Source organism: Polistes fuscatus, unplaced genomic scaffold, assembly GCF_010416935.1.
Source record: "Polistes fuscatus isolate 324 unplaced genomic scaffold, CU_Pfus_HIC Scaffold21, whole genome shotgun sequence".
Classification (NCBI taxonomy): Eukaryota; Metazoa; Arthropoda; class Insecta; order Hymenoptera; family Vespidae; genus Polistes; species Polistes fuscatus.
Genome location: NW_025113098.1, coordinates 1,420,236 through 1,708,593, shown reverse-complemented (window position 1 = coordinate 1,708,593; position 288,358 = coordinate 1,420,236). Strand labels below are relative to the sequence as shown.

Sequence of the window (288,358 nt, the reverse complement as noted above, 5' to 3'; positions counted from 1 at the left end):
AAAAGAAAATAAAATGATCGGTCAGTAAATGGCAATAATTGTTATTTAATTCGTATCGATGACCCAAAAAACAAAAAAACAAAAAAAAGAACTGAGATTACAGTGGAATCAACTGCACGCTATCCGTTTTCCTGTTATAAACTTGGATGTGACAATAAATAACTAAAAGTAATCGAATCTTTTGCCATTCGTTAGCGAAAAATACATCATATTTATATAAAATTCCAAACGACGTGAAAAGGGAATGAAATGGTGGGGAAAGGGGAGGAGGAGATATTCGAAAGGGATTCATTGGGATAAATTAATCGATTCGATCAATCTTCATTGGTGAATTTCGATTGTATCACGTGGCTCCATCTGCTAGCGCATTCCGGAAGTTGCGTACTTTTTTTTTTTTTTTTTTAAGAACCATCCTTCAAATATTTGCCTAATAAAGTGAATTAAAAACAAAATATTATATTCCATCAATATTATTTAAGTAATATAAAATATCCAATCAAATATAATATAACAATGTTTAATCGAAAATAAATATTAAACTCGTTGAACGGTTAACGAGATAAATCGAACGAACGAAAAGGTGAGAAGATTTTGTAATTTGTCTAAAAATAAATCTAGAAAATAAATAAATAAATGCGGTTGAAAACGTATTGAAATGTCACATTATTCTATATAAAAAATATATAATATTCATCATATATAAAATTGGCTATATTAAGATATACATAGGTAAAAATAGGTATGCACGAAATGTCGGTAGATTTGGTGTTAAATTCGACCCCGTAAAAGAAATCAAAAATAGACATAGATAGATAGAAATAGGCGACAATTTTAAATAAATGATTTGCACATCTGAAAAATTTCAAAAAACTAAACTATTTGTAAAGAATCCACGTGACACAAATTTAATTCTATTTCGTAAGATTGAATTTAGGATTCAGTTCAAAGAGAGAAAAACACAAAATTAGTCGAACTAGACACTTTTATGAGTAGCTGCTGCTACATTAAGAGGCCGATGACAACGACGAGAAATGAAGGAAGGAAGGAAGGAAGGAAGGAAGGAAGGAAGGAAGGATACGAGGAGGAGGACAGACAGGGCTAAACTTTGTCATAGTTGGTTATCGTTTAACACGTAGAGAGCTGTTCGGTTAAATAAAATGACTCAGCGTGTTAAGCTACGCCCCATGGTGAAGGAAGTTTCAAATTTAAAGCGACGTTTGCCGAAACTATTAATCGATAACTCGGAACAAACTCGAGGATAGTTGAAAAACTTGTTTAACGCTTGTCTATCTATCTATCTATCTCTATCTCATTCTATCTAATATACTAAATATCTTTCATGTAATTGTAAAAGAAACAAAACAACAAAATGAAACATAAAAATAAGAAAGGGGGTTGGAAGGAGTGGATGGGGAGAGCTGGAGGGGGGAGAAAAAAGTCGTATCGATTTTTAATTAAATAAATCAACGCTTTTCCAGGGTTAAAACCCTCTCCCCTCTCTCTCTTTCTTTCTCTCTCTTTGTCTCTCTTTAACTTAGAAACGCTCGGTAAATTTTGTAGTAGAAAGCTGCTGCTGCTGTTACTACTGCTGCTGCTGCTTCTTCTTCTCCTTCTTCTTCTTCTTCTTCGATATACCCATATAAATCTTTCTCTATTCTCTCTCTTTTTCGCAAGAGAGAATTTTCTAGAGGAGAAAGAGGCGGTGCCGTGCAGTGCCGAGTGCATCGATCGACCGTTTCAAAGCGAGTCAAAGGGAAAAAACTTTTCTCTCTTCGCGAGAGAAAATCCTAACGGGAACGTTAATATCGCGAAAAAACTATCGACGAAAAAACTTTTCTAGGCTTCCTCTCTCTCTCTCTCTCTCTCTTGGTATTATTTTGTTTGGTTCTTTTTTCTTTCTTATCTAGAAAAATTAATTCCACATATGAACACGCGTAAAACTAATTATTTTTCTATTTTTGACGAAGATATACAGGGATTCTTTTTCTTTCTTTCTACGAAGAAAACATTTTAAGTATACGTGTCGTTTTATAATATAATGTTACAAGAATGTATCAAGATTTTTCGAAATAAAGAATAAAAGAGAAAATGATAAATGCAATGAACGCGGAGAATGAATTTTGTTATCCGTGCAGAGAAAGCTTTTTGGTTCACCGATCCCACCGATTTTTGCTCGCTCGGAAACCACCCTTTTTCAAAACTAATTCTAAACTAGTCAGACCGAGAAAATGTAGATTTTCTCCTATGGAAAACATGAAATTTTTGATTTTCCGCTCATCTCGTAAAGTGAAATCATCGACGTTAGTTTTCTCGTTTGATACGTTAATCCAAACATTTCAAATCCGAAACTTTCTACTTGCGAATTTCGGTGGTAACATTTAACGCGATAAAATTCTTCCATATTTTTACCTTCCTTCCTTCCTTCCTTCCTTCCTTTTGTTGAAAATCCGACTGGAAGTACGAATTTAAATAATAAAATTACGTATTCGCGGGGTGTCTCGAAATCAACTTTATAAAGAGACAAGTATAACAAAATGGAACAAAATAAATATCAAATAATTATCAATATTACGAAAAATGTGTCTCCAGTTACGATATCATTAAAAAACAAAAAGAAACAATGATTCTAAATATCTATACATTGCATTATACTCTCCAACTAAAGTATTCAATTCAAGTAAGTACAAATAAACGAATCTAATTGTAAGATAAAAATATATATATAGAAATAATTTGGTAGATAGTTTTCAATCATTATCCTGGAAGAAAAAAAAAGGAAAAAAGGAAGGTAAAAAAGAATCGATAGAAAAATCCAGGTATATAATGTAATTTGTCTCGGTTATCTCCAGACAATCTTTTCATTTCGTAGAAAGCAATTTGGTATAACGGTAATCAGTGTGTTCCATCCTTCATGGTAATATTCTCTTTCCTCTGATTCCCTATGTCGGTGGTAATAGAAAAGTATCGTGGCAGGAAGAAGGAAATATATCAGCTATCATGTCGGCATCGTACTACTGCACTACACTACACTACTACTATACTACTATACTACTATATAACGTTGTTCTCGTATCATTATCGTCGAGGTTTACGATAGGCTTCTTGCTTTCCTACAGTGCACGATCGCATTCAGAACAATATCTAATTCCAGCGTTGTTGGCAGAAACCTAAAGGCTCTTGGCACGTTGTCGCTCTTCTAAACGTACCCTTCAAACAAGCCACCCCCGCTCACTCACCCTTTTCTATCCACCCCTCCCCATCTATTTCGCATACTATTCGGCCGATCACTTTCGTACAATGGTGATAACGCACACCCGTTAGAATTTCATTTGAAACGCTAATTATTTTACGAATTTCATTTTTCTTTCTTACCAATTTATTTTCTCGTAAAATTATTATTATTATTATTTTATTATTATTTTTTTTTATTTTTAATTTAAGCAAAGAAATAAATATAGACGAAATTATGACGTGGAAATTAGTGATATTAAATCTGTACATTATTTTTTATTAAGTTTAACACTTCGTGTATAACTATTCAAACAATTATGATATCGCGGTTTGTTGTTTTTTTAAAAACACTCGTGAGAACTGAAAGAAAATGTTATATAATAGTTATGGATGTTCTCTCTGTATCGAACCGAACTGAATCAAACCAAATCGAATCGCGTAACCGATTCCAGTATCCGAAAAATAATAGTTATAGAAACAAAATGGAACACGGATATATAACATCGTTTTTAAAGAACCAAAATTTAAATCTATATGAGCCAGAACCATAACAGTTTGATCCTATTTTTTATTTTTTTTTTTTTATTATTAAGGTGCTCATAACTGTTTCAAGTCAGAAATCGAAATATGACAGTTTGAAACAGTTATTTTGCGGAACACCGTTTCAACAACCCCTGGCTCTATTATATATGTACATACAAATTAGAAACTTTATAAAAGAATATCAAACAAAATATTCGAAAGTTGTGCTCATTTATTTCCCTCCCCCCATTCCCACCGAAAGATTTATCAAATTATTTTCCGCAAAAACTTATTCTAGCTCGACGAGTTGTTATCCATTATCTTATATCTATCCCTCGTAATATTTTATTTTAAATCGAAGATAACAAGTTAACTGTTCGTAATATTTTCACGAAAACTCTTATGCACTAAAAAACTATTTCTTTTTATTGAAAAGAAAAAAACCCTGCGAATAATGTAATAACAATAAATATATTATGTTACTTTAAATTTTCTACGTAAAAAAAACTTTCATATCAATGAAAAATAATATCGATGAATTGTTACATTTTTACCCCATAGAAAAAAAAACATTGCATTACGAGTATATATATATATTAGTAGTAACTCTGAATAAATATAAACTCTTATGCACAAAAAACTATTTCTTTTTATTGAAAAGAAAAAAACCCTGCAAATAATGTAATAACAATAAATATATTATGTTATTTTAAATTTTCTACGTAAAAAAAAAACTTTTATATCAATGAAAAATAATATCGATGAATTGTTACATTTTTACCCCATAGAAAAATAAAACATTGCATTACGAGTATATATATACTCTAAATAAGAATTTCACGTGTGTATTATTTTATTTGTATATACTCTGAATAAGAATTTCACGTGTGTATTATTTTATTTTGTTGTTTGAAGAAAATCCCTGGTGTGTCGAAAATAATTTGAAACTTTTGAGATTATGCATCGGTAAGGAGAGACAACGCGTATCTACGACGAAAAGAAAAGGAATATGATAGAAGGAATGAGATCTCCTACGTCGTCGTCGTGTATGTAAGAGTTAACACCCCCCGCCGTTGCTAAAAGACCGAAATAAAGTTGTGTAGCGTACGAGAAACACAAAAAGAGAAAGATAAAGAAAGATAGAAACACCAGGAGAGATGTTTTCCCTTTCTCAATCTCGCAGTTCGGTGTCTTGAATTTCGAGCACATTCTATTCTTCTATTTCTCTTATTCTGTCTGTCTGTCTGTCTGTCTGCCAGTTTCTCTCTCGTTCACCAACATGCCATAACTTTCTAATAACTGTCAGTGACAGAGTAGTGGCGCTTGCTTGTACAGAGAGAAACCGAAGGAAAAGACTCGGGGGGGATGATTTCCACGAGAGATGGTCGCGAGATTAATTCGAATTTCATCGTCGTCGTAGTTTTCGTTTTCGTAGTCCGTGTCTTCCAAGTTGCACGCATTTTCCGTGGCTTTTACTTTTCTCTTATCACTATGGTTGAAAGAAGAGAACGAATAGTAGTAGTAGTAGTAGTGGTAGTTTCAACCTTTTCTTTCTTTCTTTCTTTCTTTTTCGTTGTAAGCGACACTCAAAACTTACAGAGAGAGAGAGAGATAGATATAAACCGAGACGATGTAATGACAAAATACGGCGAAACTTTTCCTCTACATTTCTAACGTCGTCTAGTAAACGAACACCGATAAAAGGAAGGAAAGCTTGGAAAACGAGAAACAGAAATATATGTCGCGTACCCCTTTTTCTCCTTGTTTCAATTTATTATTACAGTTACGTTAATAGAACAGATTTTATGTACGCTAAATGTGCAATTTTGAAAACAACGATATCTTATGGTTTTTTTTTCTTATGTGAATTTTTGGTATAACGTTAACATTATGATTCATCTAGTTAATGTATCATCACCTATTACAATCGTATATCGCACATTTTCTTCATACGTTTATCTTTCAACGTTCGAAACTATCTTACGTTTGTTATTTACCTTTTTTTTTCCTCCCTCGTACGAATGTCTAACTACGTTTCTAATATACGCCGGTAATGTTCCAGTGTTCGAACGTTTTACCTTTAGTCGTGGAACACTTTGTTTACATTTCTTTTGATATACGTCATGCGATGTTAAAAGAAATAGAAAAAGAAAGAACAAGAGAAAGAGTACGAATAGTTAAATAGAGAAAAGAATTAGAAACAAATATAATACGTATTCTTTATATTCTATCTATCTAATTACATCTCAAATGAAATTGATATCCTATGCATTTAAAATTCGCGTGTAATGATATCGAAAAGTAAACGTGTATTAATTTAAATGTTTTAAATTAATAATATTAAATTTATATATCAAAATCATGATATATAAATCGAATAAAAAAAAGCTAAAAAAGAAACTTTCTAAACCGACTTAAATATTTTATCAAATTGTTTTTTTTTTTTTTCTTGCGTTACAATACGATATATAAGTATCGATACGAAGATTAATTAAACGATAAATAAAAAAAATACAACGACTAAAAGATCAGATGAACGAATAATGTAAAAAACGATAACGGAATCATCCTGACATTACTTTTCTATGAATTCAACGAGAATCGCTAAAAATTTGATCTCCGCGATAGGGGGTGGGGACGAGGGGGTTGTTTATTCTCGCTTTCGTTGAGAAATTAAACCTGAGAATGAGAAAGAGTTCTGTACGAGAGAAAGAGAGAGAGAGAAATAGGTGATGATTTCGAAGCTGTTTTTTTTCGTATCGCGTTACGCGAACTTCCGCTTGGAGGATTGTGTTCTACCCTCTCTTAATCTCCGCGAGGAACTTCAATTTATTTGCTTTGCCATCTACGAAGTTCTCTTTTTGTTTCTTTTTGTTTCTTTTTGTTTCTTTTTCTTTTTCCACCTTTCGTTGGCTGCAATCTCTTTCTCTTTCTCTTTCTATCTCTTCCTCCTTCCCTGTTTTCATTCTCCATTTCTTTCTTTATTTCTTTCTTTTTTTTTTCATAGCAACCCCCTTTCAGTATCCGGAATTGGATCCGTAACGTCGAAATATCGCATTACGTTTACCCGCAAGAATACAAAAAAGAAACAAAAAAATCGTTCTCCGAAGTCGCGCGAATTCGATCGACCCCCCCTGCTACTACACACCATCCACACCCCCCCCACACGCACACTCACAACAAAAGTTGGATATCTTTGTATCTTTTCTTTTCTTTTTTTGGATCTAGTTTTATGGAGTTATTTTGATCAAAAATGTTACATACATCGAATATACTTTTTTTAAATACTATTGAAAATGCAATAAAATTATACAAAGGATTTTCTATTACTCGATTTAATCCTTATTCTTTCTTAATTTTATAGATATTAAGAAATAACAAAATTGATTGAAGAAAAATAGAATTGGCTTGACCAGAATAATTAATTTAAATGTCTACGAGATAAAATACGAAACTAAGAATGAAATTCAAATGAAAATCTGATATATTTTTATAAACAACGATATTGGATATTAAAAATTAAAATTAAAAAAAAGAAAAGAGAGGGAGAATGAGAATCTTTTTTTAAATGTAACGAAAGAAATGCGAATTTTATAGTGGGAGGAAGAACCAAAGTGACCGATCATCCCTATTTCTTCTTTTTTTTTCTATTTTATTTTTTTGTTCTTGTCGCTAGTTAGTCGAGCCTTTCTCTCAAAGAATATTTCAAAGTCCATTTGAAAGTTTAAGAATGATGCTTCCTCTTCTCTCTTTTTACCTTTTAATAATATAAAGTCGTCGTCCTATATTTCAAGAAGAATAAGTTGCTTTGTACGTAATACTACGTTGCTCTTTAAGAAAGTACATGAAACTTTACTTAAAAAGTATATATATATATATATATATCTAATCGATTTTGTCTTTCTATAATATCTAAGAAAATTAAACGAAGCTATTTTCATTTGATTTCATTTGATTCGATTTGATTTTGTTGTTGAAACAAAAGAACAAAAATTGATAACAAAATTAACGCGAGTAATATTATATATATAATATATAGTAATTTATAAAAATAAATAAATATAATTTAATATTATATTATTTAATTAATTTAATAAATATAATTTAATTAAATTGAACTTACAAAAATAAAAAAATAAATAAATAAATAAATATATAGTATATTATATATAGTAGTAGTTTGTTGTTGAAACAAAAGAAAAAAATTGATAACAAAATTAATAAAAAAATTAATTAATTATTAAAAATTAAATATAATTTAATATTATATTATTTAATTAATTTAATAAATATAAAAATATATATATTATAAAAATAAATAAATAAATAAATAAATAATATATAATATATTATATATATAGTAATATTATAGTATTTTAAATTTGATTTCGCACGTGCATTGTGTGTTGGTCATGTAATACGAATATTTAATGATATACGAGAAAATTTACCGCATATGCATATCGCAAAATTCCTATTCGTTAATAAATATTCGATATCGTATTAATCGAACGCGAAATGTTTTCCGTCTGAAGTCGTAAATTAACATACATCAAAGTGAACTCTTAAAATGCACAATCTCGTTACATTTTTTCTTCCAATGCAAATATTCCATTCACAAGAGTATCAATGGACAGATTGATATTCAATAAAATATAATCATGCGTGTGAACATTAATGAATAATCGTCGAATATAAAAATTATATTTCTTCGCGTTATATAAACGAAAGTAAAGAATTCAAATGTAAATAATTTCGAATACTTTTATACTGAATTATAAAATACTTTTCTTTTTAAATATTATGTAAAAAAGAAAAGAAAATTAAAACATTTGTTTTAAGCGTTTATTCTTAAATTAATCAATCAATTTGTTATTTAAAATTTGAGGAAGGAGAAAGAAAGAAAGAAAGAAAGAAAGAAAAGATGATCCTCTTTCTCAGGGAGATAAAATTCAGATACGAGATTTTGGAAAGACGACCCTTAGAAAAAGGGTTCTTCTTTTCTACCTTCCTGCCACACCACGAATACCACGATTCTTCTTCTTCTTCTTCTTCTTCTTCTTCTTTTCCTTTCTCAATTTTACTCGTTCAAATTTCAAAGGGCAAAGGTCAAAAAGCTATCCCATTTTTCCACACGCGAAACTTATACCCATTTTCTATCTTTTATATCCAATTTCTATCGATATAATATACGCGAAATGTTCAATCGTAAAAATTGAAAAAAAAGAAAAAAAAATTCTTTAGCGTATCTCGCGATCATAAAGTAAAATTAAAATTAAAAAAAAAAAAAGGTTTGACCAATTTTTAACATATACGTTCTCCCAGTAATATGCTTGTACTTTAAACGACGAGTTTTTAAAACGAGAATATAAAAATAGCAAAGAATCATCGAACGTTCTCTTTTTTCGCAAAGTAACAAAATAATAATAATAATAATAATAATAAATAAAAATGAAAACGCAAAAGCGAAAAGAGGAAAGAAACTAACGTTTCATGTTTTTAAAAAAAGAAAAGAGAAAAAAAAGAAAAAGAAGGCACAAAAGTCGTTCCCATTGCGAACAATTTTCTTTTTCTTCTTCTTCTTCTTTTTATATCCCTTTTTCTTTAATCTTTTTTTCGTTTAAAGGGTAAAGAACGGTAAGCGGTATATTAAAAAAGAAAAAAAAAAGAAAAATACTTATATAGGGAAATAAAGAGAAAAGAAGAGTGAATAAGGGTAGCAAAGAGAAAGATAAAGAGAAAGAAAAGTAAAGAGGTCACGTGGGAGAATTTGAAAGCGCGTGCAAGTGTATTTCTCACGCGCTTTGAACACACGGTACATATCTCACCTAACCACCCACCCACCCACCACCCATCGTTCCACTGATTCAAACACTTCGAAAAGTTAAATTTCCGGTAAAATGAGCTTTTAGTTTCGACTACACGATAGACCATTTCCCTGCTGCAATTACTACTACTACTACTATTACTACGTTAACACCCGTTATAACAAATATAAACTATAAAACGTGTAAACGTACGTACGAGTAGTCACGTGTACGCGTGTATTATTTAATCGTCGTTGGTACAACGAAACATAGAAATAATTAAGAACGAAATTAACTGTGTTTTTTTCTCGTTTGTTTATAAAGATATTACGATGACAAATTGTTGTTAAAAAACATACCAATAAAATGTCGGAGCCGACGGCTTGTCACAATTCGCTAACAGCACATTTTCTTCTACTTTTTGTAACTTTACCGAACTCGATATGCTCGTTGAATACTTTTTCTAAAGTAACACAAGTAGAGACGAATCTAAATAAGACTCGTCTTACATTCTTCGAAGATCCTTCGGCAAAAACGTGTAAAGCTTCGTCGAGAGAATCACTATAATAACCTCACTACGTTTTAAACAATTTCTTCCAAATACGAATAACTTTTTTGTTTAAACGTTTTCTCAAAACATATTTATCACAAGTTTTCACGTATCACTTCGAAGAGGAAAACAACCAAAAAATCCAAAGAAAACCAAACTCCTTTTCTCATTCGACGATAATATCTTCTCACACATCCATGCACTTATTTTCTCACGAAGAAATAAAATAATAATAATAATAATAAAAAGAAAGAAAAGAAATATATATATATATATTAACAAAATGTTGCAACGAGAAAACCAAAAGAAAAAAAAAAACGAAAAAGAAATTAAATATTAAATCCTAAGTAGATAATTAATCTTGCATATATTCATTTTATTTTATTTCTTCTCGGTGTTACGTTACGTATTATAAACCAACACACACCACTATATTCGTATACTTTCCGTTCGCGAACGATACACGCGCGTTACGAATGATACAATCGAGTATATAATTTTATTTTATTTGGAGAAATGATCGACGCTAACAGTACGACGGCGCGCAGCACACTGTTGCTCCGAGTGAGGGTCGCTGGCACCGACTCCGGCCGGTTTATCCCCACCACCGACGCGAGCGTCACGTTGCCAGTTTTCCCCCACTACTCGGCACCGCGACGGCGGAGAAGCGTTGATTCGAATCTCTCCCTTTACCCCCACTCCTTCCTCACCGATCACACAGTCAGTCAGTCAGTCACAGAGGACACATACATATATACATATATATATACACGGTGTGCAAATGTACACACGTATACAAATTCTCCCTATTTCTTTCTCTCTCTCTCTCTCTCTCTCTCTCTCTTCATACTTTTTTCTAGGTACATATATACAATACTAGAGTAAAGGGAGAGGTAGAAGAAGAGGAAAGGGTCGTACGTAACGTTCCTTGCGTTTTCTATGCGCCGAGGAGGGTCACCCGAAACGATCTCGTCCAACTATGGCAAGGGAAAGGGACCAGAGTGTGACAGAAAAAAGGGAAAGAAAAAATGAAAAGGGGAAAAAGAGAGTGCGAGAGAGAGAGAGAGAGAGAGAAATTTTCACTCGTGAAAAGTCCTTCCTTTCGTCTTGGCTATTATTGGTCTGCACAGTGCTGCACCCTCGTGACGAGATACGCCCGTTCGGAGTTTGCGCCAGCCAAAGGGATGAAAAACCCTTATTCGTCTTAAGTCATCAGTCTAATAACATTTATATTATCATTTCGGTGTATTATATCGTTTTATTATTTCTATTTGATAAAAATGTGTTTCAAGCGATACGAAATAAAATCCGATTGCAACGGGGTTTATTTCTGTAAACGTGCTTGTGAAATAATTGATCATCTATCGGAAGACGAGAAACGTCACCAGGATAATTCCGGTGTTTGTCAGGTTATTATAAAAATTCTCATAAAACATTGACGTAATCGTCTCTATTTCGTTATTCCTTTATCGATCAAACGATATATAATAATAATAATGATTTGATCTATTTCGAATTTACGGAAGGAATTACGATAAATAAAGACTGTGTATTTATATACGAAAGACCGACTTAAAGAATTTCGAAAGCTTTTTCATCCCCATTTTAATAAATAAATTTGTTCTTTCTTCCTTTTTTTCTTATTTTTATCGTAATTAATTCGTGATTCAAATTGAACAATAATTTTTTTAATACAAACGATACATTAGATATTCTTTTTACGTAAAAACATTTATTCTAAAAGAAACGTTCTCGACGTGAAATTCGGTGAAGTATAATACATGGTACGTAAGTTTGTATCGAATCGAAAAACGTCGTGGGTGGTACGAGCTAAAAAAACCCATAAAAAAATATTCCTTTTGGCAAAGGTATGATATATATAAAAAAATGCTCGAATATTGCGTAAAAACGATTTCATAAATACAACAAACATTTAGGATTATGTGTGTGTAGCGAAAAAAGTTGGGGGTTATGGAGAAGGTTCAGAAGGTATGTTCGTATACTTCGTAAATCAAGATATGTATATGCTTATATACTGATAAGTATATACGAAAAGAAACGTTTTCGGAATAGCCAAGTACTTACGACAAGTTTATAGGAAAAATAAAACAAGAGTGTGCGTGCCCGTATCGATTTTGCAGTATTGCTGATAGCGATATCGGTTATACGGCATTTGTACTTTGGTGATGATCGGAAATAAAAAAGTCAAAGAAAAACCGTATTCGTCATTTCTCCCAATGGAAAAAAGAAAATATGTTTAACGTTCAATAAAATATCCCCCTTTCTAGCAATTTCAATTTAACTGCATTTAATTACGTACACGCGTGTATATCTAAACATGATACGATAAGATAAATTGTTCGTTGATGAGAAATAATGTAGGAACAAGTAAAGAAACAAGAGAGAGAGATAGAGAAAGAGTTTAGCGCAAAAGCAAAGGCCTTGGAATAAAAAAGAAAAAATGGGGACGTCTCGCTGACTCTTTAACTTGCGTTCCCGATTGTTAAGCGGTTATTTTAAAAGAAGTTTTTGCGTGGTAGAAAAAGAAGATTATTGCGGAAAGTGGGTCGAACGATGGGGGTTGTTGTCGGTGGGAAGGGGGTGCTGCAAGGGGGGCACAGAAAGAAAGAAAGAAAGAGAGAGAGAGAGAGAGAGGTGAGTGCAACGAACTTGGCGTGTTCGCCGTTTGTTCGATTTGTTCAAAGATTCTTCCTGGCTGGTAGGATGGTTTTCTTTTGAAAGATCAAAAAGGAAAAGGAGAACGCGTTTAGTGGAATTCCGATGCGCGAAAGAACGATCTCGGAAGAATACAGGCAGTTTGTTAATTATTCTGAACGTTGAGATGCAAGTTAAACTGTATATATATGTGTGTGTGTATTTATATATAGAATAGAATGATAGGAAGTACATATATATATATATGTAATACATAGTATATCGAAATACACGAGGAACACTCGTCTAAATCCAAGGGCTAATTACGCGCTCGTTTAGCGGAAGGGGATGGGAGGGGGTGGGTGGTAGGTAGGATTGGTAGAGTAAAAATTCGTTGGTTGTGGTGGCATCTCCCGCGCGATTTTCCTTCTCCTCGCACGTCGCCGTTGCTAGCTTAACGACCAAAGTTGCGATACGTCGCGTTCCTCTTGGGCATTTTAATGGATGAGCAAACCGTCGTCGTCGTCGTCGTCGTCGTCGTCGTAGTCGTCGCCATCGACTTTTCCAAGGCAACGACCGTTCCAAACTTTTCCTTCCTTCCTTCCTTCCTTCCTTCCTTCTAATTAGCCGTTCAACGAGCTAGTACCTACCTTCCCACCCACCCCCACCTACCTACTCACCAGGAAGTTGGCCTGGATTTTCATGCAGACCAATCGATCTTCATTTTCTTAACGAAATATTTTCTTCGTACTTTCCCGTCTTATCTCGCCAATCGTATGAACCCTTTAAGTCACGTCAGAGATTTCTCGCGAATATACGACTGAGTCGTCTTTCTTCTCGTCTGACTCGAGAAAGAAAGATACCGAAAGATAGAGAATGAGCAAGAGTTAATAGTTGTTCCATAACGACGAGACAGTCGTCGTCACGTTCGCTCGAAAGAACTTGCTCCTGGGTAACGATATTCCCCCACGTTCGTTTTACCTCTCTCTTCCTCTTTACCTTCTCTCACCGGACAAGATTTTTCTCCTCCTCCTCCTCCTCCTCCTCCTCTTTAGTCTCCTTCATCACTTCTTCTTCTTCTTCGGCTTGTCTTTCTTCTTTGACTCACGCGTTCAAACTCGTTCGCGTTAATACCCGCGGTAATCCTTTCCTCTCGACAAACAAACAAACAAACAAATAAATAAAAATAAGAAAAAGCAAAAGTTACGGCAAGTTTGCGTGTAGATTTTTTTCTAGACAAGACGACGACAGGCCAAGAGAGATAAACTATGGAATGCTGACAGAAAACATCCTATCTACTTTTGATTTATGTTTATTCCAATATTCTACTTTACTAAACGTTAACTCATTTATATTACGTATATTCTTTGAAGATATACAGAAAAAGAGAATAGTACTTTCATTTAGATTTATATTATCAAGAATTTTATTTATTACCAATCGCAAAGATCCCCCCTACGCGTTTATATTTTATATCGAAATTCTATATAACTTAGATATTTAATTAAAAGAAACTAGTGTTTAACATACGTTCGTTGTTATTATTATTATTATTACTTTTTCTTTTTGATTGATTTCTTTCTCTTCTTTCTTAACCAGAAGCATAAACGAATTTATTTCTGTATTTTTATATATTTTCTCTTTGTTTTTTTACATCGAGTTTCTATAACTAAACGAACATACGTTTGACATCGTCGAAATGGTTCGACGATCGATTAATTACAAAACGATAACCCATAATTACACGATAAATATTTCTTCCCGATGACAACGGGCAAGAAAAAAAAAGAAAGAAAATAGAAAAAAGAGGAATGACAATCGTATAAAGTATATCCATGAACGTATTCCCACGCCCACCTATCTTGTAACATATGTTGTCTAGTATATAAATTATCAACGTATACTACCCAAAGCTTAATTACTTCTCGCTGAACAATTCATTATTCCCATCGGCCATCTATTCCTATACCACAATGATCCTGCTAAACACGTTCTCGATAATTTGTATAAATCCTATTTGATAAAATATATATATGTGTATAGAAATAAAAATGTTTAGAATTTATTTATCAACTTTTCGATTCTAATCCTTTGAATTATTCGTCAAAACGAGATCTCCAATCAATCGATCGGTGTAAAATAATTTATCGAATGAAATGAAATCATTTAACTCAGTTCAAAATCAATCGACTTAATTATTCGATCATTTCGATATAACTAATTACAAAATTGTTAAAGTGATGGTATCGAAAAAGAATAGAAAGAGAAATACGAGAAACAAAAAACACCTAATAAAAAAGAAATGTTTTTTTTTTATTCCGGTTAAGTAAGCTTAAGTACTTACTGCGGAATAACGATCGAATTGTAATTGACTTACAATTTGCTCTCCCTTGCGTCCAATTCGTACGCTTAACAAGATCTACGGCAATCTCATTCGTCTTAATTATGTGGTCAAGAACGTGCGACCAACGAGAGAGCGAGAGAAAGAGAGACCCAGTAAAGACTAACGAGAGTAAAAACGATTGAATCTCGGTCACACCGTTGTTTACGTAAAGTTTGAAAGTGTTCGTTCGAGCATTTCTCCACGATCTTCCCTATTCCAAACTAATTTCAAACTAATTATATACTCTAAACCTACTCCCTCCTCCTCATCTACCAACCCACCAACCTTACCCTCCCCCCTGCCTCGTTCTGTAAATCAAGATATCAATTATTCATCAAACTCAACACAGGAAACTATTATAAATACATACGTTCGTATGTATACGAAATTATGCGACGACATTTTATTTATACGAATGAGGATAATATATATATAAATTTTATTAATATCGTTAATAACAAATTTTCTTTAAATATTATAATAAAATAATCTAATAAATAAATTTATTATATATATATTATATTATTATAATAATTTTTTATTCGTCGTATAATTTTACCTTTTTTAATTTTTCACTCGTATGAAGAATAAACGTTTGCAACTATTGCGTGCAATGGTTCACGAAACACGCGTTGAAAGTCATGGTTAATTGTGTGTATAGATACTATTGCACCGACAACGCTTGGTGGATAAAATTAATTAAACGGTAGTAACCTTTACCAACTCTCACTACCACCACCACCACCACCACCATCACCAACATTAGCAGCATTAGGATCGTTGGCATTGATCCTCACTCTCTCTTCCTTTCTCCCTCTTTTTCCCTCCTTCTCCCTCTTTCTCTCTTTCTCTTTCTATTTCGAACACGAAGCTTCAACCTTATCCTACTTCAACGATACCTCGTTTGAGCTTTGAGTTTCCAATCGCAGACACCTTTTACCAAATAGGCTCTCCTCGCAATTTTCTTTCTTTCGATTAATTAATTATTTCTTTTTTTTTCCCTTATCGAAATTCTTTTGACATGTTGTCTATAAGATTATTTATGTATATTAATATTCGATATGTTATAAGATATTTTCTATGATAAATTAATTGTAATCGATTGAATGAAATGTTTCCCCTTTCTTACGTTAATAAAACTTACGAGATACGAATTCGTGTAACGCGTTTTAATGGTGTTTCGATTGTAATAAAAATGTGTATCATAGGAAGTAGAAAAGTCCATTAAACCAACTGGGATATCTTCTTTGTCGTTAAGTATGTCACGGCACTTGATTATGCTATCAAAATAATAGCCGACTTTGATAACAACTTGCAATGCGTTAGTTTTAAACTACGAAGTTTAACGTTTGTTCGGAAGAACAATTTTCGTTCGGGAGAACATTTGGATTTTTATTAAAGCTCTTTTGTGTTGCTCTTTTCTCTTTTTCTTTATTTTTTTTTTTCTTTTTTTTTATGCTCGTAGAAAAAACGGCTAAAAGCGAGGGCCGCTCTACGTCATTTTATTTTGCACGAATATTTTATATATTTTATTTTATTTTATTTTATTTTTTTATTACGACGAACGAAAAGCTAAAACTGACGTATTATTTTGTCTATTAACGTTTTACTGTAATCGTATCACGAATCATTATTGATGAATTTCACGGTACTATGGTTACGGCCTTAAAAACTCTCTTATTATATTAACTTCAAACGAAAGTACTTTTAATCAATTGAAAATCGTATTAGATAAGAGATTAAATTCGCTTTCCTATTAAAAATGGCAAATGTGTCCAAATAGAATTTCTTTCTATTCAAAGTAATTTAATGATATACATATATATATAATAATGCATTTCACAATTAATTACTAATTAGTCAGTAAATTTATCCTTATGAATTTGTCGAGCTCTCATCCACTTTTACAAAATCGATATTCTACCAAACGATAGGAATCATTAAACTCCCGTATACAATGGTATAGTTAACAATTAATTAATTAACGTTCGTCACGATTTTCGTATCTCCATTTATTATTTACCCTAGTACGAAAACAATCCTACGAGAGAGAGAGAGAGAACAAAAATTTCGTATCAAAGATCTTTGATCGGCGAGAATAATAAAAAAAAAAAGAAAAAAGAAGAAAAAAAATGTGAAATTCGAGGGAATCGAAACAAAAGTTGAAAAAGAAAAAGAAAAAAAGGGATTTTCAAACGATCACGAATCGCAAAAAGGGTGAGAATGCCTCGAGGGACAAACTGGGGTGGTGGGGAAGGGGGAAATTTCATTTTGAGTTCGATAGGTAGACCTATCCGCGAAATTTTCTGTTACATTCGGTAAAATTCACGAACATAGGGAGAATGGTCGGTGTCGTTTGTTGCTAACACAGAACATCAGCTCACGGCAGGAGGTGCTTTTTTGGAAGCTCTCCAAGTGCACCAGCAGCTTTGCCGAAGGGTAGTAGTGGTGGACTATGAAAAGGTGATGCAGCGAATTTCCAGAGTGTTTGTTAAACATTCACCTTTACTGTCTCGAGCGTCACCTCGGTCGAAGACGTGACGAACTTCCTACTACTGCTTCTTGAATTTCTTTACACGAAGACCTACTTTAAAAGTACGTTTTTCGTATACAAAATACGATGAAAAATTGACCCATCCAAAATGTTTATTATATCAACCGGTTTAAAAATAAGAAACCCCTACAAAAAACAAGACTTTGCAACACTTTTTTTATCTTTTTTTTATATATATAAAAATAAGAAAAAATAGATTGAAAAATGTTTAACTTCTTATGCAATAATTGTCTTATGAGAGAATACAAAAAAAAAAGAAATGCATATATATCAAAGTGGTTTCAATTGAATGTATGCAATTCCACTAACCACGTTATTCAACGTGCATTCTCATTCATCACGTTACACAATAACTACAAAGATACTACCTAACGGTTAGATTGAGACATTCGTCAATTCTTGAAGTCGTATACCTGTCTGAATATAAAGAAAAAAAAAGAAGAGAAAAAAGGAAAGTAAAGAAAAAGATTTTTCAAGCGTTGATGATATCTTGTCTAATTTCTTGGAAACGAAGACTTTGTTCGTTCAGATTAGTTCTGTTTGCTCGACAATGCGTTGTCGTTACACAAACCAATTTTTGATGACTTCGATACGTTTGATAATACATAAAGAAAAAAAAAAAATACGTTGACGAGATAAAGATGAAAGTATAATACCGACAGTGATATTCGTTGGTATGGGTAGATAAAAATAAAAAAAAAATCAGCTATCGTATTGCGTCATTATAAATAAATATTTTTGACAAAGTTTCTCGATTAAATTCCGAAGGTTCGTTGATCCGTAAACAATCGATGGATCGATCGATCGAATTATCGATAAAATATTCGTAAAATAAATCTATTGTGTTGTTATAAAAAAAAATGAAAAGTCTAATTAATAATATCGTAGGAAGTTTTTAAACGTTGATTCGAACAAACATAGAAATAATTAATGCGTCGGTCGTACCGATAGTTAGACGTTTTCTTTTAGAAACGAAAGCAATTTGAAACTTTCAAAAACCTAATCCCCCGACGACTAATTACTTTTCCGATAACTTCTCGTCGACTATAGGGAGAGGAGGAAAAGTATTGAGTATAACGAGTCGTTAAAATATTTTTCCTTTTTTTTTTTTCTACCACACCCTCCCTCCTCCCATCTACTCCCCAATGGGAATAAGATAAGTCATAAAATAGCTATTTATCGAATGTCGTGCAAATTTATTTGCCGTTAACGACGCATATACAATATCACTATATATATATATGTATATGTTTGTTCTATATGCACGTGTGCATTGAAATACACAAGTTCAATGATTTCTCGATAACTGAAAATCGTAATATAAACTGACGTTTAACGATTGCATCAATGTCTATAAAGAAAATCATTATTACAGATCGATCATTCTTATTCATATCTTTTTTCTTTTTCTTTATGTTGTTATTTGATTCATTCAAAACTTTATACAATTATTATTATATTTTTATCTTCCAATATTTGCATTATATATATATAATATTATAATATTTTTAACAAACGTCAAAAGTACACGCGTCTCCCTTCTTCCTTTATCTTTTTATTATATTTATTTAACATTATTTCACATTTGATATTATCAAGATTGAAAAGTTACGATAATCAGACGACAGACAGATAACGCAACCAGAGTACGGGAAAACTTTATCGAGGAACAAGATTCTTCTTGGTTAAATGGATGTCACGTTTTAGGGACGATAAAAAAAATAAAAAAAAAAAAATAAAATGAAAGTATATCGTACCTAAGGTAAAAGAAAAAAACCCCCAAAAAAATAAGTAAAAAGAAATTATGGTTAAAAGAGGGAAAGTGTCGGGCGTCGTTCGTTCATGGTTAATTTTCAGACGAAACACAACGAACGAACGAACCGAGCACGAGCTTTTAAATAAACATGAGAGAGACATTCTTGTGCTCGGACTCTTGCTTCGAGTTAATACAAAAGAGTTAGGGGGAGATAGATAAAGAAAAGAAAGAGAGAGAGAGAGAGAGAGAAAAGGGACGATAAAACGAGTTTTAAGATGAGATCGTGTACTAACGATAAGAAACCAAAGATAAGATAAAAGTGGCCGCTACGGTAAAAAGGTGCCAGAAATTGTCCCATAACCGTTAACAAGAAATACTTTTGGAGAATATAAATTCTATACGTTGACTCTATAAACATAAACTTCAAATATAATATATTTAATATTGTATTGATATTAAATTTTGTTCATTTCATACGTGAAATAATGAAGAAAGGATCGATCTGTTAAAAAAAAAAACAAAATTTATGATCGTCTGACGTTAAAACGTTGTATTTTACCTGTATGAATGATTTTATTACTTTCTATTTTTATTTATAAAAAGAAAAGTATTAATAATACGTTCGAGTTTTCAGAATAATCTTGTACATTTGTATTGCAATCAATGCTGACATATGTTTCGTTCTCGTAATTAATTACTTTTTATTATTATTTTATATAGAAATATTAACAATTAATGACTTATTGATACAATTTTATTTCATTTTATGGTATATAACTAATTATGAGAACAGAAAAAAAAATATATACTTAATTCGTTTAGTTTAGAGATAAATAAAATACATATATGGTTTATGTTTTTTATTTTTCGTTTCGATTAATACCATCATACGAAATTCAATATTTTCCGAGCATTAGGTGTAACCTGTCGATTGATAAAAATGTTTACCTTTTCGTTACTGCCATAAAATTCAATATTTTGTATACTTTTTATATAACACATAGAGCAATACTTATTCTATTATACCCTTTTTCGAAAAACAATTCGCGAACACGCGTGATTTTTAATACCAACGGGAAATTCAATATTCTCTAACAATAAATATTACAAATCTGCTGATTCGCTAAATAACAAAAAAAAAAAAAAAAAAAAAAATGAAAGCTCACTTTTCAGTTCCACTGTAAAAAAATTGAATATTTTTCGAATGTTATATACCGGGTGAAACACGGAACCCGATTAACTTGGATTACTCTTCGTTGTTTATTTTTTTAATAGATTGCTGTAATTTCGAAAAAATAATATTCACATCGATGATTATTAAAATATCAAAAGTTACGGATTTGCATTTCGTAAAACGGATCGACGTTTCTTCTTTATTCGTCTAGCAAACTCCCCCTCGTTGACACCCTCGTTTTCACCCTCTTGTGTTCTTCGTCGTACAGACGTTTATGGGGAGACGCATGCATGGCAAGGGAAGGAGGGGGGAAAACGGTGCTTACTGATTTACGATTCGAAAAGAAATTGCGTATACGTAGGTTGGTGGACGATGATTTATCGTTGGGATATAAAATTGCGAATACCTGTGGATATTGGGGAGGGGGAGGGGGTAGGGGTTGATCGTCGCATTGCCAGGAATACGAAAACGGGGGGTGGAAGTGGTAGAGACAAAAAGAAGGGTGGACTGAAACAAAAAAAAAAACTGGAAAAAGCTATAGAAATGTGCAAATAGAATCAGACAAAATTCATAGTCACCTATCCCCTATGGTATTATTCTATAAAATTTACATTTGTAGGTGTATATTGTTGTATTTCGTTAAACAATACTGGATATACATTTGACACAAATCATTTCATAATAATATTATATAAATTGATGATTGAGATGCAACGTTTTAACTATTTCCTTTTTTTTCTTTCAATCGAAAATACAACATTGCGAAAAGTATTATGTCGTTTGATGATAAATCGTGCAATGTGTGTGTGTCTGTGTGTGTTTCAAACAAGCAAACGATATATTTTTATCTTTCTTTTTATTTATTACATATATATAGAACGTGAAAATGAATTAACTCTTATACCAGCATAGAACAAGAAAAAAGGAAAAATCAAAAAAAAAAAAATCAAAAAGAATGTGATATATTTGACAAATATCATACAAATATTTGCTCTCAGTTGCCAGCCAATAGCGATTGATTCGCAAATATTTCACGTGGATTACCAGCTTTGGTTATTATTTATTATAGTATGTTAATCGCTATTCTGTGATTTTTTTTCTTGGTTTTAATTTCTTTTTCATACGATATTACGCATTCGAGTATATTTTTTTTTAAATAGTTAGCATGCAAATGAAATAATAATAATAATAATAATAAAAAAGAAAAAGAAAGAGGAAAAAACAATTCCTATCGGGGACCCCCATTACGACGTGTTATTTTTTTTTTTTTATTGTTACTTTCACATCAGCAACAGCGGAGAGAGTTTATCTCACGGTGGGAATCTCGGGGTCCTATCTACGATTGTTTTAATTTTTCGGTTAGTTCGGTTGCAGTTGCAGTTGCAGGTGCAGTGGGCAACGTAGCCAACGAATTCTACTGGCGGTGGTTATATCCGGTGTGGATGGAAAGATCAAAACGTTTTGATCGAAACCCTCGAGATACGTATTCTTTATATATATGTACACATACACATAAATATTAACATACACGTGTACACATAGAAATGAAACGATAACTACACGCGTGATATTCTGTAACGAAAAAATTCTAGCGATGTTGGTAAAAAAAATAAAATAAAAGAAATAGAAAGAGGGTATATACACTTTGAAAATATTATAAATATTAATAAATTATATTAGATTATTCGTAATAATTGTTAAATAATTGTTAATTAATCTATCCAAGTGTCTATTATTATTTAAAAACACCGAGTGTATGATTTATGTACCGTCCTCCTCGAAATCCACCGTAAGACTGACACGTTGTCTTCTATAAAATTTCTCTTATCGATTATTGATATTATTTACATAAAGTTTATCAAACGTAAGAAAAATTGTATTATACGATTTTAAAATGACAACATTTTATCTCTACTAAGCCTTACAAAAATGTGTTTATTTTTTAATCGTTTTCTACATCGTTATTTAATCTTTCTTTCTTTATTTTTTTTACCACGTACGTTTTCAAAGAGTGTAAGGAAACATGTGTGGCCGAAGCAACTATGACGGCCTTTAATACGTAACCAAGGAAGAACGTTTTAAACGTTAAACATTTTTTCGCGGATTTGACTATAAATGTCGAAAAATGGTTTTTTTTTTGGGTTGGACACCGACGAGAGAAATTATTTCTTACTGAAATATTTCCAGAACTCTTTTCAGTTCATATATATATATATATATCTTTTTCACACATCACACACACATACATATACATACATACATGCATATATAGAATCTCGTTCGGTATGAATTTAAGTACGACGATGGTGAGAAACGTGCACGTGGAATATAAAAGACGAGAAAAGGGATTTCCAGGATGTGAATACGTACGCTTTCGTGGCAAACTGTAATTCGTCTAGTTGGATTTTTCAAAATACATTTCTTCTATCTTGTTTATTTTTTTCTTTTTATTTCTTTCTCTCTTACTCTTTTTTATACTCTACTTCTTGACAAATCTAACGAGTCTAGATGTATTAGTGAAAAAAAAAACCATAAAAACCGGGTGAAACACTTGTTTGGAAGACAACAACGGGGAGTTTTAGCGAGTAGGAAGTTTTCTCGGCATTGTAATCGGACACAATTGGATTTGAAAACCTGCTGCCAGGCGTTTCGTATCAAACTCTTTTTATACCTGTTAAAATGAAAACGAAAAGAGTTTCGTGGGAGAGGTGTATAACGCGTTATAAGAACATAAGTAGTACGTTTTAAACAATGAAATATAACTATATTTCATTTTAATTCTTCTTACTAATTGGATTACTATAAAGAAATGTATATTACAAAATAATAATAATACATTATATAAATATAAATTTAATTGGAAATACAATATATAATTATTATCATAATTCTAATAATTTTGTTTCGATATATTGTTCTAGAATAAAGAAGTCAAGTTTCCGACGTATAAAAAAAAAAAAAGAAAGAAGAAAATCATCATGGGGAAACCCATGGAAAAACCGAACGTGGTTTAACAAGCCGATCATTGACCATGATTTATTTCTTTTTTCTTTTTAAGAAGAATAAAAGAGAGAAGGATGGAAAAGCAAAAAGGGAAAGAAAAAGTAAAAGTGGCTGACCAATAATATCAAGGCTGCCTGGACGAAATCTGTTTGTCGTTTGACTAGTTTTGTTCACGCTGACATCAATTTACCCCCTACGAGTAAAAGTCAAACTCGTAAAAGTATAAATCCATCAAATAGTCAAGTGAGATGAAAGGTGGTCTTCGAAAAAAGGCGATGATCGTTCGCAGCGGGTAATCTTCGCAGGATCGGAGAGAACTATGAGAACAATGCTATGAAAAAGAAACCCCCACCCTCCCTCCCCCCCGTATCCCTTCCTCCCACCATTCCTTAGACGTTTTGTATTTTTTTTTTATTTTGCGGCAACATGGTTTGAACATATTTTTTTTACCACCGGGTTAGATAAATTTAAATGGATTTTCCTCAGAAATAAGAAAAGAAAAGAAAGGAAAAGGAAAAAGACATATATTTAAATTTTTAAAAAAGAAAAAAAGAGAAAAAAGTACGTTTTCTTCATCTTTACCGCTACGATTTTCTTTCAAAATGACACGCAAACTGACCGATTTATTATAGTAATCGATTTTACCGGCACTTTTACCCATCCTATTTTTGTTATGACGTCTTTTTCCGACGTTTCGAATATACATTTTCACGAATGGATTGAAATATCTTTATTAAGTATCCGTGTGAAAACCCGTTTCGGGTTATACTTTCTATCCTTCTCTTCCTTTTCCACTCTCTCCTCCCGTGGAGTGCATCCAGAAAACTATTCTTTTCACCAGTCAACGAGAAAGAAACCTTAAAGAACAGAACAGACTTTTTCCTTTTTTTTTTTTTTTCTAAAAAAGAACCGGAGTAATATCTTATTTCGTTTATTCCTTTACTTTATCTGCGAAAACGAAGGAAATTGAAGTAGAATACTAGAGAAAACGAAAAAAAAAAGAAAAAGAAAAAGAGAAAAAAGGAAAAAAAAAGGGAAATACAGAATGGAAGAAAAGTTTGGATTGTCTGTTGCGAACTAATCGAGGAATCGCATGACGAGTAAGAGTATAAGTAATGCAACAACTTTTCCATCTTAGATTTCTTTTATTTCTAATTTCTTTTAATGCTTTAATGCTTATCCATCAAAGCGAGTGAGAGAGAGAGAGAGAGAGAGAGATAGCAGCATTCATCAAGATAGATCATTCGATCTTTTATAATTAACTTTGGATTTAATCTCGTACAGTTAGATTCATTTCATTTCATAAAATAAAAATCAAAATATAAATGGAAGTAAAAATGGTGAAAAAGGGAAGGGAAGGTAAGGTTATTCATTCGACGACGAAACCTTAATAACGATCGATCTCATTGAAAAACTCTGATCCGAAGGGAAACCCTTTTGGGTGAGACTCGAACGAATACAACAACGACAAACAACAATTACGAAGGAAAATGTAGAAGAAGAAGAAGGAGAAGAAGAAGGAGAAGAAGAAGATCGAGTTTGATCGAGTGTGAACATTTCAGCGACCCTTCTTCGTTCCCTCGTCGTTGTAAAACCTTAAGAGTATTCGTCTACGTCTAAGGGCTCGCTTTCTCCACTTTTTTTCCTTCCTTCCTTTTTGCATGTGTTTTAAATACCTCGAGAAAGGACGCATCCTCGTACTCGACGTCGCCATCGTTGTCTGGACAATAAGAAAAAAAAAAAAAAGGAAAAAAGATAGGAAAGAAAAAAGGCTTAGGAGATCGATAAGGGCAGCACGCGTGAGGCTTCACGCCTGTTCGTGAGTGTAATCGGTGCTCTTAACGCTTTAATCCCTCAGCGTGGCTCCGCTCGAGGGCTCCCTTCGTTTCGAAGGGTTGCCATGCTCTTCTCGACAGGAAAACCGACTCTCTCACCTCTTTACTTTTATCCCTTAGCTATGTACCCTTTTCTTTTTATTTTAATTTCACACCTTTCACGTAACCCCACCACCGTCCCCTTTTCCATTCCTATTTTTCGTAATCTTTTACTTTTTTTCTTTTCTTTCGATTATTTCTATTTTCTAATAATAATCTTTAATAATAATATTAGGGTGAACACCAAAGAGGTTCGTGCATTTTTTAAATTAATATTTACTTCAATAAATTGCATTATCTGAAACAATATAATAAAACGGACGAACTATTGTTACACCCTAATCATAATAAATATCTATAATAATCTTTCAATGAAATAATTATCAAATTAATTATTAAAATGTATTACTCAAACTGGAGTACGAGTATAATTAACAAATATATATCACGAAGTTGATTACTTTATTTCTCGTCATGTATATACGAGAATATTATAAGATTAGTTTCTAAATATATTATACTATTTTATTTAATGGCACACACCCTTTTAGATTTACCGAAATCCTAATTCTTTTCTCTTCTACACCCTCGGCCCTATTCTTCTTTCTTTTTTTCAAAGCCTCTTTTCTCCGTCCCTTTTTACCTTTCTCTCTCTCTCTCTCTTCCACTTTCTTTCTTATTATCTCCTTTTGATTTTTTTTTTTTACTCTTATTTCACCTTTCGTCGAGGAGAGGGCCCACGATAGGGCAGTTTGTAATCTGGTTCGCTATGGGAGCCGTCAGTTGGCACGCGAGCCCTTGGGCGGCTTGATTCTCGTTCACGGGGATCGAAGGGATGATATCTGAATTATCTCTCTCTCTTTCATTCCCCTTTTTGTCGAGGAGTTGTTCTTTCATTCTTTTAAAAGCTGAGAATTGGAAGTAAAGAAAGAAAGAAAGAGAAAAAGAGAAAAAGTGAAAAACAAAAACTCGACGAAGGAACAGTTGTGTGAGATATGAGGGGCTAGGAGTGGGGGAAAGTAATTGGTGGTCAGGTATGCAGTTCGTTGTTTCCCTTCTTCCAACCTTTCTTTTTTCTTTTCTCTCTTTTTCGATTTTTCTTTCCGCCCTTTGGGATCCCAATTTTACGTTTTAACCCAAATGTCTTATTTTTCTACGCGAAATCACTTTCCACGTTTATATTTTGCTTTTTTTATTTAATTTAATTTGTTACTAATCGATTGGTCGTATCATTGCACTTATGGTGCATTTTAAACTCGTGTACGAAGACAAAAATATACGTAATGTTGTTATTCAATAAATATTACGTACATCCGATTAAAAATCTACTTAAATGTTATCCGAAAATATATTTTTTGTATTCTCGATTGCGCGATACATAAATCGTTGAAAAATTCTCGTTCGATTTTTTGAGCAATAGATGGAGAAACGAGGAAGTTATCTTTTGAAATATAATCGTCCTTCGAATCGCGTATCAATTTTTTTTTCAAACTCCCTAACATTCATATAAAATATCGTAGGAAATATCGTTTGCGGAAATGTTCTCGACATCCTGGCTGCTAGTCCGAGGAATATCCTTTCCGATTTTCGATATACATATATAGTATTTGTTAAAAGTGAAAAAAGAAAAAGAAAAACCGTATTTCGTTCGGATAAAACGCTTATTGAATACAATTTTGTTGGAAAATAAATCTATAATATTTATAACGTTTGCGAATATATACACTAAAAATTGAATGAGAACACCTGTATATTAATTACATATATATTAAGATGAACCCAAAAATTCGTGCATATTTTATTTTATTAACATTTCCAAAATAAATGATACGAAAAAAAAAAACGATTCATCATGCAGTTTGTAAGACAATTTATAAGAGAATAAAAAGAGAAAATTTTGGTTTCATTCTAATACATATATAAAAACATTCGTATTATATAGAAATAGGAAAACTCGAATGTTTTTCAGGATATCTTAGAAACATTTTACGCGTTCTCGTCCAAGTAATATTGTTATTCCTGAGGATATCGAATATCCACTCTGGCAGACATTGCTACAAGTTCTTATATTTGCATATACATAAAAGGCCGCAACGTAGGAGAGAGTCCGTGCAAACAGGAGGAGAAGTACATTTGAAGAGAAAGAGGGGGAGAGAGAGGGAGAGGAAGGAAGGGAGGAAGGAAGGGTCCTTCGACAAACATGTCGGGAGTTTCGAAGGGTCCACGTAGAGAGAGGAGACCAATGGTATATAGTAGACTAAGCCCTCTCTTCTATTTTGAAATTCCAACGTTGACGGTCTATCTTCTCGTCTCGTTGTCCTCCTCCTCCTCCTCCTCCTCCTCCTCCTGCTCCTCCTCCCCCTCGCTTTCATCGTCATCTTCCTCGTTTTCGTCATAGTATAGTACATCTACATATGTACGACACTGAATTACAGGAGTATTTTGTACCACCCAGTTCCTACTGTGTGTGTATGTGTATATGTGTGACAGTAAATTTGAAAGCAATTTATATTTGGTTAGAAAATTTAATATAAAATATATAATCCACGGAAATCTATTTAATTAACATCATTATTCAATATTGAAATTTTATTTTAATATAGAATTATATTTTTGATTGCTAGATCTGAAATTTCAATGAAATTAATTATAAATTCGTCGTTTAACGTAGATATATTTTATTATCATTTATCTAAAATAAATCTGGATTATATATTTTAAATTCATTATAAATGTAGAAAAAAATATTTTTTGTAATATTTGAGAATAATAAAAAGAAAGAAAGAAAAATATATATATATATATATATGCATTAAGCAGTTTAGTATTTTGATTATTTCAAATTTATATTGAAAAACTATTATATATATTTTTCTTCTTCGTTTTAAGCTCATCGTGCGTGGCAATGATTTGTCAGAAAATACACAGGTACATTATTTTTTCCAAAATGGATTATTTGAAATAATCGTTGTAGGATCGTGATCCTTATCGACGATCGTTATCCTACCCTCGTTCATTATCTCCTGCCATTATCTCGAACGTTATTCGAATTGCATAGTAATCTCTTTCTTCCGAAGATTCTCTTCTTTCTATCTATCTTTCTTTCCTTCTTATTCTTTTTCTTTTTGCCGTATCATGAACTTCGCTGTCTCATTTACATTTATCGTTAGTCATCTCGCAGCTGCAACTTCCTATCATTTTACAACAAGACAATATTACAAAACTATAGATAGGTATGCATTATTTCCGAGCAATCGAACGATCACTTACACAACGAGAATTTTCTTTTCCACGAATTAACACGCGTGACGAGTATAATCGATCTACGATGGAGAGAGAGAGAGAGAGAACTTGAAATAATAATAATAATAATAATAATAATAATTCGTAGAAAAAAATTACACGAAACGGAAGATCGGAAAAATGGGTGTAAAATTGAACGGGTTTGATATGCACCGCAAAATGCGTGAACACTTTAGGTTAATTCGACTGGCAGTGGTGTAAGGGCCGAAGACTTATTAAGGGCTCACGATCGTTAATTAGCTCGAGATTAAACGGATTAGTGGGTAAGGATGAAAAAGAGAAAGATAGAATGAGCGAGTGAGTGAAAGAAAATGAACGTAGGTGTATGCACGTGTACGTGTATGTGTGTGTGCCCTTTGGGATTCGGCGTGGTTCTCGGTGTTCCATGCAGCCTCAGTGGCAAGGAGATAGAACGGTCTTCATTACCTGCTGGCCGCTCGTTATGTTCTCAGTTTGAACCTTCGTACCTTTCCTCTCCCACGATCCCTTACACCAAACCCTTTCTAGACAACCTTTCTACAGACCATACATAGTACGAAACTCCGAACTTCAAACCACAGAAAGTGCGTCCTTCCAACCTACCTATCTTTTCTTGATCACACGTTACTTCTCACCTTTAATTACAGGTGATCTGTCATACACCTTGTCTTCTATTTTATCGATAATTACAACGAATATATAATCATTTGATGTTATACGTGTAATATTTGACGCGTATCAATTACCATGATCGTATCTATTTTGTATCTTCGTTAGGTATACTCTCTAATAATGATGATTATTCATTGTAATTGGATTATTATAAAATACGTTTAATATCGTTATTACTTTTCAACGATATTATTCAATGAATATTTAAATATTAACATATAAAAAACCATATACCTCTTTCATCGTTTGCGTTTTTATATATCTAGTTTTGATTTTTGAATATCAAAGATATTATAATCTATCAATTAATAATTATTTTTATTATCGTTATCGTGCCAACATATCAATGGTGAAATTTCATGGTGGGGGGGGGTGAGATATAATTTCTATTTATTAACGAAATAAAATGAATATAAAACGTGTTTGACGTTTAAACGATCTAGGAAAGTTAGAGTTGTTGAAGGGAACACTTTTGAACATTTTGAACTCTTTGGACAGTTAGATGAAAGAGAAAGAGAAAGAGAGAGAGAGAATACAGAAGGGATTCTCTTATCGCGTAGCCCTCGTAATTCTCGACGAGTTCCTAGCATTTCGTGCGATCCTTCGCCATTTCGTGATACATACCATTGCCTATAAACCGTCACGAAGGTCTAGCGCCGCATAATTTTCCGTCGACGCCAGTTGTTGACCTGTGCCAGCACCAAACTCCGAAGTACACGAACCTACCTTCCTACCTTCCTACCTTCCTACCTATCTAACATCCCTACGGTGTTGTCCGTCATTCCATGGATACCGTTAACTCCAGAGAGGAACAGAGAAAGAAAGTGAAATAAAAAGATAAAAGATTAAGAACGAATTCTATTTTTATCCATAAAAATTGAACCTCCCCCTTCCCCCTTCTCCCACCACCCTTCTCATGATCGTTCGATTATAGCCATAAGAGTTATTAATAATAATGATCGAGGTCAAAGTATAGAATGGTAATTTAGATGTGAAAATATTTTTATTATTATATTTTTATATTTTTATATTTAGGTGAAAATATTTGTATTCTATTATAATTATTTTTGATTTGATTATAATTATATCTATTATCGTTTAGGTAACAAATAAGAAAATATAGGTTTGGTAATAAAAAGATATTCGATTAGAAAAGTTAAATTCGTGTAAATTGGCATGGGGAAAGGGAAAAGAACGATAACCATGGTCCGATTAGAATAATTTCTTCTTCCGAACATACGAGATAGTTTTCCCCCATCTCCCATCCGAAAAAAGTTTGGAGAATTTTCTTGGTTGAATCGATGAAAATTGGATAGAGATAGAAAAAGGGGTGAACGCAGTAAGATAGAAAAGGTTCGACGACGTAAAGAAGAATAAAAAAAAAAAAAGGAGGAAGCACCTAGTAGAACAAAGGACCCATTGCTACCATTGGAAATACACCTATAGACATCGAGGATAAGCATCTTTCTCGTTTCGTTTCGTTTCTAGTTTCTCTTTCTCTTTCTTTTAGCCCTTTTTACTATGTTTTTTTCGTTTCTTTATCTTCCGTCTTTCTCTCTCTCTTTCTCTTACTATTCTATCTCTAGTAGAATAGCTGTGTGAAGTAGTATATATAGATATATATGTATATATAAGCATATCCGATCGGAAAACGGAGATAGAGTAAAACGTTGGAAGGTTTTTGTGTATACACAAGGTATATTCTTGTGGAGTGGGTGTACTTTTGACTACACGAATACAACCGATGTTGGTATAAACTATCGAAGCTTGAAGTATCTTTTTTAAGAGAACATCCTAGGGTTTTTTTTTTTTCCTTTCGATTGTTTCTATTGATATTGGGGGAGAAAAAAAAATATGTCTATCGTAGAATAAATATTGATGGTGGTTTAATAAAAAGTTAAGTATGTTATAACACACATTTGTAAAAATAAATAAATAATAAATACGAGAGAAAGGATAAAAATCATGTAAGATATTTCTATCGATAGAAACATGTAATCTAACATATCATACATATTTATAATACGTATGTATATATATATATGTATGTATGTATTTACTTATACAAACAATTTTATGTACACATTCGAAACATATCGCGATTGGATACACGCGAACGCGTAAAAGAAACTCCCTTTCGTTTCTGGGCTTCCCTTCGAACACTTTATGCGACTGTTAGTTCGGTAAAAGGTTTTCCCTTTGGTTCCCTTTGGTTCACCGTGCAAGCAAGCGTTCGCAGCTTCGTCCTTTAAGAATCCTCACTTTTCTTGCTTCCAGTCGAAGGAAAGGGAAGAGGAAAACGTGTTTTCCGTAGGTGGACTTCGTAAGAGGACGAACTCTGTCGGCGGAGTGGTAAAAAGAACGAAAGAACGAAAACTGGAAAACGTTTTGTATCGTGAAACGAAGGACCGTGCGTAAAAGAAAAAGCAAAAAAAGAAAAAAAAAATAAGAGAGACGAAGCGAGAACAAAGCGTTTTTTATTTTATAAAATGTATCAAAATCTTCTTACACGAATAACTGACACGATCAATTTTAACGATCATATATTTTGTATCTTGTGATTTTTTTATTATTAATTATAATACAACAAATAAGAGAAATAATTCGTTCGATTTTTTCTTCGACGAATAAAAGAAAAGAATTTTTCTTTAAATATATTATTTTCTTTCGTTGAAATTAAAAAAACCTTTCTGCGATCTATTATTTATTCGATAATTCTACCAAATGAAGTTGTTATTACGTTCATTTGATTTTCTAATAGTCAATTATGCTCGTCTCTCCCTAGTTTTTTTTTCGTCTATTTTCATTCTTAAATGACTTCGAAAGAAGAAGAGATTATTAAGAAAAGAAACAGATGGTAAATTTTGTTGCAACAAGGTTTATTGCTTTATTATGTTGTGGGACTCAAAGCAACGGGTGATACGTTACTCAGGTAGCAAACATAACAGGGAAACTCGACTAACTATGGTTGGTTCGAGGGTTTGAAGGACGACCGGTTCGACTCCACCAAGGAGAACTCCGATTTTCTACCATAAAAAACTTAACACACAAACACACACACACCTCTGTTTCTCTTTCTCAACGATTTTTTTTCTTCTCATTCTCCTCCTCCTCCTCCCCCTTTCTTCTTCTTCTTTCTTTCTTCTCTTACATCTTCGGGCGATTTCTTTCAACTTTTTTCTTTTCCTTTTCGGGGCGGTTTTTTTTTTTATTTTCTTCTTACCACGTAATATTTCCGATGATATATTATATATCATTATTATCCTATAATGATCTAGGTATCTTCATAAATCTATCGGAAATATTTTGGTAGGATGATTTATTGGGTTGGCAACTAACACCCAATGATCCTTTCCTTCCCTCCTCCTCCTCCTCCTCCTCCTCCTACTTCTATCGTTGTTAATTTAGATCAGAATTATCTTTCTAACGTTGTTATATATAAAACTATATATAAAGCTACGATAAATGTTGGTTAAATGCGATTACTATACCGTTCGTATTTTAGATCCTTTTTTTGCTTATAAATCCGACGACGGGTCGTTAAGTACGATCGATCGTTCGCGATTATCCGAAACCTCGAAGAAAATCACCTAAGAGATTACGATATAGAAGAAAAATATATCTGAGAGAACAAATAATGGGAGATATAGCAAATCCTATGATATAATACTCCTTCTACGATTATTTTCAAGATAATATACGTGTCAGTAATTACGAAAGTTTATGAAGTTCACAAAAATCTATCATAAAATATATTTTTATAATATTAATATCATTGATAATATTAAATAAATCATTAGTTTTATGAGTACATGTATTATAGTTAATTAATATGTAGAATTTTGATATAAAATAGATAAAGAATTAAATTCGTATTAAAAAATGTATAATTAATCAATCCATATTGTTAATTATTTCTACTTTTTACGACAGTTTATGAAGTTCACAAAAATTCATTTTTATAATATTAATATCATTGATAATATTAAATAAATCATTAGTTTTACGAGTACATGTATTATAGTTAATTAATATGTAGAATTTTGATATAAAATAGATAAAGAATTAAATTCATAATAAAAAATGTATAATTAATCCATATTGTTAATTATTTCTACTTTTTATATTAAAAATCATATATACAATTATGATTGATAATAATTATATGGATTTTGATATTTGTTTGAAAACGATATTAAAACGTATCTTTGATTTCTAGCATAGTCATCGGTTTTGGTGTCAAGAAAATCAAAGGTGTATGAGACGAGGTATACTACTTTATTGTTATACGAACTCGTGCGCTTAACTCGATACTAGAATTATGGTTTTGTAGGTTGTTGTTGTTGTCTTCTCAACGTGACTAGGTGTTCTCGAGGATATCTTCTACCCAACCATCATCGAATTGAGTTTAAACAGAGATATAGAAGGAAACCATTATTCCCTTTTCTTCTTCTTATTCTCTTCCTTCCTTCCTTCCTTCCATCTCACTTACACGAATTTCTATCTGACACCCCTTGAAACGTCATCTTCAGAAGAGAAACAATGGGAAGTGTCGTTTCCAGGGGCAGGAGGGGGTGCTTAGAAAGAGGTATTTTATTTCTATTCTTTCCATCCTATCTCATTACGTTGAAGAAACCTCCTCTCGCTTTTCGAAAATCTTTCTCAAAGACGACGTCTCGCGTGTATATTTTCTTTTTCTTTGTTCTTTTTTTTTTTTAAACTCTTTGCTGCACGCTGTGATCAAAATCCCATCTTTTCGATGCACCGTAAATGCATTCTTAGACATTATTAATCCTATCTCTCGAAATATTGCAATAGTTGCACGTGCATAGGTTTTTTTTTTTACGTAAAACAGTTTTTTTTTATTTATATTTTGACATTATGCGATATACTGCGATTTATTAATAAAAATACATCAATTTTGTTTCCATTTAAAACGCAATAAAATTTCTACGCAGTATAGAGCAGTATTTTATTATCTGAAATCCAGTGTCGCAAATAGTTAAACGAAAACAATTTACCGTTCGGTTAACCAATTAAGAAAATAAACTTTTCTAAGAGAGAAAATGAAAACTAAAACGAATTTTGTTTCCAATTTTCTTATATATATATATATATTTGAATCGTTTCTTCTTCATAGTTAGTCCTTTATAAATGTAAAAGATTTTCCATTTGGAAATCGAAAGGATTCGAAGGGCCTCGAAGGTTCGGTAATTGCTAATTTCGCTTGCACCACTGTGCTGTTTAATTAAATCATACGCCGGTAGTCGGTAGTAGAATGATACGGGTCCGATCCCTTGTACGAACACCCGTTACCGAACCTTCAGATAGAATGAGAGAGGGACAAAACATAAAAAAAGGGTAGGAAAGAAACAAAAAATATAAGAGACGACGATATATATATATATTTTTTTTTAATTCTGTTTCTTCTTTCTACCTTCCTTCCTCGTTGATTTCATTTTATCTGTATCGTAGGTACGACCGGTACGAATTTATTTATAGGGTGACTGAGAAATGTTCATTAATAGAATATGATTGAAATTCGAATGGAAATATGTTTTTGTTAAAAAAATATAATTCAAGATGAATTAATTGTGTAAGAAAATCATTGATAATTATTAAATCGAAGATAAAAGATTAATTATATTAAAAGTATATACATATATACGTTTATCTTGTAATAATAAAATTATAATAATTATTATCTAGGAGGATGTAAAAATGTTTTTATTGGAGACCATTGAAACGTGCCGAACAAAAATAATTTCATTTTTATTTTGGATATGGCGCGTGTGCGTAGAAAGTATGCATCTTCGAATTTCCTGGCACCCTGTATACATAAGAGAATTAGTGGAACGCGTAGAACCGGTGTGAGGATACGTACGTACGCGTATAACGTTAATTCCAGGATCGAACCTAGGAGCACGTATCCCTCTGCACGCATTCGGGTTTCCGTTAACCGGATATTTCTAATTTTCTCCTACGTATTGGTCTATGTAGGATTGAACGTAGCACGTAATTGTATCGTTGATTGATACGATCGAAACGAATGAATACACCACATATATACATACATATAATATATACCTGTGTTGTACACGTGTAAAGATAGTCGAGAACACGACCAATGAAAATCGTGAATACCTTAGACGACCACAAAAATTCACTCGAAATTTCAATTAATCGTGCAAATGCAACGAATATTAATAATCATTTCTTTCGTTTTTTTTTTTTATATTCGAGACATCTATGTAAAATATTTATTAATAAATAATTATAATTGTAGGTATGATAAGAAAATTAGTGACACATTCGAAGTATTATAATTCATGTTTAAATATAAAATTTGTTAAATATAATATAATGTACTAAAGTTATGAATCTTGTATTATTCTATGCAGTATTAAAATGCGTATAAAATAGAATGTTAATTTACAAAAATAGAAAATAAATAATTGTTATTTCATTTTAACTCTTCGGAAATAAACGTGATACTTTTGAAAATGATCTAGAAAAAAAGAAAAAAAGGAAGTATATAATACAGGGAACTGGGATTGATTTCTTTTGAAGTTTGACACGCGACAAAACGTTGGACGATTGACCCCCGGTTCGAAAAGTTTGGGAAGAAAAATCTTTTGAATGAATTCCTACATCTTACTTTTTCTCTCGTACTTTCTTTTTCTTATTTTTCAATAGACATGGATAACGTTTCTCGATCCGGATTGCGTTCGGTTTCAAGGATCACGGTGGGTCACGTGTCAGTTTCTTTGAAGAATAGAAAGAGAAAGAAATCTGGTGTCCCGTTGAAACAACTTCTTCATCATCATCATTCTTTTTATTTTATCTTCGTTCGTTCTTTTTCATCCTCTTCGTTCTAGTCCTAGTCTTTCTTCGTAGCTTTTTCGTTGCCTTTTTCTTCCTTTTCTTCTATTTTTTTCTTTTTTTACGAAGCAACGAGTAAAAAAGCAAAGAGCCAAACTCGAATTTTAGTTTGAAAAAAAAAAAGAAAAAAATACTCGGACGAGTCTTCCTTCTTCCTTCTATTTTTTAATTCCTTTTTTTACAGTGCCGGAACAATTTTCATAATAATTTCCATTTACCGAGTACTATGATGGTCCCGTCTTACTACTCGACTCTGTCGACATTTTACAGAGTTGAAACGAGTCGGGGTAAAAATAAAAAAGAAAGAAGAAGAATAACCGGAGATGTCCCTTTCTCTCCCTTGCCCTTCCTTACCCTATCATTCTCTTTTTATTTCTCTCATTGCTCGAGATTACGAACACGGGGATGATTTTCATAGAAACAAACTGCTTCGTATTATTTTTCGTAGTTAATTATGAATCAACATTATTTTTAGTTTTCTTTTTTTATTTTCTAATTAAATAATATAATAATTAATAATTGTACCTATACGAGTTACTCTCGTGTAAGAAAGAAAGAAAGAATACAAATGTTTAACGTTATTTCTAAGTACTTTAATAATAATATTATAAAATCGTAACTTTCTATTTTTATGTAACGAAGAAAGATTCAAAAAAAAAACTATTCAAAATTATTTCTATCTAATAACAAAGTATTCGTATATATAATTATATTAAATGCAATGTTACTCGTTGAAAACGTTTTCATTTTCTATTAAAAAATAAGTTCAATTATAAATAACAATTCTATCTCTCTCTATTTTTATTTTTCAATTGTATTTTATACCAACTAATATATACATCCCATTTATCATTTGATTTTTAAATAAGAACGATCACAATAACGGGTACTTTTCGGTTCTATTAAAGTTTAGCACGGTATAAAAGAAAACTGGTACGAAATAACGTAATCTTCTTTACGAACCTAATTCAAACAAAATAAAAGACGTTATTCGTAGACCTATCCTAATGCAATACGAGAAAGTAAATAAAGAGAACTTAGAGCGACATTTGACGTGGACGTGGATTGCTATGGATTGCTCGACCGAGAAGAGACTGTCCCTTAACAAATAAAAGCGCGAGGGAGAGAAACCCGAAAGCCATTGGGTTAGGGAATGGAATGGAAGGGAAGGGAAGAAAAAGGGAAGGAAGAGGTGGGATGGGGGGAGGGAGGAAAAAGAGCCTAATCTGAAGCGACAGTCTGTTGTGCGTGTACCCCGGTAGGTATCAAAATAGACGAAGGGCCCTTCGCGGAACCAGCCACTACTGTTTTCCTTTTTATTTTTTTTTTTTTATTTTTTATTTTTCCGTCTCTTTCTTTTTATTTTTCTCTCTTTTGCTTTCACCCTAGTTTTTATCTCTGTCTCTCTCTTTCTATTTTACTCATTCTTTTTCCATTGCGAATCAGACACGATTCACCCTTAGGAATACCAAGCGAGAAGATAATCAGGTTGTCCTACCTACCACGCTTGGAACACGTCGATGGTTTGGTTGGTTGGTTGGTTGTTCGTTTAATGTCGACGAGTTCAAATCAACCATCGAGATTTTGAGTTATTTTCCGAGGAAATAAAAAGGTGGTATATTGATAGAATTGTTGAGACAAATCAAGAACTTATATACTGAGAAATAGGAATATTGAAGATAATGTAAACGGTGACAGGGAAAAGAGAGAACAAAATTCAATCAAATGGGAAAAAGAAAAAGAAAAAGAAAAAATAAGAAAAAAGAAAAAGGGAACAGATATCCTATAGGTATTTTACTTCTTTAATAGGTGTACAGCTGTATTTTCTGTCCTGCCAGACCTAAATCATTCTTCTTCTTCTTCCTTTTCTTTTTCTTTTTATTTTTTCTCTTCCTCTTATCTTCCTTACCATTCGCATTCCCTCGAGCGAATCGTAATAACGTACGAATTGTCTCCAAGATTGTTAACCTACTACCTTATTCTAAAGATTTTTTTTTCTTAACTATAGGAGGGTAAAAGAAAAAAAGATCAAACGAGAGATCGAACAACATAACGCTCTACTTACGTTCCTATTTTTGTGTCTCTGTATATATATATATATATGTGTTTGTGTATACCAGAACTGAATCGTAATTCTTTACCTGTTTTTAATTCGTAGGGTTTAATCTTGAACCGGTGTACTCTAAACGATTGCTAACGCGACCGTATTAAAGAGACATTAAGAAGGTATAAAGGATGATGATCTTTACAAATGGATCCTTTCCAAATAGAATTATCATCGGTTGGGTACCGTTTCTTTCCTAAATTCTAATCCACAAAAATCAGTTTTCCTTTTTAAGAACTTTAACGTTTAAAACTACGTTTCAATTCGATAAATGGATATGGAAAGAAAAAGAAATGGTGATTAAATTTAAAAAAAAAAAAAAAAGTAAAATATATACTTAAATATATTTAAATAATATATATATATAAAGTATTAAAATAAAATATATATTTCATAACGATTATATATCGGTAATAACCTTGTCAAGTTTATTTCGAAAAATTGTTAAAGAATATACGCTAAGGTACTTACAAAGAAAGCTCCGGATTTACATAGAAAAAGAAGAGAAGAAGAAGAAGAAATTTTAATAACGTTTCATGTGGACGGATGAGCGGACACGTCTGGCCAGGGGAGAGAGGGAGGGGGAGGGGGGAGAAAAGGGAGAAAAGGGAGAAAAGGGTGGTGGAAGAAGGGGGGCCAGGACGGACGTCTTGAAAAGCTGAAAACGCAAGCGCGTAACGTTCAGCTCGTGTATAAAAGCTGGGTGGTGGTGGGTGGTTGGATGGATGAAGGGGGAAGGTAGGGGGGGAAGTAAGGGAGGGAAAGAAAGAAAGAAAGACGGACAGACGGACAGACAGAAAAAGAGAAGTTTAAGAGAAGAGAAGAGACGGTTGGTAAGAAAGTATGGTCGGAGAAACCGGTCCGGATTTTATTTCGCGAGCATTTTTCTTCCGTTCCGGGATTACGCTTGCGGTTATAAACGAAAGATAAGGTAGGAAGGGATGGGGGGAGGGGGAGGGGGAAAGGGGTGTACGTATCCACGTAAAATTCTCTTGACATATGGTCGGCGTACGTAAAGTGTGTCTCGTCCCTTTTTCTTTTCCTTTTTTTTTTCTTTTCTTTCACTTTTTTGCTCTGGTTATTTCTAGGGTTCTCATAGGTCGTCTATAGGTATAGTTATTCGGTAATAATCGGAAGGAAGTTCGCGTTGTTGAATTACCGGTGTATTTTCCCAGGAAGTATGATATATTCTCGAGAGTGAACACGTAGCATCATCATATCGGACGTACGGTCAATGATTCACACTCCCCCTTTATACTCGGATTTAGGGAGGGATGAGGAGATTTGATGTTCAGCTTGTGTTAACAAGATCTAACATAACTTGTCGAGTGGTAATTATCGAATTCGGTCAACGCGTGATTTTTCTCGAGTACCTACATATATACTTTGATAACATTTAAATTGCTTAATTGTTAAGAACAAAAAATCCTATTCCAAAATTTATTATAATTAATATTTCATTTATAAGACTTAATAAAAACATTACACGTGTGTTTAATATAAATATAAAAATAATTGTATACGCAAAAATTTAGAGCAAAGCATCGAATATCATTTTCGTTGAACTCATAACGCATTGATTTTTAATGGATTAATCGTTGTTATAGGAAAGAAGTATAAATAATAAGAATAAGAAGAATAAGAAGAAGCATAAGGAGAGATAGAAAATAAGAATGAGATAGGTAAGATAGTAGTATATATCGTGTGATAAATCGCATCTGCGACATTCACGGTTATTTTGTCTGCACGGTTTGTAAAATAAGATAGGAGGAGGGTAGGTAGGTAGGTAGGTAGGTAGTGGTACTTATTCGTGCGATTCGAAGCGTACTCTGTGTTTCCCCTCCCCTCCCCTCGACTCCTCCCAACCCCCTGGTTTTCCTTGTAAGATAGTTCCTCGCAGATTTCCATTCCGTTGCTTCGAAATCTCGTCTGGGACGTCGCTTCTGTCGGGGTATCAGTATGAAAATCTGTTTTGACAGTAGGAAGAGTATAGCGTTGAGAAAAAGAGAGAAAGAAAAATTGTCAGAGAGAAATTGTGAAAGAGAAAGAGTAAGAAAGAGAGAGAGAGAGAGGGTGATAGAAAAAGGGAATCTTTGAGAAACTTTACTCTGGTCGTGGTTACGCCATTGGAAAAGCAGGTGCTCTTCCATTTGTACGTAAGAAAGGAGACAGAATAAAAGAAATAAAATAAAGATAGAGAACACGCGCACCCTCCCTCCCTCTAAGGGCACCTAGTTTTTCTTTTAAGGTATTACCCAAGGTGCCAAGAATCGACGTTCTATATTCTCATTCTTTTTCTTTCTCTTTATCTTTTATCTTTACATACGTAAAGATAATTTCTATAAATATTTCATTGGTTATAGTGTTTTTTTTATTTTATTTTATTTTATTTTTTTTCCAAGTAATCATTTAATCACTCACGGTAGGAATAAACATATACGTGCATAAAATGTGTCATTTTGATTTTATCATTATTACACGACGAGAGAAAGGATATCTGTGAAAATGGAGAGAAAAAGATAAAAGAAAAAAGGGAAGAAATATACAGCAGTAGCAAAGGATAAGAAAAAGAAAGGATTCGTAGAAAAAGCAAAGGAAGAAGGAAGGAAAGGGAGGGTGGAATCTGTAGGGAACACCAATTTGGGAGAATAAGACGAGCAAAGGGAGAAAGAGAAGGAAGCTGAAACAAGGAATAGAAAGAAAGAAAGAAAAAAGAAAAAAGGAAAAAACAGATAGAAAGATCGGGCCGAAAAGGAGACACGAGAAGAGAAATATAAAACGAATGGAAAGATAAAGAAAGATAGAGAGAAAAAGAAAAAAAGAGTTGGCGTATCGCGTGGGTGGAGATCATAGCACGTACGATCGTAACAAAAACGTAGCTTTTATTGGCGGCAAAGCAGAACAGAACAGAACAGAGCTGAGTTAAGTTGGTTTAGGTGTGCGAAATAAAAGAGGATAAGGATAGTAGGGAAAGAGGGAAGAGAATGAGGGAAGGGAGGGAGAGTGGGAGGGACTGTCTAATGCCACGAACGAGATAATCACTTAATTACTCCAATGCCGTCGTTAGAGCCAATGTTGGACGCGACGCACGCGATGAAAGAAGAAGAAGAAGAAGAAAAAAAAGAAATAGGTTCCCCCCTCCCTCCCTCCTTCTTTTCTTCGTTCCTTACCCTTCGTATCCCTTTTTTAAGTTAACCGCAATCGCACGAGCTCCGGGACGAGGAGCAGGTATGCATGATACTTTTCATTCCATTCTCATTTTTTTTTTCGACCTTTGCCTTTCGTGGAAACTGTCTCTCTTTTTTTTCTTTTTTTTTTCTTTTCTACGCGTGTAGAAAAATACGTGTGACAGAGAAATGAGAGGTGGGTCGGTTGGGAGGAGGGAAAGAAGATAGTATCGTTGATTTCTTTGCGATGTCGCGTGACACGTAGTTGGTATTAGAAGCAAAGCCGACAGTGCGTGCCCTACGCCCTTTTCGTTGACGCCACAACTTCGACGCCAACCTCGGACTACGATCTACATGCGAGACTCTTATTTTCTTTCATTGTCGATTGCATGACCATTAAGATTGTATTCTCCAGTCGTATTGTTATGAACAAATAAAGATACAACTAAATCTGTGATTTATATAATATAGATGTAAATTATAGGATTGTTACAATTAGGTAGGTAGGTTTAGTATTGAGTAGATCCTTGCTAGGGTTGAAAGGTTTATTTATATATTTTAATTTTTCTCTGATTTACGAGATACTTTCTTTTCGTATAGTCAAACACGACTGGATAGAATATGTTAACTTTAATCTTACATAAATAAATACTTCAATACACATGTATAAACATATGTTTTACATTCTTAGAAGAAAATTTCGTAGAAATATAATACGACCACTTCTCGATCTCGTTTGACCGTCGTTAATCAAGATTTTCTTTCTTGTTTTTTTTTCTTCTTCTTCTTCTTTTACAAACCTTTCCTCTCTATATTTCTTCTTTTTTTTTTTCTATTTCTCTTTCGGTCTTTCAACGCAAACCCACCTACAAAATTACTGGATTTTCGTCGTAGTCAAATTTCGAAACGTTGATGTTTCCGAGGAGTAAGATGAGAACGAAAGGACTGAACTCTCGTATGTAGTAGCCCCAAGCCGAATGACGAATATATATACTACGTTTGTGTTTACTATGTGTTAACTGTGTACGAAACTTGATCATATCGGAGAAGCCGATAGAGAGAGGAACAGAGAGAAAGAGAGAATGACAGAATGAGAGAGAGAAAGAGAGAGACAAGGACAACATAAGCAAGAGGAAGTTCTTTGGCTTTACAGAATAATCCACCTGCGTAATATTCGAAGCGAACTAGCTCTTGGGAACTAATCTTTGCTTTGCACCAGGTGAGCATCGTTTAATGATGTCCTTCGTATTGACTAGACACACACAAAATCCTATATCCAAAGTAAACTGCACTTGAAATAACTTCATATATGTTATGTGTACGTGTGTGTGTGTGTGTGTAGTGTTGGTTCATTCTGTAATACGTTTCCTTTCATCGAATTTAGGAAATTAAGGAAATACAGTTGAAGGTACATTTTTAAACGAGAAAATTTGTATCGAGAAAATTTATTTCCAAATAAATCAATGTATCAATACTTTCCTAAATGTTTCTGATAGAAATACGAATTATTTGCAGGATGTGGAAACACAGGGAAGAGGGGTTAAATGCAGAAATCTACAAAAATTTCCCCATCGAAGCATTGAAAGTTTTGAAAGGATAAAAAAGAAGAAAAAAATGTTACGAATTTATACCCGTGCACGAATACTAAACTCGATAAACTTTGAATCCATTTCTTCGTCAAATTAGACGAATGAATATTTTTTCTCGTTCTTTCTTTTTTTTCAATAATATCGAAAAAAACGTCGATAGTTCGATATGTATCTGACGATCACGAAGAAAACTATAAAAAGTAAAAGGTAGAAATAGAGATAAAGGGAAGATAATATTTCAAAGCAAGAAATCATTTTGCTCAAAAGTTTGCGACAAAGCATTCAAACTTTTCTTTCTTTTCTTGGATCGTTAATCGCACCGTGGATGATAGAGAAGAAGAAGAAGAAGAAGAAGAAGAAGAAGCTTCCAACAGTTCTTTGGAAGCCATCGTTGAGTCCGTGAAAACGCATTATATATCATAAAGGAAAGAAATCGTTCGTAGTAGTTTCGAAGTTTCTTCTAGGCGAACCCCGATGATCGTCTTTTGGGTTTTCTCGATCATGAACGATTTACTCATAATTGGTCATAATTTTTACTTGATATCGAGAGTTGGAGAAAGTTATAACCTGTCCTTTCTATAAAGGATGAGATATTTAAATGGGAGACCAAACAACTTTTCCTTTTCTTTTTCTTTTTTCTTATTTACAGAGATGATCGAAATGTAATTTTCTTACATATCATACTTTAACAAAGAATCAAATTATATTTTAAACGATCAAATATTTTTTATATTATACGATATGCCGTGACAAAATAATGAAATCATCGGATAGTAAATAAAACATACGAGAGGAAAAATAGAAATTTAAAACTTGGGGACTAGTTTTAATTTATAAAAATAAACGTTACGTCGTGTAATATATTAAGTGTTACCGAGAAAAAAAAGTTTTTATATTTTTATATTATATTACTTCAAGAGTTTCCGCGAGGGATCTGTTGTATGTATCTTTTAGAACCAACAGACAGACAGACAGTCTTTCTGGTTTTCTTCTGTCTTTCTATACACAACCTTTTTTTTTTTTTTTCATAACTACGGGGAGACAGGAAGCACATCAGAAAAATATGTCCTTCATAAATACGGTAGGGTTAACTCCGGCCGGTATATAAGCGTCTATTTTTATTCCCCCGTCAAATAGAATATGGTAGAATTAAGTTGTCATACACACTCGTCACGTGACACACAAGTAGACACACTTCTTTTCGTCTTTTACTTTTCTTTTCTTTTCTTTTTTTTTTATCTTATTATACGGTAAAACTATAAAACGAAATCGTTGGATTGCACGTTGCAAGAGAAACCTTTTCATCTTGAAATGAAAAACAATTGTCAACGATATTCAATTTGTCAAGTATTAAAATGTGATTACGAAATAATCATGAACAAATAAATAACACGAGAAAGAAATGAAAAATATACTAATTCGAGAATAATATGTTAAATTAATTAACAAAATTTATAATAAATATTCTTTTTTATTATTTTCTATTCTATAATATAAAACAATTGTTCGATCCGATTTCTTTTTCATTTCGTTATCAATCCCTGGATAGAAAAAAAGTTATCTAAGAAAAAGAAATCAACTGAGCCCGCCCCTAACCCTCCTACTCTCCCTTCCACCCTTCCTCCCCCATTTAGTAAAGGAAAACAAAGCCGAAGGAATGGTAAAACCACCAGCAAAGTTTCTATTTCTTAACTAAGCAGTACTTTATATCGGATAATGGTACTTGAAATCTTAATCTTTCCATCACAGGGCCCATAGGAAACGATCCCTTAACTACCTATCTACTACGGGGTAAAAGTTTCGGTAAAACTTTTCTAAAGAAAAAAAGAAACGAAAGAAAAAAAAAGAAACTTACCACCACTACCACTACCACCATCATCACCTACTTTTATCTCATTTATTCTCACCACTTCTAATTTCCTATCATCGCCTTATTCTTCTCATTCCTGGGTCTTTTTAATTTCGACCAATCGTATTATTTCTTTTTCTTCTTCATAAACTTGCTAAGCTCTTAAATTTATTTAAAAAAAAAAAAAACAAATAATATATATAAATTAGGATGAACGTGCATTTAATTATGTTGTTTCAGATAATGCAATTTTTCAAAATCAATAAAATTACTTTACATGCATTATAATATGTATATAATTACAATTATTAATATATTTATTTTACTTCTCATTATTGTTCGAATAAATTAATTAAACCAAGATATTTTTAATGATATATTAAACAAAACAAAAATAATTTCAAAAAATGGTGTGCACGAAAGTTAAATAAAATAAAAAAGAAATAATGTACACACGATTTAATAATAATAGAAATTTATTCGGTAAACGCGTGAATGCGTTTCGAGATGAACTTTAACATAAGTGCTGAAAATGCATTTAGATACATGCATACGGATGTAAATCTATCTCTCTCTCTCTCTCTCATTTGGTTTCTGATTCGATCTTGGTTCCGTTCATCCAAGCCTAATGTCGGAAACTTTCTAAGATAGACCGATGTGGATGTGCACGGTGCAAACATTAATCCCATTGTCTTTGGTCGAAACTGTCTGACTACCAACTGGATAGGGTGATAGTTTCCGTACGTAGACGTGAACAATCTATGTAGGTAACCAACTAGGTAAATGCATCTATTTCTACGTCTACGTGTTGTATGTTAACACATCATGTATATGTGTATATTATTAATTACATATGTATTCAATTCTTCATTTAAATTAAATAATCAATATGTGTAATAAAATTCCAAAATGTTTCCTATTAATAGAAATTTTTAAACGTACCTCAGAATAAAATTTATATTTAGTTTCCAGCAAGTATAAAAATTGACCTAAACCTTCTAGATAGTTTATAGATTGACCTATCAATGTATGAAAAATATATTGAAAGTATACGTTGCTTATAGAATGCTTGAAATATATACATTGACTATAACATATATTTTTTTATTATAAATGATACACCCCTTGTTTATTCTATAGGTTTACATAAAGTATATATATGATGATATTATCTAACTATATTGGTATAATTTTTTTGGTGTCACGAATAAAATGTTCAATTGTTTTTTGTTTCTTTTTGAACTATAGAAAATTAACGAAGGGAGTTGCGAATAGTGGGTATGGGGGTGGGATAAAAGGAGAAGTAGAATTTTGCTTGTAGAACTCGGGAATCAATGTGGTTGGTGTGCGTTAGTAGACAGGCTTCGCGTGCGATGCGTGCCACGAATTGGAAACTTCGTAAGACTGGCAGACGTACAAGCTCGGTGCAAACATTAATTCCATTGTCTTCGAGTTAAAGCGATTACCGACCAGCAGTAACAGTGTATGCATGTATGTAAGCACGTATATACATATGTATGCATGTATATTTTATAAACGTAGGTGTGTTTATCGTTACATCGAACGAATGTGACTGGTTGCTTGACTGATTTCTCGACTTATATGTTTGACTCATTCTCTAACATCATTTTTATTGTAAATATGTATCATTTGTTCAAAGAATTGATACACTTATTAATATATTATATATGTGTGTGTGTGTGTGTATTGAATTAAATTGAAATTTCGTTAAACACATTTTCGTATTTTCTAATTTCTTATTTAACAAAAGGGAAATCCAGTTTGGTTCTGATTAATGAAATATTATATATATACGTGTTCGTATAGCATCACATACGAATTATTACCGGTACACGTGGTTAAATGTACGCATGGATAAATACAAAGTTATATCTCATTTACTCCGGTATACGTTCTTGAATATCGTTATAAAATTTCTCTATATACCAATGACAGTTAATATAAAGTATATCTCGTAAAATGAAAATCCTCTTTCGAAGAACGTGAAAGTTTGACTTTATATCTGTGATGTATATTTCTCTGTATGTACTATTTATACGAATTAGATGTACCATATATATGTATCTATGTAAATGTATGTGTCGACAAACGTGTGTACACGTTCGTGTGTGGGTGCGTATATATACATGACACGAGAATTTTAATTTTACGAGATACACTTTATATTAACTGTTATCGGATGAAAGCACCAGAAATTTCTTGAACGTTATCACGGCAGAATAAAATTCTACTTCTCTTTCATTTTATCTACGTGCATACACGTGCACCTGTATGGGATAAATGTATGTATTAATGATAATTCGCATACATTCGCGAATAATCATTTTATTTTGTTAGAATCGATATTAGTTTTACTTGCCAATTTTTGAATATTCCGAAGTATTTGATAATGTAAATATAATATTCCTTTTTATATATCTCATTATTTGAAATCAACTTTTCGGTTGTACGATAAATTAAATAAAAAAAAGAACGGAAAAAAAAATAAATAAATTAACTCAACGAAGTAAAATTCTTTTAACGTTAATTCATAAATATAAATTCATTCGTTGGTAGGAAAAATCAAAGAAAAGTAGATGTGTGTTGCAAAATGATCGTAAAAAGTAACTGAATAAAATATTGAAAATAATTTCTATATAAATATCGTTATATTTATTCATTTTTCCTAAGAGTTGTAACAAATAATCCGAAAATATGAACGTTCGATAGGCGGAAAATGGAAGAGGGTGGTGCGGGTTTATGTCTGCAAAAATGAGAAGGAAGGAAAGAAAGAAAGAAAGAGGGGTAGGAAAGAGGAAGAGAAAAAGAGAATGAGCAAGAGAGAGTTGGCAATAGGGGTCTGGCAATGCCAGAGGCGGGGGTGCGGCCTAGAGTTCATGTTTAAAATATTTCCCACGAGACGAGAACGGACCAAACATCGGTAATACGAGCTTCAGAGGTTCTCAATACGCTTTAGACGTTTAACAAATTTATATAATGTTTCTTTCTTTTTTTATATCGCATATATATATATATATTTATTTTTCTTATCGAGTAAGATATTTATTTCCGAAATTCATATATTCCAAACCCTCCTTCAAGCCTAACTACGAATTATAATAAATTATATTCAAAATTCGATTGCAGTATCAATAATAAAATCATTGTCGAATGGAATAAATTGAAAAAAAAAGAAAAAAAACGAAATAAAATTACGAGAGAAAAATAACGAATATAATTAAATAAAATTATAAATAAAGAGAGAGAGAGAGAAAGGGGTAGAGTATTTAAAAAAATTATATGACAGAGTATTACTAATTTTCCTAGACCCATCAGTCGCGGGGGAGGAGGAGGATGAGGACGAGGGGGAAAGGGTGAGGGGGAGGACGTAAATGCGTTCGCATTAACGTGCTCGTTTCGCAAAACGCCTCCCTTTTTATTTTGCACTTTTAATTAACATACTCGGTTTTCACGGCGGGGCGTGCTTTAACGCGCACTTTGTTCTACGAGCGATTTCCTGGCAACGATTTCACTATTCTCCAAAGGTACAACGGGTTTCAACCTTTTCGGTCTAAACGATAATAATAATAATAATAATAATATCGTCTTTTTATTTTTTGCTTTAGGTTTTTTCCTTTTCTTTTCTTATTTTTTTTCTTCTTCTTCCCTTCATTCTTTCTTTCTTTCTTTCTTTCTCGCGGTAAACAACGAAATAAAAAAAAGAAATGAAAAATGGCACGCGAAGAAGAAAACTTTGTCGTCCCTTTTCCGACGATTCATTTTTCTGAATATTTCGAGACTTTTTAATAAGAAAAAAAAAAAAAAAAAAATTTATCACAAGGTACCACCTTTTGTTTTTTTTTCATTTTCCTTTTACTTTTCTTTTCAGACTACTTTGAAAATGGGAACGACGATTGAAACGAAATCAAAGACGTTAGTAAGCGGGAATATTAGGGGTGGGTGTGTAGGTGGTTGGTTTTATTCCGAGCAACGTGATTTTCAATCATGGGGGTTCAAACGGTAAGGTGGTATTTTTCTTTTTTCTTTTTAAATAAGCATACGTAAGAAAAAGTGTTCAGCGTTTCTTTTGTTTGAACGGCTCGTTCTTATTTTCGTTTTCTTGCAGATCAAACCACGTTTTTAGACATTTATGCCCCCTTTTACCTTATTTTCCATTATTCCTTTGGCCAAAGAAATATACGTATGGTTATATATATATTTTTATACATACATACTTTTTACATATTTAAATACCTATTTACAAATATAGAAAAGTCTAGACTACTTTTGTTTAAACTTTCAATCATTCGTAAAATAAATCTATCGTTTAGAACGCGATTGACAATTAATTGTCAATCAAAATTCGATATATTAACTAATTAATTAAATTAAAATTAATTTTATTAAATTATATTATTATATATTAATTATATATATATAATATATAATATTATTTATATTAATTTTATTTTATATTAATTATTATATTATATATTAATTTTATTAATTTTTAAAAATTAATTAAATTAAAATTTAAATTAATTAAATTTTGTTGTATATTTCTTTATATTATTTCGTCAATAATAATATAAAATCAAAAATAAAAAATCAAAAATAATAAATCAAATACGATCAATATTTAATACGTATTTCATATTTCAATTTAATCGCTATTAAATTCGTATCAATGCAATAGTATCGTTATCTTATTCCTTCTATTAAAAAGTCTTGTTTTTTTTTTCCTATCATTTTGAAAGGGACGGTGTCTACCATTCCCCGTAGAAAATACTGTAACACGGGGTGAAATTGTTGAGTTTGCGCAGTAAGAACGTTTCCCTAGTCTTCCTTATTTATGTATGAAACCGTTGGCTACGTCCAATCCTCCCTTAAACCCCCCACCCACCCCCGTTTCCACCAACTTCTTCTTCTTCTTCTTCTTCATCCACTTCTTCTTTCGCCCTTTTTTCCCTTTCCCTTACCATCGTGCATGCGAACGAACTCGTACGTTATTCATACGTCGCGGATGAACGATGAGTATCTGTTCGAGTCGTCCACTTTTCAGAGAATTCAACCATCGCGAAGGTCACGATACTAAAAGTTTCTTTTTTTCAAAAGTTTAAACGAGTAAGTCCATTTTGTCCGTTTTAAAAACGTGTCGGATGGTTTTATGGAAAAAGAAAAATGATTTCAAATATAAACTAATATTATTTCGTACGAAAGAAACTATTCAATTTGAAACTACTTCACGAATTATTTTCAAACATTCTCGTATAATAATTTGCTTTTTTTTTTTTTTGGAAATATTCCGGAAAGAACAAAAAAAAAAAAAGAAAGAATAATACTCGACGCATGTAGTTTTTATATAATATCAAAAAACACACGTATATGTGTCCAAAAGCATAGAAAAATATTTTGAAAGAATATTTTAACAACTACAACCACCCACACACACACACACACACACATTCATAAATAATTCGATTTAGAAGCAGTCTATTCCACCGATATGATCGAATCGTTTACGCGAGTCTTATTTATACATCGATATTCTTTCCACCCCTCTGTCCCCCTACCCGTCCCCCTTTCTTTTTCGTTCTCTCTCTCTCTCTCTCTCTCTATCTCTTTTTGTCTTTGAATTTCAACCGATAGCTGGAAGCGCGAATTCATGAATTGGATTTTGGTAGTTCCATGGGTTGTACGTCGTACCGGTTGCCTTGCTTCCGGCTACGAAAATACATTGCAACAGCCGTTGAAAGGAACGGAAAATAACTCCGGGCCGTAGGATAATACTAACTTTAGTAATAGTAATAGTAGTAGTAGTAGTAGTAGTAGTAGGTACTCTTGTTTCGTCTTCGAATTAAACTGCGATTAAAGTACGATCCGATAGTTATCGTTTTCCACTCGCCAAATGATTTGTTTTGTTCCTTGTTATCTGGATTCTAACGAAAAGTATTCTCTTGCACGAAATTTCCACGATTTTATTTCGAGTTAGTACTTTTATTTGATTTTCAATTGATATTACGATCAAAATGATTAATACTTGAGTATTAAACACGATTATTTACGAATTCATTAGATGTAGGATAACTGTAAAATGTTTTATTTCAACGAGTGGTATGAGTCTGTTAATATTTAAAAAAATAAATGTTTGACTTATGAAGAAGTGCAATTACGTATTGCATCTTGTCGCATTCAATTCGATATCATTCGATAAGAGTAGATACAATTTTTGACTAATTACTTTATCGAGTAATTGATTATTTGATTGCAACTAAATTGAATATTACAACAAGCACACATACTCTGTTTAGATAGACACGTTTCAATGATGTTACTATAATTGATTAGGTTAATTGATGATACTCGTAAAGTAATATTTGTATTTGATAGATTGTTAAGTAACAGGATCGTTACTATTAAGTTAAAACGATAGTAAATAGTAAATTCGTATGGGGGGGGGGTGGTTTTAGGAGGTAACAAACTCGAACATTGAGGAAGGTTGAAAGAAATAGTAGTCAAGGGACAGAAAATGTGGTTGTAACAAACGGTAAAAACATAAAACTGTGTTTCATCGTATTGTAGTAACGTATGAGTGTCTAGAAGGTAGAAAAGACTGTTGTTGTCGGTTGGAAAAAAGAAAAAAAAAAAGAGAGAAAGAAGAGGAAGACGAGAAGAAAAGGGAGGAAAAAAGTGAGAGGGGTTAAAACACAAGGAAAAAAAAAAAAGAGGAGCTGAAACACTTCTCTTATCCGAAAGTGGTATGGCAGAACAACTGGGGTAGGAGGAAGAAGAGAAAGTGCTGTTCTGGATAAGCAGGAACTATGTGTGTTACCGCCGGACACAAAGTGCATTAGCGCTTTGCACTACGTCTAACCGGACACACAAAACCAATACCGTCGCATTACTACTAAAACAGAGCATTGAAAAAAACAATATTTGTTCTCAGGAAATACTTCCGATGATAGATACGATATTTTCTTATCGTTAAATAGATGCAACAAATATTTGAACAAAAAAGAAAAAAAAAACACATAAGGATTTACATAATAATTCATTAATTCCTATATACATTATTAATATATTCTATATGTACAAATGATTGTCCAGATTATATCATAAATTTACGAATAAAAATAACATAAAAGAAAAAAACGAAACATAATTATCAAATATTAAGATATTGAAAAAATAAATATATATTTATATACGATTATAATATAATTAAAAAACAAAAAGGTTCATCCATTCTTTAGGGTCTGATACTTGAAATAGCATGAAGTCAAAATTCGTATATAGGAAATATAAAAAGTATTATGTAGGAAGATGTATAAGACGAAAGTGGGAACACGTGGAAATATAAAGGGTAGATATAGCTGAGAAGGAAGAGGAAGAAGAAGAAGCAGAAGAAGCAGAAGCAAAATCAGAAGAAGAAGAAGAAGAAGAAGAAGACACGGTTGAGGATAAGCAGAGAGCAACGCTGTACCCGGACAGAGTGAATTATGGGACAATTAGTTCCGGCAGATATATAAGCTTCAGACTTGCTAGGGTATCCCTATCTTTTTCTCTCTCTCTCTCTCTCTCTCTCTTTTTCTCTTTGTCTATCTATCTATCTTTCTCTGTTCCTCTTAAATCCAGTCTAACACACGTGAGCACGTTTTGTTTCTCTCCGTCCTCGTTCTTCTATAGAATAAAAAAGAAAAATAAAAGAATAAAAGTAGTGGGTACGGGGTTGGTCGACTTTAAGGGACGCTGAGTACCACGAAGCTTTACTTCGATGGCCGTGCATCCACCGAAAACTAAGAAAAGGGGCTAGACGACTCATTAACCATCAACCCTCTTCTGACGTTCTTTGTCTTTGCTACGCTTCCACTGTCTTCCTTTAATGTCTCTTCTTTTTCCTGATAACATCTTCTTTTTTTATTATTTTCTCTCTCTCTCTCTCTCTTTCTTTCTTTTTACCTTTTTGCAACGGTCGAAAGGGTTTTACTTCAATTTATTCGATACTTCCCTTAGTCGTCTTTTAAGTATATATTTTTTCCAAATTTTTTTTCTTATAGACTATTATTATTATTATTGTTATTATTAAAATTATCGATGAGAAAATATCTATGAGAAATATTTCTTTCGAATATATTCGCGGTATTTCGTATTAAGTATAATCAGTATTTCGAGATTGATCGATTAATCGATAAGTTAAAAAATCACTGATTAAATAAAGTTAAAGGGTTGAAAAAGTTGAGATAATGTTCGAAGGGATGTTATCGAAGATAAGAGCTCCTTTCGTCCTAACATAATAAGAGCTTCCACCCTTTCACGCTCGATCGAATTCATTCGAGAAGAAGAAGTAGGAAGGTAGGAAGTGAAGGAGGGTGATGGTGGTGGTGGTGGTGGTGGTGGTGTCGCGTTAGTAACGTCGCGAAGAAAGTGCTGTAAATTGAGAGAAATCACGGGGTTTCAACGACGTTTCTCTTATACCGAGAGGATAAAGATAGAACGAGAACAAGCAGTAGTTCGAGTATCAAGAAGAGTATCATGGGGGTTTTAGAATGGGATGGGAGGTTAGATAGAGCGAAGTTAAGGGTGAGAGGTGGGAAGGGAGGGTAAGGTTTTAGATGAGAGAGGGGGAGTATCAAGAATGCAAGAGTAAAGTAGAGCGACAGTATCGATGCAAAGAGGAGGGGGGGCGGGAGGGATGCTTTCTGAGTGCCCTAGTGAACGTCTCATTCAATTATGCAAAGTCTGGGGAATAACCCCGTCAGTCCCCGCAACAGCCGAATTTCAACGTGGCTTAGAACCGGGCTTTATTTACGAAGCTCTTACGAGTTCCACCTAAAGCTCAACTCGTTACTTTTCCCTCCTCCTATTTCTTCCTCTTGCCAATTCTATTTCTTTTTTTTTTATCTGTCTTTTATTTCAAAACCATATTTCGCCTATTCTTTCGAGCATCGGAAAGCTAGAACACGATCGTTCGCGTATTATACTATTTTTTTTCCTCATTTTTCCGTCAAACGAATTTTCAACCCCCTACTTCTCGTCAGTGGTTGGTTTTCGGTTCGATGATTGAAAACTGATATTATATAACCTATAACACTGAAACACGAAAGAGGAAAGTAGAATAGGGGATGAGAACAAAAAAAAGAGAAGAAAAAACGATATAAATCAGAGCGAGTTTAGGTTTTAATTCTAGGATCGCGAATCGAGTAAGCCGTTTCGTTTCACGCGTTAGGAATTTGTTGCGGTCAATGGATCTCGACCGATCGCCGATGATGGCGATGGTTATGGGGGTAGGAAGGGGAGGAAATGGGGTAGGACTCAATGACGATGCCAGTGAAATTCGTGGCTCGTCGTGGGCTAGATACGATTCCGGTGCTAATTCGCATAAACGTTATAGCGTTGTTTCGTTGTTTAACGAAATAGAAAGAGATAGGGGTAGAGATAGCAAGTGTGCGAGAGAGAGAGAGAGAGAGAGGTACAAAGAGTAAAAGAGGCATTTAACCGGTAGCTTGGTTGCTGCTGAATCGTTTCTAATCAAATGGAACGACTCGCCAGTTTCCGATCATTGCAAGATCGTCTGATAATCGAACAAACGAACGAACGAACGAACGAACTAGTACATATACACGCATATATATATGTGTATGTTCATCCAGAGGTTTGTCCTTTCTACGATTATAGTCGGAAATGGTTCGGTCCCGTTGAAAGGTTTCGTTCACGGTACGGATTTTAGCGAGACGATTTCGATCAGATTTCGAATGTTCCACCGCAAAAGCTCCGAAAGGGTGCTGTTGGTTTTCCTATCTTCCCTATTTATGATCAAGAGAATGGATCGTACGCGTACAAGAAAAGTTACAAGAAGAGGAACATTTTGAAATCGGGAGGGAAGGAGGGAGGGAAAGAGACTAATGAAAAAAGAAAAATATAAAAAATAAAAGCGACGTTTAATTCACCTCACTTTCAATGGTTTATCTTTATGGTCCCGTAAGCTTTCACTTTCAACGTCAACCCTTCCACTCGGTAAGGCACTTTCTCATTGGTGTCATAATTGCAATAATGTCGAATTAATTCTGTAAAAGCTACGCGACGAGACACCTCTCTCTCTTTCTATCCCCCCCTCTCCCTTCCCTTTACCACCTCGTTTTCACAAGCGTGAAAGGGTTAAAAGCTATTAAAGTCGAATAATGTTTATTCTTTTTGGAATTTTTGTTCTATTCTATTCTTTCTCTCTCGCTTAGACATTATTACCGTTAATTATTTGACATTAACTCTCTTCCCACACTTATTCCAGACTTTCTCCGGTTATTATAGGATTTAGTTTCTTCTTTTTTTATTTCTTTTTCTTTTTTTTTAAATAATTCACGATATAATATCATTTTAATGTAATACTCGGAAAAAATTTCGTTAAGGAATTAATCGTTGGTCAATTTTTTGTTCTTCTTCTTTTTTTGACTACTACAACCATTGTCAAATATAAAATAGATTTATATTTCTCTCTCTCTCTCTCTCTCTCTGTGCTTTTTCAAACGCAATTTCAAAATGTTTCGTTAAAAAACAATCGATTCATCGAAACCACAACATTTTGGAAAATCGCGTTAGACGAAACAATATGAAAACAGACTACACCGTATACAGATATCAATTTAACCTATTCGAATAGTAAAAATAGAAAAAAAATAGAAAATAAAACAATAAATCACGAATCTACCCTTCCCACCTTCGAAATATACATCTCGTACAAACATAACTGTAGAAAATTTCAATTTGTACTTCTTTCCCCCTAATGAGGGCGGGGGGAAAAAAAGCTAACGTTTGATTAACGATCATACTAATCAAACAAACAATTCTCCCATTCTGTCCACCGAATAAAACAATTTGTCTTTATTCCTTGAATTTTCGTCGTTCCATCGACCCACGAAAATCCTTTATCTTTTCTTCTTCGCAGATGAGTTTCTTGTTTTTCAACCGAACGGAAATAAAAGCAAAGAAAAATCAAAGAAGAAGAAGAAGAAGAAGAATAAGAAGGGAGAAGAAAAATCGTCTAATTCTATCCTCCTTGTATAAAATGTTTATAGGGGTGTGTGCGTGATATCAATGAGGGAAAAAGAGGGAAAGAAAAACAAAAATAAAAATCAAAAGAAGAAGAAGAAGAAGAGGAAGAGGAAGAAGAAGAAGAAGAAGAAGAAACATGGCTGGTGCCGGTGTGCCGCGTGGCCTAACTCCGGAGTGGGCAATTAGAAGGATTAATGATTTTACGTCTTGGTAGAGACTCCACCACTTTTCTTTCCCCTTTTTCCCTTTCCCCCTGACCCTCTCCCCTCGCCCATTTCCCTTTTTCGAACAGTCGGCCTAGTTCTTCTTCAATGTCTTCCTTGTACCAACACCCAACCTCTTCTTCCTTGCTACTTCTCATCTCTTCATCTTCATCTTCATCTTCATCTTAGTCGGCATAGTCTTTGGTAACATCTAAACTGGCGTGCAAACGAACACACGTGGATGGGGGAGGGGTGGGGGGTGCAACGGGCGAGCAAAACAACTCGGCTTTGTCGCGATTAAACGAACCTAATTTCGTGTCACGAGTCTCGTTCGTGTCACGAGTCCCATTCGTGTTGGGAAGTCTCGTTTCTGATATACTCCTCCTATTTTTTTTTTTTTTTATTTTATTTTTCCTGTTCTATCTTCTACTTTTATTTTTTTATTTTTTACCTTTCACGCTTTTTGCAATCCTACGACAATCCGTATACCAACGTTTTACCTTACACATTTGACTACTTAGCTTCATAAATCAAATCTATTCGTTTAACGTCTCGTTGAACGAGCGGCATTTTACTTCTTTGATGACATACATGTGTATATATTATATATACCACGTGTATTACATTGTTTTTAAGTTCTACAAAAAAAAAAAAAAATAAAAAGAAGGGGAGCCTGTACATCCGTTTCGTTGGAACACGCATGACGATTAATATTGTACTTTTTTTTCTTCTTTAATATTTCTTTCTTTTTTATCTCGACTTATATTTAGGTTTAATATTTTTTTTTCTTTTTTTTTTGATTCGAGAATATCTTACAAATTACAACGGAGTTTCGTTCGTAAGAGAATTAATATATTATATTTGTTTAGCTCTCTAGTACAAATATCATTCGAAAAAATCAAGCGGATATCATCAGGTGGAGATATATCAAAATTCTTCTTCACCGCAAACGGGTTGGCAAATATTGCGGTATTTATCCAATTCCTACGGAGAAAACACATAGGTATTGTAAATATAAAACAGGTTGGATTCCTTTCGTTAATCCAAAAATATTGCTCTGACGTATCGTCGGTAACGTCGAATACGCTTATAGCAGATATATATATAATATTTGAACTGTTATCATTTCTGAAATATTTTCAGGTATCATAAAATTAGAATGGTGTTAAGTATAGAAAAAATATTTCTATTTTCTTGAAAAAAATGACACACTTTTCTTTTCAGGAATTAATTCACAAGAGTGAATCTGTACTCTTTTAATAAAAAAAAAATAGTCAAAGTTAAAAGTACGATCATAAACTTGTAAGAAATATGCAAATTGTAACACCTCTAAGATATATCGGACGTATCCCGTTAGCAAGATTCGTTTCCCTTTTTTTCTATCTCTCTCTATCTCTCTCTCTATTTCTTGTAGCTCGTTTCAGTCTCGTTTTTACGCTTGCACGAGTCAAGTTGGTTGGACCGTAGAAGTAATAGCCAACGAAGAAGACGTGGAAGACGACGAGTTTCACGGTTCCGTAAAAGCGAATCGAGAAGGAGAAGAAGAAGAAGAAGAAGAAGAAGAAGAAGAAGAAGACGTCTCTGTTAGGAAACGAAGGCCCCAACTTGAAAGGTCTACGTGGAAAAGGGGGAGGTTGGTGGTGGTGGTGGGTGGCTTTTGCCGGAACATCGGTGCAACCGTGACGAGGACCGATCTGCATCCTGGATGTCTCACTTTCACGACCAATATTTCACATGAACGAAATATTCTACGGATACTTGCCGAATATTATTTCCTTTTATTTCAACATTTTAATAATATGTGTTCTACGAAAAATTTACAAAATGGAATACTCGTTTGTTGCAATATCAACTGCTTGTGCTTGTCTGAAAGAATACGAGGAAGAAAGAAAGGAGGGGATAAAGAAAAAATAAAAAATAAAAAATAAAAAAGAAGAACCTAGTGGCAGATACAGAAATGACCGACAGTTTTGTTGAAGAAAGAGAGAGAGAGTAAACGAAGAAAACATTGAAATTGTTCGAAATGAAACGACTACCGGATTGTATACGCTTATGTTAGCCGACACTGATGTGGCTACGACAGCTGGACCTGTTTCTCTGTCTGCCTGTTTGTCTCTATCTCTATCTCTTTTCATCTAAGTTTCTCTTTCGGTAGGATCGACGACATCTTTCGTGATCCCTTTCCTCTCATTCTCTTTCTCTTTCTCTTTCCGTTTCTCTGTCATCCTTATTTCTTGTCCTCTTGCGTTAGCCTCGCGTGCAAGTTAAACACGATCATTTATATCGGGTGAACTCGTAACTGTCGGCCCACCACCGTTGTAATTTACGTACTCTCGTGAGAATGAGATGACTCGAAAAAAAGAAAAAAAAAAAACAAAAAAGAAAGAGACGACTCACAAACCTAAAACTAAAATGCGAGAATCGAGAATGAAAACATTTCTTTTCTTTCCTTTTTTTACAAGCATACGGTTACTATAATATATAATGTCAGTTTTTATTTAATTTCTTTTTTCGTTTATTCGTTCGTTTGAATTATCGTTATTTAAGTATCGTCAAATTCCAATTAATATCTGTCACGTATAAAATCAAATTGATAAACGTATGACAAGTGTTCGTTTTATCTCTGATTTAGAAATCAAACGATACGTGTTTCTTCTAATTCACGCATCATCTAATTGTATTATAAATTTATACATATATAAATTCAATATAAAATCATTTTAACATTTCAACTAAATTCTTCTAACGCGATATATAAAACGTCACCCATTCTACGTTCTCCCCCCTCCCTTCCTTTCTTTCCTTTTTCTTTTCCATTTCTCGATGTAGGTAAAACCCTTTATAACCCAGGTTGATTTTTATCTTCTCGAGATATTCTATTTTTACCTACTTGAAACAAAATTCTTCAACGCGTCACAGACTGCGAACCTTTTTCAAAAGCTCCCGACGATTTCGCATACTCGTCGGTTAATAACGTATATCCAAGTTTCCTACTAGAACGTGCAACTACTATATATACATACGTACATATGTGTGACATCGTCAGAAATGTAGAATATATACGTTTATATAACTGTATATATATACAATGTGGCGCTTAGAGTTTCATTTAGCAAACGTTCGTAGGAATTTTACAGTCCCCGACAAAACGAAAGACGAATGAGAAGAAAAGACGAAGAACGGTAATGTCCGAGCAAAGTAACCCATGGTGTTTCGATGATACACGTATAATATTATCCCGTATGGAATATGTTTTGGATTCCATCCACCGTAAAATGCGTCGGTCGAGTTCGGTAAACTGTCGTCTTTTGGCTGTAGCTGACACTGCGAGCTAAATATACTTTCGTCTACAGTAACAGTTAAAAAGGGAGTTAGAGAAATATAGAAACGGGGGCGGGTGGGTTCTTTAGTTGATTCGGTGTATCTATCTCGTACCAACTTTCTATACGTTCTGTACACATTTCTGCCAACGTAAGGGACGAAATTTCTCTCTTTTTCTGTCTGTCCTTCTATCTGTCCGTCGGTCGGCCGGTCTGTCCGTCCGTCTGTCTGTCTTTCTCTCACATTTTCACCCTTTACTGACAGCAACGTGAACCTTCACATTCGGTTTCTGTAAATCCTTCTGATTGAATCAGATGACTGGTTGGACGAGATATCACGTTTCTCCCACTTGCTATTTTATCTTATACGAAATATAGAATATATATATATATAGAAGATAAATGAAAAAAGAAAATGTTTATTCAATGAAATTAAAAGTGTATTGGTTTATCTTGACTAATTGCATAAAATATAAATATATAGAATAAATTTTTATGATTATAAATAAATATATATATATTATTTGAATTTATCAATAACAATGTATTCACGTACGAACCCCACGAGAGTGGTTTTCCTCAAAGGATAATGATAAAGAGTAACAGAAGGAAGGAAGGAAGAAGAAAATGGAAGCCTTTGAGCGAAAGGACCGAATCGATTCCCTTTATAGACTCTAAAGTACAAATTGATGCGTCGAGTAGGGAGATCATTAAATTTAACAACGTGTTTACGGAGTTAGTTAATTTATCCTTATCTCTTACTTGCATTATTTTCAAATAAAATGTTACAAATGTACTTTTCTATCTATCCTATATTCGATAGAAAATGATATTTGTAAAATTAATCCCATGAAAGAGATTGATATACCTATCGGATAAATCTTGTCTCTCATGTTAGGGTTTCAATCGGAAACTAAGATCTACTAGATGCGTTCACGTTGTTCGTGCAATCTGCAAGTATTGCTTTGAGATGACCCGAGGTCAGAGATAAATAAACGATGAGATGACGATGCATACCTGTTTCTTTCAATCGAACTCAATGGTACAGGTGTGTATACTCTATCGAAATTCAGAAAAATATTGTTAATCTTACGATAAATTGAATTGAGATTCTATTCGTTCTATTTCATTAATTTTATACAATATATATTTTATCAAGTGTAAGTTTAAATAATTGTATACGTAAGAGTATTTATTATATATGCACATATTTATCATACAATACATGTTGATAATTATAACGGTTGATTAAATAAAAAATATTAATTTTATTATTGTAATTAACACGAGATACGAATGAACGAACGTACTGTAAATAATCCAATTATATCTTTCACGCGTCATTAGTTTAACACCCGCTTTGAAGTGGTTATTGGGAAACGTTGAGAACGCAAATGTTAGAGTCGCATTCGTGCTTCTACTACTACGGTTTCTGAATTTTGGACACGATTTGACGTAATTTGTCGCGTCACTGGTCCTGCGTTTGTATCCTATTGTCGTCGGTGATAAAGCAATGTATTCACTCCGAGAGAAGAGAGAGAGAGAGAGTGAGATTACCTAGCACGTAAATTGGATGTTAGATATCCTTGTGCGTACAACAAGTATGTAGTAGTAAGGCTAACATCTGCATATGTATCAGAAACTAAGTGCACATTTCAACAGATACATAATACATTGAGAAATATTTAGTTAGGGTGTTCCATCTATGATAAACATAAATTATTTCGAATAAAAAATTCTATTAAATGAGCCAAAAATTTCGTGCATTGATTGCGTTGTTTCATGTATTACAAGTTTGTCTAAATCAATAAAATTACTTTATATTCAAGCGTGAAATATTAATTTAAAAGTGCAAGAACAATATCAATAAAATAAATATTGAAATAATTATATATCTAATCAAAATATTAAAAATATACGTAGAAGGAATACAGAAAACGTAAAGCAACGTTTCCCATTTGACAATTTATCATTTTTTCTAATTTTGCCGAAAGTAGTTCGTTGTGTTCGTTCTTACGTTTTTGGACTGGGGAGGGGGTTGAGGGTTGAGGGTTGGTTTAGGCAGAGAGCAAAGTCGGCTGGTGGGGTATTTCAAGTGGAAGTTTTGTTTTTTATTTTTGTTTAAGAAGGAAGTTTCGGGCTTGTAGAAAAATTTCCAAACGACGGCGTGGCATGTGATTAACCAGGAAAAAGTGGTCGTTAGCGGCATCGGTTGGCTTATTGTTAGCTAAAGGAACGAATATAAACCGGCGTGTGCAGCTTTCTCTAAAACTTACCACCATACCCTCTCCCCCCCCAACGTCTTCTTCTTCTTCTTCTTCTTCTTCTTCTTCTTCTTCTTCTTGGTGGAAACTTTGGCTAAGCAAAACACATTTTTGGTCGTATCTTTTTTTGTTTTTTATTTTTGTTTTTTTTTTCCCGTTGGCATGGCATCTTTTCTGTTATATCGCGAAAAGTTCAAGTAGATACGTAAAAGAAAAAACTTCGAAACGTGTACTTTCGGGGTTGCCTGCCATCGTAACGTCGCGTTCTACAATAATTTCCCGTTAGTTTTACTAACCTTTACCCAATAGAAAACCCTTACATCTTTTTCCTGCTCGTTTTTTCGTATACTCTTGTGGAAATAAAAATCTTTTACTACGTAAACGTCTTGTTTAATTCTTCAAGTTCAATTCTGTAAGAAATATTTATGCCAATTCTTTATTTATTATCAATTTATATATCATAGATAAGATATATTAAACACACTGAGATAAATAAAATATAAACGTATGATTAATTTAAAAATTAGAAATTACTTCTCGACTTCTTTTTTTGTTATTTTTTAAAAGAGAATTCTTTTGACTGAAAAAATATAATAAAATTATATAATAAAAAGAGTATATATATATATATATATGTGTGTGTGATAGAAAAAAAATAGATTACAAGAGTAAGCAAACAGAATTGAAAGGATCGAAGGACAGGAGTAGAAAAGCAAACAAGTAAAATCACAAAAATAATCTCTCTGGTGCTGTCTTTTAGAAAACAAAGATTAACGGAATCAATCCACGGAAAGAAGAAAAAGAATAAGAAGAAGAAGAAGAAGAAGAAGAACCTACCAATCACGATTCGTCTCTATTCTTATCTCTCCTCAACACTTGATTTCTACAATGTGTTTTTCCTTTTTCTACGATTTTTCCAAGTCCCCCATTCTAAAAAAAAATATAAAATAAAATGAAAAACATCTCCTTCATCGTTTTAGTTTATAGAAAAAGAGAAAAAGAGAGGGTGTGTGTGTGTGTGTGTGTGTTTCCGCCAAACCGCAGAAAATATCGAAACGTCCGTACAATTGGATCCAGCAATGGTTTCGTAAGGAAAGAGTTAAAAAGAAATAGAGTGAAAGTAGCGAATGAGAAAGAGAGAGAAAGGAAGATAGAAAGATAGAAAGAAAGAAAGAAAGAAAGATAAAGGACAATGAAGATCGTCGCGGTGGATGGCGACGAGCGGGAAGTAATAAAACGAGAAACGCTAGGCAGGATTCGAAATTTCTCTTCATTACCGAGAAAACCCCCGGCATTGTTCTTTTACCCGGGTTTCAAAATGGAAGTAGAAAAATGGCGATGTACGTTTCCTCCTCGGTACACTTCCGCGACCTCCTCCTACTCCTCCTCCTCCTACTCCTTCTCCACCTTTTCCTCCTCCTCGTAGGGAAAAAGAAAATTCTACGGTGTAGAAAAAAAAAAAAGGAAACTTGCCGTGTTACCCGGTGCGGATCTCTTTGAAGGAACGAGAAGAACACAAACAGAAAAACAAATAAAAGTGATGGAAAGAAGTAGGAAAGGAGGGATAGGGGTAGGGTGGGTAGGAGGACTTGAAAAAGAAAACAGAAAGAATAGAGAAGGGTGGCAGGTATGGTTGTTTTGTTATGACGACGATACTGTTTGCTGGATAGATGAACTAAACTAGTGGAACTGGGGGGGTTGAACTACTGCAAATGCTTGTTTGTTTGTTCGTTCTTTTTTTTTATTAGGTAGAAAGGGGTAGGTGAGTGGGTGGGTGAGTAGGTGGAGAGTGATTGTTCGCGACCTAACGGAATTTTCATTGTCGAAATATTTTGTAATATTTACGTGTAAAGTATAATTCGTAAGGGAAAAAAATCGATTGAATGGGGGTGATAAAGTGGCCAAGTTACTGCTTAACGTTGTTAACAGTTGTTACAGTATTTGTGTACGGTAAAATGAGAGAGTGAAAGGGGGTGGAAATACAACAAAGAGAGTCGGCTCTTTTGCCAGTTAAAAACCGACCAACTTTATTACAGCTCGGTATTGTTTTTACTCGTAGAACCCGTCCCACCCTCCCTGTTAAGCCAATAAAACTGCCAGACAATCGCTCGACGGGAAGAAACCTTATTCTTCTTCTTCTTCTTATTTTTTATTTTTTCCTCTTCTTTTATAGAAGTCATTTTGAAGATTGAGAAACGGGGGTTTGGTATATGTAAAAACAAATAAAAAAGAAAGAATTGTTTAAGAAACGTTCGACAATCCATGTTTTCAACGCCCCCCTTTACAACCCACGTCTGAATTTTTCCTCATTTTTGCATTTCTTTCATTTTTTTTCACTTTAATTAATTAATCAAATATATGCTAAAATATTCCACGGGCTTTCCTCTTTACCCATCGTAAGTGAAAACCTTTTTGAGAAAAAAAATCTGCATAAATAATAAATAAATAAATAAATAAATAAATAAAAAAGAAGAAGAGAAGAATAAGAAGAAGAAGGAGGAGAGATAAAATATTACTCATAAACCCTTTTAACCTTTTTCGATCACTCGCTAACTAACAATAAGAATAAAAACTTGATAATCTTTCCCAACGTTGTAAACGGATAATCGTGAATAAGTTTAGCCGTTGGGTTGTTAGTTGAAAAGCTTAGGATAGATTTTACTATGACTTTCTATCGACGTCAAATTATTGAAGTAGAATTATGGCTTATAACTTGGCAACATCGTCGTTTCCCGGTTCGTCGAACAATTATGCGATCGATGTCGCGTGCCTTTCGATGGATAATAACACCATGACAAGGTACCATAAGCAGTTACAGTCCACGTGAAAGAAAAGTCAAAGGGTAAGGGAGAAAGAGGAGGAGGAGGAAGGGGGATGAGGGGGAGGGGCTAAGAAAGTCAAGAGAAGAATTAAGAGGAATGAGAAACCTTACGAGAGTTTCCCCCCCCCTTTCCCTTCGTCCCCCCGTCCACCTTTCTTTTCTTATTCTTTGATGAACGTGTGTAAGAGTAAAAAGAAGGATTTCGTGACAAGGAATAGAATAACAACACGCTGTGTTGTCGAGTTCTTTACTAAGGAGTAGTTCTAAGAAGCACAAGATCGAAGGACCACCAAGGGATAAAGGGTCTCGTTGTACCTGAAGTGTCACTTCAACTGGGAGAACCGTCGACCAACTCGAAGCGTCGATTACCTTCATCTATGGGACTCACTGTTTCCCTATCGACTTTTGTTAAACACCTACTATACATCCACTCGCATTTTCTTTTATTTCCTTTTATCTTCTTTCGATATTTTTCTTCGCAAAACGAACAACGAGAATTTTAACAAGTTTTGCCAAGTAGAAATACTTAACACGATACAATTGGGATTAGGAATAAAATGAAATTATTACTGTTAATTGTATACTTTGTTTAAAAATTCTTTTGTTTTTTGAATTTTATTTTTTTATAGATCTTTTTTAGAAATATATTTGATTATAGAAATTATGCGACTAAGTTCTCGTCGTTTCTTTTTGTTCATTTCAACGAGGGAGAATACTTTATTGAAAAATAAACTGTTAAAAAATTTGTATATTAGTTATCAATCCAATATATATATGTTCATTATATCGAAGATATTTATTTAAATTTTAATCTTGCAATCTCAAATGATTATATATTAATATAATTTCAAGTTTCTGTACAATACATTTGCATCCTATGTAAGATAATTTACACTCATACGTGGAAAAAAAAAATACTTAAAAATATTTTATAAATATATAAAAGAATAGAGAAGTTTTCTTTTTATTTATCGAAGGGCTGAAAAGTTTTGAGTTTAGCATGTGAAGGTTTCAATTATTACTGACAAATATTATAATAATACGAATAGTTATATTACGTTAAGTAAAATAACAAATATTTCGTTCAAACAATACGTCTTGTTAAAAGTAAAAAAATTAAAAAAAAGAGAGAAAGAGAGAGAGAGAAAAAGAAGAACGGAAAAGTAACGAAGTAAAAAACTGATCTTGATAAGTCTCGGACGATGTCAGTGACGATAACGATATTGTGTTTCGAGGAAAGTACTAGCGTGTCGTTAACGAGTCAACCTACTTACGTCTTCAATATATACATCAAAACATACTTTTTACATTTTTTTTCCCTCCCCACTCTTTCCCTTCTTTCATTCCCTTTCATCTATTATTTCTCAAAGTTCAAAATAAATCGTACAAGTTTTTCCTTCCCTATTTCCCATTAAATTCGACAAATCTTTCATTTTGTTCTTTCACGTTTCATCGAAACAGACCCTTTAAAACGTCCCTTTCTTCCTTACGTCTGATAGGTTCCCTTCTACATGCAAATAATATTTAAAAAAAATTAATTAAAAAACAGATAAGCAGAAGAACAAAATGGAATAAGACGAAACGTATTATTATTTTCTAAAGAGATAAATTTACCGAACTTATTTTTTTGTAAAACGAATAACAATTTATTGTTTAATCATATTATATTGTTAATACTTGTATGATTTAATTTATTTAAAATATTCCCTAATGATTTCACGACTCTTCATTGTTTAATGCGACCAATTGGAAATAAACTTTTACAGAAAGAAGAAAAAAAAACAAAAAACAAAGAAGAATATTATATAAAAAGGAACATTGACGTTAGAGGAAGGAAACGTCTCTTAACAAAATCTCGTTACTCGTTTGGTATCTACTTCATTGTTCGAAAAGTAGGTGGTTCTACGGTAACTCTGTAGAAAAAGGAACAGAGATTTCGAATGGGGGGGGGTATGGGGTTGAGAGTAAGGGGGTTAAAGAATGATAGGGTAGGGTGGGAGAGAAAAAGATAAAGGAATGAAAGAAGCTTTCCTTTGATCTCAACTTAAGGACATTAAAATCCTTCGCTTCGTCTGTCCATGTCTTCTTTCTCTCATTTTGTTTTGTCATTTATGATTTTTCTCCTTCGATGTATTACGAGATGTCTTTATCTTTGCTGCTATGGTCAATCAATATTAAATAATAAATATCGTATCATAAAAAAAGGAACTTATGGGACAACCTAATATTTCAACGTTTGTCATCGAAAATAATATCGCATCGAAATTATTTAATAATTCATTTCATTTCAATTAAATTATTAAAATAATTTTCAATTATGTTAATAATTATATAATTTAAAGTATGTTAATAAATATGTAATGTTTAAACAAGTGAATATATGTCGAAGTAAGCTGAAATGTAAAGACAGTGTATTAGAGTATTAAAATATTTTTAAATAAAAAAAAATAAAAATATTAAATAAAAATATTAAATAAAATTAAATAAAAATATTAGAGTATTAAAATAATTTTAAATTATGTTAATAATTATATTAAAGTATGTTAATAAATATGTAATGTTTAAACAAGTGAATATATGTTGAAGTAAGCTGAAATGTAAAGACAGTGTATTAGAGTATTAAAATAATTTTAAATTATGTTAATAATTATATTAAAGTATGTTAATAAGTATGTAATGTTTAAACAAGTGAATATATGTTGAAGTAAGCTGAAATGTAAAAACAGTGTATTAGAGTATTAAAAAAATTGTTAATTAATCGAAAAAAATGTGTATTGTACTTTAGAATCACTGTGTATATATTCGGAGCACCGTCCCCTTCGAAATTCACCGTTGAAATGAGACGTTGTCCTCTATGAAAATACTTTTATTAAATGTTGTTTATTTGACTTTCTTCGAACGTTGCGCATGTGTATAAAGGGAATAATTTATCTAATCAATAAAATTTAGATTACAACGTTCCTATTCTTGCATTTTTATCATTTTTATGTAATTATTATATAATTTTTTCGAGTATAACGTTTTTTCTAAACACAAGATCATTGTTATAACAATTACAACATTTCGATAGTCGTTTCTTTTGTAATATCATTTAAATATTAAAAATACGAATGTGTGAATATATGTTAACATATATATTATAGTTGTGTTAGAATGAATATACATATACTTATATAAAAATACGTGTATATCGTGGGTAGTCGTCATTGTTCTTTGCGTATTTCAACGAGAAAGATTTTGCACGTCGACGAGCAAGAAGACACGCTTCGTTTCCGACCAACTTTTTCCCTTTAATTTTTTTTTATTATTCCTTTCGTAAGAAAGAAAAATAGTGAGAAGGAAAGAAAGAAAGAAAGAAAGAGATAGAAAGATCCCAAGATTACTACCTCGCCCATGGTGGAACAAAAATTACGCGTTCGTTGAGCTCGTTAATTTAGTTGACTTTTTTTCCTTTCTTTCTTTCTTTCTTTCATTTCTTTCTTTTTTCACGGTTTTATAAGAGGCTTCAAGAGATCAAAAGAAGAATTACTTTTCGGACGACATGCGTGAACATTTCAAAAAAAAATAAAAAAAAGAATATATATTATTATTCTCGGAGTGGATTCGTTTTAAGAATGAATTTCGTTTGAACAAATTCACGGAATTAAATTGTGTTTCGAGGGGGGGACGGTGGGACGGTGTCCTGGTAGTAGTTTTTTCTTTTTTGTCAACGTTATAAACGTGCAAGGAAAAGAAAATTAACATTTAGGTTATCATAAGTATTTACGTTATCTCGCGAAATTAATTTTTTTATAATTTTCAACGTTCAAATTATATGACAATTTTAATCTTATATAATTGTAATTATATTTGTATTATTAATAAATAAATTAGTATTTTCTTTTCTTTACATTTCAATAAACGATACGAATCATTTGATCTGAAAATACTTTGGTAGTGGTTATGGTGGTGGTGGTAAAGGTTCAGACGGATAGAAAAAACTTTTGTCGGTTTCGTCTCAATCGACACTTCAATTCGCTGCATAAACACGAAGAGAAAGAGAAAGAGATAAAAAGAAAGAGAGAGCAGACGAACAAACCCCCACCCTCCCACCCCAGAAACGTACACTTTCGAGGGGTATTTCTCGAACTAATCCAAATTTATAATACCAGGCACGGTATAGCGTATGAATTAATATTTGCAGTGAAGGGGGGTAGGTGGGGAGGGGTGGCTGGCAACACTATTGGAATAACAGAAAAAGAAAGAGAAATAGGGAAAGAGAAAGAGAAACGAAATGGTTCGTATAAATGGATAGGAAGAAGAACAATCAACCGAAAGGGAAAAAGAAAAAAAAGAATAGAAAATATAAAATGAAATATAGAGAGAGAGAGATAGATAGATAATCTTTCTTCGTCGTTTAATGTCCACCACCACCCCCACCACCACCACCACCATCACTATCATCCCTTCTTTTAGACTGGACTCGTAAAACAATAAAACGACGACGAGGAACCAACCAACCAACCAACCAACCAACCAACCAACCACCATCATTCCCGTATCGTATATGCATTCGCGAAACGAACCTCGTGTGTCACGAATAGGTTCATGCAAACGTGATCTGTCTGATTCTACGAGCTTGAGTGAGCACTCGGGCGTGCATGCATACGTGTATGCATACGTTGGATGCTAAAGTATACGTAATACGTATATATATATATATATACACACACACATACGTTAGGTATAGTAGGACGTATCTACAAATACGTTAGGGAGAACACGGGAGTTACGTGTTTCTCGTTCCATTTCGCGCGACGAGTTTCTATCTTCGATCGATTCGATTCGCTTAGGGAGTAGCCGGAAGGGCACGCGATTAAATAACGTATCTCCGTGTATAAATAGAATTATCTTGGACAAGCACAAGCCCTACACGCCGAGTTATCCTCGCACCTTTATTTACAGTACTGTTCTTTCTGGTATACCAAAATGAGAGTGAGTGAGTGAGCGAGTGGGTGAGAAAGAGGGAAAGAAAATCGCTACTCGAAAATACTTCGAAAATAAACCAACGTGTGAAGGCTGGGGGGAAGGAGGAAGGAGGAAGGAGGAAAGGGTGTTCAATTCTTTCATAAACTTTCGTTAGAAAACTTGTATACTTTAAACTCCTTTAATTTGATATTAAATAATAAAAAGAAAATTAACCGTGCGAGCAGGAAGTATTTGCAAGATGTTTAGTTTATCTTTTACACCCTCCACTCCACCATCCCCTATCCGTTTAAATATACTTCTAACCGTTCGTTAAGTAAATGTCATTGTACTGAATGAAAAAGGTAAAAGGGAATAGGTTCATTTTTCCTCTATTGTTTCTAGTTAGATGGTAAAGACGAAAATACAACCGATCGATTTATTATATATTCTCCAGTTAGTTATTTTATTATTCCGTTATACGTGGACTTACCTAGCAATTTTCTACGATGTCTACGTTACTATGACGCGTTTCTATAACCAATCGAATATTCTTACGTTTAGAGATAAACGTCATTCTTAAACGCGAAATCGTTATACGTAATACGTACGTAATAGCATTTGCATGCACGTAGGATGGATACTTATATTCTTACGTGTGTCTCTGGTTTATCCACGTGGCATATTCGATCATTGGAATAGGATTAACCTTTTTAAATATAACAGGAGAAGGGGGGGGGGTGTGTCTGAAAATTAACGCAACATTTGAATGAAATAAAGAAACACTGTTAATACTATTATAATACTATATTAGTTCGTTTGATTTCTTTCGTTTAATCTCCTCTATCTTTTTCTATTTTTTTTTTCTCTTGATTTCTCTTATTTTTTCTTCTCCCCCGCATTATTTCATTGTTTCAGCATTCTTGCTCTCACTTGACGGTAACATAACGACCGAGTGAACTTTTGTGCACGAGATGGTACACAACAGCAACGCAATCGTACATCGAGTGCAGCTTCTCTATGGAAAATTTCAAACAAATTATATCTGCTAGAGTGAAACGTACTCGGTGAGGTCACGAGGAGGATTCAGGCACCAACGACTGTGGTCGAATAAAGCTTTCCATAAAGAGAGAAAGAGAGAAAGAGAGAAAGAAAGAGAGAGAGAGAGGGAAATAGAAATTGTTACGAATTACCAGAGCAGAAATGAACTGATTATTTCTCGTTATATTAACAACCGTGTCATTGTGATTTTTTAAATACAGTATTATATTATTACAGTATTATATAAATATCAAGTTATATTAAACTAATTAACAATCTAATTGCCATTAATGTAAATCAACTAAGCAACGATCGAGATTTTTCGTCGTACGAGCTTTTTTTACTTTTTCCCCATTTGTTTCTCGCGAGTATTCTCAACACCTCGTTGAAAAAAAAAACGTTGGAAATCTTTCCTGAAGAAGAAGAAGAAAAAAAACACAGTAAGGGGGGGTTTGTTCCGTTAACGATTTTATAACAACGCAACTAGGTAATATTTCTTCCTTTCCAACAAGAAAATTTTCCTTTCTTCTTCTTCTTCTTCTGTAGAGAAATGAGAAAAACTTGGAAAATGGTGGGTGGGGTATGGGGGTCTAGGGGGAACGAAGAAATAAAGAAATAGGACGAGGGTGGAAAAGAAAAGAAATAAAAAAAGGAAAAATAGCAGCAAAAGATAGGCTATCGTAAGCGTATTAATCGAAAATGACATTCCAACGAGGTCGTTCCTTTCGCAAGACGACGATTATTCCAGAAAGATAAAAGATCCTGCCGTTATCTAGTATCGTATAATTAACAGGAAAACGTATAGAGTAAAATAAAAAAAAAAAGAAAAGGTTTAAGACTTTTGGTCGTTAACGGTAATTAATCGACCGAATCGTTTATGCGTTCGATAAGCTAAAAGTTACGATTGTAATACTTCATTCGATTCCATTGTAATTTGAATCGTTAATGGTAAATGTTAAATTCGTGTATCTAGATGATAAACAAAACTTTTTGAAATTGCATAGAATTAAAATGAAAATTGCATAGTATTAATATCAAAATGTTTTCTATTTATATTTCTGAAAGTATGTTAGATAGTAATTCATTGAATATCGATAAATTTTATCTATCTAAATAGATAAAATAATAATTTTAATTATTATAATTAAATTTTATCTATTAAAAAATTTATCTATTTTTAATAGATAATTTTATCTACTTAAATTATATCTATTTAAATATGATAGATATTGAAATTTATATTTATCTAAAATAATATAATATATATTTTTATATAAAATCGAGACTATCTATAAGAATAAAAATCAGATTACGTAGGATTATCTTTACAAACAAACGAATAAATTTGTTTGACAAGGTAACAAATTAATTGGCACACCTAATAGTTTCATTGTATAATGGTCTTCTATTAAGATAATCGTTTGGAATAGGGATATCGTAATAATCGTTAATAATGTTCGTATGACAGGATGCGTATATAACATAGATGCGTTTTCATATTCATAGACGAACTAATTTACTCGGATTGTATATCGTGCATCGACACTTGTGATCTCTCTCTCTCTCACTCACACTCACTCAGTCTATCGTTCATTCTGGCTCGATTCAAAGTAGCCTTTGGAATATCCATCAGTCGAAACATCAACGGTAGAATCGGCAGGGCAGCACCCTCAATCGGAAACAGAACATTAAGTACAATCAATGATCTCGTATTCCGAACATTTCGAATGGACGATCAATTATGCAAATGATCGTTTCGGACGTGACCCCCATGGTGGTGGTGGTGGTGGTGGTGGGTCGACACGAAACGTTGCGTCAGGTGGTACGAAAACGTACGGCATATGCCAGTAATGTTCTTCTCTCCTATATCCGTTGGTTTCTTAGTCGACTTTATGACTCTGTCCATTACGTCCGTTTTCAACAATTTTAATATTATTTTTTTCTCTTTTTTCTTTTTAGGAGGGGGAGAGAGGGGTTATCTCTCACAATTTTGTTCTCTCATCTCGCGTTGATTTCGTTTAATGTTAAAACTTTAACCGGGGTGGAAAGGGGGCAAGGAAATTCTTTATCATTACAACAATTTATCTCGTAACGTATAATATGATGTTAGAATAATATTTTGTTTAATTTGATTAAAGTCGGTAAAAATGTGTAATTCGTATTTTATCGTTCGAGCGTTAACATTAAATCCTTCCGACCTATAACGGTTTTAAACAAATATTCGCGATGCTAATTGTTCCTAGAATTTTCCCGTTGTTAAATTAAATTTACGTGTCAATTGTACTGGCATTTCGAGTGCACACGGTTTAACATTTAAATCCTTTATTACTTTAGATTTCGCGTAACGTATTTTCTGATTTCACGAAATGTTCGTATTCGTAGAAAATAATTAATCATCTAGGGGGAAAAAAAAAGAAAAAACACGTGTTAGATGTTATCGAGAATATGAAAACATCAAGATTTCTGAATGAATTTTTTCTTCTAGAAATTATTCTATTTTACGATTTACAAAGTCTCGTTGAACGTTTCCAAAAATCATAATTACAAATTTCATATACGATTATATTTGAAAATATTATTTCCAACTTGTCAATGAAAATAAATTAATTAACATCTATCAAAGATAATTTCTAAAACTAGGTTAACAAGGATCCTATTAGAAAAGCTTTTAAATGTATCTTAACGCAACAACAAAATAGTGTATTAAATAGATATCTTCTTCAAACGAACCGCTAATCGGTAATCAACGAAACGTTCGAACGTTCGATACCCAAACATGGTCTTAAACGTTTCAGAAAATGGTCTACTCCGTCGTGCGTGAAATTCTCTCGAAGCTTGTAACACGTGCGTTGGTGGAAGGGCGAGAAGGGGGAAGGATGGGGGCGGAGGAGGATTAAATAAGTTTTCATTCGAAACAGGTTGCCGCTTGTTATCTCGAAGGTAGCGAGTCTTCTGGGAAAACTTTCGAGATTTTGTCTTCTGTTAACTCATACATACAAAATACATTTACACATATACATATATATACATAACAAATTCGTGTAAAATATTAATACATATATATTTGTAAAAAAAAGAAAAAAAAACACACACACAAAAGAAAGAGTGAAAAGTTCCCAACAACGGTTGGGAAGAAAGTTTATTCGAAAGAATATTCTTGGGATTGATAAAAACGAGTAGTAGTGCAACGTTGAAGAAGGTAATGATGGGAAAAGGGATGAGGGGAGAAAGGAAAGGGTTTCGTTGGTTGACAAAACGAACAGGAACCTCGAAAACGATATCTGGAGGATCGTTGAGGGTTTTACTCGGGTGCGATGATTTGAAAAGGATGCAAGTGGATTATCAAGGTTCTCACTCGAACGCGATCGTCGATCGTTCAACGTCCTAACTAACCCCCCTGCCTCCCCCTGCCACCCCCTGCCACCCCCTCCTAAAGCCTGGGGCAGTGCGCAATTAATTATGCCAATTGATCGAGTGGGTATCGGTGGTCCCGTACGGCCATGCATGTTAATGTGCGAAAGGACATCTGTTTACCCCTCTCTGCTCGCCCCCCCCTTCATCTAATTCTCCAATCTTCTCTATATTCTCTACCCAGTTTACACGAATGTGAACGACGTATGGGTAAACGTATGGGAGAATGGGGAGGGAGGAAAACTATAGGCGTGCATTTTGCGTTACATCACGAGTTAACGAACCTTTTATCTATTATTAAATCATTCATTTTTATTTTGTTCTTTTTTCTTTTTTTCTTGGGTCCTAGGGGTGAGGAGACAAGGGTGATTTTATATCAATTATAATTATTCGCGCATGCGATTGAAAATTACAAAAAATATTATCCATCCAAAATTTTCGATTAAACTTTTAAACAATGCGTTAAATCAAAAAACAAAATAAAAACATTAGAAAATTATAGTGTACACCAATGATAATAATTACATTAATCATATTTAAACATATGCAATATCTTCTAGCGAATGCGAAAATTATACGTGGTTATGATCTTCGATGTAAAGTTTGCACGTGTCGCATTTACACGACTCGTCGTAATATCGTCCTAGTACTGTACAAGTGTAATGGTATATATAAATGCGTATATATATATTACATATATAGATATAGGTATTACATACAGTGCAAGAGAGAGAGAGAGAGAGAGATCAGGTGGATTCACAATGGTCTTCTATGTGGGCTGGGAATCCAAAGTTCGGGGACATATGCTGTGAATTTTTTTTCCAGGGTAAGGTTCGCGTTGCATTTACCCCAGCCCATCCCACTTCACCCTACCTAGGCCCCGTTGTTCAAGTTCCCCTGTTAAACCTCCCCTTTCCTCCTCCCCCTTGCCCGTCCCACCTCTTTGACGCGAGTCGCGAAGCACATGTGCCAAAAGCATATAACAACAACAACACGCGAACTCAGCAACCGCCTACCACCACCACGACCATCACCACCATCACCACCACCATCAGTTCCTGGGCTTCCACCACGTCGTGTCCTATTGTCCGTTCGGATGGTGGACGACTCGCGTCTCGACGCGGGATCATCAGTGCTCATTGTCAACGACTAATCGAATCTGACACCGACCGAATCACCGAACGACAACGACCCACCCCCACCCCCTTCCTACTTCCATCCCCCTACTTCTAACCCCCCCTATTTGGTTGTGCACAGAGAACGAACTATATTATCTGTCCTGCCATTGGCGTACTCTCTTTCTATCTCTCTCTCTCTCTTTCACTTTTTATTATACTTTTCTTTTTTATTCAAATAAATTTTAACCATTTATTTCAATGATCTCCATTTAAGGTAATTAATAATTCACTATTAATGGTTTAGTATATTTAACTTACAAGGATATATTTAATTAATTGAAATAATCCTAAGTTTATTTTTTATCATATTTTCCTATATGGAAATAAGAAATAATGGATTTTAATCAATTTTAATCATTGTATTTCATTCTGTTAGAGATCGTCTATAATCATGAATATTTGATGAAAAATCAATAGAATAAAATTTATTTTGTTTAATTGCATGGTAATCAATTTAGTGGGACGGTATTGTAAATTTAATATACTTCCTATGTATATATATATAGATATCAAACGACCAAGTTTAACTTATTTCGTTTACATCGATTTACTATGTTTTGTTTAAAAAGTAACTAATGCGCAAATAAACCTGTATGAATAATATGTGAGAATGATTTACTGATAATTCCTGCATACGATAAACTTGTTAATTGGATAAATTGAAAATGTTTACGTTTTTCCATGCCGAAATGGAATATTAAGTTACTTTAAAGTTATTAATATAATATAAAAAGAGAAAGAGATATACATTAGAAAATTATTAATAATATATTAATATTATACGAAAATATAATTATGGAAAAATTCGATCATTTTTCTATTCATTTTGTAGGAATGATTTTTATTAACTTGTTCATTTAATTTTTATTACCAATTGCATAATAATAATAATAATATCATTCGTCGACTAATAGATTATTGAATAATATTACGCAAATAATTTATTATATTAATCGAATTAACCGTCGAGAGCTTCTCGCAAACTCCCACACTTTAAGTTTATAGCAAACAATATCATACTATTAATTGTCAATTATTATTATTATTAAACAATGATATCATTTTCAAAATTCTTATTATAAATAATTCCTAGTTAATATTTATTCAATTATCTCTTGGGATTTACCGTATTCATCCCACAGTGATTATAACGAGATCATTTTGATTTTAACCTGTATAATTAAGTATAAATCTACTTTTAAATTAGATCAATAAAAATGCATCTTAGCATATAGTAATGATTTTAAGGGTTAAAAAATTTTCATCGAAATTATTTAATATTAAAAATATGTTAATAAATATGTAACGTTTAAACAAGTGAATATATGTTGAAGTAAGCTGAAATGTAAAGACAGTGTATTAGAGTATTAAAATAATTATTAATTAATCGAAAAAAATATGTATTGTACTTTAGAATCACTGTGTATATGTTCGGAGCACCGTCCCCTTCGAAATTCACCGTTGAAATGAGACGTTGTCCTCTATGAAATTACTTTTATTAAACGTTGTTTATTTGACTTTCTTCGAACGTTGCGCATGTGTATAAGGGGAATATTCACCTAATCAATAAAATCCGAGATTATAACGTTCTCATTTTAGTATTCTTATTATTTATTGAATTCGAATTAAAAAAAAAGTAAAAAACTTATGGGGGGACAATCTAATATAAAAAAGAAAATATCCGTAACATATATTATTAAATTATTTGAACTTTGAAATAAATTTCAAAGAAAAATTTCTTTTCCCCCCATTTCTTTGTTCGATAAATACGCGTGTATGCGTGTGTGTTAGGAAGTACATAAGACTCATTGTCCTGTCCCTTAAAAAGCATTCTTAATACTAAAGATTGCCATATTCCACGAGAGGCAGGTTGTTTCTCTCGTATAATACGTAACAACGGTGTATAATGCACTTCCGCATACAGTAGCTATTAAATGACCGGTTACACGAACCTATAGGCGGTACCATGATCTTACCATAGTCATTTATTCGAGATAAAAACACTCGCGGGAGATTTTTCTTTTTTTCATATTCCTCGTTTCAACCGGTTCACTTCTTTCCTATAAAATTGAATTTACTTGGAAAATTTGCATTGAAAAATAATGATTAGAGGATAATTAAATCAAAACTACTAGATGTTTTTTAAAAAAATAAAAGTAGCCTTAAAAAATATTTAAAAAACAATTTTTTTTCTAACTTTTTTCGATTGCAATGTATAGTCAATCAAAAATAGATCAACTTTCGTTTAAAGTATTTTTAAACAAGTACTTGAAAAATCGTGACTAGATTTATGTGGGACACTCTGTATATAATATATAACGAGCGATAATATTGATAAAGAAATAAAACAATGGTTTGAACCTTATGCATCCGTACGAAAACTCTTCCTAGATTTCTTATATGGTAAATCTTAGGTTAAAGTTAGCTAATAGATGAGATTCTATACGGAAAGTACACGTTCCTAGTACTCGTTATCTTTGTTAATTGGTGGATACGGTTCATTGAATGTACATTTTTTGTTGTCCTTTCTTTTTGATCTTTCTTTCTTTAAAACATTGTGTGCATAAGGGCCACGAGGAGATTCCTACTTTGCGGCAACCGGTTTTATGCTCTGGTAGACACGTAACCGTTGCTACCTGCCGTGGATAGAAAAATCCAAAGGTTCTTTTTACTTCCTTATTTCTTTCTCTTTTTCTCATGGGGGTGGGGTGGAGGGGTTTCAGTCTCGATCCGAGAATCACGAAGTAGATGAATATCCTTCGATAGGTCAAGAAATTCTTCCTTTCTTTTCTTTCTCCCCTTTTTTTTTCCAAACCATAAGGGATGGAATATTTAATAAATTATTACTGGATAGAATAGAAAGAAAAAAAATACACACACACACGAAAACAACAAAAACGATGGACCAACATTATTACAACATTGATTAAAAATACAAAACTTCTGAATAATTTATCCGTTTAAATCTGATGTAAAAAAACGATATTACTTTCTAATCTCCCTTCTAATATTTTTACAACATAACATATTGTTCAAATTATTATTATTATTACTATTATAAAAGTTAAACACATTGCAAAGAATGTTCCATGAATCGTCGTTAGAAGTCAAGATTTAATAAATCCCATCTTATCCCATCCCATCCTATCCCATAGAAACCGAGCTGATGATCGTGTCGCGATTTGGAAACAAGGAGAGAAAATATAGTTACGGTGTTTTCCATCACGTTTATTTTCTCTCCTCTGGTTTCTTTTTTCTTTCTTTCTTTCGTTCCTTTCCCTTTATTTTTCTTTTTTTCCCTTAACAAAACTTATCCGAACGTACCATCTTCCTACGAAGGAAGAAACGTTTCCGAATCTCGAGTGACTTCCTTCTTCTTTTACTCGGAAAACTTATCTTTTTTTTTTCCCCCCATCCACCCACCCCACCCCACCCCACCCCCCCTTCTCTCTTTCTCGTTTCCCACATCGATATACATCCCTTCTACATCTTTCTTCTCTCTTCTTATACAAGAACGTGCTGATTTTATCAGATAAAACTCCTTTCATCCCCAAGTCAAGAAATTCGACTCACGTATATTCGCCGTCTTGGTTAACGGGGGTCCTTTTTTCTTTCTTTCTTTCTTTCTTTCGTTCTTTCTTTCTCACACACACACACACGGGGTATCCCCATTCTCGTTAGTTCGATCGCGAACAACCTTTCCATAGATTTAGCTATTTATTGACCGGCTTAAGGACAGTCTAGATTTCTTTCGATGATTATATTCAAAGGTAAGACTGCCTTTTCTACGAATTACCTCCCATTTCTCTCTCTCTCTTCTCATCCGATCGACAAAATTTTAAAGGAATTTTTTCAAAGATACGATCTTCTAGATTATCAGAAGGAAGAAGAAGAGGAAGAAGAAGAAGTTAATTTTTTTCTTGCATATATTATATTATTTTAAACGTTTTATATTTATCGTTAGATCGAATGTAATATATTTGTATCGATCGATTTATAATTTTACTTGTCTGGATTACACATTTTACGTCATTTTTTTGTTTTTCTTTCGAGTTATATTTATTATACTTGCAAATACAAGAAAAACGATTTTATTTTGTCGGTTTTTCCCAAAGAATACGAAATAAATTAGATTGACTTTACCCCAAGAATTTCAAGAAATTGCAGTGTTACAATAGTAACTTAATTAAATGTCTTTTAAATAGGTCTTCTTTTTATTTTTCCTATTTTTGTGTTCTTTTTTTTTCCTTCTTCTTTTTCTTTTTCTTCTGACCGAGTTTTACTAAGTTCCGGGGTAAAGAAATCACGAAAAGAAATTCGGTTCTCGAGGGTCTTTCCAACGTGAAAATGAAATTCCGATAGGTGTTCCGATCCTCTTCTTCCTTTTTTCCCTTACTTCCTTCCTTCCTTCCTTCCTTCCTTCCTTCCTTCATCCCTTTTCTTCTTTTTTTTCCCTTCCAATCGAGATAAGCTATGATTTTGCTTAGAAGGGTGTGACTCCTATACCGGATATCCCAGTTTCTCTTTAATCGAGCTATTAAGAAGACGATTTCGAAAGATTTTATCGAGCCCTTTTACGATTAATTTAGGGTCCTCGCGATAAAGTACGACTCAACCCAATACCATTACCAACAAACTCCCCGGATATTCGTAATAACGTAAATTAGAATAAACCTAGATTATTTATATATCATTACATTATTTTTTTACAGTTTAATAATCGCTATGAAAAATTCTATTTAAATATTTGAATGTTCCTTCAAATTTATATTGAAAAAGATTATAAAATAAAATCAAATCAAATCAATCTTAACGTTTCAATTTTAAATTCATTATTTAGAAATTTTGAAGTTGAATAATTGCAATAATACGTGAGAAAAGTATTACTTTTCAATAATACTTCTTTAATTTACAATTCTTTCACGCTCAACATTTTCTTCATCCTATTTCTGTGTCCTAGTGTCTCTCTTGGCATCATCATCGAATTATGGAAATGTTTTTTGATACCTATTCTAATTCTTTTTTATTATTTCCCAGAAGAGTTTTCTATTCCCCATCTCTATGATAATGCGCAACGAAAAATTTTTCCATTCACGGTTGTTCACGGAGTTTTGTTGCACGTTGTTGAGAAAAGTCAAACGACTACGACTACTACTACTACTACTACGAAAAAGAATAAAAAATAAGAAGAATAAGTAGAAGAAATAGACGAGAATGAGTACGGTGACAATGACAACGACCAACAAAAGGGTAAACTAAAAAAGATAGGAAAAGATAGTAGTTGAAGAAATTCGCTTTTGTTTCAAACCCCGTTTCTTGCCCAGATATATTATTCCTGACACAATGCGTTACATCTTACCGTTTTCCGATAGAAACCTTACCTTATTTTCATTGCAGATGCATACGAAATGCCATAGATTTCTGATACCTGACACATAGTAATATCTTTTTATTCGATACGCGAAATCGCATCCCCTTCATCCCCCATTCTTTTCCAGTAATGCGAGAATTGTCCTCTTTAGGAGAAAAAAATAAAAAAAAGAACTATAAGATAAAGAAGTATAGTAAAAAGCGAACTAATAAAAAATAAGAAAAGTGGATCTCCCGGTGGTATAGTTCGCGTTTGGATTATCGAATATTTTTCATTCATTTTTCTTCTTGTTCATTGTATTATTTCTTTTTTTCAAAGACGATTATATTTATTTTTCTTTTTCTTTTCCTATTCGTTTTTTACGCTTTTATTTTCTCTCTTCCTCTATCGTTATTTCTTACTCGCGACCCGTGATTTTCAGCAGAAAGTTCTTTTTTTTTTCTTTTTTTTCTTTTTCACCAGTCGAGACGAGAAAACACGAACGACTTACGTGTTCCGTGTTCTTTCGCATTGATTTTCACTCTGCGTATTCGCGTTCCCTCGTTTCTTCTATGAGTTCGAACACCGGTAGGAAAAATAAACCGTTTTAACTTGTAGGCAAGTTGCATGAGAAGTAGAGAGAAACGAGATGCAGAAAAAAGAAAAAAAAAGAAAAGAAAGAAAGGAGAAAGTAAGAAAGAGAGCGAGAGTGTTGTGCGTTGTTGTGTTATTTTTTAAAATCACCGCGGATATTCCTTATTCGTGAATCTTTATTTTTATATACAAGACGAAGAGATTATGAAAAATGAGATACGATATTTATGCAAGAATATTGTATGAAAATAATATTGCATATAAATTATTGAATACCTTTTTTTCCTATTTTAAAAATCATTCGAACGATTCTTTAATAATCATTTTCTTTTATTTTTAGACAAACATTTGGTGCAACAATTATTAAAATTTCTAACACGCAACACCTAAATGTAGAATTATATTTAAAAATAAAAATATGAAATATAATCTCATTATTAAATACAAATAATAATTCATTTTTGTCAAAAATAAAACAATCTTTTTGAAAAATATATCCCATAATAATAGATGCATAGTAATCTATTATAACGTATAAATAATTATTAATTATACGATCGATATAAAATGTTTATTAAGTTTGCCATTGAAATAATTCATTATTCACAAATTTCAGGATTTTCTTGAAACAAGGGGTGCACGTAGGACAGAATAGAAAAAGGGTTTGAAGGGATGGGCAGAAATCATGGATAGGAGGGGAAAGAGGACGATACATCACGGGTCTAGCTATTGATGGGTGTCTCCTGCAATTGACGTGCGCGTTCTCTATGCAAGTACACACACACAATCTGCCAGCATTGCATCGTCATCCTCACTTTCATTGGTCGAACGCACGATCACGCATCTCACCTATGTACGCAAACACGTACATATTTACTGAGATAAAGTAATATATCGGGTGTACCAAATAATCCTCTTTCTTCTAATACAATGTAAGGTATGTGTGTGTGTGTGTGTGTGTACTGACATTTTAATAATTTATGTACGTAGAATCATACACGATGGATCGCATAATTAGATCGAATTAAAAGATAATAGTGCATCTAACGAATGCACATCAATGCATAAGAAGTTCAAACTTATCGCTTGTAATATTATTTTATTTTGTTTCTTTCTATTTAGATTCAAGAAAGAATAATTAATTCGTGTTCTAATTTTGAGTAACATTCTGTGTAACGTGAATTGTTTAATCAAACGGAACATTGGTTAAACAGGATTATATATATCATTGTTTTAAATAGAATTTATCAACTGTTTTCGTAATATCTGTTACTGTATTAAATATGGATTACGTTCACGTTGAAACTGTATTTGCTATCATCAATAATTTGCGTTATATTGGAATACGAAGTTTATTTTCGATGTTACAGATTTCACGTTTAAGTACTGAAACTTGTCTAAATGTTATCGTAACGAACGTGTATTAAATAAAAAAATAACGTCACTTCATTCGTTTGAATTCGTTTGAACGTTTATGTAATACGATATTTTATATTTAAACGAAAAACAAATGAAAAATAATGATTGCACTACGTTATAATAACTATTCGATTAAACCAATATTCATTTTTTAATATACCGTGAAAAATGTTACAAAAGAAATAGATTATCCGGGACACCCCGAATATGTCCTACACGTGAACGATTTTAGGTACTACCAGGGAAGGGTGAAATGATATTATCTATGATGGATGTACCATCCGTCAAATGTCGAGACGTATATCTCACGATTCAACTTCAGAGAAATCATTCCCTGCTTATAACACACACATCTTCCTTTTACCATTTTATTCGAGAAAGAGACCTTACGTTGGAAGACCTATGAGACCGAAATTTGAACAATTTTCTTTGGACAGATTGTTTTCCCTCGTTTCTTCTTTTATTTCCTTTGTCTTAATTTTCTAATCGTTATTTATTTCAACGAATAATCTTGCATATTTTAACGAAGAATAGTTTTACATTCATTCTATTTAATATGAATTGTTGCGATACGTTAACTAATTTCTACATTTTAGGGTAGAAATAAGTTTAGCCAATTTACCGTAACATAAAACGCGCGTCCTGACGTAAACCATGTCGATTGGCATTCTCCATGGGCCAATTCCTACCATCCCGAAACAAAGTTTTATAGTTTGCATCTCAGGATACCCGTAAACGTGTAAAGGTTTAATCTCGTCGTTTGTGCCACCACTCCACCTCCCTCTACCCCCTCCCCCATAAGAATTCAATTATCATTCCAATTTTTGTGGAAAAAGACGAGGAGACAAATGACGTGAACGATTTAATGAATCATCGAGTAGGGATGATTGTATAATATCGGAAAATTAGCGTTGCGACGAGTACGACCGTGTAACAAATTGTATCCAGGATTTATTAGTCGATTAATGGTTAAATACATTCGGGGTAATATTTGTAATCATTTTCCTTCGTGTTAGTAGAAATACAAATATATACACGCATAGTTTATATGTATCATACGTAATATAAATATATATATATATATATGAAAATATTTGTATTACATATGTACATATACACATTTGTATATATATATGTATATGTATGTAGTATTGATGAGGTTACACATTCGATATTGGTAGATCGAATCTACCGTCTGTTCGGTGGTTAAGGGGCTCGCTCAGTTCCAACACACTGGACCCGGGAGGTTCCTCCCACCCCTTGCGGGATGTTCCACCAGTGATATATCAAATTATTGTCAAACCGATAATGTTATTATCGTACTTAACGATAATCGATGGATTAACGACGACTATTAGCGTAATGCTCGATATCCTATGGTCTGATGATCGTAAAGTCACTTCCATTTCGCAATTTGTATGAAGGAGAAAAAAATATAAGAAAAAAAAGGAAAAAGGAGTATCTTTGACGCTATTCATTGAACTTTCCGAATCGAATAATTTGAATTTGATTTACTATTCCTATTGACGAATTAATCATTAAATAATAATCACGCGAATTGAAAATATTTTATTATATTTTTTAAGATCATGTTTTAGTTAGGTAAAAAAGGTGAATGTCAAAAAATAATGATCGGATTATTTACGCGTAAAAAGGATAAACCGATTGATCTAAATGATTTGTAGTTAGACTCCGTTGAAAATTTCTCTAATAGTCCCTGTTCTATCGTTAGAGAAACGCCTCTAGGGCTCAGCTGCTTCGAATACCTGATATTCGTTGAACATCCCCCTTCTTCCTTGCCACTCGCTGCCACCCCTTTCGTTCGTCCGCGCTAACAATTTGCCAGAAGTTGTATGCGGCTATCAGAATTTTGCCGTCGTGAAACTTCAACCAGGAATAGAAGAAGAAGAAGAAGAAGAAGAAGAAGAAGAAGAAGAAGAAGAAGGGAGGTTGGATGGATGGATATGGGAATAGGCAGGAGAAGAAAGTTCAAGGAAAACAACGTTGCGTTGAAGGATATATACATATTCAATTAATACTAACTAATACTTCGTCCTCATTTTTCATTTTTTGTCCTTTTTTTTTTTTTCTTTGAATGCATTTCCCTTTTCCTTTTCTTTTCCTATCTTCAAAATGAAAAAACATTAGCTGGCCTAGAATTCGTGCAGGCTTGGTTTAAGGCTACGTGGTATTCCTTCCTTAATACCTAACTCGTTTGCATAATAATAATTTTGAGGGAACTTGATCAAGCGGCAAAGTTAGCTCGTATAAAACTTGGCCCCTGCTTGGTTGGCTCCTTTTGCGTTCCTAGCACGCGACCGATCCTTTCCGCATCGAATTGATGGCCGCAAGGAGCTTACAAACTTAGACCAAGTTATTAACTTTGTCGAAATTGATCTTCGAAATACGTGAGTACGGTCATACGTTTTCTCTCATATCGAAAAGAGAATAATATCGTAGGGAAACTGAATGAGTTACCGAGAAAGATAGTCATTGTAGTTAGGACGATGTAACGTCAATTAAAACGAAGAAACTCATCGTGTCTAGAAAATTAGAAGCTTCTAACGATTCCTGTCTTGCATTCCGGTCTTTTAATCTCATCGTTACTCCTCACCTCCTCCTCCTCCTCCTCTTCTTTTTTTTCCCCATGGAAAATAGCGTTGAGAAACTAGGTTGCCAGATAACTACCATAAACGAATTATCATACATTAACATTTATTATTTGTTAACTTATCTATTATCTCTCTCGTATTATCATTATATTTTGTTCTTTCTAACTTAGATTTTCTTTGCCTTATTTTTCATCTTCCCGTTCTACCTTTTTTCATCGCACAAACTACAATATACTTTACAATAAAAATCTTTCTTCGAGTTATTTCCCAACAAGTGCTCTTCCACTCCATCTTCATCATTGTCGCCATTTTATAACGAAAATACTATTCCTTCTTTTTCCCAGCCCCGCTCACACCCCTTCCTCCAGACCTTCCCCTTCTCCCCCATCCCTCTTACCCTCTTTAGAATGCCGCATACTTTCTCATTAATTCTACACGAATGCAGCTTTTCATCGACTTCGAGGGAGGAAAAAAAAGGTGGAAAAAACGAAAGAACGAAAAAAAAAAACGAGAGGAGAGAGAGAGAGAGAGAGAAAAAAAATACGGAAATTTACTTCGGGCGGCAATGCTAGCAAACTTATATTACTTTTCCGCCTCCCTTGACGACCCACTTTGCAATAATCTCTCTCTCTCTCTCTCTCTTTTTTTCTTTTTTTTATTTTCTCTTTTTTTCCCTCTTCCAGAAATATTATTGGTTAAGAACGAATCGATCTCGATTGTTAGAATTATTAGCTGTAACAATTAATTCGGTGACATTATTAACATAATTTTCAATCTTAATAAATTCTCAATATTTAAATTACATTTAAAAAACGTTTAAATCCCCTTGCAACATATGTGTGAGAAGTATAACTGCATAAAGGAAGAAAGAAAAGAAAGAAAATAAAAAATCAAACAAGTGTTCGCGTTGAATTGCATCGAAAAATATTTCTACGATATTTATAACAAAAATAATACCACGTGTAAGTATGTATCTAGTATTATTACTAAAACAACAACAACAACAACAACAACGTATGTAAAATGAAGTTAAATTGAAATTAATGTTAAAAATCGTAAACACAAAATGTGAATATCGTTGGTACGATGATGTTTAAACAATTAACAAGTGGTATCAAATTTATCGTTAAAATAAACTATGAAATATGTGTTGGGGATATATGCGTTGGCTCTTCTAAAATTACAATTAAATAACTAAGTCTACCAACAATAACGACAACAACAACAACAACAACAATATGTTGACTGTTATTTAACACAAGGGATGAGTATAATATGAATTTTGAAGTGGACCGAGTGAAATTGGATTAAATCACATGTATGAAATTACTACTATACGTAATGAGTAACATGTACGTAGGGATAGAGAATATGTGCAAGGGAAGAAGAAGAAGAAGAAGAGAGATGCAATAAACGAGAGAGAGAAAGAGAGAGAGAGAAATCATGGTGGTGGGAGAGAAGGGGAGAAAGGTGTGAGAGGTGTGAGTGCGAGTGAGAGAGAGAGAGAGAGAGAAAGATGGAAACAATGAAATGCACAGTTGGAAATCGTGCAGGATGTAAATACATGCATGTGTAAAGGGCCAACTCGATGCACGACTATATTCATCCCCCTGTTCCTATTCCTCTCTCTTTCTCTCTTTCGTTCACTCGGATATGGGGTGACTGCCTCCCGGGGGAAACTATTTATGCAGAGAACTTTCGAAACGACGTGCAGTCTCAGCGGGAATACGCGGATATTGAATTCTCTTTCGATGCGTCGTTGCAAGCGATTCGAGAGTGAAAGAGATAGAGATAGAGAAATAAAGAGAGAGAGAGAGAGAAATAACATCAATGCACTTTACACTTGGCCGCAATGTCGACACACTTTAAAAAGAAGTCGCGAAGATGCGATTCTTTTTCAACACCGTATGGAATATGGATCTGGGATCTTGAATTCGATGAAAGAGAACAGTCTTTTCGTGTATTACTATCTTTTTAATGTAGTACACGACGCGTTACTATATTTTTTCTTCTATTAGAATGAACGAAAAGTTAGCGTAAGTTTTCTTTCTTTAATTAATATTTTACCAAAGTAAATTTGTAATAAAATGGGGCAAATCAATTATGCAGTTGATAACAATTTCTAATACAATGAAAAGCATCGAACTTTTGTTTCATTCTAAACGTGATCGAAAAATCTTTAACTGTAATATTATAATATAAATTATCAAAAAAGTAATGAATGACAAAGTTTAATAGTCAAATTTGAAGATGATTATTAAATCAAAGGTAAATGACCGAATGGTAAATAAAACCAGAGCGAAATGGTTATGCGTCTGTTACTTCGGATTCTCACCCACTCACCCCCACTCTCGGTAGAGATTTTTTAGATGGAATTAAAAGAAAATGAAAAAAGCAAAATGAAAAGGGAGAAAGAAAGAAAGAAAGGAAGGAAGAGAGAAAAAGAATATCTCGGTGTTAATAGCCGAACGTTATGCGAGTGTGCGCCGTTATGTCGGTGGATAATTAGGGGAGTTGGAAAGACGAATTCTCCGGAACTAACGAGCGGTTTTGCTTCTCCTCGTCACGCACGATATTTGCAGTCTGCTCACACTCTCTCTCTCTCTCTCTCTCTCTTTCGGAATCTTTTGACTATCAGGAAAGACGAGCAGTCAAGTAAACGCGATCAACGCGTGGGAGGTAAAAAGGGAGAGAGAGAGAGAGAAAGAAAACACGAAAAAGGGAGACTCGTTTGGTAGGAAGAGGGGTGGTGGCGAGGAGGAGGGTTTGGGGGAATCTAATAGGGACTTCTTAGATGTTTTTACGTTCGTATAGCAAACCAACCGAGAACGAACGAAGCCGATTTACGCGCTTTTTTATCATCGCTCTTTCTCTCTCTCTTTGTTCTTTTATTTTTCTATTTTTGTTTCTATGCCACATTAAGAACACATCTCATTTCTTGCCGATCCTTTACTTATCCTTTTATATACACAACACATTTTTCATTCCTTACCTCCCATTATATTTCTTTTAAATAATGCTTCATAATTGTGAGAGAGAGAGTGAGAGAGAGAGAGACACGTGTTATGTATAATTTATATTTTCATATTTTATTCGCGCGATATAATTAAATGTAAATTATGTATAACAAATGAGAATAAAAAAAGAAGAAGAAAAAGTAGAAGAAGACGTTATTAAATGTTAACATTTAATCTCCTCTTTTAGTATATCACGATAATGAATTATTATCTCTACTTTTTCTTTTACATCTTTTTCCTATCTGATGTCCTGAGTACATACACACACACATATATATACAAATATGCACACTGTCTTATTAATCATTGTCTCAAAACATTATACAGTTGGATAGATAAGAAAGATGATTATGCGACCGTGATTAAATCCTCGAGATGCCAAAGAAAATTTCAGGATGCCGTATACACAGTTAAACATCAGCCGAAACCATGTAATTCGATGTAGTATTAAATTCTGATACATTATCTTAATAAAACACCGTGATTATATATATTATATTCAAGATTTATACGCGAATATTGTCGTGGTGAATAAAAAAATTACGTACACTATACCACGTTTAAAATCCGAAAGAAACCGTTAGTTTTTGCATCATTTCCTCGGTTTCCCATAGAAGAAGATCCTACGCTCTACTTCTTTCGGTGTCATCAAGGAAAAAGAACTTTGTTGAAACTCGTGAAAAGGGGAAGGTAAGAATAGTTGGTTCACTTTAAAAAGTCGATCCTTTATTTTCAAACTTCAAATTATCATATTCCTCCTTTTCTTTAGGATAATATTATTATTATTATTATAATAGAGAGCAAGAGAGAGAAAGAAAGAGAGAGAGAGAGAGCTCGATTTTTGAGAATAATTTTTTTTGTTCGGTTCATTTTCCTGTTAAGATTTATCGTACGAAGAAGAAACCCTATTATTCCGGAAAGTACCTAACGAGTTTCCAAGGAAATTCGCGTATAACGTACTTTTATTTTTCGATATATATACGAATTATATTTAAAATATATATCCCGTGTCATGGGAATATTCGTATTTATTTCAACCATAAATTCTCTCTGTAATAATCGTGATATTTACTTTTCAAATGAAATTATTTTACGCGTGAATAGATTCGCATTTAAGAAATAAAATGAATATATTTTCTACTCGTTAACGTATTCGAAAATTTATTACTCATATAATTCTACTCATAGTATTCTCAAACACCATATATATATATACATGCATATGCTAGAAAACTATAGCAAATGTTGCTAGATAAAATTGCTACGGTGGCACATCTGGATAGATATTAAGATAATAGCTAAAGCTTAAGTTAGCTAGCTTCTAAGCTTTATTCGAGATTATACGATAATGCGTGACGCTTATAGGCAACCATACTAAACGCGTTACTGCAATCGTTTATGTTTCCTAACGTATTTCTTATAATTAGAACGAAACAATGATAGACATTATGCTGTTACGTGCAAAAAGAAAGAAAGAGAGAGAGAGATAGTAACAAACAAAAATAGAAAAAGAGAAGAATAAAATAAAAAAGCTTTCAATGATGTTCACTTTGAACACGATTCGCGAAACCGAATATAAGAAGCATGTAACTATTAACAAAAGCTTGAAAAGTTTTAACCGAAAATAACAAGAGTATAAAATACGAACGAAAATAAGAGAGAAAGGGAAAGGGAAAGGGAAAGGGGAAAAAGGGATAGGGGTTGAAGAAATGAAATAGAACGATTGGAAGAAACAAAGGAAAGCTTCTGCGTTTCAACGGAGAACTATACTAACGTTCAATGTTTCTCCTTCATTCGGTTTTTCCGGCTTTCACCCTTTTTCTTTTCTTCTTATCATTCCCTTTCCTATTCTTATTCTTACTTCCTTTCTCTCTCCAACCATCTATCTATCCATCCATCCATCCATCTCTTTCTCTACTTTTTATTTCCGTTGAATAAAGTCGAAATCGTCAAACGAAAACTTACGAAACCGTTTCACGTTTCTTTATTTCTTAAAAAGGAAAAAAAACGCTCGGTTCCTGTCGCCAATCGAAAGAGAAAACGAACAAGGAAACATATAAAAAAAAAAAAGAAATAAAATAAAATAAAAAGCAACAAATCGACAGACAAGAAAAAGTGGCAAGGAAGAACTGAAAAAGAGAGAAAGAGAGAGAAAGAAAGTACCACCGAGTAGTGTCATGATGGCAAAGTGTTTCCGATTATCTTTGTCGTCGTCCTCGTCGTTTACTGGAAACCTTCGAGACGATATTACCCCCTTTACCCTACTCACCCTTACCCTCAGCCCATTATTTCGTCGATTCTAACTCCTCTTTTGTCTCCTCTTTTCATTACATCTTTTGATCGACGTAATCGTACAACAAAGAAATAAAGATTGATACCTTTTTTATTTTCGATACACGTTGATTATAAAACACTTTGATATAGTTGTCATTTTTAAATAAAATAAATATAAAACGTATGCTATTATTGTAAAGTGGTGAATCTATTTTCGTTGTAACCCTGTATCTTACAAAAATATCCTACACATATGTTTATATATGTATATATGTGTGCATTTATGTGCAGTTTAATAAAACTAGCTTTGACGGTGAGCAATAAACTGGAAAAGGTTGTTAAAACAGGTGTTAGAAACGAGGCAGAGATAGTTGAATCGTTGGTCGAAAAGAAATTGGCCAATCGCGTAGATTCCACCTCTCGCTGGACGCAATTACCGGAGTTGGGAAGGATGAGGGGGGAAATAAGGGGGAAGGGTAGAAAGGGGAAAGAGTTGGCTTGAAATTAAGGGAACATCTAACTTTTTGTTTTCGCTACTTTTTTTCCAGAAAGTGTCAAGTTAGTTGAACGAACACAAATCGTATGGATCATCTCTCTCTCTCTCTCTTTCTTTCTTTTCCCTTTTTTACTGGCACCCCCATACCTCCTCCTCCTCCTTCTTTTCTCCTTTACTAAATTCCCTTTTTAACCTTTTTCCGTGCCTTAACTCTTCTTTTTGACACTCAACTACGTCTCGTTAAACCTCGCGTGTGCTTTAGTTCGCGCAATTATCCATGCCCAAAGGGTAACGTTGCCCACCCTACAGAGAAAAAGGACTTTAATCGCTTTGACTTTTACGTGGTGGTTGGAACCATACTACTACGAGCTAGGTTTAACACATATCGAACACAAGGGGGCAGGAGGGGCCTTAGTAGAAACCACCATGCTCGCTTATGCCAATCGTGCCAGCCACCAACCTGCCTTGCCAAAGACGCGATATATATCGAAGCTTCAATATTTCGATAGGAAGAGCTTTAGCTTTAGCTTTAGCTACCTAGTAGACACCACCCCCTCCCCCTCCCTTTCCCCACAGCCACTGAATCCATTAACCTAACCTCTTTCCTTTTTGTAAGAAACCCTACCCTCTTCGCCCATCGATCGTACACGCTAATGTTGCTTTTTTTTCCCCTCCCACTTTTTCCTTTTTTTTGTCTTTTCGGTTCAAAAGCACCGTTCTTGATTTTTTTTTCTTTCTTTCCCCGTTACGTTTAATTAATCTAACGCTTTCTTTATTCGCCAACATCGATCGCTTAATTTTCATTCGATTAATACTAATTGAATTGATTGTTCCATAGTTTTTTTTTTTTTTTATTCGCCCGATCGAATTCATTTTGATATAATAATAATTGTTGAATCGCGTTTGTTAATTAATTAACTGCGGTGATATCTCGTTGACGATATCAAAATGAAACGATGAGAAGTGTACTCGTCAATTATAATTAAATGATTCCTTATATACACGTAATAAAAGAAAAAGAAAAAAGGAGTAGAAAAAGAAACGATGAAAAATGAAAAGAAAATCATTCGCGTTGAATGTTATCGTAGCTTATCGAAAAGCTTCGTTATTTAGTCGATGCATTAAACGAATTAAAAGAAAAAAGGATAAAATTTATAGTAAAAATTAGATACGATTGAATTGAAAGTATTAATCGATAAGTAATATCGCTATTACATTATGGTTATCGTACAAAGGTAAAAGAAATAAAAGAAAAGGAAAGGGTAAAAAAAGATCGTATCATTCGATTACCATCTCTACTCACGCGATCTTTGATTCTTCGAAGTAAAGAAATAGAAAAAGGGGAGAAGAAGAAAGTTGTGCGATAAAAGCAAGGGAAAGGGAAAAGGGAAGAAAAGGGAAAGGAATTAGACAAATGGATAGATAAATGTGAAGAGGAATAAGATATCGCAGAAGGGATGATTGACGAAGATTCGATCATTCGACACACTGTATTCGCACAGTATAATCTATCCAGGATTCTTTTTCTATCTTTCATCCTTCCTATTTTATACTCACCCCCAATGGAACCATTGTCGTCAGGGGTTTCCTTTTCTTGGACACTCACACTCACACTCACACACACATACATACATAAACTGTAAAGTAGGGATTCCTTGAAAGTTCGTCTTTCTCTTTCACTTCTTCTTTCTTCTTTCTTCTTCTTCTTCTTCTTCTCTTTCGTTACCACGTTCGACATCTCAAAGCTAGCTACCTTACCTACCTACGGACGTGGTCGAAATCGAAGAAAAACCCAGAGAGAGAGAGAGAGAAACTAGGATAGAAGACTATCCCCTTTGGGATTCCTGAGAGGACTTCGGATAATCCTCGTTCCGCTTCGCCTAAGCGCCTCTCACTTATCGGACTTGTATCTCAACTCCTTCCTCAACGAGAAGGACACACCGGATACCCTCCCCCAATCTACAACCTCAAACTATACTCTACAGTACCCGGGCCTTTAAGACTTTAAGCGTGATATCCTCCTTTCTACAATGTCACTTACTACACTATACTAAGAGATAACGAGACATACTTTTTTATTAGGTAAACGCCCACTTCGTTTACACGCGAGACTATTTTTTCGTTGGATACTTTTACGATTCGATGATTGACTATTCTAACATCGTTATGTTCTAACATAAAGAATTCGAGATTCATATCAGATATTTTATTCAATTTTATTATAGAATTTCTTCTTTTTTTTGTTTAATATAATACTATTACTTCTTTTAGTATAATTTTTATCATGTTTTGTTGTCTCGTTGATAAGTCAAAAACAAAATTACTAAAAAACTGGACAACGAGTTGGATACTTTTACGATTCGATCATTGACTATTCTAACATCGTTATATTCTAAATAAATAATTCGAGATTCATATTAGATATTTTATTCAATTTTATTATAGAATTTCTTCTTTCTTTTTGTTTAATATAATACTATTACTTTTTTAGTATAATTTTTGTCATGTTTTGTTGTCTCGTTGATAAGTCAAAAACAAAATTATCAAAAAACTGGACAACGAGTTGGATACTTTTACGATTCGATCATTGACTATTCTAACATCGTTCTGTTCTAACATAAATAATTCGAGATTCATATTAGATATTTTATTCAATTTTATTATAGAATTTCTTCTTTTTTTTGTTTAATATAATACTATTACTTTTTTAGTATAATTTTTATCATGTTTTGTTGTCTCGTTGATAAGTCAAAAACAAAATTATTAAAAAACTGGACAACGATAAAAAGTATAATCAAAAAGTAACAGCAGTAGCAGAGGCAGCAGCAACAACCAAAAAAATAAAAGGTGTGGTAAGGGTAGGAAAGGGGGAAGAAGAAATAGAAGTTGCAGGTATAAAAGGAAGTCGTCGCGTCGTAAGAAACGTCGTAAAAGTTTTCATAGGCTTTTCTCTTGTATCTATCCAGGAATGTTCTAACGAAACGATCTAACGTCTAACGACAAGTGCACGACTATGATGATATCGGTTGAACTAAACGAAACTGTTTTCTTGCGTCAACGCAAAACCCTCCCCCAACCCCCTTATTCGCGTAAATTCGTTTCCTACAAGATTAGCCATGTTTATTATTGGTCATTGCTCGAGATAGTACAAAGAAGAATTCAGAATTTTTAGGGTTGTACGAATGAAAGGAAAATAAACGCATGAAAAATAAAAAAAAAGGAAGAAAGGAAGGAACTTATGGGACAACCTAATATATCTTTCTCTTTCTCTCTTTCGTTAAACTTTATTTTTCTTGTTCATTTTCTTTTTTCCTTCCCGTGCCTTTTACTTCTTCCCGTCCCCCCCCTTTAAAAAAACTTTCGTCGAAACCTTTTTTTCAAGCCCAAGGATAAAAACACAATCGAGTCTTGGTAGCATTTCTCCGTGGAGAGAAAAAAGAGGGATGGTTGGTCGCGAGGTGAGGAAGGCGTGGTTGTGGAACGCGTGGGTGGAGGAAATGGGAGGGAAAAGAAAAAAAAAAAGAGGAAAACTGGCGTGGAAATGCGCCAGGTGAGAGACGGGAAAGGAGTCGGGATCGTAAACCAGAAGCACCTCCTGGGATTCGTATTATTCTTTTGTGGAAGGTCGTTAGGGAGACTACTAGGAAGAGGAGAAGAAGAAGTAAAGGAAGAGAAAGATGTTAAAAGAAGAAGAAGAAGAAGAAGAAGGAGGAGGATAGTAAAAGATCTGAATTTTCTTCGTCGAGAGGGTTACCTTTTCTTTCCTTTGCATTCGTTTAAACGAAATGCAAGCTTCTCGTAAAATTGTTAACTTAGATGATAAATATTTTCTCTCGTTTATAACAATTTTTTCAAATATACAATATAATTTTTTATCACTTGACAATTAGATTCTTGTAATTATATTTCTACGAATAAAAATGTTCATCGAAATAACATTTTTATTAATTCTTTATTGTTATTTAACGAGTACGAATAAAAATGTATATGTTATCGAGAAAGGAAAGATTACGATATAGTTGTTAATTTCATTTAAAAAATAAATTTAGAAGAGAGATCTATTCTATGGTGTTACTATACAATTCGCGATACTCGTAAATAATATAATTTTATAATTAATATCGTATCCAATAGGGCGCGTACACCATTCAAAATCGAATATTATTTCTGCAGACGAATGAAATACGAGAAATTATGTTGGAGATGAATGACTGCTTACTCGTTGAACCAACAATCGTTTCAGCTTCGCCATAATATTATAGAGAATTTAAATATTTGATGGTCTTGTATTGAATCAGACACCGGCATTTCGTTTCAAACGAGAATATAATCAATTCTTTTATATCTCGGCTCGTTTTATTTTGTTTTTTGTTCTTTCTTTTTCTCTTTTTTTATTTTTTTTTTTTTTTTAAATCATAAAACATACTTGACATATAATATATCGATAACTCGTTAAATAACAATAAAGAATTAATAAAAATTATTTTATATGGAAATTATATCAATGAGATTTCCTGCAAAATATTAATCTATCGTAATATTAACGATTTCGAGTTATGTATAATGATTAATGCGAGTAATTATGATTTATTCTATATTCGCATACAATTCGTTCGATGAAAAATCCAATACTTTTTATTCTTTATCGTTTATTTGAAATTATCGCGATATTTTTAATTTGACAAATGGATCGAAATAGAAAGAGATGAAGAAAGGGAGAACAAAAATGCTTTTTTCTTTTTTTTCTTTTTATTTTTTTTTGAGGGGAGAAAAAATTGCTGCGAAATAGACACTCGTACGATAAAAAAAAACGATCATTTTCCTTTTCTTTTTGTTTCTGATCACTTAACGATGCGCTAACTCGTCGTAAGATTCAACGACGATAGATATCGATCCTTTGGATGAACGAGAACGATTAAATCTTCGATAATTAATACGTCGTAGAAAGAAGAGACAGAAACGATCCGGTACCATCGAAGATTTCAATTAACTTACTCGATAATCTTTCGATTTCTTCCTGATCCTTCTTCTTCTTCTTCTTCTTCTTCTTTTTTATTCTTCTACTTCTTGACTTTTATTGCTAAGAACAGATTTGCTAACGAGAAAAGGATCCACATTTAAGAAAACGATTTCAATATATATATATATAAGATGTTCCAAACTTAAACAGCATACTGTAACAGTTTATCAAATCGATCTAAACAAAAAGTATTATGAAAACGTGTCTTTAAAATTGACCGATAAATTTTCTATTCCATCATTAATATATCGCATATAATTATTTTCAAACGACAGGTTACTAAACGATCTAAAACAAAAATAAAACAACGAGTAAAGTCGATCATTTGTGTCATTAAATGAAAAATATGTCGCGTAACTCGTTACAGAAAATTCGTTAATAAATTACTTACAAATTGGATATTACATTTTATTATTCGTTTTAGATGTAAATTAAGCCCCCGTAGCATTGGGACACCCTATATATATATATATACTCCCCCGTAGAAAGTTAAGAACGTTAAGAAGAAAATATCCATTTTCTCCTCAGGTTTCCTCGAAAACCCTTTTAGATTTGTTTTACTTCTCGCTTTATCCATCCAATGAATGCAAGGTGTTACACCGTGGTTTTTCGAGGGTGTGGAGCAAAGAGTTAGGTCATCGTGGGGGAAGGGTATTTTACTTTGGTAAAAGAGAAGGGTGCCAACCGGAAGGTACTTAAAGAAGAAGGGCTGCTGCGCGCACCCTTCTACGATATTCATCCTCCCTTATTTCAGTTCTTCAATCGAGACAGACCGAGATCCGTGGACTCATTCAAAGCTTCGATAGAATGTTCAAGGAAAGGGAAGGTACCTTTAGTTCACTTTTTTCTTTTTTTTTTTTGCGTCGCGTGGATGGATAGAAAGAAAGTGAACGGGGGAAAAGAAGAAGAAGAAGGAATGGAGGGTTTGAGAAATTCACGAAGGTGTAAAAAAAGAATCTTGGCTCGCGGCTGGAAAAGATTTTTCTCGTTGGATCATTCGTTAGACGTTTTCCCTACTCTTTAAATTCGCGAAGGGATTCTTTTGGTATTCCGTCTATGTGTGCGAACGTGTGTGAGGATGGAAGAAGAAGAAGAAGGATCACTGATCACGAATAAGAAAAAAAAAAAAAAGAAAACTATAAGGGAGAATGAAGCACGAGTGAATACGAACTACCCTTCTATCAGTTCTTAACTTTCTGCAAATTCCCATTCATCGATCTTCCGACGAGTCTCACCTCGATGTGGCAACCCCCACCATTCGATGAAAAATGACTATAGGAAAAAAATCAAAGTGCTGATACAAAATTCTTACCGAGATCCGAATTTTATTTTTGTCAAAATTCTCTCTGTCCAGTTTTATTATACGGTTTTGTTTAACGCGTTCGCGTATGCACTTGTGTGTGTGCGTGTGCAACGTGTGAAAGATACGTTAATACGGTTTGTAAAAAAGTATGAGAGTAAATGTTTCATGCGACCTTTTATTTTTGTCCCCACATTCATATCTTTTCTTTTTCTAATGGATTATATACCATAACTTTGAAAATAATTCATAATTTTAATATTACTCGAAATGAAAATACCGCGATGAATGATGGTCCACAAAGGAAATTTAATTTTTCTTTTTTTTTTCCCTCCCTCCCTTCCTTCCTACCCCTGTTCGCAACGCGAATACTGGCTGCGTTCGACGAGAGAAAAAATAGAAATAGAAAAAGAAAAGAACGAAAAAAAAAATAAAATAGAAAAGAACAAAACAAAAAGAAAGGAAAAAAAAAAACAATGGGAGTACCCGGTGCAAAGTGAAAAGTACGACTTGAGCACATACATTTTTGCTCGTTATTAAAAGAGCCATCTCTACCTCAGACCCACGAATAACTTTTAATTCAATTTAAAGAGACGTGTCCGAGAAAGCTTTCCCCATTGAAATGCGAAATAACATTTATTCGCCCCGACGAGGGAATATTTATTAATTGCTCTAAAACGTAGGGAAAACGTCGTTCCTAAATAAAAAAAAAAAAAATAAACAAATGGTAGATTTATTTCGTAGCACAGCAACGCGTTACGCGAAATGTAAAATGATTAAAGCCAATTATTAAACGTCTTCTTTATCTCTAATTAATTTTATTATTTTTCTAGTTGTTTGATATATATAAAACAACGATTTTTTTTTTTTATTTTCACTGGTAGATAATAAGTAATATCCTTTATGGCGTACCATTACTTTTCTTTCTCTTTTCATTAGATCGTAATCGACAACATTTTTGTACACTCATCTTATTAACGCTCGTTCCTTTTTCTTTCTCCCTCTCTGTTAATAAATGGCAATATGATTTAGGTAAACGCGAGTAACTTAACGACGGACTGAACTTACTGCTGGTCGAAAATTCAATTAAGTCTTAAGTGTATTTGGGAGCTATCGCTCGAGGGACCTCGACGCCAATGCTTGTTCGGTGACTGGACCAACCTTCCACAAGAGGAGAATAGAATAAGAGAGACAGACAGAGAGAGAGAGAGAGGGAGAGAGAGTACGTACATTCACAATTAGGGCCCATACCTGTCCAGAACGGTCTAAGCATATAAACGTGTATGCTTAGGTATCTATACGTGTGTGTGTTTATCTCACTCTACATAGAATAACATAATTCTATTTATTTATATATATATATATATGTGAACACAAGCGAATCAGTATCAGTGTGTATGTATATATGTATGTGTGTCTAATTGCATATCGTGATATGCGTATCGTGATATATGTGTTTGCATTCATATGCATATTATATACTTGCATGTAAATATATATATATGTGTAGAATTATATGTATTCATGTATGAATATAATCATGTGTAAAATCATAGAGAGAACACAGAGAGAGATATTTGATTAGATAATTTTGAAAGTTTATTACGAATTTGGTAAATTTGAATTTTCAATAAAACAGAAGATAAAAATAAAGGATAAAAATGAATAACTTGTCGTTTGGTCTAGTTGACTCGGTAAAAGAATCGAATCTTTGTCGTAACCGATGATGCGTAAGAACGTAAGAAATTTTCTAAAAATCGATAAAGGTTCCAGCATTCGAGCATGATCGTAATAACGTCGTTTGTAGAGTTCCTTAGTATATACATACATACGTATATACGTATGTATATACGTAAATACATATATAAGAGATAGTAGAACGGCAAACGGGGTATGTACACTCTAGGGACGATGCACAGCCCAAGACGTTAGAAATGGTTACGTGATTCTATTACCGTCGTTAAGGATTATGCGCACTTCGCTGATCATGCCTGAATCGAACGTTTTTCTGTGAACGTGTAGGATCGCCACATTTACTATCCATCCTCTTTTTTTCTCTCTCTCTCTCTTTCTATTTCTTTCTATATATTTATCTCTATCTTTCTTTTTCAATCTTCATTTTTCTCCCAAGGGAAATACGCGAACGAAATCATAAGGATTTGTTAGAAAAATCTCACGTGCAATAACGCGAGTGAGCTTACAATTACACGCGACGTTTATTTTTTTATTTTTTCTCTTCAAACGATTCGATTTATCGTCGAATTATTATCAGTCTCGTTAAGTTTGTATTTTGTTTTTTTCTTTTCTTATTATTCTTATTTTTTTCCTTTTTCGTACTCGACTTCGATTTCGGATCTCTACTACCGTTTCGAGAAACGAGATTTTAAGGAACTTGCTCGAGCTTTCTACCTGCTTAAGATCTCCTCTCTCTCTCTCTCTCTTTCTTTTTATCCTTGAGAAAAAGAAGTATAGCGAAGATAAAGAGCTCTAGGAGAATTTTATTTGCACGGGCGGCGTAGCCTTGCCACGTGGCAACCTGAAAGATCGATTACGTCGTTATCCACCTACTTCTTTTACTTTGGCTTCTTCTTTTTCTTCTTTTTCTTCTTTCTCTTACTTCCTTCTCTTGATTTTCTTCTTTTTTCTTCTTCTTCTTCCTCTTGTTCTTTTTTTTTATTTCGGTCGTTTCGTTCGAAGCTTTTAAGTAGTACGAACGACTAATAAGCTGACGTAGACATCGTTTATCCTAAGAAAAGCCTTGGTTTTTCGCGTTCGTTACACCCCACTTTAGGAACGTTCGCAAAAATCATGAAAACTTATCGTAAGGAAGAAAAACAAAAAAAAAAAATGAAAAAAGATAGCTATATCGTTTACTTCGCCAATAGAGTAGAATAGAACTGATTGTGAAAAGGGAAAAGAAAAGAAAAGAAAAGAAAAGGAAAGAAAAGGGAAAAGAAATGAAATGAAAAGGTAGGTGGGTAGGTGGGTAGGAAAAGAATAGAAAAGAAAAGGAAAAAGAAAAAGAAATGAGAGGAGAACATTTTCTAGGTTTACTAGGATGGAGAACAAAGTGAGCCTTGGAATCGGTTCGAGTTGTGATTTCATTTCGTTCCTAAAACAGGAAAAGAGAGTGGCACGCAATATTACAAGAGAGCAGCGTACTACCAGCTTTTCTTCGGTACCCTTTATAGGAGGTATGAGAAAAGGGTATACAGGGAGTAATTGGGAAACCTTACTACATTCCGGTATGCTTTGACTTCATGTGAAAGTCTACCAATGAAAAAAAGAAAACAACAACAAAAATAACAAAAAGAATATAACTATATATACCACTCGTTGTTTAAAACAAAACAAAACAAGAAAAAAGGAACTATATAAATTCGATATAGATTCACGAATTAAAAAATGAAATTTCTTTTCGACGAGATACCCAATATAAAATAATGAAACACATCAATGGTACGAACAAACAAACCTTTTTTTTCTATAGATCGGAACGTTCGAATTATAAAATCATTTTCAAAACGTTAATAATACCAATTAAAACTTTAACTCGATTGGGAATTTATAGTAAACAAAGAAAGAAAAAAAAGTTCAACGCAGCACCGTTTCAAATGATCATATAACCGATGCGTTATATATTTTACATTAAATATTATATCTCACGTATATTTTTTGTTATTTTTTAAACATTAATCCTTTCGAATCTTTACAAACACATTTATCTATTTGCGAAAATAAAAAGTAACGAATATATATATTAATACATTTAATTTAATTTATAATTAAATATAGAAATGAAAGGGTTGTTCCTCGAAGAGATTGAGAAAGGGAGGAAAGAAAGAAAGAAAGAAAGAAAGAAAGAAAAAGAAGACAGCAGGATGAAACGGAAAGATGAGATAAAATAGAAGACAGAAAAGAAAGAGAGGTAAAGAGAAAAGTGAAGGGAAAGAAGGGATTGATAAAAGCGTAGAATCTGCGAGCGCCTCGTTACCTCTCGTAATCGGTCCGTTATCCCTTATCGAATCGAATTAGCTTCGATACAGAGGCTTTAACTTTCACCCTTATACCTTATATACCCTTAGATCCATCTAAGTATATAGACACCATGGTTACGCACGTGTATATATATGTTTTATTCTCGTACACAATCTTGCGAACGGCTTTACGCGTCGAGAATCGTTCAAAGTGGTAAAATAGATCAAAGAGAAAGAGAGAGAGAGAGAGAGAGAGAGTTGGTGAATTCTTCGATTGTACAGCACTGCCAACAAACCACTACTACTACAACGTTCAAACCTCTGAGAAATTTCAAGTCGAGTTCGAGAAAAGAACTCTCTGACCGTGAAAATAAGAGATAAAAGGGAGAAAAAAACATACTACCATCACCCTTCTTCTTCTTCTTCTTTTTCTTCTTCTTCTTCTTCGAAGGAGCCAACAATTTCACCTAAAACTTCCCTTTACCCTAAACTTCTGACGAATTTTGCTTTTCTCTATCGTTAACTCTCTCTCTCTCTTTCTAGTTTATACGTTATTTTTGTTTCATCATTCAATTACCAGTTAATTAAAGATAACATTAAAAAAAAAGAAGAAAAGAAAAATATACAATTCGCTTTGTATTTTATTCGATTACATACTTGATCGATACCGCATCCACAAGCGAGATTTGTTGACTCGTCATTAAAATGTAAACGAAGTCGCGTATGTATTCTCCCAACCCCCCCCTCATCCTCCCCCCTCGTTCATCGCATGTATAAATTCTTACGTTTTATCGTTTATTTTAACATTTATATTAAAAACAAATAATAGACAAAGCTTTGAATAATGGTACGTTCGATCATTTAACGAGGAATATCTCTGATTCCGATTTTTTCTTTTATTTTTTTTTTCTCCCTCCCAGCTCCCTCTATTGGAATAAACGTTTCGTTAAATTATATCGTATTTGGTTTTTCTTTGTTTCCTCTCCCTCTTCTTCCTTAGTTCGTATTCCTGTGAATTTCTTTTCTTCTCTTTTATATTTTCATAGACAAGCTTATTATGTTTCTACTTACTTCGTAAAAAGATAACTTTTGACAGTAGTCCATAGTAGAATTCGAGTAATTTGTTTCCCCTTGCATTTTACAGGGCGTCGAGAGAGCACTAGCTAGGCGTTTGCGATACTACTCACCTGTAATAAAAAGAGAATAGAGAAAATAATGATGGTGCGAGAACGAACGTCTAGAGTAAAAATAAAGGTATGACAAGAAATGGATTTCTTTGATGGTGGTGGTGATGGTGGTGGTCTCTAAGAGATGGGATATAAAGTGCATTCATAGAAGTGCAACGCTCGCGTTATATTCTTTTCTCTTATAGTCATTCTCTTCCTTCCTTCCTTCCTTCCTTCCTTTTATTTCTTTCTATTTTATACTCGAAAACAGATAACAAATTTTATGCATGCATTAAAGTAAACTTGTTGCCGACTAAGAGAGTAGATAAGTATGTGTATTCACTTACATGCAATGTGAATTGAAAGAAACTCTACGTAATTTTAAAAGATTTTATTCTACGCCCGTTAAAATTATTTCAATTATTTATTATTATATTTTTTTACTCTTTCTCTCACTCTCTCTATCAGTACTATTATATTATTATAAATCTAATTTATTTAATGTATACACACACGCACGCACGCACGCATATTGTGTTTTCCGTTCTTTTTTTTTTTTTGAATATATTTTTCGATACTTTTCATCGCGGTACTCTGAAAAAGATAGGAACACGGATTAAAAAACCCGATGATACCCAATTTCGAAACGAACTTTTTCATTCCACATCGTTTTAAATCTCCATTAGACTAAACGAAAATATGATTTGCCCGGTTGAAACGAAACGAAACGAAAAATGTTCGTAGGAGGCAACATTTGCTATAGATTTATAAATAAAACTTCGAATTAAATGATACAATTAATGAAAAATAGTAATAGTATGATATAACATTGCGTATACGTATAATAAAACGTATAAATGTTCATTCGTAAAACGAGATTGCATATTTATGCAATGATAAAAAAAAAAAAAAGAACGAAAAACAGTATCATTCAATAATAAAAATTTCTCTCTTTAATAAACCATTTGAATTTTAGTTTTCTTAGATTAATTCGAATTGTATGGGGTGAGAGGTAGGTTTTAGCTTTTTGGAAAGCTTATTCGTTTATATACTAACTACTACAACTACTATATAAACTGAATATTCATACTACAAGGAACAGTTAACCTTTAAAATTCATAACGGGACAGTAGCTTTCTGTTGTCGAGTTAATTTTGGCATTTACAAGGAGGAATTTTCAATGAATTTCAAAGAGGAATACTCGTCATATAAAACCCCATAGACCATCAGAGGCCGACGACCGTTGTTACCTCGGCCTTTTCCTCTTCTTCTTCTTCTTCTTCCTCTTCTTCCTCTTCCTATTTCTCTAAAACTGCACGAGACCCATTGGAGAATGGAAAATGCGGAAAATTTAATTGCGAAGAACGTCGAAGTTTTCGGTGGAGGAAAACCGTCGGACGTTGCCACGGACCCGGGCTATGGCCGTTTTAGGTGCCATTAAATACGAATCTCCGCTACGCGCAGCTCTAGTAATAACTAAAGTTTCTTAACTTTCATGGGGAAACTTGCTTGACTCTCTCTCTTTGTTACGGTGTGTAGCATTCCACGAGATTATGTACGGTAGTAACGTTAATTCGGCTCCTATAATATGCACACCTATCTTTTTTCCAACGTTATATATTATATACATTTGTTTTTTTATATTCTTCCTTTTCCTTATTATTATCCTGAAATCGGTGAATCATTAAGAGGAATATAATAATTCGTTAATAAAATCTTTTTTACGATAAGGTTTTACGATTATCTCGAACGAGGTACTTCGATCTAATTAATTAAAAATTATTATTAATAGACGAGATTGAATTTTTGATTCTTTTTGTTTCGTACGAATAACTAAACGATTGAATGGCTGAAAATATGAATATATTAATTGATTAGAAAAATGATTATCTTATTTCAAATTGATTTTATATTATGTTAGTAATTATAAATTTGTAATATCTCAATTATGACGAATACATTGCTAAGAATTAAACGTATCGTAAGTAATTAAACTTTTTTCATGCTAAAGTAGAACGATTAAACGTGAAATCGTCTAAGTCTTTCGTTTTTATGCTACGACACGGTTCCATACGTAAACGGGAATTAATTAATAAATATGAAAAACCGAGTGTGTGTATGTTTTGTATGAATGCGATGCGTAACCTCGGTCTTGTTATTGGACTAATGGAATTTTTGAACAAACACACGTATAAATTACTTCGCGCATTCGTTTTCCGAGAAATAACGTGAACGAGTAGAGAACAAAGTTGGCTTCTGCATACGTTCCACGTGGGTCCAGGCTTGAATTTTCAAGCAAACACTGGCTGTAAATTACATACCGTGTTTGTCCTTTCCATCCAGCGTATACGAAATACAATAGTGAAGCCGTTTATACGAAAAAGCTTACCAACTCCTCTTCTTTCCCCTTCTTTTTTGTTTTTTTCGTTTCATCTTCTTTCGATTGTAAGACCGAAATAACATTGTTTCACTTTTATTTTCTTATATAAATCAATATCCGGTTGTTTTTTAAATTTGCATTATTAAATATTATCTAAATAATTATATCCTATATATATATACAAGAAATTTTATCGAGATCGCGTACTTTGTAAGAGTAAATTTTGACAAAAGAAAAGTAAAGAACAAAATAAACGAGATAGAAAGAAACATCTTCTCTTTATCTTAGTTTAATCGTAAAAGGAATCTGTGATGAAAGATTTTTTGGGATGTGAAACAAGAACAAGATATGTGTTATGATGTTGCGTTATGACAGGATGTTTCTAAGATAGTCATTCTTCTTCGCTTTTCGTTATACCAGAGAGTACATACTTGGAAGGAAAACGAGTATCAAACCCCCTCCGGCCTTCAAGAACGGAATTCAATTTCTTTAAAACGAGCTCATGCAAGCTCCGTTCAATCTTCGCTTTTCTTATTCACTTCCTCTCGGGAAAGGTTTTAAAGTGGAAGATGTCAGCGAAATGCTACAGCGAAAACAGTGTGAACTTTGTTAGCAACCTAACTTTTATATAATTCGATATAAAGTGAATTTTTCGTTAAATATATAATATAATACATTAGCATATTGCGCATATATAAGACGAAATACATTTAACGCAATTAATTATCGAAATATAATTCTGAAATAAAAGTGTCTAGATGTATATATAATTGTACGAAAATGTGCATGCGTGTGTGTGTGTGTGTGCATATGAGATTAACTGTCGATAGTCGAACGAGAATATTGAAGGTAGAATTAATTAATTGTATATACATATGCGTGTGTGTGTGTTTGTATTTAGGAGATACGTCGATCAATATTTGTAGCGAGATGTATTTGTTTATGGAAATATAAAAGATGAGCAATCATCGAGATGACCAATCTAATTGTAAGAATAAAGAGTTATATTAATTAGAGTATCGTTATAAAAAAAGGATTTCAAATATATTAATTAATGTAAATGAGATGATAAATGAGATAGAACAATGTATAATAAATAATATAGGAACATACCGAAATACGTCTCGTCGAAAGCTAGGAGACTTTACGACTGAGATGAGACGCGGTTAAACTAAATGAAAAACTCGTTCAATGTTTTGTTTACTTATACGTCTTTCTCATTTTCTTTCTCTCTCTCTTACCTCAACCGTTGTCTAGATTTCAATCTTGTCGTTTTTATTTATATACAATCTCAACCGACGAACCGAGGAATCTTAACCAATGTTTATGTTTCTTTTTAAAAACAATTCTCGTATTTATAATCAAAATTAATCGTCGTTACGTCTCTCATCTGCCATCTCTTTGTTTCTTTTCTTTTATTTTATTTTATTTTATTTTCTTTCTTTCTTTCTTTCTTTCTTTTATTATATTTTCTTCGATATTCTTTCTCTTTTTATCATGCGAGACATCCCTTTTTCGTTCGTGATTCTAGTTAAAGAATTTCTTAATAGTTGCAAAATTGAATTCACTCACGATTGTCCGACTAACTTCTAAGTTTAATGTTCCATTTAATATTCGTTATTCCATGATCTAACATTTCCGTAATTTCCAAGCATCGTTACCCCAAAATTGGAAGAAAGCTAATTTGATTTTCTAGTAATTACTTGTAAAAATTCAACAAGAGTGATAAAACATCTAACTGTGCTATAATAATTTCGCTGATAATCCCGATCGGTCATTTTGTTTCCTATTTTTTAATCCTCAAAACTTACATTCTTACAAAATAAGCCATATATAATAGAATATTTTCAAGAAGTTCAAATAGAGGTAATTAAGTTAGTAATTCTCTAGAAACGACTAATTACGCTCTCCAGGGAGTTTAATATAAACGCTATTACGTAAGCTACGAAGTGTAATTTTTCATTTACTTTTAATGAAAACGTATTACCTGGGATCATATTTTCTAACATTAGTTAATAATCTACGATGGCTTATGTAACAATTTTCTGTCTTTACAATGAACATATTAAGATATCACTGCAACGTTCCACCTGCATGTATATATCTTATAAGACAACTTGACTGCAAGGGTTCACACTTTTAATTCGATTAACGTAATTCAATTGAAGGGTCGACCAGGAAGTAATGTCCGTAAGTCACGAACATTTCCCTTCTCTCTCTCTCTCTTTCTCATTTTCTTTCCTCTTCCGAAGTAGTCCAACAGAAAACGTTAATAATTCATTTCGTAGCTGGCAAGATTCGAGAGGTTAATCGCATCTTACGATTCGAGTCTCGTTCTAGTCGACTCTTTTAGAAATTCCGAAAACGTTTCGCGTGAACGATGACTAAACGGTGAACCGTGCTGCAGTAGTAGCCAGTAAGAGTAGTCCAAGCAGCTAGGAAATGTTCGGTATCGTCCTCGTCCTCCTTCAATCGGAAGTACTCGAAGAAAACTCGTAACTATCGTCCTGCGAAACTTTCTCTTCGATGAAAGACAAAAGGAATTCTCGTAGCGAGCTTTACGAGTTTCGTGTCTCTTTATCTATCTTTTTATTCGATACTAGAATACCTATCGATACCTCGGCAGACATAAGAATTTATTTCTATTCGCGAAATATAAAATATTAATTATATTAATTATTAATTACAGGTAATCGTTCTATAAAATAGTAGATAAGTTCTTAGAAAATGCCATGTTATAGGATTCCACGTTTAAGGAGGGTTAATTCTATTTCAAATTGACAGTAGAAACGAGAACGAATTACTCTTGTTACTTGCTATACACGTACACGAGCGTTCTATTTATTATTTACACGCGTATTCATCGTGCTGCACCCAACGTAAGTGCATTTTTATCATAGATCGGTATCATTTGAATCCTCGTTTATATAATTTTTTATTCAAAAGGGATGACTTTCTTTTTTTTCCCGATAGCTCTCGAAAGTATCAAGATAAAGTGGATTCGAACGTGGTTAGAGACGAGTGGTTCGCTTTTCTTTCGAATTATCGAACGACAATTCGATGAAATATCGTTTCCATAGAAAATATCTTTTTCTATTTTCCCCCTGTTCTATATTGCGTCGACAATTAGAGGGTATTGTTGTAAAACTACAAAAATCTTTATATCAAAGAATAAAGTAATAAGAACAAATATATTCCGATGAACAGTTTTTTGTCGTTGATCAATCTTATCTTATGCCACGTAAGAAGAAAAAGTTTCAAAATGAAACAACAAATATGTTACTACACGTCTGGATCGTCAATAAACGAGGCCAATAATATTTCAAAGTTCAAATTTTTATCGTACTCGTACGAAAAATAAGGAAAAAGACGACGGAATCGAGAAACCTTCTTGTCTACGTTATTTTGAAATGTCCAAGCGAAGAAAATGTTCCTTCTCTGGTGAAATTTCGAAACGCGAGAAAACGAGCTACGACGAGTTATTCTATCTTTTTTCTTTTTCTTCTTCTTCTTTTTTTTTTTTTTTACCTCTTTCTTTATCTTTCTTTCTTTTCTTTCTTTTCTCTATAGTTGCAAGATTCGCAGAGAACGAAATCCGTCGAAAGAAGAAAGTCTTGCGAGTTTACTCGGAGCAAATTCGGGTGATCGTTCGTCCGGTGCATCGACTTTCCGCCTTTCCCCTCCGACCCACCCACCACACCTCCACCGCCACCCCCTTCGTTCTTCTCTTTTACTCTTTCTCTCTCTCTCTCTTCTATTTCTCTGTCTTTATCCCTTCTTTACTGGTTTTTCCAAAGACTCTTCCAATTTCCCGGTTACATACTCCCTTTCGTGTCCCGGACAGAAGGCTTCGTGCGAGATGGTCCGGAAATAACGCGGCCAATCACAAACGAAAGTCTCCAATGGCGGATCCAAACGACGTTTTCTTCTTTCCTTTGGTTCATCGCGCCAAGCCAACTTCCGATTTGATCCTCTTTCCCTCTCTCTCTATCTTGTTCTGTCTCCACCTTCTTTTCTTTTTCCACCTACAGCAACTTTTTGTTCTTTAAAAATCATTTTACCAAATTCTAATTTCCCTTTAATTCTGAGTCAAATTATTTATATATATTCTCCAATTTATTTGTATAAAAAGAAAAAATATTTATTAGATAACTTTATAATATTCCTCGATGTTTATAATATTTATTTATTTTTCGTTCGATACGAATCAGATTCGTTGGAGATTATATATTACTTTATTTTTCTTTTTTATCGTATGTCCAGTAATATCAATAATGGCTATAAAGTGGGATCCAACGCACAAATATATACACGCGAAAGCTCTTTCATTCTTTTATTGCATACAACACATATGCACATATGCATATATGTTGTATGCAATGTATGTATATAATAAATATATATATATATACATGTATGAGATACAACAAGCACTATACGTTATACATTTCAGTTAGGATCTATTTCGATGCATTCGACACTGAAAATATTGAATTTATTGTCGCGAATCGACGTTCATTCAGAACAACCACGATAAATGGTTCGCCTCCTATTTCCTATTTAAAAATCAATGATTCTCTACCGCGTCCTCGAGAATCGACGATACGAAAGACAGTTCAAAATTCACAAATCCCGCCGCGTGTACGAGGATTGAACGAGAGCAACGCGTACGTGTCCGCGTACCAATCGTTGTTGTTGATAAATGGCATGCGATTATTGCTGGTTTAAAGCGGTTCGGTTAAACGTATATATATATATATATATATATGATAGGTAAATAGAATTCTCTCTCTCTCTCTCTTTCTCTCTCTCTCTCTTTCTCACGTGTTATATGTGTGTCTATGCACACGTGCATACTCTTTGAATTATTGCCGGTAGCGTGACAAATTATACGAGGATGACGCGCATCATTGGCTTTCGTACGTTACGATACCCGTTGACGTGACGAACGATGATGCCAGCAAATCTTGTCGTTCATTATCATTATATCCGTTAAGCATAAATCTCACTTTCTCTTTCTCTCTCTCTCTCTCGTTAAGACCCTAATTTCTAACACCCTACAAAAATTACTCCCACGAATTAGCGAGTGTTGACTAGAACATATCCGCTCGTCTTTCAATTTTGTCCCGTTTCTCTTTCTTTCTTTCTCTCTCTCTCACGGATACTCTTCTTACTTAAAGACGTGATACGATTTTGACCTAGAAAAAAAAAATAAATAGTTATTTTTAGACACTTTTTTCTCCCCCTTCAAAAATTAGATAAACTATTAACGTGTACATATATTCATATTTTATTTAAATTATTATTTCTCGTTTAGTATCTCATTAGTCGTATTATTTTGTACTCGTATATACTTTTAAATAAATTTATCACGTTATTAAACATATTTATGTATCTCTCTTTCACATATTTACGCGCACGCATACTCGTAAACACACACACACGTGCACGTGCACTCCTTTTAAGAAAGACAAAAGTATTTTCTCAACTTTCTTTTCCCTTTGTTGGCTAATTAAAGAACCCTCGAGCTTAAGAAAGTTTTTTCTATCTCTTACTCTTTATTTTCCTTTCTTCTTAAACTTTCTCTTTTACGCTTTCCTTTTCCCACCATGGAATCATTGACCTCCGAATTTTCTCACCTCTGTTTCCACAAGCTAGCAGCTAGCTAGCTGATCGTTATGATTCGACGAGCCGATTGATATTCATAGTCTAGCAAGTGTTATACCCTCACGATTATTTGCAATTTAATCGAGCAAGTTTTGTCTATGGATTGCACTGGGATTGTAAGCCTTCCTAGGATAATAATAACCGTTCATCGATATACTACATCTATCTATACACCTACAACCTGTACTTTGTTGTCGCGAAGCAAAGAGAAACACGATTGAAAGTTTCAAACGATAGGGGCAAACTTATCCTTTATAATTAGAAAGCAAAGGATTAATTATTCAATGTTGTTCCTTTCGGAAAATATATATATAAGATACAAAATAGATAATTATTTCATAAAACGAGGAAAGAATCAAAGGATCAAAATTAGAAAAAAGTAAGATGACCGTAAATAGAAACAGAAGCGAACAAATGAATAACGTATCGATACGTAAGATTAAAATAAATTCTACTTAGTATAATCTTTTCATATACAAATACTATTGCCTGTAGAAACAGAGAGAAAAAAAGGGATTTAAAAAGAGAAGAGAAATGGAAAGAAGAGGAGAAGATAGAATAGGAAGTAAAAGTTTAAAGAAGGGGGTGGTAAAAGGGTGGCGAAAGAGCGACGCACGTGCAACTTGTGACAACGCATTAGCTCTGGCAGACAGGCGTGTCAGTCTTCTTCTTCTTCTTCTTCATCTTCGCTTATCTCCCTTCAGTTATTTCACTCTTTCTTAAACGTTTACAACGCGCATCCTCCGTCCTAGAGCTGCGAGTCCCATGGCTTTTCGACCTCGTGCCATTTCCCGTGTCACTGTCTTGTCAGTAGTGGCGGACTTTATAACGACATTATATTTAGAAACACGACGGTAAAATGCTTCGGTTCGGGATGCTGTCGATCTAAACGGAATACCGCGAAAACGTCTGCCTGATTTCTTTTCTTTTTCTTTTCTTTTCTTTTCTCTTCTTTTCTTTATTTTCTTCTTATTTTTCTTGTATATTTTTTGGGTGTTTTTCTTTTTTATTTTGTTCTCTTCATCGAGAAACCATTTCCTTCGAGGCAACATCGTGAATAAGTCGTTGAACGAAACGACTAGGTGGAATGGATGAGCTTGTTGACGATTTTTCCTCGAAAACGGTAGCTGCTTGCTGCTCTCGATCGTTCAGCTTTAGATTAACTCGACCATCTCTTCGTATTTGAAGTTCACGGAGTTAAGGAGAAACGACGAGAGAAATTCTTTGACAGAACGAAATGGAACAGCTTTAACGTTGAAAATATATTTCTTACAAACGGGTATATACTTATCCCCCGGGTGTATCCGGATGGCTGATTTTTATATGTAAAAAATAAGTCGACGTTTCTTTTCTTTTTTTTTTTCCTTTCATACTACGTTTTTTCGATAAAAAATCGTGTTATTAAATTCACCGATAAATATAGATATAAGTATACGCGTATTATACCTTATTTTTCTTATTATTAGTTTGTTTCTATCAGTCGAGATCGTCCCACGTGCTTAACGTGTAACAAAACGGTACACGCGCATAATTTTTCTATATTCATTTATTATTTCTATACCTTTGCTTGTGTATTTTTTTCTTTTTATTTTATAGCAATACTCAAGTTAAAAAGGGCTTTTTAATTGAAATCAATTCACACAGAAAATAAAAAAAAATAAAAAGAAAACTAGAGTGACGCATCTTGGGATCGTAAAAACGGGTACTACGAGATCATCTCGGCGGAAGTAAAAGTGTTCTAAACGGTTGTACACTCTTGCGTTGCTTCCTGTACCGTAGAATCTTTAAATTTACGAGGAGTAATGCGAAATATACAGGGGATGTATGGTACCGGAACGAACTACGTCAGCGAATAATCTGGTATACGACGGAAGTAGGGCATAAAATTTCGATTCGGCATAAAGTGTCATAAAATAGCCGAGGGTCAAGGAATTCCATTTCGTAAGATTCTTAGGAGTCGATGTTTCCATCCTTCTTTTTTCCCAAACCTTACCTTTTCATCCTGAACCACCACCACCACCACCACCACCACCATCACCAAACCATCCCACTATCGTTTCCTATGATTTCCGCTCTTAGAAGCAATAAGTAAGGTGTGGGTTACGTTTGGGCATCGAATCTATAAATTCTGATACTTATTTACAGCCTGTACGTTTCGCGTATACGTTTTTACGGTGCGATACTATACTTTCCTCTTCGTGCAACAAGAAAAGAGAGAAAAAATTCTAGAAACTCCGGTAGTAAGTTACAACTCGCGATTTAAGAGCTATGATTATATATATATACGTATTCCCGAATACGTTGGATGGATGTTAGAAAAATTTGAAGGGATAAACCTTTGAGGCATTTAGAATTCCGAGTATCGATCGTTTATCAAAAATTGAAATTATATAATATCGTTGAATGATTTAAATTTTTATCCTTTTTCATATGCTAAAAATGCTACATAATGTGTTATTCTCGGTATCGATGCTACTACATTATATCTCGATGATGATAATAATAACTATAATTATTATTAGTAATAAATCGATGAAATATTGGAATGAATAATTATCGAAATTGTGTAGGTTTTAAATTAACAGATGGACATTATTCGCGCGTTATTCTATGATTATTATAATACGTTATAAAGGATACGAGAATGTACATCAGGCGTGCATTGTGCATTTATTATTATGCGATTCGTCTATTCAAATTTATTCTGTTATGTATAAAATTTGAGGAAAATTCTTTCGCACATTCTCGATGAATGCCATTAGCAATGTTTAATTACACTGAATAATTCAACGAGTTAGATCGTTGATTGCAATTAAGCGACTCTGTAAACGTATTTTATCGTTTTCTCGGGCAAACGATCGAATGAGCTTTTAACGTTATTTGTACACGCAAAAAGAGAGAGAAAGAGAGAGAGAGGGGGAGGAGGGTTTGATGAACGAAGAGACAGAAAAAGACAAGAAGGGATGTTTCATTCCGCTTCATTTCTCGGTGATGGTCACGAGAACGTCATTAGTTTCTCTAAGCTGGCAAAAGGCGCCAGATTTCGACGAGTTTCTTCTTCGTGATATCACGTTGTTCGTGCCAAGAGTTTCGTACGAGGTGCTGACTGACGAACACGACGATTAGGCTACTTCGTGTAAATAAGGAAACGAAAAATAAACGAGTTTGTTAAAGAAAACACGAAATAAATATAAAAGATCATATTTTTTACTCTGAAACCACTATCTTTTTTTTTTTTTATACTTGTAATTTATGTAGAGTAGTTAAAAAGCTGTTGAATGATTTATATATATAAAAAAAGAAATTATACTATTTATCAGAATTGTCTTTCTCTCTCTCTCTCTGTCTCTTTCACTTTGGGGCGTGTTATTAGATTTGTATTTAAAAAGAAAATTAGTCTTCCGTTTTTTATTATTTCGTTGTAAATCTGATGTGAGAGATATATCGCGTGACGAAAGTTAAATGTTTCCTCGAACGAGTTGGAAGATGCGTGAGTACATAAAAGTATCGTCGCTTTATTATCCGAAACGGATTGCACGCGAGAAGCAAATGAGCGATCAAAGAAGTCCGCGTTGCATTTTGAAGGGAGAATTTGGCGAGGAGTGGGATTGGATATGTAAGAACGATTCAGACGGTTCTTAGAATCCGAGCATCGAAGCAAATATTTGTACGAATACAATTTGCTAGGAGGAGGACAAACGAAAGATGGGCTGGGAAAAGGGGAAAGAAGAAGGTAGAGGAAGGTGGATAGAGATATAAGGGAGGTCCTGTACTTCGTGTAATAGCATTTCGATGTCGTGCCAGTTCTCCAGAATAAACGTTGTTTGCAATTACTTCTACCGGTAGTAGTTTCTTGCATAATGTATTATGCGAATCTTAGCACGACTCTTGCCATTTGTAAAAGAGTTTTCGCTAGATCTATTATATTCGTCTACTAACATTGTCCTATCTCGGTATTATTGTTTAAAAAAAACAAACAAGAAAATCAAAATCAATCCTATTTAAAATAATTCACGAAACATTAGGAATCTTCGTCAACTATGAAATAAGATTAGAGATGCAGTGGAATAATGATGTCGAACCTGAGCTATGTAGCTTCATTTTGAAATAGTAATTATGCGAGTTTAGTTTGAAACTATGATTATTATTACAGGTATAATGTATAAATCTGGAAACCGAAATTAGATCCATTTCTAAACTCGTTGTTAGAGATATTTCGATCTTCGATCTTTCCAATTCGATAATTATGCATATTTCATTAATTATTAAAGTTTACCGATAGTTAAACATTGCAAGTATAGAAATCCGAATTTCGAGAGAATAATTTTATCGTTATGACAGGCAGGAATATTCTTTTCTCGCAAATATTCGAAAAAAAGGAAAAAAGTCTACGAAAGATATTAAAGCTTTTTCTTTTACGACATCGCTGAGACTCGTGGCAAGCTTAACGCCTATCCTCGTGCCTTTTATGAGGTTGCTTGTCTTTACCGTAAATCCTTCGATCCCATGAGAATCGATTGACTTTCTCAGCGAGTTACGAACCAGCAAGATTTACGTGTATCACCCTTTTTAAACGTACCAAGCAAACATTTAACGATCTTTGTCAGTCATCTTCCATTTCTCTTTCTCCTTTCTTTTTTATTTTTCCGCTCCTTTGTTCATTATATTTTATTAAATTAAGCAAATTAATATTAAATTAATTTGCTCTTTCGTTTGATTATCGAACGAACGGTTTGTCTACCCTCTCCCCAACCCTTTTACTTTCGGTTCTTTTCTCTTAGTTCTTGAATGTACAAAATCGAGCTTAGTAATTTCATTCGTGGTGCTTCTTCGAAAAGGCTTTTCCCTTTACCCTATTCTTCTTATACTACCCCTTTTATTACTCGAAAACGTGTGTCTTAGGAATTTAAATGTTCGCTCAACTATCAACGGTAGAACGGTAGTCGAAGTGTAAAGTAATTTGTTTGGAACTTGCGTTTTAACGACGTTTAAGTTAATTAAATCTTTGCAAATATATAACTTGCTTGTTTATTAATGGAATATTAAGCTTAACGATTGACACATTGCGCATTAAATAGAAAGAGAAAAAGAGAATTAGGCGACGACATGACTCGATATTACAAATTTTTTGTTAATTATTTTATAAAATGTATCCTGCTAAAAAAAGAAAGAGAAAGAAAAAGAGAGAGAATACATTTGTATTGTTCGATGGCATAATGAGTGTTACGTTTATTAAATCAGCTTTTATTAAATGTTATGCATTTTAATAGGATCGACCGGGTCGTTTGCGTTTATGGTGCAAAATACAATATTCGGTATCGTTAAAATGTCGATACACGTGACAATTCAGATTATTCGATTACACGTACCCTATGTTATTCGACAAATAAAATATATGTTCTGTTTCGCTTTTATTGTATCATCGATGCTCGTCTCACCTAATCATAATTGTTAGGAATATTAAATATAATATAATATAATATGATATAATATGTATATATACACCATGAAGGCTCGATTTTTGGCACGAGTTATGTTCCTATTGGAAATGCATTGACATTTACATATATATTTTCTTTTAAAGCTGATTTAACTAAATTTCCTATACACCAGCAGTAATATTTAATTATTTTAAAAAAATTGATAACATGGAGAAGAGTATGTATAAGAAACATTGCCTGGATTCATTTTAAAATCTTCTAAGTTCTTCATTTATGTATGTACTTGATACATAAAACAAGGAGAAATCCTAATTGATGCTGTGCAATTCCAAATCTTCAAATACTTGCAAATCTACAAATCATAAAATTGTATTAGTAAAGTATCAAGCAAACATATATGTATATATATGATAGGTGTATAAGATGTCACACTTTCTCTCTTTTCCTTTCTCATACTTTTTATATTACTCTTCATTATGTTATAAAAGAAAAGAGATAAACCTACCACAACAAATATCAAGATAGAAATAATATGAATATGAAAAAGATAAAAATGTAAATAGAATTATAAGATTAGGTATATGTATTCATATTACATTCTACAAATGTTTGGTAACCTAACTAATGTAAAAAGTAACATAGCATTGGTATAATATAAAGAAAATGAAATAAATAAAGAAATAAATGTTGTACTTACGTGTAATACGTATCTTGTTAATATTTATAAAATAATAAGTAGAATAAAGATAATATACACTAAATACTTTGTCAAACAACACAGAAAAACACAATTGTATAGGAAAGAAATCTCGTAGCAGATATTTTTAAAACAATTGACATACAGCACTACAGCCATCCTTAATAAATTAAAATAACCAGAATTTTCCTACATCGATACAGAATATAGGAATTTATATTTTCACAGATGGCATGGGAGATGTCAATTGTTTTATTTCAATTTATTTTAATTCTTTAAGGATATATTGCTTTATGTCAATTGTTTTAAAAGTATCTGCTACGAGTTTCTTATCTATACGATTGTGTTTTCCTGTGCGGTTTTTAGTGTATACTCTCTTTATGTTATTCATTATTTTTTAAATATTATCAAGGAACATATACACCTTATAGAAAAATAAATTGGATAATAATAATTATTAATTGGATACGTATAATAATAATTATAAATTGGATAATTATAATTAATAATAAAATGGATTTTTGATTTATTTAATAAATAAATTATTATACCCAGCTTGACTAGCGTGGTCATGAAGAAAGCCGAGTTACGTTCGTGTGACGAGCAAGCTTGTGTGCGTGAAATGCATTTCTATATGGTAATTGGAAATATCTGATTGGTCACTTATCTTCTAAAATATGATCAGCCAATCAGGGCTCTTTGCTGATCATTCCTCTTTCTTTTCGCGGCGTCGGTGCTGGAGATCGGATGGATAATACGTCGTCCCGTTAATCTCAGGTAATTAAAAAATATTTTCTAACGTAAATAATTTTCCTATATACTAATCGATTCTTCTAACAAATAACTTTCAAATGATATAATCGAAAGATTACAATAATGTCGAGGATAAAGAATATTTGCGTAGAAAAAAATTCCATGTATATTGGTATGCATTTTCTACGCAATTATATTATATATATATATATTTATCTTGTTTAACGGCATAATTTCTATAGATATCTACTTATAATGATCAATTTTGATTGTTTGGATTAATAAAGTATATATTTCGACAATTGTTATGTTCCTATATCCTATTTTTAACTATTCGATATTTTTCTATAATAGATGGAAAAAATGCAAATCATCAAGCAGCCATGACGTCATCAGATGACGCTACGAATTTTTGGGGGTGACTACCCCGTATACAACTACGTGCATGGACTGTACATCACAGCGGCGGTCACTGTGACGTAGGCACCACCATATTTAAAATTTGTCAGCTGCATATGTTCCAACGTACTGCGTTATCTCGTTTAATTCAGGTAATTGAAAAGTATTTTACACCTTCGTATTATATATCAAACGATAGCTACACACAAGATTTTCATACGTGAGTGTTTTCAAAACGAAATATTGAAAAATTCGATAGATATATGTGAGAATATAACATCGATATATCTCGAAGTCCCGCCAATCTCACCAATGTTACTTAAGAATATTTCTTCTAATTTCAAGCTTTTTTTCATGGTATCGATAATTACTACCATCTCTAATGATGCTCTAATTAATTATTTTTCATAATTATGTATTCAAAGATCGTATTTCGTATTAAATTCGATTCCTGTCACATACACACACATACAGGCATATATACATAAGTTAGGTTAACCGCTCGTACACATACACTCATATATTTGATTTTCTTTATATTATACTAATGTAATCTTTTTTTTCCTTTTTTAGCTTACCGTGCATTAGGAGAGTCCAGCAGGAATACATATACTCAGTCCAACAGTTGTGTTTACTCTTTTTTTATCTTCACATTCATCGGGTAAGCATTATTCTTCTTTAAGCTACGTGACGTATAGAAATGTATTGAATGAGTAAGAACGAGAGTGTGAGAGGGAGAGAGAATAGAAAACATAACACTACCTACAGGCAGTTATAAATGTTTGTTTACTTTCAGGAGTTACTCGAGTGGAAAGCAAAACAGAGACAGCCAAGAACGTTCGATACTCTCAAGGATAAGCAGTAACGTACATCTCATTCCCCTTCCGTCTTTCAACGTGTTAAGATCTAACGAACGTGGTGACGTATTAAATTATTGAAGAATTTTATTTCTAACGTTATGATAAAAAAATCAATATTATAAGGAGTTTTTCATTACTCGGGACGTGATAAAAATTAGTTTACTTTTCAAATCACTCTACATTGAGTTTGTTATAAAAGTTATTGTCATATTTAGAACATTTTAAAGATTTTTATTAACAATTTTTTATTAACAATTTTTATTAACATTACATAAAAAGTGTGAGACTTAAGCAATCGGTATTTTATGTGCTTTTAATATGTGTTCAGCCTTCAGGAATGATTAACAGGGAATATTGTTTTATAATCTTTTTAGTATGTTTCAGCTTTACAGATTTTTTATTTTATTTTATTTTATTCGTCGTCATCCTAAGGGTAGGATACCCATCCTGCAGTCATCAATGAAGACTAAAAGTAAGTATATTTTTTTATTAAACATTTCTATGATAACTTTAATGGATTTTTATTATAGCAATGATATTAATTGTTCTTTTTCTTTTTTTGTTTCAGAACATCATTGCAATCGAGCGCGTAGGCAATGAAGTACTCGTGTGTTGCATCGATAAAATAAAATATAAAAAAATCGGAAAGTAGAATCAGTGTTGTACGCCGTATGTAAAAGTTTCGTTTTTTCGGGTAAAGAAACTCCGTAAGTTTCTTCTAATCGGTTTAAATGTGTGCTCATCGTCATCCTAAGGGTAGGATACCCATCGTGCATTCATCACTGAAGAATAAACGTAAGTCAATTTTTATATTAAACATTTTCTCAATACTTATAATAATTTATTAAACTTATAAAAAATTATAATGTTTTTAAATCAATCGTCTATATAATCTTGTTTTTATTTTTGTTTCAGATCATCGTTGGAATAGTGTTACAATTTATTAATTAAATTCATTTGGAAATTCGTTTAACACTAGATTTTTTTCATTATTGTTTCATTTACTATTTTTTAAAAACTTACAAAAATTGTTTGCATGAAGAAATGGGTAGAGGGGAGGAATTAATATTTACATATATTTCATTATGGTATTAAAAATCAACGTATATTTTAAAAAAATAATATTAAAATTTTATATATATGTAGCATATGTAGCAAAGAAATTTGATATGAATTAAATTGGTTTATTGTTAGTCCATTAATCTAGTGTTAATTGAATTAACTGCATGTAATGCAGTTGTAGAATCAGTGTTAGTGCATCGTCATCGTCATCCTAAGGGTAGGAGACCCATCGTGCATTCATCAAAGAATATTCGAAGTGAGTATATTTTTGTATTTAATAATTCAACAAACATTTTAATTGTTTTCAGTAATAGTAATGATATTAATAGTATTGTTTTTTATTTCTGTTTCAGATTGCAATCGTGCGCGAAGCAATATACGGGAGTGTTGTATCGTTTAAATAAAATTAAAATCACGGATTAGAAGCACGTTCGTTCGTTAATTTCAATTCCGGCGCGTTCGCGAACTATTTTTGAAATATATATATTGAATTAACTGCGACCAAAGCAGTAATTGCATCAGAGTTTGTTCGAGTAAAGTTGTATTTTTATTTTTAAACAGTCGCATAGACTGTTCGCGTATTAGAATCAGTGCATCAATGAAGATTTTTTTACTTGCATTGACTGTGTGCAAAGCAGTCTTTGGAAGCAGTTGTAAAGTCAGTGATCGGGCGCATAATAAATTAAAATCATACGCGAATTAGAATCAGTGTTGTTCGCCGTATAATAAAAAATTTCGGTTTCGCGATAAGAAACTCATCTATAGTTTCTTATTTTCGTTAATAACGCGTTATTAGATTCACGCGAGGTGCATTGCCATGATGCAATTGAGTTTCATCCCATTGGAATGCATTGTAAGTATCTATTTTTATTAATATTTTATTTGATTTTATTTGAAATGATTTTTGATCACATTGCAGATAACTTATCTTTTATTTTTATTTTATTTTACAGATATGACCACGGATTTTCTTCCTTTTCTTCGATGGATCTTCGATGGATCTTCGATGGATCTTCGATGGATCTTCGATGGATCTTCGATGGGATCTTCGATGGGATCTTCTTCAATACCAAATCGAGGAACTCTTCGGTCATCAGACTATATTACTTGCTGGGAAGTAGGAGTGTTTTGGAGCCATCGTAGAACTTCTTACGCAGTGAGTCAAAAAATTTAAAGTCCCTCCAGTGCTCAATCATGCCGAGGATGAAAGGTCCCAATCGGCACGAGCTACTGGTTGTAATTATTTAAATAAATTATTGACGAGCACATGAGTAATTCCTTTCTAGGAGTTACTCATGAAAATTGTATATTTTATTGTATATTTTATTGTATATTTTATATTAGTTCAGGATAGGTTTTCTTGTCTCACCGGTTAAATTCATTTTTTAATAATGCAATTAATTAATGCACTTTCTTTTTTATTACGTGTTTTGTTCGTGGTTAGTAGTGGTGAAATCGAGCATTTATTTACTCGTTTTCATCCAGAGAAGCATGTAATAAATGTCTTACATGCATTGCTTCGTATGTAGTTTATCTAATCGCGATTAATTTCGATATATCGATATTTCGATATTATAAATAAATGAGCAAGAAGACAAACTCATTCGCGACGGATAGATTCTAGCAGTTAAGTGGTGGCTCAAAGCCCAGTTCTTTTATTAGAACAGCCAACTTAATGAAAGGAGTCGTCCGAGGTTTTTAAATATATTAAAAGATATTAAAAGATATTAAAAGTTATTTTTTATCAAATAAATTGTAGAGTCCTTAGCCGCTTAGATAAATTTTTATTAAAATGTATTTATTTGTTATATATTTATGTGTTATATATTTATGTGTCTTTAATCATATTTTTTAGATCAGGATTTTCAGCTTCTAATATACTAATCTCCCGTTTCTCCCCCCCATACTTTCTGCGTTCTCATCTATGCGTGTGCCCAGGTGTTACACGTATGGGTGAGAAACAGTTAGTGTGGGTTTAGTTTTAAGTTTTCCCCCTATTGGCGGCTGTTATTGTGCTAGTGGTTGCACGATGTACTTTACACCTGTGTGTGCGTGTTAGGTAAAGTGTTTTGTACATCGTTTCGCGATATTTTTTAATTAATACATCATTTAATACTGAGAACACTACTTCTGCATATCACGTGTGATATGACAAATACGAGTATTTCTATATTTTTATATTTATATTAAATTTTTTTACTTTTTTTTTGTAATAAAATCGTTTTGAATAGTAGAGTTACCGCATTTATTTGTGGAAACTATGATATACTCGTATATAACTAGTATGCAATATATACTAGTGTATACTTGTATTTTTGCATTAGTCATTTTTGCAATAATCACTAGCCTTGACAGACGATTACAGCATTGGTACGTACTCCCATAAGTTTAGAAAACGTGTTTGAACTAGGGTGTCGGAGGTGCCCCGGGGCATGCTCTCTAGTTTAGGCTTTTGCACCCTGGTGGTATGTGAGAGAATCGTGGAGTGAGTGGGTGGGTACGTATGTGCATTTGCTCTTTTTAAATATGGGTCATCAGCAGGCAGGTAGCATACTTATTTGAGCGAATGTGAAAACTTTAATTTTAAGTAGGTAGGATCCAGGAAAGGCACGAGGTTTGATTCCACTCCGGAGTGGAAATTCCGCCTCCTGGTTTATGCAGAATTGTTACAAAAATGTTTTTTTTTTATTAATTCTATTATGCTCTCTTTGTAAATTTATTTTGTAACTCTTCTGTAATCTTTATTATGTATCATTAGATTCAATGGAATTTGCAACGATTTGAAGGATTTATTTCTATTTCGATTCTATCTCGAACGAGATATAGTCGAACAAATTCGCAAATACTTTGATGAATTTGATACTTAGTTTTAAGTATAATTAGCACTTCGCACTGTCGCGATTTAAAATATTGGATATAATTCAGTATAAAGAATAAATTGAATAAAAATATTGCAAGAAAATGCATAACATTTATTGCATTATTTATTTCAATTGTATTTTATTATTTGAAATTAAAAGTGCGATGTGTTTTTAGGTCATCGATTGTAATTGTCTGCTTGGACATTCGGTTAATTGTGCTCGTGCATATGTCAATGAACTCTAAGTTCATTGATAGTCCACGAGCTTGAATAACTAACGGAAAATGTACATTAATTTTTTAATCATTGAAAATTAGAATCATCAAACGTAAAAATACGAGTTTATTTTTCAAAAGTAGTATGAAAGAGATTATCTATACGAAAGAAAATGTCCAAATGCAGTTTTCAGGGATGAAGAAAGAAGAGGCTAAATGCCGAAGAGGCTAATTGCCGAAGAGGCCCGTCACTTAAATGTGGCTGAAGAGGGCAACTACTATTGAGACTGTTGAGTTATTTTCAAAGGTTCAAGTTTGAACTCTTCGAGAATAGCTCTTTAGTCATATTTTATATTTTACTGTATTATTTTTTTGCTCGTCAATAATTTGGAGATGATGGACCATTCCATCTCCTTGTTACGCCAAACTTATACTTGAATCATTCAAAAGATGCACAAGATTTTGTTTTTTAATAGAGTCAAGACTATTTAGATTTGCCTTTTCTTAAATATTATACGTAATTAACGTTTGTCAAATATCACAATAATTTTTTTTATCTTTTTTATCTTTAAAATTTTTAACTTTGATTGAATATTATTATATTTGGAATTTTTTTTTTTGTAAAGGATTCGATATAAAAGTAAAACACAATGATTAAGATACATTTTATTTCTTTTTTTTTTAGTAACGTAATATTTGAAGCTTTTTAATTTCTTAATTATTATATATTATAATATAAAATCACGCGTTTTAATTTAATTTTATGCAATTTCAAATAGAGATTTGATAAGAATAAATAGGAAATATTAAATTTAAAAGTGCATCTGCTCATTTGGCGAATTGTATATTAGGCATGTGTTTATTTATTGACTGTATGATTAATGTAGTTTTATTTTTTTTTACAGGTGATCATCGTTGGATTTAACTTCAATCCTCTTCAATTTTCTTGCATCAAAATATCTTAAATTGCTATTATTGAAATTATATATGTACATGCATTTCTGAAGGCACATATTAGAACACAAAATTTTAAAAAATTCTATCAATAATTTAATAACCATTGAATTAGTTACAGGAAGTGTGTGTGTGTTTTTTGTACTTAAATTGACTGCGTGCAATGCAGTCTTTGAATGCAATTGTAGAGTCAGTGATCGGGAGTATAATAAATTGAAATCATATTATGCAAATTAGAATCAGTGTTGTTCGCCGTATAATAAAATTTCGGTTTCGCGATAAGAAACTCATCTATAGTTTCTTATTTTCGTTAATAACGCGTTATTAGATTCACGCGAGGTGCATCGCCATGATGCAATTGAGTTTCGTCCCATTGGAATGCATCGTAAGTATCTATTTTTATTAATATTTTATTCGATTTTATTTGAAATGATTTTTAATCATATTGCAGATGACTTATCGTTTATTTCTATTTTATTTTATAGATGTAACCACGGATTGTCTTTCTTTTCTTCGATGGATCTTCGATGGATCTTCGATGGATCTTCGATGGATCTTCGATGGATCTTTTTGGAGCAATCGCAGGACTTCTAATGCTAATTGTTCATATTTCACATATTTGTTATTTTAATAGTAAAATGCAACATATATGTGATATAACGATTGGTAACGAGTGAGTACAGAAATGTAAGGTTTCTTCGGTGTGTCGAATCATGCCGAAGTCGAAAGATTCTAATTGCCATGAATTACTATTTTTAATTATTTTCAGATATAATTGACAAGCACATGAGTAATTCCTTTTTTGGAAGAACTCATCAAAACTATATATTATACCGCGTATTTTATTAGTTCCGGATACGTATTCTTATATTATCGGTTTTTTTTAAATTAACACATTAGATAGACTTTAAAGATAAGCCATTTGTAAAGTTTTTACGAGTTTTTTTTTCTTTTTTTTTCCGGTTATTCGTATTTTCAAGACTTCGTTGAAAAGGAAAGTAAAGAAAGAAGGGAACGCGTAGAGTAGGTGGTAAAGGGGTGGGAGGGTGGATAAGGGGGGAATATATCCGAGAGAAGAAGGCGCTACGGAGAGGTTGGATAGGAACGTATTTCCTGCGTTATAGCGGCTGTAAATTTCATATGTGCATTCCATCTTGGTCTCGGTTCGCGTCACAGCTCACATATGCGCTACTCCTACTGCAATTCGTCGTGCCGTTGACTTTTAAGTTTAAACAGCAACTCGTAAAGGAATAAGAGGCTTTAAACGTTGATATTTTCGGTACTTAAGAAGGATCAAGGATGGTTGAATTAATATTTTTGCTTAATATTATCAAAGACGTGTCGCGAATTTATTAATAATATTTTTATTTAACGACATAATTAAAGGACTTACGGTTAGATGAATAAAATCAATTCGGTCTTTTATTTTTTTTATTTGTTTTCTTTTTTTAACGACTATCGTAGAATGCAATCGTATAATTTTTAAATAGAACGATTATTTTTTGGAAATTGCATCGAAAAGATTGTGCGAAATTAAAATTGCGTATGAATAATTTTCCCTTGTTTTCATTCTCTTCAAATCCATAAAATCAATTCGGTCTTTTATTTTTTTATTTGTTTTTCTTTTTTAATGACAATCGCGGAACGCAATCGTATACTTTTTTAATAGAACGATTGTTTTTTGAAATTGCATCGAAAGTTCGTGCGAAATTTAAATCGCGTATGAATAATTTTTCCTTGTTTTAATTCTCTTCAAATCAGCCCCCCTCCCAAAAAAAAATACGTTTATCTTTTTCGGATATTGCGTGAGAAATGAATCGACGTAATTATATACTACGTGTATTTTAGCTAGGTTCCTAGTAATCCAAACATTTCCGTGCCTGCACAAGTACGAGTCGTCACAATTACTTAGACTCTCGAGTCTATCGTTTAGCCTAGGGCAATACTCGAACTCCTTATTTTAAGCCAAGTATTTGAACACGAGCAAAGCTTACCTCTATTTCGTGTCTTATTTTTTTCCTTTCTTTTTATTTTTTTTTTTATTTCGTCAATGATTATTTTGACTACGAAATTTATGGACGAAGGTGAAAGAAGAAATTAATTGAATTATTAAAAGTTTAGAAGAATTAAAGTATTATTAAAGTATCGACGAAGTATAATTAAAAATGAATATTAGGTCGAGTAGTCGAATCGTAAAAGAAATAACATCGAACCGTGACGTGTATCGTGTGCCCGGAGTTAATTTTTAATTTTCGACTTTTTCTTTTTCTTTTTTTTTTCGTTGTTTCCGTTTGTCTTCCACCCTCTCCCATACTGTAGCATAAAACTACGTACGGCACGAGCCAGATTCGGCACGCACGAACGTTCGTTCTAATCCCTTGGGTAACGAATTATCGTTGAAAAAGAGAGAGAGAGAGAGAAACTTTGTAGTTGAGAAGGAAAGAATAGAGAAGAGAAAACGGCAACAATAGAAGCTCGGGTTAGATCCATAAATTAGGGTCTCCCGCGAAAATTTTCGGGATGGCGTTGCGCCACGTGGGGTGTTACCATCGAGCGGAGTTTTCATTTCCTCGGTACGCCACCATCCACCACCAATACTAACAAAAACACTAACACCGATATTACTACTGGTTGGTAAGCTGGCTTGCCATTGGTGTGGATAACGAAAAATTCCCCTCCTTTCCCCCTTCGTCCGGCTTTTTATTCCCCAGAATCTCACCCTCTGCTTGCGATAGTTTATACGGTAGAGAGCAGCCTTTGGAAAAAGTTCCCTCATTCAACTTTTCGCAGGCAAACGGAACGAATTTCGTTATTATTCGTTCAGCCGTTGCTCTTTCGTAATGCGAGAGAAGCATTGGGAACTTATTCTACTTCAAATAAATTGTATAAACCCAAATTTGGATAATAACAGAAAGAAAGAACGGAAGTGGTAAGACAAGAAGGAAGCAAGACGTGCGGAAGAGCTTTGTTACTCGTTGAAACTATTTCTTATAAGGAGACCTTACGGATGGTGCCCTCACGAATTTTTACGAGCTTCGGTGTATCAGTAATATACATTTAAGGTGTTCTCGTCGTCAAGTATTTCCACAAAATGCCTAGCTAATTTTGAGAAAAAACCTTTTAAAATTTTGCTTTGTTTTATATCCATGTTATATACTTTTACATCTAACAAGGAAACCTTACTGGTATACCAAAGCTCGTCAAAATCCGTTAGAGCACATCATTCGTAAGGTCTTCTTATTATTGAAATTTTTGATCCTTTCAAAATTATTGTTCTCTTTAATGTTCACAGTCGTTAAAATTTTCCTTTTGGTATAACAACTCTTAACGTCAGTATCGGAAAATCGTATAGGGTGTATTTTAAGTTCGAGAAAAGTCATTCGTTTCTTCTTCTCTTCCTCCTCCTCCTCCTCCTCTTTCAACTTCTTCTCTTCTTCTTCTTTTCTCTTTTGCACTAAAAGGAAAGCACTCGCGCGGGAATTCGGCAAGAGTAACTTCGTGACACGCGCGATACGAAGAATCTTTTCTATTTTCGCGTAGACTTCGTCTCCTTACGATTTTCTTATCGTCGACGGTAAAACGAGTCGGATAAAGATAGAAGGATAGAGATAGAAAAAGAAAGAATAAGAAGGAAAGAAAGAAAGAAAGAAAGAAAGTAGGGCTGATGTTTTCACTTTTATTGCGCTATCTTATTCCTTTCGTGTTAGAGCTTTTATCGTTCCTCCGTTCGGAGTTTACAACGGGTTTTGCTATTGCCAGGAGGTATTACAGAGAGTATTACAGTGTATACAGTAAGTCAGTATCGTTAGTAGAAGCTATTATATTACATACGAGACTACCATCTTGCCTTCAATCCTATCAGTCCATGATCGTAAAGGTAGACTTTTTCGTGGAGTAAAACAAAAAATGAACAAAATAAGTAAAAAAAGACAGAAGTCTTCCGTTATAGTTTTTACCGTATCCGGGCAAAGGCTCACACTCGTATAACCATTACTATAACGTAGTTCCTTTTTTTAGTGGTTGTTCCCTATCTGACCGTGTCGTTTCGTTTAAGCAAATTTCGTTGCTAAAAATTGCACCTTTTTTTCTTACCTAACGTTTCTTTTTTCACGATAAAACGAAAGAAAATAGGATAGTTATAATTAGAAATGTAATACGAATAATTTTGTTTAATCGTTAGTATTATCCTTTAGTATTATCTCGCTTAAATGTGTTCTCAAGTTTACTTCTCATACCGAATAAATACTACGAGTCATTTTTTGAGAATCATTGGTATCATCGTTTGACGAGTGCATTTTTTATTTATCTTACCATTTATTTCATTATTTTCATTAGCCTAAAGTCCATACAATCTTTTCGCGAAAATATTTAACGAAAAACGAAAAGGATCTTATTGCATTCTTCAAGAACAGAAGATATAAGTAAGAGATGCTCGTTATAGCTTAGGGAATTCGTCTATTAGAAAAGTCGTAACGAACTAAAGTGTCGCCTTCTTTCTCGCGAGCGTATCTTTCCATATCTGTTTCTCTTTCTCTTTCTTTCGCAATCTGAATCAGTCCGTCATCTCGTAGGTAATTCTCACGTAGAACACGAACATGCAACGGAACGGAGGAGAGTCATGGAACCGTCATTATTTCGCGTAACAGCAGCAACAGCAGCAACAGCAATAGTAACAGTAGCAGTAACAGTGATCGCGTATAACTAGCCCGTACGAATTATGCTCGACGACGCGATCACGCCAAGACGATAATTTCTACCGTCTGAGAAGTTTAATCGAAACGTAGGTAGTCCCGCAACGGTTCCGTCTCTTACTTTCTCACTTTCTCTCTCTCTTCTTCCTTCCTCTTGCATACGCAACCTTACACTTCCTCTTCTCGATCTTCTCTTATGCACGTGCTGCTTTAACTACCGTCTCGTCTTTCTCCTCATCTCTCCTCTCTCACAGCCTCCGGATTTCCTTCCCTATTTCCACCAATCTTTACGTTAAGACATATTGTCTCCCCCCTCTTATTCCCCACTCACCATCCACCCACCATCCACCTTTCCACTCCTTCTTTCTTACTTTCCCTCGTTAAACGAATTACTACTCTCCTTTTCCGAATACACTATGGGGGTGGGAATACCTACTAGTTCCTACTTCTCTGTCGAAATTTCATTCCTTTTTCTTTCTCTTCTAATTTCTTTTCCTTTCTTCTTTAGTTCGTTCGTTCGTTTGTTTCTTACCTTCACGTTTACCATTCGGTCGACTAATTATACCAACGCGTAAACTTTATCCTTCTTACTCGGTCGTGCGTATTAAACAGCGATCCCAGGTACTTTTCGTTTCAAACGAAAGAAATTAGGAAGAGGATGAGGGGAGGAGGGTTTGGAAGAGGGTGTAGGAAGAAGGAAAGGACTTTTCTCCGTGTAATCGGTGAGATAAAATTCAAGAGAGAGTTCACTTCTCCTTCTTTCTCTCCGGAGAATCGAAATGGGGTATTTGTTTTTTCGTTTTTTTACGTTTTTTTTTTTTTCTTTTTTTTCTTTTTTTTTTTTTTATTCAGGAAATTGCTTACTTTAAATGAAATAGCGCATGCAAAGTTTCTATACACCTACATGAAAATGTATGCGTGTATATAAATGTTCCTTATGAATTTTTAATAAAATACCCACGTTGCATACTACGGTTAATTTGTTTGCCCTTGTTTTCTCTCTTTCTCTTGAAAATGTAACAAACTCCTAGCGAATAATTAATCGACAAATTAAATGCACTTTGAAACGTTCGTCGGAACGTTGGTGAAATTCTGAAGGAAAAGTAAGAGTCGAGAATTCTATCGGTACGATCAAACTAGGTTGCGAAGAAGCTCGTAAGGCAAGTGCATATAATTTAAGGTTTATTGCGGTCGAGCATCCATCTACTTTCGAAGTACGAAGATAGGAGTATAGTTTCTAAATGAGTAGGAAAATTCCATTAAGTATACCTGTATCTCATAATCTCCAAATGATCTTTAACATCAAAAATATCTCTTTTCAAATCAATTAAAATATGTTTGAAACATTTTTAATATAATTAAGAACAAAGGAAATATTTAAGTGGTCTCTTTTAGCTTGAATACCATGTACACTAATTACATTTACCTGGCATTAACGTATAGTCATAATTATTTATATTTCATATTTTTCCATATGCAAAATATGTTCGTACGTACGTAAGTAAGTAAGTAAGTGTAATGGAAAAAAGAAATGTTATATTCGAATAAATAAAACCGTGGAATTTTACGAACTGATTACTATATAGCTTCAAAGAGCGAGCCAGCTTAATTATTTTTTTTTGCATTACCCAGCACACATGTATATGCATGCGCGCGTTGGATATATAAATTTAAAAAAGACTGCCGGGGTGCTTCTGACAGACATAGGTGAATTTACGGAAAAGCGTAGGTACGTGTACATATATACCCTGGCTACTTCGTTTAATTCTTTTTTCTTTCTCTATCGCCACTTCTTCCTAGTTTCTTTTTACTTCCTAGTAATGCATTTTTAGATACACATGTAAATGAGATAGAATACTTTGCAGGCATTCGTTGAAACATTACCGTTTCTCTCTTTCTCTCTCTTTCTCTATTTCTTTTTTTCGCTAACTGTTATTGGGTTGACAACTAAGCGAGTATGGTTGCTTTAATAAAAACCTACAAGTCCCCGGGGGACCTACCTTTCTCTCTCTTTTTTTTAATCTATCTATCTATATATCTCTCTATTAAAATAAATTGAAAATGTGACAATTTTTCAATTAGTTGCCAACCCAATAATATTCAGGTAGAAAAATAGAAAACAGGATATTTGTATGAACTTTCAAATGAATCTAGAAAATCTAATGAGAGTTAATTTATTCCCAATTAAAAAATGACCGTGTTTTGATTTATTAAAGAAAAAAAAAGGAATGTAAAAATAATCATTCGGAAGATTACTCGTAAGAGTGCTTTATTTAGACTCACCCTGTATATAAACCTCTCTCTATACATATATGCTTGTCTATGAGGTATATATGATACTAGAGAGTGGATGGAGGATGAATTTTCGCGTGTACATCCGTCGAGTGCTCATTCTTGTAGTTCTCTCTTCCGTGTTCTCGCGTGTGTGCCACGTTACAACGAGACGACGATCCTTCTACTCATTTTCTACATTTTACTCTTCCTATTTCTCCTCGTAGCCAGTTGGCAGGACTACGACAAGTGGAAAAGAGGTAAACCGACTTGGTTGGACGGGCTAAGAGCATCCAGAATGAACGGACACGCATTTCAGAATCTCCAACTTGTTTCTGTCTCTCTTTCTATTTCTTTCTTTCTTTCTTTATTCTTTTCCCTTTCCTTCTCTTCTTCTATCTCTTCAGTCCTATCCCTTGCCAGTCGACCTGACCCTTTTCACGATGAAAATCGTCCGTCCGACGATTTGTAACTTCTACCGACGTCTGCCCTTTTCCCTTTTCATTTTTTTTTCCTTTTTTTACTCCCTATGCAACCTATTGCATGCCCTTTTGTATCGTTTTACCATCGACCCATAGGCGTTCACTACTACAGTCTAACTATCGAATCGTTTTATTTCTACTCCTACTTATTTCTATTTTATTTTCGTTTAACTGCTTAGTCAACCATTTATTAGATTTTTCTTTTTGATATTATAAAATCAGCTGAAATGTACTGCAATTGGTTGAGGTCAATAAAATCTTGCCATTATCAATTGGAATAGGAAATTTCTTAAACAAGTTAAATATGTATATAAGAAATATTCAAAGATTTTTTTTCTTATTAATTAATTTATAAACAATATTACTATTAACGATATCAATACAAATTAAAGACGTATAAATAATTGATACAACGAAATAATAGGTGATATTATTAAAATCATTTTTAACAAAATATATGTGTTTGAAAAAATACGCGCGTATAATAAGAAATAGAAGAATTTAACGCTATTGGTTCACAATTCGAAGTGGAATATTTCGACATTTGCCGCATTGCGCCATTCATAAATTACGGGCATCGTGACTGTCTTTCGTATCTTGATAGAATGGCACTAGGAGAAACAATAACGAGAGAGAGAGAGAGAGGGTGAAAGCTAGAACGTTTTCTCTGGCTCTCGTTCGGCTTGTCTAACGAAAATGTGATTTTGATAACGAAGTATACTCGTGCGCGCTAATGAAAAGTAGGTCATCGTGAAGATTCTTTTGTACTTCGTGTCGTCGTGTCTCTAGGAATGTAAGATAAAACGAGAAAGTATGATAGAGAATATAATTCATAATTTTGTTCTTTTTACATATATCTTTTTCTTATTTTATTTTTTTTTTTTTAATAGTTTACTTTTCACATTTATAAATCAACGTTAATATTTTTCTAGATCGTAGTTGCAGTATCGTTACGTAAATATTTCTATCGATTGTTAGCGTTTATATGCACACGAATGCACAAATACGCGATATTTTTATAATATTTTATTATCCGTGCATACCTTTTGTCAGGATTAAATAGAGATATTAGTTTAACTATATATTTTAACTATTATCGATTAATAACTTTTCCATTTTTGTAAATCAAATGATTTTCGTATTTTGTTTCATAGTATTTAAATATTATTTAAATATTGTTATCATTTTGAAAAAACAGAAGTCGGATATCCAATATAATTTTAGATATAATTATTAATTATATCAAAGCCATAAGAAATTCCTTGCGGTTATATCTAAAAATAAAATATGTGCACATATGTATGAATATGTGTTTGCGTGTGCATTCGCGCACATGTATTTTTCGTATACAGGAAACGAACGTTACGCGAACGGTTGTAGGATATATGTATTAACTCTTTCCGAGTTCATTGACATCGAACAAACACCGGTTTCTATATGAGTATCGTATGCTTCCAAACTACAGTAAACATAGATTTATTCGACTGATTATTTATTCATTTATGTGCTCGTAGGTTTACCGTAGGATGATTTTCATCCGTAACGAAGGGCGAAACATATGACACGTTTCGGTCATGCGGGAATAATAATCATTACTTTTTCTCATTTTCCATCGTTCATGTGTTTTTGTTTCTCTGTAAAATTATTTATCGCTTTTTATTCGAAAAAAAGAGACTAAAAAACAGAAAGTGAGAGAGAGAGAGAGAGCAGGAGAAAGGAAAATAATGGATATAGTATAAAATTGTTGAAAAATGATTAAAATGTTTGAACTTAAATTAGGAACACTAACGAACGTAATCGTATTATCTACCAACAATGAACCTTTAGATATATATTTATTTGCAGATGATTTGCAAACATGGAAAAGTTATTTTCATCGAGTGGATAGGAATTGTGTTATGCAAATAAAATTAGTTTTTTTTCTCGAGATCTGATCTTTTAATCCTATATTCGTACGTATACCGGTAATAATACAATAATTAAATAATTAATAGTATTATAGAATAAATCATAAAATCAATTTTCGTGTTAACATTAGGATGAATCTTATTCATGTTAATAATGTTCTAGTTTCGGATATAAACTATAGGTACGTCAGGAGGACCATTCGTTAACGTCACAATCGTAGTCATTATGATCATTGATCGTATTTCCCAGGTGTTATCCCGTTATGGTTGACAACGTTACGTTATCCCAAAGGAGAGTAACTATCAGAGACTGAAACTAAAAGTTGCAGTTGTTTTTGTCATGCTTGCTCGTGTTTGCTCGTTTGGTGGTGGTTCTCTTTCAACGATAGCCGATAACCAACCGGACAACGAGTTTTCCGGCAGGCGACGTTCGAAATTCGCGATCACGAGGCCGGCACCTGTCGTACTTGTCTGTTTCTCTTTTTTTTTTTTTATTTTTTTATCCTTTTTTTCCCTTCTTTTTATTCGACGTGGTTCAACGGTTAAAACACGCTTGTTTTTTGCTGGTTTTTTTCTCTCTCTTCCACTTTTACCCGTTATCCTGTCATCGACGAAAAACCGCAAACCTTTAGCTCTCGTGAAGTTCGGCAAGGAAGTTTCCATATAGGAAATAATAGTTTTCCATTTGGCATAACTGACGCGCAATGTCGAATTTGTCGAAATACGTTATATATAGTATAGCTGTGTACGTCACTGTTTAAAAAAAAAGGAAACAGGAAATTGTGGTTTTACAAAAGCGAAGAAAATGTGAACAAGCGTTAATTATTTATCGTGGCATTTGTTAAACTCCCCGTAAAAACTTTATTTATTATTCCGTTTGTTGGATCGTTTAATCGTTACGTAATATTATGTTCATTTAAAAGTTTCATATAAAAAAGAAACGTAGCGCTTTTTAACATTTCGTCCGTAAAATTTTATCATTTAACAATTTAGAAAAATATTAAAACGCAGATTAATTATCATAGATATTTTACACGCGAATATCATCCTTGTCTATATTTTTACGAATATTTTTTTCCTACCCGTTCTCCTTTAACAAGTACAAATGACTCGAAATAAATTATAAAATAAATCTTTCATAGTTTCTCTTTCATAAAATAAACGAAAGAAAATAGTTAGAGTAATCGTTCCATCGAATAAACTTGACACGCGACTCCCTTTTAGAGACGGTGGAATGATTCGGGTAAAAAAGAAAAGTATACTAAACTAAAAAATATATTTAAGAACTTTATTCAAGACTTGTTTATCGACACACTACACTGCATACAGAGATGATGATGGATACGTTTTATTTCGGGTCTTCGAGACCTTTTCTTTTTTCTTTTTCTTCTTCGATCTTTTACTTGAGAAAAAAGTGAGTAAAAGAGAGAGAGAGAGAGTGGTTGAGGTCCGCCGCTCGTGATGGATTGGCCTGGCCAATCACCTCGTTTGTATCCATTTGCCGCGAATATTGTTCCCTCCGTCTTGACTTGCACCCTTTTCCGCCTTGGCAACCAAGGGAGTCCTGTGATTCATCTTATCCCTCCTCCTCCTCCTCCCGAAGTAAGTCTGGATGCAAAGTGTGTAAGACAAATTTCCGTATCCTTTATACGACGTTAATTAAATGCCACTCCTGCTCGAAAATTTATTCCGTGTTCGTGGAAAGAAGCCGTGATTTACAGTTTATAATTTATCGGACTTTCTCTCTCTTTCTCTTTCTCTTTTCTTTCTCACACCTTCCTTCTTCTTTTCTTTTTCTTTTTCTATTTTTTGTTTTCCTTTTTTCCTTTGACATAAATATACTTCTTCGTCGTAAGTTTAAACAGAAAAAAAAAGTAAAGAATATTAACCCTTTCTATAATCCCTTAACTATAAACTTAATCGATATATGTAACATTATTTAATTTGATTTCTTTTAAATAATAACGTCACACATTTGCTTTGCAATAACTTAACTAGTTGTCGATAAACATATTTTGAAATTTATTCGAATCCAAAAATATTGAAATTTTCAAATAGATTGTCTAGTTAGAATAAAAGATTAGAGAGAGTATAAAGAGAGTTTCAACACGAGTTAGAGGAAAAGAAAAGAGATGAGAACTTTAGTCGAGTCCTGTTAGTCGAAGATCGCCGTGTTCCTTAGGGAGAATGAGATTCTTGAGGAAAAGGGTGCTAAGAGAAGGTACTTAAATAGGATAGTACAAGATGTCTCTCGTTGCAGAATAAGAGAAACGGAAAGAGAAATAAAGAGTGTAAGAGAGAGAGTGAGTAAGTGAATGAATGAATGAGTAAGAGATAAAATACAAATGGAAATAACTCGACGGAATGCAGGCAGAAAGGAAGGGGGCTTGGGGTGGAGGGGTGGGTGGTTCCTTCTCTCTTCTAGTTACTAGTTAACGAGGCGACTGATTGTCTATAAAACTTGCTAACAAACTCAGGCTTCTTCGCTCACTTCGGCGTCGTCTTTCGATCCTCTTATCCTTCTCGTCCTTCTTCTCTACGCGTAGTAGTCATCTTTTAGGATTCTAACTACCGTTCCACGAGACGACCCTTATCTCTAAGGTTCAATACGAGGAAAACCTTGATGATCACGTCTTTTCGAACGAACGAACAAATCCCCACCCACCCCGACACAATTTTCAACAAATTGGAAAATATCAAACACAAAGTAAACCTCCCCCGATTATCGGCTTCCGTTTCATCTTACTTTTTTCTTTCCTCCTTTTATTTTTTTAGTAGAATGTAACCTTGAAGATATTGAATATCAAACTAACGAGATGGTAAGAGATAGTAATGTAAGATCGTGGGGGGATTTTTTTCGATAATAATGTATTAGGAAAGTACAAGGTAGTTCATTATGATTTTAGATAGAAATATAAAATCATTCGGGTCATTTCGGATCGGAAACACCTAACCCTGTCCTTTTATATTTCTTTTAAAAAAGGTATCTTAATTTCTAAATTCCATCGTATAGATTTTAACATAGGTATCCGCGATTTTATATTAAAAAAAAAAAAAAACTTCGTTCGCAAGAATTTCATGGATATAAAACATTCGTAAAATAATCGGCCGCGTAAAGATAGATTTATCTAAAAAGACAAGAGATATTCGCGCGTTCCGACATTGGAATGTAAGTAGTTTAAAAAAGAAGAGGAGGAATTGGAAGTAGACGGGAACAAAAAACGAAAAAGGGGAAAATAAAAATAGAAAAAGAAAGAAAGAAAGGCAGGAAGGAAGAAAGGAAGGAAGGAAACAACGAAGATAGTGCTCTTTGTGTGTCTCCTCCTCTGTGGTAAACGCAAAGCACCAAGAACGCGTGAAAATTCACTTATTCTACACCGTAGGAATAAGGGTGGGTGAGGGATGAGAACGAAGTGAGACGATTCGACGTGCCGGCAGCTCAAACTCTTCCACCCCCTACCCCTATCCCTCTCCTCCACCTCCTACTCCTCTCCGTTCACCTCTTTCTCTCTTTTACTCTCTTCGTTCTATCCCCCTTTTCACTGACGTGATTTCATGTAAAGTACTGCTTTCACGGTGCGGTAATTTCATTTTCACAACGAACTTACAGCCCCCCATCCTCCTTTTCCGTCTCTCTATCGACCTTACCCTCTTCCATGCAACCCCTTTACTCCTTTCTCTCTCACTCTCTGAGTCTCTTTTCTCTTTCCTTTTCTTACTCCTCTTACTCTTCTACTATTTTCTTCGCACAGTATCACGCTAAACGCATACTCTCATTTACGCGGTTTGTTCCTCAACACGGAAAGAGAAAGAAAGAGAAAGAGAGGGAGAGAGATAGAGAGATAAAGATCAAATCCACTTCATTCCAAAGAGCACGCATGGATCGAGTTATCTCGGTGATCTCTGCTCGATCACAACCCCTTTTCTTCGCTACTCCCTTCTTCTTCTTCTTCTTCCTCCTCTTCTTCCTTTTCTCTCTGCTCGTGCAAGACTTTCTTAAGAAGAAGAAGAAGAAATTGCCTTGATATTTCAACAACAGTGACAGGTAAACGACGACAATACCAAAGTCTCTTTAGTTTTGCCCCTCGTGATATTGTAAAATGTAAATTGCTCTTCGTTGTAACTCGACACTTAAGTTAACTAAAGATTTTCTTAAGTAAATGTATACCTTTTGCATCTCAAAAGTATTCTTTTCTTTTTTTATTCTTTTATAATTTTCTATACAGAAATATAATATATTGAGATTATTAAACTTTAGCCTATATTAGGGATGATGATTTCGATCAAACGATTGCATCGTAATTCCTTGATATCATATTACCGAAATTAATTATTGAGTAATAACGATACACGTTAAACCATGCAAATTTATACACGCGTATGATGTCGTGTACGTATATACGTATGCGTAGGTGGGTTTATGTATGTATGTATGTATGTATGTCTTTTCTCAAGCTCGTTCGAGCATAAGCACAATCGTGTAGGACGAAAACGTGTGGCGTAGGTGTGTGGCAGTGGGCTGAAGGAGGATGGTTTGATCGGGTGTGGAGAAGGAGTAAATGAAATTCATGGAAACGACTATATATTCAATTTGTGTGCCACGATGCGAGTCGAGTCGAAAGCATTCGATGGAACGCCAGATATATAATACTAAACGAGAGTTCGAGATATAGAATATAAGGTGTTTCAGATCTTCTCTAGCGAATTCCATCGGGCCAGCAAAAGTTTATAACGTATTCCAGTGGTATAAGAACGGATTTATCGCGAAATTCCGATCGTTCGTTCGTTCGTTCCGGTTACACGATCACGAAACACGATATATATCCTTGCGATAGAATGAATTGTCTATCGACGAGATGTGTATTATATTTATTATAGGAGTATCTTTAAAAAAAAGAAAAGATTTAGTTGCAACGATGTATTTTTCTTTTTAATTTCAAATAAATCTATAATTACGAATGAATTGTTTAACTGGACATTGTCTTGGTCGTATAACAGTTACTCGTGGAAATCATTTCATCGGTTTGAAATAAAATAAGTGTCTTTTTCCGATCGCGAATCTCAAATAATATTCTATTTTATATTATTTAAAACTCGGATACACTCTCTCTCTAGATACGAATCATCGATTCGTTCGCACTTTTAGACCGGAATAATTATTTTAAGAGAAAAGTTTGGGCACACGGGAACGTAGAATACAACCTAGCTGAGAATTATCGTAGCATATAGTTATTTAGTAACGATACATAATTAAAGTACTTTGCATTCCCTTTGTCAGACGCATTTAATCGAGATAAATATTTCAACCCTTATTTCGTACACGTGTATACGTATACATTGAATCGTATCACTACGATAACATACGTGGCATAACATTTTGCCCAGGTATATTTCTTCGAACGTGCAATGAAATGGCTACAAAAGCACCACTTTGCGAGGTGAAAATTGTTCTGCGCGGAATAACGTAATAGAAAAAGAAAAAAGAACAAAAATATGCGAGAGAGGGAGAAAGAAAAGGGGATAGGGGAATGGGAAGGGGGGAATACGGGGGAAGAGGATAGCATAAAAACCGTAGGAGATCTAAAGAACCATGCTCGACACAAAAGCCAACGTTCATTGGTAACATCCTCGCTTCATCTTTCTCTTCTTTCACCTTATTCCTCTTTACATGCTAATTCTTCCTAATGAACGTTCGAAATAACCACCGGTTCTCGTGTTAGACAAGCTGTTAGACTTTTTTCTATCTTTTTTATTTTTCTTTTTTTCTTTTCCCACTTTCATTTTTACGCGTATTCTTTCTTTTTCTTGGCGTCTCTATCTGCGAAGCATTAAACAATAATTCTACGATAGCAAATAATATAAAACGCGTAGAAAATCGTAAGTATCGGGGTAGTAAAAGAGTTTATTTGCTAAACTAATTAACCGAATAATCGATTAATCTTCATTGAAAACAATTATTACGGTTTAAATCGCCTTCAGATTAATACGATAATAATAATCATAGCCCGTTCTATATATTCTCTCTCCCTCTCTCTCTCTTTCTTTCTTTCTTTTTAAAATCGTGTAATCGATTATCGTGTTTTCTCTTTTTGCCAATTAATATCTAATATCGTTCTACAATGATAAATTCAATACTATTTATTCGATTAATCTTATTAAATAGTTCAATTCTATTCGATAAATCATAGACGCCGCGATAGTTCAAACTGACAAATCTTTTCTTTTACGTTTTTGATATTAGATCTAATAAAATAATATTATATTTTATACTTTTTTTATTTTTAATCTACGACGTGTTGAATATACGCGAAAGAAAAATCATTTAAAAACCGTTGTCCTATAAAATATAATACAATATCATTATTTTATCGTCGAGACACGCGGGTTAAGTTGCGAACGGGGCTCAGAATTTAGAAACGTTGTCATAATAAACGTTGTGTTGGTATAGTTTAAATGCGATGCCAGAGCACGATGTTAAATGACTCTCGACGATGCGACGACTATCGTCGGTACTCTTCTACGAAACTACGGACGATTATCCAACGAAATGTCGAGCGTCTACGAATAATTAAGGTCAGTCATCCTCTCTTCCTTTATTTGCGCAACCACCCACGCGAGAACACGTGAAAGAGAGAGTGTAAGAGAATGAGACAGAGAGAGAGAAACAGAAAGAGAGATAGGTTACGTCGAAGCAGATCCATTAAATCCTAACGTCTCGTGTTCCTCTCTCTCTCTCTTCTTTCCCCTGTGGTGTCTAATGGAAGTTAAATCTTTTACCAAAACACTACCACCTCCCTTTTGTAGGGAACACGTACATATGTACGTTGAGTTAGGCAATGTAAGAGAGAAAGTGGGGATGCGGGGGTTGGGTTGGGTGGGGGGTGGGAGAGTTAAAGGAGAGATGGAGAGAGAAAGAGTAGGAGAGCGAATAGGTTGGAAGGTCTCGGTTGAGGATGAACGTCGGGTTAATTCCCCACGATATTGTGCAGGAGTGTAAAGTTGGCGGTTACTCATCAAGTATGCACCATCCCGCGTGTGCACGGCTGACACCTCATCCGCGATGGAATGGAACTCAATGAGAGAGAGAGAGAATATAAGAGAGAAAGAGAGACAGAGTAAGAAATATCGTGAGAGAGGATACTTGAGAAATGTTGTTTAGGAAATATCAATAAAAGTAAAAGATTACTTAGAAATAATTAACCCCTTTGCACTCGAGAGGTTACTTTCGGTCAAGATTTGATTTAATCCGGAAATTGGAGAATGTTATTTTATAAATAACATATACGCGTATGGAATAGATTAAAGTATTGTATTTTATATATAAAATAAGAGTAGTTTTTCGTACGTATAAGATATTATATTTACATATTATACTTGGAGAATAATTGAGTTCGTATTAAGTTATCTGTAGATTAAAATCGTTTGTAGCGAGATAATATCGAAGGTTCTTTTAAACGCACGGTTGAAAAAATCAAATCCTTCCGATCATCCTTGATTCGACACGACACTCCTCTCCGTGTAATTCGAAATCACGCTGCGCACGTGTCGGATTGAACGAGCAGGAGGATCGTCGGCCATCCAAAAGACAAAAGTTCTTCCATGGTCTCTCTTTCTCTCTGGAGAGTTAGAAGGGCTCGTCGTAGAACTGGTAAAATCGTGAGGGAGAGTTCATTCGAGAAACCTTTATAAATAATCCGTACCACCGATGCTTTTCCATCTCTCTTTCTCTCTCTCTCTTGTTTCCTTGTTCACTCTTTGTATCTTTTAGTTTCCTCGCACCATTACTACCACCATCACCATGATCGTCGTTACCATTACCCCTCTTCAACTTCGAGGATGATAAAAATAACGTAGACGTCCTTTCAGATTTATTCTTATTAGTAGATTATGCCATTTATGTTTCCAAGTTTTGCCATCGGTAAGAGGATACAAAAATATTCATCGATTAAAGAAAATCATTAGAAATATACATTTTTCTTTTAATTATCATATACATTTTATATTAATCTTACGATTTTTGTTGAATTTTTTTTTTTTTTTCGAATCACGATAGAACTTTTTAGGAAAAAAAACTTTAATAATATAACTTGCATCCAATCCATTATTAGTTACGATGAAAATAACATTGAATTATTCTCTATTTTAACTTGATAAATTCGGCAATCGTTTATAATTAAGTTAGAGATAAAGATAGTTAATATTTTACAACGGTAGGAGATAAACTAGGACATGTATGAATGAATAGGATTATTACGAGCATTCGATTAAACGATAATATAAATTTTTGAAAAGAAAAACGTAGATACTTTGGAACTGCTGTCTTTGTGATATTCGACGGAATCGTTAAAACTAATGGGTTAGATCCATCCTTGATATCTTGACATTTGACATAATCTTACCTTCGAGAATACGACAGTTCTCACTGAACTATTCTGCTTTATCTTAGATTATAATGGAAACTGGTAAGTCTATAAGAGGATTTCAGGCTTTCTCTCTCTCTCTCTCTCTCTCTCTCTCTTTCACTTTATCTAATACTTACAACATATATGTATCTCACGAGAATAGGCAGGACTTTGACGCGAATAATCTTCTTGAAAGTAACACAGTTTCTGCCTATATTGATATTTAATAAGTGTACTCTATACTAATTTCGATCTAATGTAAGGCAACGTGTTCTGTGTAAAGGGAATGGATGAGAATGAAGGTAGGAGGGGAAGGGGGAAGAAGGAACCCTAAATAACGAAGGGAACAAAATTGGAAAAAAATTCCAACGCGAATATATTCGAACGAAATCGTGTCTCGTATAACAAATATATAATATTCAAAATTATAATGATAAAATAATAATATTCAAAGTACAAGATCATTAATATCTCGAGTTATTCTCGTCGTCGTGTTGAGGACATTAAAAAAGAAAGGTAAGGAATAATAAATAAAAATAAAAGAAAAGGGAATATAGGGGAGTTGCCAAGGTGAAAAGTAGGGGTCATCCGTGCTTGAGAAATGCCAGTCAGGTGATCGGATCCTCGGGTCTGAGGGTGACATTGATTATTCGATAAGAGAAAAAGAATAATAAGAAGAAGGAGAGGAAAGAAAGAAAAAGAAAAAAAAAGAAGAAGAGTAGGAACCTACGTTTTATGAGATAATCCATGAGGCCCTACGGAAACTGCTGTTGCAAGGGGGTGGAAGAACCCGTCATAGAAAGAAGAAGAAGAAGAAGAAGAAGAAATGAGAAAAAAAGGGACAATATCATAAGCGATTCGAAGCACGCCACCCCCTCTGGTTGGCCCTGACTCTCCTCCTAACTCTCCCCCTTTCTCTCATTCACCCTCACCCCCCTAGCCAGCAACGTTATATGTCGAAGAACGCGTCCGTTCTTTTTTTCCTTTATCCTCTGTTCTTAATTCTTCGAAGGTTTTACTTTTCCCCTTAGATCCATCCCCCTTTTACCTTCTTCTATTCCTCTTTTTAATAAATACATAAGTAGCCAACTTCCATTGTGGATCAATGATTCTTTTATAGTGCTACCGTGGGGGGTGGTGGTGGTGTGTCTCCATAGTGACGATAAAATATAATTCCTTAAGTATGAGTGTATTGATTATAGTTTGTTCTCTGTTTCGATAAAAAGAAATCCTATGGGCGAGTATATTATTACACTTCTGTGTGTACCGCATCGTAGTTTCAAGATGTTTTTTATCACCATCTTCTTCTTCTTCTTTTTTATCCAACGAACCCTTCGCTTAGCTTCCGTAAAAAATACCTTCGAGAGACGTACGATACGAGAATGTTGCTATGCAGACAGTTCTTCGATATAAAAAAAAAAAAAAAAAACAGATAAGATGGAAAGAAAAAAGTAGAAACAGGAAGATGGTTATTGAATTTAACCCTGAAAGCTTTCGGCTAACAGGGTGGGTTAAAAAATAATTCAATTGTTTTCTTCACTTTAAATCCGAGAAACGTTGGAGAAAAAATATAGACGAACGAGAAAGAAAACATTGCGATTCAATTAATCTTACCTTCGAATCGAATTTTGTTTTATTTTATTTCTTTTTTTATTTCAATCGAGACAATACTTATAAATAATTGACGAACTCGTCCAATTGTCTTCTTCGAACAATTTTGCTCGATTGGATCGCATAGAGACGTACACACACACACACACATATTTATATATATATCTTCTGTCAATTGATATTCGTTCTTTAGAAGATAATATAGTATACACCAGAAGTATCGAAAACCTAATATTCTCGTTCGCGTACTTTCCAATTTTCCACTTTATGTTAGTTTATAAATAAAATATTACGAGGAAGAATGATTAGATCGCCACCACGTGCTTGCTATACCTAACATATAGAAATATTTTATTATTTCAAATGAAAGGAGACTCAATTGGATACGAAAAAGGTAGAAATAGAAGTAGAAATAGAAGTAGAAATAGTAGAAGTAGTAGGGGGGGGATAGAAAAAAAAAATAAAAAAAAAAAAATAAAAGAAGTAGAAGTAAAAGTAGAAGAAGCAGGAAGTATATCCGGTTTTCGGTTTGTCACGTTCGTGCAATCGCATTACGAATGCGTCTTCCGAACTTTCACGAACGGTCGCCAAAAGCAAACGTGGCGAATACTCTTGGCCCTTTCCCTTCTACCCTTCCTCTCTTTTTCTTTCCTTTCGGTTTCATAAATGGTGGCGATCTTCCTGCACGAATAGCATCACGGGCAGCGAGGATCTGAGAAAATTTCACCGAAATTTTGCCACTGGATACACGTGGCGTTCCCAATATCAGCTTGTTTCGGCACGTCTAAAGGGAAGAGACGTCCAAAAAGCAAACGCTTCAACGAACAGAACATATACACACGTACACACGCGCGTGCATAGATCTATATACAGGGTGTCTCGGTCAAATTACGGAAGCATAGGGACTTGTATTTGAAATATTTTGTTTTTTTTCTGTAATTTTCACTTGCGGATCATGTGTACGTATATTTTTTCATTCCATTTATTTTTTTTTTGTTCATATGTAATAAATATTTGGATCTTTTCTTTCATGATAAATCCATATGCAATAACTTTCCGTTCGTCTTTTGTATAGAAACGTATCTCTGTTTGAGTTTATGACGTATTTTGCTAGTATGTGTTAGAAAAGAAGGTACAAAAGTAGGTATATAAGGTGTGTTAGAACTCGTAAAAGGACTCTCTCATGTATCTAGTCGGATACACGATATCTTCGTAACATCTCGCACAAGGTTCGGCTTTTATTTTCAGCAAAGAAACTCTCTTTTCATCAATACATGTACAAGGTGTTCCGTTTTACTATTAAAATATATATATATGTACACTTGGGGTTGCTTTTCTTAGGTGAGAAACATAGAACATCGGTATAAAAAATTTCAGAAAAAAATCGAAGGGGGAAGTTTTTTCAATAGAAATTTCAAAGTATATTTTTGTACAAAACTGTATCTTGTATATAGTATCTATCTGGGTTTTGAGAAAAGAATCTAGCGATTTCAAGGGATCGATAACTTATCAGCTTAATATAATACATACACATATGTGAATATTTCATAGGATAAAGTGACGTATAAAAAATATAATATAGAGAGTAGATCAAAAAATGAAGAAAGAATCTCTCTTTCTCTCTCTCTCTCTTATTTCTATAGATTAACGATTAATGTTTTATACAAATCCTTCCGAAAAGTCTGTTTCCTCTTATCTACCATTATAGTCTGTTCACTCTTTTGCCTCTTTATTTTCCTTTAACTTTCTTCCAATCCCCATCGTCCCCCCATCGTCTCGATTTGTTATTCAAATTTTGTCTCTTAAGGAATTCGATATTCTCGTCGCGGTTAAATGAAATTTTCGTTAGTCCGTGTTATATATATATATATATTCGTAGGCAGGCATTCGTGCGATTCAAATCCACGGTAACTCGCTTGCGCGCGCATACGCGAGAAGAAGGGAAAAAACGAAAAGGGAGAAGAGAAAAGTAAAAAAAAAAAAACAAAAAATAAAGAAAAAAGAGAAAAGGGTTCAAGATAAAACGATGGAAGAAAAGGGATTGGAGAGAAGGTATCGTCGCACGAGCGACGATAGGAAAAAGTTAAAAAGAGAGAGAGAGAGAGACAGAAATAGAGAAAAAAAACAAGAAGAAGAAGAAGAAAAAAAAAAATTGTAAAAAGAATAGCAATAGGGGAAGGCAATATCGCGGCTTCCTGGCATATCCCAGGACGGATAGAAGAAGATCGCTTTATTCGTTCGACGAGAGACTCGATTTGCATAAGTTGCACGTAAATTCATTATCGAGAGGCTACGTTGCTTTGGATTTCATAGCAAAAGAGAGAGTGAGAGAGAGATGGTGCATCGGTCGTATCTTACGCGGTGCAGCTGGGATGCGCGTGATTCGATATACCGGATGAGATTTTGCAAATTGCTTTGCCACGGCGAAATAGTGTGGTACTGCATATAGCTCTCGTTTCCCTTTTCTAAGTGTGTCCCTACGTATGTGTATATACGTAGAAAGAGAGAGAGAGAGAAAGCTCTAGAGATTCTCTTCGAGAATGAGTGAGATAAATGCAGCTAGGCGTATGTAAAAAAATTCTTCGTGTAGTACGCTTTATAATGCGTTTGCGAGAGAGCGAAGCTTACACGTGATAACGCACGAGAGCTTCCTAGGTTGATGCAACTTTCTTAGAATGTGTTAATAATATACAACCTATATATGTATACGTATAAATATATTTGCACTGGTATAACGTATGTAGATCCCTTCTATAAGGGATACGCGAAGATGCGTCGTCTCAAAAGATACGAGTTTCTATCCCCCTCCGAGTTTTCTTATTATAGATCGTAGTCATAGACACGCTTTATTATGGCTTAGGTTAGACCCCATAATACTACCTATGAGAATAGGTATGGAAAAAGGGATAACGCGTGTTGTTGCTACAGAGTTTGACACATTGGAAATGTTACACATCGAACACCTTTAGTTTTACGTTTTATCGATTCAATACGTTACGTAAACGGTAATTGAAATTCGTCGGACGTTTTTTATGGAACGTTAAACGGATCTTTAAGAGATTTTATAAACTAGGAATCGAATGGCGGTGTCGATTTTACGATTGAATTTAATGTCGTGTATGTGTGTATGTATATATATATATATAAATATATTACTAGTGCGAGAAAAGAGCTTTGTCCGTGGATTTTTTGATTACTCGAGATACCCCGAGGTATGTCGTATTCTTTTTCTTTTTTCTTTTATTTCTTTTCTTTCTTTCTTTTTATTGTATAACGAACGAAAAATATCTACGCGAGAATTATAAAAGATTCCTATTGTTGTGGGAAAAAGTTTAGAATGTATTTTAGATAATGAGAATATGTTATATTTCAAAGTTCCTACGCTTACGTGATGATTTCGAGAGTACAATTTTTCTGTAATATAAGTAGAGTGCATTAATGCATTAAAATAATTGTTAATTAATCGACGCAAGTGTCTAAATTGTTGTTTAAAATTTAATTAATTTAATTTAAATTAAAAAGAAATGTATTCTGGAAAGATTTTTTTTTTTGAAAGGGAACTATTAAATTCTGCTTTATATATATATAATCGACGAAATGATGAAATTTTTCTTTTCGGGTGACGAAAATCCTGAGGACGACATAGAAAGCATTGAAAAGTTTCGAAGTACCTAGACGCATCGTGTATTTGGCGAGATAAAGAAAGGGAAAGAAAGAGAAAGAGTGTAAAAAAAGAAAGAAAGAAAGAAAGAAAGATACATAAGAGGAAAGGGTGATAATAGCGAGGAAATGGAGCGAGTCGGAAAAGGGATTGAAAATGTGGAAGAATAGTAAGGTTAAAGGCCATGAGTCTGACGTTTAGGAAAGTTAAAACATTGTCTCGAAGTATATATATGTGTATATATAGTATATATATGTTTCTGTGTATTTCTATATCGACATATACGGGAGAAAAAGTAAAGTTCCGAATCTAAAGTTAGATACATACCAGAAATAGCTAATATTTTAACTCTGTCGACACTTCGATTCGATATAATATATCTCGTCACTTATCTAACAACATTTTTATTACTATTTTCGTTTGGAATATTAATCAAATGAATTTATTCTAAATACGAGTGAAACGTATATATCATTTAGATCGAATAAAAATAGTAGAATATAATTAACTATCGTTTCTTTTTATATTTTCTTTTTTTCTAAATCACTTTCTTTATCATAGGATAAAAAATCTCGTTAGGAATGAAATCGAAAGGGTTAACGTAGATATAACGTTTTGTTAGAGTAGTCCTTAAAGAATAGTAAAAAGGTTAAAACGTCTAGGTAACGTCTAGGTTTGTATAGTTTACCTTCTTGTTCCGTTCCTTTGCGATAGTTAAAAAAGAAAAATAAGAAGAAGAAAAATAAAGAAAAGGTATACGTTGGTATTGCCTTAAACATCGAAGCATATCGCTGGTATAATCCACGAAGACAAAAGGATAGGGCATTCGTGGGAATTCCCGTGGGAAAAAAACGGTGAACGTTTGGAAGAAAAAACGTTAGAGAGAAAGAGAGAGAGAGAGAAGAACAACACATGGGCAGGAAAGTAGTAGACAAAGATAGTAGAAAAATGTCGGGAGAAAAAGAAGAAGAAGGAGAAGGAAGATGAGAGTCGAAGCAAAATGGGGGTGGGGGGGTAGAGGGTGGAAAAGAAGCAAAAGGAAGAGAGAAGAAGACGGAAAAAGGGTAAGATTGGGGAGGGGGATTTGGCTGTGGCAGTTAAAGGGACGAGATACGGAGACTTTCTCCCTATGGGTCGACGCTGTGGTGGGAGTACTCATAAAACCAGGAACATGTGATTTCCCCCAGGAGGGGAAAGTCGGAATGCCGGCGTTTTCTTCTTCTTCTTCTTCTTCTTCTTATTCTTCTTATTCTTATTCCTATTTTTTCTCTTTCTTATTTTTCCCCTCTCTCATCTTTTTCTCCCTTTTTTTCATCATTCTTTTTTATTTGCCAACATTCCTTAGCGCAACCTATCTACGCAATGGGAAAAGCCCTACGCGTAGGTACGGTGTATAGGTAGAAAAAAAAAAATAGTAGGCCCTTCTTGTCTCGTCGAATATGTATGGTGAGTATGTCTGAGACGCGTTAGCCATTACTACTTGTCAAGGTAGTTAGCGTTTTCTCTTCTGAATTCTCTGCTGCCACCTCGTAAACTTTACTTTCCCTTTCTTCTTCTTCCTCCTCCTCATCTTCTCAACTACACCCTTGCCCTTCGTAATATATTTACGACCAGGACAATTTTCCCTTCTTCGATATTTTCAACCCCACCTTTTTTTCTTTTCTACCTTCCTTTCTCTTCCCTTCTTTTAATTCTCTTTCTTTATCTCTTTACATCTTGTTCACATTTTACGATAACGTAAGTTAGTTTTATCCTTCCCCCATTGCATATATTATATCATTGTAATTTTAATATCGAAAGAACAACGTGTCGAAAGAATTTTTTTCTTCGATCTAATTAAAGTGGAATCCTCTCTCTCTCTCTCTTCTCTATTCGTTTATTTTTTCTCGAGTAAAGGAACAAGATAGAGAGAAGGATCTCGTTTAAGAATGGAAACTACGATTGCACGAGATTTTTACGACGAACGAATGATATTATTCGAGCTCGACTTATTCCGAATCCGGAATTACCGAAGAAGGACTTCTCTCTGTCTGTCTGTCTGTGTGTCTATGTGTGTGTAATCAGAAATTCTAATGAGAGGGGGAAATGGATCGGGAATGGGATGGAGGACACACAATTGTGATATTTAGATGACAAACGAACGAAATCAGTTTTGTAGACAAATTCCTGGATCGAGTATTACTCTAAATGTAAGTTTAAGTTTAATGATCGTTGAATTTGACGTTAACGATGATAGAGAAGAAAATAATGAAAAAAAAAAGGAAAAAGAAAAAAAGGAATATATGTAATAAAAGAACGGAATATTATTTTTGTTCTCGCGTTTTTTATCATGATAAAGAATTAAATACAGTTCGTATAATATATAGTCGACAATCATTTCACGAAGGTGGTATATATTTTGCTGGTAAAGGGAGGAAAGGGAGGGAGGGGTTTAAGTACTTGTCAACGAATCAAACGTTCAACGAATTCGAACACGAAGGTTCCCTTTTAACATCGATAAAACCTTTCGCAAATGTAACGATTTCCTTTCTCTCTTTTTTTGCGTTACCTTGATGTTCCACCTCATTCCACGAATTTCTACCTGGCTCTTCCGCGAATTACAATCGATTTTACACTTTCGCGTTCTAGCATTCTATCTCCTTCTTTTTATCGTTCGCTCACATTTTTGTTTATTTTTGGATTGTACGTATTAATATTGCTATTAAATTTTAACGAAATCTATGAACGAAGAAAAAAGGTTCGAGAACATTTGTCAATGATTTTGTTTTCGCGTTTGTTCGTTGTCTCTTTGAAGAAGATCGTTGAACGTTTTAATTTGAGTTTGTTAGTTGTTTAAAATCAATTAAACCAAGATCCTTCGGTGGATAGGTAAAAAAGTCAGGCAGACGGATTGCAATGTTAGAGAAGAGAAAAGAGAGAAAGGAATCTCGTTACCAACTCAGCGTAACGCCTCGAAACCGTGAAATGTGCATCACTGTGTCTGTATCGTTGCAATGCATGCAATTAAAGCCGATTAAACTTTTTCCCTTTTCTATTATATTCTAAGAGAGTAAACTGAAAAAGTGGCTGGTTGGTTGGTTGACCGGTTGATTATTTTCTAAAAATCAATTATAATTTAATTTACAACTAAATCATATAATCTAAACTTTCTCAAAAAGGTTTCATTTATTTTGTATAAAAATTCATTATATATATTTCACGAATTAATTGATATTTATTTATTAATATCGTCAAGGTATACAACTAAATATCGTTTTATTCGAATTCGAACTCGAAAAAGATTCGTAAGATTGAAAGTTAACGTTAAAACCTTCGTGTTATGGTTGTCGCTACACTTACCTGTTAGAAAATAACTTGGGCAAATCACTTTTGCTTCGAAGAGTTTTAAAGAGTTCCGTGTAGAATCGAAAAGGAAAGAAAAAAAAAAATATATATATATATAAAGAAAAAAGAAAATAAATGGAGTTAAAGTGGTTGCGGAACGATTTCTAGTCGACAAAACTCTAGAAGTCGGCAAGAATAAGAGCTTCTTCTTCTTCTTCTTTCTTCTTTTTTTTTCTTCTTCTTCTTCTTCTTCTCGCTTCGCGATTTTCTACGTCGCTTTACATCGGCTTCTCTTATACGGTGACTTACTTTTTCACGAGGAAAAATAAAACAAGAACTGGGTGTACCCGGGAATATGTCGATGGGAGAAAAAGAAAAAGAAATAAAGAAGGAGAGAGAGAGAGAGAGAGAGAGAAAGTGCATGCGTGTGCTTGTGTGTATTAGTAAAGTATGGAAAAAAGGCTTCGGTAAATCGATTCACCATATCCGTGATTCCATAGTCGTCGTCATCCATAGTCAATGGGAGTTTCGAAAGTATCGCGTTAAAAAACTTTTCCAAATCGTCCCTTTTCACGTGCATCCATCCCTCGAGCAATCGGGGGGGGGGGGGGGAAATCGTTCGTACGACTATACAGGATTTTTAACGAGCATGTGTATTCGAATCAATCACTACGAAAATCGTGATACGTTAATAACGCTAATGGATTCTCCCCGTGTAACTTCGTTCCTTTTATTTTATTTTTTTTTCCCTCCCTTTCCCTCTCAATCTCTCTCAATCTCGTATTAAATAGTATCGAAAATCATGATATTACAAAGGAAAATATATAAATATGAAAATAAAAAGAGAGAAAGAAAAAAGTAATACAACGAATTTATGTATAAATAGAGGGAGGGGGGGGACGATTAAAAAACATGTAGTACAATTGATCTCGACGACGATGATTATTTATTTGATTTATTTTCTCTCGTGTATTAATAATACAACGAATAAAAAAGAAAAAAAAAAAACAGAATTCTAATAGATCTATAATGTAAAATTAATGAAAATGATTGATTTTGAATAGAAATATAAATAGATTTAAGAGTAGAGAGTAACAATAGAAGAATAAAATGGTAACGATTAAGGTTTGGCTTTATTATATTGATCGGTTCTTAACTTTCGGAAGAACACACCCAGGTTTTACGCCTACTTTATCTATCCATCTCACTCTCACTCTCTCTTTCTTTATTTCTCTCGTGGTTCTTTCCACTATCCAGACCCTTTCTGATTTAATAACGTTTCACGGTACATCGGGTTCTCTTCTCGTTCTTCCTTTTCTACAAGTTGTTCCTTTTAGCAGGAAGGAAGGAAGGAAGGAAGGCACGTCCGAGCGTGCAACCATTATGGTCCGGGCGATACGAAAAGGACGAAAAGGGAAATTCAAGTAAAGGGAGAGGAGAGAGAGAGAGAGAGTCCACTATGGGACCTGACGCATTTTCAGGAAGGATGGTACGGGTAAAGTAAGTGCCCTTAAAAGGACATGCCCAGGGTCGATAGACGACAGAAAGATGCGCATAAATGTTCTAGAAATTCGCGTCTTCTACCAGGGAAACGTCTTCTCGATTATTTTCATCCAAGGGAAATAGAAAAAAACAAAAGAAAATGTAGCTACTATCTCAATCGTCAATTTTCTACGATGATCCTTTTGTTTTTTTTTTTGTTTTTTTCTTTAATATTATCGGTAGGATATATCTATTTTATTTTATAGCGGAGATTGTTCTCAATTTTATAAGATTAGTCTTTTTTTTTTCAATTCGGATATTATAATTTTGTTTGCGTATTCGCGTTACAATTATCTTTGTTAAGGAAAATTTTCAATATTTCTTTACACGATAGTTTTATCATTTTTATTTTTAATATTATATTGGATAATACATATCTAGCCATGATTGATTTTATAACAGAGATTATTTTTTTAATCGAGATATTATAAGTATTATACTTGCGTATTATACGGAAGAATACAAAAATATTTCGTTCGTGTTTTAGAATGAAATTATATTTAATCAGAATCGTAAATTACAATATACGTATTTCTCTATAACGTTGCTTTGAAACACACACATATTATTATTATTATATTTTATTAAATATATGTATTCATTCGTCGCGGTTTATACAATCATTTTCTCATATTATTTCGTATAAAATGATGAACATAATACGAAATGAACGTTTCGTCGTTTACGATGACGTTACATACGTAATTTGTTGAAATTCATTCGATCTGGAAAAGAAAATTTTCTTTCGTATAATTCAAATCGACGTACATTTACCATTTCTCGACCATTCCCATCTTATCGTTGGCGTTTATGTCGAAATGTCCCAATACTTTTACATTCGAAACCATTCGACTAGATCTTTCTGCAACCCATTCCCACCCTCCCCCTCTATGTTAGGTACTCTATACTTCTTCCTCTTCCTCTTTCTTATATCCGGAAGAAATTCACGCAACCGAAAAGAGGATCGTTTTATATTTGCACCTTTTCGTTGAAGAAACTACGTTTTACTTTTACGAGATGTTACTTCCGTAATTTTTACATTCCTTACTTCCGATTACATGTATCACCTTTTAAAAATTTACGACAACGAAGGTACATAGTAATAACGTAGAAAACTGATCGCTAAATAAAAAAAATAAAATGATCATAGTTCTTATATCTTTTAAGATGAAATGTATTCGATCGGATTTAAAGAAAAAAAAGTAAATATCTTTTGGAAGTTAGAAAAATTGATAAGAATTGGAAATAGTTAGTTACGATCAATTGAAAATCGAGAGGTCGAAGGTAGAAGGGGGGCATTTATTCATGGTACACACGATAACGAATTATCCGTGGAATTACAAACGGACATAAACGCGAAACAAGGTAACCTCTTGTAACGAGAAAGGGCTTTCATTTGTCGTATCACAATGGCACGAGAACGAAAGCTAGTAGTATGTATGTAGACAAGTATTATGCACCTGGATCGTTTCAACGGTTCGCTGATACCAAATACGTTTCTATGTAACAATGTAATACAAAGTGTTGCGTATGTCACACATATATATACGAGAGAGAGAGAGAGAAAGGAAGAAAAAGGGAGAAAAACCATGGGTGTATGTAAAAGAATATACGTTGAAGTCTCACGGACGATTTCTCGAGAAATCGTGCACTGGTTACGTATTCGAGTCCCTTGCGACGTCTCAACTTCGTGTTTTTTTCCACTTATGATCATCGTACATTTCCTTCTTTACATGTTTCGAAACATCTCCGGGATCGTAGGTACCTTAGTTTTCTTCGTGCACTTTAAATACGACACCCTAGTGTTATTTATATTTCATGATATACCTTGTAAATTTTCGTAAGTATTTATTTAAAACGTTAAACTTATCGGCAGTTCTACGTACAGGCGGTGTTTTTTTTAACAAAATGTAGGAAAAATGACAAATAGATTTGATAATATATTTTCTTATATTTTAATTTATTTATTTATTTATATTTATCTTTATTATTACGTATCTTTTTTATATTTTAATTAATTTATCTATTTATATTTTTGTATTATTTTATAATATTATCTTTATATTTTAATATTTATTCTGGTTATGTGTAACAATGGGGTAATTCCCGTCAATGTTTGAATAAACAAATGAACAAATATAGTTTATAATAACGAATAAAATAATTTGTAGATAATAAATATAGACGGAATATTAATCGAGTGTCGTGTCGATTCGATATCGGATTTCTTCAATTAAATTTTAACGTAGAGTTAGATTTAATTATATACATTGTAATTTATAGAATAATTTGAAACGTCGATGTCAGTCGATGTCAATTTAAAAACTGTTCGCGCATTGATTTGATGGAAAAATAGAAATGATCTAGATAAAATTGAGTTAGATAAAAAATTGATGAAAATGATTATTATAGAAAACGGATTTAGATAGTTTTCGGAAGTCGGTTATCACTATTCCTATTAACGATTCTGACCCGTTTAGTTATGGGTTACAAGGTGTTATTTGGAAATAAGAAAATTACGGTCTATTATCAGGTGGGCCAAAGTCGAACGAGTTCGTGAAAAGGGAACAGAATGATTAAAGGATCTAAGGAACGCATGCAAATCCTAGTTGGTTAATGGACGAGTAAGTATTTTACGAGTATCCTAGAGATTTACTAGTCTCGATTAAGTCACGATATCTTCCTCACTCGGTTCGCCAAAGGGTGCCAAGAGGAAATACTTAAAAATGCAATAAACCGGTTTACGTCTTTTCTCTCGAATCCTCTCTTTAGTTGTTAGTCGAGTTACCGTGTTATCGATCTTCTTAAAACAAAACAAAAATCGAATAAGTAACCCATTATTATTCTAAACACAAAAAAAAAACGCGATAGGTCAAGATTTTAACGAGAAAATACTCGATTTTCTTGGATAAAACGCTGGAAAAAGTTAATACTCGTTTCTTTTTTTGTTTTTTTTTTTTTTCTTTTTCGTGATATAATTATTACTTATTAAATTTCCTTCGAAGAATAACTTAACTTGTTTTTAAAACTTAGAAAAATTTAATAGAAGAATTTCATTAGAACTTTATAAAATATCGAAACGATTCTCTCTCCGCGTCCCTGTTATAATTAAATAATATATTCATCAAATTTTCTATTAATTATTATCCCTTATAATTTTGCAACAATCCTTAACATTAGGACATATTAAATATTAATATAATCCATCATAGACAATAACGAAATCTTAAAATGAAAAAGAACCCCTAAACTCTATTATTATCTATTTAATATAATCCACCTACAAGATACCATTAACACGTTATCCTTCCTGAACGTGAAATCCATAAGATATATCTTACATGCAAATAGTCAGAGGAAATATTAGAAGCCTCCTATATGAAATATGATAGTCTTCGCGTTGATTGGAGATTGGAGATTGGAGATAATAGAAATAGGGTTGAATTTATTCATCCATGGATTGTAGACAGAACTTCTTGGAAGGTCTGGTGATGATGTTGTTGGGTTGGATGGGGGTGGAATAGGGGGAAGTAGGGGGGTGAATATTATCGAAATTTGAGTGCCGATGATTCCCTCCGACAAGTCCTCCCCCTCTCGGACTAATATACTCACTCGAAAATTTTCCTATATACATATATACACACATATTTATATACATATATATATATATATAACTTTGGCGTTTGAGGTTGGTAGACAGGATGGGATTTCATCACGGTTGGGATCAGGATAACGATCGTTTCTATGGTATCACCGAGATGGTTGGTATCATGGGCCATCCGCACATTCCGCAAAGTATGGAATGGCGATGACAACGACGATGCCGATGCCGATGCGTTGCGTTGGGTTGCTGCTACCGGTCTTGTTAATAACCGGCCGCAATACTCTCTCTCTCTCTCTCGTGGTGAAATGCTTCCAATAATTGGAGCCACTCCGTTGAAACAATCCAATCGAACGGACTAGACGGGACGCGGACGGACCGGACGTTCGAGCGTGACCGTAATGGGATGAATTCAATTTTTGGTTAATATCGTTTGATTCGACCAGTCGCGTAAAACCCGAATGCTCTTTACGATCTCTCTCGCGTTCACTCTTACACATTCTCATTTATTCTTTTAATCTCGTACGATATCGTATATAAACTCAACACGATATTGAAACGAACTAGTTTCGATTATTAAACTTTGTCTTTTTTATCGTCATTGTCTATCAGTTTATAAAAAGGAACTCACTTATATACTGGTTGGTCATTGAATGACTGAATAATATAATACTATAATTAATAAAAATGTTAGATGATTTTGAATCGTTGTTTAATATCGTACGTAGTTAGAATCATTTTTTAGAATCATAGAAGATAAAGTTCTTTAATATTTCAATGATCATCTCGTAGAATCTTGGAGATTTGATTTTTAGGATAATTTTGTAATCTTTTAACTCGTTGTTTTGTTACGAGAAAAGGATATAATAATAATGTAAGATTATTATCTCCCTGTTTTCGTAAGAGATAGGAAACATTAGTTAATGATAGATAATATTATAGATACTCGAAACAGGAAATCGAATAACAACCGCATATTATTCGAGTTTTGCACGAGAATATAATATAGTACTCGAAGGAAACGAGAGTACCATCGATAGCACCCACGAACGAGAGGATCGGAAACGTCCTTGTTGTTGGGAACGTTTACCTGGCATTGAAAATGATCCTTCACCTAATAAGTTTATAATGCTATGGTTAGGGTACTAAGAATACTCAAGTATACTTTCTTAAATCTTCTTGACTGACAACCAGAAAATGTGAGGTAAAACAATTTCTAAGACAAATAGGGTCGTTGAAGTATAGGGAAAAAAGTGAATGAAAAAGAATATCGGTAAATTTAATAAGGATTAATGTTCGAACATCTAATCGATCGATTTTTAAGTAATTTGAAGTGTTTTTTTTTTTCTTTTCTTTTCTTTTCTTTTCTTTTTATTGTTTTTTCTTCTTCTTCTTCTTCTTTTTCTTTTTCTTCTTTTGCCTTTTGCTTTTTCACTTTCCGGGTTCTTAACGCACGAGTACCATCTAATAATTCATCGTTAAGCTTGTCGGCTTACCAACCATTAGGGATGAAATTTTTCTTCTTTCCAGATATTTTGATAATATTTCGTGACACATGTGGGTCAAGTCGACAACAAGTTCCTTTCGAAAAGAGACGTATGTCTAGGCGAGAAAAATGAAGTTTCAGATGTTCCGGGAAAAGTATATTCTAGAAGATATTCAAAATATTTCAAACGATTTCTCTACGTCTCTTCTTTTGAACCGAAAAAAAACAAAAACAAAAAAAGAAAACGTATTCTTCTTATAATATACTGTCCTGTGTGCCAACGGAAAACAAATCAAATCTAGCGGGAAATGGTTTTATCAATTTAATGTCTTAGGTTTTTAAAGTACTCTTCGATTTGATCGAGTGAACAAACTAAATTATTTTCGATCAATTCTTTTTTTAATATAATTCGTTTCTACAAAATTATTAAATTATATAAAATATTTAAAAATATATAATAAAAAATATTAAAAATATTAAAAATTTAAATCTCGCACACAAGAAATACGCGCGAATAATTGGATGAAGTGTGTATCCCTCACTGGGATGGTTTAAGAAAAAGAAGAAAAATAAGTTCCCTTTGGGTATATTTTTTATTTTTTTTTGTTTTTTTGTTTCATATGAAATACGCGAGGCAAGATCCAAGGGTAAAATATTTACAACGCGATTTAATCCCTTCGGACGTAGGAAACCTCTTCATGAAGCGGGTGTGGAGGTGTAGGTGCGAGGGTGTAGGTGAACATCTCGTTTGTGTAAAAGCTTTTGGTCTACGCGCATTAACCTTTACTTCTTCTTTCCACCACGTTGGCGGTGGTCATAAGAAACGGCTTGTAACAAAACGTCGCACGTTGTTTCACGTGTTAGGACAAAAACAAAACTCGCTATTTTCATGATTACGCTTCTAACACTCGACTTCGAGAATACAATCGCGAAATCGGTTTCTTCTTACGTTACTTTTTTTTCTTTTATTTCAAGTGAAAAAATTAAAAAAAAAGAATAAAAATATCGTAATATCAGTTGGAAAAAAATATGACTAATAATAGGTCGAAAGAAAAACGAAAGTAAAGTAACTAAATAAGTATAAATTTACTTAGGTTTCGATCAAAACTATAAGTATTAAGATCGAGAAGGCAAAGGAACGGGTTAGAACAGTACGAAACGAGTAGTACCTTTAACCTTTAAAAGAAATAGAGTGAGAGAGAGAGATGAAAGATTCGAAAGGAGAGTAAATAAGTTAAAGAGGGAAGAAAAGACGAAAGAAAGGGAAGAAGGGATCGCTTACAGAAGAAGGAAAAAGAAAAAAGAAAGAAAAAACAAGAAGAAGAAGAAGAAGAAGGAAACCTATAAAGACGTTCGTCCAGGTCCACTTGACTTCAGACAGTGCGGAACTCCGGAACTTCAATTCCTGATCGTAAAACCGGTGAAAGTCGGCTAACCTACTCCGAGTTATACTAACAGGGGAAGGAATCTATTCCGAGCTTAGGAAAGAGAGAAACGAACGAACGAACGAAAAGAAAAGAAAAGAAAATAAAAGTAAAGGGTAGAAAATTTTCAAGAAGAGAAGGAGGTGGAGGGTGGGGGCTTTAGGTTTAAAGAAAAAGAAAAAAAAAAAAGCATAAGCTTACCGTATTTGCACGCACGTATGCACCCACGCACGCATTCACGCATGCACGCACGCACGTGGCTCTTCCAGATGCGAAACTTTACGAGATTTTCTTTCTTTCTCTCTCTCTTACACACAGCCACACACATATACGTTCCTTATTTCTTTTTCTTTTTTTGCAACAGAAGTACCGTCTCCGAAAGTCAGTCATCTCTTTTTATCGGAATACAGTCGGAGACTTCTGGGTTAGCGTTGTATCCCCGTCGTATCCCTCCTTCCCTCCCCTTTCGTTTCCGTTTCCTTTCCATTTTTCCGCGCTCAAGCGGACATTCAATCATAAATCCTGACTTTCACGTTGCTAGCAGCAGTAGTAGTAGTAGTAGTAGTAGTCGCGAGTATTCCGCTAATCCAGACTTGCGCTTGTACACCGCGTCGAGGACGAAAAGACCGATTCTTGGCATGAATTCAAAAGCCCACGGCTTATATCAACCCCCGTTTGCTACGCTACGTCAATCTCAACTTTTCTTTATTTCTCTCTGTCTCTCTCTCTCTTTCTCTCTCTTTATCTTTTTTTTTTATTCCTTCTCTATTTCTTTCTAAAGCTTTAGCTTTCTTTCTTTTTCTTTCTCTTTCCGTTTACTGAAATATATAGTAGGGAATTTCGATGAAAAGGTTACTCTTTAAAGGTTCCTTACTTTTAAATTCTTCCGTTCGTTAATATACATTATCGATCAGGTGTGTCTCTCTGTGTATATAGAATATTTTTTATATGATATTATGCATTTACCAAACTGATTGCAGGATTGTACGTATCATACGTTGGGGGGATTATTTATTTTTGAGGAAAATACTCGTAGAGAATCATATAATTATTTTCATTTAGAAAATTTATAATTCTTCAAAATTCTTTATAATTAGAGAAAAATTTGGTTTTACATTAAATACAGATAGGTAAGATTGAAATTTAAAAATTATTTATATACGTTAAGGTTCACCGTACGCGAACAAAGATTGGATTGAAATCCTCGGTGTCTCTCGAAATAATTGAAAAACACGTGGATATTAATTCGCATAACTCTCTCTGCAAGAGTTCGTCACGTTTAACTGATATTTCTCCTCCTCCTCCTCTTTCTTCTTCCTTTCTCGTCTTCTACGATCAAATTCTACCCCTTCTCTCATTGTTATTGAGATAATGGAATAAAATTATACGCGCGATGCTAATTGATACGAGGGAGAGAACGAGTTCTACTCGACAACGAGATTGAAATGTCACCGAGCTGGATTACTCTCTCTCTCTCTCTCTCTCTCTCTCTCTCTATTTATCTATATCTATCTATCTATCTATCTTTCTTCAGTACTGCGAGAAATGGAGGCAAGGGTGCGTCAAACGAAGGGCGGCTTTGACAGGTACTTGAGCGCACTTTCATCTTCCGGTCACTTATTCCCAGTGGGCCCTTTTCTCTACCCATCTCTCTCTCTCTCTCTCTCTCACTCTCGCGACCTTATCTTCCTATTCCATCGATCATAACGCACAAATCCATTCGTTCCGCCATTATGAAACCCTGACAGAAATTCTCCGAAAGGTTTTTGGATTAATCCCGATCGGGTCTTTAGGGATTTAGGGTAACGAAATGAATCGTAATTCGTTATAATACAAGAATAATCTTACCGTTAGATCTTTTTTAATTAATTGCATCAACGAATAAAACTAATAATTATTCAATTCTCTAACAAAATATTTCAAATATTATTTACGATATCTTTGAGAATAATTAATATATATATTCGTAAGCGGAGATAAGATAAACATTAATCAAATCTCACATTGTTAGAACAGCGCAAAACAATTTTCCACTTTCTCGCGAGATTCGTCGATTTCTCGAACGAGGAATCGTGGTTGGGAATGAATAAAGAAGGGGGGGGAGGGGAAAGGGGGTAAGTGCAATTAAATTAACGCGAAACGCGTTGTTGTTAAATGCGAAGCAAAGAGAAATTGGGTAAGAGGAATAGGAGGAGATACCGCTGAAGAGAAGGATGCAAGGTAATCTGACAAAATAATATTAGTAGTTGAATACATAGGTATATATATATATATATATGTATATGTGTTGGCTTTGGTTGCATCGGTCTTGACGTAGGCCGCGATGTCGCAGCAGCCAACGTTAAGCGCCGGGACACGCGACCTGACGTTACGTGGGAAAACTCAGCACGTGTGTGCTGTCAAGTGCAGTGAGAGACCCGACAAGCCATCGCCCACATACCCCCCTTCCTCCCCCTCCCCGCTCCCCCCTCTTCCCCCTTTCGCCCCTTTACGGGACCCCCTTCGTCGTCATCCACCCTAACTAACACCACCAGCCACAGTTTCAGCCGCGTTTCGTATGCACGTGACACGTTACAACGTTGTGCTTCAAATATTCCCCTCTCTCTCTCTCTATTCCCCTTTTAGGTGCCCTAGCAATGCTAATAGTCGAGCGTGTAACGCAACTAAAGGTTCCTGTCGTTGTTGCTACTAGTCCTTTGCTTGCTGTACTCTAACAGTCGCATTATTTGTAACCACGAACATGATCATGGAAAATTTATCCCAAAAATGTTAACTACCCTTATGCTCTCGTGGGTTATAATAACGGTCTTTTAATTGGAGATCGAATCGTTCGTTCGTACGTGTGTGTGTGTGTGTATACTTGGATATTAGATTGTTCGAGTAATACTCGAGGATAGCTAATCCTATTTTGTTCATTTTTTCTATTTGCCGGATTTTTCTGACCTTCTTTCTTTTAACTTTGTTGGTTTTCGGTAAAGAGTTAATTGGTCGCGGTTAATGAGTTTTGCTTTTAACGAGGAAACACGTTTAATATGAACGTTTCGTACTTTTTTTCATTTCTTTACTTTAGTATATTTTTGTTGTTTTTTTATATAATTCGATATGATACAATAGAAAATATAAATTGTTTTGAAATAATCGTCGTCGGTGATCGGTGTATTTTTGATGTTAAATACGCGTTGATCTTATAGGACTATTACGCGAAATATTCTTTTCCAAAAAATCGTAGTAGCTCGCGATTAAACGATACAAATTCAAGGAAACAGAGTTCAAATGAACGATTAATGGCTCGTCCGATATTCGAGAATAATACGAGAGGACGCGTTGATACAAATGTGTTCCGTTGTAGTTTCATACCGTGGGTAGTATAATCGTTTAATCCATTACTTCGAATTGCTTGATGGAACGACGCTTTCGTTCCTGGATATTTCCTATTCCTCCTCCGGTTATCGGGTTTTTATTCGATCGATCGATAGATAGTTAGATAGATAGATCGTCGTACCGATTTCTTCGTCTAATTGATCGTGATCTCGCAAAAGAGGTGATTTCAAAGATACGTACGGATAGAAACAAACGTATACATCCAATAGGAATTAAAAACGTCCCAAAGGAATTTGCAGGATTCTTCTGTCGGTTATTGTTGATTCGATCGGCATCACGTTGTGACACGTAAAACGCGTAATTCGTTGAGACGAGAAGCCAAAGCCAATGATAGATTTTCGAGTTCACGGTAGGGTCGGTGCGCTATTTTTGGTTTTATTCGTGGATGGAAAGAATGGGACGCGACTCTGGTCGAATGAAAAATTAGTTGGACTCTTTCGCGCGGATCTAGGAAATCGATCGATCTATCGATTAATCGGTCGATTGGCCGGTCGAATCGAATCGAATCGAATCGAATCTAACCGATTCGATCCGATCGATTGCACGAAATAGGATGAATCGTTGAGGACAACCGATTGTAAAACGAAAGTCTCATGGATATCCTCGATAATAATTCATGCGACCGCAGTAACTGGGTACACGCACCGGGAATTCGTGATTTATTAGAGATTTAGTTAATATCGAAGTGGAGTTTTCGGTCTACGATATCGACCACCGAAAACATCTGGACTCGGTTGCACCATCGGTTGTACAAGAAACACTCATTCGTTATGTTTGACGGAATATTCGATAGAAAATGCATGATTCACAATCCCAACATCGACAATACCCCACCTATCACGCGATCATCTTTATTTGCTCGTTTAACCAATTACATTAAAATTTAATAGATCGTTATATTACGTTTAGTAACGTTTAAATGAATCCTTTTTTATTTTAAATAAGTTTCCACGCATTATTCAACACACTTGCGAACGAATTAATAATTATTTATTTCATGTAAGATATTTTTTTAAATCAATTGGTATCTTCGAATTAGAGACCCTGTAAAGTTAACATCATTGAAGAGAATTTAGGGTTCCTATTGATGCATATTTCTAATACAGAAAAATTATAAAACTTTTGCCAGATATATTATGGGACATTTTATGTCCTTAAAATTGTTCTAGGAATATTTGAACATTTAAAAAACTCTAATCTCGTATGAACTTATGAAAAAATGATAACACAACGAGAACATTAATTTACTATTAATAAAACGTCGTCTAAAGAAAAAAAAAGGAAAAAAATAGGGACAGTCAGAGAAGGGAAGAAGTTGAGGAATACGTTAGACTTGGGTAGTATCCTACCTAGAGTAGCATAAGAGATCAGGAGTTTTGACAAACGGGGTGGGGAGATTCGACGAGGCGTGGGAGAATCGAGGAGGAGAGAAGTAAAGAGGGGACAACAGTACGCTCTGTTGAGGAAAATGTTGAACGGGAGTCGATTCCGTAGTAGTTTCCTTGCTTGGCATCATCGATATATAATATAAGTTTGGTGGACGTCGATAGGGATAGACGAGTTTCCTTGCAAAACTGGTGCCCCAAACCACCACCACCTCCACCACCTCCACCACTACTACCACCACCATCACCACCACCTTCAGGTAACTAGCTAGCTAGCCGGCTAGAGTTCTAGGGTCCCGCAGGAAACTGGAAAAGCATCGGACCGTGTGCGTGCGTGCCCGATATGTATCTGTGTAACTGTCTGTGTGTATGTGTATACTTGAACGACTACACTAGGATCGATCGATCGGTCTCGACAAAGTAGCCGGGCGAGAGGCAATCGCCTATTCCGACGGACCTGACAGGTAATACCCGTGGTGAAACTTATTGCCAAGTCGGTACCGAATTGTAAATCAGCTCGCGTACTACGAAACGTCTCCATTAGAGAGGGGACCTAGTTCAGGGGGTTGGACCTAGTACTAGATATATCCTCCTCTTCGAGATAGGTACTCTCGAGGAAAGCGATTCTTTCCAAAAGATCGTTAGAGTTAACCGAAAATATAAGGATTCCCATAAAACGAGAGTGAGAAGGAAACTGTTTTCAGTAATTAAAGTAAATCAAAAGTTCGTGCATTTATTCTGTTAGATATTGTTTTATAAATTTCCCAATGGATTTGATTTTTGTTAAATTTATACTTCGGAAATATTAATATTAAAAATCACCACGAACTCTTTTGATTTTCACTCTAATAACAAACGTTAGAAGAAAAATAAGCAAAGTACTAAACTGGCTGATTAAAATATTTCTATAGAATAAAATGTACGAATTTTTTTCGCACAGTTCTATTTTATTGTTGTTCTCTTCGGATTTCATTCAGTTGAATTTTCATCTCCAATCAACCAACCACGTCCTATCAAATACGTAATCCCTCTTCTCTCCTACTCTTGCTCCTACTCCTACGGGATATAATGCGAGTTTTGTACGAGCCTGCTTGCGCCGACGTGCCAACATCTCGGTGCTATGAGCTATGGTGGTGTCTCTTCCCTTTGGCACGTACCATAGAGAGAGAGACACGTACATATTGCGCACACCAAGATGATAAAACACGCGTGTAACGTGCCACGCGTCAGCCCGTCTACGTCATTCGATGCACATTAAGCTTTCTCTCTCTCTCTCTCTCTCTCTCTCTCACACTCATACACACACACACACACACATACTATATCTATCTTTCTTCGCACATAGAGGAAATGTGTAATGCGATTAAGTACGTCGTTCAATGTGGAAACGAGACGAGACGAATTAGTCGACCACTACCACCTCTCCCCCAACCCACCTACCCCATCCCACCCCATTCCTCATCAATTCTCAACCCACTCCTGGGTGATTCTCCTCGGAATACCTATATTACTATGCGAGATGGTACAACGCGTTAGGGAATGGATATTACGAAACTCATTTGTGGGATTACGTTAATGATTATTGCGTTTTAAATAGAACGAACGTGCCGTAGGGCTATAACGCAAAACGTGATAAGAAATCGTTTCCCCCACCCCCATAGTTTTTAATTGACGCAAAGATTTTTTTTTAAACCAACCCTTTCCCTTCCCCTTCCCTTTTCCTTGACCAAAAAGTTAGATGAATATAAAATTGATTTCGCGTATCGCAGTTGAACTTATTCGACGATAGCAAATCGAAAATAAACGAAACTAAATGTTAATCGATTTGACCAGTCCCTTATAATGCGAGGTAATTTCGATTATCGATAATCGCTTGGACGCAAACACGTACACACACACACGTTAGATAATATACACGTGCACGAGTAGATACGCCATACAATTGGTTGTTCCAGCAAAAACCACCACGGTCATTCGAATGGAGATTACTATTTCACGAATAACTTTTTCTCTTACAAACATTGAAAGAAACATTTCCATTGGTACCATCGAATTTCGTCGCCCACGTGGGGTAGGAACACGCATACATACATACGTACATACACGCATACATTGGGATCCGTCAAAATTGTTCACATCTCGCTCGAGCAATTCAATACGCATATATTTCCAACTTCCAAAAAATTCGTTTGTAAATTTAAATCAAATACTTTTGGATTTGCCCGTTGCCTCCTCCCCATGGAACAAAATTCATCAAAGAAAAGACGACCTGTATGACGTAAAAATTTGTTGTTTTATATTTATAAAAATAATTGGAATAAATCGATGCTAGGTTTTCGCGACGTGGTGGTGCATTAACTCGCATGTGCCAGAGGCAGGTTTACGCGAACGCATGTGTTGCATAGGATAGGAAAGGGGAAGGAACGGGGGTAATAGGGGGGTAATAGGGGGGTAATGGGGTAGAGGGGGTCTCGGAGGTACGCTCGAGAGAACGACACGCATCGATGGGCACGTCGAGGTAGGCGAAGCCGAATATGTGGATTTCCTACATCCGGTGCATGCCAACACAACGGTCGGGGATCGACCGATAAATTATGCGAGTCCATTTAACCGTCGATTCTCGCGTCGCCATAGTCTACCCCCTTTCCCTTTAGGTTAGCGAAAATTTTCTCGCTTCCATATGATTTCTTTACGATCAGGTTCAATCCAAACCTGCCACAATGGTGGTGTTCTTCCTTAAACGAATATATGGATTTTTTTTGGATTATATATTTAGACACTTTGCTTAATAATTATCATTAGTATTAATATCAGTATTGTATTACAAAGTGCAAGTGTATTATTTTAACGCATAGTAATAGATGAAACAATAAATGATGGAATTACGTATACAATTTGATTTCAAATAGAATATATTCATAATTATTATACATTGTTAGAGAGGTGTGAATAAAGATATTATTAAACGGATTTTCTAGCAGTTATAGTCTCGTGATATAAATATTTGATATAATATATAATATTTAATGAAATGATTTCTCATAGAGATATGTATTAGATATTCCAAGAAGTTAACGATCATTTGATTATCTTGAATTTCCATGGTATGTTAAAGATACTAACGATTAGAAATTTTCGTTTGCAACGTTAACACTAGACGAGCGTAAATAAGCTCTTGCTAAGTGAACGAGTAAACGCATCGGCGCATATACTATTCTAGGATGGTGCAGTACTAGTCTTCACGGAGACAGATCTTCGCGTAGGTGGTATCTAGGTGTGCGTGTACCTAGGTACGATTCGAAACGTTATTCGTATTACGTTACCGCGTCTAGGTGCGCACGGCTTACCGCAACATCGACTGGCAAGCCGCGGTATTAGCATACACAATGTTTACTGGCATAATCCGAACGTCAACAACAGGCTCGGAGACGTTGAACGAGCAGAACGATGGGACAACGAATGTGTTACTATACTATATCTATCCACCGTTAGCAGTCAAGCCTACCTTTCCACGAGTTTCGCTATTCGATCGTGCGTAGAATGCGAACAACTCGGCGGGGTACTTCAACACAACTGTCAACCAATATTCACCAATTCGCTAGTCGAAGATTAGTTCGGTTATCAGTCATTTCTCTACTTTAAATAATTTTTAGGATTCAACATATTTTTGGATTCTTTCCAATCGAATTCAGTTAGTCTCAATTGTGTTTTTTATTCGTATTATAAACTACTAAGTTGATCGGGATAATTGGAACTTTGTAGAAGGTCTCATCGGCGAACAGAGTTATCAATTAAAATACATGAATTTCTAATGGAAAGTTGTACGATGGCAAGTTGAGTTCAACAAGGGTTGATTCAAAGTTTTCCCTTTCCCTTTCCTTCTCTCTCCTTTTCTATTTTCCTTTCCTTTCCTCGAATTCAAAGTTTTCGAACAATACCATATGAAAATCTGTTTAGATTTAGTCTCACTAAACTACTTATGGTTATACAAAATAACAGTTCACGTTATATTTGAAAAAATAAAAATAAGGGGAAAAAATAAGCAGAGTTAAAAGAGCATCGCGATAAACACTTTAGCGTTGAATTAAACGTAGTTTTGAAAAGTTTATTTTCCCCAGAAGAAGCTGTATAAATCGGGTCGGGTTCCGTCAGGACGACGAACGAACGGACGGACAGGGGTGAGGGTGAGGGTGGGCTTCGGTTGACGTTGGCAAGGAATACGAGGTTGGTCGGAGAGTAGCACAAGGGGTGCAGGGATGCAGGGGGTTGAAATAGGGGAGAAGTAAACGCGTTGACGGTGTGCTATGCAGTCGATAATCGAGCTAGCACGTTGCAGCCCGGTTGCGTCCCAATGGGAACAAACCCGTATTCGGGACTACTACTCTATGACTCTATCGAAGCCTGTTGAGTTTCTACAAGTGTACGCGACCGGATCTATCGATTTGCAGGATGGCAACGGGGGTTTTCTCTACGTTATGCAGGCATGATTCTTCTTCTTCTTCTTATTCTTATTCTCTTTGCCCTCATTTTATTCTATCTTTCATCTTCCATATCTTCCTTTTTCTTGTTCCTTTTCCTTTTCCTTCCTCCCTCCTTCTTCCTCTTCCTCCCGTGTTCGTTTCTGCATTCGATTCTGGAACTTCTACATTCGGTAGATTCGTCTTTACTAGGTGGAATGCATAATTTAAACGTTTCTCGCGTCCTAGTTTCTCTTCTATCCTCCCCTCCCCCTTTCATTCCCCCCCCTCTTTCTCTCTTTACTCGGTAAATCTGTGATTACAGATTAAATCTGGTCCATTATGGATATTCGTTTATTCATTATTTTGAACGTGTTAACGTCTATGCTGATTTTGTTTATTGATATTATAAAATCAATGTAGAATATTAATCGATTAATATTTTTTTATTTTGTTACCCGTTGTTTTTATTTTTTATTTTTTATTTTTGTGGACTTCATTTAGTATTTAGTTCTTATCGAAATATAACTAACGGGAGATTGATAATAATAATCTTTTTTGTAATAATTGATAGATCGTTAACGTCAAACGTCTTTCATGGTTGGTTTAATAGTATTCAAGAGAGAATATCTTTTCGAGGAATCTCATGTGATCGATAATTCACGTCGGATGAATTACATTTCTTTTATTATTTTTTAATTTTTTATTTTTTTTTTTATGACAACGATAATCGACGTCGGTTTATCGGTTAATTTATACGAAAGATAATGCATTTCGATTATCAACCGGTAGATGTATTTGATTTTGACGAATCTCACGTTATTCGTTTGATAGTATTATATATTTTTGTTTTGTTTTTCTCTTTATTTTTTAAGTACACTTCAGCCAGATTTCAAATTGGATTTTGTCGTTGAAATTAATATCGTTTACTATTATCTTCCATCGTAAATATTGTCTAGAGAATTATAATGAAATTACAGTAGAAAAATAAAAGCTTTGTAAAGGGACAATAAGGAATGAAATATAGAGAGTGTGTGTGTGAGAGAGAGAGAGAGAGATAGGATTTTAATTAATTAGCTAGCCTCGCCAAAACGAATTACGTATCGTCACTTTTAAGGTGAAATTGGCTCGTTGCATACCTTCAAGTGACAAGAGCTTTATTATATGAGGATGAACTCACGGATCGATGGTTCGGTTTAATTAGCTGTCCAATACAAACCAGTCGTACCGATCGAGTTTTCTTTACTATACGAGTAACGATAAATTAAAAAAAAAAAGATAAAAGAGAGAGAGAGAGAAAGAGAGAAAAAAAGGTAGGAACAAACAAACAAACAAACAAACAAATAGACAAATGATTTTACGTTTTACATTTCGTCGATAGAGACCCGTCAAAATTACATTTTTATAACCGATCGCGAATCATAATTGTCTCATTACACGCGTATTATAATAAATAAGTATAATATACTACGTGTTACAACGCGTTTATACGTTTCGGATTGAAATGAAATTTTAATTGAAATTATATTCTCGGCGTATTATTAAAAGAGTATATAAAAGAGAGAAATATCGCAATTGTTGGCAGATAATATTCGAATACCATAACCGCACCATAGAATTTTATTCGTAACGAACGTCGATCGGTAGAAACAAAATAGGAGGGGCGAGGAACACGGGGGTGAATGGGAGGGGGGGGGAATTTCAGGGAACGGTTTGCTAATTAAAATTCATATCTCACGTAACCGGAACGCGATCCACGACAATCGATTTATTTGAAAAACATCGGTGGGGCGGGGAGGGGGAAAGTGGAGGAAAAGAAAAAATGCGTTGAAACAATTTGGCTGCTTGAACGCAAACGAATATTATTTCGGAATATTTATTTTTCATTAGCCCCCTTTTGTGCTCTATCGTGTATTCGATTAATCGTTAAAATTGTTATTACCTTGTAAACGAATAATTCATACGAATGTTTCCCCGGCATTTGCCAGTCGTTAATTTAGCCTCTTGTTTTTTTTACTCGTTAAGTAACCAAAATTGACTTGAACGGGAGATCGTTCGATCTTATGAACAAAATGAAAAATCCTATTAATGATTCAAAAATATACGTATCGCATTCCAAACGGATGATTTAATCTTTGTAACGCGTGTATTTTTAACTGGTGCAAATCTGCTTGCTTTTTTTGATATAGAAAAATAGATGTAATGGTGTCGGCAAAAAAGAAAAAAAAAATATCGCATAGAAATGATTTAATAATCAAAGTATATAACATATATAATATAATATATATTATATAATTTATTAATTCGTGTAATGTATATTATATATAACGTATGACAAAGGGTTAACAACAAGTTGAAAGTTCGTAACAAAAGTTACGAACACAATAAAAAAAAGAGGTTGCACTATGGTGTCGACGATGAATCGTGTTCATCTCGTGACACCTTGCACACATGTCGTGCCACAAGAGAATATACATCCTGAATTCGTCCTGTAGAAATACGAACGACCGTGAAAAGTCAGTTAGGTAAGCCGCACCCTTAACAATGGGAAGCCACGCGCCATATGTGGTCCCACATGCCACGCGTGTGCGTTCTCTATCATCATCTTCTTCTTCCTCCTTTTCTTCTCTCTCTCTTTCTCTCTTTCTCTTTGATTTTCTTTCTCTGTTAGATTCACTCGTGTCGTTTTCCAGACGATCCCGAATGCTCCACGCTCTCGAGATCCCTTCTCCCTTTTTCTCTTCTAGTCTGGCAAGGGTCTCTTCCTACCTTTTTCTTTTCGCCCCTTCCTTTTTTTTTTTCTTTAGCACGCGTATACGTGTATACCTTTTTATGTATGCGTTTTGTATATGTATATATATCACGTTTCATGGGGTGAAGATAATAAAGATCGCAAAAGGTCATTCACTGAAAAAAAAAAAAAATGTGATTCACGATACTCGATTATTTCGCTACGAAATCATGTAGAAGAATTTAGCCTCCTCTCCCATGGACAGAAAAAAAAAATATACTTCCTATCCATGGTAGATTCTCATGGTCTGTTAAAAAGCTCTTGCCTACTACGTTCGTTCGAATGCGATTCGTACATAGATATGAAATGATTTAGATGGTGGAACGGGGTTTGTTACTTCAATAACGCGTTCTACACAGTTTATCGATTCTTCGTAATATCGATACATCGAAATATGGGTATATCGATCGAACACGTGGAGAAAAAAGGGACGGACGGACGGAAGGAAGGGTCCCTTCTTCGGTTCGTTAATGCATGCAACTACGCGTAACGTTTGCATTTTAATTTGTTTTCATTGTGCGCGTATAAAGTACATCCGTTAAATTATAATAGAAATATTTATTTAACTTTTTAATACTTTTATATTATTATATATATGTATATTTTAATACTTCGTTTATGCCAATTTGATTTTTGAATGAAGAAAAAATTCAAGTTCACGCGTTCAAAGTGTGTATATTTTTTAATGAATACATTTTACGTGCTACACCATAGACGTTCTTTGAATAATTTTATCATCGATAGAAGGAAATGATAAATCAGATTCGAGAAGGTAATAATAAATAAACCAAAAATTTCGATTGTCAAAGTATATACGAAGTATATCAAACGTTGATAGATGTCCCTTCCTTCCAACGTAGTTTAAAAATATCGGTCAAGAATCAAGAATTTGGTTTTCCCCCTAGAGAAAAATCGAATGGCACGCGGCTTTAGAGGGGAAGGGTTCTTCTCGCCCACACGCGCGAAATAAAAAATAGAGGGTAAGGAGGGTAAGAGAAGATTCAACGTGGGTTAAATCGAAGAACGGGGTCTCTCTTTTTCTCATCGTGAAAAGCTGTGAAATCTCGTCTAAACGAATCTAAACCCGTCGATGTATTCATGAGCATACGCGAAGTGTAGAATAAAGAAAGAAAGAAAGAAAGAAAAAAAAAAGAAGGGAGGGTCAACGGTGACGAAAAAGATACCTAAAGAAAGAGAGAGAATGAAAATAGGGGGGTTAGGGGTTGTAGGTTGGAGGTTGGGGGTTGTTCTGTTCGTTGCGTTATGTGTCGCAAGCTATACAAGTCGTATCTCCGGGTTGTATGATAAATCTCCCGTCGTGGTTCGAGCCTCTATCGTATCGCCATGGCTATTTTAATATTTTAAACTTCTACCCTAAATGTGCAGTATATCAAAACTCCTGCCATAAATTCAATCTATCTTTCTCTCTCTCTCTCTCTCTTTTGTGTAAACATCTATACCCATTTATATATACGTATATCTGTTCTGTAGAGTTGTCTCGGTGTCTCACTAAACGTTATCGAACATCAACCTGGTCAACTCGAGTTTCTCTGCACTTGCTGCCCTTTTTTTTATTTCTTTTTTATTTTTTTTTTGCTAACCAGTTATATAGATCGAAATAATATTTTATTATAGATACTATTGTTGTGTAAGTTAGGAAAGTATTAAACGATCGTTTTGGATTAATTAGAAAAGAGATTCCGTGTATTCCTCTTACAATTAGATTATTTTAGATCAAAGATGACAACGTGTACGCGTTTCAAATGTTATTTTATATATAAAACGTAACGTAAAAATATTAAATTATATATCGAATCAACCCCTATAATCTTTTCTTCTATATATATTCGACTCTTGTTAATGTGACTCTTTTCTAAAATCATCCTACCTTCTTTTTTTATTCTCTCTTCTTACTTTCCATTCTTTTTTTTCATTTTTTTTTTTTCCTAATGTGTCTACGCTCGAACGGAAATTGCGTAGCCGTTATTAACGTTCCGCAATGAACGAAGAAAAAGGGAACGGAATATAGGATGGAGGGTAGAAGATATAGCATTCGCAAGAAATGGTTTGGTTTATTTCCACTCTTGCGAAAAGGCAGGCAAGCAGGCAGGCGAGCAGGCAGATGTTAATTAACGAACAACCTTTAATCGTATTTTCATCCTCGAGACGACGGGACAGGTCGCAGTAGAGGATCCAATGATACGCGAGAAGCATTTGAGAATAACTTGAGTTTTGAATTAATCGAATATATATATATACATATATAACTGTCTCTATCTCTCTCTCTCTCTTTGGTTTTTAAGTGGAACGTGCACGTATTAGCAAACGTCATATTAATTGTCTTAATAACCCGTCGGGTTAACGAGCGTATCTTTCTCTCTCTCTCTTACTCTTTCAGGACAAAAAAAAACGCATCTGCCAGAGTTAGAAACCTCGTCGGCGTCTTTGTGTTCCTCCTCAAAGGAGACGTGGGGATTCATTTTGGTCTTTTTCTTTGGCAAGCCATCTTCTTCTTCTTCTTCTTCTATCTCTCTCTCTCTCTCTTGTGCATCATCTCCCTTTGTCTTTATCTATCTCTGTCCTTTGTTCTCTTCGACAACATGCTACAGACCCAGTCCCCTGATCCCCCCCTTCCTTTGCCTTCCCAACGATCACCGAACCTTGAAGGATAACGATATTAATTGCAACGATGAAAGTGGAAATTGGATTTTTGTAACGAACGAGTGTATACTTCTCCGGTGATCTTATCAATTTTTTAAGTTGGTATATAATTGTTATTGTTGTTGTTATATGGACCGTTCATTTTGAAAATGGTGCAAGTATATTTTCCGTTGTCTCGTGAAAATGAAAGAAAGGTTTGCATATTGGTCAATTAAAAAATATTCATCAATTATTTTCAATCTTGCAACGTGTTTCTATTCATTTGTCAATATGTAATTTGATATATATATAGATTGAAACGTGTATAATATTAGTTTCCAAATTTGTAATTTAATTATTAGAATGAAAGTTTGTAAACTTGATATGACGTATAATATATCTATTAGATTATTATTATAAAATTTAGAATATATCGATACGAGATTCGATTTGTTTAATTATATTCTTCCTTAGATATTTTAAATAATTCTTAAAGGTCTTTTTTATAAAAGTTTTCTTACCTTGTTCGTTTACAATTTCCGTATTTACAATTAGTTTATTTTTTTTTCTTTCTTTTCTTCCCCTTATTACACGATCACGCTAAATGAACACACCTTTTCTACTAGTTTTCTTTTTTTACGTGAGACGAAATTAAAGTAAGCCTTCGTAGACCACTTTCATTGCATACGAAATGACTTTTCATTAACTATATCGGTTGGGTTGATAGGAAGAAAAGAAACTTAAGGAGAAATAGGAAAAGATAGATAAGAAAACAGAATAAATGCTAGGATCGTAAGTCGAATAAGGGAACGGTATTTAGGTACCTCGTATTACCTACGAACAGTGTATTAAAGGAGATAAAATAATGCCCTTCCCCATCCCTCCCCCCTTCCCATCCCTTCTACCCTGCCCCTAACTTTAGAAGAGCGACTGCACTCATTATTGCTTTTCAAAGTTTGCTGTAACAGGAGCTCTCGAGCTAGTATAACACGATAAAGAGAGAGAGAGAGAGAGAGAGGAAGAATAGAAGGAAGGAAAGGAAGGAAGGAATGGAAGGAGAAGGTATCGACCAAACCCTGAAGGGTTCCTTTAAAATCTACGTTGCATTTAAGGTATCCTAGATTCGGTTCACTTTTATTGGCAATTTAATACGAACCTATTTTCCTGGCGGGCAAAATCCTGACGAGAGAAAAAATAAAAGGTTCAGGATAGCGCCCTCCTACAACACGGCATCCTATAACACGATTCATAAATTGCGTTAATCTTTGTACAATACTTTGTACTTTTACACAACTGGATAACATGATTTTGTTTAACGTATTTCAAAATGAAATTATTTGAAAATAATGAATTCTAGGTTCTCGTGTAATACGGCATTTTTGTAGGAAACTATTTATCGTGTTATAGGAAAGTTTTATGTGAATTAAAACAAAAATATAATCGATGATTGACCAAATCAATGTATCAGAGTAGACAAACATAAAGTTTAGGTATCTCATCCTTTGGCTGACCTAAAATACCAAAGGTCAGCATGATTGCTTATAGAAAATCAAGATTATCTCTTGCAGCAAAGATAGAGTCAAACATCAGCCGATGTGTGTGTGCCTTTTTGTGTTTGCTCGTCCAACGACTCGTGAAGTTAGCTAGCCATCAGTGGAAACTAGAACGCTTCGCGTTCATTAACCGTCGTCCCACCTTCTACTAACTTTATTACGGTTCTATGGAAATCAAAGTCCCTTTTACCTTGGTCATCGGTTTTTCCTATTTCCCTAAATCGCGTTAACAAGATGTTTCTCTCTCTCTCTCTATCGATTTAAATAATTATTATTTATATTTATACACAAATTTACATATTTATGCATATAATATATTAAAGTTTAGTAAATAGATCTATTTTATAATTTTATAAAATTAATTAATATACGAATAGGGTAATATAGGAATAGGATTGATGAAAGTAAAATAAAATAATATATATTTTAAAACACACACCATGTATTAATCATGGGACAATCGTGCTAGCAAATTTGTCGATCGAATAAATTTTCAAAGTTTCATTTACATTTTCTTTTCCATCAGAATTAAATATTAAAGATCGATTTGTAAAACTTTTCGAGTAATACTAATGAACGAAACTAATAACTTTGCACTGATGGAAAATCGTGTGATCATTGACTTTACGAATGATAGAAAAATATATGAGATCGTATATACGAAGAAAAAAAGAAAAGAAAAAATAAATGGAAACGATCACCCTTAGTCGAGTTAATAAAACGTGTATTCTCTTTGTGAATTTCTGTTATTAAATTGAAAAAAGGGAAAGCTCGTTTCTCGTTTCGTTTTTTCAACTCGAGAAACATTCGCGAAAGAAATAATAAATAACTTTTCCACTTCGCGCCTGTCAACCGATTTATTCGTGCGATTTTCGGATTTATCAGATAGCATGGTAGATCTTCTTTCTCATTCGTAGAGGAAGAAGAGAGAAAAGGGTTTTTTTTTTTTTTCGCGAAGGGTTTCTCTCGGGGAGAGAGCGACGAAGCGAGAGGAGAAAAAAAAAAAAAAGAAGAAAAAAAGGGGGAGTGGATAAAAGTGGCGAACAAAGGAACAACGACGTATCATCCAATCCTCTCTCTCGCTCACTCTCGCACGTTTCATTCCTTCTTCCTTAGGGGTAGTATACCTTTCCGCGATGTTTTAGATTTTATTTTACTATTTCTTTTTCGAGATAGGGTATAAGACGAGTTGGGAGGGGTAGTAGGGGCAGCGTTGCGATTAAAAAAAGAACGGAAAACACATTTTAATTCCCCGTTAAGAAAAATTCTAGTTATATATTTTATTCCAAAGGGTGGGTGTGTTACCGTTATCAATACTGTCAGAGGTGGTGGGAGGAGGATGTTACTGGTACTTTCTCTCTCTCATTATCAACCCTTATCTTATTCCGATATTTTATTTTATTTTATTTTATTTTAATCTATTTATTTTTTGTCAAGATAGGGTATAAGACAAGTAGGGGAGGATAATAGAGGGGGGAAGGGTGTCACGATTAAAATAAGGACGGAAAACACATTTTAATTCCCCCGTTAAGAAAAATGCTACTTATATATTTTATTCCAAAGGGTGTGTTGCCGTTATCAATACTGTCAGAGGTGGTGGGAGGGGGGTGTTGCTGGTACTTTCTCTCTCTCATTATCAACCCTTATCTTATTCCGAAACCTTCCTCCTGACTTCCCTTCGTTCCCTTCATCTTCGGTCTATTTAATTTGAATAAGTTTTAAGAGTTGGGGCTACTACCCTTCGCGAACGTTCGCCAGATATCAGATCTCTCTACCATCGTTTCCACTTCTTTGCTTTTTCCTCCTTTTCCCCACCTCCCCCCCTCTGATTCTTTTTCCCTTGTCGGTCTTTTATAGTCTCTCACTCTTTTTCGAGGACACATTTACGTTAGACGAACTAACCTCCTCCTCCTCCTCCTTCGTCTCGTCACTCTTTCCACGCACCCCCTCACTCATTTTTTCCCCCACCTCCTCCTCCTCTTCTTCTTCTTCTTCTTCGTTTCTACTTTTCCTTCTCTTAAAAAAACCATCCTAAGTCGTTTCTCTTTGCGCTTTATTTTTCCCTTAAACCCATCCCCACCCCCAATCCCAATCCCCTCTTTCCCCCCTTCCACTTCTCTCTCGTTTCTTTCTTTCTTTTTCCCGTCAGAGTTCCTCGACATTTCATCGAAGTACGAGAGATGAACGACGAGGAGGAGGAGGAGGAGGAGAATGGGGGGGGGGGTAGTAGCCGGAAGAAGACGACTCCTTTATTCGCTGATTTAATTCTGAAATAATTCTGAGGATAATGACTTTTCGTCGTCTTACTCGCTAACCTTTTACCCCATGGTCGTTCATTTTGAAAAGAATACGAAGAAGGAAGTAGTTGGTACAGTACGATCTCGTAAAATATCGAACGAGGGGGAGGAAGAGGAGGAGGAGGAGGAATTAGTAGGAGGAGGAAGTTACCTTTTGTTTTTTTCCTCTTTTTATTTCTCTCACTCTCTTTCAATCATCTTCTTCTTCATTCTTCTATCTTACCATTGACTTTTATTTCTTTCTTACCTTTGTTTTTTTTCTTTTCGAAAGAATTTTATTAATGCTATTAATATTTGATTGCAACGAAGACCAAAATTAAACGAGAAGGTAGCGTGTGAGAAATAATATAAAAATGAATAAATCCTTTTTTTTATTATATATTTTCAAATTCTTCTATCAAAAGTTTATACTCGACTTTTGATTCGATTGAATTTTAATTATAATGCGATTAATTATGTATGCTAAAAATTCGTACGAATTGATTAACGACGAGAGGTACGAAAAAAGACGATAAATACGATTGATACATTTTCATTATGATTAGTTAAATGAAATAAAATTACAATTTGAAATATTTTCTACGTGCTTATTAAACGCATTTGCGTTTGCGTGTTTAGACGATTTTTATTAGAGAAATATTAAATAAATATTATATAAATTTATACTAACATTTCTATAATATAAATAAATGAAATAAATAAAATGTTGTCACGCGTGTATGATACATAGATTCTCGTGAAAATAGTAAGTCGATAAATTGAATTGATTTCATGCACGTTTCAGGTGAAAAGTAATTAGTGTCTATTCGTATGGCGTATGGTTTTTACGACGGAACGATTATCGAAAAAGTAATCAAAAATTCGTTGGAGTGTTAGGTTTGTTTTGTTTTATTTTGTTTGTTTTTTCTTCTTTACTTTACTTTATTTTATTTTACTTTACTTTACTTTAACTTTTCCTTTTCTCCTTTTGTTTCCATCGATATTTTTTACACAACTTTTATCGATTTCATTTCTACGTACGTGTACAGTTACGGGGCAATTAATTTTGAATATTTTGTCACGGTTGTGCGAATGTGTCAGTTGAAAAATATCGAAATTTTTAACAAAACCCACACACCCACACACACACGCTACGCGAACTGAGTCTAGCCAAAATGATTTCAACGAGATGTATAGTTCTTGGTTGTATTTAGTCATAAATCCGTCTGGTCTGTTTCAATGCCAGGGCAACGAGACGTATTCGTCAACTTTTTCACCTTGACCCAGGGAGAAATGCAATCCTCTTCGTCATTTTAACGCACGACGTTTCATTTGAATCTCGACGCCGATAGTCGGGTTCCTATGAATTATTGCAAACGTTTAGAACAATCGAAAGGGAGGGACGAAAAAATGGAGTGAGAGAAAATCAGTGAAATAAATCTAACTTCTAGTGAGAGATATATATATTTTTTAATAGAAAGATCTATATTAATATCATACGTAAAACAAAGAATCTAGCTTTTTATATATAATATCAATTAAAATTTAATCGATTGAAAAGGATAATTAAATACTTAATATAAAAAAAATCATTTTTAACATTGATTTCAATTTATTTTAACGAACTTTAAAAGCATTTATATAAGTTTAGAAATAAAAATAAAATCGTAATAAATTAATATCGAGAATAGACGATTAGAACACCTATAGACTAAGAATAAAAATAAAACAATAATAATTGACGGTAATATTTATTACCGTACAATTAAATAAGAGAAACTTGGAAGAATAGGATTAAACATTCGACAAGAGCTTATCGTAAAATACAATCAAAAATAATCGGATAAAGTAAAAAAAGAAATAGAACTTTTATACGTAGAACAAACCAGAGAGAGAGAGAGAGAGAGAGAGAGAGTGTTACGGATTTCGAAAAAGGAAGGATGTAATTCGTGAAAGAAAAAGTTAACGTTCGGAACAATCGTATTCCGCCAATGAAACGCAATGACCCTAAAACGTTTCTTGACGAGAAAGTTCATATAGTCGAAAACGGTGTGTTCTCAAAGTGCAACGCGTAGGAGTGAGTGAGTGAGTGAGTGAGTGGCAAGAAGGATGAACGAAAAGTAAAAAAGAAAGATCAAGATAGACAAGAAGGAAAGAGTTTAAAGGGTAAGGGGAGAAATTGCATTCCTTCGGAGATCCTTTCCAGAGTCACTCGAGAATCTCACGAACGGCAGACAATGTTCAAACGTTTTCTACACGCTCGAATGCTCGTGCTTTCCCACCCCCCTCCCCCCACCCCTCCCCCGTCCAAGTTCTCCGAGTAAAAATCTTCTCGAAAAGATACGCGTGCTAGTTTTGAGATTTTCACTTTTCATTTCTGTTTATTTTTCACGTTATACTACCATCTTGTAAAAGTTATATATTATTTCTTTCCTAGAGTATAAATACTTTCATCTCATTTCGTTGAACACAACTTACGTTAGTATTAATTGCATCATTGCAATATTTCCGGATCATTATTTCCTTCGAATTTGTTCTAGTATCGTTTAACGATTACGCGTTGATCGAAACAATAAAGTTTCGCGTTCCCTTAGGATCTTTGAAATTTTCTCTAAAGCGAATTATTAACACGAGGGCACGATATAATATCCGATTATCTGCATTTTATCTGTTGCACCAATGCAACTTTATACGATCGTTTGATCCAGCTCATTAACACGGCTAATAACGATAATCACGAAAAATCAAGCGACAAATTATTTTCCCTTATTACCTACAACTATTTATATATATATCTCTTTCTCTCTCTTTCTCGTTCTCTTATTCTTTTATTTTTGATCATATTCGAAATTATATATTCGACAGAGATACCGTTAAATACTCACTTGGGAATGACGTTTTACGAAAAGTGCAATTCGCATCGGACGCAAATCCCTATTACCGGATTCGTTTACATTTTTACGTTCGCATTATCATCCTACTTTTACGTTGAGTCAAATTAATTCGAAAATGTTTTTTTCTTTTTTCAAGTTATATTATTATATTTTTAATACAAATTTGTAAAATCCGACCGAATCCCTGACGGAGAGAAAAAGATAGATAGATAGATGGATAAATAAATAGATAGATAAAAAGAAGATAATAGGAGAGAATTTTTGCAAAATTTAATCGTTCGAAGAATTAATTATAAATATACCTATTTAAAATGAATAATAATTAACTACACGTGTATATCTCCCCCGAGCGAATACAATATTTTTTTTTTTACTTTTTCAAATGCATTGTCTCGGCTCAACGAAATGCCCTCTCCCTTTTCTCCCTCCGGAATTTAATGAAATTTTTGTCAATAAATCTTCATCTATTTTATATCTATTTTTTTTCATCATCTCGCAGCCAGTGTTTTTTTTCCCCCCTCTCTTTTCCCCTACACTTCTTTTTATATCTCTTTATATATATATTCATCTTTCTCGTATAGGGTGAGTAAAATACGCACGGAAAAATAATCTCTCCTACCGGGTAAATTCAATTACGGTTTGTTCTCTCTCTCTGTACTTCGTCAAAGAGTTGAATTAACAAAAATAAAAAAAATTTACAAACGAAAAAAGAAAAAAAAAAAGAAATGATTCGGAACGAAGATAACAAGAATTACGAATAAATAAGTAAATGTAAAAGATGAAAATAAAAAGTAAATGAAGATATATATATATATATTCGAAGTACTATTAAAAAAAGCTTTAATCATCTTGGTCGAATGGAACTGGTTTAAGGGAAAAGTTTGTCGTCAAGGAGACGAAGAAAGATAGAAAAAAGAGAGACCTCGACGAGGATTCGATTTCTTTTAGATCGGTAAAGTATTATTCGCGAGATGATACTCTTTAGCTAGCTATCTACTTTTTCGAATTCGTTAAGAAGTCCTTTTGAAAAGTCGAGAGAATTCGTCATAACGTTCGTTCAAAACTTTTTTACAACGAGGACGAGAAACGAGGATGAGAAGATGGGGAGAAAAAGAAAAAGAAGAAGAAAAAGAAGAAGAAGAACGTTTTGCTTCGTTCGATCATTAGTAGCAAGAAAAAAAGAAAGAAAAATAATAAAAAAAATAAAAAAAAAAGGGAAGAACTTTGAAAAAAGAAATAATCCGAATAGGAGAAAAGATTGGAAGGGAGAGTGGTAGGAAATGAGGGCGGGGGTGACAGAAAGGAGAGGGAGGAAAGCATAGCCTTCTATCTCACTTTCTTTGGAAAACTCGAGCATATAAAGAGCAGTCTAGACGTACCTTGATCACAGATCACCGCGAAAGGTGGGGCGGGGTGGGGGTGGAGGGGTTCAAAGAGCAAAGCTTTACGAATAGGTGTTTGAGATTTCGAATATGTCTGTGCTCGTGAATGGAATTAAAGACGACCTGATAGTTCAATTTTATTGTCCCTCTTTATCCATCTATCTATTTCCATCTCTTTTGTTATATTTTGTCGTTCCACGAGAAAAATTTTACTCTTTCCCTCCCCCTGTTCCGTCCCAATTATCTGATTTTTGAGTTTTAAGTCGTCATTTGTTTAAATTTGTTTAAGAATTGTTGTCGTCTTACTTGCATACAATAAAAATTTAATGTATAATGTGTCTAATACGATTATTTTAAATATAATATATATTTATACCGATTTGATACTCGTACACCTGGTATATATGGAAAGAGAGGGTGGATGGTTGACTTAGGGTGGAAGAGGGAGGAAAGGGAGAAGACAGAGAATAGGAAGGAGAGAATACAAGAGCAGTTAGCCTACTATCTAGCGTGTTTATGGTAATTTGTGCCATCCTGCTGACCCAAGAGTAGAGTAGCATGCATATACATCAGCGTCTCCCACGCTTTGACGCCTATTCGACCAGTCACTCCTTCCCTTTCCTGACGAAACCCTTTTCGCACTCCCTTTGTGTCCCTTTCTCTTTACAGAGAGAGGGAGAGAGAGGGAGAGAGTCCAAACAATCGCCCCACCCCCTTTTCTAAAACCTCCCTGTCATTTCTCCAACTTCTTTCTCATCATTCAACTTCATTCCCTTAACCCTTTCCCTTCGTTTCGATTTTCTTTCGTCATTTAACATTCCATTTATTTATCTGACGTTAAAGTAACAAATTTAAACAATTTTTAATTACAATGATTTTGATGATCGGGTGTCCACTTTTTCGTAGATGAATTGAAAAGAAAAGAAGGGTCAATAACGGAAACGGTGTAGTAAAGGGAAAGGGAAGAGGATCGATTCGTTGAATTTAAAATAAAGCTGGTTGTCTAAGTGTTCGATAAAAAGTACGAACGAATGAACATGAGTATATGCAATGGAAAAAGATGGAGAGTGAGAAATGATATGAAGAAAAGAAAAGTGGAGAAAACGATTTTCACGTTCGTTTTACCGATGAGTTTATCGATGTGTTATTTAGCAAATGGTAGAGCCATTTGCAAAGAGAGAGTACTCTTTCCTTCCTCTCTCGTTCATTCATTCATTCACTCATTCTCTCTCTCTCTCTTTTTCTTTATTTTTCATCGAGTACCTGCGTTACATCATGCATGGATTGCATCGTGCATTCAACTTCAATGTTTTCCCTTTATCATTGTCGTTCTCGTTTCCTATTCTTTTATCATTTTTTTTCTTTTTCTATTTCATCGATATTATTCATAGACAATTTCTCTATTACAAACTACATTTCCCTGTGTTAGGTTTTATATTTAAAAATAACAAAATAACAAAAAGATTAGCGTCGCTTTATACGTTAATATGAAATATTTATTTAATTATTTAGTTTTTCCGATGAAAAAAGGGAAAGTAAGAGAAAGAAAAAGACAAGTAGGTTGAAATCACGTTGGAGAAAGAGTTGAGACGAAAAGAAATGAAAAATAAAAAAAAAAAGGAAGAATAAGAAAAGGAGTAAGACCGAATGGTCGGAATTTTGGAGGACAGTTTTCGCGTAGGGGAAAGTTTTCGAGTGTCTATGAGAGAAAGAGAGAGAGAGAGAGAGTTTCTGGAAGCAGCAGAGCCTTTAAAAGTCGAGTTCCACTTGGTGAGAATCGACAACATTTACTGCGAAAAGGTAGACTCCTGTAGAACTACGCAACGACACGGTCGTTGTTGCTAACGAGAAAATTACCCATTTGCGACCATTTACGTGGTAGGTAACGTGGATATTCCTAGATGAGAGAGAGAAAGAGAGAGAGAGAGAGAAAGAGAAAATACTTGGCGATGGAAACAAGGCAATACGTTTCACGAGAAGTTTTCGTAATTGTGGTCTTCCTATGTCTTCGTACATATTCCAATTATTTTATCTTCTGAACATTCGAATCCTAAGAGAACTAAAATATATATATTTTATATTTATATATATATCTCAGATCTAATATATAATAAATCTAATATCTCTTAGGATATTAGATATTAGGATTTAAATATCGAAAATATAATATATTACTCGTATTTATTTTTAATAAAATGAAAGCAACGCGTTCTATTAAAAGTTCTCAGTATTATAACTTCGATATAATCGTATTTTTGCACGTAACACAAATGTTCTAAATAATATTAAACTTCGAACAATTTGCATCCCTAATTAAATGAAAAATATATTTAAGTATATTAGAAATATCTGATGCGAGTATACAAACGTTGCTCGACTTTTATTTTTAATCTTACGTTGTATTAGATAAATATACATCATTTAAAAAAAAAAAAAAAAATAAGGAAAAAGGAAGGGAAAAACTTTTTAAGTACCCAGATTAAACTAATTTCTGGCACGCTTTTACCGGAGATCATTATCCTTGTTTAGCAGGCTGATAAGGGTGCGTTTTGTGCCAAGCTTGCTGCTTGCTTGCTTGCTTGCTTGCTGCACGAGTTTCGAATACAACGGACAAAAGGGTCACCGGGCGATTTAATTTTCCTAAAGTGTGACTCGTGCTTAGGGTCGCATAATGTACCATTTAAAAGATAAACCAAGATAAACCGAAGATAAACCGAAGATAACCTGGGCTCGTTCGATAATGCTACGATTAAATATATTATAATCTTACTTAATTTATATGGATCGTTACCATTTCCGTTGTTGATTAATTTTTCTTTTAATATTAGCCAATAATACAAAATCATACCCAATTGATTTCATTTAAATACGAGAAATACTTTATTCTAAGAATTTTAAACGTCAATCAAACGATTATAATTGGGAAATAAAATTATTAAAAAAGATAATAGTAAGATAAAAGAGATATAAATAATATTTGTACGTGTTTATCTGCGTCTCTGTGTATGCGTGTGTATGTTTGAGAGAGGAGAGTAGAGATAGGAAGATACACTGTGGACGATGTTGGTCCATAACTGAGGTCGAGCCAAAATGCAAAGCTGTTAATCTGATTTAACGTCCGACGATTCTGAACTCTCTTTCTCTCTCTCTCTCCTTCTCGCTCTTTTATCCTATCTCTTCGTTTCTCACACGTAGAAGGTAACTTTTAGCTGATTCTCAGTCTGGAGAATGTGTACCGAATTGACGTCAATTATACATTATAAACAGTTATAAATATGCAAACTCTCGAAGGTGGTGGTTGCAATGATGGTGAGAGTAGGAGAGGGGGGAAGTAAAAATAGTAGAATATTATAGGCTTGGCAAGAACACGCATTGCATCAGCAAGTGCACACGAGTATCACCTATTGTGATAGTCGGCAGTAACTCCCACGCGGATTTACACTTTCCCGTTTGTGTTTCTGATTAAAGTCGAATTATTATTTTATCTTTAATCAATTTTTCTCATCGTCGTAAGATTTATTTATAACGAGATTTGTTACAATTTGTTGTATATCATTAACGAGATAGTTTTATGTAGAAATTTGATCTTTCGATTCGTAATTTTTGATTAGCAATCGTTTAGGATAAAATATATTTCAAATTGGTGTCAGGATTTTTTTGTAATCATGATTTTATGTACTTTGGTATAACTTGATTTATTCGAAAATTTGTCAGAGAGTAATAGGAACGATGTAGGGAAATACTCCTCTTGTTACTTTAACATACGTAAATGTTGATAAGTTAGTTCAGAAATCGTAATCTGCTAAAGTTATCGGTTAATGCAAATAATTCAAGTACTCGATCAAGAGTTCTAGATAGTAAAATGAAATGATTAGACGAGGAAGCTTATTAATCCATACGGAAAGTTATGGTACGTATGTAGATATATATGTATATACATATGTTCTATGTTAGAAACGGAAGTACCGTTGCTTTGCTTCGATAACTTCGATAACACACCTATTCCTTCATTCGACAGGACTATTTCCATTTCAATCGTGCACAAATTCAATATATTCTCGTATTGCTTGAATTATAAACAAATCATATATATATTCGAACGTGCTTGGGTTCCTAATGAAGAAAATCTTTTGATCATAGATATCATCTAAGATTTCAATGAAATTTGTTCTAACTATCTTTCTCATTATCTTTCAACAATTTGTACAAATCCTCTTTTGATGAAATTTACTAATCAATCTATTCGCGGTTGCATTATTAGAGCAACGAATAATTTCTAATATATAGAATAGTTTTTAATATTCAATTAACATTTTTTTTTTCAATAATTAATACGCACATAATTTATCGTTTTATTATAAATCTTTCCAATTAACGAGCCATTAATTCGCTAAAAGGAAGGTGTCAAATTCAAATTTGTAGGAATAGTTTAAACTTCTTGGCAGATTGAATAAATATGTTAATTTGAATTTCAGAACACCTTAAATGCCAGCAAAAGTTTCATCAAATTCTTAAACGTATACTTTGGAAGGTTTCCTTTAGTTTGTTTCTGAAAAGGTAACACCGATTAAATTCAACCTTTTTCCTTTAAAAAACTAATATCTAATTGTAAATACAATTTATAATCTTTCTTTAACTACGAATTACAGTTAATTATAGCAATTAAAAGCGATTTATTAAAAATACAGATCGAGTCAACTTTTTTTCATAAGACTCATGTAAAGTAAATTGAACGTTACTGTGGGTAATTAAAAATCGTTCCCCTAGATGAAGATTATTAACTATATTGAAATAAAAAATAAAAATGATAAGTAGAACAAAAGTAAAATATTTGAACAATAATTAAAAGCAATATTATGCGGCAACATACGTCGTTATAATCAAAGGATCAATCAGACACATTTGTATTATGCAAATTATCCTCGAGTGTACTCTTCCATCTTGTTTTAACTCTTTGCTTTTTCCTCTTCTGCCTGTGCATACCTACTTATATATCTACATGCTATGTACGCGGAAGTTTCGTGTCGAGATGCCGTAAAGGAGGCCAAAAACAATTTAAACGTACGATAAAACCTCGTATTCGGGCTCGAATTATGGGAATTCGTGACGGGTCTCGGACCGTTCGTTTTCTCGATTCAAAATGGCCGCTGCATCTTTTCGCATCTCGCATGCATCTCCCGTTCTTTCGTGTATAGTATTTTAAACTGTGTGTTATGTATACGTATACATATATATATATATATAGATTTGAATACAAAGATAGAAATAAATACTTATACCATATATTTATTCGCCACTGAGTAGATTTGCAATTCGTAATGCGTGACTTTTGAATCTCGCGCGTTATTGGCGCCAACGATTCCGCCGATTCGTCTCGACCAATCGACTTCCAGTAAACCCCGGCGCCATATTTATATTTTCCCGGTAAACGTCGTCGCCCGATTATCAAGATACATTTTATCGCAATAGTTTTGAAATTATTTTCATAAAGGAAATTATTTTACAGTCTCTACGGATATTATAGTCGATGAAATAATATCAAATACTCGCTTACCACGCGAAATTGTCATTTCGTTCAATGCAACACTCGTGTCACTATTTATACCGTTATTATATACGAACTGATAGTTTTATCGAATTTTATTTTAATTTTTCTTGTTCTTTTCTCTTTCTCTTTAATATTTATAACGCGGCATAGAAAAAAAACAAAGAGTTATACGCTTTCGCGAATGCAACATTTCATCTAATAAGAAAATCTTTCGAGAATATTTGCGAATACGTAATAAAGATGTAATGTAATTCAAAAATAAAGTCATTATAATTCTGTAAAATAATACGTTCCATAGGGGAAAAAAAAAAAAAACTCAACAGCTGCGGTATAATAAAGTTATTAAAATTTAACATTTTGATCACGTAAGAAAACGAAATCGGTTAAACACACTTTCGGCTTCTGGTCCTATAATCTTACGATTTGATTTCGAAAGAAAGAAATAAGAAAAAAAAGAGGAAAGGGTCCACCTGTCGATCAGTTAATACAGATATCCGTGTTAGCAATCGTCAATCGTTGAAACAAATAAAGGGTCTTCGTATTTCACAACGAGTTTGGATTCACGAGAACATCAGGGAGTTAATACCAACCAGTTAACATTTGGTATAATGGATTTCTTTCTTTCTTATTTTCTTGTTTCTTTTTTTTTCTTTTTTTTTGTCATGGCAGATTTGGGCCAGCGGTAGGCAGAGCAAATTATCCGAAGAGAATTTTATTTTTGTTTATTTTTAACAGAACTATATATTACAACCGGTAATACATTTCGGCACACTGGACTTAATTATAAGCCTTCCCCTACTCCAATTGGAAGTTTCGCTTGGTAAGGCAAGTAAATCATAGGGTTAGATCGGTGCCACGAATCTAATGGCTACTTCTCTCTCTCTCTCTCTCTATCTATCTCTTTCTTCGTTAGAACCAATGAGAATACGAGGGCCCAAATCGACCTTCCGGAAGACAGCTGGCCCGTAATTGAGACATCATAGAGACTAAGAGCAATGGACTCGGTTCGATGCGTTCGTGAAACGAAGCGAGAAAAGTCGAAAGGAGAATAACGATCGCGTGTAGAACCCAACCAATAAGTATTCTTATTTTTACATACTTATATATACGTGTGTAGGTATAATACAGGGTGTCTGAGATGTATTCATAAATATTTAAATGTATTGTTTTCGAGATATAATCAATACCTCTCACGGATTTTTATTAATTTCTAGAAAACTGCATTGGTAATTCGTTTCCATCGTAACGTCTAATTATCTCGCTAAGTTGCATAAACATTTTGCATCAATTGTCCCCGACACAAATAAAAATCTATTAATTTGAGATTAGGTTGAATCGCGTTTCAAGATAGTAATAAACAACCTTATGCAATATTTAGGATGTGTTTTATTTTTCTAAGCGTAAAAATACGATAAGACAAATGTATATTCATGAGAAAAATAACTCTCAGACATTTTGTACGTATGTTAGAGTATATAAAATAGAAAGAAAAGTATAAAACAGTATGTATAAAGATGTTTACCAACACGTATATTCAGTTCGACTTTGCACTCGATGCACTCGATGCACTCAGGATGCGAGATATATACGTTCGATAATAACAACCTACTCGTTTCCCCCCCTGGTCCCCCTGCTTGCTCCCCCTGTTCAGGTATTCAAGACTTTGTTCGATTAATTAGACCGATACATATACACAACGGTTATGTTAATTTACACGTATTACAAACGTTTACTTTTCGATGTAATCTTATCGTTAAACGGGAATGATTGAAGTATATTTTAATCGGTATTTATATACGATAAGGTGTTGCGTATATTATTTTCTATATAGTGAAAAATCGTTTTGGGTAATTATAACCCGATAGTAGGTTTAAACGAGGACAACGTCGTATTAGAAGGAATGATAAATATGTGTATTTATCGAGTTATCCGGTTTCATGGGCCTCGAGTGTATCATAGAACGTATCTTTGGCACGTTACGCCATAATCCGACGGTATGTTACACGAGAGCGAATTTATGTTAATGAGATTTATGTAAATGCTAGCTCGAAGTTAAAGTAGGTCAGAAATCGATTATGCCAAATTATGATATGTAGTATATATATATATATTATACTCTCGTATGACTCGCAGGAATATTTGTATCCTATCTCGTTGTTAATTTTTAAATAATGTTTCTTTTTAATTATTATGAACGGTAACACGTGTTAGAATTATTAATGATTCCAATTAATTTCTTATCAGATATGTGTACAATTTTTCTTTTTTCTTATACTTATTCTTGTATTACAAGGAAAATATTAATCGTTTTTTTAAATTAAACAGTAGAATTCAACTTTGTATAATATATATATATATAATCATGGGAATAAATCGAATAATAGGTCACACGCCGGAAGAGAAATATGTCTCAATTAAATCGTAATATTATAATCGACATATATTAGAACAAATGTAATTTTAAATTCGTAATAAGAGAAACGTTGCCAAAGAATATAACGCGCAAAATATTCGCGTTATGAAATTGCGGTCTGTATGATTGATTGTTACGCTTAATTGAAAATGCAAACGTTAATGACTTTCGATGTGATCGTTGATATGAAACGGCTTTCATCTACCATACGAGGAGAACATTGGTGTGTTCTTTTTTTTCTTTTTTTCTTTTTCTTTTTTTTTTCATTTCTGGTTTGACGTCGAACGTAAAAATGGTCGGTCATAAAATAAAAAATATGTTTCCACGCAAAAAAGAGAGAGAGAGAGAGAGTCCCGAATTGTGTAGGCAAATTTATTATCGTGTTAAATCATCCTTTTTTTTTCTTTTTTCTTCTTTTTTATTTGTGTGGGTGTGTATGTGTGTGTCCTCGGTAGAAAGAGACTAAAAACGGGAGAAGGAAAGCAAAAAAAAATCGATCGAATGTTATCATCGTATATATGTAATATATCTATCATAAATATATATATGTATATAGGATACTGTATAGGTATTTACATGCGTTGTATATTACAGAAAACGGCGTCACGCTTGCTCGATACTTTTGCAGTTGTTGTTGCCCGTTATAATATTTGACTACGAACCGGGACCCAAGTTACCGTGGCGAGTAAGAGAGAACAGCTGCCAAAATAACCAACCATAACTTTACTTTTCCATCCCTTTGCCTTGTCAAGCCAAGGACGGAGGAACTAATACCCCCTAGACCACCCTCTCGCCCCCATAACACCGACCGTCATATCCGTTTTGTAAAACTACGAAACAACTGTTTGTTTTAACATGATATAATAGTACGTTTTATTTCAACGTAATTAATCGTTTCAATCGAAACGATCGTATTTTTTATTTGTATGTATGTGTGTATGTTATCGTGGAAGACTGAAATTTAAGAATGTAAGGATTTACATGGTCGTTTGGTGAGTAATATAAAACATACATGAAATACATAAAAGTATTCTATATATATATATATTTTTTTTTTTATTTTATATTCTATGCAATAGAAGAATTTTATTGTATTTTATTTTTTTTGTCGTCTAATAATATTTAATAATTATAAATTAAATGATAAAATGATAACAATACTTATATCTATATCTATATATATATGTGTGGAATGATGATATCATCATATTGGTAATTTCACGTGAAAGGAATCGTTCACCACTAGTACATTATTCGATAATGAACGATGGTCGACGAATCTTTGTGGAAATTCGATAAATGGATCGCGGTTGAATACCGATTATACGAATTATTGCGAATTAATAGCCAACGCGAATGCGGAATTATTAATTATTAGGGAACACCAAGTTGACGGCGACAAACGATTTTCGATTGGTCGTGGGCAGGGACGAGGGGGAGGGAAAAGAAAAGAACAAAAAAACGTTTAAAACGTTTTAGTATCGTTTCAGGATCAATTTTTATCTTATACAACAAAATTCTCTTTGGAAATATTTATTATCGAATTAATGTCCGCATCGTCGTTAGAAGTAGAAAAATAAGTGGGTGGGTTGGTGGGTGGTTGGTTTTTTTGGCAAGGAAGAAATATAATTCGTCGTTTCTTCTTCTTCCAGTTTACTTTAAGCTTCGTTTATTATTATTCGTAAACTTCTTTAGCCCGAAAGGAAATATTCGCCATCAGCGTTCCAACGAGCTCGATTCTGTCTTATTAAAACCCACAAATCGATATTCTCCTAGCAATACCTACGGTTTGGTTGAGGGGGGTTAGTTGATGATAATCCATATTCAGTTCCACGGTCTCGAATTTATGAAAATATATGAAAATTCAATCTATTCGTACTTTTTTCTCAACGCCATCCCCCCCCCTCATGCCACGAAATTTAGCTGGTAGATATACCATCGTAGATATGCGACCAGATTTTGAAGGGAAAAATAAATTCATTTTTGGTAATTAAGACGATAAGAAAAGAAACTGAGAGAAGGGGGAAGTAAATTTAATTAAATATATGCGATCTCGAGTTAATTTTTTTATTTTGTTTGTTTTATTTAATAGCCAACGCGTTAACTAATTTTAATTAAACGAATCTTGATAATAAGAGAAAGAAAAACTATAGCAAGTGAGAAGTGGTAGAACGCGTCGTACGTGTCAGACAGTCTAAGCCGATTACTTTCCACCCATCCTCCCCCATATACCAAATCTTCCCCACCACTCCCACCACCCCTTTTCCTCGTTCTTCTCTCCGGACCCTTTAGGTATCACCGAACATCCCTCGTGGGAAAAGACGAGCAGGCTTGCGTTACACGCATGTTGCGTTCTCTACGTGTTTCCTCCTACCATTGGCCACTTTCAATCCCATCGAGCCCATCAACGCTCGATGGTGACCTTCATAGTCGTCTACTATACTCGGTCCCCATTCACTTTCGAGATTTTCGTATAAATCTAAACGTACGGAATCGCATTACCACCACCTCGACAGATAACTCAAAAGGAAAATTTCTACTTCGTAGGAAAGAAAGATTAAGAAAAGTAATCGAACGGTGATTACTATTACAAATAATCTTCCCGTAACACGGTGGATAGGCTCCTAAAAAATGCTCTTTCGTGTAAAACCGTGTTACACGAGAACCCAGAGTTCAATTATTTCGAGGTAATTTAATTTTTAAAGGTGTTAAGCAAAGATCGTGTTATATACAGTGCTGTAGAAGTACTACAAAGTGTTGTACAAAGGTTTGCCATCGCGTTAAAATAAAACCGTGTCATAGGGATGCCGTGTCGTTGAAGGGCTACCTGTATAAAGGCATCTTTTATATCGTTTTTTTATTATTCTTTTTCTTCCGGTTATTGCCAGTCTCCATTTTTATCATTACAAGTTTTATCGTTTAAATAGAAAGAAGTTTTAAAATAATAAAAGAATATTGATTTCTCGAAGAAAATGTATTCCTTCGAATGACTATATATTTATTCTTTGTAAAGTAATCAAAGGTACTAAGCTGTTATCCTCGTGTTTCCATTTAAATTGCTTACTACTCTGAATAAAAATGACCTCTTGTAATTTCATTTCTTGATAGAATGAGAATACATATATATGTGTATGTGTGTGTATATGTATGTGTGTGTGTGAAAGAGAGAGAAGTTATTTCTTTCACATTAATGATATCGGTTATCCGTCAAAGTTTCAGTTCTCTCATACTGAAGGGAAAAGTCATTATTTCGATAAGTTTGGCATCGATGGAAGCAAAGTTCGTAGGAGCGAATCTGTTAGAAGGTCGAAGGAAATCGAATTGTGGGAGGCAAACCTTCGTAAGATATATCTTCACCTCACATACAGAGAATTCTATTAATTCGTAGCTTACTACGTATATATTTGAAAGTTCTCTGTTAGATCCGACATATACTATAGTATATATATATATATATCTACTTTGGAATTAGCAGTTAGTTCGTTGCCATACAAATACCGAACGTTTGCTTTCCGATACACACTATTACTTAAACATAATCACTCAAACCCGCAAACGTTTATCTTATTTTAATCGGGCACGATTGGTGGGTGAATTTGCTTTTAAACTTTCTCTTAAGTAGACAAGTTTTGGTATTTAACATGCCAACTGTATTTCCATTCCGATCGAATCATTTTTTTTCATTTATTCGTTTATCTTATAAATAGAAAAAATAGAAAAAATATCTTATAAATAGGAAGAATAAAATATATATTTCATTCAATTCAATCTCGTAGAGAAGATATTTTTTAAACATTTCTTTAATACACACACACACAGATCTGATGTGTTTAAGATAAATTAATATTTAATTTATATAAAGTCAATTAAAAAAAAAACGTAGAATATTGTTTTGTGTGTGTGTGTGTGCGTTGATAATATATTATATAATATATACTTCAACGATACAGATAGTTTTCCAAATAAAAATTGATATTTCAATATAGAAACTAACAGATGTATGAAAACTTAATAATATCTGATATTATCTCTCTTTCGTACTCTATTTCTAGAAAATATGAAAAGATAAGAAAAAGAACAAGAAGAAAAACATTATAGTACTGAGGTATCGTACATGGGATTTTAAGAACCGAATCCTTTTTACTTTTTACCATCCTTCGGGAGAGAGAGAGAGAGAGTTACTTTACGATAAGTAATTCATTTCCGCAATGTTTTCCACTCGTAGTTTCTACTTTTGATATCCATCGTCCAATCGATAATAGATCGATATCGTGAAAACAAATGGAAGAAGGATGTAAAGAAATAAATAAAGTAAAAGTTTCTTTTTGAAAATACGCGATGGTATGAACGTTTGTTGTATCTTATATTAATCGATATATAAAGTTATTTATCAAAATACGAAACCTATCGATCATTGATTTCTTTTTTAAAACCAAAACAAAAATAAAAATATAAACGAAGTCATTTTCCTTTTCTCGTTCTTTAATGTTTCCACAATTAAGACGTTCGTTTCTTTCCTTTAATTAAAACCATCGATTCGAGATACTATTAAGACGAAATTGCACGTTATATAGAACATCTTGAATATTCACGTTCTCGGTTCGAGATAATTTCATTTCTTAATATTAAATAAAGGAAAAAAAAATAGAAATGAAAGAAAGAAAGAAAAAGTATATAACATTTCGTAAAAGATATCCCAATTGAAAATATATAAAAAGAAGATTCGGATCGCGTGTTCCATTTAAAATAAAATAATACGTAAGTAAAAATATTAGAAATATACGTTCTTATATATATATATATTCTCTCGAAGAAAATTGAATATATTAACTCGAGAATAAGGGAAAATGAAGATAAATCTAATGAATGTGATTCAAAAAGGAGAGACTTACTTCGGTGCCTTGATTTCTTTGAAGGATTAAATGAAAAGAGAGGGGGAACCCTTTCCCGATCCCTTTGTGAAAGATGTGTTTAAGAAACCTAGATGATACTTGGAATAGTGCGAACTTAGTTGAAAAAGATACTTTGGTCGAGCTCGTAAAACAAATAACCAAGCAACCAACCAACCAACCAACCAACCGACTTATCTTTTACCTTTTCTACCTTCCTTCCTTCTTACACTCTTTTAAAGAAAAGGGCGACATCAGCGGATACTAATTAATGCCGTAGGAACCGCAATGAACGCGCAGGGCTCGTTTGCCAGTTCGAAATCCCTTAATGAATCTCTCGAGAAACCTGCGAGTTCCTTAGTGCGAATCTGAGAACGTAAAATGAAAGGGACGAGGAAGAAGGGTAAAGAGAAGTTTTAGGGAGGATCGAGGGGGGAGGTGGTGGGGTGGTGGGTTGGTCCGACCGCTTGTTTAACTTCAACGGAATATTAATTTATAACCTCGCAAGGGCTCGTGCAGACGCTTTTTAATCGGCGCCACGGATATTATGTAGATTACTCCTCCGGGAATCTCATAGAAATATATTGCTCTTTTCCTATTGGTCGATAAAATGAAAGTAAGAAAGAGAAAGAAAGAGAGAAGATCTTACATTAGAAAAATTTCATCTTATTCGTTTAATTGTTCTCAACCTCGATCGTTTCATTTGTTTGTTTGTTTGCGTTTTATTATTATACGAAAAACGTTATAATTAACGAACCATTTCAAGTTAATAACCGTGACACGATGGGGGGGAATACTCACAGCTACGATATTAGCATCGATTCATTTAATCGACGAATTTCCTGCTGATAATATCGATACTTCCGTACGCGTGTCTAATAAATTTCTTCATTTTACTTAAGTATACTCTCGACACATATATTTTTAAATAAAGGTAGCCCCTCTTTATAACAATTACGACAAACCTTTGTACAACAGTATACTTCTACAGCACCGAATAACATGATTTTTGTGTACTTAATATATTATATTTAAAAATTAAATGAAATTACTTTGAAATTTGGGTCTCATATTAGGGTAAAGCAAAAGTTCGTGATTTTATCGTGTCATAAATTGTATTATAAATTGCATAAGGAATTGTTTTTGGAAAATTTCGTATTATAAAAAGTTTATCTGTACATCTACATATACCTGTCCTATATATGCATGTAAGTAAAGTAAAATAAAAAGTTAAATAAAGTAAGTCTTTCGCGTGAATGATCAAAAGTTATTAGAAGATCTAACGTTCTACTATCGAAGTTGAAATAATCCTTACGTTTGACAAAATCAGTCGAGAGGAAGCCAAAGAAGGGAAGGGCAGGGAAAAAGAAAAAAAAATAGAACGAGAGAAAGGATCAACGATGTAACTCGCGTTCCTCTTACTTGAAAACTCCACGTTAGGTTCTTTTATTTAATCCTGTCCCTTCGGGCTCGGGATACTGAAAAGTCTTGGAGAATCTATCAGAAACTACTACTATTACTATTACTACTACTACTACTACTACTACCACTACTATTACTACTCGTCGCAAAAATCTTCGATTCTTTCAAACGATTTTTCCTTGTCAAACGATTTGATATTTTTCTCTTCACTTTTTATTTCCTTCTTTCGCGTTCGTTCTTTTTCATTTTCTTTCATTTTCTCATAAAAACGAACAAAGTTCTTTCGGATACTTTCCAATCGAGAGAGAGAGAGAGAGAGAGAGAGAGAAGGCCAAAACTTTTCGTATCATTCTAGGTATAATTAAAAATTATGCGAATAACTTTTCTCATGAAACCGTAGAAAAGAAAAATTGTCTTTCGTCTTTTTTCTTCGTGTCTTTTTTTCTTTTTCTTTTTCTCTTTTTTTTTCTTTATTCGATTAAAAAACACCGAAGTATATTTTTGATTTATTATAATATTTCGTTTACGTTCTTTGGGCAAAAATTTCACGCGATATTAAAGTAAAAATTGCAATACTCCTCTTTAAGACAATCGTCTTTTTAGAGTATCCAGGATATTATAACGTGTATCGTGAGAAATACTGGATAAGCGTCATACCTGCTAACACGTTTCTCTACAATTCAATAAAATTTTATTATACGGTGAAACACATCCTATAGAAATTTGATAACGCATAGAGAGAGTATACTGTAATAATCTGAAAATCGTGTCAACACAATTGATACAATTTTTCTTTCGCGAACGTATTTGATGGGTCAACGACAACATGGACGAGAACAAGAACAAGGACGAGAAGAATAAAAGAAAAATAAGGACAAAAAGTCAACTCTTTTGGTACTTGTTAGAGACGATATAGGCGTAAGCTCGAAACTGGGCATCTTCGGTTAGGAAGATATCCAAGGTAATGGATCGGGACGTGTGCTGGGATTTGCGGATTAGGTCCGACCACCGGGACGAAGGAACGGCGTTATGTCCGCGTCTGGCTTAACCGCAGGGATAGATAACGTTACCAAAGGATATACCGGTAGGATAGTTATGGGCTCACATTTTATCCCGTCCCAAAAAGGCCGGGGCTACCTTACCGAAAACGAGTAATGGAGGAAAAGGGCTGCTCGGAGTACACTTGGAAGAAGGGTTGGAAGGGGTAACCATACCTTTATAACTTTTGGCCACGCGTAATTCTATAGAATTTCTTCTTATTCTATTTTTCATATTTTAAATATGAAATAAGGATTGATTGCACTTTGATCTGTGACGAAGAAAATTTATAGATTAATTTTCGTAAATAATATTTTGCGTTCTTTATCTTCCTGTTAATTAGATTAAATTATTTCATATTTTTTCGTTTCATATAATTCTTCATTAACAATAATAATGATATAATTGGTATTTTTCAAGTGGTATTTAAACGTGACAACGAGGATGACCGTTTAAACATTGCTCTGAGAATGATTTATAAACGGGGAAAGGGTAGTCTAGGATTACTTTAGGGTCTTGACACCTTGCACGTATGCTAGTCAACCTTGGTGACACTTGGCTTTACGAAGACCGGAGTTAAAGTGGCCGGACTTTTGAGATAAAATAGGTTTATGAAAGTCCACGAAAATATTCCTCGAAACTTTCTCTCTTTCTCTCTGTCTGTCTCTCTCTCTCTTTTGATGGTATTTAATGTCTCGTATTATAATCGTCGTTGCTTCAAACGGAAGGATCGCGCGACGTTTAAAACGACGTGTTCATTTTGACAAGCTTAGAATTTAAAAAGTCAAAACATTAACGATAAATATAACTCAAAGTTTTGAAAACAATTTCGATGAAATATGCGCGCAAACGCGTGACAGAAAACTGGATGCTGCAAATTTTCTTCTTACGTAATTATCAAAAAATAAAAGATAAAAGGAAGGAAATATATTTTTGTCTCGATAATAAATTGAAACGAATTTAATCAAAGATCAAATAAAAATCGTTCTTGCTTTTTATAACACAAACAACCCAGTGGAAGTAATTTAATCGAACGTTACATTTCTTTTTTGTTTCTTTTCATTTTCCCTTACGGATATTTTCGTTACTCCGTCCGAGGATTTTTTTCTTCGATTCTTTGACGTTCGTACGAAAGATCGAGGTTTAAATCGATCGAGAAGAAGTTATTCGTCCATAGGGCGAGAGAGTAAGAAGTGCGAGGAAAATAAATGGAAAGAAAGGGGAATAAAAAAAGAAAAAAAGGAAAAAGAAAAAAAAAGTACTAGCAAACATTACCATTCGACGTTTGAAAACTCGCACGTTTTCGCTCGAACGATTCCGATTTGAGACGGCTTGTTACAGTGATTTACTTAGTGTTACACACCAGTGTGCTTCTTGCTCGTCGTTACTAGTTTCTATCATTCTCTTTCTATTTTCTGTCTTTCTTCCTCTTATGATATCACTAGATAAAGTCAACGTTCGTCTCGTACCGTGCTCGTCTTCCTTCTCAAACTTTTCAAACTTTCTCGATAAGTTACCTCCCGATAAAAAGAAAAATACGAATGGGTATTTTGTTCGTGGTTTAGTAACCTTAACTACGAACAGAATCGAACTTAACCAAAGGTAAATTTGTGTTTCTATCGCATAGTTATTCCGTACCCGTTCATTCGTTACCTTTTATCTTTACTTTCGAAGGTAAGAAAGATAAAATAGATGTAGGTGTATATGTCAAGATTTTATTTTCTCTTTTAATTATTTCTTTAACAAATTTCTTCATGCAAATTTAAATTTATCACAATGAACATTATTATATATATATATATATATATAATATATTTTTATATTTAATAGATTTTTTTTATATTTAATATATTTTTATATATAATAGATTTTTATATATATATATATAAATAAATATATATAAATAATATATTATAATATATTATATAATTATTAATAATATATATAAATATATATTATTATTTATACATATATAAATAAAAATCTAAATAAAAATCATTCATTCGTTATATAGGGATAAAAATATATATATATAAAATTCGTGCGAGAACGAAATTTAACTGTGGTCAAAAAAATGTTTTTTTGGAAGATGTAGAAAGAGAGAGAGACAAGACGGGTGGGTAAGATTTAACCAAAGCATCGGCAGGGATATTGCCGAAACATAAATCCGAAAGCAGCCGTCGCAGGAACGTATCCTGGCAGATCTCCAAACTGTTTCTTACGATTCGAAATACATACGCGTGTATGCGTGTATATATATATGTCGTGTTTTAACCAGATATGCGTACGAGACCGAGCTAACTTGGACATTTAACGACGTGTCATGACTATTTTTACGCATTAAGAGTTCATTCGCTATCATAAAATTCGATTATCAAACAAAAACTCGGCTCTTATATTTTATTTATATGTTTTCTTTTTAAAAAATATATATATATTATTTTATTTTATTTTATTTTATTTTTTTCTAACAATAATTTATATTCCACCACAAATATATTAAATAGAATAGTATATCTATTTAAATCTATTTTTGTACATAAAGATACTCGATTTATTATCTCATTCATTGCAAATAAGCAAAAGAAAAAAAGACCAGGTGTACAGAGTTAGTTGTTCAGGTAGGTGAATAAACGATACCCACGTTTCTACTAACCACGACGAATAAGTTCTTCAACCTTGTTGCTTCAAGCTTTCGAGAGGAAACACATTTTATAGTACATACTTAAATCCTACAACCCAACCGGGTATTATACAACCCAGTCAACGTGATCTCAAGCCTTCAACTGTAGTGTTAGAAAAGTTCAATGATTCTCGAGACAATTCTGTATACGAAAAGTATACAATTTCAGATTTAGTATCATCTTAATTTGAATGCGTGAATATTTCAATTGTGTTATCCGAACATAGAGAAAATTTTTTGTTTATCTTTTAAATATTATTATAAAAAATTAAATAACAATTAAATCTCTCGAAGGATCGTTTAACTTATATAATAAATGAATCATCTTTATCGTTTACTTACACGTCTTGTAGTTTCAAACTTGACTGAGTTAGTATTACTCTGAGAAAGTAAATGAGAGAGAGAGAGAGAGAGAGAGAGAATATTTGTCGAGATAGAATTTATCGAGAGCCATGATCTTTGTCCCTGGATCGTAATTTGTGGATACATAATGATTCTTGAGAGTGTTCAATGCGGGTTCCGGAACTTGGTAACTTGCAATTGGTTAAGTTGTTTCAAATACACGTTCTAAACGATCTACATGTACAAAATGTAAACCTTATCATTGCAGGGGGGTTGGGATGGAAGGGGTTTTAGTTCATTGTTTCAACGAACTTGTTCTACGCGAGACGAGATAGAAATTTTCTATCGAATATATTTTAATATCGCATTAAATAAAAAATCTTACAGATTTTTCATTTGTTTTGATATTTTCCCTTGTTGCGTGTTATGGATTGTAAGCAACAAATTATGTTGAACTTTTTAAAACGTACCTTTTATCCAAACACAACATTTCGAGGAAATTTTGCGAACAACATTTGCATGCGAAGTTGAAATATTTCGTTGGGTTCGAATAGCACGAATAGCAAAGCAGACTATTACCGTACCGCAACTGGAACGAACGAACGAACGAAAATTCGTGAAAATATTCAATATCGATAAGTCCCTTAGATTTTCATCGTATAAGTAGAAAAATGCAAAAAGGGATTTTTACGCCATGGGTGGTGGAAGTGGGTGCCACATCTGCTTTCGATCGATAATTCGATGCATGCAAACGTCTCCCTTTTCGCATTCAGATTTTCTCCCTTTTATCTATAATCATCGAGTTACATTGTCGTATTTGTCGTTTTCATGAAAAATAAAATAAAAAGAAAAGGTTCGATTGTTTGACTTTTCTTAAATGTACCAAAAAAAAATGTAAGTATTATACTTATTAATTATTCGATTTTATCGCGAAATTTATCAAAACTATTAGAGCTGTAAAAAAAGAAAAAATATATATAAAAGAAAGGTAAAAGGAAAGAAAGAAAGATGACTTTTCGAAGGTATCGAAAAAGTACAAAATTCGGGATAAAATTCTATACTACTTGCGTGTTGTACCAAACTGATTTTACTCGGTTATATTGAACCAAACTGTTGGAAAACTTTATCAAGAATGAACGATCGAACGAAAACGAAAAGGTAACGCCCGAAAAGGAGATTTATTCAGCAACAAACGATACACGCGAACCTTTCTCAAATCGTCGATTACTTAGATCAATTTTCTGACGCGTATTAACTTTAAACTTAGGTTTCAATTATAATAATATATATAATCGAATAATAATCGAATTACATATATATTTACGTAAGCTAAACTGTTCTATTAATTTTCTACGATTAATTGACTACCATCGATTAAAATTATTTAATTTTAGTAAGTATTGTTAAAACAATCTTTGAGAATAAAATAATACGTATATGTACATGAATATACGATGAAACATTCAGCCAAGTAGGTCGATACATGCAGTTTGTCATCCAATCTCGTTGCACAACGGTTTGCTTGCTTATGAAATATTACAAATTCCTGGGGTTGCTAATCAAACAATAATAAACTCTTGCCTATATACTTTGGAATATACCATTCGCTATACGATCCACGAACCACCTTGCCAATCTCTCTCTCTCTCTCTCTCTTGTTTCTCTTTTGTTTTGCGAAATATTATAAAAGATTAATGATAGTTATTCAGTTATAATCACGTGCATCTTTTACTTAACGATTTGAATTTACTATCAACGATAAAATATATACAAACGAATTTATTTTCTAAACTTTTCTTAACTATTTCCATTAAATATGAAATAATATAGAAGACGTGACTCGTTTGAAAATGTATTCCTTCTTCGAAGTTGCATTGAGAGTCCCGTGATCGAATAAATCAAATGAAATATATAATAATCTTTGAGTATCAAAATATCGATAGATAACGTCGATTACTGTTATTTAGATGATAGAAAATAATTCAATATCAGATCAACTCGCGAACGGATTATCGGTAAAATTTATTTATTGTGAACATTTATTATGTAGACGGTACGACGTGACGGCCATTAACATTCGTGGATTATTGAAACTGCCGTATTAATGAAACCACAAATTCGTCAGAATTTACTACGACAGTACGCATAACCGAGTGAGTTCACATTTATAAACTTTACGGTTATATACGGTAAATTTCAATCTATTGTACGATATATTATAGTATTTTCAAAAATATTTTCTAATATATTCATTAATATTATCGTTAATAAAATAAATTATATACGAAGAGATATATTTCAAAAGTTTCATTTAAGTTCATCTTAAAAATTAGGTCGCGTGTAAAAAAAAAGAAGACGTGGGGTTGGTGGGTGGGTGAATTGAAAGGAGGTAAAAGAAAAGTGGTAAAAATCCATTGGGCAAGTAAATTGTTTGAATGAAAATAGAGGTCAAAATCTTTTCCCTTCGAGTTAAGCCGCCCTTAACTGTCCCTTACCACCCAAGATCTAATGAAAGTGTAACTGAAATACGGTTACCAAACGACTGGCTTCTTTGGCTTTCTCGTTTGCCTTAAGAAAATACTTCTTCTTTTTCTTTTCTTTCTTCGTTCTCCTTTCTTTTCGTCAATAAGAAGAAAAAAGAGTAGAGTGGCCGTTTCTAATTATCAAGAGAGAAAAAGAGAGAGAGAAAGAGAGAGAGAGTTATTCTAATTTCATCCAGGTTGCATTCCACCTCTTTCCAAACTACTTGGAAACTTCTTCTTCGTCGTACGTTAATTTCTCCACGCCCCTCGGTCGAGAGTATAGTTAAGAGGAATGATCGTTAGGACGAAAATGTTTTAAAAAAAAAGAAAAAAAAAGATTAAATCCAAAAATAAAGAAACATATATATATAAAATGAAACCATTTTGACGTATTATTCATTTGTTCGCGATTGGAACAATTTCCGAAGTTCGATTAAATTAATTTCGTACGACGAACGTTTTAAATTGATTTCAATTTAATTTAAAAAAAAAAAGGAACAAGAAAGTCTACCCAGTGAAATCTGTTAATTACGATGACCCTATTTCAACATTTTTTCCATTAATCGAAGAAAAAGAATAACAATAGTAATCGTATCCAAACCTCGTTCTAAAAATATTGCACGAACGGAGAAAAATTTCTTATTACAGCGACAAGATATCTTTCTTCGAGGTGGTAAAAAAAAAGAAAAAAAATAAAAAATTTCCCTAGCACCACGAAATAGGACTATAGGACTTTTTGTCGAGTGCCCTAGAGACATCCGGGGGTTTTTTCGTTCGTTGTCGATAAATCGAGGCGGAATTTTCGACGTCGAGCAATTATCGGAAGCGGTCGCGTGTCAACTCTGTAGTAGCCTGGTGTTCGGTCCATTACTTTCGAATGGTCGGCCTGTACGTGGTCGCCTCCACCACCCCTCTTTTTCCTCTTCCTCTCTTCATCTCTCTTCATCTCTCTTCATCTCTCGGTTGGTCGACGTATTAACGACGACGGTGCGGGCAATAATTCAATCTTGTCAAATCCATTAACGCTGGGGTACGCGAACGGTCCTCTCTGTTCTCAACGAGCTCCGATGCTTCTCTCTTTCTCTCTTTCTCTCTCTCTCTTTCTCTCTTCTTGTGTGACCTGACTCAGCACGATCCTGCATCCTTCCGATCCTTCGGTATGCTTTTTCTCTCACACAAGTCACCCGGGCGCGCATTTGTTATTTGCCATCGTCACCACCGTTCCAGAAATCCCAGAAACTATCCTCTCTCTTTCTCTCTCTCTTTCTCTCTCTCTCTCTCTCTCTTCCTCTTTTTCTATCTTTTTATCTTTTTCCCTTTAATGGCAATTCTCGTTTTCTTTCATAGTTTCATCGTTTCTTTGCGCATTGCACTGTATTACTCGTGGAATATAATAACGAAATATATCGCAAAATATAATCCTAGGAATTTTTCTCTAACCTCGGGGTTTACTTTTTTTCCGCATCACGATTCCACATCTTGATACACTTTTCATGATTGATCACTTTTTTACACAGTTCCAGTATTATACCAACACAGATAGAAAAAGTAATATTAATTATTTTATATTTATAACTGCGTATTTAAATTATATAAATAGTTCTCGGTGTGTTGCATTCGTACTTTATACAATTTTTACAAGACTTGTCTCTTAAGATAGAATCAAAAATGAACAAATCGTTTTATCTTTTCTTTTTCTATTTTTTTTTCTTCTTTTACTTTGACTTACAGTTTCCATCCTGACTTGTAACATTCACTTGCATGCACCACGTACACGAGACGTTATATTCGAAACTGACGTGAAATCATTTTTCTTCGTTTCGAGATATTTGAGATATTGCATTTTGGAATATTTAAAAATAATAGTAACTTGTATGATCAATTATTATTACTTTTCCTACATTCTCTGTACGTATAAAATTGAAAAGCATATATATATATAAAATATAATTGTAACAGTTAATATATGAATATAAATATTTAATTTAAAAGTAAAAAAAAAGAATAAAATAAAAATATATAAAATAGATAAATAATGAGATAAAAAGGTACGATGATAAATTGATAATATCAGTTCACATTGGTTCCGATTGAAATCATCTCGAAATTTCTATACGATAAAAATAATGTTCTCACAAGAATTGCATTGGTATAACAACGATCGTTATGTTCGCGTTGCACCGTCCGTCCATTATAAAAACCATAAGAGGAAAGCATGATATAAGCAGATCCATCATCATTGAGACCACCACTACCACCACCCAGACGGATCTTTCCTTTGATGTGCCCATTATGTAGTAGCTTCTTCCAACGTCGTCGTCGTCGTTGCCTATTATTATTATTATTATTTTTATATTCGTTCGCATTTCTTTTTATTCTTTTATCCGAATAATAAAGATCCTATCGTAAAAAAGGCAAAAGATAATAAAAATTCCTATAAGATCAAAAATAAAGAAAAAAAACTCTCGTAATATATTTTCTTTTGATAATATCGATACTATAAACGTCAAATACGATTTGATCGTGCATCGATATATCTCCAAACGAAAGTATTTCGTTCTACGATATGTAGATCGTTAAAAATCTAATTTATTATATTCCGTATAATTAAAATATAAAAGAGAAAATATATTTGACTCAGCAAGATATTCTACGATCGTATCTTCAAATCCTACGAAATAAATTCTAACGGGTACCTACAACTATATAAAAATAACTAATTAAATAAATAATAAAATTTGTATGTGTGTTAGTTTTATCAATTTAATTGCTCAATTAATTATTTGATCAATGAAACGTTAATCGTCGTGTATAATTGCAATAGATCGATCCAATCGATTGATCATATCAAAACCAATAAGAGTACTATAATTATTTCATTAATTATTAGTAAAGAAAATTTGTTTTTGACTTAACGAAACAATAATGAAATATTATACTTAAACAATATTGTAAAACAATTGGCTGATATAAGCAAAATAGTAGTTAGATGCGAATAATAGCAGTTAGAGCTAGTATAGTATCAGCAGAAACGGACGATAATCAGAGCAAGGAGAGCGAAGGGGGTAGGGGGGTGGGGGTGGTAGTAGAAACGGGCTAGCAAGGCTCGACGGAAGTTATTTGGTTGGTGCGACAACCCTTCCACCTCGTTCACCGCAGTCTCGTTTCGCATCCACCTCCGAGTGAAGCCAGCACCCCTACCACCACCTCCACTACCACCACCTCCACTAGCACCACCCTGCATACAATGCGCTTAATGAAACTCGATATAGCTCGTCTGATAACCCTAGTCTGCTGAAAGCCCTGCTCTTTGATGCCTGTTTGCTCGTTGAAAAGAGATGCCAGACGTTTGAGAAAGGTGGGAAGGGTAGATAGTAGGGAGGGGAAAGGGTTTGGGTACGAAGGGAAAAGTACGAAAGGAAAAGTGTCGTCTAGGGAAAAAAAAAGAAAAAAAAAAGAAGGAAAGGTAAATTAAATCCGCGAAGTAAAATCCGCGAAGGGAGTACCCTATCGAAGGGTCGTCTTACTACGACAATGGCCTTGTTAAGTCACCTACTAATTGCACCGGTCGGGATCCTTTAATGGATCCTTCGTGAAAATTACTTCGACCAACCTCACTCTCTCTCTCTCACTCTCTGTACCGATTTCTTTTTTATTATTTTTTTTTATTTTCCGTTTTATCCCTTCCTTCCTTCCTTCCTTCCTTCCTTTCGTGGAACCTTTCCTATTCTTTTAGGTTAACGTTTTTCCCTTTTTTTCTTTTTTTGTTACCTTGTCTTTTTAACTTTCGTCTCTGTCACATTATTTTCTCTATTTTCTTTCTCCTTTGCTCATCTATATCTTAGTTCCCATTTTTCCCCGATACTTTTTACTCGGATACTGACTCGGTTTGTTCTTAAAGAAGGGTGCTTCTCGGTTGAAACGTTTTTTCGATGGAAAAAAAAAAAAAAGAGGGGAGAACAAAGGAAATCGATATTTCATATTCTACGACTCTAACGTAACTACGTTTTAGTAGTACCTCATATTTCATTTGCTTTGTCATGTACAACATGGTAGATAGTTATATAAGATACATTTTATAATATATATATATGGCTTTTATAAAGTTTATTATATATAATTTATCATTGTTCGATGGTAACGAAGCAGACACGAAAATCGTTCGATTGTGTGGACGTATTTATTTATATTTTCCTGACTTTTTTATTTCATTTTATTTCATTTTATTTCATTTTATTTTATTTTATTTTATTTTATTTCATTTCATTCCGTTTTTATTTTATTTTCTTTTATAAAATCCAATTGAAAAAACAAATTGGTTCGGAGATATAAACAATGCTACGCGGATTGCGTATTCCGTACGTTACTATTTTCCAACGAAAGCTATTATATATTTTATACGGTTATCATTTCCACCCGTTTGTTTTTTTTCAAAATTATAAAACGCAAACGTAATAAAACTATCCACGGTTTAACCTAATCGATAATATTTTTTAAAAAAATTCTTCCAAACGAAAGAAGATAAAAAAACTCAAGAAAAATTCGTATTCGATTTAATTCGTATAAAATTGTATCTCTGGTAATATACCAAAGAATAAATAAAAAAGAGACAGAGAGAGAAAAAGAGAGAGAGAGAGAATGGAAAAGAAAAAAAATAAAGATGAGAAGAACGATGAGAGCCAACGAAAGGATTAAGTTTAACAAATACCGGCGTGAAGTAAAGGCGCATCGTCGGGACGGTTCGCAGTATAAATAATTAGGAAAACGTCGAGGTTGTTCTCTTTAATAATCGTCTGGACGGCTCGTCGACCCTTAGTACCCTTAGTACCCTCGTTTCCTCTCTCGACGCTCTTTATCCTCTTCTACGGTCCACCACTTTCGTCCACGCACACAGATACACAGATACACAGACACACAGACATACAGACACTCTCCCATACTATATATCTATCCTTTTTCTATATCCCATCTTTCTCTATCCCTATTTTTATCCGTCAGTCTGTCTCCCTCTCTCTCTTTTACTCTGATACTTTTACACTCACTCACTCACTCACTCACACATTCTTAACTACTTTATATATCTGTCCTTTTCCTTATCCTCGTTCCATTCCCATTACTTCTCTTCCCATCTATATATCTTTCTTCATTGAAGCATGATACCCATCTTTTTCTAAAGACCAAATTTAATCGGGCGAATCCAAGAAACGAAAAGGGCACTTTCGCAAAGACTATTTTAACAGATCAAAGACAGGACAGTTCAAAGATTGATACAGGGTGTCGCGGACACGCCTTACGTTCCTTCCACTTCTATTTCTTCTTATTCTTTTTCTTTTTCTTTCTTCTACTACTTCTACTACTACTACTACTACTGCTGCTGATACTTTTTGCGGGAAAAGAAGAAGAAACGTGTGTTACCGTAGGACAATAAATTAAGTCGAATCCGAACGACGAGTAACTTCCATTCCCACTTGCATTGCTTTGACGTGAATCTTTCCTCGGCACGCGGTTCTAACCTTTTATTTTATTTCCTTGGCCCTGGATAGTTCTACAATGGGAACAAAGGGGAACGAGAGATAATACTTCTTATTTTGTTCTTTTTTATTTTTTTTCTCAAATCTTCGAGAACGCTTCTTTTACAAATTCATTTCAAATAACATCTTATTTTCAATATATAAAATCATACAGGTATATTGATACAATATGGTTTATCCGATGATTCAAATATAATACCTGGTTATACGTTTCACGAGAAAATAATTCAATAAATTTATCTTACTCTCATTCAAATTAAAGTAAATTGAAGTAAAGTAAAATATGTTCGATGCTGTTTGAAGTATTTCAAGTTTCACATCAAATAACATCTCTGTAATAAATTTTATTTGAAATATTAAAATAATATACATTTTGTATTTTTATTTTTATTTAATATATACCGCAGATTATTATTCTGTAAAAAAAAAAAAGAATTAATTTTTATGATGGAACGTTTACGATACGCAATAAAGTTAGGATTTATATATTTCATAAGCGAAATGGGAGAAAAGAAAAAGATGAAGAAGAAGAAGTAGGAGGAGAAAGAGGAGAAGGAGGAGAGGAGGAGGAGGAGGAGGAGGATGCTGTTTAGGATGTAAAACGTTGCGACGCATCTGTAGCAAGTGTACGCTTTTTAGAACCGTCGAGCCGTGTACTGCCTGCTAACTTATGGTTGCTAGTTTATCTCCAACAACAGCGAACAGAAATGCCAAGGATTTTCATTTTATTTATTCTGATCTTTTTTTTTTTTTCGAATAATAACAAAGTAGTTCCTGGATCATTCGAACTGGAGAAAATTATCTTATTTTTCTTTCGTATCTTTCTAAATGAAATTACCTTCATTTTGTTTGTTAATTTTATCTTTTTATCGTTGCATCAAAATTATTCTACTTTTCTAGATTTAAAATCATGCTTCCTAATGATTACACGAGTATTATATTATAATTCTGTTACTTTATTTAACATGCTTAATGTATAATTAATGTTTTTTATTTATTTATACAAAAGAAGTAAATATTGTAAAGATTAGGAATAAACGTATACAGGATTGAGAAATATTTTCTTTGGAAGAAGAAGAAGTTAGTCGAATATAGGATGAAACAATTTCGTTAAAGAATAATTCTACGAAAAAATGAAAAAGAAATAAAGGGTACACAACAGGCGTATTCGACTTATTGCATTCCTACGTCAAGGAAACTTGCGAATTTGCGAGCGGATTTTTCGTTTTTTCGTCTTTGATGGTACGGCGCCGATGGTACGAAGGACATTTCTCAAAGATAGTTAGTCCGGCTCGCATGTTGGGTGCCAACACATTGCGATAAACGCGTATTTACATACCACAGCGATGACGCTTTCGAAACACGCGTTGCAACTCGAAATTTCAAACTGCATCGTTGAGAATTTCTCTTTTCTTTTTTTCTTTTGGTTACTTAGTTTCAATATTCATTTCTTCATTTCTATTAATACAAATTTATCACAAATTATTTTCTCGAGATTAATAATTAAATTGAACTATTGCAATAAAAAATTATGATAGTTGGGGGATGACAAATTTTCATGCAAACCTTATTGAATACAAGATTATCAACAACATTATAACTTTATAATATTAATATATCGTTGAATATTGAAATTGTGAAACGTAGCAGTTGAAATCTATTATTATTAAACGAATAAAAGAAATAGAAATAGAAGTAGAGAAGTAGAGAAGTAGTAGTAGAAGAAGAAGAAGAAGTTTACGTTATCCTTGAAAAATGATGTCGAGGATTACTGAAGCAATAGAAAATTTCCTCGTGTAGTTTGTTGAAGGATCTCTTATTTTTGAATTCACGAGGCTTGATTGCGTGGATGTTTGAATGGAAGGAAAAAGATAGGTAAAGAAAAGAGACGAGATGAGATGAGACGAGATGAGACGAGATGAAAAGAAAAGGAAAGAAAGGAAAGGAAAGTGGATGACGGAGAGACGAACGAGGTGAAACGAAAGGAGACGAATCTCGAGTGTCTCGATGGCATCCCAACGACGTGCCGAGTGATTCCTGGTGGGGACACGTGGCATCATGCTTCACTGCCATACCAGTCGACGCTTTCCCCTCCTCCTTTTGAAAATATATGTCCTGCCAGAGATCAGAGGCCGCCATTCGTCGACTCTTTGCCGGCGCTAAAATTAAGCGCCAATTCCTCTCTCTCTCTCTCTCTTACTTTTATTTTTCTCTTTTTTCCCTTTTACCTTGGCTTATATCTTTTTTTTTCTCTTTTTTACAATAACAAGAAATATATATACGGTAACTTTCTTTTAATACTAAACTTTTCATCTATACTAATTTCTACAACAACGGATTAAATTATCTTTCAAAAGTTATAATATAACTTTTATAAATAATAATTAAATAATATATTAATAATAAATTAATAATAAAATAATATATTATATTATATTTTACTATGTATGTGTAGCAAAAAGTATATATGTGATACTAATTTTCATTCGTTAAATAGCACGATAACTTATGAGAAATTCTTATCCAAAAAATTGACACTGTCTCGTGATACGTTTAATGTTAAAGAAAGAAATGAAATAGCTAAGTGATAGTTAAATCGATGCAATTTATAATTTGATGATCTTTCTTACAATATCGTACGACACGTTATGAGAATTCAATTGTAACATTTTGCCTGCCATACAAAATATTTAGCACGAACTCATTCGTAATTGTACACTTGTCTAAAATGTCATGAAAAAATGTATTAAACAGCTCGATTCTTAGATAACGAAGCACAGTTATATTTTTTTAACGATCGAGAGAATAAGAAAAGAACATTTCGTATACAATTACGTCTTTTTTTTTTAACAATGTTTGGTTTAATACGATATCTCATTTAACGATCAGAAGGCGCCAGGGATAATTCATTTGCTGTTTCCACAGTTAGTTGTTTGACAATTTATCACGTTAATTCGAATCTTTTGTACAATTTCACGAGGCAACTCGTTCTCTCTCTCTCTCTTTTCCTTTCTCTTTCTTTCTTGCTCGTTCGCACGCGTACAAACTTTATCCACGTTGAGAGCAACAGCAACAGCAACAGCAACAGCAGCAGCAGCAGCAACTCAACTCGATCAAAGCGTAAAATGGGAGATCAAAGAGCGCGAGAACTATGACACTTCGAGATATAAATTCGCGCTCGTTTTCAACAGTTGAAATTTACTTTGCCACTTCGACGACGACGACGACGACTACGACGATAGGTCGTTGATCGTGTCACTAATAAAATGCAACGTTTTGCTATGTACGAATAAACACCCTGACGATTTTATGAAACGAGCGTGAAACTGTTAAAACTGTAATACATAAAAAAAGAAATATTATAGATAACACAATACGTTTGAATTTTATCTAGCACATATATTTATATATTTGAATATGTATTACATTCGAAATGTTACTTTACGATCTTCAAAATGAATCAGAGTAAAAAATAATGAGACAATTATTCGTTTATACCAGCTTGTTGTATTTCGTAATTAAATTTTCGTTTTAACAAACGAAAAAACGATTTGGAATTAGCTATGAATTAATAGATCTTATCGTTAGTTGAAATTTCTCACGGATTGACGAGGAAAATAGCAAGTATCGAACGTTTGCAAAGAGACCACCACGACAACAACAACGACGACGACGACGATGACGACGAAAACCCACCCGCACGTACGTTTATATATTCCAATAATTCGTGGAACGATTAGCAAACGGGAATCGCGTTATTGCAAATTAACGTAAACGGTCGACGATATCCGATATGATGATACCAGGCCGGTGGTGGTGGTGATGGTGGTGGTGGTTGGTGTCTAACCCCCTTTCGCATCTCCCCACCACCCCTTTTCGAACGAGTACAAGCGTGGAGACTAATAATCGCACGAAATTAATACAATTAGGCGAACGTATAAACCGTAGCTAAACTGGCAACGTACAATTCGAACGTTGCAACTTTGCTTTCGAGAATTTCAGAAACGAGCAGCCCGTATCGTCCTTCGCCAATCGAATCTATCCGATCAAAATTTTCTATCATTGCATTTATCAACATGCTAGATTAAACAACGATCGTGCAACGATTATAAACGCAAACTATTTTCCTCCCCCCCTTCCCTTCTCGGTCCTCCCCCTCCCGATAATTATCAGATCTCCGAAGATATATTTCTTGTCACTTTAAACGTCGAAATTGGAGAAACCCTTGTGAAACTTTCCTCCTACGAAACGATACAATTATATCTTTTAACATCGAAACGATCGTTCGATCTTCGAGATTCTCGATCAACAAATTCCCTCTCTCTCATACACACAGACACACATACAAATATATATAAAATACTATATACTATGAAAGAAAGAAAGAAAGAAAGAAAGAAAGAAAGAGAAGGTAACGAGAAAATTTTCTGGTAATCTTTGGCGAGCTGAGATTGAGTCGAAATCGCAGTGAATAGCCGTTCCCCCTTTTCCCACCCTCGGCCATCCCTCTCCCCCTTCCCCCCTGTCGAAGATCGGAGAAGAAGTTGACGTGGATTCTTCTCGGATTTGGCCAAAGCTCTTGAGAAAAGTCGTCTTTCCTCGATGGTCTTCTCTTACGAGTGTACGAATGAACGAAGAAGTAATAGTGGAAGCTAGTAGAATGTAGTAGAAGAAGAAGAAGATGGAAGAGGAGGAGGAGGAGGAGGAGGAGGAGGAGGATGAAAGTGTAGGAAAAGGTATAGAAAGACGAAAAGGGATAATAAAAGAAAGGAGAGAGATACGGAGGCGTGCCATTGTCACGTGGATTTCCAATTAAAAAGGATGGCGGGGGCAGGGGGAGGGGCTGGGGGAAGGTTAGGGTAGAAATGTGACGACAGTAATTCGACGTTAGACTTGACCGTGTTGTATAAACCCTAAACTCTTTCTCTTGTTATCTACAGTCGGTTGCAAAAATATTTCCAGAGATTGTTTTAATAGGAATCGTTATAAATTAATAATTATTAATAATTGTATCGTATATTTCTTCCACAGTTTTTTATTTGTTTTTATTTATCTCCATAGTGAAAAAGTCATTTTGATTTGATGACAAATTTAACGTAATTTTATTGAATTTTATTTGTTTCCTAATATAATTTCAAGCCTATCGCGTGAAAGTTAATAAAATTTACTGACATATATACGTGAATTTTATATCGGTGTTCGAATATTTTCGGAAGCGACTGTATCTTGGATTCCTCGATTCTTTCTTTATACTTTTCACAAGGTTTCTCCCTTTTTCGAACCGATTCCTTCCAGTACGCGATATCGTTTCGTTTGCCGACTATCGTCACCTCCTTTTCCTTCAGCCTCAAAAAACGAGGACGACGAGGAACCTCCTTTCTCCGATCTTTATCCTTTTTCCCTTTTCTTAAGAATCCATCCCCCGTTAGATGAGAGGAAATACATTGGACAAAAGGGTGGTGGTGGTGGTGTGATGGCGATGGTACCTTTCTTTTTCTACCGATCGAATCTCGTTCGGTTATTGCTGAGATTGTTAGTCGATTGCTTTCGTTTGGTAAACACTAACTTTTAATTATTTCCCCTTCTGCGGTTCGAATCACGCGTGCGAAACAAGAAAAAGAGAAAGAGAGAGAGAGTAGGAGGGAGGGTGCACGCGTGTATGCGTGTATACGTGTGAAAAGGGTAGTTTGATTCGACTAAACAATCCGTAACAATAGAATAAACGCTTGTTGAACGAAAACGAAGTAACGCGTGGTACACGAACGTACGAGACACGTATACGTGCTTTTTCAAGAGTCAGGGGGTGAGTGGGAGGAAGGGGGCAGGAGGGAAAGGGACGAACAATAAGCGACAGTCCGTTGGCAGACTTAAATTGTACAAATATTGGCGCCGATTGGTGATTGCTTCGATTCTAAAAGTTTTGCATTCGAAATAGCCCCAACCCGAATAGCTAGCGTTGTTTTCGGCTACTAAAAAAATTCTCACCACTATAGGCGAATTAATGCGAGAGTCAAACCAACGGGAGAGCCCGTATAACCCGAAATTGGAAAAACAAAATGAGTAAGGGGAAGGGGCCAAAAGGGAAAGGGTTGCTTGCTTGCTCGCTGGTTGGTTGGACGATCTCGTACGTTCAACGAAAGGGTTGAGTTAGGCAACGATACTCGGTTGGGGCCATGGTGCGCAATCAAAATGATCGTTTCGTCCTTTTAACCGTGCGCTTTAACGGGCCTTTCAGTATTGTTCCTTTAAACGTGTACACTACAAACGAGATCGTTTAAAAAACGCTCTTGCTATCGTTTTTCGTTTGGTTTACTAAAAAAGAGAGAGTGAGAGAGAGAGAGGGAAGGAATCGTTTGTTGACGTTTACTATACCACGCTACGATTGTAAATGTTCAAACGATTTCACGTTTTTTTGTCTTTTTGTCTTTTTTGTTTTTGCCGAAAGAAAGATGTATGCCACGATCACGGAATAGCCAGTTTTGACCATAGTTTTTTTACCATTTTTTATTTTCCCCCCTTTTCTTTCTTTCTTTTTATTTTTTCGTTCTATTCCCCATGTTAGCTTTTGAATTTTTTCTCGTTGGTCGTTCATTTTTTGTTCTCCTATCTTTTTTTTTTATCTTGTATTGTTACCACGAGTTACCAATATTCGCGAAACTTTTGGAGAATATTTTAATTAACTTTTGGAATATTTAGAAAAAAAGAAAAGAAAAAAAAGCAATAACGACAGAGGCCGATGAAAAAGTTTAGTCAAATTTATTCGAATTTTTTATTTATCTTTTTTCCTTTTTCCTCCCGTAACATTTCAATCTTTCAAAAGGAAAGATAAATAATGAACGAACAACAACAATTTAATAGAATATATTTGACGTGTAATTCTAATATAAAATTCTTTCTAATCCGATTGCTCGTGCGAGTTACTTTAAATTGCATTAGTATGCATTTTGTTTACAACTACGCGTGACATTTTTTGTAAATGACAACATGAATTATCTAGGAACACAATGATGATTAAAATAAAATAGATCACACATGTTAACAATTTATTTTTCTATCTTTTTCGTGTTTACGACAAAACCATCGATCTCGTTTCGAATTCAATGCCCTAAACTCTCTAGTTTTTTTTTTTTATCCAGTGTGATAATTAAAAAAAAAAAAAAAAAAAACGAATGCCAGAATAGACGTAGATATACGCGTGCATCCTTTCAACCGAACGATTAACGAGCCAAACCGTTTAGCATAGATAATCACTCCTGGGATCCAGGAACCGTTGCTTCAATACTATTCGGTTCTCCCTGCATCTGTTTCCTCACCCTTTCCACCCCCCTCTTCACTCATAGAACCCGCCGATGCAATTATCAATCGACGCTACGCTATGCATTAACATAATTAAATCAGTTAACCGTAGGAGGTTCATTTCTATCTTCTCTATATCTGTCTTCGTCCCATTTGTTTATTATCTTTCCATATTTTTCATTTCTAATTCTAATTCTAATTCTAAACACTCCCGTGGCAAGTTTCTTAAACCAACCGATATCTCACGTTTTCTAGTATCCTAACGCAACAACATTCTTATTTTAAAATATCTAGGAATAATCTTATGGGAATTTATTATGTGTACAGTGAATCACAGAATTATTTCGTTTCCTTCTTCTTTTTTCTTATTGCAAATTTGAAATAATTTATATTTACTCTTTGAATGTTATATATATATATATATATTTTTTTAAATATCTTATATAGAATGAAATTTATTTAATCGATCGTTATTAAACACATTTTTATGTCATTTGATTTTATTTATATTTATATATACATATATTCGTTTCACGTGTTCGATTAAAATCGATTGGAAAGTTCGATAATAACTTCGTTTACATATATATTTTCGTTCGAATTCGAATAAAAATCGTGGAATAAATGAATACACCGTGTGTTAACGATTAACGCATTCCGTAAGTAGTTATTTCCAAAATGGAAAGGAATTAGATTTTGATTGAAGAATATTATAATAATCGAGCCTAAAGGGAACGTACTTTTAGTTTCGTATTCTCGTTTACACATTCGTTATTTGACGACTTTTAGATTGGAATCGATTAGACGATACGTATCCAATAAAAAAAAGAAAAAAAAAAGTATAAAACGTTAATGACTTTTCTCGAACGATCGTGGGTAATAAATTTGGTTTGTTACGTTAGGGTTTGTATATTTAAAAGAATTTTTTAGGCGTTCTTCTTCTTTTGGTTAAGGTACGCGCGTGCCAGCATCCGTTGGACTAATGAGCCTACTAATTAAGCATCGGTAAATGTAGAAATTTGTTTTTTTTTTTTCGAAGAAAACGAACGATACTCTAATAGCTTCGAGTTCCCCTAACTAATTAGCATTACTTTAAAGCAACCCAGAGAGAAAGGAAAAGAGAGAAAGAGAGAGAGAGAAAGGAATGACCGCAATTTAAATTGTATTTTTACGTATTATAATTTCCTCTCTTCCAAATTTTATTATTTTTGAAACATATTCGATCTTATAAAACGTAGGGATGTACACATTTAATCATTTTTATTATATTTTCTAATATTTCTTTCTTATTTATTACATTTCGTCATCGCGTTGAAAAATAAACATATGGAAAAAAGAATTTACGGTAGAAATCTTTTATGATCTCTGCGAAATTTCAGATGGGAATAAGAAGAGAAAACAACAAAAAATTACGTTCCTATCAAAAGTTATAGATATGGTGATTGCATAAGAAACTCTCGGTGGTCGTATGGGGAAAAAAAAAAAGACAAAAAAACATATATATATATATTATACGAGAGCAAGGGCAAGACCCTTTTCTCTAGAGAGAAAAAAAAAGCAAGCAAGAAGGGTAGAAGAGAGGAAGGGAGGAAGAAGAAAAAGAGGCAGAGGGCAGGAAGATACGTATTGTTATTTGTTGCCGTGCAATATCTCGAGTTGCACCCCCTACCCCTACCTCCCACCCCCCCACTTTCAGAACGTACGCACCAGAAAGATTCCCGAGGGAATTGCGTTCCTTTCCTCGCGAATTGTTCGATGTAGGAGTGAGAGTAAATGACTTTTGGCTGTTGGATAGATAACACACACCACTTTATACAATTTCTACGAATACGCGAATGGAATCATTGTTTAATAATATAAAATCGTAATAAATAATATCAAAAGTATGTGAGAGAGAAACAAAAAGAAAATCATTCGATGACGATATAATGATTACATCTTCTTTTTTATTTATTTAACAATTAAATTAACAAAAGGTTTCTTTAGAAACAAACGCGAATACCAAAACGTCGTAGGAACGTGTGAAGTAGCATTAGAAGGTTAAGAAAGCTTATCCATCGTAACGGTCAAAGGATCACCGTGTCAGATAAGAATATTTTATGATAAGGATATTTTACTGAAAGAGGATACTTCTTTTCTTCTTTTTTTTTTTATGTCAAGTATCTTGCAAGGGACGCGAAGCTTTTAAAAAGGGAAAAGAAAGAGAAAGAAAGAGAGAGAGAGTTATGCACGGATATCCTTAAAGTTTTCCAAAATTCTGAGAGAACGTTCTTTTCAAAACGGATTATCCCTTCGCCTCCTTCTTTTTTTAAAAATGCATTTCCATTTTTAAATAAGAATCTCTACGCGTCGAGTAATTATTCTAAAAAAAAAGAAATAAAATAAAAACAAAATTATGTGTCGACAAATCTTAAGAATGAAAAAAACACTATAAGGAAAAGGGGAAAAGTTAAGGAGTAAAATCGTGAAAAGGAAAATTCAATGAACCATTTGAAAGGGCTAAAATAGAGTTGTGAATTTAAATGAAAAGAGGAGAGAAGTGAACATCATCATCGAGTTGTAGGTTAACACACAGGATGCTTCTAGAAATCGTCGAGTAGTCACATCTTCGTTCGTTCCTTCGTTTATTCGTTTATTCGTTCGTTCATTTATTCGTGTTGGTTGTTTCTAACTAGAAGTGAACCGTTGTCGAGGGTGAAAGCATAGCTGCGTTTCGTATATACACAGGGCTTACTGCTGCTAACGTAAATGCTAATGTCACGTTAGCTGGGCGTTACAGGACGAAGGAGAGACCGTTCCCCTGTTAGGTACACCTCTTCAAGAACCCAAGCGAATATCCTTGTTCCTCCAAATTAGTCCTATTTTACGATACGCTGACGCTAACTCGAGATTGTCTCGCGAATATTCACCTATACTACTATTACTATTACTACTACTACTACTACTACTGCTACTGCTACTATTACTGTAACTGTTATAAAGGAAAACATATATATATTAAATAGGTGTGTAAGTATATCTTACAATTAGATTATTACGATAATGTTTAAGATAGGATATATGTTAACGTTTATAACTAAACGAATCTAAATAAAATATTTATCTATTATATTAATAGATATTATAGAATATTATATTATATCTCATCTATTGTGAAAGGTTTTTAAAAAGGTACATATATTTTTCCATATAGAATGAAATTTTAGTCAAGATAGATAATCTCAACAGATATGCATTATTTTATTTAGAAAATTATAATGTACATTTTATGCATTTTCGTCGAATTTTTCTTTTACGAATTACGGAACGATTGATCGGTCAAGATACGTCTAGTGTTGAATTAAAATTCGGGTTTTTTTTAGAATCTTCCATTTGTTCAAGTTTCGATAAAAATTTGATCGTAAAATTACGAATAAAACTAGACGAAAGGGGGAAAACAAAATGGTTATTCGCAAAAATACGAATAACTTGATCCCACGTTCGGTATTCCACCCTCTTTTTCTCATTTTATCTATCATCTATATAGATAACGTATGCCAGCTGGTATCGTGCATCGTTGGAGAGTGCAATATTGAAACTGCAGCAGTTTGTCCTGTATCATCCCCCTCTCGATACATCCCTACACACTGTCTCTCACTAAATTCTAATGCTTTGTATGATCTATAAGCCGTACAGGTCAACTCAAACTCTCCATATATTCGAGAACATCGAACTAATTTCGATTCTACGGATTAGAATATCGTCAACTCGTATATGCGCGTTGTATTACTTTTAAAGAAAAATTATTTCAATTAATAATAACAAATACTTTCTAAAATATTAATTTAAAAATGCACGAAATTTGGGATTCAAGCTAATAATAATAATTGAATTATACGTTCAGATAAATTCTAATATATCCCATATCCTAGTTTTATTCATAGTTTCGATGACAAAGTTTTGCAATGCAATTTTCATAGTTTCTTTAATTTATTTAGAACGATATAGAAGATACGATAGGAGAATATGTTGTATAAATTTATAAATGTATACGTAGATAGAAGAACACGATGTTTAATATAATTCACGCTTGTTCTTGGGAGGAGGAAGGGGGGTGCAACAATATACCCTGCCTCCTACCACCTACTTCCCCATTGATTTCGCGTTTGAATGGATGAAACGTTTTCGCGGTCGTGCAATACAATATAATATACTTGTCAATGCATATCTATTGCAACGACAAGTAACGAGAGAACGAAGCAGCCACCTTCACATCGAACGACACACAGGAAACAGGATCGACGACAGGTGCAAACATTGGCCAGATGCCAGTGAACGAGTTTAATTTTAAATCGAATTCGAAACGAGCCAGGTCGTCGTTTATATATATATATGTGTATCTATGTGTGTGTGTGTGTGTATGTAATATATGTATATATACGACGAATCGAAAATTTAAATCTTCTCGCATCTAGCGTAATAAAGCGTGTATGCAAGAGGCTCACAATTAAAACGTGTATGTGACAAGCGTTTGAAATTAAAGCTTTATACTCTTTACCCACAACGTTAATCCAATTCGTTCTTTTTTTTCTTTTTTTTTTTCGTGTGGTTTTAACAAATAATAAAAAAAAAAAAGAAAAAAAAGTAGACGAAGTCACGAACGATTACGCGAATAACATTTTTCCTTCTCGGTTATAATAATAATTATTATCGTTAAAGTTTGTCAATATTTGCGAGAGCTAGTTAGCCTAGAACTAATACTGTAATTAGGATACATACATTGTATGTATGTATATATTTCCTGTTAATAATTAACATGATTTAATTAACAAACAATGTTGAATACAATTATCGGATTCTAGTAATTGCAATATCTTCGATCGATAATAAGTATAATAATAATAATACATAAATTCCTAGTAATATATTATTATGTAAAATGGTTTATCCTTATTATTATTAAGATTAGTTTTTATTAGATATAAAATAATGATCGTATATCTAAATATCACATTTCAATAATAAAAGAACAAAACGAACGATGTTAATTATACTTTACGTAACATTTTAAGACACAAAATTACATTCATGCATACGATTATATACACGTATTTAGTATAAGTGTGTATATATATATATAGGTTCACGTTGATAGTGTTGGAATATGTGGGCGATGGTAAAGCCGATACTGAACGAGCTTAACGAGCCCTTTAAAGCGAATCTTAGCGTGTCGCCTGTCCAAAGTGACGAGGGACATCCGTGGCCAAGGATCGCAACGATAATCACAATGAAGATCTGAATGAGGATCTAACTGATACGTCACGACAAGCAAGCCCTTGCTGCATGGCAAAATTCGTGACAAAAATCTTTCTAAAAAGGAAAACTTTTAAATGTCGCTCGATAATGATCAATTAATTTATATGGGGATAGATAAAGAGAGTTAGGAATAATAAAATAAAACAAAAATAATCATGAAAAAGTGACAAATATTGTGACATTTAACACGTGATTATAATTTAATTATAAGATAAATAGAACATGTGTGTTTACTTGTGTTAGGAATATATAAATTTTCAAACGTTCAAATTTGAGTTAATAATGATCAATTAATTATACGGGGATAGATAAAGAAAGGGTTAGATACCGATAAGATTATCCAATAGGATCTAAGAAAGGGGTGTGAAGATGAAAAGACGAAGAGATACGATATGGGATGATTGTAAGAAGAGAGAAGAGATGTTCAAGGGAGAAAGAGAGCAAGCAGAGATTTATCGGGTGGTATGATATACGGTGCTAGCACGAGTGCCGGTTATTATAATATCTCGACACGGGTGGGTTATGTGCTTGGGCAAGGTATTATGGTGATAAGTGCACTCTCGTGTGGGTGTCATGTGGAGTGTAGGAGGAAGACGAAGAAGAAGACGAAGAAGAAGAAGAAGAAGAAGAAGAAGAGAACGACGACGTGTGGCCAAGTTTAAAAGTGCGCATGCGTCGCGTGTACGAGTACTATAGGGAACAAGTAAGAGGAGGAGAACGACAGTGAGCTACTTTAAAAGGCAAATGAGAAAGAGAGAGAGAGGGAGAGTAAGTTGAAGGGAACTAACACATAAGAGTAAGGGAGAAAGAGATTATCTGCGGTGTGATAGGAGATTATGTCTGCTTGCCTGGTAAACTGCCTCCGGCCTTCCCACTTCTCCCCTTTCCCTTTCCCTCTTCCCTTTAGACTCTACGAGTCTTTCTTCTCGCCTAAATTCGCTCATGCTCTTTACTCGTGTATGTCCAAATGACGTTTATATATGTACGTACGTGTAATATATTATATCATGTATATGTATATGCAAAATTTGAATCAATGCAATCTATATAATACTCATGGGATAATTATATAATAATTATCTTTAACACTTTAAGTGGTGAATACTGAAGTATTTTTTGCAGGGATGGAATATTTTATTACTAGAATATAAATTGATTTTATTAATTCACATTCTAATAATAAATTATATTTAATAATTAAAGTTTCGATGTATCTATCTCTAATATAATTTTCATGTGACAACGACATGTGACAAAAGACAATGTTACCTAAGTCATCGAGTTGTTAAAACCGTGTGACCCATATAAATTCTTAGAAATGCATTTATCAACTAGGTCTCAATTTGCGAGAGTATAAAAAACGAGGTCGTCGTACGGCCTTGCTTTGGGATAAGAGAGGAGAGGAGAGGAGAAGAAAAAAAAGAAAATTACGAGGGAGGTGGGTGAGGGGGGAGGGGGATCTATAGAACGTCTTCGATCGAGTTCGAGTACATAAGAGAATGGAAAATGGGGAAAGGGGAAGATTTCATTCATAAACGGGGGTACGAGTGAAAAGGACAGATATTTTTCAACGAGGTGAAACGAGGTGAAACGAGGTGAAACCGAACTATATACGTTCCTTTCAAAACGAGGCCTTTTTTTTTTCTTTTTTTTTTTTTTTTTTTTTTTCATTTTCTTTTTCCCTTTTTTCTTTTCTTTTCTCTATATTCCCATAACGATCGCTTTTCCATCGTAGAAAATTTGATTGCTTCTTTTTCGAAGGATCCTTTTGTTTTCCTTCCTTCCTTCCTTCCTTCCTTCCTATCGACAAACGGTATTAATCAATTTGGGCAAATTGTTTTAACGTAACGGATATGAATAGTAAAATAAATATAATGCTCAGTCGCAGTGAAATTTAGAAACGATACGACGAAATCGCGAAATGTTCGCGACACGCGCCATTTTCCCCTATTTTTTATTCTATTTATTTATTTATTTATTTATTTATTTTATTTTTTATTTATACCCCCGTTAGTTGCAGTTGCACTCTCGCTGCTGCAACGGAGCTGAATGTGGATAAATAAAGGTCAAATATTTTATAACTTTAGTCGTATATACACACACACACACACACATGAGTGATCTCGAGAATATATATATGTATATATGTAAAAGGTATCACTCGTGAAAATACGTATATGAATTTATCAGAGTTTTTTTTTTTTTTAAGTTTAACGATGCATAACTCTGCTCGTACTCTCTCACCCTTTTTGATATTTTTGTTTGTTTGTTTGTTAATCCTCCATTGGAAGACATCGATAATAATCGTTAATTCGTTGCAGGACATTGTTCTCGAATCAGTTGAATAACCTATACAAAAATCTATAAAAGAAATTAAACAAAATTCTAACATAAATTATAATCCTGATTTATAATACTTTAGTGATCGATAATAAATGAAATAATTTATAGATTAATCATCGTATTTTATCAATCATTATTGGAATGTATAATCGCAAAGAGATTAGTCGTTGGATAGTAATGAAAATGATTATACACTGCCAAAAAAAAAAAAAGAGAAAAATAATAAATAAATCCATCGCTCGTATGCGGAAAGTTCGAGAGGGAGAATATTATGAAATTGTTAATTATTAGAAATGATTGGTCGGATAGTGGTGCTCCGTTGTTAGCCTTTTTTTTTCTTTTCTTTTTTTCTTTTTCATTCAAGTGCTTCTTCATTAGCACGAACAATTCCATTATCGAATTTTACATGCGTGATAATTTTCGGCGCATTAATATAACGGGAACGCTTAAAATTATTTTCACAGGTGAGAACGTTTTCGGAGAGAATGAAAAGGTACATATATATATTTTCGGGCGTGCCAGAGATAATAACGATAATCGCATGGTCGATATTATGCGAAGCTAGCCCATTTATCATTATTCTAATTGCGGAAGGCCAAATGGAAAACGTAACAATCCGCATTCGCGTTTATACGAACCGAAGCTGAAATTACTCTTTACAATGACAAAAACCACATTGGTTTTCCTCTTTCGTAGGAGGAATGGGAGAAGGGGGAGGGGCTAATCAAAATGGACAACAACTAAAACACAAATGGATAAACAATTCGTTTCGCTCAACGTTCCAATGTTTTATCCACGGTTACGCGTATTTTAATTTTACGCGAATATTGTTTTTTCTACGATTTATATTTGATTATAGTTAATTCTAATTTTATTGTAGAAATTAAAAGATATTATGATAAAAATAATGAAGTAATTTAAAAGAATATATAAGAAAAAAGTAGCGACGAAAATGAATAAGAATAAAAGGAAGGAGAGAGAGGGAGGGAGATAGATAAATGTAGATAAAAGCAAAGTAGAAAAAGGTAGGAAGGAGAGAGAGAGAGAGAGAGTTAACCTCGTAAATAATAAAATCGAGATAAAACAAGATCCAATGAAAGAAAATCGATGGCGCCGACTTTTTGAAAGCCTCGGCTCATGAATGTTACAGTACGACCCCTGTTCGAAAGCTTTGCCAGACCGTAAAAACGGAGGCTGCTTACCACGAAGATTTTAATATTTTATCTTAAGATTGTGGAAAAAAAAAGTACGAGATATATTCTGCTGGCTGGGTGGTTCGAAGATGGGAAAAAAATATAGGGCCAAAATTTTCATTAAATGTTGCTTAGATCTGTTATTTTAAATATGCCATTATATAGTTTTATCTTCAAACACGATCAAATATCTATCGTAATAACAAATTTTATTTTGATATCTATCAACGATACTTTACATATCACAATGTTTTATATTTTTCTTTACGATCTATACGGTTTTAAAAAATCTATCATACTTTTATTACAATTATCTGACATATTTTCTATACGATTAAAAATCTTTAAAATAAATTTTTAGAAAGTAACAGATTCTTACAGATCCCTTATCACAAAATAATAATCCTCATCTAATTTATTTTATTTCACTCGCAATCAATTGATCCCTGAATACATTTCAAGTACAATCTTTAAATCTTTTTGACTTTAATTATTATTAATAATAGAAAAAATCGTGGAATATATTTCAACGAAGTAAGCTATCGTAGAATATTACAGCAGAGAGAGAGTAGTTGTCTCTTTTCGTTGGCACAGCTTTGACGAGTGGTTAAAGCCACGTTGAATTCGATTTTACCCCTTTACCCCCAATAGGCTGATAATGCGGACGCGTATGCAGCTGCTAATATTATAAGAGCAAAAGGCCTGCCTACCTGCCTGCCTGCATGCCTGACGTTTTGGTTAGGATACATTCTACGTCTACGTAATACACACGTGCATAGATATATTCTATCAACTAGTAGTAGTCTACCTTTAGCAGTTAATTTAATCAAAGTGTACGTACGTAAAATACATTATCATACACTTGCACGTTAAGTCGACTTAAAATTTCCATCCTATACTATTACTACGCGATCCTACCCCACCCCCACCCCCTCTTCCACCCTTTCCAATAATTTCTATGTCTACGATCTTGCGGACAGTATTATCAAAAGTTAACTAAAGTTGCTCCTACGTTTATCCGACTAATTATAAGTTTATCGCATTTCTGCGTCTTCACGGGGGGAAAAGTTTTCTTCCAAACGGCATATCACGATTAATCTCATCAAGGGAAATTATACGTTTCAATATTCGAAATTTGTCTCTTTGAATATGGTAAGACTTCTTTTTATTATGTTTTGTTTTTTTGTGAAATGTAAAAGCAAAGGGAAAGAGAGGAAGGAGAGATTGAAAATGTCTCGAAAGTTTCCTTTTAAATGTAACATCATTCGTTTTGGTTTATTCGCGATAATTAATACTGAAAATCTCGCTAATAATTACAGAAATACACGCGGGGAAAAAGTTTCGAACTCGTTGATAAAATAGATTACGCGAATGCATTGAAATTCCATTGGTCGTTAATGATAACACATCAAAAACGTTTACTCATTTTTCATTTTAATGGAATATCATCCGCGTTACTTTACTACGATGACGAGCATCGGGTAGTTCTCTCCTTCCTTTGGCGAAAAGTCGAACCTAGAAATCCTCGTCAGAAATCCCACTTAAAGTTTAAGGCGAGAGACCATTCATCTTATTTTCCCTTTTCCGACAGAACGATCGTACGAGGTGCTGCTACTAGCCGTATTTTAGATTTATGGCAAAAAGAACGGAAACAATAACTTTCCAGTCTGAATGTAGTAGCCACCGCGTCCGAGCATAAACGTAACTTTAACGAAAAATGTTATATAAGTTGCCTAAGTATTCTATATAATCCAAAAACCTTCCTTCCTTCCTTCTTTATTTAATCTGTCTCTTTCTTCGTTTTTTTTCTTTATTCAATTTTTACCTATTTAAGTATGATTAATTAATTATACGATAATTGAGAGAACAATTAATCGTTGCAAGATTATATGGTAACGATAGTTAATCCTTAGTATGCACACGTATTATTTATTATAAATCTATATAAAGTAATAATAATATTAATATATATATATATATATTATTCTATTGTAATAAATTAATTATTATATATTAACGAATTATCTTAAATAATTCAATTGAATTCGATTAAAATAATGACCCCTTAATAAATGATTCTACTTCGTTATTTTAAATGATGAATCGTTTAGAATCGTTCTAGAGAAAAGTAGACGAATTTATCATTTAATCATAGAATGACGTAGATGAGATTGAAAGAGAGAGAGAGAGAGAGAGGAAGAGGGAGAGAGGCGTAAGGAAAATTTCGCAGAGTATCGTGGTTTGTTTTCAGTAAAATTAAACGAACACCAACTCTAACTCTCTCCCTTTTGATCGGTTAATCAGGACCTTTTAATCCTCTCAAAGTCCATACCGTCACGTCATGCCGCCGTCGGCATCGAAGATCGATCAATCGAACGTCCGATCGTTCGATCGATCGATCGATTTGGTTATCGAAGGGCTTTTCAAAGGATCGAAAAGGTAAAACTCGACTGGTATCGGAGAAATTCGACAAGGTTGCTACTGCTGCTGTTGCTGGTGGTGCTGCTATTACTGGTACTGGTATTGGTGTTAGTGTTAGTGCTGATGGTTGTGGTGTTGGTGCTGTCTCTGGAAACGAAGTCTCGATAAACGGGATTAATTAGACGAGAGTGCCGACGCCGGGAACACCGGTCCTTTCCGTGAGATAACACTTATAAAGCTCGCGAAAGCTCGACTATCTTTATACCGTAGTAGAAATCATGTGGCCCACCAACGTCGATCAATCTTCCATTTAATCATTGCAAAATTCTACCTACAAAACAGAGATTTTATTTTTTCTCCTATTAATAATCTAAGTAAATCAAATATTAATACAAGTGTAATAAATTCTGTGTGTGTGTGTGTATATATATATTTAAATTTAATATATATATGTTATGGGTATATTTAGTGAATTCTTCTAACAAAATATTCTAAATTTATTTACAATAACGCGTTAACAAATAAAAAGAAATGAAATAGGAAAATACGTAGAGATAATTTAGGATGACGATGAAAAGCCTTACGTTCGAAAAAGGTGGAGATTGATCCTCATAAATATTAACGTCAGTCGCGTATTCTCGCGAACGACGACGGCGACGGCGGACGGTCTCTTGCCAAATCCCATAAAAGCGGCTTCTATAATGGCGTTAATTGAAACTCTTTAGCGACAAACTCGACTCGTTTTCTCTTCATAAACCGTCGGTCCGTACTTAATCCTCGTTATACCAACCGATTATCTCAAGGATAGCGATTAATCTCAACGAAGATATCTCTCACAGTCAAGGGACTCTGATTTTGTTCTGCAAAGAGTGCCAAGGGAGAAGAAGAAGAAGAAGAAGAAGAAGAAGAAGATAAAAAACAAGTCGAAGAGAGGATCTACGTCGAAAGATCTTCGTCCAGTTTCCTATCTTCTTCTTCTTTTTTTTTTTCATCCTTATCTCACCCTATCGTTCTCCATCAAACCGTTTTCCCCCATCCCTTTTGAGTTTTTTAAGTCAACTTTGCAAGAAGTTGCTCGGCCTGCGGCTAAATTCACCTCAAGCCCCAACCCCCCACCCCACCATCTTCTCATCTCTATCTCTCACTCTTTGCACCACTTTCCCTTAGGAATATTTCCTCTCTTTTTCCCCCCTTCTCTCTCTCTCTCTCTCTCTGTTTTACATTTACGTTTTAACGGAACATGTTCGTCCTCGACATTTTCTTATTTTTCTATTTTTCCTTGTCGTAGGATATAGGAAAGTAGAAGGGACAGTTTCATTTAAAGGAAACTCTCTTTCCATTTCTCTCTCTCTCTCTCTCTTATACACATATTCACATATACACACACAACACATACACACTTGGTCGAGTTTTCTTATTCTCGTTTGGGGACTCGTCGTTCGTTTTCCCGCGAGAACGAACGAACGAACGAACGAACGTGGATTTGCTCGTCGTACCTGTAATAGTTTGTATCCGCGAATGTCGTGTTACGTTTTATTTCAAGTAGGTATCGCGAGTACGTGAGTATCGATAGGGACGTGATATTTTCTATATCGAATAAAGTTTCCTTCGGAAATATTGCCAACTAGAGATTTATCTATAAATTTTTATAACAATTTATATTCCAAAATAATATATTTCTTTTCTGTTTGAAAATAATATAAAATAATATTATATACGAACACTTTGTGTGTGTGTGGTATTCGTTAATTTCGTAAAAAAACGTACAAAGCTTTGACGAAATTGAATCACGAAGTGCAGAAAGAGAGATTGATAAAAAAAAGAAAAAAGAAGAAGAACAGTTTACACGCCATCTTAGTAAATGCAATTCGTCGATCAACATAATACAAATCTCATCTGGAATCCTTTATTTTTTCTTCGGTAATACCCTAACACGAGAAAAGATTCGATTTACGAGAGGAGACAACACAACACACCTTTGTAAGATGCGTGAAAGAGAAAGAATCGAAATGAGGAATGGGAATCGAGATAAAAGATTGTAGAAAGAGAGAAAGACAAAAATAAGTCAGGGAAAGCAATGACATTAAAGAAGAAGAAGAAGAAGAAGAAGACAACAACAACAACAACAAAATAGAATGAACTAAGAACAAAGTGAAATAGGACGAGAGATAAAAGGGGGATGTTGATGGGAAGAAAGTAACAGGACGAGTTTCTTTCTTTATCATTGAAAAACAATTACGTGAAAAAGAAAAAGAAGGAATGAGAGTGGAAATAGAAATAGAAAGAGAAAGTGATAGAAAATACGAAAGAATGGAAGAAAGAAAGGGTGAAAAAAAAAAAAGGGATACGGTCCTTGGTATCATCATCCCTGTTGTTGATTCGATAGGAAGTTTCAATTAGCTGCTTTCATAGAATTCCTTCCATAGTCTACGTGGCAACGATACACGAGGTCTTGCGAGTAAAGAGAAAGAGAGTATGTGTAATACTAAGAGAGAAAGAGAGAGAGAGAGAGTGAGTAAGGAAGGAAGAGAAATCTGAAGTAGGTAAGGGAGAGTTTCTAAAGGGACTTGGAATGGCAGGAACTCAGTGAGAGACAATGTCGCAAAGGTTGCTTTTCATCCGGCATTTAGGAGAAGCATGGAATACCACCACGGAAGGTTCGAGACATTATCTCTATGTATCCAGAGAGATCCGAATGGTTAGAGAGAGAGAGAAAATTCACTCGCTCTCGATATAATCCAAGCTCGTACCCCAGAATCCTTCCTTAGAACAAGTTCGATGTTCTCGGGTCCCACATCCTCGACTACCTTCCCTTGAAAATCCTACCTCTATTATGTTTGTATGTGAAACTTTCTCTAACTCTAACCTCCCTTGCTCTATGGTGGTAGCCTAAGTGTTGTTCCTACGTTCTTGCAATATTGTTGCATTGGACAGAGAATGAGACACACGCTGTCTCTGTCCGTTTGTTTGTTTGTTTGTTTGTTTGTTGGTCTGTCTAACGTGTGAGGCTTGGAATACAATTTTGTAGTATAAAATCCTTTTTTCTTTTTGAGATTCTACTTCTTCTTAGTCCTATATTTTTCTGTTACTTTTTACTTTTTAAAAGAAAGATTGAAAGAATCGGTAGGAGGAGGAGGAAGAAGAAGAACAGCCAATATGGGAAATAATACCGGTTCTTTTGCGGTTCGTATTTTAGCTACGACGACATTGAAAATTTAGTGTCGTATTTTCGAAGCCCCCAACCACCCACCCCTTACGTCTCTTCTCTCCCTTGGATTTCGTTTGGAATCCGTGTTAGGTATAGAAAACGTAAACGTACGGTTGGTCGAGAAAGGATAGTAAGAGAAAACTTAGAGATAAAAGAGAATAAAATGTTTTCTGTTCTAGAAAGAAAAATTGTTCCCCCCCCCCTTTTCGGGGGGGCGACGGGGAATTTCTTTCCGAAAGCCATTTGTTGTTGGTCGTTGGATTATTGGTTCAATTATGGTCCCACCGAATGGAAGAATTTATTCGTCTAATCGTCCGAATATTGCTCGACGAATGAAAAATATTCTTTATTCTTTATTCTTTGACTTTATACCAATCGGGGGGGGGAGGCAGTGGGGAGGGGGTCGGGGAAGGATTGGACTTGTAACAAGTATTATCAAAGATTTCATTAAAAATGGAAAAGTATTTGAAATATCGATTCGAAATTGATTCCTAATTGATTTCCCATCGCTTTTCTAAACGGGAAATCGAATTGTTTGTTTACAATGGTAAAAGTAATTTCATTCGTAAAAAAAAAAAAAAAGAAAAAGAAAAAAAAGGGAAATCTCTTCCGCGATCTAAATTGATTTCTAATCGACTTCATTTCATTATACACCGATGTGTTTTCCTTTGATCGAAAGAAGAAGTAGAACTATAGTAAACTTGAATCTCATTAAGAGAGAGATAGAAATCGATTTGCAATTTGTACGAAACGATTCGTCAAGGTAAATGGGAATCCTTCGTTGTGGGTGATGATGGTGGTGGTGGTGGTTTAAAAAAAAAAAAAAAAAGAAAACGAAAAAAATATAATAAAATAGAATAGAAAATATTGTGCGGGGTGGGGGGGGGGGAAATGGAGGATAAACGTGGCGCGATGTACCAAATGGGCAAATAAAATATGTAGAATTTTGCAATATTGAATAGCATCGAAAATAAAATAAAAGTAAAAGGAAATAGTAAAATGTCGTGGTACGAATCTAATAATCCACATGCGGTTGGACCAAAGCCAAGGGATGAAGAAGAAGAAGACTGCTGCAACGTTCATCCGTGAAAGGAAAAATGCAATCCACCGATTCGTCTCTTGTTCGACGGAAGGAATCACACTCGAAGTAACGTTTAAACTCGAGATAGTTTCCTACCATCCCCCCCTATCCCCCCTATCTACCCCCCTCGATCATATCATCTTATCGTAGATCGAACCGAACGTGCTTATGCCTATGATTTCTCAATTTTCTTTTGAAAGAATGCATTTAGCAAATATGAGAATATTGCCCGTCGGGGGTGTGGGGACAAGGGGGGGGAGGATTTTAAACGTATGCTTCTTTTCGTCTCGACACAGACAAATTTTGATCTCTCGAAATCTGCGACGACGATAAATATCGCATAGTCTGGCTTTTATTGAAACGTCTTTCCAGACAAATTTCAATAAAACCAAATCGATTTGTAATCATTTCAATATATATATATAAACGTTACATTTTTGATGTACAATATTTAAATATTTTTAAGAGATTTAGGGGGGGGGCAGGAGCGGGATTATCAACGAACGAAAAATTCTTTTGCAGTTGTTATCGATAGAATGATTATCATCTAATCTTACGTAAAACATTTATATATATGTGTTTGCAGTATGTTTTCAAAAAAGCAGCTGTAAGAAGAGATAACTCTTATCTGGGAAGTTCGTTGATTCCCTCGAGACATCTTGCGTCGAACGGAAAATAGAAAAGAGAAGGAAAAAAAAAATAAAAAAAGAAAGAAGTATACTATACATGAGACGACACCCTTTTCGAATTTAATCCTCGATCTGGTTGGTTTGGTCTCCGTGTTAGAGAACGATTCCCTTGTTGGGCAAACACTCTTTTATATAAGGAAGCAGACTGTAGGAAACGTGGATACTCTTGATAAGAATACTTAGCTAGACGATTGGAGGATTATCAAGCTTATACAATCGATAGGTTCCTCCTTTGTATACTTTTCTACTTTATCTGAACGGAAATAAGTAAGGGTCTTGCATTAGATGATAAACAAACAAAAAAATAAAAAAGAGAAAAAGGTGTTTAATGATAAACGAAAGATTTAACTCACGCGAGAAATGAGAACCAACGGGGTGGGGGGAGGGGAAAGGTAAAAAAAGATGAATAAATCAAGAACAAAGTACGTAGTTTAATATAATTTAACCGTATCGAGAAGAAGAGATGAAAGAAAATTTAGATGAAGAGAAATTGGGAAATATTAGAACGTCTAGGAACAAAAGATCTATTACGGTACTCGTCCAAAGTATAATACTTGCATCCACATAACGTATAAACAACGAAATCAACCAACCAAAGGAGAAAGGACCGAAATATCGTTTCGGACCGTTCGTGGTCCGAAGGATGATAGCGAAAGCTTTACACTTGCAGGAAACACGGAGACTCTAGGGCTAGCGTTGTTCGGTGGGTAAGGAAGATCGAAAAGGGTAAGAAGGGTGGAAGGGTGGAAGGAAGGAAGGAAGGAAGGAAGTGTAGGGGGCCTAGCAAGGACGAGCTACGAGACAATTTATAGCCGCGAGAAACAATGCACCCCGTTGGCCGACAAAGGGTGCCAACGTTAGCTTCCCCACCAACCCCTCCTGCCCTCCCCCCTGTTAGCCCTGTGGACGAAACCGACGGCGAAGTTAGCTCCAGACTATAGTTCCTAGCCCCTAACCAACTTTCCACTGTTCCGTACGGCCTTGGCGGCCATCCACCCTCTTCAACACTCCCCCCTACCCCCCCTCTCCTTCTACACCAACCCCTAACTACCACCATCTCCTCTTCCCATTACTTTCTAGGACAAGGCTCACCCTTCTGGAGAAACGTGCTGCTTCTCTACCGTTATCTTTCTACCGGAAGTCACTTTGACCGTCAGTCCGTTCTTCCGTTCGTTCGTTCGTTCGTTCTTGTGACGATTCCTCTTTGATTTCTTCTCATTCTTATTCTTTTTCTAAATATTATTTTGATTAGTTTTGAAACGAACAATAGGACAATTAATTAGCCAAATCTTGTTCCTAGATCGGAAGGGTTGAACCTTTTTATTCTACGTACCAAACAAACAAAAAGTTACGGTATCAGGTTAGATCTTATGGTTTTCATTTTTTATGGAGAACGTCGGGGAAGTAGGAATACTTCGAGTGTTAATTTAAACAAATTAAAGTAAAAATAAAATAGAAAAGAGCTGACGAATAAATTTGAAAGCTTTCTATTTCTCTTCTCTCTCTCTCTCTCTTTCTATGCACTTTCTTCTTTTTTTTTCTTTCTTAAACATTCTGCCCCCCCCCCAATCCCCCATCCAGTTTCCACAATGATAATACTCTACCGACTTCTTTTCGTTCTTTAACAATTCGTTTGCCGGGAAAATAAATAACGGGGGATGCCTTCCCAAAACGTTTAGTATTTTATTTGTATTTTTTAAGATTTAAATAGAATGCACCAAAAACGTAGAAATTTATCTCGTTTTATCTTTCCATTGAAATTCGTGACAATAAAATTTAATGGAGAAAATACTAGATCCAGTTCGTCATTACGTTGATGCTATTTACTTCTCTCTAGTCAAAATAAAAAAGTCCAAAAAAAGAAAAAAAAAAAAGGAAAGAATAGATAGAATAAAATCAAATCAAATCAAATCAAATCAAATCAAATAGAATAGAACACAGGGATAGACAAAAACTAGTTGGGTATCCAAGAGAAAGAAAGAAAGATAGAGACTAAGGATCGAAAGTAAATCAAAAGTAGATCGATTAGTATATATATATATACAGTTCAGTTTCATGATACTATGAAGATAAAAATCTACAAGGTTCTTCTCCATTTCTTCTTTCGATAAATCTACCAATGGAAAGATTCAACTAGATAGATTGATAGTAAATCGATAAAGAGAAATAAGATCCACCTGACCCAAATCTGAAGATTCTTCAAAGAAATCTTGCAGCTTTAATTCTAGATTAGGAAGAAAGAGAGAGAGAGAGAAAGAGATCTTCGTAAAGTGACACGTACGTAGAATGTCACCGATTCGTCGAGGGTCGTTTTCAAAAACCCGATAGGGTTTGTGGCGATGCTTGCGACGAGGAAGGGGAAGAAGAAGAAAAGAAAAAGCTGCAGAAAAGATTTAAAAAAGCTTTACAGTAATGTACATACAAAAAAAGTAGACCCTTTCGTATGTTTAATGATAACGATTACCCATTCGTAGTAATTCTTTGTCTATCTGTCTGTCTGTCTGTCTATTTGCGTCTATCTTTTTTATCAAGGAAAATAAATTTTCCGAGACTCCAGCGCGTAATAGGTTTTCAAGTTAAAATTCCGGTTTTTCACGCGAATACGTATAAAGGAGAGCCTCCCCCTCCCAGTACCACCCCTACGAGATGGTAGGTCTGACTGCGAGCCAAGTCTCTGATTGCGGATTCATTCTACATACCGGGCCGACTCAAATGCTCCAAACGAAATATCCTTCCTGTATAGGTTCGTCTATCTATCTATTTGCATATATGTGTATATGTGTCTGTGTGTTAAGATAGGTATGTAGGTATTTAGGTAGGTAGGTAGGTAGATAGGTAGGCATGTACGAACGGGGGTTCGCGTAGTTTCGTGTATTTAACCACCCTCCACCCACGCCTTCAGCCTCCCCCCCATCCCCCCTATTCGTTTCGGAGTCACTCTATTCAGGGAATTGGATCGTACAGTATAGATATCTCCAGTTTGAACTCAGCCGAGTTTTAAGGGTATCAAAGGACAGGATATTAAAATCTCTTATTCACGGAAACGAGACCACAGTATGTATGTATGTATGTGTATATGTATATGTATTTGTATATGTAGGGATGATTCGGTGAAGTGTGCTAGGAAGAAATAAAGGGTGAGAGGTTTTGCGGAAGAACGTAAAGTATCGTTACGAGAACGTTTTAGTGAACGCTTTTACTTTATGGAAATGGGGACCAACGTTGGTCTGTCGGTCTGTCTGTCGGTTGGTTGGTTGGTTGGTTGGTTGGTTGGTTGAAATTAATTCGAAACTCTAACGGGTTGCTCTCGTTGCACCGATTGTCGTTGAAAATGAAATTAACTTCGTTGACTTGGGATTTAGATTTTTGGAAATAAAAGCTGAGGATTATATTCGAAGTGTCTCTGTTAATGAATGAGAATATTATAATCTATTATTAAATCTATACATTATTACGCGTGTTTCTCTTTCTCTATATCTTCTTTCTGTTTTTCTCTCTTCGTTCGTGAAAATCAGTCATAATATTCATAAATGTGATATTTTAATATTCGAAGCATATCATATATGATATGGATGGGAGGGAGAGAGGGAAGTGATATAAATTATTTATTATATTCATTATAAATGACAAATATAGATATATTTATATAGATGATCTAATTTTCAACGATACCACCATTGTGGCCGTTTCATTGTTTAGATTAATCAAAGAAACAAATTTGATATATATATGAATATAAGATTATTTTCATTATATTATGATATTAATAAAATAAATCATTTAATTAAATCTATCTGTTCGACGAGTATAACACACTAAACGTATATATATATATAACATAATTACTTTATAAGATTTATTCGAGATTATTCTCTCGTCGATCTTTGAATCGTGTAATTAAATTAACTAGATTCGCGCGCGGTTGTGTAAGGAAACGTTGTTGAGAGTAGAAGAAAATCGATGAAAATCCCAACGTTAGTTCTACGACTATAACAACCCCATTCCCTTCCCCTTACCCTTACCCTTCGAGAAACCCGAGAAACGAGGATGTAGACAGGAAGAAGAAGAAGAAGAAGAAGGTGTCTCAGCCTATGAGAGAAGATTTATCCATGGTATATAATTTCGTTGAACAATGTGCATAGCCTAGAATTTCGTGGTTGGTTGGTAAGCTGCTGCTGCTGCTGCTGCTGCTGCTGCTACTGCTGCTCGTATTCCTTCCCATCTCATCCCCCTCTTCCTCCACCCTCTTCTCACCCTCTCTCTCTCTCTCTCTCTCTCACTCTTATTCGTTGAAGACACTCGTGAGCACAGCACCCAGACCGAAAACATGACTCCGCAATTACGCGACCGCATTAAGGCAGACACGCACAAACAAAGAGAAGTACCGGGTGCTGGTTTAAGATCCTCCGTACCATTCGCTAAATGCAAAGTCGACGTCCTAGCCGACGTCTTCGTCGTCTTCGTCTTCTTCGTTGTTGTCGTCGTCGTCGTTTCTATCGAGACAGTCCCGAGTCATTAAGAAAGCCTGTAGGAACTTGCACACAATACCTCTCCTAACACTACACGTCTCAGTGAGATTCATTCGGTCCGATTGTCGCAACGCGACTTCCCATAAGCCTCAGATTTTCTCATCTTGTCAACGTTCTCTTTCCAACTGATCCTAGTGTGTGTCTGTGCGTGCGTGCGTGTGTACTCTTGTTAGAAGAGATTAACACAAAAACGCATCATTTTCCTCATACTTAAATCATTTCTTTTGAATTACATCCATAATCTTCGCAACGTTATTAATCAATTTTTGTTTTAATAAGAATTATTATTATAATTAGGTATATTTTTTTATTTTTTTATATTATACCTGCATATAAGTGGAGTATATGCACTTTTATTTATTGGGTTCAATGACAATGAGTATGCTAAGGTCCTAAATTATTTCATTATTTTGATCACTCTTTTACTTTTGTCATATTTTTTACGATCAACAAATATAAAGGATATGGGATTTATTTTTTTAAATGGTTAGAAAACGTTAGAAAAATCTTACATGATGGCATGTACGATACGACACGGTGGATTGGTATGAAGGATTAAACGTCGATGGTGCGCAAAAATCGTTCGAGTAATCTCTCTTCTATCGCGTTAGAATGATCGTAGGGAAGAATGGCAGCTCCATTTCGACAACATGGCTCGCTCGTAAGGATCAACGACGAGGAACCTCATCCCTTTTCCCTACACCCTACCCCCTACTCCCCTCGTAGTCCTGTGAAGGGAAGGTAGAGTTTGGTGAACCATTTAAAAGGATAAAACATAAGGCAGTATCTTCAAAAATATTTCAACTACGAGAAAATAAGAGAAAATATTTTCTTTTTCTTGGAAATATGAAAACAAGAATAAGTAGATTTTGGAATAAAAGGTAAAACAGAGATCGCATTTCGAGATATCGGATCGGATTGAATTGGTATTTTGATAAGCTTTTAAAAGAACGAATCTGAGAATTGACAGGGTGAGGGAAAAGAAGCGGGGGGGGGGAACCTTGAGATCGATCTATGTCATTCTCTCGATCACTATAAGTGCTTTAAGAGCGCTTAGTCATCGTTTTATGGCGTCTATTGGTAAAGGAAAACCCGACTTGACTCGAAATCGCAAAGAAACGAACGATTTCAATGGATGATTATTCTTGGAAAAATCGAATAAAAAATCTGACTTTAAAGTGACAGATAAGATAAAACATAATTATTTTCTCCATCCTTTTGTCGCCAACGATATTCCATAACTCATGGGAAATAGAAAATTCGTATAATTTTTTCCACTGACGTTTAACTACACGGATTTGAATTTATCTTCATAAAGGATAAACCTTTGGAGAATGATATTATTGTTGTTATTATTATTATTATTATTATAACAGTCGGGGTTCGTATGTCCAGTTAAAACAACCGTAGAAGGAATAAACGCGTAGTACTTAATGAAAAGCAGCAACGTTCCCGTAAGGTTGGGACAAAAAAAAACTCGGGGGAAAGAAATGTAATATGCCAGGAGCTTGGATTTAATTCTGCAACACGATGAGAATATAATACGGAAATACGTGATAAATTTTCTATTGTTCGTATCGTAAACTTTAACAAATTGAATAAGCTTCGTTACGACGTCTCGTTTTCGTATAAATAATTAAAGTTTAGATACCAGTTCTCACGATTGATTCCGATTATTCTTGTCAAATACAACTCGTACGTTTCGGTGTCTCCTCAATTTTTTCCAATTATTATTATTATTATTATTATTATATATTAACGTGAGAAAATTTATACGATGTAGAAAATATTCTAAACAATTGGAATATTATTTGATTTTTAACCGTTCTAACGTAATACTTTCTTTCATATTTATTGTTGTTGTTTCTTTTGTTCTTTTTTTGTTCGAATTCAAATCTCATAGAAATCCCAACGGAGGGATCGTAAAATATCGTGTTTCGGTAAAATCCGAGAATTGTACCCTCTAATTGGGGTTAATCAACGTGCTGGCTCACATATATATATATATATATATATTCCGCACGATTTTACGCGTAACGCTAATGAGAAAGTATCGAATTTTTTTCAGAAAATATATTGACGTACTTTTTAATTAATACTTTCGCGATACTCTTTCGTTGGGATTAATGAACTTCAATTTGTTGTCTTTGTTTTCGTTTTTGTTTGTTTTTTCCTCAAGGAAATCGTACCTATTTTACCTTCGCGATCAAATTATTAATAAAAACCTCTTGAAAAATATTCCAAATAATAATTCTCGTAAGAAATTATTACAACTACGAGATTATCTCGTTTATAAGTGTATAATCTTTTAATAATTTAAGAAAAATGATCTATCGCGTATTATCGAACGAGATAAATAGAAAATATTTTTAGAAAATTTAATATTTTGGTTTTTTATTATTATTACTATTATTATTATTATCTTCACGGACGAACGTAGTAGGAAATGTGTCAAGTGTGATCGTTATTTCGCGATAAGGTGGCGTAATGCCACGTGCATTGGGTAGCTACACACATACATACATACATACATACATACATACTATCCTGCGAGATATCGATTTCTCGTAAAACAAAAGATGTCCTAGAGAGTTTGTCCCAGATTGTTTGCCCTGTTACCTCATAGAGTACATAACACAACGTATTTTATAACACTAAAATATATCTAGGTTTTAAAAGAGTCAAAAAAAAAAGAGAGTAATTTTTCTATCAAAATATCTCGAACATCTACCATAAACGTGCGATAAATAATATTTTAAATAATGTATAATTGTGATATAAAATATTATATAATTGATTATAATAATTATATAATTCAAATAAATCGATTAAAACGATTCGTTGAAAGTTTCGTTAAATAATAAACGCAATCTAAATAAATCAAATAATTTTCTTATATAAATCTCACATGGTCAAAGATATAAAATAACACAAACCATAAAACCAATAAGATTCATCCATCGAGACGTGTAGAGAAAAACGGGGGAGAGAGAGAGAGAGAGAGAAAAAAAAGGTGTCGAAGTGTCTAACGTGTTTTTGCCAAGGGGGTGCGTTCGTAGTTCAAGGACCGGGGGGTTGGGGGGGAGGGGAAGGGATTGGAAACACATAACCTTAAGAGATAGAGATGGAGAGGAGCCCTCTTTTCGATTTGAAGAAATGGGAATCCAATTTGAAATAAGGTGGATAAGAAAGGAAGGAAGGAGGGTGGGTGGGGGGGAGAGAGGGGTGGTGAGTGTAGACAGAAATCGCAATGGGACGCTAAACACCCCATTGTCGACTGAACACTGAGTGGGTGGTACTTAAATCCGTACTCCCCCCATCCCCTTGAAATTCCCCAATGGCTTACAACACTCTCTCTCTCTCTCTCCCTTCTCTTTTCTTCCATTTCTCTTTTTTCTCGTCCCTCTTCTCCCCTTCAACGTTTCTCTATTTTTATTCGCAAATGCGCGCGTCTGCGAGGTAGGAAAAGAAAAAGATAAAAAAATGAAGGAAAGGTGTATATATCGTCTCGTAGTTGGATAGGAAAAAGTAAGTGGTGGATTTTCGTAGGGGTTTTCCCTTCTTTTTTTTTTTTTCTTCTTTTAGAAACGAGAAAAGGAGGACTCCGTTACCTATAGTTGCTACTGCATTGAAAATACTTGTCTAGCTTGAGTAAAAGAAAAGAAAGGAAAGGAAAAGAGGTAACGTAACGTTCGGCCGCGTTTGAGAACTCCTCGAGTGAGTGAAAAAGAAACGAAAAAGAAAAGAAAAGAAAAGAAGAGAGGAGAAAAAATAAAAAGAAGGAATCTAAACTGCGAATATGTCGGAACGAGCGAGAGAGAGAGAGAGAGAGAGGGAAAATAGAAACTAGTGTGTTACGAGGGAATACAAAAATGTGATAGTGTGTGTGTGTGTGTGTGTGTATAGGATAAAGGTGGAAATAAAGTAGGAGAACTATGATGAAAATGAACGAAACAAAAAATAAAAAAAGTGTATTAGTGTGTAAGAGAGAGAAGAAGACGAAGAAGAGATAAGAGTTAAAGGTATACACACATATATATATATACGTGAGAAGGGAGGGGGGAGGAGTTACAGATGTATTTGCGCGAAAAGAACAAATACCCGATGGGCATTAGTTCGCTTTTGAAACGTCGAGTAGTATGCCTAAAGGACAGAAACTCAAACTACTCTCCTCCTCCGTCATTGGCCTTTGTTTCGAATGCACCAAGATCTATGTTACCTTTAACGTCGTTTACACAATTTACACTGTGTTACAGTAAACTGTGTTACATTAGTTATACACTTGACGCTATCTGTTAGTTAAATCCACACGTTCAAGATAATATATCTGATTATTTTTCAATTCAGGAATAATTAAAGAAAATAAATCAATGAAATTACTTTTTATATGCAATTCATTTAAAAACGCACGAACTTTATATATATATGTAATACTAGTAGAAAAAAGGAGTGGAAGGGGTGGAAGGGGCAAAAAGAAATGTTTTTATTTATTTAATTCTTTTTTTATTTAAATTATAGAACGCATTCCGTTCGAATGGCAATTCCATTTTCCAGATACTGCAGTAGAGTCCTTTTTCTAAAGTGCCGGGAAGATCAGGGCCAAAAGTTGAATCGAGAAAAGAGCTTTGACATTTTGACGTAGTACATACCTTTATTTTTTTCTTCCTCTCTTTCTTTCTTCCTTTCTTTCTTTCTTCTTCTTCTACCTTTTTTTATTCTTCACTGTGAGAATTGTATACCGACATTACTCAGAGATTCCATTTGCTCTCGGCAAAGCATTCGAGTTAAGGCTATACTCGTTAAACTTGTAGGTACCCTATTTTCATGCGATCTCAGATAGCCAATGAGAAGAACGAGGGGTGGGGGAGTTATCTATTATACGTTTTAAACGAGATCCCATTACTATAATGGTACATTACAAATCGCAATTACATTAGTTTTTCAAAATATATATATATATGTGTTGTTCGATTATAAGACAAAATTTTATCTCGCAATTTTAAACAACTCCATTCGACATAAATGAACACTTAATTATTTTCTTTTTTCAATTAATCTCGGTTTAATTAAAAACTATTCGTAGTAATATATCACACCGTACTCGCGTTACACGACAAAAACATATACGTAAACGATCGTTAAACGATAACTATTAGATTCATTTTCGATTTGCCATAACTTCTCGTACAAAAATGATTACTGTACTCGTGGTAATAAATATTTTATTGCTACGCAAGGTGGTCAATCGTCGCGAATATATCTTCAATTTCGCGTGATAGATCAAAAACGCGATTTTCCCCGACGTGATGCATGCATGCATGCATGCATGCACCCCACATGCCCATACGCAGGTATATAAAAATCTTCGATAAACTCGGTGGTGCGAGCTCTCGTTAGCGAGAAAACGATCCTAGGTATCGAGACTTTTATGGGTTCATGTAAAAAGAAAAGTCACCTACAACAACGGGAATTTGAATAACGGGCCAACTATAAACGTGAAATTGAACCCCGTATATCGGTAAATCCGTCTCCCCTCCCCCTTTCTCTCCCCCTCACTCTCTCTCTCTCTCTCTCTTTTTCTTACTTTCTCATTTTCTACCTTCGCATCGTAATATATCGTCTAAAGGAATGGAAATGCAAAGTATATATCATACAAATGTCATGGCATATCACATAAAGTATAACTCGAGCGACGTACGCCGTATCTTCGTGTCGAATATACACTGTAAAGTCATAGGAATATTATTATTATTAGTACTCGAATATTCGAAAAAGTACATTGTCCTTTTTTTCTTTTTTACAATTAAAATTACCAAAAATAAAAATATATAAATCATAGAAAGTACATATATGCATCGATTAACTGAAAAGTTTTCAATCTCGTACCCACAAAAGTGAGTTGCAAGGTTTTCAACGTACGACGAACGAATTTGAAAAGTTCTAAGCGTGCCACTGGAAGGGTTGAAAGGTTCTGAACCTACAACGATGCAAATTATAGTAATACGTATGTATGATAAAAATGTATTGTGTTTAAAATATATAGAGGAGGGTTGAAAAGTTTTGAGCCTTACAAAAAATGCACAATAATATTCGTAAATTATTATAACGGAACGATATTATTATTATTACATATCGCAATTCTTTCCTCGGGAACGGTGAAATGTCAATAATTAATTCGTCGCGAGCGCGTGCATATATTATTATTATTATTATTATTATTATTATTATTATTATTATTATTATTATCTTTGAAATTTGTGGAAATGTATGCGTGTAAACAACGTGTTAACCTCCAACCGGTACACGTTTAAACCTTTCGTAAACTCATTCAGCGTTGAACATCGAATGCGTTAACAACGTAACTTTGGGCCGAAAATGTTCTCGCATTTACCAACGCGAACATTTTCCCGCTGCTCTTGTTTTTCTTCTTGTTTTTTTTTTTTCTATTTTTCCTGTTTTTGTTAACCACGTTTTACTATTATTTCGCCTTTACTCGTAAGAGTAATTACAACTTTAGTTTTTTGAGTTAACGAATGTTTAAATTGAAAGGTATGCCATGAAAGAATGCCCATTTTGAATAATCGAGCTTGCAACATACTTCTTTATAGCGTTACCGATTTTTGTTTTCCTCTATTTTCCTAACTCCTTCGTTTTGTATTCGTACAGTTTGAAAGTATGTCTGGTATATCGGAAACGTGCAAAATTATTGCTAGAAAAATCAAACTATTTTTATTCTCGAAAAATCTTAGATTTTATTATATCAAACTTATTACTATAATTCTCTCTCACTCTCTCTTTTTCATTATAATTAGGAATACCTAATTTTAATTAAAAACGAAAATAACAAGAAATCCACGATTAAATAGCAATATTCTCAGTAGTATACAATTCGAATATTTTCGTATACACCTTGGTCCTTCGTACGTGAGACAAATTTGTTAATTTCAATTTGTCGACGAGCAGTTACACGCGTACGAATTGTAAAAAAAAAAAGGAAAAGGTAAATGGTAGGGGATTTTTTGTCCGGTCTCGCGAAACGAAATGATGAAAAGGAACGAAAATGTATAGGGTATAGTAACAGTAACGAAAATGAAATCGGCGCACAAAACCCAAGGATCGAACAGAGAAAGGCAAAGTCACGTAATTGAAAATATGCCAAGCGAGGTATAAAACAAGCAAGCAAGCAAGCAAGCAAGCTTCCTGTACAACGCTTTGCCTATACTCGTCGTATATTTCATTGGCGCTTACATCCCTGTCGCTGTAGCTTTTACGATAGTTTGCTATAGCTTGCATGCTTGCTTGCTTGCATGCATTCAACTAGGCCAAAAAGAAAAGAATAACAACGTTATCGAAGATATTCGTATGGTACCTTCGAATAATCTTTTATTTTTATATAATAACGTATCAAATAAATATATTACAGTTATTTTTTTATTATCGATATTAATTTTGTTTCAAAAAAAAGATTATACATTACCACCAACGAGAATAATATAATATAATCGTTTGATTAAATAAAATCTGGATATTATTTTGGAAAATATCCGATAATAGGGGTGGTGGGAGAAGGGGGGGTGCGTTATTGTAAAATTTCTGTCAAAGATAAAAACCAGGATGGGAAGTTTATCGCAATAGGATGCCGAGAAAACGTCGAGTTAGTTTACGAAACACGTTTCTTCGTGCGACACATAATGGAATAAAGATAGGGTTGCAAAACAGGGGAAAAAGAAAAAGAAAAACAAAACCAAAAAAAAAAGAAGAAAAGTGAACGACGACGACGAGATTGCCATTACGGTTTATATTACTATCGTTATAACGCTTAAGGGTGTGTATCGTATTACTAGTTTCAGCAGTTTATTTCGAATTAACGACGGAAACGGCATTGAAGTTGGGGAGAATGCAAAAGAAAGCTAGCATAAGAAGAAGGAGGAAGTATAAAATGGTAAAAGAAAGAACAAGAAAAAAAAAGAAAAGAAAAGAAAAGGAAAAAAGATCGTTTAGGAGAATGACCAGAGTGTACACGAAGCAGAGGAAACGGCGACGAGTTGGCACTTACTGTCGACCTCAAATGTTATATACGATCGAGTTGCATGCGTTGCACGCGTTGCACGTTTCGCAAATAGTACACACGGTTACATTAATAATCGCGTTAACGTAGCAAACGCGTTTCACCACGCGTATATGTTAGCTCTAGGAAAATGTTTAAACCACCGCGTTGCTACGAAAAACTAGAAATCTCGACGTGTTTCCTCTTTCTTCTTCCTCTTTTATCTCTTTTTTTTTCTTTTTTTTTCTTTTTGTTATTTTTGAGACAAAAAATGTCTCGTTATCATATTTCATTCGTACCGCGAACTCGTACGAAGACCATACGATTTTTCTAGCAATAAATATTTCTCGAATAGAGAGAATATATTGTTCTTGTTATTCATCGAAATAATACTAACTTTGTATTAATTCGATTTTATTGAATAATAACGAATAGGTGTATATATACAAGGAATAACGAATGGTACGGTGTAACTTGTTAAAACTTGTTGGCTAGATTACCGAACTATCTATTCATCTATCTATCTTTCTCATTCTCGGATTTTTATGATTTCTTCTTTTTCTTTGCTTTTTTTCTTTTTTTTTTGTTTCCATCCGAATTCGATGCCATCGCCGTAGGGCTTAAGCGATGCGTAATACCACCGAGGGGTGGGCTAGGCTACGCTAGGGAGAAATGAAATCGGCGCTAGGGAGAAATGAAATCGGGGCTAGAGGAAAAAAAAAAAATCGCTAGGTGATCTACAACACACCGAACGAACGAACGAACGAACGAACGTTCGCTCGATCGAACGCTTTTTTCACGTACGACTGGAATTTCACGTGCCCGTATATAATCGGGTTTCCATCGCATTTTTACCGTACTTCTACGTTCGATCATCATACACGGCTGCTTCCCCTGTATCCGTATACTCTCTCGTATACGCCAAAGTGGGCTGATCGACAGTCAACGAGAAACGAACCAACCAACCAGAATTCAACTTGCATTCTACTCGCGATACCTGTCTACGAAAAAAAGAAACTACCGATGAAAAAAATCTAGTAATAAGTAGCTATAATCCTTCCTTCTTATTCCAACTCTACGACAAAATCGGATAATTCTCGACACGATCATTTTTATCTTTATTTTTCTTTTTTCCTATGCTTTCCTTCGGAAAATCGATCAATTGATTCGATCGAACGTGATATTCAATTTGTTTCTTTTTTTTCTGGCTCGATTATCTTCGTGTTTTTTTTTTTTTCGTTAAACGTGTTACCTTTTATTTTTTATTTTCTATTTTACGAACATACCTAAGCCAAATAGAAAATTGTACGAACGCGTAAAAAATGGATCGACGTAAAGTAATTTACAAAAAGAAGAAAAGTAGGTCGTCGCGTTGTCGCGTACTACGTTTTTTTTCTTTCTTACTCATTATCTTAATATTTATAGAAACGTTGTCGCTATTTTACGATTCGGCAGCCTAGTTTTTCACCGTACAATTCCGTTACGCTTTCATCGGTTTCATACTATTGTACTCCTACCAAAAATTTCCCTATCCTATCTTATTCTTCTTTTTTTCGTTTCATTCTTTTCGCTATTTTTTTCTTTTTTTAATTAAAGCCCTTCGAGCGACCATTTCGTCGTCGAACGTAACTTTCGATGTCCCAAAAAATAACGATCTCCCTTTTTTTCCGTTGTTTCAAAACTTTCGTATGGACAAACAATTTGTGGGACTAAAAATCCATCGGACTACTTCAGACTAATTCTCTGCTTATTGTTAGAAATAAATGACAAATTGGAATAGTTTGAAGTATACTTTACAAACACACATATAGATCACTTTTTTAATTACGGTTAGTACAACAACAACAAAAAAAAGAAAATCTCTCGACCCCCATAGAAAAGAATTAAACATATATCAGCAGAAAAATGAATCCTGATGAATATCATTCGCTTCTAATCACGTATAATAACGAAACAAAATACGCGAATGGTATTTAACGGTAAAATCGTGTTCCCTTTAGCTTTGATCGTCGATCTGTACGTTGGTTGGCTTTCACAAAGAGACAAATCTGATGGGGTAATACATTGTACGGAAACACGCCGTTAGATTTCTCCACCTGATGCATAATGTCATTGGCGTTAGGCACTTATTTGTTTCATAGATTTGCGTCAACGTTTGTCATAAGCATAGAGAAACGCATTTCCTCCTCCTAGCTCGCATTTCTCAATGACAATGACGACAATGAGGATGACGATGACGATGACAATGATGATGATGATGATGATGATGATGATATTCGTCCCCGTGGTATTGATTGAATCGATCCAATTGCAAACGTTTCAATCGATTTCCCCCAGCCCCCCACCCCCACCCCATTCTATATAGGAGGACGTGCTTTGTACACTGAAACCGCTTTTGCGATTTGAATTCGTGCTCTTGAATGGCCGCAAAAGCGGGTTTCGTCGGAAACTGGATCGAATTAAACGCGCGTCGTTCTATTTCGTTTTATAAACGGTGCAAAATTCAAGCCGATACCGATGACGGTTAGGGAACGAGGTGGGGGCGGGGACAAATCGATGAAACGACGATAATATGTAAAATCGAAAGTACTATCCTCGGTCGTACTTAATAAGCGTAACGATCGTTCGTTGATTCGTACTTTCGTTCGTTCATTCGTTCAATCGTTCGTTCGTTCGTTCGTTCATTCGTTCGTTCATTCGTTTGTACAAAGAACAAACTAGAGGGGTATGATGTTCCGATAAAATGATTTTCAACATTCGAACGTTTCACCCCCGTATGCTTCGTTGCTAATTAATCCAAATAAATCAGTATAAATGATTTTTCTCTACTACTGCAACTACTACTACTACTACTAGTATTGCTAAAATAAACTTTATTGGTATCGTTAGTTAAAATATTTTCGTTTCGTTAGAAATTGACGAGAATAAATAGAAAAAGTCATCGGAAATAATGTCGAATTGAATGGGGGTTAGGAGGGGGAAGAAAAAAAATAAAACGAAAAAATAAAATAAAATATAAACAAAGAGAGAAAGAGAAAGTATTGAATGTAGGGTTGAAAGATAAATATAAATGAAATAAAAGTTTGAAGAGGGAAAGAGAAAGAGAGAGAGAGGGAGAGTAACAGAACGTCGAGTTCACGAAAGAGAGAGAATCAATTTCACGTGTCGTCGAAGTAACAATGGGGGGAGGGACGGGGTGGCAGGGAGGGATACGTAAAATGGCCAAACTGAAATGGTTTCTCTCATCAGCCATGTTTTTCATAGTCAATCACTTTTCCATTTGATGCAACGTTGACCTCAATTTCCTGCGTTCACCTACTCACCATTGTCGCAAAATCATTTTCGTTTGTAAGAGAAAGAAAGAAAGAGACGGACAGATAGATAGACAGATAGATAGAGAGAGAAAATGGAAAATTAACAAGGAACGAGGATCATACAGAGAAACGTAAATGTTGCGACCCGAAATAGCCAACGAGAATCACGTGGAAAACGCTTCTGTGAACTCGATGAATAACCCACCCCCACCCCCGCACCCGCCACCTTTTTTTAGTTATCGATCGACATTTTCAATCTCTTCGGTGTTAATTTCCAGCATGAACTTGCGTTCTACTAAATGGTCCTACTACTATTATTACATCGCGATAATATTATATGACAAAAGATAATATTGATGTTGATGATGATGATGATGATGATAATGATGATGCTCGTAAATGATTATTACTTTTTGTAATAATAATAGGATGAGGAAAGCAAATAAAATTCATTTTGACACTTATAATGCATCATGCTCTTTCCAACGTTATTACAATTTACGAACGATAACTCTCGTTGAAAATATCTATCATAGTTTTATAAAAATAATGAAAAATAATAAATAATCGAAAAATCCGAAAAATTACGTAAATTTGTATCGAGTATTTTGTTCGTAAAATCACTTTAGAACTAATTTATTTATCCTATGTATTAGTCAGCATCTTATACAATTTTCCTCTTTGTTTAAATTATATAGAAAAAGATTGTGTGTGTGTGTGAGAGAGAGAGAGAGAGAGAGACAAAGATAGGATGGGAACAAGAAAAGTAACTTTCGTTCTAATGAATCAATTATAAAAACTGGGAAAACTTAAAAGAGCAAGAACCCATCCATCGAAAGTTCATTCAACTTCGTTCTAGTTCGAAAATACTCAACAATAAAGACATGCTTTTGCTCATTAGAAAGGAACTTAATATCAGGATTTCCTTTTTCTATTGATACAATGTAAAGATATATTTCTTTTTGTTATATTTATTGATGCTTTAAAAATATATTCCAGGAGAAATGAATTTCGTGTAATAATCGATTACATCGATTTCTTTTCCGATTCGTTTGAACGATTAAAAAGAAAAAGAATTTAGCAAAATCTAAATACGGGAAGGAAAATAAAACACACGGAAATACGATTTCGATAAATAAATTATTGAAAAAAAAACCTTCGTTTGAAAGGAAAAACGCGAGAACAATTGTGAAAATCTTTTTTTGAACGTTCTACTCTATCAGTGGGCTGCCTGCCATGTGCGTGAAATTTAAAGCGGATGAAGGCGGGGGAGGATGCGTTCTTCGATTGAAACAAAAATAAAAAACTAGAAAAAAAAACAGAAAAAAAAAATATCGTTAATAGTCATCCAGACGTCTATCGAATTGCGTGCCATTAGCCGATTAATGGCACACGTTCTGCACCTTTTTGCAAAAGTGTGCAATACTCCCCCCCCGCCCACGTAGTAACACGGTTGGATTCAAAAACGTTTTCATTTCACGCAACAACGGCAACAGGAGAGATAAACAACAACGTGATAGAAAAAAAAAAAAAGAAAGAAAGAAAAAGAAGAAAAAAAATAGAAATAAAAAAGTATGAGAGAGAGATAAAAAATCTCCGCCGATCGCGTGTGATTTTGATTCACGTCGTATCGTTATTCCAAGAGAAAAAATCATTTTACCTTTCTTCTTTTTTTTTAATAAATCACGTTACATGCACGCACGTAGAAACAAACGGATAAATTAAGAAGAAAAATAAATAACTCGTAATGATTTCAAACGAAATTATCAAATTTGGTGAGAGAATTGGTTTCGTAGTATCTAAAATTGAAAATTGATCGTCAACGAAAAATCTCGAATGAATTGATCGTTAAAAACAATATAAAGTGAATTTATCGAACGTATATACTATATATTCGTGTCAGAATTTAAGTTTAGCGTATACGTGCGTGTATGTATAAGCGAATAAATTGTATAAAGATTAAAAAATAAAGTTCGTAGAAAGAAAATAGAAAAAGAACGAACGAGGGGGGGTGATGGTGGTGGGTGGGTGGGTGGGGATAAACAAAGGAAGAAGGACGGATCTTGACTCGTAGTTGATGATAAAGATAAAGCAACGTTTGTATCGCCTGTAACTTTTAATTACGATGAAAATGAGAGGAAAGAAAAGTTCCGGGTCTTTTGGATCAAGCGAAAGATAGACCCACTTAATGATATAAGCTTATCTTTTCCTCTTCTTTCTCTTCTTGCTACTATCCTGTCAAGAACTTTTCCATGTTGTTAACCTTTCCTGCTGCTGCTTCTACTCCTACCTGGTTTTAAGTCTTTCCCTGTCCTTCCCTTTTTTAAAGGGATGCGATAAAACGAACGTTTCTTAGTTATTTTTCTTCTTTTTTCCTATGTAAAAGTTTAACCGAACTAGTATTATACATATTTCTTCTTTCTTTTGATTGGAGATAAGACTAGTGTATTATATTTAATAAAAGATTAGAATATTTAATAACATATCTAAAAATAAAATCCTTCATTTCTATGATATCTTTATTTTTTTATTTTTGTTTCTCGTGCTTTCGATATTCCAGTAAAAAATTCTTTAAAAGTGTCATTTACTTTTCTCGTCTCGTTTATTTTCTTCTTTTCTTTTTTTTTTTTGGAACAGTCTTTATATTTACTACGACGTTTTACGGGCATAACTTAGCCATTTTTGTTAAACAAGAGATGTCTCCTAATGGAGGTATCAAATTTAGAAGAATAATATAAGAGTGTTATTAAATGTGCATTTCCATGGATATCGCAAGAGAGAGAGAGAAGAAAAAAAAAAGGATGAAAGAAAAATCTCCATCAAGTCTAACGCGATGTCAGACGCGTATCATGTTGCCCGACGTCTACGAAAATTGCGAACTCGTGAGCATAAAAGAAAAAGAAAGAAAGAGAGAGAGAGAGAGAGTTGAAGGAAGTGGAATTTTCTCGAAGAACGAAAAACACGCGAATAGATTGGCGAACTCCATTTTACCCTTCTCAAAAGATTAAAAATTACTATACCCTAAGTTTACTTAAATGCTCGTATGAAATTCTCGATCTTGGCCTAACTCGATTGGCGTTTAGTAGAAAATTCCGAGAAAACACGTTATCCTCGTAGTATATTTACGTTTAAAAAAAAAAAAGAAAAAAGAAGGGTCTTACTTTGATATAAATTATTAATGAGTGTACACGTTTACGATAAAAGTTACACGACACTATGACACTATTGTGTTGGACAACAAGAGAGAGAGAGAGAGAGAGAAAGTTAGAGAAAACTCAGTTTTTTTTAGTCCATCGTAAATGTAACGTCTCTGATGTGAACCATCCAACGAATTGCTTTGAACAAACATACTCTCGTTCTCTTCAAACAACCGTGTAAGCTTATGCAAGAGATAAAAGTATGATGATACAAAAAAAAAAACGTCCGCCGCTTTCTATATGCATAATTTTTATCCTAAATAACATGAATTTTGCTACCGTTCGTTTAATCTTATATTTTCGTGTTAAATTAAGTTCATATTTATATAAAAAAAAAAAAAGGAAAGAATGATAGAAAAATATCAAGAGAAATCGTTCAATCATTATTCGATTAATTTCGTAGATTTTTATATCGAATTATTTCTAGATATAATATTAGATATAAAATCATAGATTTTCTCTCCTCAACAGATTTTTTTATTCGCACATTAGTGGGTGTGGTAAGTGCTATTAAATATAAGTAAAACGTTAACAAACAAAAATATATATACATCAAAGATAGCAGAGAGAGAGAGAGAGAAAGAAATAACGTAAATCGCGGTGACATGATTCAACGAGTAACGTAACTACTAGAATCCCAGTCACCATCTGCCGACACTATTTTATAAATATTTATTCTCGCCTTGGTCTGATATATTTAGTCGTCGTGAGAACGATTTCCGCGGAATCGTACTACGACATTGGCCAATTCTTTTCCACTTTGTCTTCTCCTAGTAGGAAAAAAGAAAAACGGAGAGAAAGAGAGAGAGAGAGAAATAAAGGAAAAGCTGACGGTATTTTTAGCAATGTTTTTGGTCTTTTCAACGTCATCCAAACGAACTCTCGCATCGTTGTTACGTTCGTTCGTTCGTTTCGTTCGTTCGTTTCGTTTCATTTCGTTTCTTTTCTTTACTCACTCGACTGCTCTAACTTCGAGACTATGTTAGACGATTAGATTTCTGCACCAAACCAACCAACCAACCGTTCATTCTACGAAAGAATTTTTATTTGTTTTTATACAAATCGTTTGTTGTATTTTAGCCCCAAGAAAAGATCTTTTATAAAATAATTAAATGAAATATATATATATCTCTGCGTTGTTTGCCTTTGTTCTTAATGATTGAATTTATATTTCAACAATTGTTCAACACTTTTTAACAATATTATAACATATTGTTTTTAATATAAGTATTATATTATACATAGGATATAGTATTTAATAATGATAACTTAAAATATCTTGCTGACAAGAGTTGAGCAGCGACGTTTAACAAACAGCAGCTGGTTTAGTGTTCTTAAAGTAACATTACCGATGGCAAAGTTCAGCCACGTCATTCGTATGCTCGCCCTAATCGACTACACCATCATTCACATCGTCATCAACGATAGTAATTCGTAGTAAAACGTTTCTCTCTACCGATGTCATTACGCTCAACACTTTTCAATTTACCTGGAACCCATATATATTTTTCAATCTTTCGAATTATATAATAACGAATATAAAAAATGATCAAGAAGTAAGATTTCACGTGTACGAATATTCTCTCGTATTAAAACACCATCCTCATAAATATATTCCACACACACACAGACAAAAGTTTTTTATTTAATTTTTAATTCTAATTTCTCGTACCTAACAATCGTCAGAAATGATGGTGAATAAACATCTCCTTCTATTTGTAGAATCAGACAAGAGAGAAAGAGAGAGAAGAGAGAGAGATGGTTTTGAGTCACGTGGTTAGAGTTCACGTAATTGATCGTAACGTTGAAGTTAAGACCGAAGTCCTGACGATGAGGCGAACCCCCCTCGATGTGAATGAACTTGATTAATTGCTCGTCTGAGTCACGAATTAGCGTGTGAATGGATAACCTCGATGTAAATGCAGGTCGAACGGTTTCCGGATAAAGAGATAGAAGATAGAAAGAGAGATTCTGTGTCTGTGCGTGTGTGTGTCGAAGCATTTGGTGGGATAGAACTAAAAAGAAGAAGTACAAAAGTTTCCATGCTGGTTAGCGGTGGTTTCATTGGTTTCTAACATCGACAGGCAACCACTGTTAACTTCTTTTTGTTTTTTAAAAGGAGAATGATTTATCTTATAAATGTTAAATAATTATGTGATTTAAGATTAAGTTCGTTGGATACGAATTTTGTTTCTCTTTTTTTTTAAATATTCTTATTGAACAACGTGATATGGAAAAAAAGAAAAAAATTAATATAATATATCGAGATATTTCGATAAAAATGATAAAAGTTCGAGTCCATTATCTATCGTATATTCGCATAAAACGTAAAATCGAAATCAACGGACCGCATGAACAATAACTAAACGACATTTCGCGATTCGTAAATCATATTAACGATGTTCGCAATCACCAGACCGTTATTCAGCTTATATCGAACTGTCAACTGAGCACTGATGGCATCTACTACTATCCCCCATGACTATCTCCCATATAAAACTTTTCCTTTCTTATTCATAAATCAATTAGTTTCTCGCGAATACTATTCTAAATAGTTATCAATGAAATTAACTCATTCGCGTATTGATAAACTTGTCATCGAATTAAAAATATCAGATATTGTTGGTTTAAATATGTCAAACGATTGAAAAATTTTACTCCAATTCGCGTAGAATATTTCAAAGATATATTTTTTGACGCGTAATATTCATCGACGACCCCCCCGCAACCGATGCAAATCTAATTTCGTAGAAGTTTTTAATAGAAGTGTTCTCTCAAAATTGAATTTTAACATAGTACAACGTAAGTACATACTTCTTCTCTCTTTCACTTTAACACATCGCACAAGTATAAAAATATCATACTTTATCGAATGTTCGATGAAATACATAAAAAAAAAAAGAATAATAATTCCCGATTATTATTGATTAACGCAATACAACGAACATCTTATTATTCCATCTAAATTGATTGACTAAAAGATAGAAAAATAAAAATACAATAACTCGAAAGCATTCGGAAATCTGATGTAATAATAATAAAGAACTCTGGGGGCCCAAAAATGTCAAAACAAATATTCTAGCGATCTTTCAGAAATATATAGAAAACCAGGAACGTAGCAATCCAGAATGATAGATAACGGGACGTACTTGGTTTTCGCTCGTTTTCTCGCCAAGTTCGGCTAGCCGCCGATAAATTATTCCACCAAAAGATTGTTTTCCCTTTTCCCGGTCTCTGACACGATCATCCAGTAGAAAATAGTAGTAGTAGTAGTAGTAGTAATAGTAGTGGTAGATGGAAAAGGAAAAGAAGAAGTGGGTGGAGTAGTAAAAGGTCGACGAAGAAGGGGGTTGGATGAGACGGATGACTCTCCGAGAGAGTCGGTGTAAAAACGGTGAGATTGCTAGCAGGGAGTCAAGCATGGGGTGGGGTAATCTAATATTATTGTGACTCGCTGTCGGTGGTACAGCAACCCCACTCCAACCCCCAACCCTACACCCCCCTTTACTCGCTACTGGAACGAGCGAGAAACAGAAGAAGGAGGGCTTGAAAGATAGATAGAGAATCAGAACGCGAAAACTGTTAGGATTTCTGATCCCTCTCTTCAGATTTACAAAAGCAAACAACAAAAAAGGATTTTAATCGTAAATCATCATTTCTAAGTACTCGAAAAACTTTTCCGATCGTGATTGAATAAACTTTCATTTGCTATCTTTTATATATATATATATCTTTAAAAAATAAAATATGTTTCTTATTTCGTAGATTATTTACATAATTAATAGACTTTTAATATTTTATAAATAATATAGAAAAAATTAGAGAGATAAAAATATAATGTTATTATAATAGAAAGTATTAACTGGGAAAGTATACTTTTTTTAACATCCTCACTCGCCTCCATTAAAAATTACTTTCCGAGAGATTAGAATAAACGTTAAATTAAATGACATTTGATTGAACGTAAAATGATATATACTTATATTGAAATTAACTCTGCAAAATCGTATAGAAAAATAATTACAATGGATCGATCAATTAACTAAACGTTTTCGACTACTACTACTACCACCACCACTACTACTACTATTACTACCATAGGATACTAATTAACCCTATTACCCATAATGCTCACCGTCGGGGAACGAAACGCGCTTTTAATCATCCGCACTTCGGTCACTCGCTCGTATAATAAATCATATTAAAGATTTTACACCGAGCGTGTCGGTTCAAAAATGATTATGCGACAACCGCTGCTCCCTCCTCCTCCTCCTCCTCCTCTTCCCCACCCCCGAAAAAAACGAGAGGAACTGAGTGATGAACCCCGTACCTTCCACCCCCTACTTGATTACATCATGCGTCACCGAATGACGATAGTTTTAATCAATATCTCTCACGTCGTACGTTGGATCGATACATTGTTCCCTCTATTAAAAAGATTGAAGAGAGACCATAAAAAAAAAAGAAAACAAAATGAGGTTACACGCGATGTTGTTAAATTGATTAATCGCATAATCGTTGTTATACAAGTATAGTTATTAAACGTACGTCTTAAATTTCATAAATTTCGCATCATATAAATGAAATACACGTAAATTAACAACGAGTCAATTTCAGTGATTAATTAAAAATCTTATCCATACAGAAAAAAAAAAAGAAATAAAACTAGGAAGTATAATAACGTTACACTTCTACTATTAATAATACGATCATTCGAATTACAGTAGGATACGATTAAATTATTCACATTGTCGACTGAAGGATTGAAAAAAAAATATGTTTAAAAAATAGTCAGGATCGAATTTACGTATAGGAAAAAGTAGCGTAATTTTTCTAACGTAAACCAAATCTAGGAAAATAATAACGGAACGATGGGAAAGTAAAAGTGCAGGATTTTTAATAAAAAGAAAAAGAGGGGTTGCATAAGGTGTATCGCGTTGGAAAATACTTCTTCGCGAGTGTACAAAAAAAAAAGATAAAAAGCTTCCCTTCCTTCCTTCCCTTCCTACCCCTTCCTTGTCATCCCTATTCGCGCATTTAGTAGCCAGATGCGCATACATCGGGTCCAATCACGCGCGTTTATTCAAGCTGTTTGCTCGACGAACCAAAAGAAAAAAGAGAGAGAGAGATAGTAAGAGTTGGATGCTGGTCCAGAGGGTAGTTTTAGTTGAGTGAGGGGGGTGTAGGGACAGGGGGGGTGTTGTTCGTCGACTATTCGTCGCCTTCGTAATAAGCCAAGAGTGATGAAACGATCAGATGAGGACAAGGAAGACTTCTTGTTTTTAAAACTTGTTTTTTAAACTTGTTTTTCTCCGCCCCCCTCCCATCCCTACCCCTCGAGTAACGAAAGGTGCCAAATAAAAAAAATCTTTTTCCTTTTCTTCCCCCCTTTTAAGATACGTTCCAAATGTTTTTTTACTTAATTACAATATATCACCTTATGCAATAATTATTACGAGTAATATAATAATCAAATTCGAAAGTTAAACTTTTCCATTTGTGTCGTTGAAGTATTATACAGAAATGGGTTAATTTTATTAATAATGCAGTTATTTTGTCTATTGATTTTATTAACCCACCACTCGTTTAATAATAAATTATATTTAATGATTAAAGATTTGTATGAAATAATTTAACAAATCAACGTTTACATTACTTGCATTAATATATTAACAAAACAAATATAATATTTCCACTTTGGAAATTTGTAACAAACGCATATATGCGTCCTATAACACTCAAAAGGGTTGAAAGATCTATACGACAATGGTTTTTTAAAATACACTTTTATCTTATCCCTTATTATTCTCATTTTATCAAATAATACAATGTACAATCTTTTACCGAGCTCGTATATTAAATTGAAAACAAAATCCGACAAAAATCTGTAATAAATTTTATATATATATATATAAATATATTTATATAGGTAGAATATACGTTTACATAAAGAACATCGATTTTGTCAGGTAAAAAGGAAACCACGTAGGAAGCAAGCAAGCAACCAACCAAGCCCAGGTAACTGGCTTATAAATAGCGTATATTCGTTACATAAATACCGTTAAGGTCTTGCACTTTTTTACTTCTTTTTTTTGGTCTTTTTTTTTTTCCTAATAATTTATAACTCTGACCGTAGTATATCCCGGTAGTATACGCAGCTATATGAAAAGTAAATATCGGAGTGTTACTACGGTTTTGGACCATATGCGACCGGATACGCGGAAATACCCGGGAACGGGGTTAATTTTCACGGCATCGTTACTTACTCCTATCATTGCCACCCCCCTTCCAACCCCTCTCTTCTCCCAATGAAACACATCCAAACGCACTACGTTAATAAATTGCGAGAGGGTTTCCCCGCGAGTGTTTTCTGTTTTCTTCTTCGTAGAATTTTTGTTTAATACATCCGTGAGGTATAATTTTCCCCTCCCCTTCCCTCCTCCCTTTTCTGTTACACCTTTTTCTTCTTCTTTTTTTTTTTTTACTCTGCACAGTAAGAATTCGTACAACAAATGCAACTACGGTGGTACATTCTATAGAAATATTTGCATGCATTGAAAATATTCGAGTAAAATGAATCGTAATGATCGTCGTGTCGAATCATGTTTCAAAAATGGGAAAAATACTTTAATCTCATTGGAAATTTGGAATATGAGGAATATTAAAGTTATTATATTACGTGGTAACAACGTAGAGAATGTAAAACTATCGGCTATCATATCACGCGTGTTTGCACAACGATGATGACAAAGGTGCGCTCATGCACGATAACCGATAACCAATTCGGGTACCAAGAATCATCGTGCAGTTACAACCGAGGTTGATACCCTCGACAATTGACACCGTTTAGTATATGAACTGATAAACGATAACAAAAAAAATACCTTATATTCTTATATTCTTACTCTCGTGATAGTAAAAAGATTTACACAACACATATACAACGATAATAATTTATGATATACTTATTTCGATTAAATTCCAGATGACGTAATATATCTTTGACTTATCGTATTTTATCTGTTACATATTTGCAAAATGATAAGTATTATTTTCATAAGATTTAAGTTATCTAAATTCGTGATAATCGACAGGATTCATTTCAACGTTTACACCTCGGAGACAAAGATAATAAAACGTTTAATAATTATACGAATTTAATGTAAAAATTGTATTCTTATTTTTTTATCTATATATTATTACTATGATAAATAATATTAATTATATTTGTATTAATTCTTAGAATGATTATCGTTTAATTAATAAAATGATATCTCGCGTTTATGTTACCTTCTTGATTCATCAATCGAATGTTGGACACGCATGTTGCTCGCTATGCTGCTACCTGTCAACGTTGTTCTCGTACCATTTAATTACACGTACCATAACCGCTAAAGAGTGTCTTTGACTAGGTTGATAATTACTAGCTGGGAAAGTTCACCTAGATCGATACCGTCACTGGAATTTCACACGTTCGAAAATCCCTTTTTAAGCCAATTATATTAATAAATCATTCATTTATTTATAATAAAATAATCGATCTATCTCGTAATTGGTTCACGAAAAAATTGAATCGTATTATATTAATATAAAGAAAATTTGTTATATATATATATATATACTTTGATCTCTCATTCATTTAAATTTAATTATTTAATCAAACGTGAATACACGCATGCTAATGAAATTGCGAAATTTTTCAATGATAATTCAATTCACGGGCGAATTATTCCAACCGAGATTATTGATTATTAAAATAAATTTTAATTATATTAGTTGTGTTTAAAATGAGAAATAATAGATATTAAAAAAAAAATATAGGGAATACATCGAACGAATTTTTACGTATGAAAAATAATGATAGAATAATAATGTTAACGTATGGTTGTTTATGTATAATTTTCACGTTATGGCATGCATACGATATCATCGTACTATTTTACAAGTATTATTTTCATGGTCTCTCGCGTTTACAATGCGTGAGATGACAACCTGTTGTATAAAATATATATACGTATAGAAAAAAATTTTGAAGGAAAACGACTGTGAATATCGTTGCATTAAAATATAGCAACTCGTTGGTAGCACGCGATCAGTTCTACTTTATGACTTTATCGTTAACAATTTTCTACCTCATTATAACTGCAATTTATAATAACAAAACGGGTAAGTTAGATGTGTGTACTTAATTCGATCAGATAAAATAATCATTGATACATCGCTTGTAAGATTAGAAAATATAAACGGGGTTATAAAAAGAGAAGAATTTCAAAATCTACAATAAGGATACGAGAAAAATTTCGTTGAAGTTTAAAAGAATAATAATAAATGAATAATACATACATTTCTCGATAGACTTCTACGAAGTAGTATATTAAATTTCGAGAATGTTTTGTAATATCGAATTGCAATTAATTTCTATCTCAACAAGAATACATTTCTCTCTCTCTCTCTCTTATATATTCGAAGTATAATATGTGTAACACAAAAATATGCCAACTTTCAAAACGATTCTAATAAATCGAGACTAAGCGAAATATCATCTCCAATTCTTTCGTTCTTAACTTTCGTCATCGATGTCACGTGTATAACAAACATGATTCCAATGAATTACAATACTAATGATAAACCGAAACAATCTCAAGTATGATCGCATTCGATATTAATTTACACGAATAAAATGAACTATTACGTATAATAAAAAAAGAAAAAAAACAGGTACCTATGTTACAATATAAATACATAGATTATTGAATAATAAAAATAATACATACAAAAAATTACTAATGAGATAATAAAACAAAGAGAAAGAAAGAACATAGACAATATAGTTCACAGGTGAACTTCGATCGACAGGTAACACCAGCCGAAGGCAAAAGCAGCAGCAGCAGCATCCCATTCGCTCGTGGACCACCACCCACCACCACCACCACCACGGCGTATGGGATTATGACAAATATACGAGATCGAGGAGACAAAAGATAACGGATGCGGGTTCGCTACTAGCAGGAACGGCGCTTAGGTGTGCAGAGAGGAAGGGTGCAGGGCCCGCCCTGGGTCTCGCACGTATACGTGCCAGGATGGTTAATGGCTACGCACGCAAACGGTTACGGGTGATTTGTGCACTATTGTTCGCGGACCAACGCGTTGTAAACGCGGGACTAGACCATGATACGCGATAGACAAGAGAGAGAGAGAGAGAGAGAGAGAGATACCCGTCCTTGTTGATAAGCGTCGCAGATATACAACGCAACGTGTGACCCACCCCCCACTCCCCTTGCTGCATATGCATATATATATATACATATGCATAGCTTGAACTATTGCAAATCGATCGTTTCGTTCGAATCCGACGGTTATCGAAGATGATATTCGGAGAAAATATTATGGTTGAACGTATATCTCGTGTCAGAGTTATTCCGAATCGTTACGTTACTTCCTCTTATTCTTCTAGGATTTAAATGTTCCTTCGAATGGTTTTATTACGTTTTATTTTCTTAATGTTTTTTTCAAGTTACCACGAAACATGTTCTATGGGAATTTTGATTTGATTTGATTACGAGGGAGTTAAAATAACAATCACTTGATGATATGACTGTACGAGTACTTTTGTACCACCCCATAAGTATTTTCCATATGGATAAAAATTGATATTTTAATAATAACTTTTCGTCGATTTTTCTTAACTTCGAATTATACCCACGGTTACATCGTTATTTTTCCAAGATTTTTATCTTTTTTCTTCGTTCCAATTGGTCGTCGTCGTTGGTATAAAACAAAGAAAAGGAAAATAGAAAAAGAAAAAAAAGAAAGAAGGAAGGAATTTTGGAACGAGTTTTTCCATTCTCGCAAACACGAGTTTACAGCTAGTTTCGATTTGAAAATCGTAGGAAACATCGTAAATCGATAACCCAGTTTTACGCCCCCGTCCGAATGTTTACCGAATAGTTTCGCGCGAGAAGAAGAAGAAGGAGAAGGAGACTAACAGGCAAGCACGATTCGCAGCTTTTGCCAAGTAGTTTTCTCCTTTCGTACTGAAAAACACGAGTTTTTCGTTAGAGTCGTCCCCCTCTAAGCATACTTGGTTATTCAAAAGTAACAAAGTTAACGACAACAACAAAAAATTCGTCTCCTGCGATAGATACGAATAGGTAGATAGGTAGATAGGTAGATTAGGTGTTTTTTTTACCAATTTCTATATATGCAAATATTGACAGTGTAAGTATATAGACGCATATGTAAGTTTTTATATGGATAGAAAAACATAGAGACTTTTTACATATCTATATATGCATATATGCACACAATCACACATGCATATAAATAGTCAACGATTCTTGCCTCATACATAGAAATAGATACATGAGATTTACATAGATATAAGGTTTCATTTCTTTCAAACGTTCGCTCTTTCCACTATTACTACTACTACTACTACTACTACGATGATTCAACCATCGAAATCTTATGGTTTAGAACAGACGGTAAAAACTTAACCGAAGAAAAGGAAGTTCCCTTCGACGCGACCTATATCCCCCATCCTTCTCCTATCTACCAATCGAAAATAAAAAAATCTGTCTGCCGACAGATGCGGTGCACAACCAATATGATATATATTTTTGATTCTTATCATTCCTGTATAACTCGGAGGAACGATACATGTGTTAGATTATTGTATTTCCAATGAATTTTCTATGGCGAACCCATTACTTTCCATAAATCCTATTCCGTTCGTGATACATTATTCTTATTTAATATTCTCATAAGAAAAACAAAAGACACAATCTTGTTACATATCCTGCAAAATTTTCAACAACCTTTTACAATTATATTTTTCCTTACACCTATAATTATAAAAAACAAATAATAATATTAATAATAATAATAATAACAACCCATCTAATCGTTGATAGGATGATTTTACCTAAGGTGTTCGGAATAGTCTAGGTAAAGCTCGATAATGCAAATTTCTGGAGAGGAAGGAGAGAGACATGTCGGTAGTCGGCAGTAATTACGTATGGGGTGTTGGCACGAGGGTGCCGGATACCGTTTGTTGAAACCATGAGAGAGAGAAAGAGAGAGGTACAAGGAGATGGATCAAGTATAGAAGAGAGACAGAGATATATACGAAGATAAGGATGGAACAGAAGTATATGTGTGTGTGTGTGTGTGTATGAGAAAGAGAGAGAGACAGAGTATACACAAGAAGGGGGTGTCACTCGCAGCTGTTTCAACCCCACGGCGTGAAACAGCTTCGATACGAGTGGAGGAGCAACAACAGTCACTTGGTCATTAAGGGGCGTGATCGTTGTTTGATTGCGGAGGCCGAGCTTGCTTTTCTCCCCCTCCCCCTCCCCCTCCCCCGCCCATCACCTTTGCTCTCTCTCTGTCTGTCTCTCTCTCTCTCTCACATCAGTCAATCTCTTGATCCTTCTTCTTCTTCTTCTTTTCCTAACACTCCTTTCCCTTTTACAACTTGGAACCCTTTTCCCGGTCGAGTTTACCCCTTGAATAACCACGTTCTGTAAACAAAACGTCGAGTGTCGCGGATTAAGAGTACAGAAAAAGAATGAAAAGAAGGATGAATGAAAGTAGAGAAAGAAGAAGACGCGTAAGATGGAAACTCAAGGTGGAGGATAAAAAGAGAGAGAAGTGATCTTTATTTTTTTTTTCTATGGGGGAAATATTGCAAATTTTGCTTTGTAGTTTTTAAATATATACTTGGTGGTGTTGAGTTGTTGTGTTTTATATAATTTGTTTAACGCGTGTTCTTCTTTTCTATCGTACGTTGCAATAAGATGAAACATTGCAACGCGTTGGCGTGAAGTATTTCGACTTACGTTGGGAAGAAAAGAAAAAATAGTATATAAAGTTTTGTATATAACAGAAATTGTGTGTACATTTCTTCGGAAAAGAAACTAGGTCATAAAAAAAAGAATTTAAAAAGAGAGAAATAAAGATTCGACTCATTAGGTAAATAGTTTCGCGAGTTTTCATCACAGTTTCTATCTTCGTCTCTCATTCTCGAAATATAATATTTTCTAATTCTTTTTCTAGATCTATATCAAATAGAATTCTCGGCAAGCAATTCGTAATATTTGATAAGAAAACATTTTGATAATAGGAACAGGATAAAAGTATTAATCGTTGAAGTAATATTTGTTAACATTCCATTAGTGATCTAAGTAATTTTTTGATAAAATAAAGAAAAAGAGAGAGAAAGAAATTGTCTAACGAGAATATTGAAAACGATATATCGAAAAAAGATGTACAAAAGAAAAAGAATTAGTTTATTTTTCCTTTGCCAAACGTATCGTTTATTATAATGACCGTTTAAAAATTCAGATAGTTCAATAAGAAAAACAACGGGACAGAGTAAAGAGGGATGAAAATAGATAGAAAGATATCGCTAACGATCGTCGTTTGTTCGTTTAAAAAAAAAGAAAAGAAAAAAAAAGAAAATAGAAAGAGCAAAAAAAAAAAATGGCAATTATTTTCCCGTCACTTTCGAATAAGAGAAGACCGGTGGTATAGGAGAGTTTGGCACGATCAATGCAGACCATTTCCATAATTACCGATGCTGGTCGGTGTTCTAGCAAGAGAGACAGAGAGAGAGAGAGAGTCCTGGGTTTGTGTAACCGTGCCTGTTGGTGGGTGGTTGGGTACGTTCAGCCTTCTCGACGAAACCTAATACGGTAAGTGCAAACTTGAAGCCAGTGCCAAGGGCCGTACTAGCTGAACGAATCGCGACTTCGTTTAACAAGACCGATATTTGTGCTCTTATAAAATGAGTGAGTAAGAGAGAGAAAAATTGCTCCACCTAAACGGAAATATTCGACCCGTAAGGTTGTTCCCTGCTTTTAATTCATGGTTAATATCGCTTTATCACCCTTAGTTCGTATTTTACTGAACGTTCCCCCTCCCCCTTCCCAGTTTTTCGGAATAAACGTCCAAATGTTTTTCATTCCTAAAGTATTTCCTTTCCCTTCGTTACCAATTCAAGTTTTTTACATAGAGAAAAATAATTGTCGTTTTATTTTTTATTCTAATTATTTTAATTCGTTTGTGTACGAGTTATATTTAACGAGTTACATTCATTAGAAAATTATGTTGCATCTAATAGGTAATATTTTTCTGTAAATGATACGTTAGTGTAATTTGTATAAGAATAGATGTTGTATTCTTAGATAAGGAATAAATTATTTATAGGATACACAAAAAAATAGGTAACCCGATTAGCCTATAGGAATAAACGAGAAGAAAAGAAGGGAGATTATGAGGAGGGACAGAAAAATAAGGATCATTGAAGAAAAAAGTTAGCGCAGTTAGATTTAAAGTAGAATAATAGAAAAGCACTGGGGCAAAGGAGAATTTAGTTTTCCGCGTCGATGGTAGACAGTGTAGTAAAATAAAATATAAAAAAAAATAAAAACGAGGAGAGGGTGGTAGTGGTGGTGGTGGTTCCAAACGTTGAACGCGTTTGGAACGTCTCCAGAATCGTCTTCAGAAGTTAAAATCTTCAGCGAGAGGGTTTTATACCAAGAGTGGAGGATATTTAGCCGGTCGTTGTGTATTTCTGTGCTACCGATGCTGAATAAGTGAAAGAGCGAGCAAGTGAGTGAGTAAGCTAGTGAGTTACTGAGTGAGTAAGAAATAGAAAGAGAAAGAAACTGGTACATAAATTAAATTGACTTGTCAGTGCTTGCACAGCCACTATATATAATACTTAACGGTGAATTAACGATCGGTCTTTAACCGAGGTTCAACCCTACGTTTGAACATGCCGACCATGTTGGCGACCCTCTATTTCACGCTAGACAGTCGACGATCTTTCGACGAGTAAGTTAAAAAAGAATAAAAATATTTTTAAAGTAGGGGGGAAAAATAAATAAGAAAGGAAGGAGAATGTTTGCTAGGAAAAATAACGATAAGCCTATGATAAAAGGAAAAAAATAGAAAATCTAATAGAAGATCGGACCACGTGGTTTATTATTCGTGATATTAATATTATAGTTTATTCGTATTTTTATAGGAAATACGATAATATCATCGATATCAATAAAATTTATACGCGTAGTTTATGGGGGAATAACGACAATCCACTTGACTTCTCTTCTTCGTCATAGAGAATAGGTTTATTTGAAGTATCTTACTAAATCCGTTTAATTAATCGCGTTAAGTACAACTCATAAAGTGTCAGAGTACTAAATCGAATCCAGATGCAGTATATATATATATATAAGTATACGTACATATATACGTATATATTTATATGCACGATTTTCACGTATATACTATCTACATTCCTATTAGCATGTGCATGTAAAACGAAGTAATGATTTACATTGGTACATTAAGCTAACTATAACAATTAACGACTATCGTTCTATGAATGTCATGCGAAATGAATTTACCGAATATAATACTCTCATGAAATTCTAGAAAGTTTGCTTCCACACTAATCGTTCTACAATTTATTCCTGCACGCCTCTATGAAACTTTCCAATCGATCTATTTATTTTATATGTATATATGTAAATTCCGTATTCGCATGATATAACAATAAAATGCATCGTAGCATAAATATTTTGTAACTCCCGATGCGATACGTAAGAAACATATTAACACGTGATTACAAATAATATTACCATACATAGAGAATATTTTTAAATATTATTTCAATAAAGATTCGATGAAAGTGTTTATCGTAAAAAAGAAAGTTATCCTAATCGTGTGAAAGCATCGATAAATATTAATGCGAATATATTCCGTATGATTTACGATTGCAACGCGATATAAATCACTTTATAAAATATCATCGTATCGAGAGAAACTTTGCGCAAAAACCCAAAACAGAGGAAACATGCAAACAAAAATTGACAAATAGGAGTTACTATTGGATAACGCGTCGAAGTCTAAACTAGAAAGGAGATAAAAGAGAGAATGAAAAAAAATAAACAAACAAACAAACAAACAAAAAGAAAAAAAAAAAGATGAAAGAAACGAAACGTTTTTACGGTAGAATCGTTCAGATCCAATTTATCTGACACACTGTGTAGAGTAAGAACTGGGTCGCTTCCGGGCTATCGCTTCTTCCTTCCTCCCCGTCCCCCTTTGCTCCAGGATTTGAAAAAAGTCGCACGTGTACTATCATGTCTCATCTCAACTTTTGCTTCGATGCAGTTGGTTTATTTCGCTTACGCATACGAACACCAGTGGGGTAAATTTTGCCCGTGAATACTTAAACCGACGAATATACCATGATATCTGAGAATTTTTCAAAAATACAATCGAGCTTTTTAATGCCCGAATAATTTCATTAAAAAAGAGAGAAGAGGGGGAGGGGAAAATTCATTTGCGACGACAGAGTAATTAATCAAGTAATTCATAATATTATATTTACAATAATTAACGATTAGAACAATTATTATTTGATTGTTCAATTGAAATGATTAATAAGCTTAGAAAATAGTATCCGAATATAGTCGTGAATAAACTCATGATTAAAATATAATCAAAATAAAAGGAGAGTAAGAAATAGAAGACACTGATTACACACACATACACATAGGAAATAAAGATTGAGAAGAGGAGGGTCTGGGGGTTTTGGGTGGAGGAGGAGGTCGAGGAAAAGATGTAGACGCAAAAAGAGTACCCTTAATGATCCAGGTCAGTGATAAAGTATATTCCGAGGAGCACTAAATTCCAAGGCAAAGCCGAGTCAGAGTTAATACAAGTTCGCGGTTAGCGTAGGCCACACGTTCGGATTAAATAATGACACCAACCAGGCAGGAAGGTTTATGACGTTGACTAATATCGGGTAGTAGGAAGCTTTTGATTAAGAGGTCTTTTACACCTCGCACTGACCCTGAGGGGATCAATGGCCTTCCGAGGGAAGTTAAAAGGCGAAGTAGATAAGCCTTCGGTCCGTAAAATTGTCGCAAAGTCTTTTAATAGTTTCTATCACGTAACTCTAATCGTATCTTACTCATTACGGACAAAAATCTTATGAGATTTTCTTTGACCAGAACAAAAAAGAAAATAAAACAGTCCAATTTCATCAAATCTTACGGATAAACCTTATTACGATATTCATTTTATCCACTTAATATCCTATTATACTGATCATCGTTTATATTCTATCGTGATACATTTTTAATTTTGTTCTACGCGATTAAATTAATTAATTTTATAATAAATATCATAGTAAATGATAATATTACCTATATATATTATATATATACTCAGAGATTGATCGGAAAATTTGGAAAAATATGGAAAAATTCTGTCAACCGATATGAAGGAATATATAAATCCGAAGGAATCATCAACTTGTCTTACGAAGCTAGGCCAACACTCGGCAGTATTTCACTTACAGCCACTGTGCGCCTGACTTCCAATTAATTACCAGGCCGTTTCTCCATTCGCCGCGTCCCAGACAGGTTCCGGATAAATAATTAACCGAGTCGCTAACGAGAAGTAAAAGGAAAGGAAAGGACCGATAAGATAACCGAGTGTTAATAAGAAAGATAGACGATTTTCGATATCATCCTTACCACAATCAGAAGTGTGGGCCAATTTTGATAATCTACGCGACAGGAAAGTATTATTATAAAAGCTTTAGGCAAACTGCAAGGATATAATATCCCTTTCTTATCTTTTGCTTACGTCCCAAAGGATATTATTTTTATCGACAATATGAATCGTATCAGTAATACGAGGTAATTTTAAATAAATTTACGACAATTTCTTAACTTAATCAACTGTCTTGTGTTAAAATAATACGAATCTTCTTTATCCCCATTTCTCTCTCTCATATACATTAAATATAAACCAGAAATAATACTGGCCCAAATTTTACACCGTTCGTATACAATATTCATCGACAGTTATCATCCTAATCCTTCGCATCTCACTTTAATTCTAGAATTATCTTCGCGTGTGTTTCGTTCCGTACATATCCATAGCCATTTACTACTTGTACACGTTCGAGTTTATATATACTATACCATGGGCCTATGTAATTCCAGCTCGCCTAATGGAGATAAGCCAAAACGTACGATGTGGTTTTCTCAGGTGGCGTAATGAGCGAGGACGTGGGACCCTTAATAACGTGGTTGATCTTCCTTCCTTCCTTCCTTCCTTCCTTCCTTATACACCCTTTCTCTCCTGTTATGTACATACCTAACACATACTCTCTCACTCTCTCCGTCTCTCTCTTTCTCTTGCTCTCTTGTTTTCTGGATGGACGCAGGTGCAGCAAAATGACTGCACCGTTTCGGAAAATCCGAGCTTGCACCACCCCCCTCCTCCCCCTAGGACGTTATGAGACGGCATTATGAGATGATGTCCTCGTAACGCAGCATTACTCGATACGAGGAGCTAAATTACGAGCACTTTCGAAAAGGACTTCGTTGAATTCCTACTCTACCAGCAGCTCGTTCTTCCCCCCCCCCTTTAGAAAGAGGTGCTTAAATGTTGATCGATCGTGGCGAAAAGTACGTTCACCTTGGTTATTATCTAAACTGTTATTGAATTTGTCGATTAAATGATTCGCGATCGATATAATTACGATTTTCAAATTAATTATATATGTCGTATTATTCGATTCAATTATTTTCTATCTCTCTCTATCACATTTTTTTCTTTTTTACATCTTACAATTAATCCGTCTTATTTTACATACACGTTGAAGTTGATAATATTTAAACTTTCATTTGCGTGTGATTCAAATTCAAACCATTTCGTAAAGATATATTTATAATATATATATATGTATCACACAGGTAATATAGATTCCGATCATGCAACAACGTTCTACGATCTTTTTGATATAAAACAGTACCGTCTGTTGGTTAAAAAAAAAAAGAAAAAAGAAAAGAGAAAAAGTAATAGACCCGAAAAATTCCTTAGAGACACGACGAGCTGGAGGTCACGACTGGAGAAAAAGAAAAAAAATAGAAAAAAAGAGAAAGAGATATACACAACGTGCATATATATATAGAAAGAAAGAAAGAAATTCTTATTCCAGAGCAAGTGTGCATTTATCACGGTGGATCTCAGCACCGGTCGTACCTCCCAGCATCATCCCATCGTTCTCAAGAACTAACACACGGAGATACGATGAGAAATGGTCGTTGTTCTGTAAATTCTAAAATAAATAATATAAAAGAAAACAAAAAAAAATAGCGGTCTGAGAGAATTGAAAAGTGTTGATGAAAATAAATTCAAATTCTAATTCACATTCAAATTAAGAATACAAGTAAGGTGCACTTTTAAAACGGTGGAGGGGAATGGATGGGTGAGAGAGAGAGAAAAGAAATCTTACAAACAAAAATAGTAGCACGAAAACATAAGCTCACCTTTTTTGAAGTCCCAAAAGAAAACAACACCGTTCGTCACGTGCTCCAAGACAGCATGCTCTCCTTTATCCGTTCTATCTTCCTCTCTTCCTCTCTCTTTCTTTCTTTCTTTCTTTCTTCTTTATTCAGCTTGTTTTGAAACCTCTTCTATCTTCTAGTAGAAATTCGATCTCATGATCGATCGATCGATCCTTTTTCTCGCTGCAGGTATAACAACGGACTTTCCAAATCTTTCCCTCAAATGTTACATCCCTTTTTACATTCCTTTTCACGTTTTTTTTAACAGAAACCCACGTAAAATGTTGTCAGTAACGTGGTAACAAATTTATTCCCTTGTTCTTACGATTCGATAGTTATCGTAGGAAATAATTAATCCCTCGTAGCGAATGAAAAACAATCCTGATCGAAATCCCTTCGACGAGTAGGATACTTTGCCATATTGTTTCTTCCCAATAATACAAATAAGTTATATGCACAAATGCATAATATGTCTTTCGTCTCAATCCACGTTTTTAATTTTCTTTCTTATCCTAATCTTAATCTTTTACGTCATCGTTAAATCATCGTAGAATCGATCCTCGATCGTAGAACAACCAACGAAAATTTCGAGTTAACTGCGGGGGAGGAGGACCGTCTATCTTCTTTAAGAGAATAGCTCGTTAAAAGCTGTTTCAATGTGCATAAAAGAAGAAAATGAGAAAGAGAGAGAGGTGAGGGACAAGAAGAAAGAGGAGGAGGAAGATGGGGGTTGAGGGTTGGGGGTTGGGGTAAGGGAAGTAAGATTACGCGCGAACAATAACAGAGAAAACTGCAATAAAACGGGATTGTCAATCGTTCCTCATTGAGCTTCACCTAGATTTCTCTCTCTCTCTCTCTCTCTTTCTTTCCTTCTTTCTTTCTTTTTTTCTTTTCCCTCACTCGAAAAAAGAACGCAACGTGAGCACGTTTGACTCTCTCTCACGATTCCGCGTTTTATCTTGTCTTTCGATTTTGTTCTTCCTCCTCTTCTTGTTCCTCCTTCTTCCCTTTCCCTTTTTCTTTCTCTCTCACATACACACACACAGTTACGTCAATTATACGTCTTCTCGGTAAGATCAAATCGTAACGAAGCAATCCGGGAGACCAACCGACCAACCAACCGACAGATGACCGATAAGACTTTAATGCGCTAATTGGCGAGAAACAAAGTTGCAATCCTTGTACTGTATTATCAGTGACGTTAATTATATTCAATTATCGTTGCTCGTGTACAGTAGCAATAGTAGTAGTAGTAGTAATAGTAGATGTATCGTGTTCTTTGATTATTGCTTGAATAAATTCACGATAAGAAATATATATATATATGTACAAGATTGTTGATAAAATGTCTTGTAATTGATAAGAAAAAACACGTTGGATATATGACAGGTGTTTTTCTCCAAGCGATAAGAATTACAACGACCAATTGATCATTTTCTTCCCCCTTTTTTTCGAAATAGAAAACCTCTTAAGATAGAACTCGCATCGTGCATCACATAGAGTTACTGGAAAACAGGGAAATTATATCTTTTCATGAGTTTCTAATTTAAAGTAACAGATCTTTGACGAAGGACGAAACACTCCCGTTCGATCCCTTCGTTCGTTCCTTCGTTCATCGATAGCAACGTGTCCCTTTTTTTGTCTTTGGCATCGTATTGGTCAAATGGTTCGATGCTTCCACGTTGTGGGGGAGGAAAAAAGGAATGAAAGATAGAACGAGATCAAGAAATCGCTTTTTATTCTTTTCCCTATGAAGGATTCAACGGAAACGCGATTGGACTTTTCCAACGGATGATTGATAGAAGTACACTTCCCTTTATTTACCGAAATAAAGATGTCATTTTCAATGTAATAACGGTTAGATCTCTTTAAGTAAATCCCTTTTGGCGGGCTTCGACTTTTCTTATTGTTTCGATCAATCGGTAAGTTCTCATACCTGTTCCTCCCCTTTTTTTTTACGATTGGACATCCAGTGACCGAGCAAACGTCAAGATTAATCGTTTGTTTGTTCGTTCGTTTGTTGTTTTTTCTTTAATCGACACTATCTCGTGCCAGAACTTTCCCTTAAAAGTTCTCCGAGTCACATCAAAATATAATATCAATTAAATACTAATACATAATAACAATAGGATTCTTGATAATGCTAACACTAAAAAAAAACAATCTAATACTTTATCTATAGCTCACGATATGATCAAACTGAAACGAGTCTCGATATTAACACGGTAGCAGGTAGCAATAGAGTTTAAAATATCAACGTGTCAGCCGGAGTGAGGCCAACAACAAAATTAATCGTTTACTCGTTTATTATCTGACATGATGCAAAATAAATATGTCAGGTTATACGTGGCGAGGAAAACGCGACGACGTGTATACCTGAACCGAGAATAGAAGAGGTCACCCCGCAACGAAGCGAGTTCCCGGCACGACTGAGAGCCTCGAACCTCGAACCTCGACGACGAGAGGGCCACCCCCAAAGAGGGGGTGCTGGTTCAACCAAGTGCTGGGAGTAACAACGAGGTGGTGGTGTGTTGGGGGTGGGAGGGGGAGGAGGAGGAGGAGGAGGAGGAGGACGCTAGGACCGGCGCGAGAGAGACCAACTATCCCAGAGAGTAAACGACCTGCGCAGTCGCGAATTCGAAAGCCAGGCCCGACGATATTAATTACATCCTTTTCGCCCCCCACGACGGAAATGAATCGAATGTCGCTACATCGCGAGTTATAACGAACCTCCTCCAACTTATCCGGGAGGGAGAGAGGGCCTGAGGGTTCCGCTACCATTTATTCCCTCCTACCTTTTTATTTTTATTTTCTATTTTTATTTTACCGAATAAAACCCCCTCAAAATCCTACGTTCCTTTTTACTCTCCTTTTTTACTCTCCCTCTCTCTCTCTCCCTCTCTCGATCTTTCTATCCTCTCCGTCTTGATCTGTTTTACTTCAAGCAACGTGATCGTTCGACCGCAGATTCCCTAGGTACTTGAGGGTCCTTCGGATCTTTTATCTTCGACGCCGTTCACAACGCTTTCCATCAAACCAACCAACCAACCACTACCACCACCACCACCACCACTGCCAGCAGGAAGCTAGCTTTCCCTACGTACGGAGACTCTCTTTTACCCATTCTAAAATAATGGATGGGTAATCTCTCATGACGTTGGCCTACCGACTCTAAAAGCTTCTTTTATTGTATTCTTTGAAAAAGAAAAAAAAGAAAAAAAAAGGATCCTTAAAACTGAGTGATATTTTTAAATCCCAATTCACTTGGATTTCCTACAACGACTTCGATATTAATTATCGTTACTTTTTTCAAACTTCTATAGCAAATAATTGAGAAAATTAACTATCTAATTATTATATCTTATATTTAACATATCATTTAATGTAAAATAAACCCAAGGAAAGTCTTACGATAATTCCTAACTAGTACGTATACATTATATACCATAGTACATAATATAGTCGTGTATAATCAAGTTGGATGTCGAGTGAAAGGTTTCTTACGGAGGATTAAAGGGACATTGGTACAAGCTTTCATATATATATATACCCACTCGTAGATTAAAGCCTCCGGTAGACCTGAACGTTTTCGTATCGCTCCGACTCCTCTCTGGTGGGCTTCTCGTCCGAATACTCAACAGAGAGTGAAGTTTGGAACATATACCAGCTTAGTGGCATCGCGTGCATCATTTGCATAGGAAGCATATATGTCGCACGAGAAACACTCAGCCCCGTACCCCACCCCCAGCCCGTTTTCGAAGGTGTTCGACACGGTGATGGTAGTGGTATGCGATAGAGTAGGCAATGCTACGAGAACCACTGAGAATTCCATTGCGCTTGTTTGCTACCAGGTCCACTTTGCAATTAGAAGTGTAACGGACCGCTCCCACCTCGTAAACAGCTGGGGTAGAACCTATTTTATCCCCCCCCCTCTCTCTCTCTCTCTCGCTCTCTCTGTAACACCCCCGCATTCTCGCTCGAAGAAACCCTCTCTTGCAAAACCTTCTCTTCCTAACTGACGAGCCCCGGCGTGTGCGCAAAAGTTAGACAATATCACTTTGGGGTGTATGTTACAACCACGCCTCGTCGTGAATAACAAAGATGTACATCCCCTTTCTCTCTCTCTCTCTCTTTCTCTTTCTCTTTCTCTTTCTCTAGTAACACCAAGAGAGAAAGAGGAAAATTTATAACGCAAGGCTAAATGATTTTCCAGCTTTTATTACCTCCCTATGGTTATATCCTGTTAGGATATTAAGACGAATATACGAGCGATCTGTTCCAATTTTCCGCTTGTTATTTCTGAAAAATAAGGTGGTAGTAGTAGCGGCAATAGCAGGCTCTAATTTGCATCGAATTAACACGATCGCGTATTAATTTTACACTCTTTGTGACATCTACAACGTGTTAACAAAAATTACGCGTGCATGTAAATGAAAGAGAGATAAGGTTGTTACATACAACTCTTAATAAATATTACAATTGAAATCTAAACTTCGAAATAATGAATTAATTAATTCCATTGATTACATATAAGGAAAAATTCTGTTAACTTAAGAAATAATATACGAAAAAACTGTTACATGTTTAAAAAGTATCCCCTATCGAAAAATAAGAAATGATAATTTTTGTTGGCAACTAAGAATCGAGTAACTAAATTATATATCTCGTTGCTTTCGATAGAATTTCTCTAATTCGTCTCTCTTGGAAGACATTCGTCGTGGTAAAGATTCACTCGTCAACTCGATTGGGAAGTTTAAAAGAATTTTGATATCTCATCTTTCGGAAGCAGCATCACCAGCAGTAGTAGCAGTACCAGCAGCAGTCAGTGGCATCGTCGAATCCTGAGAAAAGGACTCCCAAAGAGCTCGTCGTCTCTTTTCCTGACTTCGTGACTTCAACCAAAAGAAGCGAGGGGGGGTAGGGGGTTAGAGGGCTTCTCAAACTACGCCAAGGATGCACACTGGGATTGGCGGAAACTTTTCAATTTCCTAAAGACAACCGCATTGCGACTCGACGATCTATAGTCAAATCGTAAAAGAAATGCCCTGTCGAATAATTGACGACTGTCGATTTTCTCAAGAAAGAAAGAAAGAAAGAAAGAAAAAGAAAAATATCGAATTAATACTTTGGAATTAAACCCCGTGAAAGAAGGAGGCAACTTCGAAATGTGAACTTCGCGTCTTAATACTTTATTACTAATAACGAATTCACCCCTGTCACTTTATTTCTATAATAATTAGAAGAAGAAAAAACTAGACAAATAAACTTTCAATATACAAATTATCAAGATTAATAATATAACAAACTTTTGTACAATTCTATTCTTTTTGTAGGTCGTATTCTAATAAAAAATTCTAATCGAATTTTAACGAACGCCGATTTAAAAATACAATAATGATATTTCATTATTATTCCAATTGCAAATTTTGTAAAATACAAAACGACAAAGAGACCTACTTAGTTTCCCATTATTCATGAGACTATACTTTTACATTTACTCCTACGCTATGTTATAACACGTATATATATATATATATATATTACATAACTATTGTATGTATTTACATTGATAGGTATATTATATATAGTATATGTAAGTGTATTTAAGGGACTTAGGGGAAAGTTCTCACGCGGTCAGCTTTATGCACTTCGATCTTCTGCACAGATTGCAGAAGCTTCTCTCCCCTCCCCGCCCCTCTCGTCGAAACTTCACCAAAGGCCAAGAAACATAATTTTGTAAAATTGGCAAGAGGATTATCCGCGAAAGTCATTGTAACTAAACGGCTCCACGGAAAGTTTTCTTCTTCCCCGTACCTACCCTCCCCCGTCGACCCTCACCCTTCTCCACCCTCTTTGAAATTCTCTTGATCGAAAAGAAAAAGAGAATAACGTAGAATGAAATTCGTAGAAGTTCTTTATCGATTCTACGTAACAACCCTTTCACTTTGCTTCCCCCACACCCCCTCCCCACCCTCCTACCATAGTTTTATTTTATTTCTTTCTCTTTCTCTTATATTCGCTTCGATCTTTTTCCCTCGCCACTATATCTTCCTTTATTCCTTTACTTTTTTTGTTTCCCCTCCTACCCCCTTTTTCCCTGTCCACCCTCCCTACCTCCCTCGTGTGACCAAATAAATTAGTTGTCACGAAGAGGCAGAAAGAAGCAGCCAGTTGGCTGGCAGATGAACGATAAAATTACCCGAATAAGCTTAGGACCGGAAACAACGTTGAGCCACATCAGAGATATTTGTGGAAAGGGTTTATGGGGGTTAAAGAAATTCATTTTCTACCTTATACAGGGTGTTGGAAATTTTTTCAAGCGTATTATACGATCAAAAATAAGGTAAACTGTGACGCAACAAGGACACAATTCTAAAAACCCGTTTATATGTCCATTAATATTGTCTAAATTTCGATAAAATTTAAAACATTATTATATTTCATATATGAAATATATTATTATATATAAATTTAATAATTAAATATAATATATATAATAAATTATAAATATATAAAAATAAATTATAAATATATATATATAAATTATATATATATAATAAATTATTATATATAAATAATAATAAAAAATTATATGTAAATTAAATATAATATTATTTAATAATCTACGATGAGAAATTCAATAATAAAAAATAATCGTAATAATCATTACGTTCTTTTTTCCAATGATTTTCAATCTTTTCTAATGAACACGCGAAATGTGAAATACTAGAGATAAATCTATGATATTATTCCTCTTACTGCGAATCTAATATAACCAGTTAAGATATCCTTCATCATAAAGTATCATCCGTCGAAATGGTATTCCACAAGGAATATTACCTCCTGATTCCTCGGCGAATTCTCTCTCTTGCTATACCATCATCGATCAAAGATGGCTGAATCGACTTACCGAAGGAAGAAGAAGAAGGGCCAACCAACCCATCTAACGTTAGCGCCCACATAGTAATTTACCCTTAAGTTACAGTTCGATGTGTCTAACTCGCTCGACTTTTACATTCATTTTTCTTCAAAATGGACTCTTTCAGAGAAAATCGAAAAAGAGAATGGAACGAGATAGCTGTAAAAAAAATTTTTTTTACGAACACATTTGATATTAGTAACATTATTATTATTATTATTATTTTTCGACAATTCAACGTCAAATTCGATGAATTAAACGGTCGTGTAAGGCCCTGAAAAGGTACTCCCCACCTCAAGTTTACAAATTGTTTTTTCATCGGGGTTCCATTTGAAGTAAGAAAAATTTTCGTTTGTTTTTTTTTTAAGACCTCTCCTTTTTATTTATTCTTTTCTTCGATATCAATCTTTCTTTCTTCTCAAGAGCTTTTCGTCCGTCACGTAGAAAGTATGAAGATACCGTCGTGGTGGAGGTATATTTTTGTGCGAGGTGAAATACCGTTTCTAAGAAACCGGTTCCTTTATTTCACGGGAATAAACACGTAACGAGGACAACGTCAAGAATAACTTTATTGTCTTAAGGATTTATAAACCTGTCAGACGAATACTATCTCCAAATCTAGTCATATAATTATTTGAATTATGATAGGAATGATGGATAAGAAACAATTGTAATACTAATATATATATTATGTTGTCCCATAAGTTCGACAGTACTCGCGAAGTAAAGGGGACACATAAAATTTTGAACTTAACTCGTTCGGTCGCTTTGAAAATAGAGAAGAAAAGCAAATGGAAAAAAAAGATTCGACGTTATTGAAAAAGAACAAAAAAAAATAAGAGAAAGAGAGAGAGAGAGAAACTGGAACGAAGAGAAAACGGATAAACCTTCGAGCTGGATTGGAGGAGCCCTACAGAAATCTAGAAATCCGTGAGAGAAACCATTGAACGAAGAAGGGGGGAAACGAATGTATATACAGGGTGACTCTAGTTTTAATCAAGAAACTTTGCGGATGCAGCGTAGGAGGACTCTATTCTGAGTTACAAAACATAAAGCAATGGGAAAATATATATATATGCATAGCGACCTCGATTCTTTATCGGCACGTGAACGGACGTAAATGGGCTAACATTTTGTTTTCCTTTTTTCTTCTTCTTCATCTTCTTTTAGTCGTTAATTTGTTGTCTTTATTCGGTAAGTAAGTAAGTAAGAAAAAGATAGGAAAAAATAAAGTGACGAAAAAGGTTTTTTGTTATAACAAGACGCTTATTGACATGAACTAGTAGGAAAGTTGGTGGAAAGTTAAATTTGCATCCTGGCAATGTGATTGAAGAAGGAAGGAAGGAGGAGGACAGTAGATGAAGGACTTAAGAAAGCTGTCTCTCTACGGCAAAGCTCTTTCAATCTTTCCTCAGCAATAACTTCGAAATTGCAAATCGGTACGTACCCGCGTACTCCAAATGAATACTCCGTTTTACTTTGCTCGCACACTCGTATTTTCGAGTCTTGCAATTCACTTTCTCGAGAATTCGAAAGAGGAAGGAAGGAAGGAAGGAAGGAAGGAAGGAAAGAAGGCAATTTTTCGTCGTAAACTTTTATCGCTCACTTTGCGATCGTCTCACGAGTACGAGGTGACGTATCAAAGTACTTACTTTATACATCTACGAGTATAAGTAAGGAACCCCGACTATGTATAATATTCCATTGAAAATATTTTTCAAATGTTAACGCAAAAGCTTCTCATAATTCATGTGCATCATTAAAATACATGCATTCTTTTCTATTATTTTCTTTATTACTTCAAAACAAAACTACGCGTTTAACGTTATAATAAATATCATTTGCCTAAATCATAAGTAATAATCATATTTTGTTGTTAAATATAATCAAAGAATATTATATTTTGATATAAGAGCTATCTAAATCGGAAAAGTTACTAGTTCGACCATTAAATCATTTTAGAGAGCAAACAATGAAAATAAGGGGTTTTTAAAGTAAAAGGATTGTTATACGCGTGAAATAGCATCTCCTTTAGCGATTTCACTCGTCCCTTTTCCCAAGGATGAGCTCTAGCTTTCCATATTAAAATTCAAAGTCACCGCCCTACACGTATATATGTATATACATACATATATATAGGAAGAACGGACGAAAATCAGCATAGGAGGAACATTAATATCCATTACATTCTCGGCAAAACTAGCTAGGGAAATTCGCGTATTCGCGACGCGTCGCGACGCCCTTCTTCCGTCCAACGACTAAAGGCACATCCGTAAACCGTTTTGTGATTTATAGGGAAACTTTAGCCTTGAGACAGTTGCCTTTCTCTCTCTCTCTCTCACACACACTCTCACTCTTGTTTTCTCTCTTCCGAATCCAACCTTTGCTATCTCATTTTCCGTCACTCGGTCGGATTACCTCGAAAATCTGTCGTCCCCTAATTGTCGCTTCGAAACTGCCATTAAGTAACCATCAACGAAAGTACTTACATCTTACTAATGTCATCGAACTCGCAACCATACTATTTCCAAGAGAAACGTCCTCAATCATCGTCATAATCATCATCATCATCATCGAAAGAACACAATATCAGGAAAATTAATTCGAGAAAAATCACAAAAATAATAATCAATCGCGAATGTTTATACGTATGCGTTATTATTTCTTTCGAAATCTAACCAAACATATTCTTCGAACTAATAAAATAGGAAAAAAGTGAAACTGTAAAACGATGATCTTAGGATATCGCACGAAATGCATAGATCAGCAGTTTTTTTTCGTCTAGAAGAGAAATGACGTCGTAGTTGCGGTCTGGTGGTTCACTCTCAGTTACATGCGAACGGAGAATATAATGCCTTCCAGACTGGATAATATGCTCGTCTTCTGGTGTTCGAGCTACAACCAAAAGAGAACACATTCAAAATGAGAAAAGTAGATAGATAGATAGATAGATAGATAGATAGAATGAACAAGAGAAAGACATATCTTGGCGTGTTCTTGCTAGACAAACTCCAAAGCAACTTCTAGCGTATACCAAAAACTACTTCTATTGTCCGAAACTAAATACAATCTTTCTTTATCTCGCACGAATTTCCGCTTTTAGTTTCTCTTCTATTTCTACATTTCTTATATGTATGATTTCGTAAAACCTTTTCCTCTCGCTCTATCTCTCTCTATCTCTCTCTTTTTCTTCTTCTCGTTCTTTTTCTTTTTCTTTTCCTTTATCTTTATCTCTTACTCTCGTCGCCGTTTTCTCGCTCATTCCAAACAGATGTCACGTTATGACTTCGTGCGAACAACTACTACTATCTCCTATGATTGTATCCCGTTCTTAAAGCCAACTCCCCAATTTTGCCAGATGTCATGTAAAAACTTTCTTACAAAGTCTTAAGTAAGATGCGTCCGCTATTTATTATTTTTCTTTTCCTTTTTTTATTTTTTTGTTGGAAAGATATAGCGTCGTGTAACTACGAAACGAATCGATATTATCCTCTTTCATAATCGATGATTCATTTCGCATCAATATTACGAGGAAATATGAACCTTCGATTAATTTATTAATCGTTGCAGTTAAAATATTTATTAAAAACTAACGGGCGAACAGATTTTCATATATGCGAAAGAATTATTTTCATATTATTTTTGTTCTAACACTTGTACCGGTAAAAGTCGTTCGATATTCGAAGTAAAATTCTCTCTCTCTCTCTCATACTCTCTCTCTCTCTCTCTCTTCCTTTCTCATCTTCATCGAGAAACCCTCGTGCTTTATTACCCAGCGAGAAAGTAATCGTCCAGGAACGGTGAAAGCCCCTAACAGCAGCAGTAGTAGCAGCAAGCAGCAACCAGGCTTTCGTCTTTCAAAGAAGCATCCCTTCGTAGCAAGAGTTTCACCCCTCTTTATCCAGAATTCTAGGTGGTAGTAGTGGTAGTAACCACTTTGTCCAACCCTCGGGAAAGAAATTAGCCGCGAGTTAGTCGAACGTTTCGATCTGAGAACCGAAATGCTAGACTTTGTAGTAGTATTAGTTTGAAGACTCGTGATAGATTCGACGAAACTAAGCCAAAAGGGAAAGAATGAAAGAATGAAAGAAAGAAAGGAAGAAGGTGGGGCCTTCTTCCTGTTCACACGAGCGTGATTAATGCCTTTAACACCTCCTCGCCCCCTCGTCACCCTGCTCCTCCTCCTTCTCCTCCTCCTTCTCCACTTCCCTAACAACTCATTCTATCTCACTCCTACTCGTTCTCGAGCTCGTAATTCCAGCCACGATTTTAATAACCGGCTCCCCTGTTCGAACCGGTACTTCCTACTACTACTACTACTGACACACATACGCACACAACATATTTTGCCCGCATAATACCACCTATATGCGAGAATATCGAAGAAAGGAGGGAGGAATACCTCACCGAGGCGTCTAATGGCACGCGTTCAACAATATACCTATGCCGAAAGTGATATCCCGTTGTGTAATATATTAACGTTGATGTGTTTTAATCGAAGGAACGAAAAAAAAAAGTATTATCGAGATGCACTTTTACGATATACAAATTTTCTTCTAGAAATAATCTTCACATCTGTTACAGTTTTAATGAAAATAATAAAATTTAACACAGAATATATATAATATACGATACGTAATGACAATTACATACACGTTTGAAATAGTTCGAATAATAATTTAAAAAAAAGAAATGTAGGAATTCGTATTTTATAGAAACTTCAAATGTTATATTGCATGTAATAATACGGTTTTGATTGCTTTTTGTCAGAGAATTTGATATAATAAAACGTTATCGATACCTTCAATGTAGTGTTCTCCCGTAGAAGCTTATTAAAAGTACTTTGATGAAATTCCGTGCACGTGGCCATCGATCAGGGACATTTTATGGCTGAATCAGATCGTATAGGTGGGTATATCACGCGTCCAAGGAATCCCATCGTATCGATGATAAATTTATCTCTGTCGAATCTGCTAATCCGTCGTTCGAATTGTTAATATCGATAGAACTCGATCGATTATACTCCATTCTCGTGTTATTTTCGTAATACCCTGTCAAACGTACTTACATGTACACAGTATGCCAAAATTCATTAAACTTCTAACTCGTTAAATATTACATATACGTAAAATCAGATCATTAAAAAGCTTTTGCCCTATTAACTCTCGAATGAGTTAATCCAAACTAACATAAAAGAGCATCGCTAGAAGAAACATCAACGTCAACTCCACAATTTCAGCAGAAACCGATTGTAATCCGTATCCAATCAACCGAGCGTGGTGCCGATGCTAGTGGTGGTGGTCGGTGGCCTCTTTTATTTTCTCCATTCTACGCTCTATTTCTTCAAAATAAGAAACAAACAAACAAAAATACCCGAAAGTTACCATTTACAAAAATCCAACCATAAATGTCGCGTAGCATCGATCGTGATTTCTTTCCCGAATGAACAGAGTGTTAAAGCAACGGGGATTTAACGAAGCATCTACCACCACCACCACCACCGTAACAGCAAAGACCATAGGCCAGTTTACTAGATAAAGCTTGCAAGTATTACACGCGTAGAGAGAGAGAGAGGATGAGAGAAAACTAGTCCTAACTTTCCCCAACAAATTCTATTATACTACCTTGCTATGTAACGGCATAGAATAGTAGAACATTGGTGTAACGAAAACTTTTAGCAACAGTTAACGGTTGCTCGAACGAAAACCGCAACTGGCAAATTCGCTAGGTAAAACAAGAACGAATCGTTTGCTTCGGATACGAATACACGTTATGTTGAATATACTTTAAGAATAAAAAAGGAAAGGAAAACGTTTAAATAATTGCTCGAAGAAATGCTTTGTCGTGTTTCCTATTTTACTTATTCTACATATTGCAAAATGCAAATGAGAAATAATCAAGCATTAGTTACATTATAGAAATAGTAACCTATCGAATACGCATATGCGTGTTCGACGAAGTGATTTTTAACATCTGCGAACTTACAACTTTCATATATATATATATAAAATATAAGACTCTGTCGAGAGAGAAGGTAACACATCCAGCCAACGTAAGAAGTGCACTACCAAAACACGTACGCGAAATATTTCAACGTCGTAAAAGTTTATATATCCTCGGAATACTTTCAATCCCTTCTTTTTTCCCTCCCACTATTTTTCCCTCTTACTTCGATGAAAAGGTCAAGAGAAAAGGAATAATATTCGAGAACGGCCCCCGAGAATTTTTCTTGAAATACGAGAAAATGTGTACGACGGTATTGTCGATGGAAAAATGCTGTTTTAACGAGTTGGCATCAACTATATATATATATATAAAACTAAGTTTTAAAGTTTAAAAAAAAAAAAGAAAGAAAAAGAAATAGGGTTTCGTTTAACTATTGCTTATAGGATCTTTTGTTGTTTCCCACCTCGATATTAGACAGCCAATGCGAGCATAGCGAAGCCACTTAGCTCAGACATATAGAAAGTTCGCATTACACCGAAACTCAAATGCCCACCACCGTATGAGTTGGAAAGTGCATAAGAGAGAGAGAGATAGAAAGGAAAGACGAAGTGGAAGTTTCGAAACAAACAATAGTAACAACAAGTGCTATACTACAACTGCACGCGCCGACGATAATTACAACAATAACTGCAAGTATATATATATATATAGAAAGGAAGCAGCAAGCTGCTTTAATTAGAATCGTGTCTGTCCTCGATTTAAATTCGCCCTTTCAGGATCTCTCATCCTTACCCCCTTTTTCTCTCTTTCTCTCTCTCATACATTCACACACATACACGCACGCAGCAGACACACACTTTTTCCGTCTCCGTCTATCTCTCAGCAGTTTTAAGCGCCCATCGTTTCCGCTTGCTCCGCATTTTTCCGACAGAAAGAAATGTAAAGCGTGTTCAATGCGTGCTTGTAACAGACTTTCTCTCTTTCTCTCTCTCTTTTTAACACTTTTTCTCTCCCTTTTTGTTCCACCTATTTTATCTCGTTCTTGTCACGAGAAAGCACATTTGTTCCTAGGGACTCTCTCTCATTGCAAAAATGCATACCATGCTACGAACACATATGTATATATGTATCTATGTATTCTACGTAGATACTTTTTTTTCGATCACGTTGGCATCACGTTGGTTTCCTGATATTTTATCTTGAAAATATTCAAGGACAGAGATCGAGTCAATATAATAACCGAATTAAAATTGGCACACCCTAATACATAATATGTAATAATATATTCTTTAATTTCTGATATAAATATATATTAGATAAAAAAAGAAAAATAGTTGCAGGTAAAATGTTCACACTGCAACAAATCGATATTGGGTTTAGGAAATAGATAACAAAACGAACGATTTAAAACGAAGAAGAAGTAGGAGGAGGAATAGAAGGAGGAGTACCAACCGAAGGGTGAAGGTTGTTGTTTGATGCGAATGTGTACGCGCTAGGGGGAAAGTACTTTCTTGTTTGGCACGTCTATGTCCGTAGTCGTTATTTGTCCCCAGAATACTCATGGGAGTTGGTGACACACGGCGTACATCGCGGGGTATCGTCCAACTCCCCTCGCCCTCCTCCCTACCCGCCCCCATAACCCACCTTTTCCTTCCTTCCTACCTTAACTTATTCCCTTCTCTCTTACCGACTTTCCCCTAAAGTGTAAAAGAGAGTGAGTAAGAGCGTGAGAGAGATAAACAGATAGAAAATGTTCGCTTCAGACACCAAATTCCTCCTGTCTCTCTCTCTCTCTCTCTTTTATGGCTACTAGAAACACGTTTAGAATAAAACGAGAGAGAGAGAGAGAGAGAGAGAAGGATAAAACTCGCGCGAACAAACACACCCTTCCGTTCCTCGGGGTAATATTTAATTTCTTGCCCGACTGATTTCCTTCGGCGAACCCTACGACCACCCCCGAACGTTCCCCCGAGGTTCTCTTTTCCACCACCACGATTCACCCTGGAACGTTATTCCAGGTCGCCGTGATAAAATAACGAACGAGCTGTTTCTACGAACACCTAACTATACTATAAGCATCACCCGATTGATCCCTTCTTCTCCCTTTTTTTCTTTTTCTTTTTTCTATTTATTTCTATTGAAAATTAACAACAACCAACCGGACCAATAATAACGCGATACCTAAATCTCTTATCTAAAAATTGCAACGAATAATCCAGAAACACTCACCTGTTTTCCGACATTTACTTTACCTTATCTAAGGATATCTCTCTCTTTATTCGGTTTTGTCTTTTACTTTCTTTCCTCCTTTTACTATCTTCAACTTACCCTTTCTTTCTATCTCCTTTTACATTTTTCTTCCCTTTCTCGTTCCTATTTCTTTTTTTTTGGGGGAGGGGTTCTTTTCCTTCGAAATATCTACGTTCTTTTTTTTCTCTTTTTCTCCGATACTATTCAACCCCCATCTCACCCCCACCCCTCTCTATGTAAAGCTAGCTCTCTCTTTCTTCGTTTGTCTATCCAGCTAGGAAATCTTCTTTCCCACAGTTTCACGACTATTTTAACTCGCATATTCTCTACTCCAGCACTCTGCTGGTGGTATCTTAGAAGTACCCTTTAAAAGAAAATGGTAGAGCACCTGGATAAGGGCTGCTGTTTAAATTCCAACTGGTCGTTGCTGCGAACCTCCGGAGGTGTTCGAGATTAAGACTCGATGAATTCCTCTTCTTTTTTATTTCTTTTATTTTCTTCTTTTTTTTTTACTTTTCTTTTCTAATCTCTTTTTTTCTTTTTCGTCTACCGTCACGAAAGTTCAAGGAAATTTCTTTTCGGTATCTACCTTGTAAATCTTACCCGAGACAGAAGCTCTCGTTTTCCGTTACCCCCCCCCCTTTTACTTTTCTTTATCCTTTTCTATCTTTATCTTTTTCTCTATCTCTTTATGTCTCCCTCACACTCGACAAAATGAGAAGAAAATTGTGTTTACGATGATGAAGCCGCGGGATATGAAAGAGGTGCGCTTATAAACGAACATAAATCGAAGAAACGAACTTATGAAAATACGAACGAAACGAACAAGAAAAATGATTACCAAGTAAAATATATCACCAATTTTATATTAAATTTTGATTCGCGTTGAAAATATCGATTAAAGTCATTCAAAATTATCGAACGAAACATTCGTAAAAATCTAGTGTTAAAATAAAACGTATCCCTGTGTGGTATAGTAAAAGAAAACTAACAAATAATTGATATATCCTTACGAAGTTGTTGCATTTGCGAAAATAAAGACATTTTTCGAGATTAACTAAATGATTAGCACAGCTAGCAGAGTTAACCTAGCCTAGGCAAAGAACAGAAAAAGGAATTTGCGCTTGGCGTGTCACTGGCTGACAATATAAAATATCACTGTGATGTTGGTGGAAACACGGTGCTAACGTCAACCTCGACGTATACACGTCCCACGTTCAATTAGCATCCCAGAGATCTACAACCCACTACATCCTCCACTACTCAGAGTTGGTTACTCGACCGTGCTTGTCTCCTGGTCTACAAAATATATCTGTGTAGATATATATATGTATGTATATACGTATACGTGATTCTCCGTTTCATCGTGATGATCATTTCCTAAGTGTTAGTGTACGAGATCGCAGTCAACGTTCACGACTCTGAACGAATTTCACGAACGTTTCTTCCAATGAAAAGATCTACTACCACGATCACCAGCATCACCAACACCAGTGTACCGCTATCACCATTGCCACCAATAGCATAGAAAAATATAAAAGAACGCGAAATAACCAGCTAGGTTTCATAACGCTGAACACGATACGGAAAGATTTGACTCCGGTGCTTGGATTGCCTTGTCCGTCAAATCTTTTATTACCATGAGCTTAGTTTGAAAAATGTATATGTGTGTGTGTGTGTGTTTCTTCTCTTTCTCCCATTATCTGAAACTTTGAACAGAATTCTCGAGAATTAAATGCGATATTACTTGTGGGGGAATATAACAAAGTTTAATGACTCCAGGATTTATAAATGAGAAAAGCAAAGAAATAAAAGAAACATATAACAAGATCTACGAGATACGATCATTTCAAATATTTAATATAATGTAAGATGAAAAAATAACTGTTAAATCGATCAAACAGTGTACAAACTTTATTACATACTTTAGTTACATACTTTATTAGTTAAAGTTTATTAGAAAAATGTAAAAGAACGTGATCGTGTACGCTAATGCAAGGTGGGATTCAATGTGCAATGTTCGCTTAACTCAAGATCGAGGAGCTTCTTAAAGATTTCTATTGCCACGAAGGATTATTGGCTTTTATCAGGAATCTGTAGCGAGCCAAGACGCGAAAATACTTCTTTTATTTTTCCCCCCTTCTTTTCTTTTCATCCCTATCCCCCGAACCCCTTCTTGCCTGCCCCTTTTCTTACGTTCATTGTATTTGCGTCCCATTTGGCACTGTGTGCTTTCAATCCGGTGCTTCTGTAGATTTCTTCTGGATCCTCAGTTCGAACGAATCCGAAGCTTATATTGTCTTTTAGTTCCACGCTTCGACTGGTCACGTCCCGCTTTCCAAGATTTTTGGGTTAAGAACGCGCGAACAACCGAGAACTATAAGATATGTATACTCTATTTGAACGAATTGCCATAAGGAACCAACTCTGGCAACGATGAATAAGCGACCGGAAACTTCGTTCTCGATAAAACTCGGCCGGAGACTACCGACCGTCTCCTCCTTTAGTATCGTTTTGCTTTCATTCTTCCTTGTTGTTATGTTCCTCCCTTTTCCCCACCCCATCCTTCACTCTCTCTCTCTCTCTCTCTCTCTTTCCTTCTTTCTTAAAGATAAGCAATACAGTTCGCGAACAGATAGTACAACTTATTCTATCGTATTATCAAAAGAACATCTATTGTTTTCGTTAAAAAAAAAAAAAATAAAACAAATCGAAATATTTCTATAAAAAAAAGAACAACTTTATAAATAAATTTTACAAATATATATTATATTTTATAAAGTGTTCGTTCCTTTTTTGATTTTGATTTTACGAATGAAAACGTTTCCAATGACATAACGCGATAATGCTACTTCTGAATATACAGCTTTTACGTATATATACTATCGATCGTGCACTTTAACCTGGTGCATATGCCATTTGTATCTATGCGTTAACCAAACACAAAGCATTTCCTGGACATCGAAGGATCGTATAAATGTTCGACGTTACATACAAAGGGGGAAAACTACAGAGGCACCATATAAAGGTTACTACAGAAACACAGTGCTCGAAAACTATAAAGCTTCGATTCAATATGTGTATGTGTGTATGTATGTATGTGTATGTGTTATTGTCCGTCGTCGTCGTCGTCGTATAAGCCACTCCTACTGTTCTTTATACAATTTATACTAATTTATAAAAGGGGGGAGAGCAATCCTATCGTTCAATTCAATTTTATTATCTAAGAAATTTGTATAGATTTCCAAACAATATTAAAAGAATTTTAACCATGGAATAATTGCACATTCGCGAGAATAAATTAATTCAAGTATAAAATATCAACAATAAATGAATATTAAAAAAAAAAAAGAGAGAAATATAATTAGACGTTTTTAAATAATTCAAATAAACGTCAGAGAGACCATTTTCTCACATTACTACACCGTTCTAGGGAGATTATTTAAACGACCGCTTAAATTTTCTCAACGATCTGGTATTTAGGAAAGTAAAAAAGAAAAAAAGAGAAGATAAAGGCGTATATCGATAACGCGTCGGACAATCGATTAACCGCAGATTCTCAATAATGTACCGTACCGTCCCGTTGAAAAAATAGCAGACCTTCCCAACGGGGAATGCTGTACAAAAGAAAGATAGAGACAGATAGATAGATAGATAGATAGATAGATAGACACATAGATAGATAGAAAAAAAGACTACGAGGAAAGATAAAAGATACAGTGGGGGGTGGGGGTGGGAGAAAAGAAAGAAATCGAAGAGGGAAGAGGGGAAGGTGTGGGCGGTTGAGGGGGTGGAAAAAAAAAAGGAAGATTAATTCTGGCTCGATGCAGAACGGAAAGAGCGGAAAAATGTTGCGGCCACGGTTTAGCTCGTTGAAATTAATGGAGATTCGATCGGACGATACTGAACTCGGATGCTACACTCTCCTCCTACTGTTTGCACGGCTACAACAAGAACAGGCATCCCAGCCTACTACTACTACTACTACTACTACTACCACCACCTTTACCATCCCCATCTTTACTATCCGTGTAAACGTAACGCGAAGTGAGAAAGGCTCGCGCAAGCCTAGTCCTATGCTAATAAGGTTATTGTTTGTTACTGGAGGATGTGCTATTGTTAATAGTAATTATAGTTTGACACACCCAGCCACCACGATCATTCGCACTATCCTCAAATCATTGGTAAATTTCTAAAAGAACAATAAATACGAGTACCTAAAAAAACCCTGAATTAATCGATTACATCGAATATACAAAATTATAAGAGCAATCGAGGAGTCCCTTAACCTCGATAGCCTCTCATATTATCGATATTCCCTCTCCTCGAGAAAACTAATGCGCTAAGGAACCAAAAATAGAGCGAGAAAAGGGAAAGAGAATGAGAAAGTAAAGCTGAGACTGTCTTATCGCGATATGGGATAATTTACAAGGGCTGGTAATGGGGATTCCTGAAAGTGGGGATTGACTGGACCAATAAATTGCCATAACGCGCGTACAAAGAATGAAACAAAGGACGCGTAGGGCTTGACGTTTCTTATTCGAAAGAGAGAGGAAGAGAGGGTGTTACGAAGAACGAAATGGCATTTCGCCATGGTGGTTCAATAACTCTCGCTCTCCGAGTTATGGCAGGAAAGTAACATGCGTACTGTTGTGGTCCTCTAGAAGAATGGTTTGGAAAAGGAAAGAAAAGGCGGCATTTGAAGGGAGAGAGTAATGCGTTGCCCTTTCTCTCTCTCTCTCTTTCTCTCTCTCTCTTCTTCCCTTTATTTCTATCTCTCTCAAGGGACACAGAAGTACAATCAATACAGTTTATCTCGAAGCGAGATTAAGGATCGACGAAAAAGCTGACAATAGGGCAGGACTGTTGAATCCCATAGGCGTGTGCTTTCACTGCTGCACTGTGA

At 34.2% G+C, this 288,358-nt stretch overlaps 1 protein-coding gene and 1 long non-coding RNA gene across 2 annotated transcripts in view; both read right to left on the bottom strand.

Moving 5' to 3' along the window:
- The window catches only part of LOC122517850 (POU domain, class 3, transcription factor 3-A), a 119,753-nt gene extending 109,731 nt beyond the window's left edge, over positions 1–10,022 (bottom strand). The window contains exon 1 of the mRNA XM_043636447.1: positions 9,920–10,022. The gene's annotated coding sequence lies outside the window, so the exon portion shown is untranslated. The remainder of the gene's footprint in view (positions 1–9,919) is intronic.
- A 92,328-nt stretch (positions 10,023–102,350) lies between these two features.
- On the bottom strand, positions 102,351–270,788 carry LOC122517733. Its single transcript, XR_006303917.1, has 2 exons — positions 268,320–270,788; positions 102,351–102,528 (listed from the first exon to the last, which is right to left on the bottom strand). It is a non-coding gene; the product is annotated as an uncharacterized LOC122517733 (long non-coding RNA).
- Between the last annotated feature and the right edge of the window lie 17,570 nt (positions 270,789–288,358).